The 237280-nt window shown below is 40.4% G+C and overlaps 1 protein-coding gene and 1 pseudogene across 9 annotated transcripts; both read right to left on the bottom strand.

Annotated features, from left to right (window-relative positions):
* Positions 1-2890: 2890 nt before the first annotated feature.
* Scmh1 (Scm polycomb group protein homolog 1) lies at positions 2891-227520 on the bottom strand. Of its 9 annotated transcripts, XM_045149870.1 has the most exons (18): positions 227425-227520; positions 198135-198213; positions 176047-176175; positions 160414-160482; positions 158981-159004; positions 146239-146380; positions 145318-145388; positions 132212-132446; positions 103303-103391; positions 92958-93201; positions 51869-52101; positions 47216-47342; positions 24189-24389; positions 21841-22032; positions 11922-12116; positions 8831-8896; positions 5091-5233; positions 2891-3905 (listed from the first exon to the last, which is right to left on the bottom strand). In XM_045149870.1, the coding sequence occupies exons 6-18, from the start codon at positions 146312-146314 to the stop codon at positions 3780-3782; spliced, it is 1998 nt and encodes a 665-aa protein (XP_045005805.1). In that variant the 5' UTR covers positions 146315-146380; positions 158981-159004; positions 160414-160482; positions 176047-176175; positions 198135-198213; positions 227425-227520; the 3' UTR covers positions 2891-3779. The 9 variants fall into 9 exon arrangements, with proteins under 9 accessions (XP_045005805.1, XP_045005804.1, XP_045005802.1 ...); XM_045149869.1 differs by lacking the exon at positions 146239-146380 and having other exon boundaries at positions 11922-12127; positions 21852-22032; XM_045149867.1 differs by lacking the exon at positions 146239-146380 and having other exon boundaries at positions 198125-198213; positions 227425-227512.
* On the bottom strand, positions 189667-190529 carry LOC123460766 (annotated as a pseudogene).
* Positions 227521-237280: the final 9760 nt, after the last annotated feature.

Here is a 237280-nt window from a genome sequence, read left to right as displayed (position 1 = left end):
TCAATAAAGTGATGAAGCTCCATTAAAAACAAAGACTGGCCAGGTAGCTATAGCCACCTGATACTCCATAAAAATGACAAAAATACTCATTGGAGAAAAGACAGCCTCTTCAGCAAATGGTGTTGGGAAAACTGGATATATATCTGTAGAAGGATGAAAATAGATTCTTCTCTCTCTCTATGCACAAGAATTAAGTCCAAATGGGTTAAAGACCTTAACTGAAACTCTGAAACTGCTAGAGGAAAAAGTAGGGGAAACCCTTCAACATATTGGTCATGGCAAAGACTTTCTGAATACAACCCCAATTGCTCAGGCAATAAAACCACAGATTAATCACTGGGACTTCACAGAATTACAAAGATTTTGCACTGCAAAGGACACAGTGAATAAAGCAAAGAGGCAACCTACAGAATGGGAAAAAATCTTTGCCAGCTGTATATCTGATAGAGGATTAATATCTAGGATATGCAAAGAACTCAAAAAGTTAAATAATAAGGAATCAAACAAGCCAATCAAAAAATGGGCTATGCAGCTAAATAGAGCATTCTCAAAGGAAGAAATACAAATGGCATATAAGCATCTAAAAAAATGTTCTACGTCACTAGTCATCAGGGAAATGCAGATTAAAAGTACATTGATTCCATCTCACTCCTGCCTGATTGGCCACCATCATGAAAACAAATGATCATACATGTTGGTGGGGTTGAGGAAAAAGAGGAACCCTTCTACACTGCTGGTGGGAATGTAATCTGGTCCAGCCATTGTGGAAATCAGTGTGGAGGTTCCTAAAACAGCTAAAGATTGATCTACCATATGACCCAGCTATAGCACTCCTAGGCATATATCCAAAGGACGCATCTCATTTCCTTAGAAGTACGTGCTCAACCATGTTTATTGCTGCTCAATTTATAAAAGCTGGGAAATGGAACCAGCCTAGATGTCCCTCAACTCATGAGTGGATAATGAAGATATGGCACATTTATACAATATAGTTCTACTCAGTGGTAAAGAAAAATGAAGTTATGAAATTTGCAGAAAAATGGATGGATCTGGAAAGGATTATACTAAGTGAGGTAACCCAGGCCCAGAAAGCCAAGCACCACATATTCTCCCTCATATGTGGATCCTAGCTACAGATAATGGGGCTTCTGCATGAGAAAGAAAATACTTAGTAGAAGAGGCCAGTAAGTAAAAAAGGAGATATAAAGGGAAGAGAAAGTAAGGGAGGAGGGTACTTAATAGGTTGGTATTGTATATATGTAAGTCAAATGATTGAGATGGGATGGTAATATGATGGAGAATGGAATTTCAAAGGGGAAAGTGCGGGGGGGGGGTGAGGGTATTACCATGGGATTTTTTTATAATCATGGAAAATGTTAATAAAAATTGTGAAAAGATAAAAAAAAAAAATAAAAACAAAGACTGGGAGTAGGCCGTGGTGGCAGCCACCTTTAATGCCAGCACTCAGAAGGTAGAGGCAGGAGGATCGCTGCGAGCTTGAGGCCACCCTGAGAATACATAGTGAATTCCAGGTCAGCCTGAGCTACAGTGAAACCCCACCTTGAAAAACCAAAAGATTGGGGGATGAAGCAATTGTGCTGTAGGGTGTTGTGATACCTACCAGACTCAGTGTAAGACAACCAAGCTGCTTGTCAGTAAGCTGTTCATTCTTGGCGACAAGAGGTAAAGTGGTTAGTGGCATCTGCTTTTCAAGGCCATCTCATGAGACATCTGGGCTGCTATGTAGACAAGCATTAGCTCCAAATCCTGGATCTCTTTGGTAATAAGGATCACATTCAGAAGTCTTGCTAGGACTCAGACAGACCCTCTCTTGGAGTACCTTCAACCAAAATCCCATGGCAATAAGTCTAAATAGTCTGGAAACCTTGACCCTGACTCTTCCAGTATGACAGTAGTTAGGACTTTGTAGTGGCACAGGACAAGTTGCTCCCACTATCAGAAGAGGTCATGGGTGACAGCAGAGCCCACAAAAGTCCCCTCACCAAAATCCCTCATAGCCAGCTAAGCTTAAAGAAGGGAAAAGGGCTAGAGAGATAGCTGAGAGGTTAAGGCGCTTGCCTGCAAAGCCAAAGAACCCAGGTTCAATTCCCCAGTACACACATAAAGCCAGATGCACAAGGTGGTGCATGTGTTTGGAGTTTGTTTGCAGTGGCTAGAGGCCCTGTGCCCATTTTCTTTTTATCTTTCTCTCATTCTCTCAAACAAATAAATAAAATGTTAAACAATATTCATCTCTCTTAGAAAAATAAAGTAAATGGGTTTGTGGTGAGGACTAAGTCAGATGATTCTAATTCCTATATAGCAGGCTGGGTTGTATGAGGGGAGTGATCTGAAAGTTATGATCATGCTCAGGCTATCTTGTCCTGAGCTGTGGCTCCTGACAGCCTTCCCTCCATCTCTGGCAAACCCTCTGCCCCTACTGTAAGCCAGTAGGCTGTGCAGTACCAATCTGAGAACCTGGTCCTGGACAGGGCAGCGGGTACAGTACAGGCCTGTGCTGCTTCTCTTCTCACCCTGAGGACTACGAAAGCCACTGAAACGTTTGCAGACTGCTAGCCCTCATTCTGCCCAGCTACAGAGAGTGAAGCCCTTTAAGGTGTGGGCCCAGCTGGCATTTGGAAGATGGCTTGTTCTCTAGTACTGTGGAATAAGAAGTGCAACTAATGCTACTCAGCTCCACTTCCTTTAGATGTGCGAAAACCAAGACCAGTCGAAGGATAGCAACCACACTCACTGAGTGATCTGGCTGTCAACTGGTTGAAAAGACTCTGAGGGGCTTTACCCTGCTCCTGTCTTCTCATGGGCAGGCGCTGTCTATTCTATCTATAATCTAATAAAATCTCTCAAACCTTAAAAAAAGACAATGACATCTGTATTGGTTTTTATTTATAAACAGATCGACATAAAATAGTCCAGATGGCAGCGGGGGCAGCGGTGCTGCTGAGTTGCTTGCAAGGAAGCACAGGAGCTGGCAGAAGTCCACCCTCCCGCCACAGAGCCTTCTAGCGTAGGCCCCATCTTCTGCAGCAATTCTGACCAGGGCAGGAGCTGTGTGGGGACAGTGTGGTAACAGAATTCCATCAGAGATGGGTTACAAAGGGCCCAGGGTGGGAAGAGGACATAGGACAGGACCGTTACCTTCCTATGCCCACAGAGCCATGTGGGTCTGTCCATTACAGAGAAAAACTGAGCTAGGGCAGTGTCCTCTGAAGAAAGACCACGCCTACCTGGAGACAGCTTCTCTGAGACCAGGGCAGGGTGGTCTCCCTCCTTCTGAAACTGGTGCAAGAAGCGCATTAACCAGAGTGTTGTCCAAGTGCCAGAAGCAATAAATTAGCAATAAGAAATGTTTTTGAAAAGGCAGAGGTCTGCACCATGAGTGTAGAGTCAGGGATCTGGTGAGAAGCAGGATCTGGGGCCATAGGACACCACTTCAAGCCTAGGAGGTGGTGAGGGCCTGGATCTGGCCTCTTCCTTCATCACTACAAGGTGCTCCTCAGTCTAAGCTCCTGGTGACAGGCTGGCTGGCTTAAGAAATAAATAGAGGGGGCTGGAGCCACAGCAGGCTGAGGGAAGAGCAGCTCCAGCCATGGGCCCACACTTGCCCCTCCTCAGTCCTTCATAGAAGGACACATCATGGCAGGAGGGGTAGCAGTGGTTGCTCTCCGGCCTCCTGGAGTCCTGAGGTCACCTGCAGCCCCACTGAAGCTCCTGGGAGCCAGCTGTGGCCTCCTTTGTGGGAGAAGAATGCCTCTTATTCAGAATTTGCCCTGCTTCAGCCGGTCAATGTGGAAGGAGAGCTTGAGGGCAGGTCCCAACTTCAGGCCCATGTACTTCATCATCATGTCACTGCGTAGCAGGAGAAGGGCCTTGCCATCGATCTCCTAGGGGTGGGGTTGGGGGAAGAAGTGGAGGAAGAGCCACCATCAGAGGCCTGATTGGTATGAGTGCCCCAGGTACCCATCAAAGGCCACCCAGGGTAGTGCCAGCCACATGGGATATAGTCAGGCTTCAGGTATCTGGCCTGTTCCTTCTCTAGGATGCTCAGCACCCATCCTCCCCAGAGGTGCATTGCAGGCTGACTCCTTGCACCTGTGTTATCTCTGTTTCTTTCTCTGCTGCCTCCCATGAACTTGCCCCACCCTTGAGCCTCTGAGCGCACTTGTACAGACCGCTGACACTAACCCGCCATAGCATCCTGTTGCTCATTCTGTCTCCTGAGAAGCAGAGACATCTCTGCTGGGCTGGGCCCAAGGCAAGCCTCCAGAAGCACTGGGGATACCTTCAGGCCTACTCTGGAGTCCCTGCAAACCCACCTGCCTGAAAGATTTCCATGGTCATGACAGGTAACAGAGCTGCTTTCTGTAACCACAGGAAAGAGCATACCAAGCACCAGCAAATGTAGGGACATGGATTTGTGCCCCAAAGTACGAGTACAGTGATGGCAGGGAGGCTAGGAACAATGTCTGGCCATGGAGACAAGTGTCCCCTGAAGAGAGGCTGTAGGCTCATAGAGAGACCAATAGAAGACCCGACACTGGGAAAGTGAAGAGGAGGGTAGAAGCCAAATGCCAAGGGTTCTTTAACTTGGACTGAGGTCCAAGGTCATAGATAGGGACACTCCTAGGAAAAAGAAGCCGATTCTGCCTGGGGATGAATCCCATATTCAGAGGTAGAGCCAAGAGAACTGCCATAAGTTCAAAGTCAGCCTGAGCCTACATAGTAAATTTCAGGTCCATCAGGGCTAAAGTGAGACCCTACCTCAGAAAAGAGAGAAGGGGGTGGGGAGAAGAAGGGGGAGGAAGGGAGGGAGAGAGAGAGATTGATTCTGTGCCTAGAACTGAGCCTAGGCCCCAAAGCCAGTAGGGATGTGGCTGAATCAGGCCCTCTACTAAGAGTGAGGTGAACACAGTGCCCAGAGGGATCTGCTTGGGACCTAGAGTGTCTAAATTATGTGGCAGCTCCTGAATTCTGTTGCAAGTGACTGGGAATAGACAGCCATGCCCATGAGGATCTACAAGTTGCAGCACAAAACTAGCATGTGCAGGGTGGACAGGCAGTGCACCTACGTGTTTGCGAAAGAGGTCAGCATGGGGTCCAAGCTGAGGATCGGCTTCCCGGACAAACTGCATCACATCCTCCACTGTCCATGAGGAGGGGTCCCGGCCACTCAGATGGGAGACATCTCGGCTTTCCAGGTACCGTTCAGACCCTGCGGGATAGGAGGGCACCTATCATAAACTCATGGGACTGGCTAGTCTGTCCCTATCACTCCCTTGGCATACTCAAGGGCCTCACAGGTGATGTTCATAATAGCAGTTGAACACTAGGAGATGATCTAGGGAATGATTTTTTTCTACAAGGGGTAAGTCTTTATTTTGTAGGGTAGATCTGATTTTGGAGTAGGGTTAGGAAGAATTCTGCATTCAGGCTTTGAGTCAGCTTGAACCTGAGATGGTACCAATGTTGTAGGAAATTATTTATTTGCTTTAGTTTTCGCTCTGGGGACCAGGGAGCTGGTATCTGAACAAGTTAAGTGCCAAGTCTTTGGGGACTAGGAAGAAAACTGTGACAGATCATACTTTGGGTCCTCTTTTAAGGCTGAAGGTTTGATATTCTAAGGCAGAAAACAGTTCTTGCCTTGGCTTCCAGGAATCTCAATGTTAATTTAGTGTTTTGCTTATGATTTTTATCTATTCCTCATACATGAATGTCTGGTTGGCCTCAGTCAATGTTCAAGCATGCTTGTTGAATGGATGGGTGACGAGATAGCCACTTGCTTATTTTCCACTTTCCCTCACAAGAAAATGACTCTGTTAGGGCAAGGCCTTTGCTTTGCACATGTTGCATTTTTAGCACTTGCAGACACCATGTCACATAATGAGCACATGGCAGAGCTAGAATAGACTTGTGAAAGAAGGGCCTAAACTGTACCTCTTTCCTGCAGAGGTGGGAATCTCCTCCTACCTTCCTTAACTCTGGATTTTGGGTTTAAAAGTCCTGTCCAGGGCTGGAGAGATGGCTTAGAGGTTAAGCGCTCGCCTGAGAAGCCTAAGGACCCCGGTTCAAGGCTCGGTTCCCCAGGTCCCACATTAGCCAGATGCACAAGGGGGTGCACGTGTCTGGAGTTCGTTTGCAGAGGCTGGAAGCCCTGGCGCGCCCATTCTCTCTCTCTCCCTCTATCTGTCTTTCTCTCTGTCTCTGTCACTCTCAAATAAATAAATAAAATATTAAAAAAAAAAAAAGCCCTGTCCAGCCACTCCCTTCTGGCAGACAGATTCTAACAAATCTTGTGGCTGGGCATTGAGTAATCAGGGCAGAAGTGTGCTAGAACAAGTAGGCTGACTAGATGCATAGCAACTACAACTGGATAGGAAGTTGGAGAGGGGTTTTGTGAGCAGGTTTCTGCTCCTTGCTTTAAAGTCCTCTGTGAGGGGAAGAGAGAAACCATCTTCAAATGCCCTGGAGAGTAGAAAGGAGATGTGGTGGCATAGTGTATGTGTGTGAATGTGTCCTATTTAGACATTCTAGCTAATGCCTTTAATCAGGGGCTAGAAACCCTAAGTATATAACACAGTACATACTCATCATACTACATATAATGTTACACATTTATACACTGTCAACTGAATATGTATGTTCCTCCAAATTCATATGTGCAAATCCTAACCTTCAAGGTGTTCATATTAGGGGTCTGGGCACAGCCCTTATGAAAGAGATCAGAACCGTCTATAAAGGAGACCTTAGGCTATATGACATTATAGACAGAAGAGGGAAGCCCCTTCTCAGGCACCTTGATCTTGGGATTCCCAGCCTCTAGAACTAGGAGAAATAAATTTCTGTTGTTTATAAGGCATCTCCTTTAATGCACTTTGTTACAGAAGCCCAAATGTGCTAAGACAATGCACATATCAAATACCTCCTTTAGAAGTAGGAAGCTGTAATTACTGTGATGGTCAGGAGAGTGGTAACATTTGAACCAGACCTGAAGCAGCAGAATGATCATTATGTCTACAGTCAGTGTGCTGGAGGGAAAGGCGTGTCAGACTGACATGAAATAACAGCTGAGTGGCACGTTTGTGTATACCGAAGGGAGAGGAACAGGGTGGCTAATAGCAGAGAACCTTGTATACCACTGAAAATCATTGCTTTCTTGGTTTTTATTTTATTTTTTTAAAATAATTAACAACTTCCATGATTGTAAACAATATCCCATGGTAATTCCCTCCCTTGCCCCACTTTCCCCTTTGAAACTCTACTCTCCATCATATCCTCTCCCCCTCTCAATCGTCTCTCTTCTATTTTGATGTCATCATCTTTTCTTCCTATTATGATGGTCTTGTGTAGGTGTGTCAGGAACTGTGAGGTCATGAATATCCACGCTATTTTGTGTCTGGAGGAGCACGTTTTTAAAATATTTTATTTATTTATTTAAGAAAGAGAGAGAAAGAAGCAGATAGAGAGAAAGAGAGAATGGTCACTCCAGGGCCTCTAGCCACTGCAAATGAACTCCAGATGCATGTGCCCCCTTGTGCATCTGGCTTATGTGAGTCCTGGGAATTGAACCAGGGTCCTTTGGCTTTGCAGGCAAATAAATGCCTTAACCGCTAAGCCATTTCCCCAGCCCCATCTCCCTAGGTTTTGAATGAGGATTGGCATGCAGACTAACTCGCACAGTGTGCTGATAATAGATTTTGGGGCAAAGAGAGAAGTTCAGTAACAGTCTAAGCAAGGGACAATGGCAGCATGTACCAGCAGTAGAGGAGGAAAGCCCCTAAAGATAAAAACAGAACTCCAATAGTAAGTTAGAATTCCCATCATTTCAGCTCCTGTGACCAATAAAGTATCCTTTGGAGGAGGTTATCACCATTTTCGAGAGAAGGGAACTGAAGTCCAGAGAGACTACCCAACTAAGTCTACCCAACTAGAAAGGAGGTAAGTTGTGTTCTATCTTTGACTTTCCTTGTTCCCTTTCTTTTTTTATATATATTTTATTCTTATTTATTTGAGAGAAAGATATAAGGGGGAGAGACAGAGAAAGAGAATGGCCTCCAGCTATTGCAAATGAAACTCTAGACACATGTACCACCTATGCATCTGTTACATAGGCCCTAGGGGATTGAACCTAGGTCCTTTGGCTTTGCAGGCAAGTGCCTTAACCGCTAAGCCATCTCTCCAACCCCCTTGTTCCCTTTCCATACATAGATCACAGGTTTCCCACCTGCTGGTTGCCTTTCAAGGAAGGCTGACTGTCTTAGTTTGAGAATGACTAAGTTAAGGTCTAGAATAACAATCACAAACCTAATCTTCTGGGTTAATGAAATAAGGGAATATTTCATTAATATGAATATAATTAATATGCATATATTAAGGGAATACTTCTGAACTGAGACAAATACCTCTATAACTAATCAAATAGAATCCTCTAGCCTTAGAGATTCTTCAGGGTCCAAAGATATTTAGATGTATCTTAAAGACTGACTCATAGCTGGGCGCGGTGGCGCATGCCTTTAATCCCAGCACTCGGGAGGCAGAGGTAGGAGGATCGCTGAGAGTTCGAGGCCACCCTGAGACTACATAGTGAATTCCAGGTCAGCCTGAGCCAGAGTGAGACCCTACCTCGAAAAACAAAAAAAAAAAAAAAAAAAAAAAAAAAAGACTGACTCATGATGAAAGGAAGTGGAAAAGCCTAGGAGACCACAGTACACTTGGACCAGTATCAATACCATGACAGGAAGTTTATCATAACATACCCCAGACCAGAAACAAGCCTTAGGGAGGACAATAGTAACAGTTAACTCCCTCATACCTGAGGAATGACTCAGTTTCCAAAATGATTCCATATCCCTTCTTTCATTTGATCCTTTTAACATTCCTGTGGAAAGAGCAGGTTGATATGTGATTTTCCATTTACACATGAGGAACACTACATAACGGAAGACTAGGGAGGTGAGACAACATACCCAAGTCTCAAGGCTGAGGAACTGTGAGGCTAGAACCAGCTTTCAGCTCTATCTGTAATTGACAGCTCTTTCTACTACTCTATTGTGTCCCCTGGATAGGTTCAGGAGGCAGCAGAGGTTTCTTTCCCTACCTCAGTCTTCATGAGAACGCTTTCCTTTTTTCCTTCCTTGCTAATGAAATCTTGTTTCCTATTCTTCACATACCCCTGGGAGAAACTAGGCTAAATATATCATCCTCCTGGTTCCCTACTGTTGCTTCTAGACCATCCTTTTAGGAAACACATATTTCAGAGGCCAAACCCAAACATATTTAATCAGCTTTCTGGCCACTGCTTATATTTATCTATAGATTTTTAGGTTACTTCCTCTTATTAAATGAAGCCCCCCCCCTTTTTTTTCTTTTTTTGAGGTAGTGTCTTGCTCTAGCCCAGGCTGACCTGGAATTCATTATGTAGTTTGTAGTTCGTTCACTATGTATGAACTTATGATGGTCCTCCTATCTCAGCCTCCTAAGTGCTGGGGGACTAAAGGCATGCGTCACCATGCCCAGCAATGAAGCCTTTTTGATACTTCACTCACTACCTTCTGTTCCACCTAAATTCCTGCTGTTACCCTTGGAGGCCATCCACTCAACTAGCACATCTCCAGTGGCTTTCACCTCCCCTCTATTTCAGACACCTACTTTCAAGGCCACTGTCTGGTTCTTATCAATACTTAGAACAAACTGCTTCAGCATTTTAAACATCTCTTTCTCTCCCCTGACACCAATCACTCATCTTTCCAACTTTCTTGAGATTACCTCCGCTCCAGCCATTATATCACAACACGTTTTATTACTACTTAGACCCAGCTGTCTGTGAGTGCCACTGCTCTACTGCCTTTGACTTCCTTAATGTTGTCCTACCCCCTCCTCACAGGCTTAGTATAAAACCTTGCTCCTCAAACTGTTTTTTATTACCCCATATCTAAGTCTTTAAGAACAACAGAAGAAGCTCTTGAAAACTGGCAAACCAGTCTCCAAGAACTTTCTAAATTTACCTGGTATTTTCAAATTTATACACTATTCTTCAAATCTACCTTAATTCAGGCCTTTCTCACTTCTCATCTGACCCACTCATACGTTAACTAGTCTTGTCCTTCCTCAAGACCACAATCAAGTGTTTCAAACAGAAACCTCTTTGTGTATTGCCTCTAATTAGAAACCTCTGATAGCTTAACATTGCCGACAAGATCAGCTCCAAATTCTAGCACGACATTTAAAATCATAAGCAATATGATTCTTGACTTTTCTAGGCTTTTCCTCTATGAAGTCTCAGTATGATGTATTATGGCTTAGCAATACCAAAGTGCATTCAGTCCTAGTTTGACAAGTGCTACTTTCTAGACAGCCTCTCCACTCTCCTATCTAGTCATGGTCATGCATCTAGTCCCAACCATGGTGTCTCTCCTCAGGGAAGGTGGTCTTAAATGTCCACCTGGGGTTATGTATAAATCCTTTCCTGTATTTTTTCTTTTTTTTTGAGGTAGGGTTTCATCCAAGCTCAGGATGACCTGAAATTTTCCTGCATTTTCAAAATTTATTATAATTTTTGAGACAGACATGGGGGGGGACAGAGAGAGACAGAGACAGAGAGAGAAAGGGCATGCCAGGGTCTCTAGCCATTGCAAACAAACTCCAGACACATGCGCTATCTTGTGCATCTAGCTTATGTGGGTCCTGGGTCCTTAGGCTTCGCCGGTAATCCCCTTGCCAGCTAAGCCATCTCTCCAGCCCCTTTCCTATATATATATATATATATATATATATATATATTTTTTTTTTTTTTTTTGTTTGTTTGTTTGTTTTTTTGAGGAAGGGTCTCACCCTGGTCCAGGCTGACCTAGAATTCACTAAAGAGTCTCAGGGTGGCCTCGAACTCACGGTGATCCTCCAACCTCTGCCTCCTGAGTGCTGGGATTAAAGGTGTGCATCACCACATCCAGCCCTTTCCTGTATTTTAATACTATATATAGCACATTTAAAAAAAGTTATGTGTGTATGTGTAGAGACACATACGTGGAGGTCAGAGGACAACTTAGAGGTATCTGTGCCCCACCTTCTTTGAGACAGGGTCTCTTCTCTTGCCTCTTCCAACAAATTGCTTCACAAAAATGTCAGGATAACTGGCCTAGCTTTAATGGGTACTGGAAAATTGAACTCAGGCTATTAGGCTTTGCAAGCAAGATTCCCCAGCCCCTATAGCATATCTCTATGGTTTTACAAAGACATTTTTAAACTTTCAAAAATTTATTTGTGTGTGTGTGTATGGGTGTGCCAGGGCTTCTAACTACTATAAATGAATGCCAGACTCTTGTGCCAGTTTTCTTTTTGTCTAGCTTATGTGGGTGGCTTGGGAATTGAACATAGGCAGGCAGCCTATGCAAGCAAGTGTCTTTTTTTTTGGTTTCGAGATAGAAAAACCTGGAACTGACTATTTCATCTCAGGGTCACTTGGAACTCACTATGTCATCTTAGTGGTGGCCTGGAACTCACAGCGATCCTCCTACCTCTGCTTCCAGAGTGCTGGGATTAAAGTTGTATACCAACAAGCCTGGCTTGCAAGCAGTTGTCTTTAACCATTAATCAATCTTCCCAGACCCTAACTATTTTTTAAGTTGTCTCCCCATGAGGCATATAAGAAAAGTGATTTTTATATCCTCACACCAGTGGTGTTTAAATAAATAGCAAATGATCAAATGATTTCTCCTTCCCTGTGCCTTTGACTTTTAATTTCTGGCGTTCTTAAGCCCATCCCAGAGCTCAGGCAGGCACAACAGTAAGCCTAACCCCAGTCTCAAAGTCATTTAGGGGCAACATAGGTAGGTTCCTCTTGATCTCTTGGAACTCAGGAAGGGAAGGGGAAAGGAGGGAGAGGGTCAGAATCCTGGTTAGCTTACCCCTGGAGCATAGCCTGCGCACAGTTGAGGCAGTGCTAGGTGGAAGGCCACAGGAGGGAAGCAAGGCCCGGTACCCAGGAGCTCGAAGGTTTTGGGAGGTGCTGACCAGGTTGGTAGGCTTCAAGGCAGAGTCCATCAAGTCTGAGTGTGGCTCCAAGGAACGGGCCAAACTATTCCCCAGGACAAAGGTTTCACCTGAAAGACAACTACAAAGGGTAAGAACAGGGACTCGCTGAGAAGAACTGGCAGAGTGCTGGTTCCCAGGTACCTGCTTGAGTAGAACAAGAGGCAGAGACAGAAAGCCCTGCTGGGGGGCTGGATAGATGGCTTGATGGCTAAGAAGGCCCTTCTGGGACTCAGGAGCCCTGTGGACCAGTCATATCTCTGGTTCTCATTAGGTGACCTTGGCAAAGCTCAGGACTTGGATTCTTCTCTGGATGTTAGTTTCCTTAGAAACTCCTTTTTTTGGACTGGGAGACTTTGAGTAGATTTCTGGTCTGGATGTCTTAGACTTTTCCTGGATAAGAACAACTGAAAAAAAAAAAAGATAAAGGCTGGGGATATAGCTCAGTGGTTAAAGAGCGCTCGTTTAGAAAGCCTGCTGGTCCAGGTTCTAGTTCCTCCTACCATGTAAAGTCAGATGTACAAAGTGGTGCATGCATCTGGAGTTCATTCTCTCTCTCATAAATAAATAAAAAAAGTCTTTATTAAAATCTTTTAAGGCTAGAGAGATGGCTTAGTGGTTAAAGTATCTGCTTGCAAAGCCTAAGGACCTGAGTTTGATAGCCCAGTACCCACGTACAGCCAGATGCACAAAGTGGCGCATATGTCTGGAGTCCATTTCCAGAAGCTGAAGGCCCTGGTATGCCTGTTCTCTCTGTTAGTCTTTTTTCTTTTTTTTAAATCTCCGTTTGAAAATAAAAAAAAAATATGTAAGAAAATCTTTTCTTTCTTTTTTTAAAAAAATATTTTCTTTCTTTTTTTATTTGAGAGAGAGAGAGAGAGAAAAGAAGAGGCAGATATAGAGAATTAGCATGCCAGGGCCTCCAGCCACTGCAAATGAACTCCAGGCACATGTGCCCGCTATGCATCTGGCTTACATGGGTCCTGGGGAATTGAACCTGGGTCCTTAGGCTTCACAGGCAAACACCTTTACTGCTAAGCCATTTCCCCAGCTTTTTGTTTGTTTTTGAGGTAGAGTCTCACTCTAACCCAGGCTGACCTGGAATTCACTATGTAGTCTCAGGGTGGCCTTGAACTCACAGCAGTCCTCCTACTTCTGACTCCTGAGTGCTGGGATTAAAGGTGTGTGCCACCACACCCAGCTTTAAGAAAATCTTTTAAGAAAAGATAGAACCACTCTGAAGGAAGAGGCCTCTTGTCAAAGATGTAGAGTGGGGAGTAAGGGTGGCAGGTAAGGATACACTTGCTCAGATGTTTTTTTTTTGTTGTTGCATGTATGTATGTGTGAGCACATGTACAGGTGAGTATTCACATGTGTGTAGGACAGAAGTTGACATCCGATGTCTTCCTCAATCAATCCCTATGTTATTCTTTGAGACTTGGTCTCTAGCTGAACCTTGAGCTCACTAGTAGAGTAGGTAGCCAGTGAGTCCCAGGGATTCCTTGTCTCTGCCACCCCAGTGCTGGAATATGGTATACTACCACACCCAGCATTTTATGTGGCTTCTTAGGGTCTGAATTCAGGTTTTTATGCTTTCACAGAAGACAACTGAACTAGAATTTAGCTCATCAGACAAGAGTTCTTTAGAACCTGACACTACTCCAGCAGCAGGGTCTCAGAAATGCTTTATGAGACCTGGTTAAGGGTCGGGTTGCTATTTTAGGTCCTCCAGACATTTGTTTTTACCCTTTTCTATATGACCATTCTAAGAAAGCTGGGATTATATACTCGGAAGAGCTTGGGCATGAAGATTAGATCAGGGCTAGAATTTGGCACTGTCACTCACTGAGTATGTCTTATTACAGGAAACCTAGGGGAAGGGACTGGAGAGATTGATTAATTAGTGGTTCAGGTGGTAGCTTGCAAAGCCAAAGGACCCAGGCTTGCTTCCCCAGGACCCATGTAAGCCAGATGCACAAGGTAGCACATGCATCTGGAGTTTGCAGCGGCTGAAGATCCTGGCATGCCCATTCTCTCTGTATTTCTTTCTGTTAAATAAATAAATAAATAAATAAATAAATAAATAAATAAATAAATAAATAAATAAATAAAAAAGAAACCCAAGCTCTGGAGAGATGGCTTAGCAATTAAGGAGCTTGTCTGTGAAGCCCAAGGACCCATGCTCAACTCTCCAGGTCCCATGTTAGCCAGATGCACAAAGGTGAGGCAAGTGCAAGGTTGCACATGCCCACTAGGTGGTGCAAGCGTCTGGAGCTTGATTTGCAGTGGCTGAGGCTCTGGAGTGCCAATTCCCTCTCTCTCTAAAAAAAACCCCAAAGAAACCCAGGGGAAGTTTGCCCATACTGTGGGAAGCCTTCCAAAAGGCTTGTGAATATCTGAGAGCCTTTGGAAAGGGAATCTCACCCCAATTCTACATCAGGTAGCAGCTCCCAGTCACTGCCATGTGGAACCTGAAGCTAAATCCCTCTTATAATAGTCCTACCCAAACCAAATCAGTTCCTTAGCCCTGCTCACAGCACTGACTGCTTGGGGGTAGTCTTGGGTATCAAAACACATCACTGTCATTTGTCTCACTGGGTAATCATGCATTTACATAAACATTCATGACTGGCACACAAGAAGACCGACCTTAGGGTTTTAGGACAACCTCTAATACCTAAAATAGCTTAGCAACTGTGGCCTCAAGTCAAATCTAGTATGAGACAGCTAGCTGCCCTCTGCAGATGGGTTAACTATGGAAGATCTTTCCTTGAAATGATCTGGGAAGAAAAGTTGTTGAGGCTCCAGGACACCTAAGCCATGTCTCACTGTCTTTCTGCAGATGAGGTTTCTGATTCCCACTTCCTAGGAGAGATGATGAGGCAGATCTTACTTTGAGACACCCAACTGGTAAGGAGAGACCCAACTGTAAAAGCAGAAGACCTCGTTTTATATATGGTTCTTTCCTTTTACTAAACAAGTACTCTTTCCTCTTTGATAACTAGCTCTGTTGTGTTTAAAATGGGGAAAAGCCACTGCATTATGCAAAGAGCACCAAATGAGAAAATGGAAGAGAAAAGACTATGGAGATGATTGTGTTTTACCTCATCCAGAGTTAGAGCAGCAAACCTAAGCTTTCTGCCATACTTCAGAAAAAAAAAATGATCTTGCTACTGCTGCACTTACCAGCAGGAAGCTCACCTTCCCTACTCATCTTTATTTAGCCATGCCAGGACTGTGGACAGTGCTGTCTCCTGGGAACTACTAGACATAAAATCATTAGGATGACAGTACCAGGACTCACTTGTGGGTGTCTCTTCCTTGCATTAATGCTAAGGATGCTAACTTAGAGCTGGATTCTGAGTTGGAATGTGAACAATTTGAACTAATGATGTCTGAACTAGAACTAGGGAACATCATTATATATTGTCCTAATGAGATATAGTAGAAAAAATGAAGTATCATGTTCACACCCTGTGAGGTGCCAGCTCTCTTAAGGATGATCACATGGGTCCTTGTCTGTCTTTGGAGGACAAAGTCAGAGAAGAAGACCACAGTCCTTTCCATCTGTGTTCCACACAGCCCTGAGGGGGCTTTATAGGAAGTCTCTGGGCTTCAAAGGGGAAAAAGGGCCTCAGGCAGAGGATAGAGTGTGGAGAAAGGTTACAGGAGACAAATAGCCTAAGGGCAGCCTTGGAAGGAAGGCTTTAGGTTCTTTTGAAATACAGAGAGTAAAGGTCTCAGGAGTTATAAGAAAGCCTATTTCAGTTCAAAAAAGGAGACCATTTTCAGAACTGCCCAACAATAAAATTGATTGCCAAGCCAGGAGTGGTGGCGCATGCCTTTAATCCCAACACTCGGGAGGCAGAGGTAGGAGGATTGCTGTGAGTTTGAGGCCACTCTGAGACGACATAGTGAATTCCAGGTCAGCCTGGGCTAGAGTGAGACCCTACCTCGAAAAACCAAAAAAAAAATAAAAATAAATAAAAAAAAATTGATTGCCCAAAGACATAAAATGGCTACTAAGTAGAGTACTTTCTATTTCTGAGGTTTTAAAGTTCACAGCCTAGCTTTCCCCTGTCAGGGTGAGCTGAGCACACATCAAGCTAGAGCTGTGGATCTCAGGCATCATCAGCACAGAACTTACAGATCCACATTGCATGAAGGCTTGTGCATGTGCAATCACTTCTATGTTAAAGAATATCTTTTTTCTCAAGCATTTTCCCCATACCCTCTGCTGCTCTTTCATCCAGAAAATACTATCAAATTCCAAGTGACTTAGGATTATGGGCAGTAAGAAGGGCAGGACATAGCTCCTCTTCTCTGAGACATTTAGTTTATGGAGAGGATGACAAAATACAGGTAGATTATTTTTTTAAAAATATCTATATTACAAAGGAAAGAAACAGAGTATTCAGACAGACAATTCTTTTAGGTGAGGAGTCGCCCTGATAATTAGAAGTTAAAATAGGCCTATAGGAGAGAGTGGACACCTGGGAAGTGAATGTATTTCAGACAATGTGCTCTGATAAACAATTAGTTACTTGAAAACTTTGAGTCCTATTAGGAAACCTATGTGGTGATAAAGCACACTCTAATTCTGATTTGGCTTTAATCTCTGTAAAACTCAGGGTTTTGGGAGAATAATTACTTTATAACTAATGATGAAGGTCTAGATGGCAGTTAGAAAGAACAGCACAAGGATTTCACTGTCCTGGGACAAGTGAGCCACTTTCTCTAGCAGAGAAGTGGGAATTCTCAAAATAGCAGACTCAGAGGTTAATGTTGGACAGATTTCAGTTATAGCTCAATTACCAGTCCTTGAGACTAGCTGAATTAAATAGTTTCCAGACTCTTATTACTAGTTTTTTTTTTTTTTTTTTTTTAAAGGAGCCCAAAGGAGTACTCTTTATAACATCTCCACAAGCCTTGTGCTTGACCCAGAACACATGGGTCTTCGCCTCTGCTGTAATACTGCTTGCTCCAGGAACCTCCCCTTCCCTCTCTTCCCCTCCCCTCCCCTTTCACCCTATTCCTTGCTCATCATGAGTGTCTGGGCAGGAGCACCACAACTGTTCTATATTCTTAACCACACAAACCTCTCCCACTCTCAAGTTTCAGTACAGGGGTTAATTGGTTTTGTTTCTGTTTCCCTAGAGTCCAGTATAGAATTTAGTAGACACTGAGTACTTAATAAATGTTTGATGACCTAACACCAAAACAACAGGCTTAGATCCTTCAAGATGCCAGTGCAGGTCATGGAAGATAGTAAAAGGCTGCAGGACATTCTAGATAAAGGACGCTACAGATGGGAAAATGAAATATCTGGACAATCCTTTATTGGATCCTGAATTAAGAAAAACAAAACAGTTTTAAAAGGCCTGAGACAACTAGGAAGTTCTGATACAGACTGCCTATTATTTTATGTTACATTTGCTGAGCATAATATGTACTCCTCTTTTTATGCATGTTCTAAGGGTGTGCGTGTGTGTGTGAGGCCAGAGAACAATGTCAGGTGTTATCCTCAGGAATGCCATCCACTTATTTTCCTTTTTGAGACAGAGTCCCTCATTAGCCTCAAGCTTAGCAATTAGGCTAGACTAGCTAGCCAGTGAGCTCCAGGGACCATCTGCTTCTACTTTCCCGATTCCAGGTGAGTACTCTCCAACATTTTTTTTTAAATATTTTTTGTTCATTTTTTATTTATTTATTTGAGAGCAACAGACTCAGAGAGAAAGACAGATGAAGGGAGAGAGAATAGGCGCGCCAGGGCTTCCAGCCACTGCAAACGAACTCCAGACGCGTGCGTCCCCTTGTGCATCTGGCTAACGTGGGACCTGGGGAACCGAGCCTCGAACCAGGGTCCTTAGGCTTCACAGGCAAGTGCTTAACCGCTAAGCCATCTCTCCAGCCCCTCTCCAACATTTTTATGTAGGTTCTGGGGACTGAACTTAAGTCCTCTTGCTTATGAGGCAAGCACTTGACCAACTGAGCTATTTCCCCAGCCCTTTATTAGACAAGGTCTCAGTGGGCAGTCCAGGCTGGCGTTGAGCTGTGACCCTCTTGCTTTAGCCTCCTGAGGGCTAGGATTACAAGAATATTCCACCACACCTGGATTTTGTGAACCTTTTAAAGAGGTATACATACAAGTATTTAAGGATGAGATATCCTATTTATAGTTAACTCTCAAATTATAAATAAACAAAAGCCATATACAAACAATTTTTCCCTTTTTTTTTTTTTGATTTTTCAAGGTGGTTTCACTATAGCTCAGGCTGACCTGGAATTCACTATGAAGTCTCAGAGTGTCCTCGAACACATAAACTCACAGTGATCCTCCTACCTCTGCCTCCCAAGTGCTGGGATTAAAGGCATGTACTACCACATCCAGCTCAAACATGTGCTTAGTATACAAATACATGTATAACTACTTAACAAAAAACAAAAAAGAAAATGTTGCAAAAAAGTTAAGAAATCAATCTTGATAATAGATATACTTTTTTTGTTGTTGTTTCTTGAGGTAGGGTCTCGCTTTAGCCCAGGATGACCTAGAATTCATTATGTAGTGTCAGGGTGACCTCAAAGTCACAGTGATCCTCCTACCTCTGTCTCCCTAGTGCTAGGATTAAAGAAAGATGTGTGCTATCACACTTGGCACATTACAATTTTTCTTTAACTTTTTCTTTCAACTTTTCTGCAGGTTTGAAAGCTTCCAAAATAAAACAGTGAGGAAAGCAACTTCAACTTGGGTGAGGAAGCTTAATGGAATATGAACTTTTGGTGGCTATTTGTCATATTGGAAGTTCATGGTCAACTGGGCAAAAGTCATAGGGACGGGGCAGCATGGCAGCAAGGTGGGGAGAAGAGCTCCAGTAAGCTCAGAGACGACCAAGGTATGACCTACGGGATGAATGTGACAGTCGAAGTGTGTGGCCAGACAGATGGTCAGAAGTGTGAATTCCAGATCTAAAGGAAAAAACAAAAGAAAGCTCTGGAATTGATCACTCTCTTTGGCAGAAGGCAGGTAAGTAATCCAAAAAACACAGGAGCTGATAAGGTATCAGAGGCAGGACAAAAAATTAGTAAGGCAGGTGGGCAGGAAGGCAAGCAGAGAAGTTAATCTATGAAGCACACAAGAGTTAGAAGTCCAGACAAGGCCCTGGCTTGTCTGGGCACAGTTAAAACCCAGATTCCAGGAAGCAACTAGAAGCCAGGATGAAAGTAGACAATGTGTTGAACACTCACCATGAAAAACTGAGTTTGAAGAGCAGAGGAGGGATCAGAGTTGGTGCAATTTGTCTGGAAACAGGGGCAGGGACAGGTGGTTGCTGAAAGTGACACTCTGTTCTTTGTCTTTTTTTTTTTTTTTAAATGAGAGAGAGATGGGGGACAGGGATAAAGTGACAGAATTGGTATGCCAGGGCTTTAGCCATAGCAAACAAACTCCAGGCACGTGCACCACCTTGTGCACCTACACAGTCTGTGTGCACGCGTCACTTTGTGCATATGGCTACGTGGCTTCTGGGGAGTTGAACCTGGGTCCTTAGACATCACAGTAAGTGAAGTGCCTTAACCTCTAAGCCATCTTTCCAGCCCAATTCTTTGTTGTTGTTAAGTTGGTGAGGTAGGCAAGGAGTCTGGCTGAGCTTACTTCTTTCTAAAAAATATTTTATTTATCATTTGAGAGAGAAAGACAGAGACAGACAGAGGGAGGGAGGAAGAGGATGTACACACCAGGGCCTCTAGCCACTGCAAACGAACTCCCAACCCATGTGCCACCTTGTGCATCTGGCTTAGGTGGGTTTTGGGGAGTCAAACCTGGGTCCTTAGGCTTCGTAGGCAAGTGCCTTAACTGCTAAGCCATCTCTCTAGCCCATCTTGCTGCTGCTTCTTTTTTTTTGTGCTCCGGAAACCTTTAGGTTTATTATGAATTTGATTATGATTTAACTTTTGGTTACTGAGTGTTCAGAAACCTTTTATTTACTATTGTCAAATTTTTCTCAACCCCCACATTCAGTTGCACAATTCCATATGGGATAACAGTTTAAGAGGCTAGGTATTAGATACTACTGCCTACAGCTTGCTTCTTTTTACTTGGTGTTGAATTAGCCAATTCCAAACCACGTTCATGACTAGAGGCCTGTGATGTATTTGTTCCCAGTAGTCTCTGAATGTTGCTGCCAGTCTATTTTCCCTAGTTCTTTTTTTTTTTTTTTGAGGTAGGGTCTCACTCTAGCCCAGGCTAACCTGGAATTCACTATGTAGTCTCAGGGTGGCCTCAAACTCATGGCAATCCTCCTATCTCTGCCTCCTGAGTTCTGGGATTAAAGGCGGGCACCACCACGTCCAACTTTTCCCCAGTTCTTTAACGACAATATTTCATTTAAGAATTCTGTTTTCATTTCTTTGAGAAACGTCTTTAGCATCCATCTATCCCCATGAACATGCCATCCCCTCTCATGCATGTTCTCTTTCATTATTCCAGTTCAACTTTTCGTTACTGAACTATAGCTCAAGGTTTCTAAATGCCAATGGCTAGGACTATTAACTTGCTCTTGTCTGTGCCAACTCAACCATGTCCAGTGCAATATTCTAACTGCAGGTCTGTTCTTAGAGGTTCTGATGCTGACAAAAGCCATCTAGAACAGGTTGTGTGAGAAATTCCCTATGCAGAAAAGAAAATAGTCAGAGGGACACAGTATAGTCACAGGGACCAGGTAGTCTGAGTTCCACATAGGGGCATGTGAATTCAGCAATCTTTCCACCCTACCTGCAAGTCACATAAATAATGCTCATTTGGATATAGAAGTATAGAGAGGCCAGGGGAGGTGGGGACTGGGTGTATAGTCAGTTCCCTGAACACATTCTCCAGAAGTGGCATTTTAATCAGAAGTGATTCCATTAAGAATACAGGGAAAAGACACTAGGGAAGGCAGCGTGGGAATGAGACTCATATAAAAGGTCTCAGGGCACCTTTCAGACTCATGAACTCCCGTGGAAGCTCTCATGGAAAACAGCATAGCTCCATGCTGACAGCGCCGCTTCTCTGCTTTTTGCTCTGGACACTACCTACTGGTCTCTTAAAGAGCCATTCCTCCCTCCCTACAGCAACCTTCCTTGCTATGTTTAAGACTGAGCTTTCCTTCCCTCCCTCCCTTAGTTCTGCTTCAGGTACTCAGATTAGAGATGGCGAGCTCCATTCACTGTTCAAACTCTCCTGAAAGTGCTTACTCACTGATAAGCCATGTGGCATCCACTTTTTCATTGTGATTCTGGTATGTTAACTGAAAAAAGTTATTTTCTAGCCTGGCTGGAAACAGCAGGAACTTGAATTGACTTGTTACACTGGCAGTGCTTGAAGAGTTAGGGCCAAGCGCCAACGGAAAGAATGGATGGCCAATCATCAGCGAGCAAATTAGCCTGAGACTAAACTTTCCTACTGGCAAAGGAGAGCTACATTAGGCCTCTGTCGCCAGATTCACACTGGAAGATGCACTGTGACTTCACGTGGCTTGGAGCTCACAGGGGAATCATTGGCCAGTTTCTTCTCGAGCTAGGGGTCCAGAGGAAAGAAGAGTAATTCTAGAGCTAGTTGACAAAATCCTGATGAAAGTAAAGATGAGAGAAGACCGAAAAGTGCTAGATGCATCCCAGATATGGCAAAGGTAAGGGACGAGAAACGGAATCTCTGAACTGTAGGTGCCCAGGTAGCATGTCCGAGGGCTGGTCTTGCTCTCATAGGTGCTGCTGCCAGCCCTGCCCCCCTCTCAGCCCAGGCCCCATCCCAGCTCCTACCTGGTAGGTACCTGTCGTGGCTGTGGCTGTATTCTGTGGCAGTGAGTGACAAGTGACTCTGCGTAAAGGGCTGGTTGCCAAACAGATTGTCGCTCCGAAGGTTGTGGCAGAGCTTCTCCAGGAAGCGGAGGACGTAGGTGATGCTGTTAACTGCTGGGAGGTTGAGGGTATGCTGTTCCCGGTCAAACACGGCTGTGGAGTTGAGTAAACAGAGGCATGTACGTCAGCTGGGCAGTGCAGTGCACTGCTGTGCCGGGCAGAAGGAGCCCAGCCCACTGCTTGTCTCAGGCTTAGCTAGTTCCGCAAAGACAATCAGTGCCCAGGCTGACGGCCTGCCTTTCTCTTGTTCCTTGCCCTTCCTTCCTTCCTCCTTCCCTCCCTTCCTTTAGGGCTTTGATTTTTTGCCTCCAACTCCAAAGGGTGTGCAATAATGGGAGTGGCCAGGCCAGGTCTGTTGCACCCTCAGGGTTCTGGAATGATTTTACTCAACATGTGAAAACAACTGTGAACATAATTCTAGATGTTTCACCACCTGGCTAGGCTGCCTCCAGGAAATGCATTCATTTAGGGTGCTATTTTCACAAGAACTGCCCAAGAACAGAGAAACTAGGCAGAAAAGGAGAATCACCAGCTGCCATTGCCAGAAATACTTTAGGCACACATTTTCCAATCTATTTAAGCACACTAGATTTTGGCAACATTCAGAGTGTTTCATACTTGATTTTATTTTATTCCCTGTTTATTTCTAGCAAAATGCTGACACAGTTTTTGAAGAAGCAAAAGACCTGTGTAATTGTCTTTGAGTGTAGTGAGGAAATGGAGACCTGGAAGATAGGTCACTCTAAGGAACTATCGTTTTTTGTTGTTGTTGGTTTATTTTTCAAGGGATGGTCTCACTCTAGCCCAGGCTGACCTGGAATTCACTATGTAGTCTCAGGCTGGCCTTGAACTCACAGCAATCCTACCTTGACCTCCTCAGTGCTGGGATTAAAGGCATGTACCACCATGCCTGGCAGGAACTAGTTTTGGAGTAGAGAATTCTGAGGGTGGGGGCAGAGTTGTGAGTAAAGAAGACCCAGTCTTTGCAAACTGTTGCACAGAAGCTGAGGGGTAACCAGGTGGTAGTCTGGGTCTGGGTCTCAGAAGGAGATAGGCTTAAGATACCAGCAGCACCCAAACTCTTGCAGGAGTTCTGTTGCTGTATGCCTCCATCATCCATGCAGCCAATTATTGCCTAAGCCAACCAGGAAATGTGGTTCCTCCACATTTCTCTATTGTCACCCTTCTCATGGTTAGCTAGTTTGGTCTTCTTTTCTACCAGTGCCAGTGTCTGGCAATAACTTATACCATATAGGAAGGGCCCAATAAGTATTTGCTAAAAGAGTATTTTAGCTGGGCATGGTGGTACGTGCCTTTAATCCCAGCACTTGGGAGGCAGAGGAAGGAGAACTGCTGTGAGTTTGAGGCCACCCTGAGACTACATAGTGAATTCCAGGTCAGCCTGGGTTACAGCAAGACCCTACCTCAGAAAACCAGAAATATTTTAGTTGTTTATAGGGTCTTGTATGTCAGCTGAAGCTAGTTACAGGAACATGTTAAGGAGGAAGGAAAGTGGCCTGTGAGATAGCATTACAGTCAACACTGGAAAGCTGCAGGTTAAACCTTCATAGATTTGGTGTGCAAGGTTTTAAACTTAGGAAAATTGAAATAGAAGTAGGGTATAGCAGAAAACTATTTTCAGCAAGAGCAAAAAATAAAATGCATAGGCTGGGGGAGATGGCTTATTGGTAAAAGGTGCCTAACTTGCAAAGCCTGCTGGCTGGGGTTCAATTCCACAATATCCACATAAAGCTAGATGCACAAAGCAGCACCTGCATCTGGAATTCATCTGCAGTGGCAAGAGGCCCTGGGGCACCCATGCTCACCCTTTCTAACAAACACATAAATAAAAATACTTAAAAAATGCAATGCTATTAAATAAATCACAACAGGAAAGAACATAGAAATTACACTTCTCTGTCCTGGGATTCACAACCTTTTTATAAGGAGTAAAAGGAGAGAAGAGGTCAGTAAGGGAAGCTATCAGAAGAAACTCTTGTTGCCACAACACAGCCCTTCTGATTCTTTTTCTGGGATGGCTTTAAGCCACATTTTCATATTTTCTGTGTGGGGACAGAGAGGCTGTTCAAAGGCTTAGTGAGGGTCTTTTTGGCTATTCTTGGTAGAGATATGCATATGGCTCTGCAGAGCTTGGGAGCTGGAAATAAGGATTCATGAGGTGTGGGAACAAGGATGTCTCATCAGAAGCAATGAAGACTAGGAGGCTATCCCAACCCAAGAATGTTTACCTGAGATGACCTCACCACCGTGGCCCTGTTTGAGGAAGCTGAAGACAGTTTTCTGGTGATAAGCACAGTCAATGCAAGCCTGGACAGCCTGCTGCAAAACCACGGAGGCACGGGCTGGCCCAAAATGGTCAGGGAGTTGCTGGATCTTCTTCTTATCCAAGTGGGGACCTGTGCTGCCACTCTTGTTCAAGTAGATACAAACTATAGGAGACAAAGAATCCAAGAACCTCATAGTGTGCTTTGCATGGAGAGGTCAGAGAACAGTATTCTTCAACTGTCACACCCAGGACTCTGCTCCCCATCGGGATTCCCAACAGCTCCACTGTGGAGGATAAAGGGAAGGATGGGGGTTAAGAAAGCCTGTGCCCAGCTGTCCCCACCTTAAGCTGCGTAACCAAGGGCTCTGGGAGTACAGCCTACTGGGAGAGGAACTCCGACCAAAGCCAGGGCATGGAATTTGTGCTTTGTTTTCTGATCCATGAAAAGAAAATCTAAGCATTTTTTTTCAGATATATGTACTTCCATTTCTTACGCTTGGCTGCCTCATGCGTTTTTTGTAGCATGCGTATAGAACTAACTGAGGCCACAGAAGCACGAGCGTGCTGTGTGCATGCTCGGCACTAGGCTCAGCACCGTCACACCGCTCGTCATTTGCTTCGCTTTCTGTTCTGAGTTGTAAGAGTTGCTTTGTTATGTTCCACAACAGTGCTCAGGCCAAAAGGAAGCCCTAACAAGAGAAAAAAAACTGTCAGTCATGTGGGGAAGTGACCCACAGTCCTAGTCAACCACTCCAACTGGCATGATGTACAGTCGACGAGCTGTCTCCACCCAGCCCTTGCTGTTTTAAGCTATGTAGTTTAACAGTGGTTTGTTACATAGAAGAACATACTTTTGACCTATATAAGGACATTATCATGTAAGTATATATAACATGTTGAGCACATCTGCCCCCATAGGCCCTTCTCTTACCCATCCTCCTCTCATGCCAGTCTCCTTTGTTCCCCTAGGTAGTTTTATTTCTCCTGTCATGTCATATAAACATACATGATTTTGTGCATTTATATAAAGTCTAGGAACCATAAATAAAAGAAAAAATACATTTTTTATTTCTAGGGTTGGCTTAAATTTTCAACTGGAAATAATTACACCCAGTTGCATACATTTTCCTACAAATATAACTCTATGTCTGAAAAAATTCCATTGTGCATATAAACCACATGTTCTTAATTCTTTTCTCTGTGGACAAACATGTAGGTTGGTTCTAGAGTTTAACCATTGTGAACAGTGCTGCAATAAACATCTGTCATATATTATGCATCTGTGGTATGTCCACTTGGAGTCATTTAGATAAATAACCAAGAACAGTACAGCTGCATCATATGGTAGGCCTAGTTTTAGTTTCTTGAGGAAACTATACTAATTTATATACTGGCTGAACTAGTTTACTTTCCCACCATTAGCCTATCAAGGCCAGTCTGGTGCAGTATAGTAAAACTACCATATGACTTAAGACAAAGATGCCAAAGATCAACTATGTGTTATCTGTCAATTTATGTTAGTATTATATTTACCAATTTATATATATTGAACCATCCGCACATCTCTAGAATAAAGCCAACTTCATCATGATGAGTGATCTTTTGGTATGTCCTTGAATTTGGTTTGCAAGTATTTTATTGAGACTGTTTGCATCTATGTTCATTAGGGAAATTGATCTATACCTTGAATTCACAGCAATCCTCCTACTTTTGCTTCCCGAGGGCTATGTGCTGCCTTTTCCAGCCAATTTTTCTTTGTTATCTGGTTTTGATATCAAGATAATATGGGCTTCCTTTTTAGTTTTATGGAATGGTTTGAGAAGCATTGTTAGTAGGTCTTGAAGACCTACTAGAATTCAACAATGACTCTATGTGGGCCTAGACTTTTCTTAGCTGGGAAGTATTACTTTTACTATTCTTCAATCTCATTGCTTGTCATAAATTAGTTTAAATTAGTTATCTCATATTGGTTTAATTTTGGTAGATTATATATGCCCAGAAATCCATCCATTTCTTTTAGATTTTTCAGTTTAGTGGAATATGTCTTTAAAGAATATATCTTAATGATTTTCTGAATTTCATTGGTATCTGTTGTAAACATCTCCCTTTTCTTTTCTCTTACTTTCTTTCCTTCCTCCCTTCCTTCCTTCCTTTTTTTTTTTTTTTTTTTGAGGTAGGCTGACCTGGAATTCACTATGTAGCCTCAGGGTGGCCTCAAATTCCAGTGCTGGGATTAAAGGTGTGCGCCACCATGCCCGGCTTAATATCTCCCTTTTCATGTCTATTTTGTTACCTTTGTTCTTTTCTTTTTTTGTTAAATTATCTCTTTAAAAATTAATTAATTTGCAAGCAGATAGATGGGGGAGGAGGAATGGGCTCAGGGCCTTCTACCACTGCAAATGTACTCTGGAAGCATGAGCCATTTTGTGCATCTGACTTTATGTGGGCACTAGAGAACTGAACCCAGGTTGTCAGGCTTTGTAAGCAAGTGCCTTTAACTGCTAAGCCATCTCCCCAGCCCTGGCTCTTCTCTTTTTTTTGGTTGGTTTGGCTCTATTAATTTTGTTTATCTTTTTCAAAGAACAATGGTTTCATTGATTCTTTTTTTGTTTTGTTTTGGTGTTTCGATGTAGGATTCATTCTAGCCCAGGCTGATCTGGAATTGGGTGGCCTCAAACTCACAGCGATCCTCCTACCTCTCTGCCTGTCAAGTGCTGGAATTAAAGGCATGTGTTACCACACCTGGCTTCATTCTTTGTACTTTTTTTCCTTTTATTTTTTGTTTATTTTTATTTTATTTGAAGGTGACAGAGAAAGAGGGAGGGAGGGAGGGAGGGAAAGGGAAAGGGAGAGGCGGGGGGGATGCAGCTGCAAATGAACTCCAGGCACATGTGCCAGCCACCATGTGCATCTGGCTTATGTCAGTCCTGAGAAGTCGAACCTGGGTCCTTAGGTTTCACAGGCAAGTGCCTTAACTGCAAAGCCATCTCTCTAGCCTTCTCTCTGATAGTTTAATGGAAGCACTTGTAACTATAAACTTACCTCTTAGGACTGATTTTATTGTATCCTATAGGTTTTGTTACTTTGTATTTTCTTTTTTCTTTTTCTTTTTGGTTTTTTGAGGTAGGGTCTCACTATGGTCCAGGCTGACCTGGAATTAACTATGTAGTCTCAGGGTGGCCTCGAACTCTCAGCAATCCTCCTACCTCTGCCTCCCAAGTGCTGGGATTAAAAGCGAGCACCACCACGCCTGGCTTGTATTTTCATTTTTTCTTGATTGTATATATACTTTTATTTCCTTGATGTTTGATTCATCACTCAACAGTACATTGTTAAACCTCCATAAGTTCATGTATATTCTGTAGTTTATCTTGCTGTTGATGTCTAGTCATACTTCATTGTGGTCAGACAGAATATAATAAATTATTTAATTTTCCTATAATTGTTAAGACTTGTCTTGTGTCCTAAGTGATCAATTTAGAGAAAGTTTCATGGGTTTCTGAAAAGAATGTACATTATTCAGTGTTTGGATGAAATGTTCTGAAATGTCTGTTAAGTCCATTTGATTTATGATGTTATTTATTTAACCCAGATGTTTCTATTTATGTTTTGTTGGAATGATTGATCTCTTGATGAAATAAGGGTATTGAAGTCACCCTATTACTTACTGTATTGGATTTCATCTTTGTCTAAATATCTAGTTGTATTTGTTGTTACTTTTTTCAAGGTAAGGGTCTCACTCTAGCCCAGGCTGACCTGGAATTCAATATGTTGTCTCAGGGTGGCCTCGAACTCACAGTGACTCTCCTACTTCTGCCTCCAGAGTGCTGGTATTAAAGTTATGCACCACCACGCTCACTTTTTCTTTTTGTTTTGTTTGGTGAAACTGGGTACACCTGTGTTCAGTGTGTATTTGTTCAAAATCATACTGTCCTCTTCATTCACTGTTCCCGTAATCAATATGAAGTTGCCCTCTTTATCTCTTCTATTTTTTAAAAATTTATTTATTTGCAAGCAGAGAGAGATGGAGAGAAGAGAGACAGAGAGAGAATGGGCACGTTAGAGCCTCTAGCCACTGCAAACAAACTTGAGATGCATATGTCCCTTGTAAATCTAGGTTATGTGGGTCCTGGAGAATCAAACCTGGGTTCTTTGGCTTTGCAGGCAAGTGCCTTAACTGCTAAGCCATCTCTCCAAACCCCTGTTTTTTTTTTTTTGGAGGTAGGATCTCACTCTAGCCAAGGCTGACATGGAGTTCACTATGTAGGCTCAGGATGGCCTCGACCTCAGGGCAATCCACCTACCTCTGCCTCCCGAGGGCTGGGATTAAAGGCGTGCACCACCATGCCTGGCTCCCCGTAATTATTTTTATGATAGAGTACGAGGACAGGAGATGTGTGCCGGGGCCTCAATCCACTGCAATCGAACTTCAGATGCACGCACCACCTGTGCACATGTGTGACCTTGCATGCCTGCGTCACCTTGTGTTTCTGGCTTACATGGGATCTAGAGAGCCAAGCATGGGTCCTTAGGCTTTGCAGGCAAGCATCTTAACCATTAAACCATCTCTCCAGCCCTTAAAAAACTACATATTTTTTTTTTGTCCCTGACTCCTGCAGGGTGTAATATGTCCCTATGCTCAACACTACTGTCACCTTGCCGTGATTGTTATTGAAAGTATGACACGTGTGAGGCCAGGCACTAGCCTTCACCTCTCAGCAGAAACTTGTCCCAAGCGCAGCCTCGCTTCCCATGCCATAGTGACCACAAGCCCTGAACAGGAGTTCACACCAGATGAAGGGCGGGCGCCTTGTGGATGAGCAGTTCCGCCTCCCACATGTTATGTTCACAACTCTAAGGCATTTGTGCTTGCCCATGCAGCCCTGGGGAGCAAGAGCACCTGCTGTGTAAAAAATATATTTTATTTATTTATTTGAGAGAGGGGCAGGCAAAGGCATATAGAGAGAATGGCCAGAATAGTAGGCCTCCTAACCTACTACAAACAAATTCCAGACACCTTGTGCATCTGGCTTTACATGGGTAGTGGGGACTCAAACCTGGGTCCTTTGGCTTTGCTGGAAACCACTTTAACTACTAAGCCACCTCTCTAGACCCCCTTTTAAAAATATCTTATTTATTTATTTGGGAGCAGAGAGAGGAAGAGGGGCCAACAAAGAAAGAGAATGGGTGTGCCAGGGCCTCCAGTGGCTGCAAATGAACTCCAGATGCATGCACCACTTTGTGCATCTGGCTTTATATGGGTACTGGGGAACTGAACCCACGTCATTAGGCTTTGCAGGTAAATGCCTTAACCACTGAGCCATGACTCCAGCCCCGCAATAGGATTTTAAAGACTCCCATGCTACCATCCCACAGCTGCAGCTGCACAGGAGGCTCCAAAGTTGAGAAAGGCTTATCTTCAAAGACCCCACTACTGTGGCTTTTGTCTCATAAACCCTGATGCTATTCAGAGAAACACCTCAAATTAAAAAAATATATAGTTATTTGAGAGAGAGAAAGAGAGAGAGAGGATGGGCATGCCGGGGCCTCTAGTCACTGTAAATGAAGTCCAGACACATGCACTACCTTGTGCATCTGGCTTACATGGGTACAGGGGAATCGCACTGTGGTCCTTTGGCTTTGCAGGCAGGCGCCTTAACCGCTAAGCCCCTCCAGTTTTTAAGATAATTTAGAATAACTGTCAAAATGGACTAAAAGGTTCAGATATAGTTCAAGACAGAAAGAATCTTGTTTCTTTCCATTTCTGTGTGTGTGGTGTATATGTGTGTACATATGTGCATGTGGAGATCAAAGGTTGATGTCAGGTGTCTTCCTTAGCTGCTCTTCACTTTATTTTTGACACAGAGTCTCTCACTGAATCTGGAGCTTACCAATTTAGCTAGATTATCTAGCCAGTTTGCTCTGAGGATCTTTCTGCATTGGAACTACAAGCACATGCCACCATACCTGGTTTTATTTTTTAGGTTTGTGTTGGGGAATCTAAATTCAGATCTTTACTCTTGTTATGCAAGCACTTTAATGACTGAGCCATCTCCCTAACTCCTCTTTCCATTTTCAATCTCTCTGGACTTTTAATATTTTACAGATAAGAATAGTTGTTTCATGGCAGAGGAAGGATGACTCAGAAGACAAAACAAAAGAACTATAAAAACCAACTTCCAGGAAGTTATACTCGATCTGTTTAGGGTGCTGACAACATGTGCCTGGCTGGAATTCAGGATTTCTATAGACAAATGGTCCCTATGTAACTTTGTTTTCCTTTGTTTTTCAAGGGATGGTCTCATTCTATCCCAGGCTGACCTGGAATTCACTCTGTAGTCTCAGGGTGGCCTTGAACTCAGTGATTCTCAGTGATCTTTGCCTCCCAAGTGCTGGAATTAAAAGCATGTGCCACCATGCCTGTCAGTTTTCTTTTACAAAAGTTATGTTAAAACCTGCTCCATCATTGTTCAGTTGGCACATGGTAAGCAGATAACCTGTTCTTTTAGACCACGGGTCTTCAGATGTAGTGGAATCACACCCAAGGAGGTATGGCTCAAAAACTTCACAGAAGAGGCCTCATGCATCTATACCTCACTTAGATGAAATGCTGGACCTTAGTCTGACTCTGAAGGGAGGAGACCTTTTTGTTATTTTTTTTGAGGCAGGGTCTCGCTCTAGCCTAGGCTGACCTAGATAGAACTCAAAGCGATCCTTCTACCTCTGCCTCCCAAATGCTGGGATTAAAGGCATGTGCCACCACACTGGACTGGGAGGCGACTTTTGACGAGGTTTATGAAAAGAAGAATGGATTTTTCAAGCAGGAAAAATCTAAATAATTTATATTTAATAAGAAGTGTTTAAATTTTGTTTTGTTTTGTTTTTGTTGTTTTGAGGTAGGGTCTCGCTCTAGCCCAGGCTGACCTGGAACTCACTATGTAGTCTCAGGGTGGCCTCAAACTCACATTGATCCTACTACCTCTGCCTCCCGAGTGCTGGGATTAAAGACATGCACCACCATACCTGGGATTAATTTTTTTTTTGTTGTTATTCAACAGTAAATATTTATTTACTAAAACTTTGAACTTTAGGTCTCCACTGGCAAAACAAAACAAAACATCATCAGTAAATAACTGATTACTAGGACTTAACAGAGCAATGAGGGAATAAAAGATGAAAGTTTGTATAATTTGCACTCAAATCATTTACAGAATTTGAAATGCATATGCAAACCTGGAATTAATTTTTAAAAATATTTTACTTTTATTTATTTATTTGAGAGAGGGAAAGAGGTAGAGCAACAGCAAGGCAGAATGGGTGTGCCATGGTTTCCAGCCACTGCAAACACACTCCAGACACAAGCACCCTCTTGTGTATCTGGCTTATGTGCATCCTGGGGAATCAAACTGAGGTCCTGTAGCTTTTCAGGCAAGCAAGTGCTTTAATCACTAAGCCATCTCTCCAGTCCTAAATTTTTATTTATTTATTTGAGAGAGAAGAAAGAGAGAAAGAATGGGCACGCTAGTACCTTCTGCCACTGCAAATGAACTGCAGATGCATGAGCCACTTTGTGCATCTGGCTTTACATGGGTACTGAGGAACTGAACCCAGATTACCTTTAACTGCTGAGTCATCTGTACATCCCTGAAGTAGTTTTAAATATTGCCCATGATCCTTTGATCTTCCTGCCCCTAAGAGGTGAGGTTTATTCCCTAATTCCTGAACCTGGGCTCTGTGACTGACTGATTAATAGAATATGATAGAAATGATGCTATGCTAGATTTGAAGCTTAGGTATTAAGATGATGGTGGCCTTTATTGCATCTTAAGGCACATTTTCTTTGAAACCTAGCCACTATAAGTATGAGAAGCCCAAGCTACTCTTTGGAGAAGTCTATGTAGAGAAGAGCTAATAGTACTAGTTTTTCTAACATCCAGAATGAAGAATTCTCAGCCCTAACTAAGCCACACAGAGCAGAAATGAGCTTCCTTAACTTCATATATGCAAGTGAATTTATATATTATAAGCCTTTATAGTTCATACTTAGAGTTTTTCTTTATAAACACTCCAAATATTAATATAACAAGGATGTCTTTGGTATACTTCCCTATTTGGTTTCCTACTACAATAATGAAATCAGAATTGGAGGCCATTAAAAAAATCTGGAAAAGGGTCTGGCACATAAGAATAGCGGGACTCAGCCAGGCGTGGTGGTGCATGTACTCAGGAGGCAGAGGTAGGATGATCACTGTGAGTTTGAGACCACCCTGAGACTACATAGTGAATTCCAGGTCAGACTGGGTTAGAGTGAGACCCTACCTCAAAAAAGCAAAAAAAAGAACCAGGTCCAGGGTGGGAGAATCTAAACTGTTTGATGAGCAGCTGGAAGTCCAGTGTTGGTATGTGTAAATGATGAGTCTGGAGAGAAAACTTGGGAGATTTCCACTATGGGGGTGGGGATTCACACACTTTCGTGAATTTTACTTCCAAGAGCTCAGCTAAGTTCTCACATTATTTCCAGCAGGGAGAGGGAAAATATATCAGAGCATTCTGTTCTAAAAATGAATGCTGGAAACATCTATGCAGCCTATTGGAAGAGAAAAGTCAAATGGTGTTAACCAGCATTGGACCTTGCAAAATTTAAGGCTGGCCAGCCAGGCCAAATGGACCAAATGGTGCAATGGTGACATGTCTCTTATGGGGGAAACCAACTGTTCTCTGATCAGACGTGAGGCCTGCTTCATGGGAGAGAATTCCTGCCTGGTACCAAAAACCTAATCAATAGCCAATGGGTGAGAAGGTTGTAAGACCTAGGGGGGAAACTACTACTGATGTCTGGCTAAATGGATATATTGTGCCCACCAAGCTGCCCTCTAAATATTGTCACTTTTGGTTAGAGAAATTTCTGTTTTCAGATGGCAGTGACCATTTTGATCACTCAAAACTCACAAAAGTGCTGGGAAAAAAGTGACAGTGGAGTGTTCAGAACTAAATGAAACATCTCTGTCACACCCTCCAGGGTCACGGCCATTATGAAAGAGGCGACAGAAAGACTGTAGGAGGCAAAGGAAGGGGAGGAGTCCTTTAAAATACTGTTTTTCAGACACAGAGGAGCTGTGGCATTCACGACCTCACAGTGGCTGATATCACCCTACACAAGACCTGCATAATAGGGTGAAAATGATGACATCAAAATAGAAGAAAGACTAGTTGGAAAGAAGGGATTCAATGTGTATGGGGGGACTTGGGAAGAAGGAAAGAGAGGGTGGTGGGAGGGGAGTATGATTATGGCATATTGTTTATGAGAGTTGTCAATAAAATTGTTGAAACTTCTTCATGAGAAGCCATTTTGCTAGGGCCTAAAGCACTTTGTGTTACTGAGAACATAACTGACTTAGAGTCCATACTAGCCTTCCACATGGGAAAAGAGAGAAATACCTGGCTCTAGGCAACTCAGGCTATCCTGCCCCACTTAACAGAAGAGGATGAAGATAGGGATCACTTGCAAAGTCTGCACAGCCCCAGGACAGAGGATCACTAAAAGACTAAGACCTAATCAAAGGACTGTACCCTTCCCTTCCTATATCTCTAAAAGCCTATTTGCCAAAGTTCTTTTAATCTAATATGTGCTTAGTAATCAAGAAAAAGAAATTAAACATGTAAGAACACCCCAAGACAACAACACAGCTTAAAGAAGCAGATGTGAGAGGCAGATGCTGAAAGGGCTGTTGGTGTTGATATGCTAAAAGGTGTTGGAATTAGGTCTCACTATGTAGCCTCAGTTGGCCTTGAACTTTCTATATTGACCAGGCTGATTTTGAACTTTTCATGCAATCCTCTTGCTTCAGACAACCAAGTGCAAAGATTAGAGGTGTGAGCCACTACATCTGGCTCAGAACTGAAATTCAAAACAACTATGATTAATATGTTGAGCCTTGAATACTTAAAGTAGTACATATACAAGAATACATGGAGAGCAAAACATGAAAATTTTTAAGAGATTAAAAAATGAAACACCAAAGATCAAAACTAACAGATGCTGGGTGTGGTGGCACACACCTTTAATCCCAGCACTTGGGAAGCAGAGGTAGGAGAGTCACCATGAGTTCAAGGCCACCCTGAGACTACTGAGTGAATTCCAGGTCAGCCTGGGCTAGAGCAAGATCCTATCTTGAAAAAAACAACAAAACAAATGAACAAAAACCCAACCAACCAACAAACAAAAAAACTAACAGAAATAAAAAATGCCTTTGGCTGGTTAACAGACTTCACATGGTGGAAGAAAGAATTCACTAGCACCAGGTGGGCGTGGTGGCGCATGCCTTTAATCCCAGCACTGGGGGGGGGGGGGGGGACAGAGGTAGGAGGATTGCTGTGAGTTCAAGGCCACCCTGAGACTACATAGTGAATTCCAGGTCAGCCTGGGCTAAAGTGAAACCTTACCTTGAAAAACAAAAAACAAACAAACAAACAAAACCCAAACAACAACAACAAAAAGAATTCACTAGTTTGAGGATAACCTAATAGAAAGTTGAAACCTGAAGGCAAAGAGAAAATGATTGGAGAATAAAAAACATAATAAACCAAGAATGGGGCAACTATAAAAGATGGAAAAGATGTGAAGGAGGAGGAGAAACAAATCAAAGCAGTAATGATAGAGAATTCTAATTGTTATTAGACACTGAATCACATACTTTTGAAGTTTAGAGCAACATTATTCAGGAAAAATACCAAGAAACTATACCTAGGCATATAATTCTCACACTGCATGAAATCAAAGAAAAAAAATCTTCAGAGTTGGGAGTGATATTATACATCCACAATCTTAGCACTTGGAAGGATGAGGCAGAAAAGTGGACAGTTCAAGACCAATTTGGAGTATACAGAAAGACATTGTCTTAAAAAAAAATTAAGCAACAACAATAAATTTTGAAAGAGGCTAGGTGGAGAAATCATCTTACCTAAAGGAGAATAAAGACAAAATTACAATCACCATTTCAGAAACCATGTAAACAAGGAGGTTAGTGAAATATATAGAGACAAGCCCCATCAACCTAGACTTATGAACCCTGGGAAATTGTCCTTCAAACTGAGTATGTTGCCAGTATAGCTGCCTTGCAAGAAATGTTAAGGGAGGTTCTTCAGTGACAAATTAAATAGATCAGAAACTTAGATTATAAAGGAGGTGCCAGTCATATAGCTCAACAGCAGAATGTTTGCCTTGTATAAGGCTTGAGTCTTAGCTAGGATGGTGGCCCATGCTGAGGCTGAGGTAGGAAGATCTCTGTTGAGTTCAAGGCCAACCTGAGGCTACAGGGTGAGTTCTAGGTCAGCTTGGGCTGCAGTGAGACCCTGCCTCAAAACAAACAAAACTCTGAGGTTTGATTCCCAGAACTGGTAAATAAATAAGTAAGCTAATAAATAAAAAAGAAGGAAGCCGGGCGTGGTGGTGCACATCTTTAATCTCAGCACTTGGGAGGCACAGGTAGGAGGATCAAAGTGAGTTCGAGGTCACCCTGAGACTACACAGTGAATTACAGGTCAGTCTGAGCTAAAGAAAAGAGCATAGGAGAAAGAATAAGTGAAAATAAGATAGAAAGTCAGTTTTTTATTAGTTACCTAATAGATAAAAATACTCCCCCAAAATAACAATATCAATACTATATTTAACTATGCACTTAGATGTGATTATATTATATATAAGTAAAATGATTAATAGCAACAAATTAAGGTAGGGACTGACATTTGAAGTTGCCCTCTGATCTTCACATGCCTACACTCACAAGCATCCATACATATGCACATACACATACAAAGATTTAAAAAATGGTAACTAACAGTTGTAATCTGTTGTGGTTTGTATTAGATGTCCCTCATAAACTCATGTGTTTTGAATGCTTGGTTCCCAGATGCTGGCAATTTGGAAGGTGCAGCTTGGTTGGAGGTAGTATGTTCTTGGGGGCCAGCTTAGGGCTGTTATAGTCAGCTCCCCCTTGCTAGAGTTTGTCTTAATCTCCTGCTGCTATTTTCCACCTGCTGTGGCAGAGGTGATTCCAGCCTCTGCTCATGCCATGATTTCCCCTGCCATCTTGGCACTTCCCCTGAGACTGTAAATCAACATAAAAACCTTCCTCCCATCAGCTTCCTTTGGTTGGGTGCTGTATCCTAGAATCAAGAAGGTAACTACAACACAATCCCAGCACTCATAAAGCTGAGACAAGAGGATTGTGATTTAGTGGCCACATTGGGCTACACAGTAAGTTCCAGGTCAACCTGGGCCACATAGCAAGGCTTTATTTCAATTAAAAAAAAAAAAACTACTAATGTAATCTAACATATCTATAGGCTAAATAAGAAAAATCACATGATCATATCAATTAATTTAAAAAATTTTCTGACAATATTCAACATTCACTTACAATGAAAACTAGAAATCAACATGATAAATAACTGTAAAACTCCTATAGTTGAAATCATATTTAATGGTGAGAAACTAGAGAAACTACTTTTTTCACTTATACCAGGAGGAAAGCAAAGACATCTCCTTTCATCACTCCTTTTCACCATCATACTGAATTTCTAGATAATGTAGTACAGCAAAAAAGATACAAAAGTATGTACATTGGGAAAGAAAAAAAGTAAAGACTTCTTTACTCATAAATGATACAACTATACTGAAAATCAGAAAGAGTTGGCAAAAAATAACATATGAACAAACCCTGGATTTTGCTGAAGATACCACGTGCTTTGGTTGTAGGACATGGAGAAATCAAGCTGGAAGCTTCTTCCCTGATAGCTAGCTTTCATAGTGTGGGAAGGTGCTATGTAGGCTGCTGAAGGAGAAAAGTCATCAACAGTCTTACTTACCTCTGGACCCTGTATGTTACAGAACTGACCTGCCGGGAAGATGTGCCCACTGGTATAATCAAGTAGTGTGGTTGTAATATAGATAACCAACCACTTTTTGAGTGGAATTGAAGCCTACTCCATAGGACAAAACTCATGCCTGGTATTATAAAACAGGGCCAAAAGTTAGAGCCAAAAGCTATGGCTGGGCTGGGTGTGGTGGTGCACGCCTTTAATCCCAGCACTTGTGAGATAGAGGTATGAAAATTGCTGTGAGTTTGAGGCCACCTGAGACCACATGGTGAATTCCAGATCACCCTAGATTAGAGTAAGACCCTATCTTGAAAAACAAAAAACAAAACAAACAACAAAAGCTTGGTTGGAAAGGTCATAGGTGAGCAGAGAAGCTACTACTACTGTTTTGCTAAATGGACATGTACCCATCAAACTGCCTTGTAAGTATTTATATTTATGGCCATAGATCAGCTTTGGTCAGAGAAGCTTCTTTTTACTGTGGGCAGTGGTTACTGCAGAGACTCATAACTGGTCAAAGTGCTGAAAATAAGTGACTGTTGAATGCTCACCCCTTCTAAGCTCAGGGAACATCATGGAAAGGGCGGGAGAATAAGAATGTAAGAGCTGGAGTGCAATGTTGTGAAATACTGTCTTCCAGGCATGATATAGGTGTTGTACTCTTGAACTTTCAGCACATGCAATTATCTGCACAAGACTGGGCCTGTCAAAATTCTCACGAGGCTTTATCCTCCCCTGAGGGTTCATAGGCAATTAATGGTTACTGAGGGAAGGAGAGAGATTTTCTTCAGCTGGTGTAGCCACTGGTAAATTGCTCATGCTCTTATAAATAACCCTTCACCCATAATTCCATAAGCAATCCTCATTAAATGTACTGTGTCATGAAAAATAAAATAACAGCAACAAAAAAATACACGTGGGGCTGGAGAGATGGCTCGGGAGGAAAGAACACTTACTGCACAGTATGAGGACCTGAGTTTGACCTACAGCCTCCATGTAAGAAAAAGTTGGTGTGGCCACACATACCTGTAATCCCAGCACTACTGCTAGAGCTCTCCGGTTAACTAGTCTGATCCCCAAATGACAGCTCCAGTTAACCGAGAGACCCGTGTCAAGAAAATAAAGCAGAACTGAAAAGGACACCTGACATTTTCTGCTAGCCTCCACACGTGTGCATAGGCTGCATGCACCTGAATATGCATGTGCATGTAGCATACCTGCATATCATGCTACTAAAAAATAAAACTATTGCTGAAGATACCACATGTCAGTTGTGGATACTGAGAAATCAAGCTGTAACAGAATTGGAACCACCATGCCTAGCTTTTTCCTTTCTTAACACAAAACTAAACATTTACTATTCAGTCCAACTGTTGATCTCGTTGGTATTTACTCAAAGGAGTTGAAAGCTTATGTCTATACGATAAGTTGAACTTAGATGGCTATAACAGCTTTATTCACAATTGCCAAAGTGCAACCAAGATGTCTTTCAGTAAGCACATGGATAAATTCTAGATAATGTATCCATGTCTAGGTATGGCACACACAGACACTGGTATTATTTTTCAGTGTTAAAAAGAATGAGCTAGACTGATGCGGTGGCACCTGCCTTTAATTCCAGCACTAGGAAGGCAGAGGTAGGAAGATTGCTGTGAGTTTGAGGCTAGCCTGGAAGTACAGAATGAGTTCCAGGTCAGCCTGCATTAGAGTGAGACCCTACTTGGGGAAAAAAAAAAGAAAGGAAGAAGGAAAAAGAATGAGCTATCAAGTCATGAGGAGACACAGAGGAAGACTGAAGATGTAAGTCAGTGATAAAGTGTTTGCTAGCTTGGGTTCAATATCCAGCAACCCCCACTACCTCATCTAAAACACCCTATGGATATGGAGAAAAGTTAAGTGCATATTACCAAGTAAAAGAAGCCAATTTAAGACCAGAGAATACTATATGATCCCCATCACATGATGTTCTTGAAAAGGCAAAACTATGGAGGCAGGAAAAGATCGCTGGTTTCTAGGAGTTATAGAAGATAGAGGGATAAGTAGGAAGAACAAAGGAGATGTTTTAGAAGAGTAAAACTATTCTGCATGATACTATAATTATTGACATAAGCCATTATACATTTCTTAAAACCTACAAAATGTAAAGCATAAGCGAGAACCCTAATAGACTGTGGATGATACTGATGTAAGTTAACCAATGAATGTAAATTTGCAAATGTAGCAAGTGCTTTGATGAAGATTGAGAGACGCTTTCCTTAGATGGGGGTAGGAATATATATGGGAAACCCCTGTGCTCTCTATTAAATTTTCCTGTGAATCTAAAATTGCTCTAAAAACTCTTATCAGAAAATCCAAGTGGGCTCTCAGTAACAAGATACAAATCTCCAAATGTGGATGGCAGACATGTCCTAAATATATTTCACTAAGTTTCCTAGTTGTATGTAAAATACAACTATGCTAGAGCATTTTGCAGGACTGACTTTCCCCTATGCATGCTTTGCCACAGAGTAATATGCACTATAATTTTAAAAGTAAGAAGGTAGAAGCTGGGCGTGGTGGCGCATGCCTTTAATCCCAGTACTCGGGAGGCAGAAGTAGGAGGATCTCCGAGAGTTCGAGGCCACCTTGAGACTACATAGTGAATTCCAGGTCAGCCTGAGCCAGAGTGAGACCCTACCTCGAAAAAACAAACAAACAAAAAAAGGTAGAAAGAGCAATTCAGTACAAAGTTTGGGAGATGAAGAGTGAAACTCTAAGGAAGTTGAATAATAAGACAAAAAGACTAAAGATAACAATAAAGAGAGTATGAATATCAGGGGCCAGTTCAAGGTTTCAACATTTGGTATAGCAAATATACTGGAATAGGTGATGAATAAATTTAAGAAAATTTCATAGAATGAAGTGTCTTAGTATGACAAGTGACAATACATTTAAGTTGAAATCTCAGAACACTAAGGATGAAGAAAGGCTTCAAGAAAACAAATAGGTTTTCTACAAAACTAACAGCTAGGGCTGGCGAGATGGCTTAGTGGTTAAGCGCTTGCCTGTGAAGCCTAAGGATCCTGGTTCAAGGCTCGATTCCCCAGGACCCACGTTAGCCAGATGCACAAGGGGATGCATGTGTCTGGAGTTTGTCTGCAGTGACTGAAGGCCCTGGTGTGCCCATTCTCTCTCTCTATCTGCCTCTTTCTCTCTCTGTTGCTCTCAAATAAATAAATAAAAATGAACAACAACAACAAAAAAACTAACAGCTACACATCTGGTAAAATTTACATGGGAAAACAGACACAAGGAAAATACAGGAATCTAACTAAAAAGGCTGAATCCAAGCATTACAAGGTGTTTTCATTCATAATTGTGAGTTTGGCAGTCAGAAGTTCTGAGGGCAGCTACTCCCTCCAACCTGTTTAACAGTCATGAAGTGCACATGGACAAACTCACTAGCGACAAGAATAACAGAAAATAATAATCTGTTCTTGAAACTTGCAAAATTGACAAGCATCTCATGACTAAAACAGAAAGGATCACAGATGCATTATCTGGCCCACTGTGAGAGGAAGGTGCCCGCCAGTGAGGAACACCTATCAAACACATACATGGCCCACCCCAAGTCAGCTTTCTAGCAAGTTGGGCTTTTGAAAAGAATCCTCTATCTTCTCAACAAGCTGCCTTTTTGAAAAATCATCTTCCTTGCCTCATTATGGTGTTTCCTGACTTAAACTTGCCTTTCACAGACAAATGTCCAAATCCGAGTTAGTGACAAAGGTGAAGAGGACCTTAAGGATTCAGTTTGATATGGATAGATTACATAATGTGCTTCAACAGTTAGAAGAGAGTTTAGGGTTGAATTAATAATATAACATACAGAAAAACGAACATACAAATAAAGATATTAGTAAATTTTACTTGAAAACAAAATGTTGTATATCAAGGAAAAGTGACTGCAGTGTATGACATAGTTCAACTGAGTAAGGCATTTAATCAGTGATAACAAAACAGTGAAGTCTGACCCATCAAAATTGTACTTTCAAGGAACGAGGTTAGGAAAGTTATGTCTGGGTGGATAAGGGGCAAAATGAAGAAGAATGAAATCCTCATCTTCGAAAGTGGGTAATCAGTAGAAAAATACCTAAAGGTAAAAAATTAGCATAAACATGATATCAGCCAGGACTGGTGAACTCATACCTATAATCCTAGCCCTTAGGAGGCTGAAACAGGAGGATTTCTGTGAGTTTAAGCTCAGCCTGGGTTACATACTGACACTCTTGTCTCAAAAACAACAACAAAAACAAACCCTCCGGATATTTATAAGTATGGAGGTAAATAAATACAAGAGTAAGTTAAAGGGGAGAATGACAAGGGAAAGTCATGGTACAGCAAATACAAGCAAACTATAAAGATATACATGAATGAAAATATCATTAAAAACTACTATGTAGTGTTGCAGTCAGGTTTGCATTGCTGGTAGAAGTCACCCAACCAAGAGCAGCTTGTAGGAAAAAGAGGTTTATTTTGGCTAATGGTCTTGAGGGGGAAGCTCCATGATGGCAGGGGAAAACGATGACATGAGCAGAGGGTGAATATCACCCGCTGGCCAACATCAAGTGGACAAAAGCAACAGAAGAGTGTGCCAAACACCAGCAAGGGGAAGCAGGCTATAACACTCATAATCCTGCCCCCAACGATACAGTGCCTCCAGGAGGCTTTAATTTCCAATTGCCATCAGCTGGGGAACCTACCGTCCAGAACACCTAAGTTTATGGGGGACACCTGAATCAAACTGCCACACTTAGAATGCTTACTAGAAAATGAAATGCTTCTAGGACTGAGGATGTAGCTTGGTTGGTAGAGTGCTTGCCTAACATGCTTGAAGTTCTGGGTTTAACCCTCAATACCTGTAGCATGGGTGTGGTGGCATACATCTGTAATCCTAGGAAAGCGGAGGCAGAAGACTCTGAATTTCAAGATCATTTTTAGGTATATAATGAGTTTAAGGAAAGCCTAGGAATATGAGAGACTTGTGGTGGTTGATTCAGGTGTCCCCCATAAACTTAGGTGTTCTGAATGCTAGGCCCCCAGCTGGTGGCAATTTGGAAAATGGAGCCTATGGAGGTGATGTATTGTTGGGGGTGGGCTTATGGGTATTACAGCCAGTGTTCCCTTGCCAGTGTTTGGCATGCTCTCCTGCTGCTGTTGTCTACCTAATGGTGATCAGGAGGTGATGTCCACTTGCTATTCATGCCATCATTTCCCCCTGCCATCATGGTGCTCCCCATCAAGTCTGTAAGCCAAAATAAGTCATTTCCACCCACAAGCTGTTCTTGGTCAGCTGTCTTCTGCCAAGAGCATGAAGCTGATTGCAACAGTAAAACTGGTACTGAGAAGTGAGGTCACTACTGCCAGAAACCTGATTTTATGGCTTTGGCCTTTTGGAACTGCTTTGCAGGAGAAATGTGGACAAACTGAAATTTGAAATTTGGCCTAGGAGATGCCTTTCAGTGCTATAAGTACAGCTTGATGGACCATTATGGTCAGAGTTGAAAGACCTGAATATAGTAAGAACTATGGTCTGTGAGGTTTGGCTTATGATGGTGAGAAAGAACTTTGATGGGACTGCTCTAGAAATAGTTTGTATGAGAAGCTTGCTGCTTTCTGCCTGCCTATGTCCTTAGAACTTGTGCAGGGTTGCATTACATATAAATGGACTGGTGTGAGCAGAGGGATATGACACAGAAAAAAATGAAATCTTTGGGCTTAAACTGCTGCCTGTTGAGCTGCAATTGTTTGAGAGATTACAACCATTGAGACTGGGGGCAACAGGAAGAATGCAGGCTCTTTTGAAGGAGTATCCTGTTCTTTAAAGTCATTTATGATTAACATTGGTAGCCCACCTGTTATTATGCAGTATAACAAGTATAGGAAAGAGAGGGTCACTAATTTAGCAACATGGTTTTGTATTTTGGAAATGGCCATGAGTAGTATGAAGCAGGCTTGTTGGATTACATGTGTGGAGGCCCAGTGGAACCATGAGGATGAACCGTGGGTTGCAGCAGAGACCCAATGGAGATGCCAGGACTATGGGATAGCTATGAAGGAGAGATGCTGCCACTGGATGAAGTTTTTCAGGACTATGAATTGAGTAGCCTAGCTGCAGAGATGGAACTGAACTCCAGAGACTCATCACTGGTTAGACTTATCGGACTTGGAGACTTGTTGCTGGAGTTGACAGACTCAGAGTTGCAGAGTCTGATGTTTATCCTGTTTGTTTTAAATCTTGTATTGGTTGAATATTTCTTTACTATGCCCAATGCCATCTTTTGCAGTTTGAGTATTTATTCTATGCCATTATTATTATTTTGGTATTACAACTCAGTTAAAAGACCTTGGATTATGGGGATGTTTGAACAGCATTGGGATTGATAAAATCTATAATAACTTTTAAAGTTGTACTGAATGCATTGCATTTTACATTGTGGATGGTTAGCAGTTTATGGGGACCAGGGGTCGAATATGGTGGTTGAGTCAAATGTCCCTCACCATAAACTTACATGTTCGGAATGCTCGGTACCCAGCTGGTGGTAATTTGGAAAATAGAGCCTCCTGGAGGTGATTTATTGTTGGGGGTGGGCTTATGGATATTATAGTCAGCTCCCCCTTCCCAGTGTTGTCACTCTCCTGCTGCTGTGGTCCACCTAATGTTGGTCGGGAGGTGATGTTCATCCTCTGCTGCCATCTTCCCCTGCCATCATGGAGCTTCCCCTCAAATCTGTAAGCCAAAATAAGCCCTTTCCTCCCACAAGCTTTCTTGGTTGTGTGTTCTTGGCCAGCAACATGAAGCTGACCACAATAAGACCCTATCTTAAACAGAGCAAAAGAGAAAGAGAGAAAGAAAAGAATACAAAAAATGATTTCTTTTAGAAAGAAATTGACAGAAGGCTTGAAGAAGACCTGTTTATTTTATTCTCATATGTAACAGCTCTTGTGGACTCTTTATTTCCTTTTAAATTTTATTTATTTATTTACTTATTTTTATTTGAGAAAAGGAGAGAGAAAGAAATAGAGAGAATGGGTGTGCTAGGGTCTCTAGCCACTGCAAACGAACCCCAGATGCATGTGCCACCTTCTGCATCTGGTTTATGTGGGACCTGGAGAATCGAACCTGGGTCCTTAGGCTTTGCAGACAAGTGCCTTAACCATTAAGCCATCTCTCTAGCCCAATTTTTTATTTCATAAATAATTAATGTATACAATGCTGATTTTTAATTTTTTTTTTTTTGAGGTAGAGTCTCACTCTGGCTCAGTCTAACCTGGAATTGACTATGTAGTTCAGGGTGGCCTCGGACTCAAGAGATTGTGGTGCACCTCCCACCACACACACATACACACGCACATTTTTTGTTCTGTTTTTTCTTTTTTTTAAAATTTTATTTATTTATTTATTTGAGAGCGACAGACACAGAGAGAAAGACAGATAGAGGGAGAGAGAGAATGGGCACGCCAGGGCTTCCAGCCTCTGCAAATGAACTCCAGACGCGTGCTCTCCCTTGTGCATCTGGCTAACGTGGGACCTGGGGAACCGAGCCTCAAACCGGGGTCCTTAGGCTTCACAGGCAAGCGCTTAACCGCTAAGCCATCTCTCCAGCCCCTGTTTTGTTTTTCAATGTAGAGTCTCACTCTAGAGCCCAGGCTGACCTGGAATTCATTATGTACTCTCAAGGTGGCCTTGAATTCACAGTGATCCTCCTACCTCTACCTCCAAGTGCTGGGATTAAAGGCATGCACCACCATGCCCAGCCACAAATTTTTTTTAAAAAAAGATTTATTCATTTATTTGAGACAGAGAGGGAGGGAGAGAATGGGTGTACCAGGGCCTCTAGCCACTACAAACAGATTCCAGATGCATGCACCACCATGTGCATCTGGCTTATGTGGGACCTGGAGAATCAAACCTGGGTCCTTAAGGCTTCACAGGCATGTGTACCTTAGCCACTAAGTCATCTCTCCAGCCCTACAACTATTATCATTATTTTTGGTTTGTTTCCGAGATAGGGTTTCACTCTAGCCCAGGCTGACCTGGAATTCACTATGGAGTCCCAGGGTGGCCTTGAACTCACAGCAATCCTCCCACCTCTTCCTCCCAAGTGCTGGGATTAAAGGTGTGTGCCACCACGCCCGGCTCCACAATTATTTTTTAATTGTAATACCCTGACACAAGCAGAAAACAAGGATACACAAAATAAGCTCCGACTGTTCTGGCCATAAGATTTAGGCCAAGGAAGAAACAAGAACCTAGTGATTATAAGCAAGATGGTTTGCATGATTTAAAAGGAATAATGAGCTATAGTCATGAAGCTTTTGTCGATGTAGGTCTTCTAAAGCCTACTGAAAAGGTACTTTGCCACATAGGTGGTACCTAGAATGATGTAGGCTAAACCAAGCAGATATGCAGACATTTGGAGGTAAGTAATAAAGTTGAAGATGTAATCAATATTTTTGGGTGTGTGTGTGTCAGGAGGTGTATGCATATGTATATGTTCTCAATTCCTCATTCATGGCTATTCATTACTCCAATGACAGTTTTAGACTAAGCAGACACACTAACTACACAGAGCTGGGAGATGATATGGCTGGAGAAGTCAAGTGATCCTGATCAGGGCTGAATGCACATGCTACAATCATCTCCAGCCTATCTGGAGAAGAAGCTAAGGCTGAACATTTCCTCCTAACTTTAACATTTTAAGATTGTGTAGAGACATATTTAACTCAAAGAGAAAGACCACCCTCATATTCTGAACATCATTTTAACTGCTTAGACATCCTTTATGAGGATGGAATAACTATAGAATGAGCTTTCACAAAAATATTTTAATTCACATATACAAATGAGTAGTTATTGAAAATCAAGTCCCATTGGAAAGCTATGTATCTACCTTAAAAGAATGGTTGTTTTATAGCTATTTATTGTTATTTTATAAAATGTGGACAAATATGTATAGCTCTTAGTGCATGTGTGTGCATGTACACACACACACACACACACACACACACACACACACACACACACACAAACGGGGAGAGAGACACACGGGGGGGGAGAGAGAGAGAGAGAGAGAGAGAGAGAGACAGACCCACCTTCTTTAGCCATTATATTTGGCTTTGAATCAACCATTCATTGGCTGGTTTTCTCCAAAGTCAAGCTCATTCTCATTGTATCAAAGTTTGCCATCATTAATGATTGTTTTTAAAAAATCAAAAGAGGGGCTGGAGAGATTGCTTAGTGGTTAAGGCGCTTGCCTGTAAAGCCTAAGGACCCATGTTCAACTCTCCAGATTTCACATCAGCCAGACACACAAAGGTGAGGCAAGTGTAAGGTCACACATGCCTACTAGGTGGTGCAAGCATCTGTAGTTCAACTACAGTAGCTGAGGCCCTGGCGTATCAATTCTCTCTTTCTCTCACTAAAGCAAAACAAAATAAAAAAAAAATCAAGAGTTTCATACAACTTTGAAGTGTGGTAGAATTTCTGGAACACTATAGGTTTCTAGAAGAGACCATTAAAAAGGGAACACTTATGGGGCTGTAGAGATGGCTTAGCGGTTAAGCGCTTGCCTATGAAACCTAAGGACCCTGGTTCGAGGCTCAGTTCCCCAGGTCCCACGTTAGCCAGATGCACAAGGGGGCGCACGCGTCTGGAGTTCGTTTGCAGAGGCTGGAAGCCCTGGCGTGCCCATTCTCTCTCTCTCCCTCTATCTGTCTTTCTCTCTGTGTCTGTCGCTCTCAAATAAATAAATAAATAAAATAAAAAAAAAACACTTATGTAGGAAAGACAAGTACTAATCTAAATGGGATCAGAGAGTTCTTTATTTCTACCACCCCCAAGTGGCTACACTTCTTTAGTCTGGAGTTCACAAGAACAACTAACTCAAGTTTTTTCTTTGTTCTAACAAAATGAATGTTTCTCTGAGACCACTTGAAATGTCAAAAGTAATATTTAAAAAGCTTCTACCTAGGTTTACAAATGAACAGGGGGCTAGTTATTAGTAAAAAACAAAAGGACATGTAGACCCTGGGCCCTGGCTTACAAAAGCTAGTTCCATGCTCTGCTCTTACCTGTAGGGGCCTGCATGGCTGAGCTGGGGATGGTGGCAGCATCTTGGGGAACAGTGCTGGTGTCCGGTTCAGGGGTGCTGGTTGTTGGTGAGGTGGGAGGTGGGCTCAGCAAAGTCCGAGGTTTCCTCTGCAAAAATGGATGGGAAAAAGTTTGCTACCCACAATAGGTAACTTGCCTTTTCATTCCTCTATTTCTAGTACTTATTGCACCTATGAAACAAACCTACCTTCATGAATGAAACTGTGTTTTATTTTATTTTTTTAATACTTTATTTTTATTTATGTAACAGAGAAAGAAGGAAGAAGGGAGGGAGGAAGGGAGGGGGAGAGAGAGAGAATGAGCATGCCAGGGTCTCCAGCCACTGCAAATGAACTCCAGACACACGCGACCCCCTTGTGCAGCTGACTAACATGGGTACTGGGGAATCAAACCTGGGTCCTTTGGCTTTTCAGGCAAATGTCTTAACTGCTAAGCCATCCCTCCAGCCCGGTGTTTTATTTTTATTTACTATTCAGCATCTGGTCCAAAGCTAAACATATAATAGATATTTAATAAGCATTTTCTGAACCTATGTATCTTCTGCAGAGATAGAACTTAATATACTTTTGTGCATAAAAATTAAGCAGATAAAAGCAAAAATGGAGAAAGAAGTACAGTGCAGCTTAATTCTATGATAACATGACTTTGCACTTTATTTTTTTATTTTTAATAATATTTTCTATTTGATAGAGAGAATGGAAGAATGGGTGCACCAGGGCCTCCAGCCACTGTAACACTCCATTCACATGGGTCACCCTGTGTATCTGGCTCTACGTGGGTACTGGTAAATTACCCATGGGTCCTTAGACTTTGCAGGCAAGTGCCTTAACCACAAAGCCATCTCTCCAGCTCTCACACCCTGGTTTCTTTCTTTAAATGTAAATAAATCTAACTCTATAAACTGCTTTCCTCTGTGTCTCCCCTCTCTTCAGTTCATGATATGTCATCACTTTCCTTAACAACAACAACAAAATCCCTAATTACTTCTTTAAAACCCCTGGAGTTTTACCTGGTTCACACCTTTACAATATTAACCTGTCTCTTCTATAAGAAATGTCCTATGCCTTTCTTTTTTTATTTACATTATACATTTCCATTCATCTAGGGATCTCAGTTTTCTTTTAACTGCTATCTCAGTACTTTGCATGATTGCATTTGTCAATGTATTACCATAACCTATTTACATAATGGTGCCCCCTACTAGCCTTTTAGCATGATGTGAAATGTATTAAAAATGCTTTTTTTGGCTGCTGTTTTGTCCCCCATCCCCACTAACAGGCTGGGTTTCACTCTAGCTCAGGCTGACCTGTAATTCACTATGTAGTCTCAGGGTAGCCTGGAACTCACTGTAGTCCTCCTATCTCTACCGGCCAAGTGTTGGGATTAAGGCGTGTGCTGCCACGCCTAGTTAAAAAATGCTTCTCGTGAGGTGTACAGGTCACCAATAATGGGGTTATTAAAAGGATTTGGGAGAAACCTATTATTTTCTGTATTCTGGAAACAGTTCTAAAATCCTTTCTGAGTGCAAGGAAAGCAACCATCACAGAGACTCAAAAATCTCCTTTCACTAGTGCCTCCTTTAGGGTCCACTGCTGGAATCTGTATGATTCTGTCTACCCTCTAGGGTCATGTATATAAAGAGATCACACTGATGGCAGCAGGCATGCATCAGATGGCCTTGCTTGGGGAAGTCATCATAAAGGCCCTCATCAGAAATGGATATCCATGCCGGGTGTGGAGGCACACACCTTTAATCCCAGCACTTGGGAGGCAGAGGTAGGAGGATCACTGTGAGTTCAAGGCCAGCCACAGACTACATAGTAAATTCCAAGTTTGCCTGAGCTAGACCAAGACCCTACCGAATGCTCCCCCGCCACCAAAAAAAGAAATGGAATATTCATATTTTCTAATATTGCTAAAAGTGAAACTGCATATAAATAATGAGTGGGAGAAGGAGAACCAGCCAAACTTGTAAGATTTCAAGGGTCTTTCAGGGAGCAGGCACCCTGAGTTAGTGCACCTGAATAAAGCAGGAAGGGAAGGTGTTATTACCATTTTAGACAGGTATACTTACATGTATTCTATCTATTCACTTATTACCTCATCTCCCTTTTACATAAGGGAAAATGAGCTCAGCAGCTTACTGAAAGATGCTTTCTCTAAGTGACCCAGGTTGCCACAAATGGAGGTGGTATCTAAACCTTAAATCTTTCTGGCTTCAAAGCCTACTTTTGTAAAAATAAATAAATAAATAAATAAATAAATAAATAATTGTTTTTTATTTGAGAGCAATGGGGGGGGAAGGGGGAGGGCGGGAGGGAGAGGGAAAGAATGGGTGCACCAGGACCTGAAGCCACTTCAAATGAACTCCAGACATGTGCGGCCCCTTTGTGCATCTGACTAACGTGGGTCCTAGGGAACTGAGCCTCGAACCAGGGTCCTTAGGCTTCACAGGCAAGCGCTTAACTGCTAAGCCATCTCTCCAGCCCAAAGTCTACCGTTTTGTTTCAAAAAGAAACAGGGTTACATGGAAGGCATATACTTCTATAGGGATAGACAAAGATATAAGAAGGGGAATTAGTGAGTCAAATGCCAGAACACAAAATACAGAATACCGTAAGAATGTTGGCCTTTAAGAAGAATGGACAGAGGACTTTGACTACTATGTTCAAGAAGGAACAAAACTGAGCCAATCACAGTTCTTGGTTTTCAAAGGATCTTAAAAACCTTTAATTCAGTCACCTACTCAATACCTCTATGTCCCATTTCCTGAAGGCATGTCTTCTATGGAGTCATCTAGTCTTTGAGAAAGTCCTCTAGTAACAGAAGTTCACTAGCCCCCTTTCATTATTAGAGGGAAAGACAGTGCCTCTAGCCACTGCAAACTGCAAACAAACCACAGATGCATGCACCCCCTTGTGCATCTGGCTTACGTGGGTACTAGAAAATTGAACCTGGGTCCTCAGGCTTCACAGGCAAGTGCCTTAACACTAACCCATCTGTCCAGCCCTTATTTCCCTTTTGAGATAGCTTTCACTATTCATTATATATTGAGACAAAGACCTTATGTTTTAGTTTCTGCATTTGGTTCTGGTTCTGCCTTTGGAGTCCCTTAGATATATATTCTCCCCCCCCCTTTTTTTTTTTTGGTTTTTCGAGGTAGGGTCTCACTCTGGCTCAGGCTGACCTGAAATTCACTATGTAGTCTCAGGGTGGCCTCGAACTCACGGCGATCCTCCTATCTCTACCTCCCTAGTGCTGGGATTAAAGGCGTGCGCCACCACGCCTGGCTTTATTCTCCCATTTTTAACTAGCCTTGAGTTGAGATGTGTCCACACCATCAAAATCATACCTCTTTGGTTTTGACATCCTTAGGGCTTTTAACTTCTCATCAACATTATATGTTACCCAGGAAGATTAAGAGGTGACACTAAGAATTCAAAACCAATAAACGAGAAAACTAAGATTGATAACATCACTACGAAAATCATCCATCCATCCACCCACACCCATCTTGCATATAGAAACATCTACCAAGAGATTGAGATATAAGAAACTGCAACAGAAAAATAGAAGAAAAAGACTAGGTTATTGACTTTGAGGAGTTTATAATCCTATGAGGATTAAGGTTGGATAGGACTACTGACAAGGAAACAGACCAACCAACTAACCAACCCACCCTATGGAAAAATGTGAGAACGCAATGGACTGTCTAAGGAAATGGATATCATTTCCAACTGGAACTCAATGATCTGCTTGAAGGAGATCCTGGGAAATTCCTGCTAGTGAGGAAGTAAGTGAAGGTAATGCTAACAGGAGCCCAAGGGAAGCAGCAGAGAAGCCTTTTCACATCAACACTTTCCCTAGGTAAGTTATTAATGAAAACTGGAATGACTCAAAGGTAGCACTTTCAGCAGCCATGCTCAGTGAAGCCTGAGCCAGCAGTCCTCTCCTACACTGGCGGCAAGTACGCTCTTCAAGGCATGTAGAGGTGACTGTGACGATGCAGTAGAGCAGGAGTAATCCTGGAACTGGGGACCCATCAATGTAAGCTTTTTTATTTACTCGCTATGTGACCTTAGGAAAATCATTTTACATGTCCAAGTTCTCATTTATTTAGTAACACAATAATGCTAACAGTATTTGTTTTGTGATAATGTGGTATGTATGTAGAAGAGTCTAGCAGAGTCTGACACTAAGTAGGTAATCAGTAATTTAAAAAGAAGAGGTAGAGATAGAAAAATAAATTCAGTTACAGAATATACTGCATTCACATGCTAGGTATCTACTCTGGAAAGGAGGAAGATCTTCCATCTGTGGAAGACTTCATTTTAGAACCCCAAGGAATGTAACTTCCTTTCCCACACCTCAGAAATGTAATGTAAGGGATAGTAAGTAACCTATCGCTACTATCCTATCTCTAATAGGTAAGTGGCAAGTAAGGATGACAGACAGTCTAGGACACTCCTAGTAAAACCGCATCGAGAAGGAGGCCAGGGGTGCTGCTTTCTAGGACGGACAAACTACCTTTTGAAGCTGTAGCCCCTTTGCTCCTTCACCCCTTTCTGGGAGAACTACTTTTTGTTGTTGTTGTTTTGTTTTGTTTTACCTACCTTACTGCCAGGTTTGGGGCCTCTCTTCTTTGGGAATTTCAAGGTTTCAGCTGGCTTGGATGGGGTGGAGGTGGGGTGGGGAATAAGGACCTTGGGTGTTCGGCCCCGCTTCTTTCCTGGTTTACGCCCCTTTTGCACTGGTTGATGCTCCAAGAGAGTTTTGGTACTGCTGTGGATGCTGGGCTTCTCAGTGTTCACATCAGATGCAGGGTAAGGATTCTTTGGAATCACAACTGCAAGAAAGAGACTCATTCCATCATCCCCTTCTCCCCCTGCATTCCCATCCCAGACAGAAGAAAAAAAAAAACAAACTTGCATTTCTGCTCAGGTAGTTTTGTCCCAGGATACTAGCTTCCTAGTATTTAACTTAAATGCTCAGAAAATTACAAAATAAAATCCAATTTAGATTTGCTACAATAGAGGGTTTTAAATAATTTCTAGTAGATACACAAAAAATATTAAAATTTTCTGAGTTTCCTTAGAAAAGCACTGTGACCTAAGTTAAAGGAAAAACCACATGGATAGAATCAGAATTGGATTGGCTCTCAGGAGTCTATCACCTTCTTCTGTTAAAATGAAGATTTGACACATAGAAGAGGATGCCTCTTCCAGGTTACTTAGAAAGTTGGGACAAGGGCTTTTGTTTTGAAACAGCTCTAACAACTAAACCTACTCAAATCCTTTACAGTTTTAATGTAGCTTTTGTAGTATAAGTGAAAACACATGAACATAGAAATCTGATTAAGTCCTCTTTACCTTAAAAAATCTTTGCTCCCGAGCCGGGCGTGGTGGCGCACGCCTTTAATCCCAGCACTTGGGAGGCAGAGGTAGGAGGATCGCTGTGAGTTCGAGGCCACCCTGAGACTACATAGTGAATTCCAGGTCAGCCTGGGCTAGAGTGAGACCCTACCTCAAAAAACAAAAAACAAACAAACAAAAAAAGAATTTGCTCCCAAACATTTCTAACTCCCCACGAGCCATCGTTGTTCTCTCACCAAGGCTATCACAGAGGAAGAGGACTGACTACCCGGGAAGTGAATGCGTTTTCATTACCCAGGACCTTTAAGCCACTGTGCTTACATCAATAGAGCCATCAAACAAGCTCTCAAGGTCCTGTATTTTAGGATCATGTGAGTCCTTTTTTGTTTCCTATTCATGGAAAACACACCGTACAATGATGGAGTGGAGATCAGAGAAAAATCTATTTAATATGTAAATGTGCCTATCATTCTGTTCCATCCAACATTTAAGTGCCTAGAGGTTAGTACATTGTCATTGAGCCCTCATGAAAAGTCTCATCATTGGTTTTTAATGACCTAAATGAGAATACTGGGGCTTAGCCAGGTTAAGTGAGCTTTCCAAGGCCATCCACTACTAACAGTGGAATCAGAGTTTGAACTCAGGCTATGCAAAATGTTTTTACTGTATTGTTTTTCAGTGCTATTCAAATTATGGTCTCCAGTCTGTCTACCACACATTACCAGTCTATATTTTATTTCTGTTCTAATTAAAAGAAAAGGCTGAGGCTTGGGGGGGGGGGGAACAACTTTTTCCCAACAGGCATGGTGGCGCACACCTTTAATTCCAGCACTCGGGAAGTAGAGGTAGGAGGATTGCCATGAGTTTGAGGACACTCTGAGACTACATAGTGAATTCCAGGTTGGCCTGGGCTAGAGTGAGACCCTACCCCAAAAAACCAAAAACCAAAACAAAAAATTTTGCTCCCTTTTACCTTTAAGGTGACATCTAATTTCTTTCTTTCTTTCTTTCTTTTTTTAAATTTTCATTTATTTGAGAGTGACAGCCAGACAGAGAAAGAGGCAGATGGATAGAGAATGGGCATGCCAGTGCCTCCAGCCACTGCAAATGAACTCCAGACGCATGCACCCCCTTGTATATCTGGCTTACATGGGACCTGGGGAATTGAGCCTTGAACTGGGGTCCTTAGGTTTCATAGGCAAGCGCTTCACTGCTAAGCCATCTCTCCAGCCCACATCTAATTTCTTTATTCTGATACCTAAGAACTTTGTGCCTTTGCTCCTGATTTGCTCTCTAGTTATGTCTGATATCATATCTTGTCATCCATCTTATGTCCTAGTAGCCCCCTAGATAAAATTCATTATTTTTCTTGGTTAGAAATGAACCACTACTCATTTTCAATACTCAATCCAGGGCCTCTCCCATTTGAGACCTTCTCTGATGAAGCCGCCAAGTTAGCGCTTCCATCTGCATTTGAGGGCTAATTGATTTTATGCTAATGATCTTCTCTTTAAACTGAGAATGTTTTGTGACAAGAAACAGCTAATTCATCCTATGAATGGTTAGACACTTACTAGGACTATCTACTGTTCTGAGTCCCTAGACAGGAAGTTAACACAGCAGAGAGTTCCATTCTCATGGAACCTACCACTCAGTGGGAAACTCAGAAAACACATAATGCCAAGTAGGAATAAGTGCTGATTCACTCAGTGCAGGGTAAGGAGAGTAAGTTATATGGAAAGTCTTTGAGAAGACAAGTCTCACACATAGTTCCCAAGGGAGGCTAAAATACAAGCCTACAAAGACCAGAGGGGGTAACAAATACAAAGATTCTGAACTGGGAACATGCTAGTATGTTTGAAGTCAACATAACTAGACTTAAGTGAGCAATGAGGAAAATGGAGGGAGATTAAATTAGAGAGGAGTAGCAGTAAGACTGAGTAGGACTTACAAACTGAAAATGAACTGCACTTATTCTAAGTAAAAAAGGAAAACCATTGAGCAGATGAGTGACAAGATATGCTTAAAAGAATTGCTTTGGGCCGGGCATGGTGGCACACGCCTTTAATCCCAGCACTTGGGAGGCAGAGGTAGGAGGATCGTGGTGAGTTCGAGGCCACCCTGAGACTCCATAGTGAATTCCAGGTCAGCCTGAGCCGGAGTGAGACCCTACCTCAAAAAACAAAACAAACAAACAAAAAAAAAAAAAAAAAAAGAATTACTTTGGGGCTGAAGAGATGGCTCAGAAAGGTACTTGCTTGCAAAGCCTGGCAGCCTGAGTTCGATTCTCTAGTACCCATGTAAAGCCAGATGTACAAAGTGGCACATTGTCTGGAGTTTGTATGCAGTGGCAAAAGACCTTGGTGTGCCTATTCTCTGTCCCACCCCTGTTTGTAAATAAATAAACTACTTGGTTCTATGTGGCTGGCCTAGGGACAAATAAAAGATCTATATTCTGCTTAAAAATTATTTTATTTGTTTATTTATTTAGAGAAGAAGGGAGGGAAAGAGGATGGGCATGTCAGAGCATCTAGCCATTGCAAATGAACTCCAGATGCATGTGCCACTTTGTGCATCTGGCTTTACATGGGTACTGGGGAATCAAACTTGCATCAGTACGTTTTGCAGGCAAATGCCTTAGCTGCTGAGCCATCTCTACAGCCCAAGATCTACATTCTTAACAAAATCTTAAGTGTACACCATGTATAGGTACTACATTATAAGACCTATAGAACTTATTCATCATGTATAACTGAAACTGCATTTCTCCCTTCCCCAAACTTTGGCAACTATCATTCTAGTCTCTGTTTCTATTCCTTTGACTTTTAGATACTTCAGATAAGTAGAGTTACACATTATTATTCTTTTATGAATGGTTTATTTCACTTTGTAAAAATGTTCTGAGTTTGGCCATAGTGTTACAAATGGTATACCCCATCCCTCCCTTTCTTTCTCTCTCACTCTATTTTTTTTTTTTTTTCGAGGAAGGGTTTCACTCTAGCCCAGGCTGACCTGGAATTCACCATGTAGTCTCAGGGTGGCCTTGAACTCTTGGTGATCCTCCTACCTCTGCCCGCCGAGTGCTGGGATTAAAGGTGTGTGCCACCATGCCCGGCTTCATTCTACTTCTTTAAGGTTGAATTCTATTGTATAAACATACCACAATTTTTTTATGTTTGTCTGTACATAGATACTATTTTAAAAAGAAGTTCCAAGTTTTAATTTCTATTATGATGATATGAAGATTGTGTGTGTATGTGCGTGTGCATGCATGTGCTCTTTGAGATCTTTAAGGATGTGTTTGATGGCTAATCTTTTTCTAAACATATTCACATATAAATGTGCATATATATATACATATATAGTTTACTTACTTATTTGAGAGAGAGAGATTGAGAGAGAGAAGGGCAGACAGAGAGAGAAAGGGTATGCTAGGGCATCCAGCCCCTGCAAACGTACTCCAGACACATGTGCCACCTTGTGCATCTGGCTTTATGTGGGTACTGGGAAATCAAACCTGGGTCCTTAGGATTAGCAGGCAAGTGCTTTAACTGCTAAGCCATCTCTCCAGCTCCCACTAATCATTTTTTTTTTCTGCTTTCCTGGTATTAAAAATAATTTTATTGTACTAAAATCTTACATTTTTTTCTCTAAATATTATCAATTTCAGACACAAAATATTTGAAAAGATAAGTCAAATGCAATTTCAACAGTATTAGTTCATGACAGGGAAAACCCCAAATAGTTTATCATGTGTCAAATAAGAAAATGAATGCAGTTGCTATTATATTCCCTAGAACTGTATATCACACATAAAATTGGGTGTTTAATAAATGTTTTCAAAAGTAAATTAGTATCTATAATTAGTCAAGTAAAATAAAAGCAATCATAGAAGCACTGTTGTCCATGGTTTAGAAATATGAATACAAACTAAACCCTTATTTAGCAAACATATATGCAAATACATGATTTCTAATCATTCAGCTCAATTTTCTTGCTAATAAATAATTAAAATGTGTACAATTTTCCAATATAATGTATTTATTTAATCTTGAATTTCTTTATTCTGAAAATACTGTTCTTTTATATTTTTATTTAATAATTCAAAGAAACATATGCTAATACTTCAGAACATACTACATATTAAATTATTGTTCTCCCATATATTTATTAGCAACCAAATTGACTTTTAAGTGATCCGATGTCATTTTCAAATTATATGACAGACTTTACTACATTTTAAGATATTTATAAGCAAGAACAATTATGATCATAGTTTATGTTTCGGACAATCAGTATAGATGCTACTACATTCCTGCAGATAGCATGGTACTTTTATTTATTTATTTATTTTTTTGGTTTTTCGAGGTAGGGTCTCACTCTGGTCCAGGCTGACCTGGAATTAACTCTGTCATCTCAGGGTGGCCTTGAACTCATGGCGATCCTCCTACCTCTGCCTCCCGAGTGCTGGGATTAAAGGCGTGCGCCACCACGCCCGGCAGCATGGTACTTTTAATCCAATAGTTTCAGAAGTTATTGATATTTAGATATACATGAAATAAATACGCATCTGCAAATTGCAATTTATATATATATATATACATATATATATATATATATATATATATATATATATATATTTTAATTTCAAGACCTACTAAGCCACTAATCATTTTTTACTTGATTTTTTTTGTTTGTTTTTTTGAGGTAGAGTCTCACTCTAGCCCAGGCTGACCTAAATTCACTATATAGTCTCAGGGTGGCTTCAACATCATGGTGATCCACCTACTCTGCCTCCTGAGTGCTGGGATCAAAGGCATGCGCCACCATGTCCGGTTTTTAGTTGATTTTTTAATAGAAAGGTTGCACACATGGACCCCCATCTTGCCCCAATTCCACTGAGGGACTTGCCAAGCTAGTAGGAATTAGAAATATTTATGAGACAAACCTCTGGGTATGCCTGTGAAGGCATTTCTAAGAGAGGTTTAATGAGGTAGGAAGACTTATCCTGAATGTAACTTGTACCATTTCATGTTCCTAGGGTCCTAGACTGAATAAAAAGGAGAAAAATCAATGGAGCACTGGTATTCATCTTTCTCTGCTTCCTGACAACTAGAGCCACTCTTGCCACCCACCACCTTCTCTTACCACAATGGACTGTAACTTTACTATGAACCCAAATAAGCACTTCCTTAAGTTACTTCTGTCAGACACGTTGCCACAGTAGAAAAAATAAAGTAACTAATGTAATACAAAAGATATGCAAAATGGCCCAACAAATTTTGATACTACTAAGGTTGACAGAACTACAGTCCTAATTAATAACAATACTTTGAGAAAGTTCTAACATATTTGCTATTGTAGTTACCTTTTCATTGCTGGGATAAAGCACACAACCAAAAGCATCTGATGGGAAGAACATATTTATTTTGGCTTGGAGTCATGATAGAAGGGGAAAGCATGGCATGAACAGAGGATGGAAATTACCCCTGCCACAGCAGGTGGAAAACAGCAGGGGAGTGAGCTGAACTCTAGCAAGGGGGAGCTGGCTATAACACCTTTAAGCCTGACCCCAACAACACACTACCTTTAGCAAGGCTCCATTTTCTCAAAATGCCACCAGTTAGGGACCAAGCACTCAAAACACATTAAGTTTATGGGAGGACGTCTAATTCAAACCACCACATTCTGCCCCTGGCTTTTTTTTTTTTTTTTGGTTTTTTGAGGTAGGATCTCACTCTAGTCCAGGCTGACCTGGAATTCACTCTGTAGTCTCAGGGTGGCCTCGAATTTATGGCGATCATCCTACCTCTGCCTCGTGAGTGGTGGGATTAAAGGAATGTGCCACCAAACCCAGCCCCTGGCCTTATTTAAAATTTTATTTTTATTGATGACTTCCATAATTACAGACAAAACCCATGATAATCCCCCCACTTTCCCCTTCACAATTCCACTCTCCATCATATCCCCTCCCCCTCTCAATTATTTTCTCTTATTTTGATGTCACCATCTTTTCCTCCTATTATGAGGGTCTTGTGAAGGTAGTTCCCGGCACTGTGAGGTAATGAATATCCTTCCACATTCTTCCTTTTAAAAAATATTTATTTATTTTTTATTTGAGAGAGAGAGAGAGAGAAAGGCAGATAGAGAGCAGAGAATAGGCAGCGCTTCTAGCCACTGCAAATGAACTCCAGACATATGTGCCACTTTGTGAGTCTGGCTTATGTGGGTCCTGGGGAATTGAACCTGGTTCCTTTGGCTTTGCAGATAAATGCTTTAACCATCTCTCCAGCCCTTGCTAAGCCACATAAATTATATCTTGGTCTAAGTAACTGAATAAGCTGAATGATCTCACTTTAAACCGTTCATTATAAAGGAATTTAAGTTGTGTAGGGAGGTAAATGACTCATTTTGGAATTTCTGCCATCACAGGACAACTGAGTTCTTAGTTGTTACCCTGGCATGCTTATAGAATAAAAATAGAGACAGATAAAAAGAGAACATAACAGGAATTTACTCAGCAATTCTAACAGTTGAAAAAAATTTTTGCTTCTTTTTTTTTCTTTGAGGGCTAGACATCAAAGTCCAAAATGACAGCTGTCAAAGAGGTTGCCCTCACTGGGGTGAAAGACAGATAAAATAAACCAACCAACTATATTGAACAATTCTAAAAAATCAGGTTACAAAGGTCTTTGGTGAGCAACACTGAGATTAGGTTTTATGCTAATTTTATGGCTTCTTAATAAATGGATTTTAAAAGCCTGTCCTGAGGGACCTTAAGTTGGAAGTTCTTCCTATTAGGAAGCCCTTACCTGCCTTTTCACATTCTAATTTAATTATCCTAGTGGACAAAAATAATTATAGTGGTGACAGGGGACCAGTGATCTAATTCTAACTGTGTCCCTTATGATATGACCTTGAGTTTGTCATTTAAGCACAGTCTTTTAAAAAAATTTTTCCACATGTAATTAATCAAATAATTTAATGACTGTCTTACTTCAGACAAAGACAAAGGATAGGAATATAGTCTACCTTTTGATGCTACTAAGGTTAATGGAATTAGAACCTTAATCAGCAACAATACTTGGAGAAAATTCTTGTACACTTGTGGTTGAATTGTCTTCATGACAGTCTTGTGAAGGCTGACATTTACTGCCTCCTTTAACAAATGGGAAAAGCAAGCTTCATCAAGGTGAAAGTGGCAGAGATGGACATGACTCTAGTTTTTAGAGTTTTTTTTTTTTTTTTTTTTGCTGTATACACTGTCATGTAGCCTAGGGAGAAAGGGATCTCTCTGAATTGGTGGTAGACCTGGAAGTGGCAATTTATATGCTAATTAACCTGAATGTGTTAATTGAAAATTTAGAAAATGCTAAAGTATTGTGGTTGCCTAACATCTACATAGAATAAAAAAATCAATGTGACTCATACTAGAGGAGCATAATCTCTAGCTGTCTGGGCAGAACTTTGCACAATTCAAAGGGTGTGGAAGTTACAAGATAGGCCTGGGCACCTTACTTAAAGAAGGATTGGCCATATTGAAAGAACACATTTCAAGGGGTTTTCATGGGGCAAACACAGGACAAGTTGAACGTCAAACAATTGGCAATAACATATAACTTCTTGAATAAAATAAGAACCTGTGAGCCCATGCTGATATAACTAACTAACTAATAATAATAATCGGGGAGGGGCTGGAGAGATGGCTTGGCGGTTAAGCGCTTGCCTGTGAAGCCTAAGAACCCCGGTTCAAGGCTCGATTCCCAGAACCCACATTAGCCAGATGCACAAGGGGCACAAGCATCTGGAGTTTATTTGCAGTGGCTGGAGGCCCTGGCGTGCCCATTCTCTCTCCCTCTCTCTATCTGCCTCTCTCTCTCTCTCTGTCGCTCTCAAATAAATTAAAAAAAAATAATAATAATCGGGGAGAGGGAAAGTTCTTGCTTATTATAGAATTTAGGTTTATGAATGTATATAAAATGAAAAAATTAGGAAGTAATTCAGAAATAATTGATGTAAGCAAGATTAATGAATAGATGCTACAGGGTAAAGTTTGATGAAAACCAGGGTATTTCAGGGAAAGACAAATATTGCATTTTTTCTCTTATATGTAGGATTTAGAGTTAAATATAGATTTAAAGTACAGTGATATGTAGGTATGAAAATATCATACAGGAACCCATTATTTTATATGTCAACTAAAAATAATAGTAACTTAAAAAGGAAAGCAGGACAATTATTTTCTCAAATGTTCTTCTATAAGATAATTACAAGGGAAAAACAGTATTACTCTATGGAGAAGAAACTTGGTAGACACAGCCTGATTCAAGTAATAAAAGTTACTATATACAGTAATGGAATGGAGAAGTAACAAGAAATACTTACTATACATTATGCACTGAGGGTTAATGTATATGGGATGCAATGTTGTTATTTGGAGAATCTTGGTTAAAGTCATATGTGAATTCTTTGTATTAGTGTTGCCATTTTTTTGACAAGCTGGAATTATGTTGAAATAAAATACTTATTTTAAAATCTTAGTGTGTGTGTATTAATTTCCAGAATTCAGTGGAGGAAAGACTCACTACGAGGAGAGGGGAGGGACAAGGGACACAGGCAAGTGAAACTCATCAGGCCAAATATGAACAAAGCATTTTAACCAATCACGGAAGGATGAGTGACTTTGCATCAAGAAAAGTGCATGCCCACCAGAAATAGATAGTAAGACCCTATTGCTGAAGACTCCACATGCTTGGGCTGCAAGGCCACTAAGAAATAAAGCTGGAGCTGAGCTGAAAACCTCCTCCCTATAGATCAGCTGACTGAAAGCTGGAAAAAGCTGCACTGCATGCAGCCCTATGGGAGACAGAAGCCATCAGTGGTGAAAACAGTGAACACTGCAAACTTTTAAGTCTGGCCAACCAGGTCACAAGACGGAATGGATGTAACAGTGGCATGTCTGTTATGGGGAAACCAACTGCTCTCTAGTTGGACTGGAGGCCTGGTACTGAAAACCTACTCAAAAGCCTATGGTGGGTGAGGTCATGAGTGTTAGGAGTGTAATGCCTGCTCTTGTCCAGCTGGCTATATGCATATATTCTGTTTACCAAATTGCCCTGTAAGCACTTTACCTAATGTTCATACCCATACATTAATACTACACTCACTTTTGGTTAGAGAAGCTTCTCTTTTCAGATGGCAGTGACCACTGGGATGACCCAAATGGCACCATAGTGCTGAGAAGATGTGACGAAGGAGTGTTCAGCACTGAAACATCTCTATCACACCCTTTCAAGGCTCAGGGTCTATTGTAGAAGAGGCAGAAAGAATGTAAGAGCCAAAGGAAGGGTAAGACTGATTATAATACAAATGTCCAGACAGAGGCTGGCCTCAATATTGATGACCTCACAGTGCCTAGTGCTATCTTCACAAGACCTTCATAATAGGAGGAAAAAAAAATGTCATCAAAACAAAAGAGAGACTTATGAAGAGGGGGAGGGGATATAATGGAGAATGGATTTGTGAAAGAGAGGAGGGGAAAGAATTATGGTTTATTGTCTGTAAGTATGGAAGTTGTCAACAACAACAAAAACCTATAGCCAGCTAAGAAATTTTTTTTTTTTAAATTTGTTTATTTTTATTTATTTATTTGAGAGTGACAGGCATAGAGAGAAAGAGGCAGAGAGAGAGAGAGAGAGAGAGAATGGGCGCGCCAGGGCCTCCAGCCATTGCAAACGAACTCCAGATGCATGCGCCCCCTTGTGCATCTGGCTAACGAGGGTCCTGGGGAATCAAGCCTCGAACCGGGGTCCTTAGGCTTCACAGGCAAGCACTTAACCGCTAAGCCATCTCTCCAGCCCAAAGAAATTTTTTTTTTAAAAAAAGAAAAGGGCATGGGTGAAGGGGCAGGTAAGTGGGGTCTGGATGGTATATGAAGACTCATGGATAGTGCTGTTGAGGCTTAAGCCCACAGTAAGGAGAAATAAATACAGCCTGAAAGAGATGCTGTAGTAAGCTTGAAGAGTCCAAATGGCTTTTTAGGTATCATCTGATATATACACATGTATGTGTATCTGATCCCTTGGTCATGATAACGACCAAAAATTGTCACTGAAAGGCAAATATAATGACCTAGATAAGCAAGTCAGCAACACAGATGAGAAATTCAGCAAGGAAACAGATTTTGACAAACAAAGCAAAACTAAAAATGTTAGAAGTGAAAAATTCAACAAATTCAATAAAAACACACAGAAAAGCACCACAAACAGACTGAATCAAACAGAATAAATAATATTAGAGATGATGACAGATTGATATTACATAGTGAATTACAGATCCACCTGGGTTAGAGCAAGAGCCTACCTTGAAAAACCAAACCAAACCAAACCAAGCCAAACAAAAACAAAAACAAAAAATAGGAGAGGGGAGGCCAAAGATATAGCTCAGTGGATAAAATTTTGTGTGCATACATGAGGACCTGAGTTTGGCTCCTCAGCATTCATGTAAATGCCAGGTGGGTATGGTAGCCCATCTGTAATCCTAGTACTCAGGTGGTCAAGACACAGGATCTTTAAGGCAAGCTGACGAGACCAGCTGATTTGGTGAGCTCTGTGTTCAAGTGATAAGACTTTTTTTTTTCCTTCGAGGTAGGGTCTCACTCTAGCCCAGGCTGACCTGGAATTCACTGTGTCATCTCAGGGTGGTCTCAAACTCATGGTGATCATCCTACTTCTGCCTCCCAAGTGCTGGGATTAAAGGCCTGCACCATCACACCCGGCTCAAGTGACAGACTGCTCAGTAGATAAGTGGACAGCAGGCTGGAGAGATGGCTTAGCAGTGCCTTAACTGTGAAGCCTAAGGACTCATGTTTGACTCTCCAGTTCCCATGTAAGCCAGATGCACAAAGTGACACATGCACAAGGTCACACATGCACACAAGAGGGTGCATGTATCTGGAGTTGGACTGCAGTGGCTGGAGGCCCTGATGTGCCAATTCTTTCTCTATTGCATTTTGTTTTTTTCTTTAAAAAAAAATATTTTTATTTATTTATTTGAGAGTGACAGACAGAGAAAGAGGCAGATAGAGAGAGGGAGAGAGAATGGGCGCACCAGGGCCTCCAGCCACTGCAAATGAACTCCAGACGCGTGCGCCCCCTTGTGCATCTGGCTAACGTGAGTCCTAGGGAGTCGAGCCTCGAACCAGGGTCCTTAGGCTTCACAGGCAAGTGCTTAACCGCTAAGCCATCTCTCCAGCCCCATTTTGTTTTTTTTAAAAGGTCTGTCTATTGGGCTTGCCTGAAAAGAAAAAAAAAAGTGGACAGCAATTACGACATGTGGTGTCAACCTCTGGCCTCCACATGCATGTATATGCATAAATGTTTATCTACAAACATACAAACACACCTACACACACACACACACACACACACACACACACACACACAAACAACAGCAAACAGGTATGACCACAACTTTCAAGGACCCTAGAACATCATGAAGAAGACAAAGTTAATAATTGTGGTGGTTTGATTCAGGTGTCCCCCATAAACTTGGTGTTCTGAATGCCAGGTTCCCAGCTGATAAGAGATTTGGAAATTAACACCTCCTGGGGGCACTGTATTGTTGGGGACGGGCTTATGGGTATTACAGTCAGCTCCTCCTTTGCTGTGTTTGGTACACTCTTCTGTTGCTATGGTACATCTTATTTTGGCCAGGGGGTGATGTCCACCCTCTGCTCATGCCATGGTTTTCCCTGCCATTGTGGAGCTTCTCCTCGAGCCTGCAAGCCAAAATAAGCCTCTTTTTCCCACAAGCTGCTCTTGGTTGGGTGATTTCTAACAGTGAACCTGACTGCAACAAGAATCCACTGGTTGGGCCTAGTGTGGTGGTACATGCCTTTAATCCCAGCATTCAGGAGGCAGAAGTAGGGGGATTGCCATGAGTTCAAGGCCACCCTGAGACTACATAGTGAATTCCAGGTCAGCCTGAGCTAGAGTGAGACCCTACCTCGAAAAACCAAAGGGGGGAAAAAAAAAAATATATATATATATATATATATATATGGGTTGGAAGAAGGAGCTAATATATAAGCTAAAAGCATACAAAAGCCTTGACAATTACATTTTAGCAGAAAAATGCCAATTCTAGTAAAGATTATGACACCCAAATACAAGAGACATTTAGAACCCCACATAGACATGACCAGAAAAAAACTTCTCCATGATACATCATAGTTAAAATGCAAAGATCACAGAGTAAAGAAACACTAGTAAAGCTATAAGAGAAAAAAATTAACTCACAAAAGCAAGCTCATCAGAATAAAATCAGACCTCTCAGCAGAAAATCTGAGCCAGGAAAACATCCAGTTCTGAGAGTGAATAGCTCCCAACCCAAACTGTCATAACCAGCAAGGTTGTGTTTTAAAATCAATGGAGAGATGTGTACCTTTCGAAATAAGCACACATTAAAACAACCCATAACCCCTGGACCAGTATTGCAGAAGATACTTACAGAAATCCTATAAAGGAGAAAAATGATAGTTTTAATCCCGAGACACAGGAAATATCAATTTCTTAAGAGGAATATATAAATGAGAAGTAGGAAAGAATCAAATATGTCCTATTCAGTAAGCCAGCAAACCCCTAAGATGAGTAAGGGAGAAAGAAAGGAACAAACAATATTCAAGCTAACAATTATGGGGATCAGATTATGCCTCTCAATAATAAGAGTAACCTTATGGGCTGGAGAGATGGCTTAGCAGTTAAGCGCTTGCCTGTGAAGACTAAGGACCCTGGTTTGAGGCTCGGTTCCCCAGGACCCACATTAGCCAGATACACAAGGGGGCGCACGTGTCTGGAGTTCGTTTGCAGCGGCTGGAAGCCTTGGCATGCCCATTCTCTCTCTCTCTCTCTCTCTCTCCCTCTCTCCCTCTCTCTCTCCCTCTCTGCCTCTTTCTATGTCTGTCACTCTCAAATAAATAAATAAAAATAAACAAAAATATTAAAAAAAAATTAGTAACCCTAGATGTGAATGGTCTTAACTCTCCAATTAAAAGATTCAGGCTAGCCTACTGGATTAAGAAACAAGAGACAACTCTTTTGTTTTTAAAGTTTTTAAAATTTAATTATTTATTTGAGAGAGAAAGAAAGAGAGAATATGGCAGATAGATAGGATGGGTGTGCCTCTAGCCACTGCAAATGAACACCAGATGCATGCGCCACCTTGTGCATCTAGCTTTACGTGGGTATTGGGAAGTCAAACCTGGTCCTTAGGCTTTGCAGGCAAATGCCTTAACCACTGAGAAATCTCTCCAGCACTTATTTTTTTAATTAATTCATTCATTTGCAAGCAGAGGGAGAAAGAGAGAGACATAAATGGAGGGAGAATGGGCACTCCAGGGCCTCATCTAGCCACTGCAAACAAACTCCAGATGTATGTGCCACTTTGGCTTTATGTGGGTACTAGGAAATTGAACCTGGGTTGTAGGCTTTGCAGGCAAGTGCCTTAACCACTGAGCCATCTCCCCAGCCCCAAGGATCCAATTCTTGGATGCCTGCAAGAAACATACCTAGCTGGCAAAGACACAGAATGAAAGTAAGAAGATATACCTATTAAGTTAATTTAAAATTAACAGAAACATATTAACACATTTTATGAAATCTGCTGAATTTATTTCCTCCAGGAATGTATATATTTGTTTAAATGGAACCCTTTGGCTGAACTTCTTCTATTACATTATTTTAACAATACTTTCCTGTTCCTATTCCTAAACCCCTAGCAATGTCTCTTCTATACTTCTCTTTTATCCTGCTTTTTTTTTTTTTTTAAAGTATTAGTATCTATTTATGTAGTCTTTTTTTGTGGTACTGGGAATTTAACCTAGGGTCTCACACATGCGAGGCAAGTGGTCTACCACTGAGATAATAGTTTTAACTTCGTGTTTTTAAATTTATTTTCTTAGGAACATAACTTCCTAAGGACAATCCTGTTACATCCACTTCCTAGGACTGTATTTTCCTCATGGAAAGTGTTCAACAAATGTTAGCTACAAAAACCATTGTAACCTATTACCCAGCAACTGATTTTAGGATTTTGCTTATTTTAATGATGCGTTTTCCATGGCTTGTGTTCCCCCCCCCCCCAGCCAACTATGAATTCTCCTAATTGGCATCTACATTTCATGCAGTCCCTAAAAGCTTCAACATAGGCTTTAGAGAGACTACATGCATTCTCTTCTCTATGGTGTACTGAAAAAAACATTATTTATTTATTTATTTGAGAGAGAAAGGTGGGGGGGGGGAGAGGGAGGGAAGGAAAGGGAGAACATGGGAGCACCAGGGCCTCAAGCCACTGCAAACAAACTCCAGATGCATGCACCATCTTGTGCATCTGGCTTACGTGGGTCCTGGAGGGGGTCAGACCTAGTCCTTTGGCCTTGCAGACAAATGCTGTAACTACTAAACCATCCCTCCAGCCCTAGGGTGTACTTCTCAGTACCACAATCACAACTCCAGATAAAGTCCTTTTCTGAACAACAGCATACATATTAGATTGGTAGTAGAAAGTTGGCAAAAAATCTGATCTACTTCTTTCTGGCTTGCAATGAATGTAGTTAGGAACACTGTGTCTGTAATTGGTATATAATGCTGACTTCTAAGTTTCTTGGTTTAGACCTGGGTTCAATTCCTCAGAATCCATGTAAGCCAGATGCACAGGTAGCACATGTGTTTGTCTGCAGTGGCTAGAGGCCCTGGTGTGCCCAATCTCTCTCTCTCTCTCAAATAAACAAATTATGTGTGTGTGTGTGCGCGCGCGCACGTGCGTGCATGTATGTATGTATGTATGTATGTATATGAATGTGTGTATGTATGCGCACGTGCGTGTATGTGTATGTGTGTGTATGTATATGTATGTGTGTGTGTGTGTGTGTGTGTGTGTGTGTATATACACACATTTTTTTTTTTTTGTTTCCTGAGGTAGGGTCTTGCTCTAGCTCAAACTGACCTGGAATTCACTACGTAATCTCAGGGTGGCCTCAAACTCATGGTGATCCTCCTCATGGTGATCCTCCTGTCTTTGCCTCCCGAGTGCTGGAATTAAAAGCATGTGCCACCACTCCCAGCCATAAAATATAATTTTAAAAATAATGGTTATAAGCTAAGTGTGGTGACATATGTCTTTAATCCCAGCGCTGAGGAAGCAGAGGTAGAAGGATCACCATGAGTTTGAGGCCAGCCAGAGACTACAGAGTTTATATACCAGGTTAGCCTGGGTTAGAGTGAGACCCTGCCTCAAAAACCAACCAAACAAAAAAAGATGGTCATAGGGCTGGAGAGATGGCTTAGCGGTTAAGCGCTTGCCTGTGAAGCCTAAGGACCCCGGTTCAAGGCTTGGTTCCCCAGGTCCCACGTTAGCCAGATGCACAAGGGGGCGCACGCGCCTGGAGTTCGTTTGCAGTGGCTGGAAGCCCTGGCGTGTCCATTCTCTCTCTCCCTCTATCTGTCTTTCTCTCTGTGTCTGTCACTCTCAAAAAAAAATTTTTTTTTAAAAATTAAAAAAAAAGATGGTCATAAAGACTATAATAAAAGAACAAAGTAGAAAGTTAGGTGAAAATAGAATATAATAGTATACAGTAAAATATAGTGAGATTGCTGGGTGTGGTGGTGCACGCCTTTAATCCCAGCACTCGGGAGGCAGAGGTAGGAGGATCACTGTGAGTTCGAGGCCACTGTGAGACTACAGAGTGAATTCCAGGTCAGCCTGGGCCAGGGAAAAATCCTACCTCAAAAAAACAAACAAAACAAAAATTTTAAAGCAAATTTAGCCAGGCATGGTGACACATGCCTTTAATCCCAGCACTTGGGAGGCTGGGGTAGGTCTAATTGTTTGATCACACTATATATATGTATATGTATATATATTTTTTGGGGGGGGATTTCCGAGGTAGGGTCTCACTCTAGCCCAGGCTGACCTGGAATTCACTCTGTAGTCTCAGGGTGGCCTGGAACTCACAGCGATCCTCCTACCTCTGCCTCCCGAGTGCTGGGATTAAAGGTATGAGCCACCATATCTGGCAGTCTTAGAATATTAAGAGTTGGAAGCAACCTTACATATTGTCTAGTTTAATGTCTTTTTTCTTTTAACATTCTTTTAAAATTTTATTTATTTATTATTTTAGTGTGTGCGTATATCAGCCCTACTATACATGCAGAGGTCAGAGGACAACTTTCTGGTCAGTCCTCACCTGTTGTGAGGCAAGATCTCTTACTGTTGTTCAGAGTTCCTTTTTGTGAACTTCCAGGAGATTCTTCTTTATTACCATAGGCATGCTGGTATTTCAGAAGACTACTTCTGTTATGTAGGGTGTGGGGATCTGAACTCATGCACTCAAGAGTTATGCAGCAAGTGCTTTATCCACTGAACCATCTCCCTAGCCCCTAATATCCTTTTCAAACAGATGGGGAATCTGAAGATTACAGAAGAAAAATAAAATAGTCATAGGAAATTAATGGCAAAACTGGATCTAAAATCATGGCCATTTGAATATAATGTGTGATTCTGAGGAATTACTTCATTCTTTCACTAAAGTTTCTTCATTTGTAAAACAGATTATTGTACCTACCTTGGGTTATTGTCAAGATTACACAAAATAACTTAAAAATTTATTTATTTGAGAGAAGGAGGAGAGAGAAAGAAAGGGGGAGGAAGGAGGGAGGGAGGAAGAGAATGGGTGTGCCAGGGCCTACAGCCACTGCAAATGAACTCCAGACACATGCGTCACCTTGTGCATCTGGCTTTACATGGGCACTGGGGTATTGAACCTGGGTCCTTTGGCTTTGTTGGCAAGACTCTTAACCATTAAGCCATCTCTCCAGCCCATGGAATAACTTCTGATGAGTTCATTATAGCACTTGATAAATAATGATTATTCAACTATTAGCTTCTGTCTCTTCTGATTCAGTGAACTTTCTACCACTGTGCTGCTATACTGTAAGAGCAGAGTAGAACAGGGAAGAAGAAAAGAGAAGTAGACAATGTACTTAGGACAGAACTATACTGTGGACCCTGCTGTTTTTGAGACCCTGCGTCTCTGCTCTAGAAGAGGAGTCAGCCATTGAAAATTCTGCCCTCTGGCTAAAGCGAGCCAAATGAGGCTGCTGCTTGCAGCATTTCCTTCACTCTTTCCCTACCTTTTCAATTATTCTTCTCATTGTGATTATTAGTATGATACAACCCTTATGCTGTCTACTTCATAGGGTAGTTTAGAAATGAACTGACAATAGCTGATCTAGGGATTGCCCACAATTTCAAGCTTTTCAAAATAGCTCAAAAAATGGCATTTCTTCACATGCTAATTTGTTGTTCCCCACCCCCACTCAGAAGTTTAAGTCCCATTCTAACTTTGGCAGTGTATAATATGTTTAGGTATACAGAAAGGAAAGTACAATTTACCTAAAATAATGGATGGATGGATGGTATTGTTTTTGGGTCCCTGAATCAGAAGATAGATCTAGAAGTTGGCCTGTCAGAAGCTGGCTCAGAATACTCTGGCTTTAAAGTTAGGCAGTGTCTGTCACAGTTCATCTGGATAACTGGTATTGATTTCAGACTTAGCTAGTCTGAAAAAATGTCCATGCTTACATTTGGCATATTCTGTTGACACCATGATCTGCCTCCAACTCAGCATTTACTCAACTTGCTTAGCTTGGCATCAAGTCCATGGTGTCTCCAAAACTTTGTCTTAGCATGCTTTTAGTTCTAGGATTTGATAGCAGTGAAAGCTTAAAAACATGTGGCTCAGAAGAGAACAGGCTTGGGTTGGGGATACAGCTCAGCTGGCAGTGTGATTGCCTAGCGTTCACAAAGCCCTAACCTGCGCCTCCTTGTGCATCTGGCTAACGTGGGTCCTGGGGAATTGAGCCTCGAACCAGGGTCCTTAGGCTTCACAGGCATGTGCTTAACCACTAAGCCATCTCTCCAGTCACCCCCTTTTTTTTTGAGGTAGGGTCTTCCTCTAGCTCAGACTGACCTGTAATTCACTATATATTCTCAGACTGGCCCTGATCTCACGGCCATACTCCTTTTAACATTAGAAAAAATGATTACTTTAATCTAACACAAATCCCATTAAAGGTTGAACATACTGCTACGAGCTAGTCTAATGATTTGTATTTTTCTCTGTAAGATATATTTGGATTATTGACTATGAATGTGAGTAAACTCAGCATTAAGGGAAGCTCCCATGTTCTTACACAGCAAATGCTTTTTCTTCCTACTGAGATCAGTGAAGAGAAGTTTTTATAGAAAAAAAGAGGAGGAGTTATCTGATGAAACTTTCACTAAAGAAAACATTTAGTTAATCACTATCTGGGTATTACAAAATTGTAAAAGAACTCCTCAAATGTTATAAATTATCGTTTCCAATCACTTAATGGAAAACTTGGGGGAACAAGATTATCAAAACCCATGTGAAAAGGCTTCAAATGAAAAAAGAAACAAATTACAGCCAAAGGACAGATACTGGGGATAGCATATTTAACTCTAAATAAATCAGAATATTTTTACCCACCAATCTACCAACAGATAGAAAGTACTTCTTTGGAGTGGTATAGTCTCTCTGTGGAAGAAATAAAGTGAGGTGAAAATAGCATTTATAGGGTATGCTTTTAAGGTGAGTCTTGGTGGGACGTTGAACCTCTGAAGGTTTCCTCTAGCCATGAGACTGCAGGACACTTTTACTTTTTTATTTTTTTTTCACTTTTTTACTTTTCTTATAGCTCACATTCAATATTAAGACAACTAACTGAATCAACCTAAGTAACTTTAGATGAGAACGACTCTAAACTCTATATATTGAGAAAATGTTATTCATGTTGGTGGATACAAATTTTCCAACATTTTGTTTTTGTCACTTAAAGCTTAAATTTATCATACAGGTGGTCTTCCTTGCCTTGACCAAGTCATTTTAAAATTAAAAAAAGTTTTTTTGGTTTGTTTGTTGATTTTTATTTACTTATTTGAGAGTGACAGATGGAGAGAGAAAGAGACAGAGAGAGAATGGGCACACCAGGGCTTCCAACCACTGCAAACGAAATCCAGACGCGTGCGCTCCCTTGTGCATCTGGCTAATGTGGGTCCTGGGGAATCGAGACTTGAACTGGGGTCCTTAGGCTTCATAGGCAAGCGCTTAACCGCTAAGCCATCTCTCATTTAATTTTAAAGAAATTTAAAGAAATTAAAGTCATTTAATTTTAAAGAAAATGTCTGTCAAATATACAAGTCAGTTATTCTTTCCAGAAGATTTTTTGATGAAAAAATGGATACTTTAGACTGTAACTCAATCACATAAGTACTTTATTCTGAAATAGCCATCGCACTTCAGTACTTCAAGGATAAAGAAAGTGAACTTGGAGTGATCAGATGACTTGCTAAACGTCACATAGCTAAAGATTTGACCTATAGCCTGTATCTTTCAAGTTTCCAAAGTCTGTGCTTTTCCCACTATGGTAAAACTGATAAGCAAATAAAGAAACAAAGCATGCCTACTTATAATGATGAAGGATCTTGCTACTGTCTAAAGTTCTCTAAATAATTCTTAGTAGTCACTGCTTCCCCAAAGGAGCTATTATTGGTTTTATCTTAGTAGCAGCAGAGCATGTGGCACTGAAAATAGACTCATAAAATCTGAGACAGTCTAGCATGTGTATGTTGTGTGTGTGTCCACATGACACAAGAACAATGGAACAGAGAAAAAATGAACTGAGGAAGCCCAGTTGGTTTATCAGTTTCCTGGATTGGAATCTCATTTGTATTCATGTGGTCTCTTACTGGACTTGGCATAGTCATTTAGATGGTATGTTCTTTATTAGCTTTGCTCAGCTTGGCTGGGCTCGTCTCTGTGGCGCCAGCTGGGCTGATGCCAAGACTGAAATGTTACTACTATAAGCTCAAGTTGTATTAATAAAGCCTAGCTGCCTCCTGCTCCTAGACTAGTGAACTTGTTTACTATCCCCAGTCCAGCTCCCTTATTCCCTCCTGACCCTCAGCCCTGGGCTCTGGGAAAAGGATCTCTGCAACTACAAAGACTTGCCATCTTTCCCCAGGGAGTTCTGGGTTGATAAATCTGTAGAGTGAGGAAACAAAAAGATAACTAAAATCCTGCAGTATGGGGCCACAGATCAACCTTAAATGCTTCATATTATAAATTCAAGTTGAATAAAGTTACAAGTAAAAGAAGCAACCCAGCAAGAGGAGGGTTTTATCTATTCAAGAGATGGCCTGCTAATCTGTTCCGCTAAGCTCAGGACTGACAGGGTCATGAAAGAGCATTGTGATGAAGCATCTACCAGTCAGTCAGTCAGTCAGGTAAACACTTTCAACTGTCTCTTAGTATAAAACGACTTTTTTTTTTTTTTTTGGCTTGTTATACACCTGCATGTGCCTTTGTGGTTCCCCACACACTGGCCTGCAGTGGCTGGAGACGAACAGCAGGTGCAATACTCCACTACTCTACTGCCTGTTCTTATTTGAGTCAGATTCTCTTACTGATAACAGAACTTGCTGTTTTTAATGAGCCCTCCCTTTGTGGAACTGGGGCTGCAAATGTGCATGGCTATGTGCAACTGTTTACTTAGGATCTGGAGATTAAAAACTTGGTAGGTTTCAGGACCCCTCAAGCCCTTATGCTTTATGTAGGAAGCTCCCTTAACCATTGAGCCATCTTTTTTTTAATTTTTAAAATTTAGTACACACAAAGAAACTGAGAGACAGACAGACAGACAGACAGACACACACACACACACACACACACACGGGGGGGGGGGGGCGGCGGGGGAGAAAATAGGTATACCAGGGCCTCTAGCCACTGCAAATGAACTCCAATGCATGTGCCACCATGTACATCTGGCTAATGTGGGTACTGGGGAATCGAAACTGGGTCCGTAGGCTTTGCAGGCAAGTGCCTTGACTGCTAAGCCATCTACCCAGCCCATCCAGCCCTCTTTTTTAAATGCAGTGCTAGAGATTCCAACTCAGGGCCTTTCACATGTTAGGCAAGTGTCCTACCATTGAGCTATTTCTTCATTCCTGAGACAATGCATTTTAAAAGCTTACAATAAAATTTTTGTTCTGGTCATATCATCCTTGTAAGAGTTTTTGTTGTTGTTGTTGTTGTTGTTTTCGTTTTTCAAGGTAGGGTCTCGCTATAGCCTGGTCTGATCTGGAATTAATTATGTAGTCTCAGGGTGGCCTCGAACTCACAGGGATCCTCTTACCTCTGCTTCCCAAGTGCTGGGATTAAAGGCGTGCACCACCATGCCTGGCCTATTTAAGAATTTGCTAGGGCTGGAGAGGTGGCACAGCAGTTAAAGGCACCTGCTTGCAAAGCCTAATGGGCCAGGTTTGATTCCCCAGTATTCATGTACAACCAGATGCGCAGAGTGGAGCATGCATCTAGAGTACACATGCAGTGGCAAGAGGCCATGGCATGCCATTCACTCTCTTTCTCTTCCAGATAAATAAAAACCTATTTTTTTCTTTTTTGTTTTTCAAGGTAGGGTCTCACTCTAGTCCAGGCTGACCTAGAACTCACTATGTAGTCTCAGGGTGGCCTCAAACTCACGGTGATCCACCTACCTTTGCCTCCCGAGTGCTGGGATTAAAGGCGTGCACCACCACACCCAGCAATCTCACTATATTTTACTGTATACTATTATATTCTATTTTCACCTAACTTTCTACTTTGTTCTGTTATTATAGTCTTTATGACCATCTTTTTTTGTTTGGTTGGTTTTTGAGGCAGGGTCTCACTCTAACCCAGGCTAACCTGGTATATAAACTCTGTAGTCTCAGGCTGGCCTCAAACTCACGGTGATCCACCTGCCTCTGCCTCCCGAGTGCTGGGATTAAAGGCGTGCACCACCACGCCCGGCCCAAAAACCATTTTAAATAAAAAAGTTTGCTACATTGCTCTCATGTCCTTGATGTACATGAATGTTTACAGTTTATTCTTCTTCTAGTCAGTTATTATTAAGACTAAGAAATTCTCATTTGTAATTGTAGTATTTTCCCCAATCATCTAGGGAATTAAGAGGAAATTTTACTAACAAAGAATTTATATTACTGGTTTCAAATATGATTTTTTTTTTTTTTTTGAGGCAGGATCTCACACTAGCATAGGTAGACCTGGAATTCACTCTGTAGCCAAGGCTGGCCAAACAGTGATCCTTCTACCTGGGTCTCCCAAGTGCTGAGATTAAAGGTGTGTGTCACCATGCGTGGCCAAATATAAGGGACTGGGATGGTATAAAATGTTTGGTCCCTTGGGCAGATATAATTAGGACTACTGGGAGAACACAGATTCCCTGCTTCATAATATAGTGCCACACATCACGTTTCCCCATATTCCTATTTCTATTTGTATGCCCACAATCAAACAATCAAGGTAAGAGTAGTTACAGAATACTGGCTCATTATATAAACCTCATCTTACAAAATATATTCTTCCTGATCAAAACATGAGTATTTTCTATGATTCTATGTGTAGTTTTCTTTTCCTTAGAATTCCTGAGCATCTTAACTCATAGTAGGCATCTATGAAGTACTATGCATTTTACATACAAACTTTTCATTACAGTCATTAAATCAACCTCCACTGAACCTCAAATTGCTAATAGCAGATGTTCTATATTTCTTGGGGAGGTGCAGGAATAGAGGCCAGAGTTGCCACAAATGTCCATAGCTGGAATAAGGACACAGACTGTGAGTATGTCACTATGTGATCTGAAGGGAAAATAGAATATTAAATCAGGGCAAGGGTGGATACAATAATGTCTGAGATGTAAAAGGAAAAAAAAAAAAAACAGCCAAGTGTCTGTTCTCATTCAGGGTACCAAAGAATTTGCTTCATTTATTAGCCAACATGCCAATACCTTTTCTAGCATGGCTACTCAACACTTTCTTAAGAGACAAGAGGGGCCAGGTGTGGTAGTGCACGCCTTTAATCCCAGCACTCAGGAGGCAAGGTAGGATCGCCGTGAGTTCAAGGCCACCCTGAGATGACAGAGTGAATTCCAGGTCAGCCTGGACTAGTGTGAGACCCTACCTCGAAAAAAAAAAAAATGACACAAAAAAAGAGACAAGAGGGCTATCTTTGTTATCATAAGTTTCTTATTGTGGCTGATTAGAAATGGAAGCATGAGAGCAGGAAGTGCTCTGGTACAGAGGTGTACAAATGTTTAGAAACTGGGAAGTGGTGCATATTGCCTCTAAAGAGTTTAGTGCACTTTGTCATTCTTAACTCTGGCTATCAAGTTTCCAAAACTTAAAAAGTAGAGCATTAGAGTGGTTTTTGCTCTGCTTTTAAAATTGTAGTATGTAGAAGATCATCTTTTCTTTTGGTAATTAAGTAGATGATGTCTGAATAATGGTTTCAGGTGAGAATAAACAGAAATGGAATCAGAAAGTATAATATAACCTACCTCCCTCAAGAAATATTACAAATGACTACAATGTGCCAGGTGCTGGGGATGTAAAGATGCAACTAATAAGCCAGTCCCATTTAACATGGGCTCAGGTAAATAAAATTCTAATTTACTTGCCATGGCAGAAAGAAGAAATGTAACTCCTCATTTATGATTATTCTGAAGGCGATTTTACATATTACATGGGTAATTTCTTAAACAAAATAATATATACATATATTTTTTTGGTTTTTCAAGGTAAGGTCTCACTCTAGCCTAGGCTGACCTGGAATTCACTCTGTAGTCTCAGGGTGGCCTCGAACTCATGGCAATCCTCCTACCTCTGCCTCCTGAGTGCTGGGATTAAAGGCGTGCGCCACCATGCCCAGCTCAAAATAATACTTTTATAATAGGTGTAGAAGTACATTTCAAGACCGTGCGTCTAGGATTAACAAAGAGAGCCGTGTCTTCAGTCTTATCCCCTCTTCACACACGACTCTGTTCTCTTGCATCTGGAACACAGTTGGCTTAGTAGTCGACACCTCTGCCTCCAGCTCTGAATGCCATCCATCCTTGGGCTGCCAGGATGACTCTTTGGAACACAAACCTGACCTGAACTTTATGGCTCACAGGATGAAACATCCAGTTCCTTCAAATGGCAACCAAGAAAATCATGGCATTTACTGTATCTTCCTCTTTGGCTTCACCACTGCTCCACTCCTTAAGTGTGCACTCCTTATAAACTTTCCCCCATTTTCAGCCATGCTCCTTCCCTTTTGCTTTATTTATTTTAATAGGGAAAGATGTGCTTGTTCACTCAAACCCCAGCTCTGCCTCCTCTAACTTTGTGATATAGTGTTTGTTATTTTGCTTTTCTGAGCTTTAATTTCCTCCTCTGCAAAAAATAGATTATTGAGATTATTATGAGAACTAAATATAATGATGTATGAAATGTGTCCACAAAACAGGTGCTCGAAAAATGGTGGCAGTCACAAAGGGAGGAACTCTAGTTGTCCATGTTTGACACCCAGATAGGAGGGAGCTAGGAACTCAAGAGACATGAGTCCTGAGCCCCCGGCAATCGAGATAAGAGAAGATTATGGCACACCTCCAAGGGGAAGCTGGCAGGATCATGGATTGAGTTCCCAAGGGCTGGCCACTCAGCCTTGACATTTGGTATAAGCACAGCAATTACTGGCATGTAATTATTGCAAATTAACCAGACATGGATGCCAGGAGTCAGGGGCTGAAATGAGATCTCCTTTCCCCCAAATTAATTTCCTTCCTCATCCCTTTTCCTTCCCTCTCCTTCCTTTTGGCTCCTTCTTTCTCCCTCCCTGTTCTGGTTTTAAAAATTAATTATTTAATTCATTTTTATTGAAAAATTTAGTATATAAACATTGTATGTAATTTTATCATATTTTAAAAATATTTTATTTTTATTTACTTATTTGGGAGAGAAAAAGGAAGAAAGAGATAATAGGCATGTCAGGACCTCCAGCCACTGCAAATGGACTCCAGACACATGCACCATTTTGTGCATCTGGCTCACATAGGTCCTGGGGAATGAACCCAAGTTCTTTGGCTTTGTAGGCAAGTGCCTTAAATGTTAAATGCTAAGCCATCTCTCCATGCCATTGGCCTTTTTTTTTTTTTTTTTTTCTGAGATAGGGTCTTACTCCAGCTCAGGCTGACCTGGAATTCATTATGTAGTCTCAGGGTAGCCTCAAACTCCCAGCCCTCATCCTACCTCTGCCTCCCAAGTGTTGGTATTAAAGGTGTGCACCACCATGCCCGGCTTTTTTGTGTTTTTTTTTTTGTGGTAGAGTTTCACTCTAGCCCAGGCTGACCTGGAATTCACTATGTAGTCTTAGGGTGGCCTTGAACTCACGGTGATCCTCCTACCTCTGTTTCCCAAGTATAGGGATTAAAGGTGTGCACCACCACACCCGGCCCTGGTCATATTGTTTTTAATGCTGGGTGTGGTGGTACATACCTAATACTAGCACATGGGAAATGGAAGCAGGAGGATTTCCACAAGTTCTAGGCTAGCCTAGTTTACATGGTGAATTCTAGATCAGCCATAGCTATGGTGTGAGGCCCCATCTCAGAACTAAAGAAAGAAAGAAAATAAACAATTTACAGCATTTTTGTTTTGTTTTGTTTTTTGATTTTCTGAGGTAGGGTCCCACTTTATCCCAGGCTGGCCTGGAATTCACTATGTAGTCTCAGGGTGCCCTCAAACTCATAGTGATCTTCCTACCTCTGGGTATTAAAGGCATGCACCACCATGCTTGGCCCTACAGCATATCTTTAATAAGCAGTAAGATTAAGGAAGTATTAATAATTTCCCCTCAAATAAAAGTCTAGTCCTGGATGGATTCACTAGTCAATTTTACCAGACCTTCAAAGAGAACTACCAATGCTTCTCAAACTATTCCATAAAGGATGAAAGGAAGGAATACTACCCAACTCTTTTGTATTAAGCCAGTATTACCCTGATACCAAAACCACGTAGAGACAGGACTAAAAAAAGAAAATTAGATTAATCTCCCTGATGAACATAGGTACAAAAATTCTCAACAAAATGCTGGCAAAAAGAATACATGAATACAAGAAGATCATTTACCATGATCAAGTTGGTTTTATTCCAGAGATGCAAGGATAGTTCAGCATATACACATTGATAAGTGTAATATATAACATATGTATAAAACCACATTATCATAGAAAGGGAGGGAGAGGGGGGAGTACTTAAGAGGATGGTATTGTATATGTATAAGAGAAGAACAGATCACTGGGGGTCGTAAAAGCCCAAGTGAGGTTAGGGGAAGAGACTGAGTAAAGAAAGGTGGGGGGAGGGCTATTCAAAATTTAAGAGGGTATGATGAATAAGTCATATGAAAACCTACTTTTTTGGACAATGGCATACCCATAAGCCATAGATTGTTACTAGAAAATTTTCAGTGCCAGGGATGGGACACCTTCCAGTGAAGTGTTGGCCAGGGAGGTCTCTGATGCCCCCAAAACATTACAGGCCATTGCCAAGGCCCTTGGTTTCCCACCAGGAACAGATGGTAAGACCCTATTGCTGAAAAGTCCACATACTTGGGCTGCAAGGTCACTGAGAAATCCTGGTGGAGCTGAGCTGAAAACCTCCTCCATGTAGACCAGCTGACAGAAAGCTAGAAAAAGCTATGCTGCATGCACTTTTATGGGCGAGAGAGAAATCACCAGTGGAGATCAACAAGTGGACACTGCAAGCCTTAAAATAGGCCAGCCAGGCCAAAGAGCCAATGGGTATAATAGTGGCATGTCTGTTATACGGAAAACCAACCACTCTCTAATGGAACTGGAGGCCCACTCCAAGGGAGGGAATACATGCTTTATACTTCAAACCTACGACAGGGGAAGTCATGAGCCCTAGGGGTGTAACATCTGCTGGTGTCTGGCAAAATGTATATACTATGCTCACCAAACTCCTTGTAAGCACTTCTCTTAATATTCATACCTATATATTAATGCTACTCTCACTTTTGGTTAGAAAAGCTTCTTCTCAGATGGTGGTGATCTTGTGCCCTGAGAAGTGGCAGAGGAGTGCTCAGCACTGAAACATCTCTATCACACCCTTCAAGGCTCAGGGTCCATTGTGGAAGAAGTGGCAGAAAGAATGTAAGAGCCAAAAGAAAGGTAGGACTCCTTACAATGTGCTCTTCCAGACACAAAATGGCTCAGATATCCATGACCTCTCAGTACCTGGCACTACCTATACAAGACCAGCATAAAGGAGGAAAAGATGATGACATCAAAACAGAGAGACTGATTGAGAAGGAGAGTGGAGTTGCAAAAAGATAAGTGATGGTGGGGGGTAGGGAATTACCACGGTTTATTGTCTGTAATTATGGAAGTTATCACTAAAAAATCAAAATACCATTAAAATATATGCAGAAATAGTTTTTGAAAAAAATCTCACATCTCTTCATGTTAAAATCTTGAAGAAACTAGGAATAAAAGAAACATATTTGTATATAATTGTGACAACAGCTTAAGCTGGAGAAGGACATAAGTGGCTCTATACTGTGAACTTATACAAGGAAGTTCAGCTTAGCTGGTACTTCAGGATATGGTGTCACCTACACTTGAAATTTATGCTTGGCTTGCTTTAATACAATGGGTCACCACAAAATAAAATGTCTTTCTTGCTATTGTTAAATGCAATTTTTAGCTTCTGTATTAACTGCTGCTTGCTTGTAGTTGCAGGAGAGGGAAATGCACAGAGGGGGGAGTCCAGAAAGTTTCTGTTTTTTCTAAAATCAACCAAAACCAACTCTTGGTTTTGTAAGCTTATGATTACTGAACTTCTGAAATGTAAAACTAAGATGGGTAATTATATGGATTTCTCCTATAAAAGGAGCCCTGAAGCATTTAGGCTCCTGAGTTCTGAATGTAGTCTCCAGCCGGCTAATAAAGATTCCTTTCCTACTACTTGGTGCATGAAGACTATATAAGATAAACATATAGTCAATATTATGCTAAGTGGGAAAAACTGAAGTATTTCCACTAAAAATCAGAAACACACACACACACACACACACACACACACACACCAGAAACATGACAAAGGTGTTTGTTTTTTCCACTCTTATTAAATATTGGTACTGGAAATCTTAGCTAGAGAAATATGACAAGAAGCAAATAAAAGGGATACAAATAGGAAAAGAAGATTCAGTATTCTTATTTTTATAGGACACTGTCCTATATTTAAGAGACCCTAAAGACTCTACCAGAAAACTTATAAACACTTCTAGCAAAGTGGCAAAACACAAAATTAACACAAAAATCAGTAGTATTCCTATATACCAATAACAAATTGTTGAAGAAATTAGGGGGAAATATCCCACCCACAATTGCCACAACAAACACGTTGGAATAAATCTAACCAAGGAAGTCAAAGACCTTTACAATGAAAACATTAAAACCATGAAGAAGGAAACTAAGAAGACAGGTGAAGATGGAAAGACAATCCATGTTCATGGATCAGAAGACTCAATATTGTGCAAATGTCTTCTACTGTACGGAAAATAATTTACAGTAGTGGGGTAGTTTGAATGGGTGTTCCCCAATAGATTCAGGAGTTTAGTCAAGTTTGTAAGCTTGGATTTCCAGCCATCTGTCTGGAGGGGGTGTCACTGTGGGTGGATCCTAGGGTCCAGCCCTAAGGTGTGTTTGGGGGTGGATCTGAATTCCAGCCTAACGCATGCAGAGAACAGGAGTTCTCCTGGGCTCCCTGCTGTTTGGCTGCTGGTTTTTGCTTTTGCTCTAGGTGGGGTGGGTTTTCTCTTTTTTGTCATTATAGAATTTCCCCTGAATCTGTAAGCCTGAAACAAACTCCATTCCTCCTATAAACTGTGTCTGGTTTGGAGGTTCATCCCAGCAGTGTGGAGTTGACTACAACATGTAATTAAATATAGTAGATAAAAAAATCCAATTACCATTCTTTTTCTTTGGGGGGGGGGAGTTCGAGGTAGGGTCTCACTCTGGCTCAGGCTGACCTGAAATTCACCATGTAGTCTCAGAGTGGCTTCGAATTCTCGGCGATCCTCCTACCTCTGCCTCCCTAGTGCTGGGATTAAAGGCGTGCGCTACCACGCCTGGCTTCCAATTACCATTCTTCACAGATATGGAAAAATAAATCTTAAAGTTCATTTGGTAGCACAAAATACCTTGGATAGCTAGATCAATATTGTGGGGAGGGGCAATGGCTGAATATTTCACCATACCTGATTTCAAATTCTACTTCAGAGCCACAGAAATACAAACAGCATGGTACAGTCACACAAAAAAAGGACATATAGATCAATGAAACAAAATAGAAGATCTAGACATAAATCCATGAAGAGATAACTATTTGACAAAAAAAATGCTAAAAATACTCACTGGAGAATACTCTTTTAACAAATGGCGCTAAGAAAAGTGGACATCTGTATGCAGAAGTATAAAACTAGATTCTTATCTCTCATTTGCACAAAAAATAACCCCAAGTGGATCAAAGACTTTAACATGAGACCTGAAACTCTGCAACTACTAGAGGAAGAATAAGGAAAAGCACTTCAGTATAGGTATGATAAGGACTTTTGAATCAGACTCCAGTTGCTCAGGAAATAAGGCTAACAATTGGCAAATAGGTCCTTATAAAATTAAAGAGCTTTATGCAGCACAATAAACTGCTAATCAATAGAAAAGGCAAACTGTAGAATGAGAAACAAAAGTCTTTTCCAACTATACATCTGTCTAGAATATACAAAGAACTAAAAAAAAAAAAAAAACTAAACTAAACAACAAATAAACATTCCAATCAAAAAGTAGGCTATGAAGATGAACACAGAGTTCTCAAAAGAAGAAGTAGAAATGTTGAATCAATATTCTTAAAAGTGTACAGCATTCTTAGCAATCAGTAAAGTGCAAATTAAAATTACTTTGAGATTCCATTTCATTCCAGTCAGGATGGCTATGATAAAAAGAAGAAAAAAGGGCTGGAGAGATGGCAGAGTAGTTAAGGTGTTTGCCTGCAAAGCCAAAGGATCCCGGTTTGACACTCCTGGACCCACATAAGCCAGTGAACAAAGGGGCGCATGCACCTGGAGTTCATCTTCAGTGGGTGGAGGCCCTGGCACGCCCATTCCCCCCACCTCTTTCTCTCTTTCAAATAAATAAATAAAATATATATTAAAAAAAGCATCTCCAGTGGGAAAGTTACTTCTGTTGTTTGACTAAATGGCTATGTTATAACCATCAAATTGACCTCTAACTATTCACATTCATGCCTACATATTAGTGCTGCTAATATATAGTGCTTTGGTCTGAGATGCTTCCTTGAATTGTTTTTTATTTGTGTGTATATGTGTGTTATAGCACACACGTGGTGGTCAGAGGACAATTTTGCGGTATTAGTGCTCTACCTTCTTTGAGACAGGGTCTCTTGCTACTCAGCAAATGAAATGCCAGGCTGCAAATGAACATCATACTAGCTGGCCCATTAGCTTGTCTGGTCTTTGAGCTTCAGTTTCTCCTGGCTCCATTTTCCATTGCTGTAGTCCATTGGGATCACAGATGCATATGCCAGTTTGCCTTTTTCTTTATATGGGTACTGAGGAATTGAACCCCAGGTTGGTAGATTCTGCAAGCAAGTACCATTAACTGCTATATCATCTTCCCAGCCCCATGAGAAGTTTCTTTTTACAGAACTACTGCAAAATGGTGGTAACTACAAAATTCATAAAAGTGCTGAGAATAAGTTAGTTTTACAGGCTCAGGGCTAAATGAGGTATCTCTATCACATCCTCCAAGACTGACAGCACACTGTGGAAGAAGGGATGAAAGAATGTGCAAACCACAGGATGTGGAGGACTGCTTTGGAATTCTGTCCTCCAAATATGAAAGAGGTCATTGAATTCATGACCTTACAATGGTTACAGACACCCACACAAGATCTGTACAATACTGGACCCATTAACACTCTGTCATGGGTGACAGAAGAAGGGAAAAAAAAAAGCACATCAAAATAGAAGAGGGACTAGTTGGAAAGAAGTGAGGGGAAGGCGAGAAAGGGGGGAAAAAAAGGAATGGAAAGGGATTATGATTAGAACACATTATAGACATGTATGAAAATCATTGATATGAAATTTAAAAAAAAACAAGATAAAACAAAACTCTCTGGGGAATAGAAAAGAAAGGAGAGTTAGAGACTTTTTTTTGGCCATTAAAAACCCGGTAGAGGGCTGGAGAGATGGCTTAGTGGTTAAGCGCTTGCCTGTGAAGCCTAAGGACCCTGGTTCGAGGCTTGGTACCCCAGGTCCCACGTTAGCCAGATGCACAAGGGGGCGCATGCGTCTGGAGTTCGTTTGCAGAGGCTGGAAGCCCTGGCGCGCCCATTCTCTCTCTCTCCCTCTCTCTGTCTTTCTCTCTGTGTCTGTCGCTCTCAAATAAATAAATAAATAAAAATTAAAAAAAAAACTGGTAGATAGATTTATCTTTACAATCTAAAGGTATACATTAGAAGCATTTTAAAATATAAAAAGAAGGAAAAGAAATGACAGCAAATGCTGGTGAGCATATATGGAAACAGGAACCCTGATTTACTGTTGGTGGGAATGTAAACTGGAACAGCCCATGGAAATCAGTGTGGAGTTTTTTAAAAAGCTAAAAATAGAACTATCATATGACCCAGTCCTATTACTCTCAGAGGATTAAATATCCTACCATAGAGATACTTGCACGTCCATGTTTATTGTTGCTTTATTCACAATAGGTAAGGAAATAGAATCAGCCAAAACGTCCTAAATGGTGACTAGAATAATAAAATATACAAATACACAACTGGACTTTTATTCTGCCATGAAGAAAAATGAAATTTGCAGGAAAATGGATAGAACTGGACTATCTACTAAGAGAAGTAACCCAGGCTTGCAAAACAAACACTGCATGTTCTCTCTCATATACAGATTTAGCTTCAAATTTTTACATCTGTGTGTTTAAACTGGAATGAGTGAAGAGACTTAAGAAGCTAGAAGGGAGCCATGAAAGAGAGAGAAAAAGAGATATTAAGTAGAGATGATAGAATACATGTGATATGTGGGCTGGAGAGATGGCTTAGTGGTTAAGGCACTTGCCTGCAAAGCCTAAGGATCCCTGTTTGACTCTCTAGGATCCATGTAAGCCAGATGCACAAGAGGCACATGCATCTGGAGTTTGTTTGCAGTGGCTGGAGGCCCTGGCTTGGCATGCCCATTCTGCCTCTCTTTTGCTGCTTCCCTCTCTCTCAAATAAATAAAAAAAATAAAAATATTTTTAAAAATTAAAAAAAGGGGGGCTGAAGAGATGGCTTAGCGGTTAAGCATTTGCCTGTGAAGCCTATGGACCCCAGTTCAAGGCTCAGTTCCCCACGTCCCACGTTAGCCAGATGTACAAAGGGGCGCATGCATCTGGAGTTTGTTTGCAGTAGCTGGAAGCCCTGGCGCGCCCATTCTCTCTCTCTCCCTCTCCCTCTATCTATCTTTCTCTCTGTGTCTGTCGCTCTCAAATAAATAAATTTAAAAAAATTAAAAAATATATATGAGACATAAAAGTCGAGAGAAGTAGTACTGGGGATGAAGTTTAAGTGTAGATGGGGCAGGGAATGAGAGGGAGTGGAAACCAAGAATATATTTTAAAAAACCCATATGAAAACCTACTACTTTATAGGTTAATTAAACATATAATTTAAAAATAAGACTTTGAATGGAGGTATCTGAGTAGATGAATGAATAATGATGTGCTTAGAAGCCATAGGTTATTAAATGAAAATCTCATTGCAAGAGGTGGGATACTTCACTAGGAGTTGTTGATTAGGGAAGTCCCTAAGACCCCCAAAACAATATAGGCTATTTCTACTACTCTTGGTTGCTCATCAGAACTAGATGGTAAGATCTTATTGCTAAAAATACCACATGCGGGCTGGAGAGATGGTTTAGTGGTTAAGCACTTGCCTGTGAAGCCTAAGGACCCTGGTTCGAGGCTTGGTTCCCCAGGTCCCACGTTAGCCAGATGCACAAGGGGGCGCACGCGTCTGGAGTTTGTTTGCAGAGGCTGGAAGCCCTGGCGCGCCCATTCTCTCTCTCTCCCTCTATCTGTCTTTCTCTCTGTGTCTGTCGTTCTCAAATAAAAAAAAAAAAAATACCACATGCTTTTGTTGTAGAACATAAAGGAACCAAGTTGTAAAGAACTAAACTAGAAGAATTCTTCCTTATAGGTAGCTTTCACTTGTTAGAAGGTGCTATGCAGGTTGCTGGAGGAGAAAAGTCATCAATAGTCTTGCCTATCCATAGACACTGTGTGCTATACAAATGTACTGCCAGGCCCAGGCAAGATATGCCAACTGGTGCAATAGTGGCATGACTATTACGTGAGTAACCAACCACTTTCTGATTGGATTTGAGGCCTGTTCCACATGAGGGAATTCATGTCTGTTACTGTAAGTAAACCTTATACAAAAGCCTATGGCTGGGGGAGTCACAGGCTCTAGTGGGGAAGCAGCTACTGCTTTGCTAAATGGACTTAATGTGTCTCCTAAATGCTTATGTCCCCATTTAGTGCTGCTCTCAGCCTTGGTCAGTGGTTACTGCAGAGTTTCAAAACTAGTCAAAGTGTCGAGCACACGCTATGGCTGAATGGTCAACCATAAATGGGATATCTGTATCACCTGTTCCACAGAGAGTATCATGCAAAGGAGGCAAAAAGAATACACGAGCTAGAGGATGAGGAGGAGTGCTGTGGAATGCTGCCTTCCAGGATGACATGTATGTTGCACTTATGAATTCATAAGCACAAGGCGTGCTCAAGACTGGGCTGCCAACATCTCATCATGGGTGGAGAAAGGACAAAGTCCTTGCCCTTTACTGAGGAGCTATTGGCAGTTAATGGTTGCTGCCGGGGGAGAGAAATATTGTCTTAGAATAGCCATTGGTAAGTTGCCCATGCTCCAGCAAATAACCCCCAACTCATGTTCATGTTCATGTAAGCAACACTAATTAAATTCAGTGGGTCACACACAAAAAACCCATGAATATAGAATGAGAGCTAGTTAGGACGTAGAAAGGGATTGGTGGGCAGGGGGACAAGATAAGATAATGGTTGTTGCGTATGATCAGAATACGCCATATGTGCATGAAACTGTCAAAATATAAATTACTTTTAGAAGAGAACAGTCAAACATGCAGAAAACAACTTGTTTTATGGAATGAGTTGCGGCATCACATTCCTTCCATGTTGTATCACTTACTTCTTTGCCAGGGCAGGGAGCTGGCTGAATCCCAAAAAGCTCCACTGTGCTACTGAGGCAGGAGGGCGGGAGGACAGAGTTACTGGAGGGAAGGAGAAATGATAAATGATGGAATGCCATGACCAAAGGGCCTGGAAATGCCATGTGGAATAAGATCTCTGTTTTCTGAGCATGATTCTTCTGGCTATGTTTTTAAGGCTATGGCTTCCAGAAAGACACAGAGAAGACAGCCAGCCCATTACTCTGGAAGCATAAGTAACGTGAGTCATGCTTCTTATCAGCATGGGTGCAGTCAGAAAGGAATTCATGGCTAGCAACTGCTGGATGCGGACTTCGTGCTCTTCTGTCTCTGAGGAGTTGCCCGATTGATGTAGATTTTCCAGTAAAGTCACAGAAATTTCTAGGCAAGAAGGTAAGCAAAACCAGTCCACTCTACTGAACATAGCCTGGGGCATCAGAACTTAACCTTTTTATAGTATCAGAAAAATAAAACTGACTTCATTTCCAGTTCTAAGGTACCTCTTTTTGTTGCTTCCTAAAGCCTCGTAGGCATGTACCACAATGGCAAGAGATTTCTCATACTGACCTATGGCTTGCATCTCTTTCATCACATAGAAAAGTGGCACTTTCCAGAGTCAAGAAGCATGTCTCTCTCCACCTTGTCCCAAGATCCTTCCACCTCACCACCATGAACTTCATCTAAGCCACCCTCATTTCACTAATCTTGTTTTTTGTTTTTTTCCTAGGTAGGATTTCACTTTAGCCCAGGCTGACCTGGAATTCACTATGTAGTTTCAGGGTGGCCCTGAACTCATGGCGATCCTCCTCCTATCTCTTCCTCCTGAGTGCTGGGATTAAAGTCATGTGCCATCATGCCTGGCTGGCTAAGACACATTTTATTTATCCATTCACTGGGTGATAAACATTTACGTTGTTTCAATTTCGGGCTGAAGTAACTAGTTCTGCCAAGATAATGTATTTTGTATGGACATATATTTTCTATTTTCTTGGGTATATACCTATGAGTAGAATTTCTGTGTCATACAGAAAATAACTATGTTCAACATTTTGAGTAACTTCAAAAATATTTTATGATATGGCTGCAGCATTTTACAACTTCATCAGCAATGTATGAGGGTTGGAATTATTCTACATACTCCAAAACACTTGTTCGTAACATACATACATACATATATATATATATATATATTTTTTTTTTCTTTCTTTCTTTCTTTTTTTTTTTTTTTTTGAGGTAGAGCCTCACTCTAGCTGAGGCTGACCTGGAATTCACTCTGTTTCCTCAGGGTGGCCTTGAACTCATGATGATCCTCCTACCTCTGCCTCTCCAGTGCTGGGATTAAAGGTATGTACCACCACACCAGGCTTATCCATCTTTTTTTAAAAACTTTTTTGTTCATTTTTATTTATTTATTTTTGAGAGTGACAGAGAAAGAAGCAGATAGGGAGAGAGAGAAAATGGGTACGCCAGGGCTTCCAGCCACTGCAAATGCACTCCAGACACGTGTGCCCCCTTGTGCATCTGGCTAATGTGGGTCCTGGGAAATCAAGCCTTGAACCAGGGTCCTTAGGCTTCACAGGCAAGCGCTTAACTGCTAAGCCATCTCTCCAGCCCTTATCTATCTTTTGATTATAGCTATACCAGTGGGTGTAAAGTAGTACCTAACTGTGATTTTCATTAATATTTCCCTAATGATGAATGATATTTTCAAGGTCTTTTTAGGGCTTATATATATATCCACATAATTTCCCTATTTATCTATTCATTAGTTTATTATTATTGCTATTATTATTATGCTTGTGTATATAAGTGGATAGTGTGCTGCAGTGCCCCATATGTTTGCTTGTGGTTTGGGCACTTGCCTAAAGTAGCTGGAGCAAGAATGTTGGGTATTCTGCTCCATTGCTCTTCTTCCTGGTTTTATTTTTGAGCTAGAATCTCTTTAGTGATTCTGGAGCTGTGGGGCTCCAATGATTCTTGGGTGTCTGCATCCCTGTAGGACTGGGGTCTTAAGTATGTGTGCCAACACCCAGCTATTTATGTGGGCTCTGCATATTCAAACTCTGATGGTCATCTCAGGACCACTCAGGCCTGCATAGGAAGTAGAGCCACTGAGCCATCTCTCTAGCCCTAATTTAGTTTTCTAAGTTAGCCCCTAAAATAATAGGTTTTATTATGGCATTTTCATACATACATGCCAACTGTCCTTATTCTTCATCTTCCTCCATGGCATTTCTCTGTGCCCCCTGTGCCCCTCTTGCTGGTTCCCTTCCTCTCCAGAAAAGTCTCTTCTGCTTTCATATCTTATGTATTCTATTATTCTTTTTTCTCTCATTCCCAGCCCCAAGATCTCAAGATCTCTTTCTCCCCTCTCATGGTCCCCTGATCTACAGGGAGGGAGGGAGAGAGGGAGGGAAGGAGGGGAGGGGGAGGGAAAGATTGAGGTTACTTTACATATTGAGTAGGCACAGAAAGAAAATGTGTGGTTTGTCTTTCCAAATCTGTCTTAACTTGCTAAATATTCATTTTCCTGAAAATGTCATAATTTCACCTTTCTTTATAAAAGACTGAATAAATTATACTGTATATGTGCCACATTTTCTTTATCCATTCATCTGTTGATAGACATCATGCCTATTTTTAAAAAACTTTTAATTTAATTTAATTTATTTATTTGACAGAGGAGGGAGGGAGAAGGGTGGGGAAGAAGAGAATGGGCATACCAGGGCCTTTAGACACTGCAAACCAACTCCAGACACAGGTGCCACTTTGTGCATCTAGCTTATGTGGGTACCAGAGAATCAAACCTGGATCCTTAGGCTTTGCAAGCAAGCAAATGCCTTAAGTGCTAAGCCATCTCTCCAGCCCCTTGTGTATTTTTAAATTGGGTTATTTATGTTTTTTACTGATGAGTTGTAAGTGTTTTTGTATATTCTGCAAACAAGTTCAAGTGATTGCACAATGTAAAGCAGATCACTTCACTCCTGTGCTAATAAATTTAGTGTAAATTACAGAACTGTCACTGGCTTAGAGAGCCCAACATGATTTGGCTCCTGCCTACTTCCACAGCATCAGCCTATGCCATCTTGTCCCTAAGGCTGTGAGTTCTACTTTGAGCAGTTTGTATTCTGTCCCTAAATTATGGGAGCTCACTCATGTCTTGGCATCAGTGTAAACTATCCTGTCTGCATGCTTGCATTCTCTTTCCCTGGATGGCTCCTTCTCATCCCTTTGGTCTTAATTTAAATAGTAACTTCAGATAAAATGTTCCAAAAAGAAATTCTATGTAAAGAAGTTCTCCCTTCACAAAGAAACTTTCAAATTGCATATTTTAAATATGACCTTTTTTTTTGGCTTTGGGGATTGAACCCAGGGCCTTACTCATGCTATGCATGTACTCTGCTATTAAGTTTTATCTCTAGCTTCTGAAATGACCATATCTTTCTCTTTTAAAAAATTTTTTATTTTATTTTTTAAATTTGTTTTTGTTCATTCTTAATTTATTTGAGAGTGACAGACAGAGACAGAGAGAGAGAGAGAGAAAGAGAGGGAAGGAGAGGGAGAGGGAAAGAGAGAATGGGCGCGCCAGGGCCTCCAGCCACTGCAAACAAACTCCAGACACATGCACCCCCTTGTGCATCTGCCTAATGTGGGTCCTAGGGAACCAAGCCTCGAACCAGAGTCCTTAGGCTTCACAGGCAAGCACTTAACCACTAAGCCATCTCTCCAACCCAATCTTTCTCTCTCTTTTTAAATTAATTATGAACTTTACTGTATGACTGTCTCATGTAGGTCATTTATATTCCCATCGGGCTATAATCTTATATCCCTTTTTCCCCACCTCCATTCTACTAAGGGCCCTCCTCAGTAGTATCATGAATGGATCAGTCTGTGGGGATGGGAACAATGCCTGAAGATACTATGTCTCATCCTGTGGCTCTTACAATCTTTTACTCCTTCCTGTGCAATGTTTCCTGAGCCTTGACCTGTGTGTTATGTCTACTTTAGTGTTAAGCTCTCTGTAATCTCCAAATTTTTGCTTTGATGAGTGTTTTCAAAATTTATTTGAGAAAGAGAGAGAGAGAGAGAGAATGGGAAAGGGAATGGGAGAGGGAATGAATGGGCACACCAAGGCCTCTAACCTCTGCAAACAAACAACAGATACATGTGCCACCTTGTGCATCTGGCTTATGTGGGTCCTAGAGAATTGAACCTGAGTCTTTTGGCTTTGCAGGCAAGTGCCTTAATTGCTAATCCATCTCTCCAGCCCTTTGATGAGTTTTGAGTGGACCGTATCTCTTGATTTAAATATTGATGTTTTATCTCACCTAACTAGAATATAAGTGTCATGACAGTAGGAAGACTGTTCATCTTTGTTACTGTATACTCTTAGCTTGGTTTAAAGGTAGGTGCTCAATAAATATTTGGTTAATTAATAAATACATTTCCATATAAGTTTAGAAAGGAGGCTCTAACAACAGGCTAACTTTCTATTCTTTCAGACTCACCAGCACACTTAGATTGTTTTTACTTTTGTTGCTAAAAACAGCTATTTAAACATCTACCACAGGTGAGCTCTACTAGCATCATTACAAGCATCATTTATGGGACATTCAGTCTATGGCACTACTATAGTATCTCTATGTACTCTGCCACTGATTATTGTAAGAATATTATAGTATTGATGGTGTAGTATACTATGACAATAGTGTAAAATAACAAGTTTTATATGATAATGATAACATGGCATATAGCTATGATAATAGTAGCAATAATAGAAATTGAACACTCGCAATTTGCCAGCTGTGAACAGTTTGGCCATGCAATCCTATTTAGTCACAGTAACTTTCTGAAGAAGGTATCCTTTTAAAGCTATGGGAATTAGGGACATACAAAGGTGAATTAACTGTTTGGAAAAAGCAGAGCTGGAGCTTAAGCTCATGACAGTCTGATGTGAAAGCCCATGCTTTTTCTTCCCTCTTTCTTTCCTTCTTTCCTTCTTTCCTTCCTTCCTTCCTTCCTTCCTTCCTTCCTTCCTTCCTTCCTTCCTTCCTTCCTTCCTTCCTTTCTTTTTTCTTTTTTGTTTTTACAGGCAGGGTGTCACTCTAGTTCAGGCTGACCTGGAATTCACTATGTAGTCTCAGGGTGGCCTCGAACTCACTGCGATCCTCTTACCTCTGCCTCCCAAGTGCTGGAATTAAAGGCGTGCGCCACCACACCCGGCAGCCCATGCTTTTTCTATCCTTTTACAGTGCTTCTCAAATGTTTATACAACACAGTGTTACCCCAGCTCATTATACAGCCACTAAGGCTTGAAGAAGTTGTTTCCCCTGAGAATGGCACTTTTATTTTTAATATTTTTGTTTATTAATTTGAGATGGGGTAGGAGAAAGAATATGTGTATGCCAGGGCCTCTTGTTGCTGCCAACAAATTCCAGCCACTGTGTGTCTGGCTTTATGTGGGTACTGGGGAATGAACCTGGATCACAAGTGCCTTTAACTGCTGGGCCATCTTCCTAGCTTGCGAATGACACTTTTAAAACTCTTGAAATGTGTTAGAGGCAAAAGAGCTATCTGAGAATGTCAGGATATTTAGAACAAAGATATATTTTTGTGGGGAGGCAGGGTCTCATGCATCTCAGGGCTGGACTGAACATGTTATGTAGCCTGAGAATGACCTGGGACTTCCGATCCTCTTGCCTCTATCACCTGTGCTAGGATTACAGGCAAGTGACACAGCACCCTTGTTTATAAAGCGTTGGGGACTGAAGCCAAGGCGTTGTGCATGGTGGGCAAGCATTTCACCAACTGAACGACTTCTCTAGCTCACCATATATATTTACTTTACCCCAAATTCCATGTCTGGCTTCATTTGATCATTCTTCTGAGCTGTTAGTAATTATTTTCTGAAAGGTCTTGGCTTGTTCCCAAGGAGCTGGTCCTCACTATTTATTACCCTGCCTGTCACTCAACAGACTTGGTGGCCTCCTTCCTAACCTTGGTCCTGGTTTCAAGGGTCTACAGTTGTGCCTTTACCTTTGGTGCCAGGTGGCTGCAGGTTGTCTCCTGTCAAAGAACACCAGCCCACAGGAAAGATGTCCCGGGAGTCAAAGCGGCACCAGTAGTCAAAGGCCCCTCGCCACCCATCAAAAGTGACCAGCACCTCTGAGCCGCGGACTTCTCCAATAGTGGCTGGGCAAATGAAATGAGGGTTCTTTCTGTCCACAGCTTCCAGCTTCATTCCCATTTTGAAGAAGTTGTGGGAAGGTGATGGTGGCTCCTAGAGGAGAAACAGAAATATTCAGACCTAGACACAAAGAAGGCAGCAGAGTGCTGTCTTGTTTGGATGAATGAAAAGTGATTACTATGCAAGATTTATCATGGAGAATCAGCCTTTCTTTTAAATGGATTCCAAAGTATGTCAAACTATTACTCTATCAGTCCTAAAATTTTGACAGCTTTTCTTTGGACTAAAATAAAAAGTCACACATAAAGTTGAATTTCCCTTTGTGCCCTTCTCCTATCCCATTTTCCTTCTACCTACTATTGAGGTAATAATTAGTTAGCATGTTTCTTTAAATATTTAAGTAATTAATTTATTTGAGAAAGAGGTGAAGGAGATGGGGAATGGGCATGCCAGGGCCTCTAGCCACTACAAATAAACTCCAGACACATGTGCCACCATATGCATCTGGCTTATGTGGGTACTGGGGAATTGAACCTGGGTCCTTAGGCTTCACAGGCAAGTGCCTTAACTGCTAAGTCATCTCTCCAGCCTTCATGCATGTTTTTAAACTTTACTATATATGTACATATCATCTGCATGCTTTTAATTTTGGATAAGTGGTACAGTACTATTTATATCAGCTTGCTTTTTTGTTTAAGATTATATCTTAAAAGCTAAATTGAAGAGGCCAGACTTGGTGATGTACAGCTTATCTCAGAATTCAGGAGGCAGAGGTAGGAGGATTGTATGAGTTCAAGGCAAGCCTGTGACTACATAATGATTTCTGGGTAAGCCAGGGTGAGAGTGAGAACTATCCTCAAAAAAACAAAAAAGGGCTGGAGAGATGGCTTAGTGGTTAAGGTACTCGCCTGCAAAGTCTAAGGACCCAGGTTCGAATCTCCAGGTTCCATGTAAGCCAGATGCATATGGTGACGCTTGCATCTAGAGTTCGTTTGCAGCAGTCAGAGACCCTGGCGTGCCCATTCTCATTCTCTCTCTCTTCTCTCCCTCTCTCTGCCTCTAATAAAAAATAAAACAAAAAAAGTTAAATTGATAAACTTAGCTTCAGCTTATTTTAACTACTAATAGTATCCCTTGTAGTTATAAATGATAATCTGTTTTTTCTCTTTTTAAGGACATTTAAAGATGTTTCTAATTGTTAGCTATTTTTCAAATATTTGTGTGTATGAATGTATGTATTCATGTGTGTGAGTATGAGTATGCACGTGCCACAGCACATCTGTGGAGGTCAGAGGACAACACTCGGTGTTGGTCTTTGCCTTCCATCTTGTTTGAGACAGGGTCTCTTGTTGTTTATCACTATTTATGTCAGGGTAGCTGTCCCAGAAACTTCCAAGGATTCTCCTGTCTCATTATAAGTACAAATCTATGCATATAAAGAGTAGATGTAGGGCTGGAGAGATGGCTCAGCAGTTAAGCACTTGTCTGTGAAGCCTGATTCCCCAGGACACACGTTAGCCAGATGCACAAGGGGGTGCACACGTCTGGAGTTCATTTGCAGTGGCTGGAGGCCCTGACGCGCCCATTCTCTCTCTCTCTCTCTCTCTCTTTCTCTCTGCCTCTTTCTGTCTGTCGCTCTCAAATAAATAAATAAATAAATAATTTTAAAAAAAGAAGCACTATCAGTCTAACAGGATGTCTGTTCTTGTTAAAAAAAATAGTAGATGTATACATTTTCTGCTTTATTAAATACTGTCAAATTGTCCTTCAAAGTGGCTATAACATTGCATACTCTGACCAGCAGTGTATAGAGTCTTGGGGGTTCTAGTCTGTACTGTAGCTGCATAGATCAACTTTGAAATAAATGTGTTGCCTACCCTATTCTGTTTCCTTAGTCTTATTGTCTTATCTTGTACCAGTACATAGACCTATTAAATGAGCAAATGAATGGAGGTGGAAAGGCCTAATTAAGGTCAGGGGAAGAGATTGATTAAAGGAAAGGTGGCGGGAGGTGGGGGGAGAAGGTAATCAAAATCTAAGAGGGTATGAATAAGTCATATGGAAACTTACTTTTTTGGACAATGACACACCCAGAATTCATAGATTATTACTAGAAAATTTTTAGTACCAGGGATGGGATACCTTCCAGGGAGTTGTTGGCCAGGGAGGTCCTTGATGCTCCCAAAACATTACAGGCCATTGCCAAGGCCCTTGGTTTCCCATCAGGAATAGATGGTAAGACCTTATTGCTGAAGACTCCACATACTTGGGCTGCAAGGTCACTGAGAAATCCTGCTGGAGCTGAGCTAAAAACCTCTTCCATGTAGACCAGCTGACAGAAAGCTGGAAAAGCTATGCTGCATGCACTTCAATTGGAGAGAGAGAAATCACCAGTGAAGATACCCAACAGTGGACACTGCAAGTCTTAAGTTTGGCTAGTCAGTTCAAGTGAGCCACTGGGTGCAATAGTGGCATGTCTGTTATGGGAGAAACCAACCACTCTCTAATTGGACTGGAGGCTCACTCTATAGGAGGAAAATACATGTAATACTAGAAACCTATGATGGCGGAAGTCATAAGCCCTCGGGGTGTAACATCTGCTGGTGTTTGGCTAATTACATACTTTGTTCACCAAACTGTCGGGAAAGCACTTTTCTCAATGTTCATATCCATGTATTAGTAATACTCTCACTTTTGGTTGGAGAAAAGCTTGTCTTTTCAGAAGATGGTGACCTTGGGATGACTCAGAAGGCACCATAATGCTGAGAAGTGACAGAGGCGTGTTTAGCACTGAAACATCTCTATCATAACTTCCAAGGCTCAGGGTCCATTGTGGAAGTGGTGGTGGAAAGAATGTAAGAGCCAAAGGAAGGGTAGGACTTCTTACAATGCTGTCTTCCAGACACAAAATGGCCTGGATATCCATGACCTCACAGTGTCTGACAGTACCTACATAAGACCAACATAATAGGAGGAAAAGATGATGGTATCAAAACAGAGAGATAGACTGAGAGGGGGAAGGGGTATGATGGAGAATGGGGCTGCAAAGGAAAAGGGGGGAGGGAATTACCATGCTTTATTGTCGATAGTTATGGAAGTTGTCAAAAAAAAAAAAAAAGAGCAACTGGTAGGAAATGTCCTTTACTTTCTCAGTCTTCCATATTGTTTGTGTTGTTCTTTCTCTTTCATCTTCCAAATAAATTTAATCAGATTTAAAAAAAATTATTTTTACTTGAGAGAGAGAGAGAGAAAGAGAGAAAGAGAGAAAGAGAGAAAGAGAGAAAGAGAGAAAGAAAGAAAGAAAGAAAGAAAGAAAGAAAGAAAGAAAGAAAGAAAGAAAGAAAGAGAGAGAATGGGCACACCAGGGCATTCAGCCACTGCAAACGAACTCCAGATATACACACCACTTTGAGCATCTGGCCTACATAGGTACCGGAGAATTGAACCCAAGTCCTTAGGCTTCATAGGAAAATGCTCAACCGCTAAGCCATCTCTCCAGCCTTTAATCAGATTTTTAAGTTTCATAAAAGAACTCTTCGAGTTTTGACTGGAATTAAAATGAATGAATATATATATATATATATATATATATATATATATATGTATGTATGTATGTATGTATGTATGTATGTATGTATGTGTATATATATATATGTCTCTTAATTTTGGAAGAAGAATCTTTGTTACATGACATTCAACCCCCATCTATGATGATAGCCTTTTTACATTTCAAACTTATTTATACCATATGCATAAATACCCATCAATAAATAAGTAAAACTTCCTTAATGTAGGTTCCTCCATTAATATAAAAATTTAAATATCCTCTATAAATATCTTATGCTGTTTTACTAATTTTTAGAAATATTTTAATTCTATTATTAACATAAATGGTATTTAAAAGGTTTTTACTGGGCTGGAGAGATGGCTTAAAGGTTAAGACATTTGCCTGAAAAGCCAAAGGATCCTAGTTTGACTCTCCAAGACCTATGTAAGCCAGATGCACAAGGGGGCACATGCATCTGGAGTTTGTTTGCAGTGGCTAGAGACCCTGGCATGCCCATTATCTCTCTCCCTCTCTCTCCGTCTCTTTCTCTCTCTCAAATAAATAAAATATATTAACAAAAAAAAAAAGGTTTTTATTATCAAATAATTAGGTAATATTAAGTAGGAACAAACTGGTGTTTAAAAAATTGATCAAGGGTTGATGGCTCAGCGGTTAAAGCATTTGCCTGAAGACCCTAACATTCAGGGTTCAATTCCCCAGTACCCACAAAAAGCCAGATACACAAAGTGGCACATGCACCTGAAGTTCGTCTGTAGTGGCTGCAGGCCCTGGTACCCCCAATTCTGTTTATGTTCTCTCCCTCTCCTTGCAAACAAATAAATAATTACAATTAATTTGATATTGATTGAGATACCAATTTTTGTCTGTGTTATTTATGAGAGAGATATGCATTAAAATATCTCCTACTATGGAAGAGGAGATGAGTTAGCGTATAAAATGCTTGCTGTGTAAGTATGAGTACCACACATAAAGCCAGAAGTTATGGCAGGCTTCTGTAGTCCTGGCAACCTACAGCTAGATGGGAGACAAAGACAGGAGATTCAGAAGCTTCTGGGCCTAGTGCCCTAGTGAAGAGAGTGGTGAACAACGAAAAACCCTGCCTCAAACAAGGTAGAAGGTGGAGATCAACCCCCCAAAGTTTTCTGACCACATGGTATGTGTTGTGGCTTGGGTATATCCACATTCACACACATGGACATGTATACACACACACATACACCACACACCCAAACTACACACTCCTGCTAACTGTGGATTTTACTATTTGTCCATGTAATTGTCAAATTTTTCTTTATATATACTTGGAGGCTATTTTTTTAAAATAAATATATACATGATTGCTTTGTCTTTTTGGTAAACTATACTTTTTATTTTTTATTTATTTTTGTTTCAAAAATATTTATTTGAGAAAAAGAGAGAGAGAAAGAGAGTGAATATGGGTGTGTCAGGGCCTCTAGTCAACGCAAACGAACATGTAAAGAACATGTAAAGAGAGACATATGTGTATGCGTGTGTGTGTGTGTGTGTATGTATGTGTGTATGTATGTATGTATGTATGTATATGAGAGAATGGGCACGCCAGAGCCTCCAGCCACTGCAAGTGAACTCCAGATGCATGCACCACCTTGGGCATCTGGCTTAGGTGAGTCCTAGAGAATTAGACCTGGGTCCTTTGGCTTTGCAATAAGCACCTTAACAGCTAAGCCATCCCTCTAGCCCTTATCTACATATTTTTAAAATAGGTCTTGTTAAGCTGTCCTGGTTGGCCTAAACTCCTGAGCTCAAGTGATAATCCTGCCTCAGCTCTCCGAGCTGCTGAGACTACAAGCATATGTCACCAACCTTTTCCATCAACTATGTTTTCTTCCCCTTCTTCCTTTCCTTGATTCAGAAGTTCAACTTTCTGTTTGTAATTGCTTGGCGGATTCCTTTAGGATTCTAACTGCATAATTGACATAAAAAATTTAAACTATTTCTAATCCTAGACAGTGTAACAGCAACATTTTAACTACTCTTAGGTTATACAGAGGTACAGAATTTGGTCCTACATTGTTATACTCTCAACTAATCACTTTGTTATTAATTGGATTATACAGTAATCCACATTTCAACTAATCCGTTTTCTCATCATTATTTATTTTTTTGAGTTCTTTCATTTTACTGGTTTATAATAATCTTAAAAAAGCTATCATTACAGAGAGGGGGGAGGCCTAAGTGAGGTCAAGGGAAGAGATTGTATAAAATAAAGGTGGGGGGCGAGGGTCAATCAAAATTCAAGATATTTTGAATAAGACATATGAAAATCTACTTTTTTGAATAATGGCACATCCAGAAGCCACAGATTGTTACTAGAAAATTTTCAGTGCCAGGGATGGGATACCTTCCAGGGAGTTGTTGGCCAGGGAGGTCCCTGTTGCCTCCAAAACATTATAGGCCATTGCCAAGGCCCTTAGTTTCCCATGAGAAAGATATGGTAAGACCCTATTGCTGAAGACTTCACATGCTTGAGCAGCAGAATCACTGAGAAATCAAGCTGGTGCTGAGCAGAAAACTTTCTCCCTGTAGAACAGCCAACTGAAAGCTGGAAAAAGCTGCACTGTATGCAGTCTTATGAGAGACAGAAGTCATCAGCAGTGAAAACAGTGGACACTGGAAGCCTCAAGTTTGGCCAGACAGGCCAAATGACTGAACGAGTGCAATAGTGGCGTGTCTGCTCTGGGGGAAACCAACTGCTCTCTAATTCAACTGAAGGCCCACTTTATGGGAGGGAATACATGCCTGGTACAGAAAACCTAATCAAAAGCCTATGGCAAGGGAGGTCATGAGCCTTAGGGGTATAAAGCCTGTTCTTGTCTGGATAAATGCATATATTACTCTCACAAAATTGCCCTGAGAGCACTATACTTAATGTTTATACTTATATATTAATGCTACTCTCACTTCTGGTTAGAGAAGTTTCTCTTCAGATGGCAATGACCACTGGGATGACCTAAAAGTGCTGAGAAGAAGGGATGGAGGAGTCTGCAGCACTGAAACATCTCACACCCTCCAAGGCTCAGGTCCATTGTGGAAGAGGTGGCAGAAAGAGTATAAGAGCCAAAGGAAGGGTACTGCTCCTTTTATACAACTATCCAGACAGAATTTGGCCTCGATATCCAAGACCTCGCAGTGCCTAACAATACCTACACAAGACCCTCATAATAGGAGAAAAAGGTGATGACCTCAAATGAAAAGAAAGACTAGTGGAGAGAGGGAAGGATATGACAGAGAGCAGAGTTATGAAGGGGAAAGTGGGGGAGGGGAGGGGAGGGAAATACCATGGTTTGTTGTCTGTAAGTACAGAAGTTGTCAATAAAAAAAATCCCCCCCCCAAAAAAAAACCCTCATCACACCCACTAACCAACAGCGGTGAGGTGAGAGATGGAGAATCCAGGTGCATCATTACTTTTTACATCTCATTCTTACTTGAAGGTTCAATTAGATTTTTCCTGAGACATATTCTTCAGTTGTTCATTTAGTGGCTATGCTATGTTCATTCACTTGCATTGGTTTATTAAATAAGTATGATTTTCGGGCTGGAGGGATGGCTTAGTGGTTAAGGCATTTGCCTGCAAAGCCAAAGGACCCTGGTTCGATTCCCCAGGACCCGCGTTAGCCAGATGCACAAGGGGGTGCACGTGTCTGGAGTTCACTTGCAATGGCTGGAGGCCCTGGCCTATCTCTATCTCAAGTAAATAGGTAAGTAAAAATAAATATTAAATAAGTATGATTTCCATCTTCGTTTTGAAATAATGGTATAATTAGACATAGACTTCTAGGTGGATACATATTTGGAAAGTATTATTTTATCTTTTAGCTTGAATTACTACCATTGGGAAATATGCTGTCATCTAACTATAACTTCTGTGAAGGTATTCTGTTTGACTACTTGCTCAAATCTTCTGACTCTACTTTCTTCTAGTTATGAGAACTTTTGGTGTATATGCTTATAACCCATTCTGGAAAATTCTCTTATCATTTTTTCAAATATTGGCTTTTCTTACTCTTTCTAGTTAATCTTTTTCTTACATTATTTTCCTGGTTTTTTTTTTTTCTTCTTAATCTTTCCATTTTTTATCTCTGTGTTACAATCTGAGGATAATTCCTTATACAGGGATTTCAGTTAATTATTTATGCACAAGTATTTAAATTACATATGCATTTACCTATTTTTTTTTATTTATTTGAGAGAGAGAGGCAGGTAGACAGACAGACGGAGAGAGAAAGAGGGAGAGACTGAATGAGCATACCAGGGCCTCTAGCCACTGCAAATAAACTCCAGATACATGTGCCACCTTGTCTATCTGGCTTATGTGGGTTCTGGGGAATCGAACATGGGTTCTTTGGCTATTTAGGCAAGCACCTTAAATGCTAAGTCCTAATTTTTGGTTTTAATGGTTTGAAATTTCTCACTTTCATTTCTACATGCTCAATTTGGTCTTTTAAAAAATCTGTTGTTTAAAAATAGTGTTTAGGGGCTGAGGAGATGGCTCAGAAGTTAAAGGCACTTGCTTGCAAAGCATGTTGACCCCAATGTGATTTTCAGTACCCAAATAAAGCCTAATGCGCAAAGTGGTGCAAGGATTTGTTTACAGCGGCAAGAGACCCTGGTGTGCTCCACACACTCTGTCTCTAATAAATTAGAAAAACAGTGTTTTGTATTTACCTTGTTTTTTTCATTTCTTCTTTAAGTTTTAGAAATTTTAAAATAATTTATATCCTTTTACTAATGTTTCTTTTTTAGAGAGAGAGAGAGAATGGGTGTACCAGGGCCTTCAGCCACTGAGAATGAACTCTGGATGCGTGCACCCTTGGGGCACACACATATGCAACATTGTGTGCTTGCATCACTGTGTATCTGGCTATGTGGGATTTGAATATGAGTTCTTAGTCTTTGCAGGCAAGCGCCTTAATAGCTAGGCTCTCTCTCTCCAACCCTCCTTTTGCTAATATTTCTATTATCTGAGACCCTTGGCATATATGACTGTAGGTTGTATCTGTTGATTCTCTATCAGGCCAGGTTTGTTTTGAAAGGTTTTGAGGACTTTCTAATTCTAGATTTTGTGATTATTTCCAGTGGTGCTTCACTTTTGGGATTACTGTGACATGAAATCTTCTAGAGAAATTTTGAGTTTTCTTCAGCCATAAATCTTCCCATATAACTCTTAAGTTCCCAGAAAATCCAACTATTAGACAAAAGACTGTTTAGAGATGGTTATATCCTCACCACTGCCCAGAGCACAACACTCTTCCTTAAGTGTAGTCATCTTTTCACTAAGCAGTAAAACCTGATAGGTCGACCTAACTGTAAGATCCATTTCCTGTCTTGTATAGGTCCAAGGCCGCATCTTGGTTCTTACCATGGGTATAAAAAGACAAGATTTTTGGAAAGTAAGATTCGCAGTGCCCCTTAAGACAGCTACAGGTTTAACACACACATGTAGCACTCTTGTGGTTCTTCTTGCTTTGGGCTTATGAAGACTTTTCTTAATCTCTGGTACGCTCAGCAAAGCACTAAAAAAAGCATTTGGTGACTTCCTCTCCTTGACCAACACAAACATTTTGAGGTATTTTTCAATGAAAGTTTTCAGGTTGTCCAGTGCATAATATTTTGGGAACCAGAATGTTTTCAGGACTTAAGACTTCACTAGCAGCAGAGGCAAACATAATTCAGTCCTTTCTACAGTAACTCTCACCTTATTAGAGACATCAACTGACAGCAGACTGACAGACTCTCCCCTTGAAAAACAGGAAGAACAAATACAGGTCTTGGATACTTGTTCTAACACTTACTAGCCACATGACCTTGAACAACTTCCTTATTCAAAAGTATGCTCCCTTACCTATTAAGTAAACAAACAATTCTTAGTTCACATCTTAGTTCAGATGTGGGTATAAAATGAAATAGTAAATATGAATGTTATGTATTATATAACATAAAATATAATAAAGCTCTCAACATATTGTAGGCACTCAAATAATAGTCTCCTTCCTTTCTCCCTATTTAGTGCACAGATCATAGAACTCTATGAATTGGTCCTCTATGTTTGCATTACATTTTATAGTGCTACTAACAAACACATTTAAATTTCCTAATAATGTTGTATATCAGAGTTCTACTCTATGCTTATTAGTTTGTTATTGACAGGTTGGAAAAAAAAAAAAGCCAGGAATCCTGTCTCTTATGGCCCAATGCATATCTCCAAGGATATATGCTGCTTCACAGGTTCTAAAGCATCATTTATGAACTGGTTTCTAAGAAGGTATCTTTTTTTATTATTTATTTATTTATTTTGGCTTTTTGAGATAGGGTCTCATTTTAGCCAAGGCTGACCTGGAATTCACTCTGTAGTTGCAGGGTGGCCTCGAACTCATTGCAATCCACCTACCTCTGCCTCCCAAGTGCTCAGATTAAAGGCGTGTGCCACCCTACTCAACTCAGCATCTTTTTTTTATTAGACATAAAACATAAGATGGTATTGTCAAGCAGAGAAATAATGGAGGCAAGCAGAGGTTTAGTAAATTGACAGGAGGCAAGTATTTTATCTTAAGCATTTTGGAAATGGTGATATTTAAGAACAACGTACCTTGTGGAAAATCTTGGTGGGAGCCATCTCTGCTCCATTTAGTGTCTTCAAAAGGAACATGGGCCAAGAGGAAGCATTCAGGCGAAACCCTGCAGGAAACAAAATGGAGAACAGGTTAAATAAATGTTTTAAAGGGTGGTATCAAGTTTTTCCCTTGGAATTCAGCTACTCCTGCACCAACCTCTGCTGTAGGCTCTAGAAGGGATTAAAAGACTAAGTAAAGGAAATGATTGATAAGAAGTCTAACAGGGTCTCTGAACCAACGTCCTAACTCTAAGACAAATATTACAGGATAGGTATCATAATGATTCTAATACTTCAACTTCAAAGCAGATGTGAGACAGGATGAACAAATACTGAGAAATAATCAAACGTGTTGACATAAAAACTCAACATAGCAGTAAATCATTCTGGTTTCTCTCAATATAAACTCACTCACTATTATTCTGTCTTATACCCACATACATGTGAAAACATACCAGGTACAAAAATGTTTTACTTGTCTACTTAAACAACTAAGAATTGGGAAATGATGAAAATGGAGAATGTCCTACTACAATTTCTTCATTTTTCACAAGAAGGAAAAAGCCACTGACTACTGAATTTAACTTTCAAGGCAGCCTCAGAAAATGGATATTATCTTTATTTTATAGAGGAAAGTTTCCATGTATGCTTGAAATTTCCAAGTACACTCAAAGATACCAAGTAGGTGACACAGCACAGAACTGAAACTCAAGCAATCTCAGTCCTGAGTCCACACCCTAACCCACTGCACTAAAATCAATATTCTGGGGGGAAAATGAAAAATAATTTTTGGGGGATTAGATATTATTAACTATAGTTAAGTTCAGGGGTAAAAAAGAGAAATGGAAACAGGGTAAAAAAGGAGGTACACCTCCAAATGGCTTAAACTTTTTGTTCCAATCTGGCTAGGCTAAGGCTCTCTTCCCAAGTTCAAGAACTCATCCTTGGACTGGAGAGATGGCTTAGTAGTGAAGGTGCTTGCCTGAGAAGCCTAAAAACAGACATTTGAATTATCCAGGTCCCATGTGGCCAGATATAGTGATGCAAGCACACAATGTCACACATGCACCACAAGGGATGTACATGTCTGGAGTTTATACACAGTGGCTGACAGGCCCTGATGTGCTCATTCTCTCTCTCTCTCTCTCTCTCTCTCTCTCTCTCTCTGTCTGTCTCTGTCTCTTACCCCCAAATAATAATTTTTTTAAAAGAACTCATCCTTATCAATTGCAATAGCAAAGTAGGAATTTTATCACTTAATCTGAAACTGCGCGCGTGCTCTCTCTCTCTCTCTGTTCTTCTTCCTTTTTGAAAAAAGCAAAACAAAAACAATTGCCTACCTCTGCATGATTGGAGATGCCAATCAAGTGGCATCTATTTGGCCACAGAGTAGAAAACTATCATTTCAGTGCATCAGACTTCCTTTGACCAAGAGTATATGTATCCCAAGTTGGGCCAATTATTTCTTTTCTTTTCTTTCTTTTTCTTTTCCCCAAGGTAGGGTCTCACTCTGGTCCAGGTTGACCTGGAATTAACTATGTAGTCTCAGGGTGGTCTCAAACTCATGACAATCCTCCTACATTTGCCTCTCGAGTGCTGGGATTAAAGGCGTGTGCCATCACGCCCGGCTTATTTTCTTACATTATATGTATGTTAGAGAAGACCACGTCTATAAACGTGTATAGAGTCAGCACTGCCTTTATGGAGAATGCACCTGAAAATTAGGGCAAATTGGGTCAGAAATGAAGATAATTATATTGTTTAAAATCCTCTTTCTAATACACTTAACATCAGATAACTTCTTGTTATGTATGAATAAATCATTATTTCCTCTTTATTTTCCAACCCCCTCTCCATTTTGGTTGGAGCTCGGTTTTTGACTGTTACTTTTCCTTGACGTTAGTTAAAAAAAAAAAAAAAATTAAAGCCTCCCAGAAACTCAGTCCGTGTGTGTAGAACTCTTAGGTAAGGGAAGGGCTGAAGCAAGTCAATCCTAGACACACTTTGTAGCAAAGTACAGGTGTTCTAGAGAAGTTCTCCATAAACCTTGGTAAGAGAGCAGGGAGGCATGAATTGCACAATTTGGAAACTCAGGATTCATGTCCTCAGTTCTCAGTGACTATAGTGTTCAGCCAGGTAATTCCCAACTCCATTTTTTAAAAAAAATTTTTTGTTCATTTTTTAATTTATTTATTTGAAAGTGACAGAGAGAGAGGGAGAGAAAGAGACAGATAGAGAGGGAATGGGCACACCAGGGCTTCTAGCCACTGCAAGTGAACTCCAGATGCATGTGCCCCCTTGTGCGTCTGGCTAACGTGGGCCCTGGGGAAATAAGCCTCGAACTAGGGTCCTTAGGCTTCACAGGCAAGCGCTTAACTGCTAAGCCATCTCTCCAGCCCCCCAACTCCATTTTTAAGGAAAGGGTTACTGAGGGTCTTCTATCTCATTTGGAACTTGGGTAACTAAAAAACTAGTTTTTGCTCTGTGAACACTTGTAACAGTATCAGCATAATAGCTGGTCTGTACTGAATGATTACCATATATTAATCACTTTACACACCATTTCTTTTTGTGTGTGTGTGTGAATGGATGCATGTATATATGTATGTATGAGCGCACGTGTGCCACAGCATGTGTGTTGAGATCAGAAGACAATCAGCGTGCTGGTCATCTTTTTCTACTTTGAGATAGGGTTTCTCTTGTTTATTGCTGGGAAAGTCCAGACTAGCTGGCCTATAAGACTTAGGAGTCTTATGACTCTGCCTCCCATTGCAATAGACACATTTGGGTCACAGGTGTGTGTGCCACTTTGCACCTGGCTTTAAATGAGTCCCTGGGATCTAAACTTCAGTCAGCTTGCAAAGCACGTGCCTTTAACCACTGAGCCAACTCTCCAGACCTACATACCATTTATTAATGTTTTAAATAATAGTAAGAGGCAGACACAATTATTTATCTTTAGTTTATAGGAGTTGAAATGGAGAGAGAGAAGCATGTTCAAGGTGATGTTAGTGGGTGATGGAGACATTTTGGCATGCAATTCTTTTACCCTAGACCTCAGGGTTGTTTTTTTTTTTAAACTATATTCCACTACCTCTTAGCAAGCTTCTTCAAGAGTAAAATGGTACAACACAAATGTTATCAAGGTAGTGCTAAGGGGTCTTATTCCACAACCCCCAAAGTGATATGGATCCCTTTTCTTTTTTTTTTTTTAATTTTTTTTTTTTTTTTTAAATTTGAGAGCGACAGACACAGAGAGAAAGACAGATAGAGGGAGAGAGAGAGAATGGGCGCGCCAGGGCTTCCAGCCTCTGCAAACGAACTCTCAGACGCATGCACCCCATTGTGCAACTGGCTAATGTGGGACCTGGGGAACCGAGCCTCGAACCGGGGTCTTTAGGCTTCACAGGCAAGTGCTTAACCGCTAAGCCATCTCTCCAGCCCTGGATCCCTTTTCTTAACCAAATACAAATATAATATAATTTGTCTCAATATTCTTGGAGAGTCAAATGTAGTACAGAATTTTAGTACTAAAAAGGACCACAGAAGTGAACTAGTCTAAAGATTTTATAATTCAAAAGTTCAGAGACAGTAAGAAACTTTTCATAGCCACCCAAGTTGTTCTTATAGCCAGGCTGGGATCCCAGGATTTCTCACCTGCTCTTTCCCTATACTATGCATGTTATATGTCAGGCTCCAGTGAGCTAAATACTTTAAGTGGCTTATCTCTTTTAATCACCATCACATCTCTGAATTAGACACTAAAAAATGATATTGCCTTTAGAGCTAGACTGCCTGGTTCAAGTCCAGTGCTGTTGTTTCCAAAGTACAGGGCTTCAAACTACAGAGGTTCTCTCTAGCTTCAGCTTCCCTAGCAATATAATGGATAAAGATAGAAACTACCTCAGTGGGTTGACCTATATATTAATCCATGAGCAGGACATAAGATACTCCCTAGCATATAAATGTTGGCTATTTTTATTACTATAGACAAAAAAAAAAAAATTGAGGCTTAGAGAAACTGGGTAAATTATCCACATAAGCTAGTAAAAAGCAAAGCCAGGGTATAAACCCAACCTCTGTTGCCACAGCCCCTATCACTGCTCATCACATTAATACTGACAATGACTCCATCTCTTAGTCCTACCACAACATATCTTAGTAAGAAGAGTCTGGGGTCACAAAATAAAAAAAGGAAAGGAATAAAGACAACTTGAGGTTCTCAAGTTAAATGACTGTCCAGGGTGCTTGCAAGGAAAACATCCACTTCTAAGCTTGGGAATACCTCAGTGCTCAGCCATGATTGTCTTCTCTTTGTCTCCCTACTTTTCCTGTCAAGTGATAACTGCCAATTTGAATCTGTAGTCCAAACCTCTGCCTGAGTTTCATATCCATATATGTAACTGCCTTATTCTAGAACGCTCTTTAATACATAAAATGTCTCAATAAGAGTTAAGTCTAGCTGGGTGTGGTGGCGCATGCCTTTAATCCCAGCACTCGAGGTAGGAGGATCGCCATGAGTTCAAGGCCACCCTGAGATGACAGAGTTAATTCCAGGTCACCCTGGACCAGAGAGAGACCCTACCTTGAAAATCCAAAAAAAAAAAAAAACACCAAAAAACAAAAAACAAAAAACAAACAAACAAACAAAAAAACCGATTAAGTCTAACTGATTGGACTTTTGATTCCTCTATCCCCTTCAATTTGTTCTTCCCTCCAGCTATCGCATCTCAATTAATGGTCCCTCTTATTAAACTCGGGTGCTAAGGCAAAAATGTCTGGTAGCGACTTGATCTTTGATGAAGCCACCAACAATGTAGACTGGAGAAAAGACAACACCTTCAACAAATGGTGCAGGAGAAATTGAATAACCTCATATAGAAAAATGGAATTAAACCCACCAATCACAATAGAAAATCAGATTAAAGACTTCAATATAAGACCCGAAACTCGTAATGACTGGAAGAAAAATAAGAGGAGATCTCCATGATATAGGAGTGGGGAAAGGCTTCCTGAACAATACCCTAGAAGCCCAGGAAATTAAACAAGCACTCAACCCATGGGATCTCATGGAGGTAAAAAGCTTTTGTGCAGACAAACATGCCATGAGCAGAGGCAACAGACTACCCACAGAACGGGAGAAAATCTTCACCAGCTATACCACTTACAGAACCCTAGTATCTAGAACCTACAAATAACTAAAATACAAACAAAAAAAACCTAAGCAATTAAAAAAATCAAATAAGCCGGGCGTGGTGGCGCACGCCTTTAATCCCAGCACTTGGGAGGCAAAGGTAGGAGGATTGCCGTGAGTTCGAGGCCACCCTGAGACTCCATAGTGAATTCCAGGTCAGCCTGGGCTGGAGTAAGACCCTACCTCAAAAAACCAAAAAAAAAAAAAAAAAAAAAAAAAAAAAAACAATCCACTCCAAAAATGGGGCAGAAAACTGAATAGGGATTTCTCAAAGGAAGAAATAGAAATGGTTAATATTCACTTAAGAAAATGTTCGGGCTGGAGAGATGTCTTAGTGGTTAAGGCAATTGCCTACAAAGCCAAAGGACCCAGGTTTGATTCCCTGGGCCCATGTAAGCCAGATGGACAAGGTGGCATATGTGTCTGGAGTTCAGTTGTGGTGGCTAAAGGCCCTGGCATGCCCATATTCTCTCTCTGTCTCTTTCTCTCTCTTTCTCAGACAAATAAAATAAGCAGTTGAAAAAAGAAACTGTTCAACATCCTTAACCATCAAGGAAATGCAAATTAAAACAACCATGAGATTCCACCTTCCTCCAGTCAGGATGGCAATCATTAAAAAATCAAACGAGCCAGGCGTGGTGGCGCATGCCTTTAATCCCAGCACTCGGGAGACAGAGGTAGGAGGATTGCCATGAGTTCAAGGCCACCCTGGGATGACAGAGTTAATTCCAGGTCAGCCTGGACCAGAGTGAGACCCTACCTCGAAAAACAAAACAAAACAAAACAAAAAAAATCAAACGAGGGCTGGAGAGATGGCTTAGTGGCTAAGGTCTTTGCCTGCAAAGCCAAAGGACCCAGGTTTGATTTCCCAGGACCTATGTAAGCACAGGGTGGCACATGCATCTGGAGTTCGTTGGCAGTGGCTGGAGGCCCTGGTGTGCCCATTCTCTCCTTCCCTAATAAATAAGTAAAAAATACAAAAAAAAATTAAAAAAAAAAATCAAAATGACAATAAATGTCGGTGAGGATGTGGGGAAAGAGGAACCCTCATTCAATGCTGGTGGGAGTGCAAACTTGTACAACCACTATGGAAATCAATATGGAGACTCCTGAAAAAGATGGAAATAGAGCTCCCAACTGACCCAGCTATTCCTCTACTGGGCATCTACTCTGAAGGCTCCACTCTTCACTGCAGAGATACTTGTTCAACCATGTTTACAGCTGCTTAAGTCACAATAGCTAAAAATTAGAATCAGCCCAGGTGTCCATCACTTGATGAATGGAAAATGAATATGTGGTACATATATATAAATGTTCAGGGGCTGGAGAGATGGCTTAGTGGTTAAGCGCTTGCCTGTGAAGCCTAAGGACCCCGGTTCGAGGCTCGGTTCCCCAGGTCCCACGCTAGCCAGATGCACAAGGGGGCGCACGCGTCTGGAGTTCGTTTGCAGTGGCTGGAGGCCCTGGCGCGCCCATTCTCTCTCTCTCCCTCTATCTGTCTTTCGCTCTATGTCTATCACTCTCAAATAAATAAATAAAAAATGAACAAAAAAAATAAAAAAAAAAATAAATGTTCAGTTAGTTTTGTGCTATATAGAGGCTCTTCATACCTAGACTTTTTCACCTAATTAATCTCTTCAATTTACCTCACAATCTGTACTTAGCCATAGTCCTTATGATCTGAACTTCCTTTTTCCAAAAAAAAATCTTAAGGTATGTGCTTTTCCAACTAGAATTTGATAGGCATTTCATTGAATGAAGGAAAAAATTTCCATTTGTTAAACAGATGTCCAAAACTGATAGATGATTTATCATGTTACTTTTTAAATTGTCACAAAAGGCATATGTAACAGAGTTTATTAATAATTTTGTGGGTGAGGGCTGGAGGGATGGCTTAGTGGTTAAGGCATTTGTCTGCAAAGCCAAAGGACCTAGGTTCGATTCCCCAGAACCCAAGTAAGCCAGATGTACAAAGGAGCGTACGCATGTGGAGTTCATCTGTGGTGGCTGGGGGCCCTGGCACGCCCATTCTCTCTCTCTCTCTCTCCCCCTCTTTCTCTGTCAAATAAATAAACAAAAATAAAATGTTAAAAAAAATTTTGTGGGTGAGACAAAGTTAGAAGTCAAGGTAAAACAACTTTACCTTGGCTATACAACTAAAGTGGTCAATTCCAAACATACCTTGCAAGTGCTTTTCACTTACTCAAGATTTATTTTGCAAATCTTCATAAAGAAACTGTTCTAAAGAGCTTCTGGGGCCTGGAGAGATGGCTTAGCAGTTAAGTGCTTGCCTATGGAGCCTAAGGACCCCCGTTCAAGGCTCGATTCCCCAGGACCCATGTTAGCCAGATGCACAAGGGGGCGCACGCGTCTGGAGTTTGTTTGCAGCGGCTGGAAGCCCTGGCGTGCCCATTCTCTCTCTCTCTCCCTCTGCTTCTTTCTCTGTCTGTCACTCTCAAATAAATAAATAAAAAAAAATTAAAAAAAAAAAAAAGAGCTTCTGGGTGCTCTCAAGACCATGGGGCCATTGAATAAGCTAGGGTGCAGCTTTTAGCAGTGACCTGTGAAGCTGTGGATTTAAATGTAGATCAGCAGAAGGATAATCTAATTATGGCTTATGCCCTCTGGCAGCAGGGAGCAAAACATCCCCACTCTACCATTACCATTGTTCTTTGTACCATCACAATTTCAAGCTTTGGAAAGTAATTAGAGTCTATGATATCTATATAATTCCATGATTTTCATGCTTTCTTCTTCAAAGAAACTAATATAAAGCATCCCAATAACTCACAAACTCTCACTTTTCTCTCCCTGTTTCTCAAATAAAGCAGTGCTTTCAAGTCTACTTTGGTGGACCATCAATATTGGACTCAAAGGATGAGAGAAAGGAGAAGCAGAACCAGAAGAGAGGTAATGAGGAAACCATGTACCTGTAAGAATTTGGGAAGCACTGCCAGGATTTCTTCTGGTTCTGGCAAGACCACCACCACTTCCTGCTGCGTCCTGAACACAGAGCCTTGGACCACTAGGCCATCCTGATGGCCTTACTGTGTCCTCATAGACACAGTCAATCACAGGTTCCTTTGGACTTCACTGGGGGCAGGAGTTGTGACTAATCTTGAGCTGTACAATGGTATAGGTGTGACTGTACAGATAGTTCTGGCATTATGAGTGACAAAAGCCTTGCCACAGAATTCAGTGAAAACCTCAAAAATTACTTTTCTAAAATAACCAGCTAAGCATTATAGTCAAAGTTACTTCTCTCTAAAATTTTGCTTTTCCTTTCCAAACTTTTTGTTGTTGTTGTTGTTTTTCGAGGAAGGGTCTCACTCCAGCCCAGGCTGACCTGGAATTCACTATGGAGGCTCAGAGTGGCCTCGAACTCATGGCAATCATCCTCTGCCTCCCGAGTGCTGGGATTAAAGGTGTGCGCCACCACACCCAGCTCCTCTACAAATTTTTATAAGATCCTATATAATTCAGAAGATATGGGACTGAGGAGATCTCTCAGTTGATAAAGTGCTCACCTTACTGGCATGAAGATCTGAGACTGAACCCAAAACCCATTTTAAAAAAAGGATTGGCATTCCATGGGCTGGAGAGATGGCTTAGCGGTTAAGCACTTGCCTGTGAAGACTAAGGACCCAGGTTTGAGGCTCGATTCCCCAGGACCAACATTAGCCAGATGCACAAGGGGGCGCACACATCTGGAGTTTGTTTGCAGTGACTGGAGGCTCTGGTGTGCCCATTCTCTCTCTCTCTCTCTCTCTCTCTCTCTGCCTCTCTCAAATAAATAAATAAAAATAAACAACAAAAAAAAAATATTTAAAAAAGGGTTGGCATTCCTGAGGATATTCAGCTGAGGTTGTTCTCTAGCCTCTGTATGCATGCGCACCTCTATACACACACAATCACAGTCAGACATACACATCAAAAAAACCCATATATATATATATATATATATATATATATATATATATATATATATGCATATACATAGTTTGGTTTTTCAAGGTAGGGCCTCCTCTAGCTCAGGCTGACCTGGAATTCACTATATAATCTCAGGGTGACCTCGAACTCTCAGCGATCCTCCTACCCCTGCCTCCCAAGTGCTAGGATTAAAGGCATGCGTCACCATGCCCAGCTCATCAAAATATTTTTAAAGATAATAAAATAAACTTCAGAAGATGAGAAATACATCTTTTTTTAAAATTTTTATTAGCATTTTCCTTGATTATAAAAAAATATCCCATGGTAATTCCCTCCCTCCCCCCTCCCACTTTCCCCTTTGAAATTCCATTCTCCATCATATTACCTCCCCAGAGAAATACATCTTTTAAATAACCAACATTTCCACTGATCCTGAAGGTTACTTAACAAATAAAACAATTGATCAGTAAGACAGGAACATAGAAAGGGTTCCTTCCAAACCAAAGTACCACATATGTATCAGCATGTGATCAATTTTTCTGAGGAAGCAATTTATACCATAATCCCAACACGTTTGATTAGGGGCCTCAGTAGAGGCTAGTTTCTCCTCTAGATCACTGACTCTCAAATTTAGACAATGGAATTTCCAAGGGAGCCTTACAGAATACACTAGTTATCCCATCCTAAAATACTGATTTAACTCATCTGCAACACAGGCACAAAAAATTTTGAAAACTCCACAGGGGATACTAACAGTAAAGTTTGAGAACTATTACCTTGGATGCCCTGCTTAAAAGAAACCACAGCATCTACTAGTAGGTCAGTAATAACAGAAGCTGTGAGGAAAAGGTTGCCAGCTTTGAGAAAACTTTTACTGAGGAGATTTATTCTACCTTCCGACCTTTTATCCTTGGATAACTATTCTGTGAAAGAGTAAATTCCTAAGAGAATAGAAATGGAAAACACACACACACAGGGACACAATTTTAATGGTGAATACTCTTAAAGTACTGCTTCTCAGAGTCTCAGGAGAGCATTTGCCATGCAGTTTCAAACCTCATTCATTACCAAGGGATTCTGATTCAGCAACTCTGAGGAGAAGTTCAGAGTTCTGGAGAACATAAACCTATACACATACATCTATATAATTATATTATTTTACTTGAATAACTTTTTTGAAAAATTGTGAACTTAAGCCTGGCATGGTGGCTCATGCCTTTAATCCCAACACTTGGGAGGCAGAGGCAGGAAGATTATTGTGAGTTCAAGGCCACCCTGAGACTACATAGTGAATTCCAGGTCAGCCTGGGCTACAGTAAAACCTACCTTGAAAAACAAATTGTGAACTTAGAGGAGAAAGTAGTAAAACCAGTATCTGTAATGAACTATATAGCCTTCAACTAGATCTAGATCAATATCGTTAACATTTGCTGCATTTGCTTTCCACATATCTACACTCTTTCCTCCTGACCTATGTGAAAGTTAGAGGCATCATCATCTTTCACCCCAATTACACCAGTATATCTGTAAAACAAGGGTCCTCCTTGAAATCATAATATTATCACACACAAATATTTAAGTTAAAACACTCAGTTGTATCTCAAATGTTCTTTAAGTTGGAAACCAATCAACAACTGTATACTGTGTTTAGTTGCCATGTTTCTTTACTTTCCTTTAATCTAGAATATTCCTTCTACCTTTTGTTTACATGGATGCACTGATGACATTTTTTTCCATATATTCCCTTTTTCTTGAACTTGTTAATGATAGAGTTCTTACACTGCCATAATGTCATTTTCTGAAGAGTCTGGGGTAGCTATTTCCTAAAGAATTTCTTGATTGTTTCCTCATGGTTCATGTTAAGAGTTTTGACAAAAATACTACAAGTGGTGTTAGATACTTTCATGATACTACAAGGGGCACAAAATCTGCTTCTGTCACCCATTATCTCAGAGTCCAGGAGACCGAGGTAAGAGGATCAGCGGAGCTCATGAGTCTGAGTCCAGCCTGGGCAATATAAGACTCTCTCTGAAACAAAAGTACGCAACCAAGCAAACAAAAAACAAACCAGGAGAGAAAGTTCTTATTTTATCTACTAACTACTATAAAAATAAATTTGTAAAGGGGTGGCTAACAGATTTCCTTATTTTAATTAACCTTTGTAATAAACAGGTAACAATGAAGAAAACCTTGAGGCTATCTTAATTCCCAGTATGTGTCTCATCAAATGTTTTTAGTGTTGAGTTTTTCTTGTCTGAATCAAATATTAGAATAAGCTGCTGCAAAATGATGACTTTCCCCCACTTCTATATTTATTAGCTGGCATTCAAAATAAGATTCCTCTCCCCAACTTTAACTCATTTTTTTCCTTTGGAGACCCATGGACACAGCCATGGATACTATTAGTAGAATTCTTTAGCACTGTGGTTCTTTTTGATAATCATACTAGTCCAACTTTTGGAAGTCCTGTGTCCCTTACTATGTTCCCATCTTTCTTTTGAAATTTTTTTAAAATACAGTCACAATTATTTATTTATGACAGAGGGAAAGAAGCAGGTAGAGAAAGGGCATGCCAGGGCATCCAGCCACTGCAAATGAATTCCAGATGTGTGTGCCACCTTGTGCATCTGGCTTACATGTGTCCTAGGGAATTGAACCTGGATCCTTTGGCTTTGCATACAAGTACCTTAACTGCTAAGCCCCTTGAGATTTTAAGGTTCTTTTGCTTTTCTTGTTTTCTTTTCAGTTTTTCAAGGTAGGGTCTCGCTGTAGCCCTAGAATGACCTGGAATATGTAGTCTTAGGCTGGCCTTAAACTTACAGTAATCCTCCTACCTTGGCCTTTCAAGTGCTGGCATTAAAGGTGTGTGCCACCATGGTTGGCAAGACTTAAGATTGTGTTACAAACTTACTTTATGTTTTTGTTCTTCTCGGCTTGGAATCAGTTATTTCTCTAAGAAGCCTTTTTTTTTTTAAAGCAAGGAATGAATCAAGATGTGAACTTTGCTGTTCAGTTGTGATTGCATCTAGGCTTCTAGATGGGTAGGGGGATGATATTTTCATTTGAAAGCCTAAAACGACTAATATTGCCTTTATCATGTATCAATTTTTCATATGTAATCTGCTTTTAGATCTGCTATCATTTTCCCTGTACCAGTTACAAAGTTTTAATCACAAAGGCTTCACAGTATGTTCTAAGTTTACTGCACATGTTCATCATGCCTTTGCTGAGTGCTCCTTTCCCATCTGGTATTTATCTTCTGCTTAAGGACTTCATTTAGCATTTCTTTCTTTTTTTTTTTTTAAATTTGATTTTTATTTTTATTTGACAGACAGAGAGAGAGAGAGAGAGAGAGAGAGAGAGAGAGAGAGAGTGAGTGAGCGGGAGGATGGGTGGATCAAGGCTTCCAGCCACTGCAAACGAACTCCAGACGCGTGCACCACTATGTGCATCTGGCTGACGTGGGTCCTGGGGAATTGAACCTGGGTCCTTTGGCTTTGCAGGCAAACGCCTTTAATGCTAAGCCATCCCTCCAGCCCCCTCATTTAGCATTTCTTGAGCTTGTTTGGGGGTTCTATCAGGGGAGTGCAGCTACTCATATACCCTTGGCCAAACGCCAACTCTCCTCTATTTGGGAAAGGTTGTCCTCTTCGGGAGGGACACACATGGAGTGGTGACGGAGGAAGGGGCCTACCGCCTAGCCAGCCAGATCAGCTGAATCAATCCTGGCGATCAATGGGGTGACAGAAGTTGCAGCCAGATTGTCCTTATATCCTCATTTAGCACTTCTTTTTTTTTTATTTAGCATTTCTTACAGTACTAATATGCTTCTGATTCTCTAAGCTTTGTATATCTAAAATGTCTTTTAATTCATTTTCATTTTACATGTGTACATGCATATATGTACTGTGTGTTCGAATGTGTATGTGGAGACCAGAGGTTGATACTGGGTGTCTTCCTTGAACCCTAAGCTCACCAAGTCTGCTAGTCTCTCTAGCCAGCTTGCCCCAGGGAATGCATCTTCACTTCCTGGGTGCTAGGATTACAGACAGGCTGCCACACCACCCGGGCATTTGTGGCAGTGCTGAGGATCCCAGTTTAGGTCTTCACACTTGCATAGCAAGTGCTTTAACAACTGAGCCATGAACCCAGCACTCATTTTTATTCTTGAAATGTATAGAATTCTAGCTTAACAATTTTTTTCCTTTTAGAACTGCGTATCACTCCATTGCACTGTAGTTTTGCTTTCATTTTATTTAACAAGCAGCTGCTGTCATTCTTGGTCTTCTCTATATTATTTGTTTGCTTTCTTAAGATTTTTTTTCTTTTTTTTTTTAATTTTTATTTATTTATTTATTTGAGAGCGACAGACACAGAGAGAAAGACAGATAGAGGGAGAGAGAGAGAATGGGCGCGCCAGGGCTTCCAGCCTCTGCAAACGAACTCCAGACGTGAGCGCCCCCTTGTGCATCTGGCTAACGTGGGACCTGGGGAACCGAGCCTCGAACCAGGGTCCTTAGGCTTCACAGGCAAGCGCTTAACCGCTAAGCCATCTCTCCAGCCCAAGATTTTTTTTTCTTAATCATGGATTTTTAGCAATTGTGTGCTTTGTCTCATATTTGTTCTATTTGGGTTCCCTGAGTTTCTCTCATTCTCTCCCTGTGGTGTGATGTGGTGTGTATGTTTGGATGCATGTGGGTATATGTGTATGGACATGCATGCAGAGGCCTGAGGTTGACACCAAGTGTCTTCCTTGACTGCTCTCCACTTATTTAGTGAGGCAGTGTCTTTTATTTTGAATCCAGGTTTACAGATTTGGCTAGCTCAGCTAGTCAGCTTTCCCTGAGGACTCCCTGTCTCCACCTCTTAAGTACTGGGGTTACAAGCAGGCCTCCATATCCAGCTGGCATTTACTCTGGATCTGAACTCCAATCCTCATGCTTGTATGAGAGTTTATCCAGTGAGCCATCTTCCCAGCCCCCATTGATTTCTTTGATCTGTGAAGTTACAGCTTTCAACACATTTGGGATTTTTTTTAAAAAGCATTTTATTTGAAAGCAGAGAGTGATAGAGAGAATATGAATGAATGCTAGGGTCTTTACTGCTACAAATAAACTCCAGATTCATGTGCCATTTTGTGTATCTGGCTTTAATTAGGTACTGGAAAATTGAACCTAGGTCATTAGGTTTCCCAGGCACCTTATCTGCTGAGCCATCTCTCCATCACCACGTGGGAATTTTTAAAAATATTTTATTTTTGTTCATTTGATACAGAGAGAGAGAGAGAGAGAGAGAGAGAGGGAGGGAGGGAGGAGGGAAAGAGAGAGGGAGGAAGGAGAGAGAGAGAGTCAGAGACAGAGAGAGGGAGGGAGGGAGGGAGAATATGGGTGCACCAGGGCCTCCAGCTACTGCAAACAAACTCCAGATGCATGTGCGCCACCTTGTGCATCTGGCTAACATGGGTCCTGGGGAATCGAATCTGGGTCCTTTGGCTTTGCAGGCAAATGCCTTAACTGCTAAGCCATCCCTTCAGCCCCACATGTGGGAATTTTTAAGCCACTATTTTTCAAGTAATTTCTGTGCTCCCTACCTTTCCTTTAGGATTCAGATTATACATATGTTAGGTCACTTAAATTTGTACGTTAATTCACTCATTCTTTCTTTCCTTTTCAGTGTCTTTTGTGTTTCATTGGATAGTTGATATTGCTATTTTAGTTGGTTGCTTGTTTTGGTTTTTCAAAGTGGGGTCTCACTTTAGCCCAGGCTGATCTGAAATTCATTCTGTAGTCTCAGACTGGTCTCGAACTCACCATGACCCTCCTACCTCTGATTCTCAAATGCTGGGATTAAAGGAAAGGCATGCACCACCATGTCCAGCTATATTGCTTTTTAGTTGTGTACATATGTAAATGTGTGCATATTGTATGATGTGTATATGGACACATGTGCATACCAGGGCACCTGTGGAGAGCTGAGGATAACCTAGGCTTTGTCTTCTTCCACTTTTGAGGCCGGTTCTCTCAGTTTTTGTTTTGTTTTGCACTTGTTGCTTAGTGTTTTGTCATTTCATATCAATATGCTATTGATCCCATCCAGTTTGTTATTTTTTATTTACTTATTTTTGAGGTAGGGTCTCACTCTAGTCCAGGCTGACCTGGAGTTCACTGTGTAATTTCAAGGCGGCCTTGAACTCATAGTGATCCACCTACCTCTGCCTCCAGAGTGCTGGGATCAAAGGCGTGTGCCACCACAGCCAGCTCCCATCTAGTTTTTTTTTTTGCTTGAGGTATTTTTCATTTCTAGAGTTTGAGACCTTTCTTTCCTCATGCTTTCTTCTGTCCTAGTTTAATTGTGTATATAATGTTGTGTATGTGTGGTATATACACATGTATGTGCCCTTGAGGTGTGCCATGTACTTGCCTGAGGTGGCCAGAGTGTAAAGCTAGGGTGTCCACTTCACTGCTCTTCTGCCTGTTCTTATTTGATTGAGAGTCTCTTACCAATCCTGAGTCATACCATCCCATTGCACCACCCCTACCTTGTGAGCTCCAGCAATGCCTGGGTCTCAGCTCCCCATAGGACTGGGGTTACAGTCATGTGTGGCCACATCCTGCTGTTTAACATGGGTTCTGGAGAGTCAAACTCAGGTCATCTCAGGTCTCCTTAGGCCCTCATGCTTGTGCAGGAGCCATCTCTGTAGTCTTCTTCTGCCTTTTCATCATAGCTCATAACCACTTTAACACCCTTATCTACTAATTCTATCATCTGTGCCATGTACAGACTCTTAAATATAATTGTTTGCTTTTTCTCCCGATTGTTTAATTTTTCACTGTGGCAAAATACACACAATACAAAAGTACCACTATAGGCTTAAATTTTTTTATTTGTTTACATGTGTGTCTATGTGGGTGGGGGTCACCAGGGTCTCTGGCTGCTGCAAATGAATACTCATCCAGCTTTATGTGGGTGGCTGGAGAACTGAACCCAGGCAGATAGGCTTTGTAAGCAAGCATCTTTACTTATTCAGCCCTCTCCCCAGGAACTCACCATAGTCAATTATTTGCTGTTTTTATTTTTCTTTTTTAAATGAAGTAGAACCTTTTTATGGGCAAATCATGTATTGGTACCATTCCCCTCTTCCCTGCCCCAATTCCACTGAGGGCCCTCCTCAATAGGGGTGTTGGTATTTATCATGGGGCTTTGGGATATGAGTTGTGAGAGCAGCAGTCAGTCATTGTATGGGGTGGGGGGAGAGGGGACAATGCTTTTGGATACTATTTCCTACCTCGTGGCTCTTATAATCTTTCTACCCTCTCTTCTGCAAAACTGCCTGAGACTGTAGCCAGTTTTTTTTTTTTAATTTTAATTTATTTATTTGAGAGTGAGAGATAAAGAGGCAGAGAGAGAGAGAGAAAGAGAGAGAGAGAGAATGGGCATGTCAGGGCCTCTAGCCACTGCAAACAAACTCCAGATGCGTGAACCCCCTTGTGCATCTGGCTAACATGGGTCCTGGGGAATTGAGCCTCGAACTGGGGTCCTCAGGCTTCACAGGCAAGCGCTTAACCACTAAGCCATATCTCCAGCCCTATAGCCAGTTTTAATGGTACACTTCAAGAGCATTAAATACATTCCTAATGTTCTGCATCCATATTCAGAACCTTTTTGTTTTCTTGAATTGAAATTCTGTACTCATTATATAATAGCTCCCAGTTTCTTCCTTTACTGAGCTCCTCACAGTATAGGAGCAAAGGATTTGCCACCTGGTCCTAGTATTTGCTTCTGAGTCAGTTCCCTTTGCTCCAATGTTGATTTTAGGCACTACATGGCAATCAGTAACATCCAATAGTACCCCAGTCACCATCATCACCTAAGGTGACTTCACAGTAGTCATTGTCAAGTGATGTTCTTAATGAGTACCCTTCCCTAGAACCACAGAGAGCAAAATTTCTAGCAAGTTCTAACAACATGGCACTTCAGTGACTTCTGTTGACTAGTCAGCCACAGCTGTGCCTTTCTCTAACAAAGTATAAGCCCCAGTCTTAAGAAGAAGGGGAGGGGAGCCTCTTCTCTATTTTAATTCTAGTTCTATTTCTATTCCACTATTGTAGGGCTTCTCTTTATTTAGCTATACTTAAACAGACCCCTCATTCCAGTTCTCTGATATAGTTAACAATTATATTAAACTTTCTGTGCTCAAATTACAAAATCATTTTCTCACCCCCGAATTTAGAATGAGTTGGTATGTGGGTGGATAATTCCTTGTCTCAACTTCTGTGTCTTATATCTCTCTTGGTTATATGAAGCTCTTTCTTTGATTCCTCAGATAGGGTTTGGGATTATAGTATTTCCTGAGTTCCTATATTCTGAAAATAATTCCATTATAATCTTAGTATATAAGGACTAGCCTGACTACATATAAAATCTGTATTTCATTATTAAAATAAAAGAGAGAATAGTTGGAAAGAAGGGGTATAGAGGAGGGAGAAAAGAGGGTGATAGGAGAGAATTACATTCATGGTATATTGTCTATATATATGGAGATTGTCAATACAAAGTTTAAAAAAATCCTTATTTCCATTTTCTTCCCCTGAATGTCTTGAAAATGTTGTTCCACTTTGTCTTGCTGTGTCTTGCTATGTACTTTACTTTTGAGAAATATGATGCAAGCCTGATTTTCCTCTGTAAAACATGACCCCCCCCCCCCCAGCTTAAAGGCTTTTCTTAGAATATAACAGCTTTACTAGAATAATGCTTTGGAGATGACCAACCTGAATCAAACTTCCCAGGACTGAATTAGGCCCTTTAAATATGGATTCAGGTCTTTTTTCCTTCTTTTTGGAAAGGTTTTTGCTGAAGTATTTATTCTGTTCTGTCATTATATTTACACCCCTCAGGTGTTCCAATACACACATATACATGCTGGTTCTTTGCTGACCATGTTCTCTATCGCTTCCTTTCTAATACACTTTAGGTTAATTTTTTTGTTTATTATTTATTATTATTAATTTTGATTATTTTTATTTATTTGAGAGTGACAGAGAAAGAGGCAGATAGAGAATGGGCGCGCCAGGGCCTCCAGCCACTGCAAATGAACTCCAGACGCATGCACCACCTTGTCCATCTAGCTTACGTGGGTCCTGGGGAATGGAGCCTCAAACTGGGATCCTTAGACAACACAGGCAAGTGCTTAATCACTAAGCCACCTCTCCTGCCCCATTTTAGCTTTTCTTTGGTTATAAACTGACATAGTGAAATATAACTTCTTTAGAAGATAGGCCTCTTTAGAACACTGGAATATGTTTGATATTAGGGTTTTACAGGTACTCGTATTTTCTTATCTGTTTTTGTTTCTCTCAACATCCCTTTTATTATTACTATCAGTTGGATCTACTGTCCTACAGGTCATCTTGGAACTGAGTCTTCAATTGAGATGGTTTTGTTTCTTCAATTTACTCTTTAGTCTGAACAACTCTTTCCTATCTTCTTGACTACTGTAATTTCTCACATGATTTTCACCCTCTGTGATACAAAGTATTTTCCCCATCTGCCAGCAGTACTAGTTTAGCTCATTAGGTTGTGAAATTTTCCTCTGATTAGTCACTGGTTTTGGCAGCAAAATGATCAGCAGTTGAAGCAGTTTTGTGCTCATCTGTTTTTCTTCATTTTTTATGGATGATGCCTGACCATTTTGAAGTGTCTTTTTTTTTTCTGGATCAGCAAAAGCAAAAGGTTCTATCTGGCACAGAACTTTGGTTATGAGCTGGCATAGTGAAACATAGCTTCTTTAGAAGATGGGCCTCTTTCTTGGTAGCAGAGGTCACTAAGCTAGAAAGGGACTATAAGAGAGGGAGGAGAGGAGTAGACTTAAAGGGATGGTACTGTATATATGAAAGTAGACCAACAGATTACTGGGGGGGGGGTGTGGAGAGGACTAAGTGAGGTTGAGGGAAGGGGTTGAGTAAAGGAAGGGTGGGGTAGGGTTAATCAAAATCTAAGAGGGTATGAATAAGTCATATGGAAACCTTCTTGTTTAAACAATGGTTCTTCCAGAAGCCATAGATTGTCATTAGAAAATTTTCAGTGCCAGGGATGGGATACCTTCCAGGGAGTTGTTGGCCAGGGAGGTCCCTGTTGTCCCTAAAACATTACAGGTCATTGCAAAGGCTCTTGGTTTCCCACAAGGTGTAGATGACAAGATCCTATTGCTGATGACTCCACATACTACTTGGGCTGCAAAGTCACTGAGAAATCCTGCTGGAGCTAAGCTGAAAATCTCTTCCCTGTTGACCAGCTGACAAAAAGCTGGAAAAAGCTATATTGCATGCAGCTCCATGGGAGAAAGAGAAGTCATCAGTGGAGATAAACAACAGTGGACACTGCAAATCTTATGTTTGGCCAGCCAGGCCAAATGAGCCAACGGGTGCAATAGTGGCATGTCTATTATGGGGGAAACCAAATGTTCTCTAATTAAGATAGGAGGCTGCTTCATGGGAGGGAACACATGCTTGATACTGGAAACTGATACTATGATGGGGGAAGTTATAAGCTCTAGGGGTATAACATCTGCTGGTGTTTGGCTAATGTTCACCAAACTGTCCAGTAAGTACTTCTCTCAGTGTTCATACCCATGTATTAATGCTACTCTCACTTTTGGTTAGAGAAGCTCATCTTTTCAGGTGGTGGTGACCTTGGGATGACTCAGAAGGCACCATAGGGCTGATAAGAAGTGACAGAGGAGTGCTCAGCACTGAAACAACTCTATCATACCTTCCGAGGCTTAAGGTCCATTGTGGAAGAGATGGCAGTAAGAATGTAAGAGCCAAAGGAAGGATAGGGCTCCTTAGTCTTCCAGACACAAAATGGCCTGGATATCCATGGCCTGGCACTACCTACACAAGACCAGTACAACCGAAAGATGATAACATTAAAATAAAAGAGACTGATTGAGAGGGGGATGGGATATAATAGAGAGCAGCACTGTGAAGGAAAATGTGGGGGGAGGGAATTATTATGATTTATTGTCTATAATTATGGAAGTTGTCAATAATAAAAAATAAAAAGTTAAAAAAAAAGATAGGCTTCTTTAGAAGACTGGAATGTTTTATTAATTTATTTGACGGGGGGGGGGAGAGGGAGAAAATGGGCACACCAGGGCCTCCAGCCATTGCAAACAAACTCCAGACACATGTGCCCCCTTGTTCATCTGGCTTACGTGGGTCCTGGGGAATTGAACCAAGGTCCTATGGCTTTGCAGGCAAACACCTTAACTGCTAAGCCATCTCTCTAGCCCTGTTTTTTGTTTTTTGGTTTTTTACTTATTTGAGAGAGACAGATAGCGAGAATAGGCACATCAAGGCCTCTAGCTACTGCAAATGAACTTCAGACACATGTACCACTTTGTGCATCTGACTTATGTGGGTACTAGGGAATCAAAATGGGTCCTTAAGCTTCGCAGGCAAACCTTAACGGCTAGCCATCTCTCCAGCCTGACAGCCTGTCTTGTTTGGGGAGAGGTAACAGGCTATCTTTTAAAAAATATATTTATTTATTTATTTATTTCAGAGTGAGAGAGAGAGAGAGAGGGAGATGGAGAGGGAGAGGGAGAGGGAGAGAGAGATGGGTGGGGGGAGAATGGGTGTGCCAGGGCCTCAAGCCACTGCACACAGACTCCAGATGCATGCACCACCTTGTGTATCTGTCTTATGTGGGACCTGGGGAATTGAAACTGGGTCCTTTGGCTTTACAGAAAAACGCCTTAACTGCTAAGCCATTTCTCCAGCCCATGTTGTTTTTTTAAATAAATATTTTGAGAGCACATGCATACATGAGAGAGTGAATATGGGGCATGCCAGGTTGTCTAACCATTGTAAGTGAATTCCAGATGCACACGCCATCACGTGCATTTGGCTTACATGGATACTGGGGAAACAAACCTAGGTCCTCAGGCTGCTAAACTATTTCTCTATGTACCTTCTCCCCCCATTATTATTATTATTTTTTTGGTTTTGTTTTTTTGGAAGACAGATTTTTTTTTTCTTCCCGAGGTAGGGTCTCACTCTAGCCCAGGCTGACCTGGAATTCACTGTGGAGTCTCAGGGTGGCCTCAAACTCACGGCAATCCTCCTACCTCTGCTTCCCGAGTACTGGGATTAAAGGCGTGCGCCACAACGCCCGGCTTGGTTGTTTTTTTGAGGTAGGGTTTCACTCTAGCTCAGACTGACCTGAAATTCACTATGTAGTCTTAGGGTGGCCTTGAACTCATGGTGATCCTCCTACCTCTGCCTCCCAAGTGCTGGGATTAAAGGCGTGCGTCACCACACCCAGGCACTCCCCCCTTTCTGAAGTTAAAGCTTCACTGTGTAGCCAGGCTGGGTATGAACCACCTCCTGCCTCAGCCTCCTTAGCTGCAATCCCAGACCATGGACACCCTCTGCCTTCCTCTCACATCTCCTTGTGGGTGAACCCCACTAGCCCCATCTGTCCACCTGCTATGGACGTGGCCACTGGCCACCAGCACCTTCCTGCTCCCCAAAGCTGAGCGAAGATGAAGCAGTCTGGCACAAGTTCTTACTCTTTCAATATTGGAATGTTTTCTAAAGATATTTTATTTATTTATTTGAGAGAGACAGTGGTGGAGGGGAAAGCGCAAGAGGGCTCCTAGCAGCTGCAAACGAATCCAAGATGCATGCACCACCTTGTGCAACTGGCTTACATGGGTACTGGGGATGTGAACCTGGGTCCTTAGGTTTTGCAGGCAAATGCCTTAACTGCTAAGCCATCTCTCCTGCCCTGGAATATGTTTTGATTTTATGATTTTCTTTGGTTCTACATAGCCTTAAATTCTATTTCTTGATTCCCTTACCCTCTTCATCTCCCACAAAGGTGGTTCTCCTACCAAGATTACTATACTATTTCTAGTCCTTCAAACTATTAATTCATACCTTCTTGTATTATCCAGTAGCATAGACTTGATTCCACAAGGTCATACTTTGAATCTATATATTTTTCACTCAAGTTGAGACTACTTTTTAGGCTATGTTAGATCTCTGTTGCAGTCAGGTTTGTATTGTTGGCAGAAATCACCTGACCAAGAGCAGCTTGGGAAAAAAAGGGTTTATTTTGGCTTACAGATTCAAGGAGAAGCTCCATGATGGCAGGGGAAAATGATGGCATGAGCAGAGGATGGACATCAACCTCCTGGCCAACAACAGATGGACCACAGCAACAGGATAGTATGCCAAACGCTGGCAAGGGAATACTGGCTATAACACCCACAAGCCCATCCCCAACAACAGACTGCCTCCAAAAGGTACCAATTTCCAAATCTCCATCAGCTGGGAACCTAGCATTCAGGACACCTAAGTTTATGGGGCACATCTGAATCAAAGTACCACGTTCCAGCCCTGGCCCCCATAAACTGGTAACACATACATGATGTAAAGTGCAATGCATTCAGTCCAACTTCAGAAGTCCCCATAGTTTTTATAATCCCAATGATGTTCAAACATCCCTATAGTCCGCGGTCTTTTGACTAAGCCATAATAGCAACAACCCTCCCTCCCCCAGAAAAAAAACATAATGACAAAGAATAAGCACTCATACTGCAAAATATGGCATTGGGCATAGCAAAGAAATATTCAATCAATACAAGATTTAAAAGAACCAGGGCAAACTTCAAATTCTGTAGCTTCAACTCCAACAACTCTAGCCAGTGACAAATCTCCATGTCCGATAATTCTAACCAGCAGCAAGTCTCTGGCATTCCAATTCCACCCCTCCAGCTAGGCTACTCACAGTCCTGGAAAGCTTCACTGGGGCCAGCAGCTCCTTAGCAATCACCTCGTGGTCCTGGCAACTCCACTGGGTCTCCATGCAGGCATCCAGCAAACCTGCTTCACACTGCCCATGGTCATTTCCAAAACACAAGACCATGTTGCAAACTCTTTCCAGCATTTTTTATACTCCACAATACCAGGTAGGGTGCCAAATTGTTAATCTGGGGGGGAGGGGAAATAAAGCAGACTTTGAAGAACAGGACACTCCTTGCGCATTCAGGCCTCCATAAAGTCAGGAAAATTGAAGTAACCTCCTACATCATGTCAAATCACAATGCTTTAAAGTTAAAAATTAACAACAAGAGATATATCAAGAACTCCAACAGCTCCTGGAGACAACACACTTTTAAATAATGAATGGATCATGGAAGAAATCAAAAAAGAAATTGTAAAATTCCTAGAATTAAATGCTAACAAACTTCATGGTATCCCAAAACTTATGGAATACCATGAAGGCAGTCCTAAGGGGAAAATTCATAGCACTAAATGCCCTTATTATAAAGACAGAGCAATCCCAAATTAATAATCTAACAGTCCACCTAAAGGCACTGGAAAACAAGAAGAATCCAACCTAAAGTGCTCCAGATGGAAAGAAATAATCAAGATTACAGCAGAAATTAATGAATTGGAAACTAAGAAAGCAATTTTAAAAATTGATGAAACAAAGAACTGAAAAATAAATAAAATAAAAAATAAACAAGACTGACAAAGCCTTGGCCAATTTGATCAAGCAAAAAAGAGAAGATTCAAATTAACAAAATCAGAAATGAAAAAGGAGAGATCACAACAGACATCAATAAAACTGGAAGGATCATCAGGGCATACTTCCAAAACCTCTACTCCACAAAATTGAATAATCTGGAAGAAAGGGATGAATTCCTAGATGCATACCACCTATCAAAACTAAACCCAGAGCAGATTAATCTCCTAAACAAACCTATCACATCCATGGAGACTGAAAAGTTAATCAAAATCTCCCTAAGAAGAAAAGTCCAGGACCGATGGCTTCTCAGCTGAATTTTATCAAACTTTTATTAAAGAACTGAAACCAATTTGCTCCAACTGTTTGGCATAACTGGAGAGCAGGGAATCCTCCCCAACTCCTTTTATGAAGTTAATATCACCCTTATAACAAAACCAGACAGAGATACACAAGAAAAGAAAACTAGAAGTCTATATCCCTGATGAACTAAATGCAAAGATCCTGAACAAAATCCTTGCAAACCAAATTCAACAACACATCAAAACCATTATCCACCTGGATCAAGCAGGTTTTATCCCACGGACACGGAGATGGTTCAATATACTGAAACCAGTCAATGTAATATGCCACACAAATAAGTTTAACCATAAGAACCACATGATCATCTCAATTGATGCAGAGAAGGCCTTTGACAAAATACAACACCACTTCATGATCAAAATGCTGGGAAGAATAGGCATGGAGGGCTTATATCTCAACACAATATAGGCTATATAAAATATATATAAAGCTCCTAAAGCCAACTTATACTGATTTCTTAGACTGGCTAATAGATCTGCTCAGTGGAAAGGAAACCATATCTGGAACTGGGAAACAAAGTCAGAATCATATCCAGATAACCATTTTGCTTCCCATTGTGAAGCACCCACTAATCTTGGGCTCTAAGAGGGTCTATACTCTTTAAATTCTCTTTAAATTAATAATGGTTATCCCATTTAGCTGGTGCTGACTTCACTCTCCGTTGGAGAATTTGCTTCTCTTTTTCAGATGGGAGCAGGACCTGAGGAGATAACCCAGAATATTTCACCCCAAACCCAGCTGAAATCACAGAGGAATTGGGGAAATAAGCAAGAGTGCTGTTTTCTCCATGAATTTATTATCAGCACAAGGGTGAAGGAGATAGAAACTGAGGACACTCAACATCTACCAAAGCAGAGATCCAGAGGCTCCTAAGAGCCCATCACTGAAACAGACTTAAAATGCACCCAACATGGCTCAGGGAATTTTGTGGAAAAGGAGGCAGAAAGATTGTTAGAGCCATAAGTTAGGATATTATGCACAGAGACACTGCCTCTCCCCCATGACTGACTGCTGCCCCCATAATACATGACCCACAATCCCTATGGGGTTGACCTGCATCCCCAATGAGGAGAGCCTCTTTGGAAAAGGGGCAGGGATGAAAGAAAGGATGGTACCAACATGTGTTGTTTACACACTAGGTATGCCCATATCTAATAAAAATAAATTAAAAATAATAATAAATAAAGGGATATTGAAAAAAATGTGGAGCTGAAGAGATGGCTTAGCAGTTAAGGTACTTGGCTTGTAAAGTCTAATGACCCAGGATCGATTTGCCAGTGCCCACTTGAAACCATATGCAAAAGGTGGTGCATGTGTCTGGAGTTTGTTTGCAGTGACTGGAGGCCCTGGAGCACCCATTCTCTCTGTCTGTCTCTCTTCTCTCTATCTCTCTGCTTGCAAATAAATAAATAAAAATTTTAAAAAATAAGAAAATGAACCTTAATTATTAAGTTGGTGATAGAGGCACCCAGAAAGAAACTAATCCAAATGACGTTACTACATGATATTTATATGTGTTTTGAGGGTGAGAAAAAACTGCAAATAACTGAAACACTATCCATAATTATAATGATGATTATATTGGCTAAGGGAGTGTTGACTAAGAGTCTGAAGCTATTGTATGTGTTTTGAAATAAAACAAATGAATTATTCTGTTGGCATGGAGAAGTAGGGTATATGGTGGTAGAAAGAACTTATGTATTCAATATGCTAGGGATAAAGTAGGCAAAAACAGCATTGTCCTGAATTTTGGTAGAAAGTATAAGTTTGAACTACTGACATATCTTTGAAAAGGGTAGGTTTTGCTTCTCTTACCAAGTTGAACAGATGTGACATAGAAACATGGTCTCCAGGCCTGAATATCTGCTATGTCACCAATTAAGAAGATCTGCTGATCCTTGATCTAGGCCATGGCGCCAATGCTTCTACATTAGACCACAAAGAACAACCTAACGAAAGTTAAATATTCTTCTCTAAAACACATACAAGAAGAAAACAAATCTGAACCCGATAAAATCTCTACATCTAGTTACCAATGGCTAGGAAATAGGTTGACAGAGAAATATGTTAAATGATGCCATTAAGATACAATCAGCAAAATATAATTGTAGGAAAATTCATGTGTGTGTATCTGTGTAGATGTTCATGATATCTGTGTATCACTGTGTGCATGTGGTCAGAGGACAATTTCAGTGCATCAGTCCTCTTTTCACCTTGTTTCAGACAGGGTCTCTCTTGTCATTTGTCACTGTGAACACCAAACTAGCTGGCTCCGAGCTTTACAATTTTCTTTACTTCACCTCCTACTACTGTGTGTGAACTGGTATTGCAAGGTGCACAAATGTGTCTGGCTTTACATATATTCTGGGGATTCAAACTCTAGTCTTTAGGTTGCACAGCAAGCATTTTTAATCCTAGCCCCATCTGTGGGAAATTTTAAAGACAAATCACTTGGCATTTTTAACAAGTAAGTTGAAAGGGGAAAATGAGAGAGAAGGAAATCACATAGACCAAGAGAGACTTAAGGGAAATATCAACCAACCTTATCTGTAGATCCCTTATTAAAAGAAATGAGATAGGAGAGTAATGACAGAGAGAGAGGAAGAAAGAGATGGCAGAAAGGAGAGACAGGAGGAGGAAGAAAAGAAAAGGAGGAGAAGGAGAAGAAAAGGAAAGAAGACAGAGAGGGAAGAAGATGGAAGAGTAAGGGAGAGAAAGAAAAAAGCTGAGAAAGGGAAAGAAGGAAAAAAGTGAAGAAGGAAAGATAATTGGGAAAAATAAATACCAAATATTTGTTGCTATTAAATATAACAGTCAGTTCCTCATTACTGGGACAAACCAGACACAGTTTATGGGAGGAAGGGGTCTATTTCAAGCTTACAAAATCTAGGGGAACACCATCAATGGTGGAAGAAGTTGCTTATTTCCACATATCCAAGCAGAGAGCAATAACTGCAGCAAGAAAACACCAACCCCAGCATGCACGAACCACCAGAGTTCAAACTGCTCTGAACCCACCTAGTAAGGCTGGATTGAAGATCCAACTTCAGACATACCTTAGGGTTGGACCCCAAGATCTACCCCCAATGACACACACCCCTCTAGCAGGGATCTGCTTGCTAGGGGCTGAAGCTGCAAGCTCAATTTTAACAAAATATCTGAGTCTGTGGAGCCATACATTTAGATGATCACATTCAAACTGGACATATTTGAAATTTTAGTAGTACAAGTAACCTTTTACATGGGAGAAAAATGTTAACTAGTACCTGAGGAATTCTTTCAAATGAGACCTATCCCCTAAGGTCAGTTAACATATAAGTTACTGACGGGAGCATGGCCCCAAAGCCTATCCAGGTATGTATAATCTGTAGCCATAGGAGCATGCATCCCAACATAGGTATAAATTAAGCCCAATACATATGTAGATGACAACATCTTGTCACAGGGTCAAAAGGTTGGATACCCCTGTAAATTATCCTTCTCTCTCATTGTGACACTCTACATTTAATGACCATCAGTAACTGATGAGATGGACTAATTTTCTCAGAAATATGGAAGCCAAAATAAATTAATTTGGTCTGGAAGAGAAAAATCTAGTTACTAGTGTAACTAAAAGAACAAATTTTCTTTTAAAATGGATACATCTGGGTGTGGTATTACATACCTTTAATGCCAGCATTTGGAAGGTAGAGATAGGAGGATCTCCATGAGTTCGAGGCCACACTGAGATGACATAACTATATAGTGAATTCCAGGTTGGCCTGGGCTAGAGTGATACCCTACCTCAAAAATAAAATAAAAAAAAAGACACAAAATGATAAAATGCTATGAATCAAGTGAGAATTGGGGGAGAGGAGAAGGGACACTTAAAAATAGTTTTTAATTTTACTTATGAAAGAGCGAGCGAGCTTGCCAGGGCCTCTAGACATTGCAAACGAATTCCAGACCCATGTACCATCATGAGCACCTGCCTTATGTGGGTTCTGGGGAATCGAACCTGGGTCCTTAGATCTTACGGGCAAGTGCCTTAACTGCTAAGCCATCTCTCCAGCTCAAGGAACACTTTTATTGTTTGTTTGTTTTTGTTTTTTGTTTGTTTTACGAGGTAGGGTCTTGCTCTAGCCCAGGCTGACCTGAAAGTCACTATGTAGTCTCAAGGTGGCCTTGAGCTCACTCCATTCCTGTTATCTCTGCCTCTCCAGTGCTGGGATAAAAGGCGTGAGCTACTATACCCAGCAATTTTTTTGTTTGTTTGTTTCAAGGGACACTTTTAACAAGTATCACTTCTCCTGGGAGACTTTTCTCTCATCCACCGTCATTATTATACAAGTTTGGTAAAACTTTAATGTTACTGGGTATGTGTGTGTGCATGTATATACATTTAGTTTTTTTAAAAAATTTTGTTTTGGTTTTCGAGGTAGGGTTTCACTCTAGTCCAGGCTGACCTGGAATCCACTATGGAGTCACAGGGTGGCCTCAAACTCATGGTGATCCTCCTACCTCTGCCTCCCGAGTGCTGGGATTAAGGGCGTGTGCCACCACACCCGGCAAACTTTGTGTCTTTTGAAGTAGATTAAATGGAAAAGTAATCTTCCATTTTCTTCTCTCAGGGTAAGTGAGCACTGGCCAAAAGAGTAAGGGTGCAGCTTCTTATTAGGATAAAAAAGGATGTGAAGAGAAGCTTGGATATTCTAAGCTAATGAAAAGATAGAAATGCCTAGGTTTTTCATTTCATTTCATACCTTGGGGGGTTATAAAAAAAGAATAGGAATGTGAATGTGACCCTAAACTTTCTTATAACAGGATGTATAATTTTTGGGATCTAATTGATTAGAGTGAACATAGCTAGGTCTAGTTACTCACCCAGAGGGGGCTGCAGCATACCCCCATTCTTCTCACAGTTCCCAATAGGCTGGATTTCAGCTGAGTCAACCAGTCGCCAGAAGTCATTCTTATTGTCACTACCATCAAGGCGCAGGCGGAGGCGGGCACCTGTCAATCCAACTACTGTGGCAATACAGGTGGATGTGGTGTTCCTGGGGTCCTGTGCTTCCAATTTCATACTGATCTTGAACTCGTTGCTTGGAGGTGTGTAGGACTGCAGAGAACAAGCCATGGGGTTAAGGCAGACTAAGAGTAACTGCATTTTCAATAGTGATGCTCAGAGATGGAACATGAAATGTATGTGTTGGACTCAAACCAGTTACAATTGGACCAGGGACAACCAGTGTGAATTCTTCCTGACCACTTAGAAAAAGTTTCATACATACTAGGCTCTAGAAGGGAAAAAGGGTTACTTTTCCTTGAAAGTTCACATATGGTTACTCATGCTGATAAAAGAAGGGATAAGTGTGCCTCATAACATCTAGTTACTTAAATACTTTCTCGACCCATCTTCTCCAACTCAATGTCCCTCCGGATGTAACACTTTCTTTTCAGGATCACAACACCCCATTAAACTGCCATATCCTTAGTATCTTTTCATTGAATAAGTGGTCTGTATTGCATATCTACTATGCAGACTACTGGGAGTGCACTTGTTTCCTTTGTTAACATTAACTATAAATCAGCTAATATAATTGTCATAAAATAAACTGTAAGCTTTGCTTAGTCTTGACATATGTATATACCTATGTACTATATATATCTGTGAAAACATTACCAGAACCAAGACAATGAACACAGCTCTCATATTTAAGTTCTTGCATCTCCTTTTTAATTTCTTTATCTGGCGTTTTCCAGACCCCGATGTCCAGGCAACCACTGATCTACTTTCTATCACTGTGGACTGCTTTAGACCTTCTAGTCTTAGATGGAACCATGGAGGACATTTTTTTTTTGTCTAGCTTTTTCAGTAAGTATAGCTATTCTGATATTCACCAATATTGTTGAACATAAAACAGGCTGAATATACCTAGTCTGAAATACAAAATGCTCCAGAATCTGAAGCTTTGCTGCTACAAGTGGAAAATTGCCTATCTGACCTTACATGATGGATTATACACAGATGCACAGAAAATACAGTATAAAATTACCCTCAGGGCATGCATTTAAGTAATATATAAAACAAGAATAAATTTTATGTGTAGACTTGGATCAGATCCATATTTCATTATACATGCAAATATTCCAAAATCTGAAAGCTAAAACTCTGCTGGTTCAAAGAGTTAAAAAGACACTACTGGGGGCTGGAGAGATGGATTAGTGGCTAAGCGCTTGCTTGAGAAGCCTAAGGTCCCCGGTTCGAGGCTCAATTCCCCAGGACCCACATAAGTCAGATGCACAAGGGGGCGCACATGTCTGGAGTTTGTTTGCAGTGGCTGGAGGCCCTGGTGCGCCCCATTCACTGTCTCTCTCTATCTGCTTCTTTCTCTCTCTGTCTGTCACTCTCAAATAAATAAATAAATAAATAAGGACACTACTGGATCTGACAACCATTTCTTTTTCTTGCTGAATACTATGCCATATGGTTTGCTTCTGGTTTTTGGCTATTATAAATAAACTTGCTATGAACATCCATATACATATCGTTAATGGAAATACACAAATGTCCATTAATATCTGTGAGGAATTAGTTCAAGGATGTCAGTCAAATGCCATAATCTACAAATGCATATGTCCTTTATATAAAATGTTATAGGCTCCTCATACAACCTATGCAAATACTCCTACAAACTTTTTCTCTTCTCACATTAGTCTTTCTATATAGCATAGTCCTAGATATGTAGCAGAGCTCTAGCACTCACAATGCTCCTGAATGCTGGGATTACAACATATACTATCATGCTAAGTTCTCCAATATATTGTAAATGATATCTTTATTACATATAATTAATGTAACATATAATATAAATACCTTGTAAATATTTTTTTAGTGTATTGTTTAGAGAATAATGACAAGAATAAGAGCCAAAGAGAAAACAACAACAAAAAGAATAAGACCCAATACACGTTCAGTACATTTTTTTTCATATGTGTATGTGTATGCATGTATGTATGTGCATATATATATAATCTCACTCTGTAGCCTTGGCTGACCTGGAACTCACTCTGTAGACCAGGCTGGCCTCAAAGTCATAATGATTCTCCTGCCTCAGCCCCCTCAAGTGCTGCAATTACAGATGTGAGTCATCACACATGGCTTTTCCACAGTATTTCTGATTTGCATTGAGTGAGTCCACAGATGTAGAACCCAGAGGACCTCTTTCTTTTCTCTTGTAGAAACATTTGAGTGGAATGGCTAGAAGATATGGTAGTTATACTTACCTTTTTAAAGTACTTAATTCAATATTTTATTATATTCATAGTTGTACAAATATAAAACTTATCTAAATTTATAATCTGTTTATCATCCTCCAAAAAGAAAGCCCATAGTCATTGGGAATCTCATTCCCTTTCTCTTAAGTCCTTATAAACTACTAATCTATTTTTTTCTGTGGATTTTCCTATCTTGGACATTATAAATATATTTAATTGCCTATATAGCTAGTATGTGTGGCTTTTTTCACTGAGCACGGCAATTTCAAGGTTCACCCACAGCATAGGTATGTCCATGCTTAATTCTTTTTTTTTATTTAACTTTTTTTTGTTTATTTACTTGAGAGTGACAGAGAGAGAAGGGGGGAGAGAGAGAAATAGAGAGAGAGAGAATGGGCACACCAGGGCTTCCAGCCACTACAAACGAACTCCAGATGCATGCGCCCCCTTGTGCATCTGGCTAATGTGGATCCTGGGGAATCGAGCCTCAAACTGGGGTCCTTAGGCTTCACAGGCAAGCGATTAATTGCTAAGCCATCTCTCCAGCCCCTGTCCATGCTTAATTCTATTCCACTACTAAATATTACATATTACATTTAATGAATACACTATGCTTTACTCATCAATTGATGGCCTTTTTTTCTTCTTTGGATATTATTAATGCAATGTGATGAATATTTATGTATTTTTGTATGGACATAAGTTTTCTATCTATTGGGTATATACTTCTTAGAGGGACTGCTGGGTCATGTGGTAGTTCTGTTTGACTTTCTGAGTAACCTCTGAATTGTTTGAGGAAGTGACAAGATTTTATAATGTCAGCATTAGTATATGGATCACTTCATATTCGCATTGCTACTGTTTCCTTTTAAATCATCTACTGGATATAAAATGGTATGTAATTGCAACTCTGATTCATATTTCTTTAATAAAAATGTTGAATTTATTTTAAATATGGCAAAATATGCATTTGGATTCTTTTCCCATTTTAAAGTTGTATTGTCTTTTGATTGTTGAGTTGTAAGGATTCTTTGTATTTTGGATATAAATTGCTTACTGGATAAATGATTTGTTTTTTTTTTAATTTTTTTGTTTAATTTTATTTATTTATTTGAGAGCGACAGAGAGAGAAAGAGGCAGATAGAGAGAGAGAATGGGCGTGCCAGGGCCTCCAGCCACTGCAAATGAACTCCAGACACGTGTGCCTCCTTGTGCATCTGGCTAACGTGGGTACTGGGGAATCGAGCCTCGAACTGGGGTCCTTAGGCTTCACAGGCAAGCACTTAACCGCTAAGCCATCTCTTCAGCCCAGATAAACGATTTGTAAATGCATTTTCCCACTGTATGGGATTCACACATTTTTGCTTTTTTGATGATGGCCTTAGAAACAAAAGAGCTTTTTTTTTTTTTTTTCCCCGCCTGTTTTTTGAGGTAGGGTTTCACTCTAGCCCAGGCTGACCTGGAAGTTCACTATGTAGTCTCAGGGTAGCCTTGAACTCATGGCAATCCTCCTCCCTCTGCCTCCTGAGTGCTGGGATTAAAAGTGTGCATCACCACGCCCAGGCTCCAAAGAACTTTTAATTTTGTTTTGTTTTGCTTTTCCAAGGTAGGGTCAAGCACTTGGTCAGACTGACCTGTGGCTTGTTCTTGCTTTTACTAAGATCTTGAGGTGAATCATTAAGATTTCATTTTATATCTTTTTACTTTTTAGTGTAGGAACTCATTGCTATGAATGTCCCTCTTTTGACTGTTTTTGTTTTAATTCTCAGGTTATGCTATGTTTCATTTTTCTTTTCTTTTAAAAAATTGTGTGTGTGTGTGCCTCTCTCAATGTCTGTAGGAGTGACTGGACAACCTTAAGGTGTCTATTCTTTCCTTTTTGAGACAGGGTCTCTTTTGTTTTGTCACTGTGTATACCTGTATGCCAGACTATCTTTTCCTGTGAACTTCTGGATTTTCCTGGATTTGACTCCCATTATGGTAGAAATAAAGGGATACAAATGCATAGGCTACTTTGCATCTGGCTTTATGTGGGTGCTGGTGGGCACTGAACTCTGGCTAGCAGGCTTATAAGCAAGTACTTTTATCTTCTGAGCCATTTCCCCAGCCCTCAATTTTCATTTCTTTCAAGAATTTTTAAATTTCCTTCAGATTTCCTCATTGACTTGTTTTTCATTTGTATACCTACTCTTTAAATGGGATTTATATTTGTGTGTATACTTCATGCTGCCATAGTGTAACTTTTTCTACTTCTGGGTGTAGGACATTTTGTAAGGCTGATATTATAAGCATGAGTTCCCTTTATTTTGATTACTAAGTTCTGAAGAATAGCTTTGCTGGGTCAAGTGATATAGATTGGCAGTTATTTTCTTTTAATACTTGAAATAAATCATCTTATGCCCTCTTCAAGGGATTGAGAAATCTGTTGTTGATTTAATGAGGTTTCCCTTAAATGTGATTTAGTGTTCTTTTTTCCTTCAGATTTAAAAATTCTTAGTTCTGTACTTTTGACAGTTTTCCTATAGTTTATTGTAGTGAGGATTTTTCTGGTCATGTGCAGTTGGGATTCCAGAGGCTTCTAATAACTGGGTGCTCACCCATGTCTTTCCCAGTATTAAGGAAGCTTCTTGGTAAGTTGCCTATGCTCTTAATCTTTAGTATTTTCCCTTTATGTACATTGATAACTGGACATTAGATCTTTTCATGGGATCCCAAAGAACTTGTATGTTTTCTTCATTCTTTTTTACTTTTTCCTTATTTCTATCTGAATGAATTACTTCAAAGGACTTGTCTCCAAGCTCCAATATTCTTTCTTTTGCTTGTCTGTGGCTTTAGTCTGTGGTTAAGGCTTCCATCTCAACTTTATCTGATTTATTGCTGAGGCCATGAAGCTCAAATTATACCTCAGAATGTCACTATGGGTATGAGAGTAAGGGAAATTCAAGAGCTCTTTCTCTACTGTATTAGCAACTAGAGTCTGTGTGCAGTGCCAGGAGAGGTTATCAGGACACATGTGGGCAAGTACTTCAGTGCTAGAATCCATGTAAAACTCTATTCCCAATCTCAGAGGGCAGTTCCCCAACCCCCTGGCTCTCGCAAGTGGCAACCTCCACTCCCACCCATTTTAACATGTGATGTCCAATGTGAAGCTTTTTTGGGGTGTTTCTGCCAGTCATTTCTCCAAGCCATGTCTGATCTGTGAGGCAATCACCCACTGAGTTAGTGTAGTAGAATGTCTGTAGGGTCCCAGAATTGGGATATGTGTTCTTGAAGCAGTTCAAATTCAGTCTCTTTGAGGTAGGGTCTTGCTGCCCAGGCTGACCTGGAATACACTATGTAGCCTAGACTGGCTTTGAACTCATAGCAATCCTCCTACCTCTCTTTTAGAGTGCTTGGCAAAAAGGTGTGTGTCACCACACCTGGCAAGATATTTTTCCGAAAGTTTTATGTAGCATTTTTACCTGCCTTTTCACGTGGGATACTGCTATGTAGTCTTCTTCCATGTCTGCTTGGCTATGACAGCAGATATATTCATTTTATGGGACCTTTATCTTAAATCTAGAATAATCTACATAGAATCTTTAGTAATGTATTTCCTTAAATGTTTGAAATAATTCATCAATTAATTCACTAAGGCCTGGAATTTTCTTTGTAGGAACACTTTTAAGTATGAATTCAAGTTAGAAATAGTGCTATTCATGTTTTCTATCTTGACTAAGCTGTAGTGATCTGTAGCATTCGTAGAACTTAGCCATTTCACTTTACTTGTCAAATGTAAAAGGGTATGCTTGTTGACACTTCCTCATTTTCAGTATCTATGGAATTCATATTGCTTCTCTTACTTCAGACACTAGCTATTTGCACATTCTCTTTTATTCTACTTTTTGGTGGCATTAGAGCTTGAACTCAGGGTTTTGCACATGTAAGAGAAGTACTCTTTGCAAAGGACCAATTTTTTTGTTTCAATTATCTTCTCTATCATTTTATGTATTTTATTTATGTTCTAATTTTTATTGTTTCCTGTCCTCTGCTTACTTTGATGTTAACTTCTTCTTTTTTAAGTCTCCCTATCTTTCTTTAGTGGAAGATAAGAGCATTAGTTGAAGATTTTCTACTTCTCTAATATGAGTGTTGAGTGCTATAAAGTTTCCCCGAAGCACTGAGTTAGCAGCAGTCTACAACTCCTGCGATGCTCTGTTTTCATTTTCATTCAATTAAAAATACTTCCTGATGTCTCATAAAGGGCTTCTCAGCATTCTTGGGATAGTTTCCAAATATTTGGAGTTATATCACATAAGTTTCTAATCTATTTTTTAAAATGTAATCCCATTATACTTACAGAACATAATTTTTAGTGCTTAAATCCTTTTAAACTTCCCTTGCTTTTACTTTGTGGGCTGGGCTGTGGCCTATCTTTTCTTTTCCTTGGATCTAAGTCACATACTATTTATTACATTAATAACTTACGAACTTGGGAGGATTTAGAAACAACTATGTCTAAAGCTTGGAATTTTGTTGTTGATTTTCTATCTTGGGCCATTAAACAGGAAGAAAGGTTCATAATTGTCTGATAATAACCTTTTTAGAATATAGTTACTTAGGTAAACAGAGAAATTCTGAGTCAGAAACAATTTTTTTATTAGTTATGGACATACTCAGTATGTAAACAGCACATTATTACCATTCTTTCCCTCATCCCCTCCCCCCCTCCAAAGGGACCCTCCTCCTTGGGGAATGCCAGTCATCCCCAGGGATATTGTGGGTCGTGCATCATGGGGGACGCCATCAGTTATGGGGAAGAGGCAATGTCTCTGTGCATAATGTTCCAACTTGTGGCCCTAGCAGTTTTTCAGCCCCCTCTTCTGCAAAACTCCCTGAGCCATGTTGGGTTCGCTTTAAGTCACTTCAGTGATCGGCTCTTAGGAGACTCTGGAATAATTTTTAACCTTCAACAGCACTTTGGGACTAAAAGTTAACTAGCTCTTGTGGAAAAGAGGCAAGCCATCCCATTTGTGGGTAGTTAAGTCCCTCTTCCTCATCAGTGCTTCTTAGGCTCAAAGTAGGTCCTAGAGCTCTGTCTGGACCAAGAGGCAAACAGCCATCATTCAAAGTGCCTGCCACAATCAAATTACAAAAAGGAGAGACTTATTGACTCCCACTTTCGTAAGTTCCAAGTCTACTGATTTTCTCCAATGCATTACAGCTGTGGGAAGATAGCATATTATGGTAGGAATGTGTAGTAGAGCAAAACTGCTCACCATGGAGGCCAGGAAGCAAAGGAGGGGAAGAGAATGTGTCCCACAACCTCCTTCAAAGGCGTAATCCCAATGATCCAAAGAGCACAGTGTCTCCCATTAGGCACCACCCTGGGCACCAATCCTCTAAGCTATGGGCCTTTGAAGAATATTCAAGATCCAAACTATAGTTCTCATATGGTCTACCTTGATAAATGTTCTGCATGCATTTGAAAAGTATCTATATATTTTGTTGATGTTAGCCAGGTAAATGTCCAGCTGGTTTCTATGTGTCCAATAAGTTGGTAGTGTCACTACAGTCTACCACATGCTTATTTTATGTCACTTTTCTATTGCAGAGAATATTTAAAGTCTGGCTACAGACACACTTTATATTTTTCTTTATCTCCAAAGATGCCATCAGTTTTTACTTCATATAAGGACTGATACCTTTACTATTACAAACTTGCCTTCTTTGTCCTTATATTTCCTCTGAAATATACTTTAACATATAATCATGTAAGCTGTCTTGTGGCCAATGTCAGTATGGCATAACATTTTCCATCCTTTTACTTTATTATTATTATTGTTATTTTCTGAGGTAGGGTCTCACTCTAGCCCAGGCTCACCTGGAGTTCACTATGTAGTCTCAGGGTGGCCTTGAACTCATCATAGTGATCCTCCTGCATCTACCTCCAAAGTGCTGGGATTAAAGGCATGTGTCACCATGCCCGGTTTTTTATTATTACTTTTTTTATTTTGAGAGAGAGAAAGAAACACAGAGAGAAAATGGGTGTGCACCAGGACATTTAGCCTGCTGTGAATGAACTCCAGACGTGTGCACCCCCTAGAGCACAAGTGCAGCACTGCGTGCTTGCCTCACTGCGTCTGGCTATGCTGGACCGATCTGAACGTGAGTTCTTAGGCTTTGCAGGCAAGCACCTTACGTGTTAAGACATCTCTCTAGCCCCATACTTTCACCTTTAACATACTTGTCTTTATAGTGAAAAGCAAACTTCTTGCAAGCAGTATCTGAATTGGATCTTCCCTTTTATCCTAATATGTCACTCAGCTTTTTGATTAAGATGCTTAGGGCATTTATATTTAGTTTGAGTTTTAACATGGCTGGATTAACTACATTGTCTTGCCCTTTGTTTTCTATTAATTCAGTTGTTGTTCAAGGATTTATCATAAACATCTTTAACTTATCATACTTTATCTTCAAATAATTACTTCAAACATTACTTTATGTATATGAACTTTACAATAGTATAGAGTTCTCTCTTCCTGCCTTTATGTTGCTATCACACATATTATTTATATGCTACTACCATAATACATATTTATATTTTACAGGTTTAAATAATATTTTACATATGCATTCTTTTGTGTGCATGTATGTATGATCCTTAGTGTATACATGTGTGTAGATGTATGCACATGTGTGCAGAGGTCAGAGAACATTGGATGTCCTCTTATTGCTCATCCATCCATTTCTTTCCTTGAGATTAGGTCTTTCCCCCAACCTAGAGCTGCTGTCCATCAGTGAACCCCAGTGATTCTCCGGCTTTTCCTCCCATACCCCATTGTAAATTGGGGTTACAGACAAGTGTGACAAAGCTCAGCTTTTTTTGTTTTATTTTTTGAGGTAGAGTCTTACTCTTGCCCAGCCTGACCAGGAATTCACTATGTGGCCTCAGAGTGGCCTCAAACTTACTGTGATCTTCCTACCTCCGCCTCCTGAGTGCTGGGATTAGAGGCATGTGCCACCCCACCCAGGTAAAGCTCAGGTTTTTATGTGGGTTCTGGGGGCTGGGTCAAACATGACAGTCTCTGGCTTGAATGGACCTCATGCTTAAGTACCAAGCACTCTTAAATGCTGAGCTATCTCCCCAGCCCTTACTATATATTCTTACTGCAATTTCTAGTAATGTCATTCCTTTGTATAAAACTTATTCCATCAGGCATAATTTTTCTTTTGCTTAATATGTGTAATGTATGTGTGTGGTACATTAATATTCCTGGCAGTATGAATCTATTAGTAAAAAATTCCTTTAGCTTCTGTGTATCTATCTTTACTTTTTTTGCTGGGTATAGTATTCTAGGTTTGTAAATTGTTTTTTGTTATTCCAGTACTTTAAAGATGTTGCTCAAGTTTGTTCTTGCTTACATTGTTTCAGACCAGAAATGGTATTATTTTTACCTCAATTTTGTTCTATGTGAAGTTTATTTGCTCAAGTTGTTTATTTTTTACATGTGCATGTGGAGGCTAGAGGTTGATAGTGTCTTCCTCCATCTCTCTCCTCAAAAAAAATTATTTGCTTGTATGTATGTGCCTGTTTGTATTTATGTACTTGAACATGCCAGGGCCTCTTGTTGCTATGAGAGAGTACATGTCTGGGATTACTAACTAGGTGGCTGAGGAATTGAACCTGGGTCAGCAGGTTTTGCAAGAAAACGCCTTTAAATGTTAAGTCATCTCCCTAGCCCCTCTTGTCTTTATTTTCACTGAGTTATGGGCTTTCTCCCAAGCACAGAGTTCTCTGATTCAGTTAGTCTAGCTGGCCAGCTTACCCTGGGGATTCTCTTCTTCACTTTCAGTGCATGGGGATTGCAGGTGGCTGCTATGGCCACTGGCTGACATTTATATGGGTGTTAGAGATTCAAACTCTGATCCTCATGCTTGTGTGGCAAGCTTTTTTTCCCCACTGAGCCACCTTCCCAGCCCCTATTCTAGCTGCTTTTAAGGTTTCTGCAGCAATGGCTTATATAGTTTAATCATGGTTTGCCTTGGTCTAGTTTAGTTCTCATTCCTTACTTTGGGAATTCACTGAGCTTCTTGAATGTGTAGATTTATATAGTGATTCTCATTTGTTTATTTGAAAAATTTTAGCCATATTACTTCACATACTCATTTTTTCCACCTTCTCTTTTTTGAGAATGCCAGTTATATGCATACTTGGCCACCTAAAGCTATCCTATGGTACACTGGTGATTGTTTCATTTTTTTCTGAATTCCTTTTTCTTTGTATTTTATTTTGGATAGTTTTAATTGTTGTCTTCATGTTTACTAATCTTTTCTTTTACCATTAATATTATCCTTTGTATATTTTATTTTATTAGTGATATTCATACCACTAGGTCAATATGAGTCTTTAACTTTCATTTCTCTGCTTAATTTCTGAACATATCAAGAAATTAAAATAATAGTTTAACCAGATGTGGTAACACACACCTTTAATCCCAGCACTTGGGAGGCAGAGGTAGAAGGATCACTACGAGTTCGAGGGCAGCCTGGAGCCAACAGAATGAGTTTCAGGTCAGCTTGGGCTACAGTGAGACTCTATCTCAAAAAAAAAAAAAAAAAAAAGTTTAATATGTTTGTCTGTTATTCGGCAAACTATTCTCTTTACTACTGATTGCACTTTTCTGTCTCTTCACATGCCCAGTGGTCTTTGTATGTTGGGCACTGTGAATTTTATCTATTGGGTACTGAGTATTTTTGCAGTCCTGTAAAATTTCTTGTGCTTTGTTTCCAGATGAAATTAACTGGGAACAGTTTGATCCTTTTGATTACCACTTTTATGATTTGCTAGGCAGGTCTAGAGTATTGCTCAGCTTATGACTAATTATTTCCTCTTATCAAGAAGTCCTTCTTAATTCCCAAGACACAATCATTAAGAAACGTTTTAGTTGAGTTGCTGGATCTGAAAGTATCCTCAGTCCTATGTGAGTGCCCAACTCTTCCTTCTGGTACTTTCAGATAGCTTTCTTTTTGGCCTTGGGTAGTTTTCTCATGCGCATGCACTCACTCAACAATAGCACCATCTTGCACACTTGAGGATCTTATGATTTTCTTTTTTCTGTGAAGGCCTATCTTCTTTAGTACTTTGTTCATTTCCTTGAACTAGGAGTCTACTAGCTCAACATGGTTCCTCTTTTCTGGGCCATAATTTGGAAACTTGACTTGAGGATGGCAAGTCATATAGTTCTCAGCTCCTTTGTTTCCCATTTCTCAGATCACTGTTTAGTTGCCTGATCTTTCATGACTTGAAAACTATTACTAGTATATTTTGACTTAAAAATGTTTTTGGTAGATATATGTATTCGGTCTGTACTATTTCAAATAAACCAAAAACTTTTTCTTGGACTAAACTCAAACTTAAAGTGAAATGTTGACAAGGGAATAATGATTACTAGAGGAAGAGAGAGAGAAAGAGCTAACTTCCTGATGATATGATCTGTTTATCAACAGGACATTTTTTAATAGCCTCATTACATAGTGGCATAATCAATATCACCTGCATACTGTCTGGAACTCCTCTTTCTATACAGAAGCTATTTGTGATGAGCTTCAAATGTTCACCAGTGGGACTAGCTATCAATGTTTTAAAGAAAGGTAAGAATAAAAACATTAAGGAAAAAGAATACAGGGAGCCAGGTGTGGTGGCACACATCCCAGCACTTGGGAGGACCCCTGTGAGTTGTTCAAGGACAGCCTGGTACTGCAGTGAGTTCCAGGTCAGCCCAGGATACAGTGAGACCCTACCTCGAAAAATCAAAAAAATAAAATAGAATATAGGGAAAGAAAGGAACATGACTCCACGATTAAGAACTATTTTAGGCTTATAGTTCTTTCTCATCTGTCTGAGTTAAGAGCTACAGTAAAAAACTGCAATTTAAAAAAAAAAAAACAGAGTAACCTTAAGGGTCAAGACAAAAAGGTGTGACTTAGATGGACTTTAGGAGAACACCTGCAGCTGAAACTCACAGTGATCAAATGTTACTTATTTTTTTAGTTGTATGTGCATGTATATGTGTATAATATGTTGTGTGTGTAGTGTATGCATGTTTATTGTCCCCATGTAGCACCCCGTATGTTCACTTGAGGCGGGGTCGCTTAGTTGCACTGGCTGGTGTAGAACACTGGGTGTCTGGCTCCACTGCTCTTCTGCCTGGTCTTATTTGTAAGCTGGAGTCTTTTTCTTTTTTTTGAGGTAGGGTCCCACTCTGGTCCAGGCTGACCTGGAATTAACTCTGTAGTCTCAGGGTGGCCTTGAACTCATGGCGATCCTCCTACCTCTGCCTCCCGAGTGCTGGGATTAAAGGCGTGCACCACCATGCCCGGCTGGAGTCTTCTTTTACTGATTCCAGACCTTACAGCACTCCAAAGATCCTAGGGTCTCTGCTCCCCTATGAGACTGGAGTTATATGAGCATGCAGCCATGTCCAGCTATTTTATGTGGGAGTTGGTGATTAGTACTTAATCAGTCTTAAGCCCTCATGTTCACACAGGAAATACACTTAACTACTGAACCATCTCTCCAGCCCCAAATTTTACTTCTTGAGTTCCTCCCATACCAGTTTATTTGGGGGCCCTTAGTTAAGAAGTCAGAGTTCCTACTTCATGTATCCATTGTTTAAGCACCAGGAAAAAAGAAAATCTCCCATCTACTAACAATGTTGAGAATCAATTACCTGCTTGAAGCAATGAACAGGCGCTGGGACTGAACATGTTTCTTTTAGGTATTTGTCCCAGGTAAAATGACCTGTAAAGGAAATAGAAATCTCTATCACAGTCAACTTCCTAAAAATGTTTTGGGGATGTAATCTACACTAAACATTAAGCCATTTGCAGACTGGTTTTAAGCATAAAACTTCTTTTTTCCTATTTGGACTTAAAGTAAGGGGAAGAATCCAGTTACTGAGTAAATTTTTTAGATATTTTAAAATCACGGTCTCAAGATGACATAAGGTGTTTCTCATGTTAGTCCCTAAAATGAAAATGGTTTTTATTTTTTAAGTGTCAAGAAGCCCATGAGAAACAGAAGAGGCAGAAAGTAATGGTGAGATTATTTTTGAACAGCCTAACTCTTTGAGAGGTCCTGCACTGCTATCAGTTTCTAACACCCAAAGTGGTTGGATCTCATCACCTCAGCTCAGCAAGAATGAAGGAAAGACTATCTGGAGACATAGGGTGAGAGAAGTTGAGGCAAGTGGAAGCCAGATCAATGAGACAGAGTTAGGTCATCACCTTTTAAACTAGCTTCTCATATCTTCCCCAATTCCACCCCCATTCCAGCCACCGCCACTACTTTGAGGTCCAAAATTATAAGGATCTGAGAATATAGCAAATGGAGATTTGGGAAGCAGTTCTGATCACAGTAAGAAAGAATAAGTTAGGTTGCTTATGACTTCTTCAGCCTAATATGGCCTTAGAGTATCTTAAAAGAATAAAGAACAATGTGTCAGAGGAGCATCTGTCAAGGTGACACTATGCTAGGGCCGGCAAAACATGTAAGGGGTGGATGTTATATACAGATACCATTGGACCACAAGCAATCAACAAGTTCTTTATTTCAAAGTTAAGCCAATTTGCAATTTCCCCCTAATACCCACCTAGAGGTGAGCCCATGATGGAGCAGGGAAGGTCCCAGAGACTCTCACAAGCTAAAACACTGTAGCAAACCAGCATTCTTGAAGTGTCCTCTGTAGTGGAGCAGCACAAGGCCCCTTTGGGCCATGCAAAAAGCACTAGATGCTGGGAATAAAAATGAGTCACTGAATAATGAAATCTAAATCACTCCAAAGATGATGCCAAGACTTTATATTCTACTGACTTTATAGCTTCTGTTTAAAAATCAGCCCCTTTCCCATCATCCTTAACACAACCAAATAGGGTTGACCCATAAATCATTATCAGTTCTGAAATATTTTACAATTTGGCCAGTGATAAATCATCATGACCAGTCAGTTCATAGGGTAAATGAGATGGCTATTTTTCTGGAGAGAGCATTTAAAGAGATTATCAGAATTTAATAAAGAATCTTCTCTTAGCTGAGAAGGCCTTAAGTCAAAGACTGAGTACATCTCATCATTATTTGCTGTTAGAAAAAGAAAACATTACAGATTATTATTCCATTTCTATAAATGAAAGATTAAGTCAAATAGTAAGACTTGGGCTTCACTGAACTGAGACTCCTTAACTCTAGTATCTATGATAGCAAGTTCAGTAAGTCCAAGAGAACTTTTCTATGCTGCAAGAAATGCTCCATTATTTGTGCTATCTAATAAGATAGCTTCTAGCCACTGAACATTTGAAATGTGGAACTTAAGAAACTAAACTTTAAATTTTATTTGATTTTAATGCATTTAAAACAACAGGTGCCTGATAGCTAATGATAGCAGCACAGGTCTAGAGGCTTGGTCAATTGTGAGTGATTGCTTGTGTTAGCTTGAGCTCTGAAAAAAAAAAAAAAAAAAAAAAAAAAAAAAAAAGGTACCTAAGAGCTTTTGGTTTTAAGAATTATAGCAGCATTAATTACAATTTTCTATTACACATACCAACCATGGTAATCAGTTTCTGATGCTGTAAGGTAAAAGGGCTAGAAACCTCAGATTTTATACCACTTTAGGAAATCCCGTATAATAACCTGGTTAAAAGCAGTCCATCCACTCTGATGGCTAAATAGTTAGAATCATACCTAGGTTAGTTTTCAGTTTCTTGGCTTGTCTATTTAAGGCTTTGCACCTACCATCATGTGCTTTTTTTTTTTTTTTTTTTTTTTTTTTGGTTTTTCGAGACAAGATCTCACAGGCTGGCCTCAAACGCACAGTGATCCTTCTACCTCTGCCTCCTGGAGTACTGGGATTAAAGGCATGTGCCACATCCAGCTGCTATCAGGTAAATTTCAGAACAGGTCAGGATATCTGCACACCTTTATCATGCTCATCATAAAGTCAGGTATCACAGGACTTCCCTATCTGACAGCTCTCAATCACAACAGAAGAGACAGTGAGCACGATGCAGATCAGGAATCAGTAAAGGCAAGCTCATACAGTTTCATGTGTGGAAGCTATATTGTCTATGTCATAAGTACTAGACTTTGCCACTGCAGCAGTGTGATAGCAGCTAAAGACAGTACGCAAATGAAAGAGAGCAAGCCTACATTCTATGAAAACTACTGAGAAAAGCAGGGAACAGGCTAAATTTGTCTCCCAACTAGTAGTGTGCCATTGTCTAAATCACTAATCCTAAAGCCATATTCCTACATATGTCTTTTCTTCAAAGTTTAGGGCATCATTTTCAGAAGTTATTCAGTACTTAGTAGGCTTCAAGTACTGCTAGATAAAAACCTTGTGTCTAGAAAATACTGATCAAGTTGTAAAAATGTGATTTAGTCACATATGTAATAGAAGATACTGGCTAACAGTTATTTCTTCAGCTAAATGTCAGGTAAATTTACACTTCCATGCCTCAGTTTATTCATCTGAAAGATGGAAGTAACAGTCCAATTGTATGCACAATCTTCATCTGGAAATCTTCTTCCAAGTGAAAATAAGTGTATTAAGTATTAGGGAAACAAGACAGACAAAGTTCTTAAATTCATGTTGTTTTCTATATAGAGATAAGTGGAGATATTAAATAAGTAGCAACACAGCTAGGCAGTATAACATGGATCCCTGACCTCATGTTTCCAATTTTAGTATATGAGCTGTTGAAGGGAGCAAGTCTCCACCAACATGGAATTTATAGTAATTGTAGTGTATGGTAAGAAACAACCCATGGGTAAGTGAAGGTGATAAGTATTTGAAAAGAAATAAAATGAGGTACTGTGATAGCAACTGTGAGATATCTTAGTGAACTTAGGGACATATGCTCTACAGAAGAAATATTTTTTTTAATTTTTTATTTATTTATTTGAGAGCGACAGACACCGAGAGAAAGACAGATAGAGGGAGAGAGAGAGAGAATGGGCATGCCAGGGCCTCCAGCCACTGCAAACGAACTCCAGACACATGCGCCCCCTTGTGCATCTGGCTAACGTGGGACCTGGGGAACCGAGCCTCGAGCCAGGGTCCTTAGGCTTCACAGGCAAGCGCTTAACCGCTAAGCCATCTCTCCAGCCCAACAGAAGAAATATTTGAGCTCAGACCTTACAAATGAGAAAATGGAAGCCATACATAGCATTTATTATCACTATTTAATAAGTGCTTTGTAAATTCTAGCATGCACTATATGACAATTACAATTTTTAATAGGAAAATAAGGTTCTTTCCTTGAAGGGGCCAACAAATTATATAAAAGTACCTTTTAAAGAAAAAAGGGGGAGCTGGCTCAGTAGTCAAGGTGCTTGCTTGCAAAGCCTAGCAACTCAGGTTTGATTCCCTTGTACCTACATAAAGCCATATGCACAAAGTAGCCCATGCATCTCGAGTTTGTTTGCAGCAGCTGCAGGCTCTGGTGTTTGCACTCATTCTCTCTCTTTACAAATAAATAAATAAATACATAATTTTGTAAAAAGTAAAAGAAAAAAGGCACCCTATGGGCTAGGGAGATGGCTCAGTGGTTAACAGCACTTGCTGCACAAGCATGAAGACCTGAGTTCAATTTATTCATTTTTTTAGTTCTATATTTTATTTTTACTTATTAATTTGAGAGAGAGATAAAGAAATAGGCAGGGGGAAAGAGAAAGAATGGGCACACCAGGGCTTCTAGCCATTGCAAACGAACTCCAGATGCATGTGCCCCCTTGTGCATCTGGCTTACATGGGTTCTGGGGAGTTGAACCTGGGTCCTTTGGCTTCACAGGCAAGTGCCTTAACCACTAAGCCATTTTTCCAGGCCCAATTAAGTTTTAAAATTTTATTTTTGAGGTAGGGTCTCATTCTAGCCCAAGCTGACCTGAATGAATATGAATTTGTTCAATATATATTTTCAAAATATATATTCATTCAATAAATATTTATTTAGTATCTGCTACCATATGCCAAGTCAAGATTTTAGCACCAAGTTTTCAAAACGAATAACAATACTGCCAAAGTCAGTGTCCCCCCTTATATTCTAAGGGGAAGTATAACAAACAAGCTAATTTATTTATTTACTGGCTACTTAGGCTGACTACTATTCTGGACATAGTTCTTCTTAATACCTTAGTTTGTTCCACTTAAATATGGAAGTCAAATCCCTAAGGCAAAAAGATAATCAATGTCTTTAGGTTAGAAATCCTATTCTACAGCTTCCTCCCATAGATTAGTGCGGCTTTCAGCCTTAGTGAGAGAAGCCTCTTTTTGCAGTGGGTAGTGGTTAATGTAGAGACTCATAACTGGTTAAAGTGCTGAGAATATATAACTGTGAGTGCTGCTCAGCCCAAAATGGACATGCAAGGCTCAGGAAACAGGGAAAGAAGAGGCAGAAAGAACATAAAAGCCAGAGGAAGGGGAAGAGTACTGTGGAACAAGTCTTTCACATAGGACATGGCTGTTGCACTCATGAACTCACAGGAGCTGTGGTTACAACGTACAAGATTGAGAAGGTCAACATTTTGACATGAATGTGAAGGGGTTCATAAGGTCTCACAGTTCCCTGAGCTTACTGGTAGTTAATTATTGTTGGGTAGGAGAGATACTTTCTTCAGTCATTTAGTCACCATTAAGCTGCCTATCTTCAGGTAAACAACCCCTTATCCATACACAAGTAAGTAACTCTAATTAAACTCATTGGGTCACAAAAAAAGAAAAAAAAAGAAATACTACTCTAAGATTACTGTCTAAATATCGTTTCATTATGTATATTACCATGACTTTATAAAACCCAACAACAACTGAGTGTTAAAATGAAAACATGTGTTTTCTAATTTTAAAGGTGTATTTTTGTTTATGAATGCTTTCAAGATGATCTCTGTTATGGTTAGTCTTGATTGTTAATTTGACTGAATGAGAGATGCCAAGATTACTCAAGCTTCCTTTTGGGCATGAATATGAGGGCATTTCCAAAAAGACAGTATCATGAAGGCTCTGACCTAATCAATGGTTTAATCTACTGATACATTCAAAATAGGAACACACCACTGGGAGGTGGTGAAAATGTGGAAAGTAGGGCCTAGAGCGATTGCTCAGTGGTTAAGGCACTTACCTCCAGAGCCTAACAACCCGAGTTTGATTCCTCAGTACCCATGTAAATCCAGATGCACAAAGTGGCACATGCATCTAGTTTGTTTGCAGCAGCTAGAGTACCTGGCACACCCATTCTCATTCATTCTACCCCCCCCCCCACCATACACACTCCTTGCAAATAAACAAATATTTTAAAAAAGAAAAAGTGTGGGAAGTGGGGCCCAGTTGAAGGAAATGGGCCACTGAACATGTATCCTGAAGGGCATATTTTGGCCCTGACCCCTTCCTATTACTTCTTTTTGCTCCTTGACTGCAATAAGATTATCAGCTTTCTTTCACATTGCCCTTCTTACATGGCCTTTCTGCTTAGCATGAACCTAAAAGTAATGGAGTCCCTGACCATGGACCAAGACCCCTGAAACTGTGAACAAAATAAGTTTCCTCCTTTAGATTATCTCTGGTATTTGTTACAGAGACAAAAAGACTGACTAAAACAATCTCCTTAGAGCAAACTCCAAAGAGTAGGATTAATAAGCCAACTATGGATATTTTAGATTTTGATATGATATATACTTCTGAAATATCCTCTAGAAATTCTATACTAATTTCTATTACTATCAAAAGTACATGAGTGTGTTTCCTACACCTTTGTTAAAACTCTAATCTTCATAATTTTTTTTGAAATAGGATCTCACTTATGTAGCCAGGCTAGCTTGGAAATTTGGTTTCTACCCCAGGCTGATGACAAACTAGTAATCCCTCTGCTTCAGCCTCCCAAATACTTAGATTATAGGCACATACTACCATGCCTAGAAATTTTGATAAATCTTGATGATAAAAATAAATATTAGTGTACTTTTGTACTTTTTTGCAGTTCTGTAAAGATCTTTGTTTTTTGTTTTTTTTGCCATTTCTTTACTTCTCATACAACCTTTAATTTCCTCATAGATTCTAAGAGGTCTTTGTAAATTCAAAATATTAGTCCTTTGTCTTTCATGTGAGTAAGGTGTTTGTCTTAGTGTGGTAATATTTGTTCTTAAGTTTTCTATCTTTTATGGTTTCTTATTTTTCATACTATACCTTTCTCACTTTAATATTAAATATTTATCCACATGTTTTCAAGGATGCCTTGGTATCATTTTATTTATATCTTAAGTGTGTAATCTATTTGCAATTTATTTTATGAAATAAACGAAGCCAGGATCTAGCCTTCCATTTTTACTCTTATTCAATCAATGTATTTCAACTTCATCTACTGCATGAATCATCTTCTCTCCACCTATTTGGAATATTGCCTTAGTCTTATACTAATTTCTTATATATTCTTATATCTACTTCTAGAGTTTTTTTCTGTTCTTTTCATCAATCTATCATAGCACTAAGAACATTCTGCTTCATGTCATTTTATAATCATTTAAATATCTGCTAGAACAACTCCTTTCCATAAGTCACACCTGCAAGTCTGTATTTTCTTAGTATTTTTCAAGTGATTAATAAATGGCAGCATGTTCATCTCTAATAAAACTCAGTTATTCCAAAACGTCTAAAACTAAGTAATAGTATATATAGTAATTCATTCTCAAAATGGTGCTTATAGTCCTTTAAAATCATTAGCTTGATATTTTTAATGATTCATCTAAAAATAAAACATTAAGCCAAAAATAATTTCTGAAAACAAACAAAAGGAACTGAAGTGTATCATTTGTGCCCTTCAAAATATACCAAGAGGCTACTTTTTAGCTAGAAGCAAAGAGCTCATCAAATACCCTGGGTGAGAAGAAAGGTTTTAAGCAGAAGTTCAGTTCCCAATATCAATGCAATGGTCTCATTAATATACATTTCTACCATCTGGTTTATGGTTTTGAAAAATTCATGCACAGAAGAACATGTGTGATTTAATATGTACAGTCTTTCATCAAATGCCTAAAGGCTGGAACAGAAGGCTGGTTGCTTCAGTAACATTTTCATGTAGCTTCCTCATTGAAAGAGAAAAAGATAAAAAAGAAGTCATTAATGGTACTTTTATTTCATAGAAATAAAACATCTAGAAAAAGCTTAGTCCTCTTTTTAGGCAACAATGAGAGGCTTAGGTAAGAAGAAGAAATCAGTCTTTCTGGAGGATGTAGGCAGGTAACCGAATGAGAATGACCTGGAGTTGGGACACTTCAAAAATACAGAATTATACTACTCAAGCTAGGGAGGATCTGAGAATTTCCCAAAACAACTTTTAGGTATCTTGTTTGCCCACCTCCCCCATACCTGGTAACTAGCACTCAGAAAAAATACGATTGCTTTTCCTATCTCCTCACTTCTCTATATCTTATAATAACCCATTTAAATTTTTCTTATTTATCACATCTCTGTAAATGAGTTATGCAAACTCTTTATGGATACAGACTATTTAAAAAAATTTTTTGAGACAAGCCCAACAGACTGGCCTTTTTTTTTTTTTTAATGCAAGTGAGAGTACACATGCATATATGAGGACATTGGCAAGCCAAGGCCTCCACCATTGTAATGAAGCTCCAGACACATGTGTCACCTTGTGCACATGTATGACCTTGTGCACTTGTGTCACCTTGTCTGTCTGGCTTACAAGGTATCTGGAGAGCCAAACATGGGTCCTTTGGCTTCAGAGACAAGCACCTTCACCGCTAAGCCATCTCCAACCCAGGGGACCTGGAATTCACTATGCAGTCTCAGGGTGGCCTCAAACCCTCACTGATCCTCCTACCTCTGCCTCCAGAGTGCTGGGATTAAAGGTGTGTGCCACCATGCCTGACTTAGGGACTATTTTTTATTCCCTTTCCATCTTCACTGTTTAATGATAGTGCTTGATACTTAGTAGAGGCTCAATACAAATTTTTCAGTGAATGAAAGTAAAAGAAGCAATGAAGCAGCAGTCCTACTCAATCCTAGGCTAGTAAGATGACACGATATACTTGGAGATACAGCACTCCAGAGTCAAAATGGTAACCACGTGGTAAAGTGATCCAAAACCATTGTCACCCAAGGAACAACTAGAGGAGCAATGCATGAACAGCATGCATGAGTAAGAATGCAGTCTCAGAGCCATTTCCTTATCCATGCGTCCAAGAAATACAGTATTGTACCAGAGCACTATCATGACCAAAATATTGCCCTTGTCATGATGAGTTTCCATCTAATGAGGGTCAGAGACTAAATAGTACACTACAGAATGTTGTGGTGAGGCCTGCAATTGGAGAGGTGGAAGAGCACCTGGCAGGTTTATGGAAGGCTTCTAGGAGGAAGTAACTTACGCTCCAAGTGAAAGTATAAAATGATAGTTAAGAAAAGGAAACTATCAGACAGAAAGAAAAGCATATGTATAAAGACTTGGAGCTGATAGTTTTTAGAACTGGATTTTTTGGCATAGCTGTTGGGTAGGGTTCAAATAAAAAACTTAGGAAAGTAGCTGTAGATAGAGGCAGTGTTCACATATCAGATTACCCCTGATGTAATGTTAATGAAAAACCAAATACTAATGGGTTTAGGGTACAATCATGCTGGCTGCAGTGTTAAAAGTTAGACTAGGAGGGAAGAAGGCTAGGGGGTGAGCATGGAAGACTAGTTAGGAAGCTGTGCTAAAAATTTAGGTGTGTGCTGGACATGGGGGAGCATGTCCGTAGTCCAAGCACTCAGGAGGCTGAAGTAGGAGGATCACCAGGAGTGTCAAAGCCAGTCTGGGGCTACAAAATGAGTTCCAGATCTGCTTGGGATAAAGTAAAACCCTGTCTTGGAAAACAAAACAAAATTGAGGTATGGATGGAGCTAAGAAAGTGGCAGAGTGGCAGTCCTTAGAGGTGCTTTCTAATAACCGGAGGGTTAACTCGCTTCTAACTGGCCCTAAAAATCAGAATATGTCTAACAGAAATTACAAGGAAACATATTTAGCTCAAGAATTATGTAACATGAAACAATTTATCTGAAGAGGCTGTATGTGCTCAATAGTTTTAGGTATTCATGATAAGACATTTAATGAGAAATTCAAAATGTCAAAATATGGAAATGCTGGGTCAAAGTAGATGGTTATCATCATTATTTTATTTTTGAAGAACTGGGAATGAAAATCAAGGGCCTTTATGCTAGGCAAACAATATACCAGTGAGCTATAGTTCCAGCCCTGTGAACCAGATGATTTTAGAGCCTTGTCCACCATGAAGGTTCCACAAATCTGCTCTAATGCTCAATGGACAAGATAAAATACGCAGCCTTAACTTATATCAGCAGATGTATCTGTGTTACTAATATTCTTATGAAGAAAACTATACTTTCATATTTTATATAAAATGAGTTTCATCATTCCATATCAACAGGCTCTTTACAACATTTCTAGAGCTGACACTGAACTTAAATTGTTATTATTTACATTAACAAGACCAAGATGAGTAGCAGCTATCACTGAGTTTCTTTCCTTTGCCTGATGATGCCAAACTAGCTCAGTTATCTTTCATATTCACTACAGCCTATCGAGTCGGTTTTATGTTCATTTTAAGATAAGGAAATGTGTCAGAAAGACTAATTTGCCTGAAGTAACAAAACTAATGAGTAATGAGTAGTGAATAGGAATTGAACCCAACTGTCTGACTCTTGCATCCTTGTTTTTCCACTTACACACTATGGTGTTTTGAGTGTAAAATGTCCCCTGTGGACTCATGAGTTTGAGGGCTTAATATCCAGTTGGTGATGCTATTCAGGAAGGTTGTGGAACCTTTAGGAAGTGAGCTTTGTTGGAGGTAATGTCTCACTATGGATGGGCCTTGAGATGTTGCAGTCCAGCTTGCTGTCTCACTTTTTCCTCCCTGTGGATATGATACTGTGATGCCAATTTTCTGCTCCTGTCATATATTCTAGCCATGATAGATTATATCTCCTGGAACTGTACTAAACTGAATTAAACTCTTTCCTTAAGTTGCTTCTGGTTGGATATATTGTCCCAGCAACAAGAAAGTAACTGATACAAAAAATTGGTACCAAGAAGTGGGGCTGATAATGGTGAAAAAGCTGACCATGTAGTTACCCTTTTCAAACTGGTCTGCCAGAAGAATGTGGATGGATGCTGTAAGCAGAGCTTAATGGACTATTCTTGTGGGGTTTTGGAAGAGCAGAGACCAAGAGTAATGTGAACTGTGGTGGCTTTACTGATGAGGTTCTAGATGGGAAAAAGGAATTTATCAGGACCTGGGCTAGAAACAGTTCATGTAACGTTCTGGCAAAGAAACTACTATATTCTGGCTAGCTGAACTTTAAAATAATGGAATGATGTGCTTAGTGTAGGAAATTTCAAAGCAGAAAAACACTGAGTAGATGACATGGCTTCTCTTTGCTGCCTTCATTCAGCTTTACAATGCAAGAGAGGAAAATACATAGCAAAAAGATATGAAAAAAATACAAAGTTTGAAACAGAAAGAAATATAAGTAAATTTAAATATCCAAACCCAGAAACTGAAGCTATTTAGGTTATAGTTACTAAAGAGACCGTTATCATTAAAGATAAGCCAAATGCTCTGCATTGAAACAACAGAAAGAATGCCCTGAGAACAAGACCTAATTCATTGAATGCTCAAACTAGTAAAAAGGAAAATTCTTTTGAAAGGAAAAGGCCTGAGGGGAGAATGTTGAGAGCTCAGTTCCCCAAGGTCAGTGTACACAGGCAGAGAGAGTAGTATAACTGTGGTCCAAGGCCAGGCTTCATTTGGATATAGTAACAGAACTTGGCAATGGTCCCATATACTGGATTTGGGTTCATGGAAAACCCAAAATATAGGAGGCCATGGAATATCATCACAGTTCCAGAGAGCCACTAAAGCTAAACAATAATGAACCAGGGCTGAAGTCTGCAAGGAGATCCTGTGGGGCCACTATGTACGGCTACAAAGTGAACCCTAAGTTGCAGTAGAGACTTTGGATTTTGCAAGGCCATGGGACACCTGTAAAGAAAAGTTACAGGCTCAGGGAAGATCTGCCCCTTACAGGGAGGATACAGGCAGCACAGCTGGAGGGGCAGAGCTATGCCAAGTCTTTAGAACTCAGAGAATTTCATCACAAGTCTCAGACACTGGACACTGAGCTGTAGGATTTCATGATTGCCTTGCTGCATTTTGCTTTTGCATTGGTCCAGTATTTCCTTCCAACGCTCCTATTTTTCTCTTTGGAATGGGAATGTTTATTCTGTGCCATTATATGTTGCAATCATGTTATTAATGTTTAGATTTTACATGCCGCATAGTTAAGACACTGCCTTGATTCTCAGCTGAGACCTTAGCCTTGACTTGGGAGGGTTTTTTGTTGTTGTTATTGTTTTGTTTTGCAAGGTAGGGTCTCAAACTCACAGCAATCCTCCTACCTCTGTCTCCCAAGTGCTGGGATTAAGGGTGTGCGCCACCATGCCCAGCCAACTTGGGAGTTTTGAACAGTGTTGGGCCTGGTAAAGACTACAAGGACTTTTTTTTGTTTATTTTTAAATTTTATTATTTATTTATCTATTTGAGAGGGACAAAGAGAAAGAAAGAGAGAAAATGGATGCATCAGTGACTCCAGCCACTGTAAGCAAACTTCAGACACATGTGCCACCTTGTGCCTCTGGCTTATGTGGGTGGAGAAATCGAGCCTCAAACCGGGGTCCTTAGGCTTCATAGGCAAGTGCTTAACTGCTAAGCCATCTCTCCAGCCTAACTACAGGGACTTTTAAGAGTTGGCTTAAATGCATTTGTACCATGAGATGGCCATAAATCTATGGTGGTCGGGGCAGAATGTGGAGGTTTCAGTGTAAAATGTTCCCCATAAACTCATGAGTCTGAGTACCTAATACCCAGTTGGTAGTACTATCCAGGAAGGTTACAGAACCTTTAGTTATTGAGCCTTGCTATAGGAAGTGTGACACTGAGGGCAGGCTTTGTAGTGTTATAGCACAGTCCTGTTTGTTATGGCTCTCTTTACTTCCTTCCTGCAGATGTGATGTGATGCCAGTTTCTTCTCCTGGCATGATAGACTCTGCCCTCTGGAACTATAAGCTGAATTAAACCCCTTCCTTTCTTAAACTGCTTCTGATTGGTACTTTGTCGCAGCTATGAGAAAGTAACTGATACCCACTTCAGTATTTAGAAAGTTTAAGAAAAAATTTAAAGGATAAGAAATAACTACCATTTGTTTACCAAGTAACAATTCTTTCACCTTCATTGTTTCACCTCCTTTATTTGTTCAGCTTACATTCATAATGCTTCACTTCAGAGAATATCAACTTTGACTCAAAGTAAAGTATAGCTACTGAAAAGAATGAGAAGTGTGAGTTTTAAAAATAGTTTTCACATTCATTAGCTCATGTAATCTTCCCAACCCTGTGAAGTAGGCAGAATGGGATTACTATTCTCATTTTGCTACTCAGAAAACTAAGGGTCAGAATCACAAAGTGACGAAATGGCAAAGTTGTCTCTCAATAATCCCAGGGGTTCTGTCTGACTCCTACTCTCGGTCTTACAATGTTGAATTCTGTGTCAGGGAGCGATGGAAACTATCTTAGAGGAAGGAAAGGCAAGAGAAAGAAAGCAGATGATAAAGCTGAATACATGAAATTCTAACAAAATATCACACTGGAGTAAAATTGATAAAAGTATCTGGATATCAACATTTATGTAATATGTAGAAGGATATTAAAGAACCCTAAGTCATTAACTGATGTTTATGTATAAATCCTGAAAACGGATTGAGAAATACTAGCATTAGCTTTACTCCTCAAATCCTAGTCCTGAAATATACTATGCAGGGATGAGAAGCAAGTATAGTATTACTCTGACTCATTACTTGAGAATATATGTTTTTATTTCATTCATATATTAAGGATATCTTTAAATTTAGTTTCAGTTTGATATATTTTATGTGAAATTTTTGGAGGAAAGATCTCACCAAATGTTACAGTATGAATAACAGGAATCTGTTTTAGTCTTGAACTTAGTGAATTAGAAATCACTTCCAGTTTGATTTAGTTCCTTTCCTGACTATATCCTATACAACTAACCATACGCTCTCCCTTTTTGTTTGCTTGGCATGGCCTTCTGATCAGTAGGACTTGATAGAAAAGCTAAGATGAATCACATGGGCTAATTAGGAAGAAAAGAGCAAGTGTTCTCTAGTTTATGAGACAGAGACACATGGAGTTCTTTTCCTAGTAGCTGACCTCCTGGTGTAGTAAGTCCCCTTATTTAACAGAACAAAAAAAATATCTTACCTATCTCCAGAATGTCAGCAGTTTCTATTAAAGAAAAAAAGTTAAAGCATAGGTCAATGACAGAAAGGTGCAATTCTGGGGTAAAACAGGTATTTGAAACTTTGTCTAGTCCAATTATTTTATTTTAAAAGAGTTTATTAGTAACTGTGGAAGTATACCACCTAATTTGGCCTTCCTCTTGAGCCTAAATGTGTAAATTATAGAGTTAGAGAAAGGCTAAGTAGCTATACCTAAAGTTATACTCAGAATATAGGCTGATTTTTAGCTCAGAACCAAAATACTGCTGCTTTTGACAAATATCTCTATAAATGACAATGTCTCCTTTTTTACCTTTTTTATTTATTTGAGAGAAGAGAGAATGGGTGCACCAGGGCCTTTAGACACTGCAAATGAACTCCAGATGCATGTGTCACCTTGTACATCTGGCTTACATGGGTCCTGGGGAGTTGAACCTAGGTCCTTAGACTTTTCAGGCAAGTGCCTTAACCACTAAGCACTCTCTCCAGCCCAACAATATTTATTTTTGATTAAACCAGTGAATTATTTGTACATACAGACTCTAAGAACAAATGTTTTATGGCAAGAGATGTTGAATAAAATTTTTCATCCTATAGCTGGGCATGGTGGCGCACGCCTTTAATCCCAGCACTTGCAAGGTAAAGGTAGGAGGATCACTGTGAGTTCAAGGCCACCCTGAGAATACATAATGAGTTCCAGGTCAGCCTGGGCTGCAGTGAGACCCTACCTAAAAAAAAAAAAAAAAAAACACATTTATTTTTTTCTTTTCATGATAGGGGCTGGGGAAATGGATCAGTTCATAAAGCATTTGCCACACAAGCATGAATACCTGAGTTCAAATCCCCAGTATCCATGTAAGAGGTATGGCAGCATGCCTCTAATCCCAGAACTAGGAAGGCAGATACAGGAGGAGCCCTGGAGTTTGCTGGTTAGGTAGTCTAGCCAAATCAGTATGCCACATTCAGTAAGAGATCCTGTCTCAAAAAAACAGAGGAGGGCTGGAGAGATGGCTTAACGTTTAAGGCACTTGCCTGTGAAGCCTAAGGACTCACGTTTGACTCTCCAGGTCCCATGTAAGCCAGATGCATAGTGGTGCAAACGTGCAATGTTGCACATGCACACAAGGGGGTGCACAAGTCTGGAGTTCAACTGCACTGGCTGGAGGCCCTGGCATGCCAAATTCTCTGCCACCCTCTCCCCCTTCTCTCTCTCTTGCATTAAAAAAAGGCCAGTCTGTTGGGCTTGCCTCAAAAAAAAAAAAAAAATGCAGTGGAGAGCAACAGAGAAAGACAATGTCAACCTCTGGCTTGCACATCCACATGTGTGCATGCATACCAGCACATACACCCCCCCCCACACACACCACACAAACCTACAAACACAACCTTTTTTCATACTAATTAGTTTTATCTTACCTTCATACTGAGATGCAGACTCTGGTAGGTGACCATACTTGTGTTTTCTAACATCATTCCAGTCTATTACTGCAGAAAGAAAGAAAACCATCATGTGGAAGGAAATTACAAGGTTCAGTACTTCTGACAGTATTCATTAATAGCTTGAGCATTGTTTCTAATTACAGAAAAGGGAAGAAATATTTATACGTTCAAAATAGAAGTGCATTAAAATTTGGCTATATAATCACTTGGCAAAGTATTTTGTAGCTGTTAAATGTTTTCAAAATAAAATAGTAAAATGTTGTGATAATGTCATTAGGTGAGACATGGGAACAAGAATTATATTAATGGAATAATCATTATTATATAAAAAACTAAAAACAAGTAGCATTCCTACTGGAGAATTTTTTCCTGAAAAACTTTGTATTTAAGTCCCCACTAGCTATTATCTCATATATGCCTGTATTTGAAGACAAAGTCTTTAAGGAGTTTATTAAAACTCCTTGTCTTCAAATTTTATTAAAACTCCTTAAATGAGGGTATTAAGTGAGCCCTAATCCAAATGACTAGTAAGAAGAGGAACTTTGGCTGAGAGTAGTAAACCACTTGCCTAGCATTTGGGAGGCCTTGGGTTCAATATCAAGAACCTGAAAAAGAGAAGAGAGAGGGAGGGAGGGAGGGGAAGGAAATTTGTATATAGACAGGGTTAAAGAAAAGATGACAGAATAGAAGATGGAAATCTAGTACCAAAGACAAGAAGCCTCAGAGGAAACAAACACTGCTAACACCTTAATTGTGGACTATCAGTATCCAGAGTTACCAAACAACAAATTTCTAGGGGCCGGGGAGATAGTGCAGTGACAAAAGTACTTGCCTTATAAGCATGAGGGCCTGAGTTCCATTTCAAGTAGCCATAAGCGTGCAAGTATAGTATCATGCACCTGAAATCCCAGAGCTGGGGAGGTGAAGACAAGAGGAACCCTGGAGCTCACTGGCTATCCAGTATAGCCTAATTGGTAAGCTCATGGATAATGAGAAACCCCACCTTAAAAAGAGGTAAACAGGCTGGGTGTAGTGGTTTGATTCAGGTGTCCCCCACAAACTTAGGTGTTCTGAATGCTAGGTCCCCAGCTTATGGAGATTTGGGAATTAATGCCTCTTGGAGGCAATGTTTTGTTGGGGGCGGGCTTGTGGGTGTTATAGCCAGTTTCCCCTTGTTAGTGTATGGCACACTCTCCCGTTGCTATTGTCTACCTTATGTTGGCCAGGGGGTGATGTCCACCCTCTGCTCATGCCATCATTTCCCCTTGCCATCATGGAGCTTCCCCTCAAGTCTGTAAGCCAAAACAAACCCTTTCATCCTAAAGCTGCTCTTGGTCAGGTGATTTCGGACAGCAATTTGAACCTGACTGCAACAGTAAAGTGGTACCAAGGAGCAGGATTGCTGCTAAACACCTGACTGTGTAGCTTTGGCCTTTTGGAGCTGCTTTGCAGGAGAAATTTGGAAGGATTTGAAACCTTGGCCTAAGAGATGCCTTGCAGTACTGTAAGTACAGCTTGATGGACTATTCTGGTCAGAGTTAAAAGACCTGAATGCAGTAAGAACTTTGGACTGTGATGTTTGGCTTGGAGGGCAAGAAAGAGTTTTGTCTGGACTGGGCTAGAAGCAGTTTGTGTGAGAGGCTTACTGTTATACCCATGACCTGAGAACTTGTGCAGTGCTGCTTTGTGTAGAAATGGACTGGTATGAGCACAGGGATACGGCACAAAAATGAAATGTTTGGGCTAAAACTTCTGCCTGTTCAGCTGCAATTATATGAGAGATTACAAGCCTTGAGATTGGGTCAGCTGACCTTATTGGGATAACAAGAAGAATGCAGACTCTTCTGAAGGGGCCTGAATGCTTAAGGAGTGTCCTGTTCTTCAAAGTCTGCTTTATTGCCCCTGGCCCGGATTAACAAACCAGTACCCCACCTGGTATTATGGAGTATGAGAAACGCAGAAAAGGGAAGGTCACTGAATTTGCAATATGGTCTTGTGTTTTGGAAATGGCCATGGACAGTGTGTATCAGGTTTGCTGGATTGATTGCATGGAGACTCAATGGAGCCGTGGGGATGAACTGTGAGTTGCAGTGGAGACCCAGTGGAGATGCCAGGACCACAACATGGCTGCTAAGGAAAGTTTCTGGCCCCAGATGTTTTCCAGGACTGTAAGTAGCCTAGCTGGAGGGGCAGAACTGGAACTCCAGAGACTTGTTGCTGGTTAGAATTATCGGACTTGGAGACTTGTCACTGGCTAAAGTTGTTAGACTTGGAGCTACTAAGTTTGGTGTTTTCCCTGTTTAAACTGACTATTTCTTTGCTATGCTCAGTGCGATCTTTTGCAGTTTGAGTGTTTATTCTGTACCATTATGGGGTTTTTGAGGGTTTTAAAAATTTTATTTATATTTATTTATTTATTTGGCAGAGAAAGAGGGGGAGAGAGAATGGGCACACCAGGGCCTCCAGCTACTGGAAACAAACTCTAGATGCATGCAACCCCCCTTGTGCATCTGGCTAACATAGGTCCTAGGGAATAAAACTTGGGTCCTTTGGCTTTGCAGGCAAATGCCTTAACCACTAAGCCATCCCTCCAGCCCTCAGGGTTTTTTTTTGGTATTATGGCTCAGTTAAAAGACCTTGAGTTGTCGGGATGTTTGAACATCATAAGGATGGATAATAACTATGGGGACCTTTAAAGTTGGACTGAATATATTATATTTTATATCATGGATGGTTATCAGCTTATGGGGGCCTGGGGCAGAATGTGGTGGTTTGATTCAGGTGGTCCCATAAACTTAAGTGTTCTGAATTCTAGGTTCCCAGCTGATGAAGATTTGGGAATTAATGCCTCCTGAAGGCAGTGTATTGTTGGGGGCAGGCTTATGGATATTATAGCCAGTTTTCCCTTGCCTGTGTTTGGCATATTCTCCTGTTGCTATTGTCCACCTTATGTTGGCCAGGGGGTGAAGTTCACCCTCTACTCATGCCATCGTTTTCTGCAATCATGGAGCTTCCCCTCAAGTCTGTAAGCCAAAATAAGCCCCCCCCCCCAAACCTGCTCTTGGTCAGGTGATTTTTGCCAGCAATGCTAACCTGGCTGCAACATATGGGCATGGTGTTACATGTCTTTAATTCTAGCATTCATGAGGCAGAGGTTAAGAGGATCACTGTGAGATCAAGGACAGCCTGGAACTACAGAGTGACATACAGGTCAGCTTGGGCTAGAATGAGACCCTATCTTGAAAAAAACAAAACAAGAAAGAGGTGTATAAGTATTTCTGAGGATAACACCAAAGGTAGTCTTTTGGCCTCTACATACACACATGTGTTCATGCATTACACACATGTATGCCCCCATATGGATCAATAGGCATATACACATGCAAACATGCAAAGAAACTTAAATTTCTATTGCTTAAACAATTAAGTTTGTGGTCTTTGTTATATCAGCCTTTAACAAAATCCCTCAAAGTTATCACTATGATAGAAAAAAAAGATGGAAGTAAGCATATTTTGCTGAGCTGGGTTTCCTCCCTTTCTCTTTCCTAACTTTACATATTCTAAAAATATATACTCTGTGGTGGTTTGATGTAAAAATGTCTTCCATGGCCCCAAGTGTCTGTGATTAAGCCTCATACTTAATCCCCAGCCGGTAGAGCCTTTGGGAGGTGAAGCCTTGCTAGAGGAGGTGTGTCACTAGGGGAGGGTTTTGGGGATATTACAGCCCAGCTTGGCTTGCTGCACTTAGTTCTCTCTCTTGTTACTTCCTCCCTACTAATGTAGATATGTGATGGCTGGCTGTCTACTGCCATGCTTCCCTGCCATGATGAAACTTTTCTTCAAAAATATAAGCTAGAAATAAACTTTTTACTTCCATAAGCTGCTTGCTTCTGGTTAGGTATTTTGTCCCAGCAATGAGAAGGTAACTGCCATATGTTCTATAAAAAGGATACATTACTCATAATAGAAATATATTTTTCTGGACTGGAGAGATGGCTTAGCAGTTAAGGTGCCCGCCTGCAAAGACAAAGGACTCAGATTCAATTTTCCAGTACCCATATAAGCCAGATGCACAAGGGGATGCATGCATCTGGAGTTCATTTGCAGTGGCTACAGGTCCTGATATACCCATTCTCTCTCTTTCTGCCCCTCTCTTAAAATAAATAAATATTTTTTAAAAAGAAATATATTTTTCTTTCTTTAGAGTCATTTACTGACTTGATCACTTTTCCCCATAATTACCTATCAAGTATTCAATTCTCATCCAAGTCAAGTTCCATGATCTTTCATTAAAATAATCCCCCTGGAAAACACTTAAGCTCTCTCCTACCTTTTAAAGTCAAACTTAATCAGTAAAGCCTTTCTACAAACTCAGGTTAAGCCAGTATCAATTTGTGTGTCTACCTCAGCATCCCACTAGTGCTGAAGAAAACAAATGTAGGCTTACTGGTCTCCTTTTTAAATTCATAGCTATAATTCCCAAATGCCACTGTACAGTGCCCAGAAATTACAATGCATTTTCCCACTGTTGGCTTTTTTCCTTTAAGTATCTTTTTCTCTCTCATAAAACCATAAATATTCCACCCTCCAATGCCACTCCTTGGTGAAGATCATTAATTCAGGGTTCAATAAGAAACAGTTAAAAAGAAAAGTAGGAATGCTTCCAGTTATTTCAAAAGGTAGAGACTTGCCATTGCTTAGTGGTGTATCTCCAGTGTGGCTCACTTTGTGTGAGTGAATGAATCTGTTCTTTCTGATTTCTTTGCTATTACTGTACATGTAGCAGGTGTTTTTCTCAAAAGCCAGCCCTCCAGCTTTGCTCCAGATGCTATCATCTTTATGGGCTCAAGGACTGTGTAAGTATCCCCTTTCTAACAGTTCAGCTGCACCAGCATTCTTACTACACCATTATTTCCTGTTTTAAAATCCCCTATTTCCTATTTTAAAATGATTAGCAATGTAGCTCAGGGCTTACTTACTATGTGTGAGCCCCTGGGCTTGATCCCTAATACCAAAAAAAAACACAATAAAACTAAACCAAACAAAACATAAGCAAACTTAAAAAGGAACCCTGTTGGTTGGTAGAAATTAAATTGTATACCCACTATGGTAATCAGTATAATGGTACCTCAGAAAACTAAAAATAGAACTACCATAGGACTCAGTTATACCACTTGTGAGTATATGCTCAAAGGAATCTAAGCCACCTCATATCCATGTTCATCACAATGCTACTCATAATAGCTAATTTATGGAATCAGCATAGGTGAATGATTATAGAAAACATGATGTGAAGAGGAGTATTAGTCATCTATAAAGATGAACACAATGGTTGTTTGCAGGAAAATGGACCATCATGTTAAATGAAATATACCTGACTCAATGCTCAGTATTTATGTTTCCTCTTATATGTAAAATCTAAATTAAAAATTATATTTGAGGGCTGGAGAGATGGCTTAGTGGTTAAGCGCGTGCCTGTGAAGCCTAAGGACCCCAGTTCAAGGCTCGATTCTCCAGGACCCAGGTTAGCCAGATGCACAGTGGGCACACGCATCTGGAGTTCGTTTGCAGTGGCTGGAAGCCCTGGCGCGCCCATTCTCTCTCTATCTATCTGCCCCTTTCTGTCTCTGTCACTGTCAAATAAATAAAAAAGAACAAAATTTTTTTTAAAAAATTATATCTGAGGCCGGGCAAGGTGGCACATGCCTTTAGTCCCAGCACTCGGAAGGCAGAGGTAGGTGGATGGCTATGAGTTAGAGGCCATCCTGAGTCTATATAGTGAATTCCAAGTCAGCATGGACTAGAGAGCAAGAACCTACCTCAAAAAAAAAAAAAAAATGTATTTGAAAGTAGAAGGACCATTAATTGGAAAGGGAACCATTAGTAGAGGGGAGGGGAGTGGACAAGAGTGGGTAATGGGGAGATAAGCACATTATGAACATGTCATAGTGAAACACAGTATTTTGTACAATTGATACATGATAACAAAATACATTTTAGGAGAAGTTTTGCAAAATCCACCCAAATCCCCTTACCTTGCTTAATTCACTTAGCTCTCATATTATATTCCCCCATTTCTCTGCTCTTTCACAGGAAAACTTGTGATCTTGATAACTATTGCTTCTTAATTTCAACACATTATCTCCCCATTTAACTGTGTTTTTCTGTTCACCCTTCCATTGAGGTTCATATTTTAGGACTAGACTCTATTCAAAATTCTAAGTTCACATCCACAGCTGCCTTACAGATCACTTATATGTGGTTATAAATCAAGTACTTCAAACATGGCTAACATGTTTAAACTGTGTAACATGGCTAACACAAAATGCCACTCACTGTAAACCTGTTCCTCTTTATATTTTCCCTAATCCAAATAAATGGTACTTCTATTACATGTAAGTTATCAATGAGTTTGGCTCCACAGTCATCCATTCACTGAGGTCAAACAGTCATGGCCACTGCAATTTGCCAGCAGCAGCAGAGCCAAACAGTAAGGGCCCCATATTGAAGTAAGCCAGACAGACATAAAAAAAACAAGAGACAAACTGCAAGATGACTACAGGCTGATATAATTGCAGAGTTGTATTACAATGAGAGCACCCAAAGGCAGCCAGGTCAACTGAGATAATACTAATTGCCTTTTGCTTCATTATAATAGTATCTCCAAACTATTGCAAAATTGTTTGCATCTGATATGTCATATCTGAATACCTTATGAAAGGATTAAAAGAGGCATAAAACCCTATTCAGGAAAATGCTGGCCCATTCTTAGAATTCCTGCCTTTGATACACCTCTCCTCTAATAAAATTTGTCCACTAAACAAGCTATTCAAAATCTTATGATTCAAGACAGGCGTGGTGGTGCACGCCTTTAATCCCAGCACTTGGGAGGCAGAGGTAGGAGGATTGCTGTGAGTTTGAGGCCACCCTGAGACTCCATAGTGAATTCCAGGTCAGCCTGGGCTAGAGTGAGACCCTACCTCATAAAACCAATATATATATATATATATATCTTATGATTCGACTCTTTCTTCAGAAGTCCAACTCATCCTATAAGAATGTACCTTTGTACTGTATAAACTTCCTTCCAATGTCTTTCTTTGTCTCACCTCTGAAATCATGGACAAAGAACCTGGAAACACTAGGTAAAGGTTTCAATATGATCTCTCCACCTTTGAGACCTCCATTGCCTTCTCCTACCAGTAACAATAGGGTCCCATTCCTCAGGGCAATCAGCCAGCTACTTGGTATCAAATTGCTTATACTGAAGAACTTTCATCAAGGGCAGCATTTTGCCGTTTCTGGAATGGACATAGCTCAGGATAGGGAGTTACCTTCCTTCTGCTAAAACTATCATCAATGAACTTACAGAATGCCTGTCTATCATCATGATATTCTATAACCTTTATCCAACATCATGTACTCTGTGACCAAGGAATTTACTTCCCAGACAAAAAACTGCAATAATAGGCTCATGATCATGAAATTCATTGATCTTCCCATGACCTCCCACCATGCTGGGGAAGGTAGGTAGTTTGACAGAAAGAACAGTGAAATAGCCTTTTGAAGCCTAAGTTACATAGCCATCTGAGTGGCAACATTTTGCAGGGTTAAGGAAAGTTCTCCAGACTATACATGCTATGAATCAATGTCCAACTTATGACACTGTTTCTCTGACAGGGGGGATTCATGGGTTCAGGACTCAAGGAGTAAAATGGAAATGAAATCACTTGACCCACTGGCAAAAGCTTTGCCTTCTGTTCCTATGCCTTTGATGCTCACCTGGCATCAGGTCATCTCCTTTTAGAGTTGTCTTTGGCAGAGTTGCTTTTGCTTCTCCTTCTATGCTTTCTGAAAAAAGCATACAATTTCTCTTTTGTTCAGCACTCTGAATTCTGAAGAAAAACTACCTGAATGACTAAAATATTAACTGATAACTAATCTTTCTTTAGATTCACAGAAATCAGAACATCTTGTGATCTTCAGGTAACATCAGAATGTATAATGCCCCTATAATGGTTGATTTTGATTATCAATTTGACAGGATCTACAATCACCTTGAGGTAAACTTCCAAGAGTGTATCTGAGGAAATATCTAGATTGGTTTATTGAAGTAGGAAGACCTGCCCTAGTGTGAGCAGCACCATTCCACAGGCTGGGGTACTGGTCTAAACAAACAAACAAACAAACAAAAAAAGGGCCAGGGAGATGAATGGCACTTGCCATTAAAGCTTGAGTACCCAAATGCAACCCTCAGATGCAATGTGAAAAGCCAGAAAGCTGTGGCATGTTTCTGTAATCCAAGCATCCTGATAAGTGAAATGGGAGGCAAAGACAGATGAATTTCCCAGAAGCTTGCTGTGAGCACAGCAAAAAAACAACAGCACAGTGAGATCCAGAGAGAGAAACCATTACTCAAATGAAGTGAGGGAATAACAAGAAAGACGTCCTCTGACCTCCAAATACACACCTTGGTACATGCAAACATACATGCGCATGCGCACACACACCCTCTACATAAATAAAAGGAGAAAGTAGAAAGCGAGGAACCAGCATTCATGTTTCTTTGCTTTCTGATTGCCAATGCAATGTGACTAGCTGTCTCATGTTTCTGATACAATACTTTCCTTCCTTAAGGTAGAATTTTTGTTATAGCTGAGCTGGAGAAATGGCTTAGTGGCTAAGGCACTTGCCTGTGAAGCCTAAGGAGCCACATTCTACTATCCAGATCCTATGTTAGCCAGACACACAAGGGTGAGGCAAGCGCAAGGTCACACATGCCCACTAGGTGGCACAAGCATCTGGAGTTTGATTTTAGTGGCTGAGGCCCTGGCATGCCGTCTCTAGCTCTCTTCTCTCTCTCTCTTTTGCTAGCTCACTCACTCTAAAATTTTGAAAGAAAAAAAAAAGAAAGAAAGAAATTTTGTTACTGCAATGAGAAACTAATACAGAAACTGCTACCAGGAGCGGAATCATTATGATCAACCAGATTGCTTTTTAGACCTTTGGAAGTGGTTTGTGGGAAGAATGTGGAAGAGTTTGGAACTTCAGTCTAGGAAAGCCTTAGAATTCTGTAGAGTTTACCAGGCCATTCTAAAGGGAATTTGGTTATCCACATTTATTTGTTTTTGTTTGTGAGGTAGGGTCTCACTCAAGCTCAGGTTGACCTGCAACTCACTCTGTAGCCCAGGCTGGCCTTGAACCCACAGTGATCCTCCTACCTCAGCTTGGCTTAAGGTATATACCATCACACCTGGCTTCTAGCAAGAACTTGGAAAGTAAGGATATTGAGAGAAACACGAGTGAAGGTCTGAATCACAAGATTTTAAACGAGAATAAGGACTCTATTTGAGCCTCTAGAGGCCATTCATACTATACTCTGGCAAAGAATCTGGCTGCATTCTGCCTGTGTCCTGAGAACTTGAGTGATGCTAGATTCAAATGTAATGGACTAATGTGTTTGGTACAGGAAATCTCAAGACAGGATAGCATCCAGACTGTCCATTCTTTCTTCTCACTACACTTATCCAAGTCTACACAAAAGAGTAGAATAAGTCAGCAAAAAGATATGGAGAGTGTGCCAATTGGCAGGGAAACAGGAAAGTTTAAAGTTGCTGATGAGGCAGGTGCCAAGAAAGTAAGTATAATTGCTAAAGTGATCAGCACCATTAAGGAGATACCTCTTGCTCTGTACTGGAACAAGAAAGGTCCCCTAAGGGCAATATGCCACCCATCAAAAGCTCCATCTTATGAATCCAAATTCATTTGAGAGAACATAAACTAAGAATGTCACTGAAGATGGTCTATGCTTCAAAACAGTCACCTAAGGAAGTGTCTCCATAGCATGAGTCTAAAAGGCACACAGATTCCCTCCAATACAAATGTGGTTCAAGGGGGCCAGGCCACACTTTGAGCTGGCAGCAGAATTTGACAGTGTTGTCCATGTGATATTCATTATATAGGCATAATAGGTGCAAGAATGAGGAGTCATGGAGGTTTGTGCTAAGGTTCCAGAAGGCCAATGAGGCAAGCAATGTGGGCAGGATTGGATTATCAGCAAGTTAGCTCTGAGAGACTACTGTGTAAAGCTGTGAAGGTAATGTCCAAGTTATAAAAGAGATCACAGGATGTTGGAGATGTCAGGACGTGGGGGTATCTATTGAAGAAAGCAGCAGATGTGATGTGGAGCTACAGAAAGGCTCTGGGTGATGCAGGAGGTGGAACCAGAGAGGCAGGGCTGAATAAATCCTTTGGTGTCCAGATGATTCCATCACAAGGCCCAGATACTGTACATAGAACTGCAGAATTTTGTGTTTTCCCTGCTGGGTTTCAGTTTTATTGTAGTCCTTGCCATCCTTATGTTCCTGCCTTTTGGAATGGGAATTTTCACTCTGTGTAATTATTTACTGCAAGTACGTTTGTTTTTTAATGTTATAGTGACTGAGTGAAGAGACTGCCTCAATCAGAGAAGAGACTTACACTTCTGAACAGTGCCAACACTATTAAAGACTTGAAATTAGACTGAATGCATTTGGCCATGATCCTGTGAGGACAAGGGATGGAAGATTATGGATTAAGTATTATGTTTGGGTGTAAAGTTGACAAGGGGTGGGCTTTTGATAGTCAGTTAGGTCAACTTTACAGGCTCTAGAATCATTTAGGAGGCAAACCTCCAGGCATGTATGTGAGGGAGTTTCTAGATTGGTTAATCCTAAATGCAGGTAACACCATTCCACAGGCTGGGGTTCTGGACCTAATAATAAAAAGAAGATGAGTGTCAGCATTCATCACTCTTTCCTTTCTGAATGTGAATGCAGAGTGACTAGTTACCTCACACTCTTGCTGCCACACCTTCTCCATCAGAATGGACAGTACTCTCAAACTGTAAGGCAAAATAAACTCTTATTTTTTTTAAGTTGTTTTCATTGGGTATTTTGTGTAATATAATCATAATTAAAACTAAGTTTAAATTTTTCAAAATTTTTACTATTAGAAGCAGAGGCCAGTAAGTTGAAAAGGAGACATAAAGGGTGGAGAAAGGAAGGGAGGAGGATACTTAATAGGTTGATATTGTATATATGTAATTACAATGATTGTAATGGGGAGGTAATATGATTGAGAATGGAATTTCAAACGGGAAAGTGTGGGGGTGGGGAGGGAGGGAATTACCATGGGATATATTTTATAATCATGGAAAATGTTAATAAAAATTAAAAAAAAAAAAAAAAAAAAAAAAAACCAGAAAAAAAAAAAAAAATTTTTACTATTAGAAAGGATGAATTCTGGGCTGGAGAGATGGCTTAGAGGTTAAGGCGCTTGCCTGCAAAGTGTGACAACCCAGGTTCAGTTTCCAAGTATCCACATAATGCCAAATACACAAGGTGATGGATGCATCTAGAGTTTGTTTGCAGTGGCTGGAGGTCCTGGCACACCCATTCATTCCCTGTCTGACTCTCTTCTCTCTCTACTTACAAATAAATAAATGAAAAGATTTTTTAAAAAGAAAGGGTGAATTCTTGAGAATTAAAAGTACAGTATGGTTCAGATGTCCAGCTCTTCAACTGATGAAAGCACAGCTTGGAAGCATGTGCTATGTGCTGTGACTGTCACTGAGCTTAAGCACTGTGAGGAGAATACATGCATGTAGGTATATGTGTGTATGTAGGGTTAGTTTTTTCCACATTTCTATTATTACCTACAACCTTATACTTTGCTTTTAACTTCTATCTTACCAGAAGACTTTCATGACTGTCCTTACTTTTTTTTTTTGAGGAGGGGGTTTGAGGTGGAGTCTCCCACTAGCCAAGGCTGACCTGGAATTCTCTCTATAGTCTCAGTGTAGCCTTGAACTCATGGTGATTCTCTACCTCAGCCTTCCGGGTACAGGGATTAAAGGCTTTCCCTATCACTCCTGGATCATGTCCTTTACTTTTCTACACTTCAAAATCTTCTTTACATTTGTACTTCTGTGATAGTATCTCTAATACTTCTCATACCTCCAACCCATATGCTTTCTTTTTCACTCATACTTTGTCCTCGTCCCCTTTTTCAGTTCCCTCATTTCATTCCTTAATTACTGATACCTCTACGTCTAAAAAAATCTGAAACTACAACTTCTCCAATTAGTACTCCAATGCCACATCTCTGAACTTTATAAGGAACACAAGCACACAGTGTCTCCTGCATCAACTCAGGGACTGTTGATAAATAGTCAGGGGAACTGTGGTCCATCCCCTTGCAGCTAAATTCCTGATGAAGACAACCTCACAGCAGGACCCACATAAAACAAATCAAGTCAAAAGAGTGGGGCAAAGGAAAAGTTGAAAATGAGAGACATGGGGCTGAAGAGATGGCTCAGTGGTTAAGGCACTTGTCTTCAATGCCTAAAGATCCAGGTTTGACTCCCCTGTACCCACATGAAGCCAGATGCCCAAGGTGGCACATGTATCTGGAGTTTGTTTGCAGTGGCTACAGGCCACGACACATCCATTTTCTCTCTCTCTCTCTCCCCCTTACCTCTTTCTCTCAAATAAATAAATTAAAATATTTTTTAAAAAATAAAATACTGGAAGACCCAGCCATCCTAGTTGATGCACAAAACACAACAAAGAAACACAAAAACTATGCAACAACCCACCATGACACATCTACAATCCCACAACTCCTCAATAAACAAAACTAAAGAACATGAGGGAGTGGAAATACCAGAGAAACAGTTAAAAAGGAAGGATCAACAGCCATCTAGAAGACTCAAATAGACAGATGAACAAAGTAAGAAAATCAATTCAGACCTACATAACAGGTTACCAAGCTGAATTGAATAGTAATTTGGAGGAAAAAATTTTAAATATGGGGGAAATATTTTGCAAGAAAATTGAGACACCAAAAAAAAAAAAATCAAACAAATTCTAGAAATGAAAAAAATCAAATAAAAAAGACAGCAGAAAGCATCACCAACTGACAAGACTAAGCAGAAGGATGAAATTTAGAGATGGTTAGTATTACTGAAGAAGTGAATATTTAAGTTGCTTTTTATTTTTACTAATTAGAAAAAAATTTAATTGTAGCTCCTGAGAAATTTTTTAAGTATATTTTGAACAAAACCAGAGAAACTAGATATGTGAATCTACTTTTTCAACTGTACTTCTTCTTTTTTTTTTTGCTTTTTGAGATAGTCTTGCTCTAGCCTAGGCTGACCTAGAATTCACTATGTCTCAGGGAGGCCTTGAACCTCCCAAGTGCTGGAATTAAAGGCATGTGTTACCATACTGGGTTCAAGTGTACTTTTTTTGAAATATAAATACAGATTAAGTACTACTGATAAAATTTGGGATCTGAATCCATATGTAAAACATCTGATTTCATTTTTTTTACATTATATATATTTTAAATTGGTTACATGCCAAAATAGTATTTTAGCTATAGTAAATTAATTATATTATAATTTTCTATGTTTCTTCTTATCTTTTTAAATGTGGCTTTCAGAAAATTTTATAAAGTACATATGTGATTACATTGGTTTCTACTGGAGAATGTCATGTTGGGCAGTGGCTTTACTGTGGCTGGAGAATAAGACATGGATAGAAGCACAGTAAGACAAGTAAGAAGGGGTGGCCATAGTTTTTACTATAATGAAGAAAACAGATTTACAATAACAAAGAAGAAGCCAGCAAGCAGCAAAAAGTAAAGGTAAGAAGTGGAATAGAGAAGGTACTAATACAAGGACCTACTACGGCTGGGGACATAGCTCAGTGGTTAAACACACATGCTTGCAAAGCCTATGGCATGGTTCAATTTACAAGTATGTTAAGCCAGATGCACAAAGTGGCACAAGAATCTGGAGTTTGTTTGCAGTGGCAAGAGGCCCTGGCATGCCATCTATCCATTCTCTCTTTCTTTACAAATAAATAAATAAAAATATTTTTAAAATATTTTTTTATTTGTTTGTTTGAGAGAGAAAGAGAGAAAGACGGGGGGAGCGGGGGAAAAATCGGTGCACCAGGACCTCCAGCCACTGCAAACAAACTCCAGACACAGGTGCCACCTTGGACATCTGGCTGATGTGGGTCCTATAGAATTGAACTGAGGTCTTTTGGCTTTGCAGGCAAGCGCCTTAACTGCTAAGCTATCTCTCCAGCCCAATAAGAATATTTTTAAAAGTAAAAATAAAGGCTTATTTTTTTTTAATGTGCCTTGGTTGTTCAACCTCCTAAGTAGTTTAAAGAATCCTAATAAGTCGGGCATGGTGGAGCACATCTTTAATCACAGCACATGGGAGGTACAGGTAGAAGGATCACCATGAGTTCGAGACCACCCTGAGTGAGACTACATAGTGAAATCCAGGTCAGCCTGGACTAGAGTAAAACCCTACCGAGAAAAAAAAAAAAAAAGGAATCTTACTAATTTCAGATATAGAGATGCAACAACAGGATGTATCAGTTATGTTCACCTGACCAAAAACCAAAAGCAGCTAATGGGAGGAAAGGGTTTATTTTGGCTTACAGTCTTGAGGGGAAGATTCCTGATGTCAAGTAAAGGATGCTAGAACAGACATAACTTCTTGCCACAACAGGTGGCAGAAAGCAGCAAAGAGTGAGCTGAGCTCTGGCAAGGGGGAAGCTAAGCTATAACAACCCAAAGACTGTCCCCCAGAAACATACCTCCTCCAGCAAGGCTCCATCTCCAAAATTGCTACCAGCTGGGGACCAAGCATTTAAAACACAGGACATCTGACTTAAACAACCACATTCTGCTCCTGGCCCCCCTGGATTCACTACCATCTCAAGATGGAAAAATGCATTCAGTCCAACCTTGGTTTTTAACTTTATATATGTATGTATGAATATACATGCCTTCCTTTGGATAAATAGCTGGCAAAAATTTTCTCCTGTAGGTTTCCATAAAACTCAAATTTGACTTTGAGTTTAAACCTTAAAATTTATATATTTCTAACAAATACATCCAGTACTATTTAAAAGTCATCATAAAATGACAAGACCACATAATTTTCAGAAATAGGTTATTTAAATCATACTTAAGAAAGAGAATATAAAATGCCTAGCATGGTGTCACATACAGAGAACAATTTCACTACACTATAAGTTTCCCCCTTTTTTCCATTCTTTTTAAAAAATAAATTTATTTATTTATTTATTTATTTCAGAGAGAGAGAGAGAGAGAGAGACAGAGAGACAGTGACAGATAGAGAATGGTGAGCCAGGGCCTCCATCCTCTGCACATGAACTCCAGATGCATGTGTCACCTTGTGCATCTGGCTTATGTGGGTCATGGGCAATCTAACCTAGGTCCTTTGGCTTTGCCAGCAAGCACCTTAACCACTAAGCAATCTTTCCAGCCCTCTTTTTTCTACTCTTAATGATATTCTCTAATGAGGGAAAACTATTAGAGAAATATTTTTAGATATTTAGAAGCAAAACTTCCAATCTCCTTTCTCAACTTAGAAAATTCATGTTCATGACATTACAGCTTATGAAGAAAAGGAAAAAGGTAACAAGTGGTCTAATTAGTAATAAGGAATTCCCTAAATTTAATCCTTGCTAGGTCTCCTTAATTCCCCTTGCCTCTAGGATGGCATAAATGAATACTTACCACTAGGCTGCATAGTCATGAACTAAAAGCTGGTCAAAGAGTTAAGAGGTTTGGGGTTTATTCCTGGATCCACCAATACCTTGTTCTGACCTCTGACAAGTCAGTTTCTCTGTAAATTAATTTCTCCATCTGTAAAGGAGGGAAGTAGAAAGGAAGTGGGACAGTTATTATCCTGTGCTTAGACCTTTAAGTATTCACGCTGGGATACATTATAGGAAAATGGATACATTTTGAGAAACATTTTTGCCATTATAGTACCTCATAGTTGGGAAGTACTTAATAACAAGTAACATAGGTAAAAATAAGCCTTTATATTCATAGAAATAAATATAGACATTTGCTATATTTGACCCCATGCAATTGAATGTAAATAGTTTTCAATTGATTAGATTAAGGCAGACAATCTAAAAGAAACAAACCCTATTAATACTGGTTATAGGCTAAAATGTCCACCACTCACATGTTCACTATTTGAACATATTTGGACGTAGGAGTTCTAATGAGGTAATTACCATTAAATAAATTCATAAGGGTTTGGTCAAGTGGCTACTGTACTGGACGCCACAGATCTAGAGAATACAAAGATTTTAGTACTTCTGAAAATTCTTATTTACTTATGAGAGAGAGAATGGGCACACCAGGGCCTCTAGCCACTGCAAACAAACTCCAGATGTGTGCACCACCATGTGCATCTGGGTTACGTGGGTTCTGGGAAATTGAACCTGGATCCTTAAGCTTCTCAGGCAAGCACCTTAACCACTAAGCCATCTTTCCATACCTGGAAATTCTTTTTTAACTTTGCTTTGTTTTTTGAGATAGGGTTATATAATGTAGCCTTATCTGACCTTAAACCTGCTATGTAGCCCGGATTGAACTCAGAACTCACAATCCTCCTGCCTCAGCCTCCTAAGTACTGGGATTACAGGTGTGTATCACCATAGCCACATGTATTCCTGGAAATTCTGGAAAGATATGTGGTAGAAATATCAATAAGGGCATGGACACATTCTCTCAAAATGTGATCATATAATCACACTGGCCATTCCTTGACGCAAAGAAAAAGAAAAATAATTCTTTTTTATTTATTTATTTGAAAGAGAAAGAAAGAGGGGGATAGGGAAAGAAAGAGGGAGAAAGGGTGAGAGAATGGGCACGCCAGGGCCCCCTGCCACTGCAAACAAACTCCAGATGCATGCACCGCCTTGTGCATCTGCCTTACATGGGTCCTGGGGAATCAAGCCAAGGTCCTTTGGCTTTGCAGGCAAGTGCCTTAACCACTAATCCATCTCTCCAACCCCAGATTCTTTCTATATTATAAAAAATCAGTTCTAAGTTGTAACTTGGATGTTAATATTCATAATTAACATTATATAACTATTACCATGTGCCAAGTACCATGCTAATTATATCAGTGACACCATATTGTTGACTATTCAGCATTGTAGCATATTATTACCTCTTTTTACACCCAAGGAGACGACAATATTATACTTAGTAGAATAAAACACAAAACAAAATAAGACTATGCTGCCTCCCATCTCTGTGCTATAACACTGTCTCTTAAAAAAACATCCTGACAAAAAGAAGCCCTACAAGCCAGGTGTAGTAGCACATGCCTTCAATTCCAGCACTTGGGAGGCAGAGGTAGGAGGATCACCATGAGTTCGAGGCTACCCTGAGACTATCTAGTGAACTCCAGGTCACCCTGGCTAAAGTGAGACCCTATCTCGAACCCCCTCCAAAAAAAACTGAAGCAATAATGATTATTACCTTGATCTTGAACACTGATTAAGCATAGTTGAGCTGGAGAGACTGCTTAGCAGTTAAAGTGCTTATCTGTGAAGCCTAAGGACCCAGGTTTGATTCTCCAGTACCCACGTAAGCCAGATAAACAAAGTGGGGTATGTGTATGGATTTAATTTGCAGGGGCTGGAGAACATGACACGCCTATTTTCTTTCTCTCCTCTCTCTGTCTGCCTACCTCTCAAATAAACATAACAAAAGATTAAGCATATATATGTATATATATATAAAATCGTCAAGAATAAAAAAATTTAAATTAAAAAAATGGAAATGAGGGCTGGAGAGATGGAGTCACGGTTAAGGCACTTGCTTGCAAAGCCTAATGACCCAGATTCAACTCCCCAGAACCTATGTAAGCCAGATGCACATGGTGATGCATGTGTCTGGAGTTCATGTGTCTGGAGTTCATTTGTAATGGCTAGAGGCTCCGGCACACTCACTGTCTCTCTCTCTAATAAATAAAAATAAAATATAAAAAATTATTTAAAAATTAAAAACTGGGAAGTGAATATGACAAGTAATCACATAGAAAATTTCTGTAAGAATGTTGAAATATGCTCTCTTTTGTTTTTTTATTCTTTTTTCTCGAGGAAGGGTCTCACTCTGGCCCAGGCTGACCTATGTGACTATGTGTCTCAGGTCTCAGGCTGGCCTTGAACTCACAGCGATCCACCTACCTCTGCCTCCCAAGTGCTGGGATTAAAGGCATGAGCCACCACACCCAGCCTCCTTATTTCTGTTTGGAAAAAATACTTGATACGCTACTGGATCATGTTTTAAAAAAATTAGGAACAGTTCAGGATTTTAAATGGTAACATTAGATTATGTGTAGAATGATGTCCATAGTTGTCATGTCTTAAAACATTCATAGAGCTTGGAAAACAAAAGAAACAGCAGAATTTCATGCACATACAAATAGAGTGAGATAGGGAAGGAAGAGGTGAAAGGGAATAAGGAGGGAGGGTTTTTCCCTAGGAATGAAAATGAAAAACAAAAAGGAAACATCAAATATACTTATAAAAACCCACTATGAAAAGACAGAAATCTTTCAGTTTTAGATCAGCCACATTCCTGCACCTGTGCACTGAGCTCAAAAATGTAAGAACTGGAAATAACCCCTGCTCACTGCGGGCATAGAGGGTAAGCTACATGGTGGCAGAAGACAGAGGGGGGGAGGTCTGGGATGCACCACTGGTCACCACCCCCATTAGCAAGTATTCCTGGCACCTTTGGCTGATTCTTTGCCGCTAGACCCTGCCTCTTCATGTATGTTTCCCTCATTCAGAAATAAGTGTGATGAGATGCAAATATTCCTCTGGGATGATATGACAGAAAGGGGAGAGAAAGAAAGCTAGGCAATCCCCTTCTTACAGAAAGCAATAAATCCTGATTCCTCAAATAGCAGATGCAAACAAAGAAGAGCTAGCAGCTCTCCTCTTGGTAGCTGTCCCTCTCACCTCCACTGCTTTGTAGCAACGTATCTCTGTGTATACACACAACGAGAAGAAGCCCAGAGAATGACAGTGACTGAGAGACCATAACCAGACTTCAAGTACATGCAATGTTTCCTCTGTTCAAAGGCTTGTGTAGGTGCAAGCTACAGTGCAGGCAAAGCTGATGCTTTAGAACATATCTGTATCGTGCTGTCTGAACAGAGGCTAGTGGTTCCAACAGGGCCACATCATACTGCAAGGAAGACATATGTGGAACCTTCTCATGAAATAAATATTGTATCATTATCACGTTGGTTAATATTTGGTGATTTGTTTGTTTGGGATGTAGTCATGCTGTGCAATCCAGTCTAGCCTCAAATTTGCAATCCTCTCAAGTAGATGCATTTTAGAGTGCCACCAGGCTCAGGTCTAAATACAATTTGGAATAAAGGAGATGACTGACAGTCTGTGATGCTTTATGTTTTAATCTAGGTCCTATACTCTGAAAAAGATACAGGCACACAATCTCATTCCAGTGAAAGCAATAAGAAGGCAATTTTAAACTGCCGCTTAAGATGGTGGTATAGGAACCAAGCCAAAGTAGCTTAGAGGTGAAAAAGCCAAAAAAGAAAAAAAAAGTCTGCAAAATACACTCTCCTACTAAAAAGTGAGGCGTATAAGAAATTATCAACTGCAGCAGGGAAGTAGGAGAGATCCAGAGCTTCTAGAGCCCACACGGGCAGGCAGAAGCAACTCCAGCAGTGGGGACACCAGGTCCACGGGGCCACAGCTGCAAGGCTTGGCCTGAGCTACAGGAAATGCCAGGTGAGGGGATTCTCCACTCACACTGGAACTCTTCGCAAACTCAAGAAACATGAAGAGGGGACAGCAGGAGGAGCAGCTCTTGAGGAAGACGATCACCGATCACCGGGAGGACCAGCGGGAAAACGTCAGCCAACATCCACAACCTCCCCTCCCCGAGCACCAGCACAAGCGCCAGCAAGCACCAGAGACCAGGAGAAGGGAGATCACAGCACCCAGCAACAGACCAGCGATCCAACAGCCTACTTGAGCCCACAGTGCACCAAAGAGGGACCCAAGCAGGAGTACAACATAACTGAGACCAAAATCACCCCAAAAGGTAAATGGGATTATACCAGGTCAGTACCTGCCAAATAAGCCCGGTATATAGGCCTGAACCGGAAGTACTAATTGCACCTTCCATATCAGGATAAATTATATGTTAAATCTGATAGATGGTCAGATTTCCATTCTTAAATAAGCTATATTTTGCACTTGTCATTTTTTGCTTCCTGATTTATAGTGCCTTTGTTTCCTCTTCTGTTGCTCATTAAGGAAGGATCTCACTTGGGCACAAGCTGACTTGGAACCCTCAACAGACCAGAAATCTTAATCTCCTAATTGACAGGATTAAGGGTGTGGGGCAACACATATCCCAAGGGACTGTGACTTTGTGAGAAGATCTGGTTGTCATAATATCTACTCTTACATAAATATTCTGTGCTGTTTTTCATTAAATGTACACATTGTTTAGTTAAATTTTAGAATCTGCCTGTATTTTATTCCACCCAGACTACTTGAATACTCTCACAACCAGCAAACACAACATTTAGGGTCCCTTGTGTAGATACTCTGATAGCTTTAAGAGCCACATCTACCATGTTAAGCTTCTACCCTGAAGATATAGAACATCAGATCAATACATTTAATAATACTACAGCTAACTAGAAAACCCAAGCATTAAATTACTCCAAGATGCAAAAATATATACATTATAATACAAGAAACACCAAAAATCAAGACAATTTTTATATTATATTATATTATATTATATTATATTATATTATATTATATTATATTATATTACATTATATTATATATTACCTCCACCAAAAAGTATTAATGCATCAGAAATGATGTCCAGTGAGAATGATTTAAAGGAAATGCCTGAGAAAGATTTCAAAAGAATGATTATAAATATGCTCAAAGAAGTCAAACAGGAAATCAAAGGAATCAAAGACACAGGAAACCAATTTAATGAAATGAAGAGATCAATACAAGACATAAATAAGGAAATAGAAATAATAAAGAAAAACCAATCAGGATTACTAGCAATGAAGAACACAGTCAATAAAATAAAAAACTCTGTACAAAATCTCACCAGTAGAATGGATGAAGGAGAGGGCAAAATATCTAAACTAGAAGACCAGGTGGCAGATGTAATACAGTCTAACAAAGAGAAAGACAAACTAATAGGAAAGTATGAATCAGAATTTCAGGATATTCAGGACACTATGGAAAGATCAAGCATAAGAATTCAGGGAATAGTAGAAAGAGAAGAATTTTACTCTAAAGGCATAGGAAGTATTTTCAACAAAATCAGAAGAAAACTTTCCCCAAATTGGGAGATGCCAATGCAGATACAGGATTCCTTTAGAAAACCAAACAGACAAAACCTGGAAAGAACCTCTCCTCTCCAAATTATAATTAAACTACTAAACATACAAACAAACAAACAAACAAAAAAATACATTGAAAGCAGTTAGAGGGGAAAATCAAGTTACCTACAAAGGCAAGCCCATCAGAATCATAGCAGATTACTCAACACAACTTTAAAAGCCAGAAGGGCTTGGAGTGATGTATTCCAAGTTCTGAAAGAACAACTGTCAACCAAGGTTAGTTACTTTACCCTGCAAAGCTATCAATTCAAATAGACAGAGAAATAAGGACATTCCACAACAAAAGCAGGCTAAAGGAATATTTGAAGACAAAACCAGCTCTACAGAGAATACTTGAAAGAATCCTCAATGATGAAGAGAAAGAAAAGCACACATATAAGGAACCTGGAAAAAACAAACCATACTCAAATACTAGTTAATATAAGAAAGCAAAGGGAAAAACAGAAGAACTACAAAAAATAGCAAAAACTAAATACAAAGCTTTCAATAATATCTCTTCATATCAATGGCCTCAATGCCCCAACCAAAAGACACAGGTTTGTAGACTGGGTTAAAAAGCAGGATCCTTCAATTTGTTGCCTCCAAGAAACTGACCTTTCTACAAAGGATGGACACTATCTTAGGGTGAAAGGTTGCAAAACAGTGTTTCAAGCAAATGGGCCTAGAAAACACACAGGGGTCACTATACTAATATCTGACAGGGTAGACATCAGACCAACATTAGTTAGGAAAGACAAGGAAGGTCACCTTATATTGAATAAAGGAACTCTCCAACAGGAGGATATTGTAATCCTAAACATATATGCACATAATATGGGGTCTCCCAACTTCATCAAATAACCACTAATAGAACTAAGGTCACAGATAACACCTGGCACAGTTGTAGAGGGTGACTTCAACACCTCACTCTTGTCAATTGACAGGTCATCCTAGCAAAAAATAAAGAGAGAGGTATCTGGATTAAATGAGGTCACAGAAGAAATGGAACTAACAGATATATATAGGATATTTCATCCACATGCTGCAGAATACACATGCTTTTCAGCAGCACATGGAGCATTCTCTAAAATAAACCATATTTTAGGACACAAAGAAAATCTTAACAAATACAGGAAAACTGAAAAAATTATTTGCATTGTATCTGACCACAATAGAATCAAACTATAAATCAATAGCAAGAAAAGCTATAGAGCATACACAAAATCACAGAAACTAAACCATACACTACTAAATGATGAATGTGTCAATGAAGAAACCAAGAAGGAAATCAAAAAATTCATAGAGTTAAATGATAATGAGAATACAATATACAAAAACCTTTGGGACACAATGAAGGCAGTCCTAAGAGGGATATTTTTAGCTTTAAGTACCTATATTAAGAAACTAGAAAGGTCTCAAGTAAACAACCTAATTCTTCACCTTAAAGATTTGGAAAAGAAAGAACAAGGCAAACTGAAATACAGTAGACAGGAAGAAATAAAAAAGATTAGGGCAGAAATCAATGAAATAGAAACCAAAAAAAAAAAAAAAAAAAAAATCCAAAGAATCAATGAAACAAAAATTGGTTCTTTGAAAGGATGAACAAGGTTGATAAACCCCTAGCAAATCTGACTAAAAGAAAAAGAGACAATAATTCATAAAATTAGAGATGAAAAAGGTAGCTTCACAATAGATATCAGAGAAATAAAAAAAAAATCATAGGGACATACAGTAAGAACATATCCTCTACAAAGTTTGAAAATCTGAAAGAAATGGATGACTTCCTTGATTTATATGACCTACCTAAATTAAATCAAGATGAGATTAATCACTTAAATAGAACTATAACAAGTATGGAGATCCAAGCAGTTTTCAAAAATCTCCCAATTAAAAAAAGTCTAGGCCCAGATGGATTCACTAGTGAATTTTGCCAGACCTTCAGGGAAGAATGAACACCAAAGTTTGTTAAGCTTTTCTATAAAATGGAAAAAGAAAGAATCCTACCAAACTCCTTCTATGAAGCCAGAAACCTGATACCAAAACCAAGCAAAGATAGAACAAAAAAAGAAAATTATAGACCATTCTCCTTCATGAACATAGATGCAAAAATTCTCAACAAAATATTGGCAAACAGAATACAAGAATATATCAGAAAGATCATTCACCCTGACCCAGTAGGCTTGATCCCAGAGATGTAGGGAAAGTTCAACATACCCAAATTGATAAATTTAACACACTATATAAATGGAGTGAAGGGCAAAAATCACATGATCATCTCATTAGATGCAGAGAAAGCATTTGACAAAAATTCAACATCCCTTCATGATAAAAGTCCTACAGAGACTGGGAACAGAAGGAACATATCTCAACATAATAAAGGCTAGTCATGACAAGCCCACAGCCAACATATTACTAAATGGGGAAAAACTTGAAGCTTTTTCACTAAAACCAGGAACAAGACAAGGGTGTCCACTGTCCCCACTTTTATTTAATATAGTACTGGAAATCTTAGCCATAGCAATAAGGCAAGACACATACATAAAAGGGATACAAACTGGAAAGTAAGAGGTCAAGTTATCATTATTTGCAGATGACATGCGTCTATACATAAAGGACCCTAAAGACGCTACCAGTAAATTGTTAGGGCTGATAAACACCTATAGCTGTGTAGCAGGATACAAAATAAACACACAAAAATCAGTAGCTTTTCTATATAATAACAACAAACATGTGGAGATGAAATCAGGGAATGTCTCTCATTCACAATTGCCTCAAAAAATAATAATAAAGGACCTAGGAATAAACCTAAGCAAGGGAGTAAAGGATCTCTACAATGAAAACTTTTAAATGCTCAAGTGAGAAATTGCAGAAGGCATTAGGAAATGGAAAGACATCCCTTGTTCTTGGATCAGAAGAATCAATACTGTGAAACTGTCATTCTTACCAAAAGCAATCTACACATTTAATGCAATCCTCATCAAAAGTCCAAAGGCATTCTTCACAGAAATAGAAAAAAAAAATCCAAAAATTCATTTGGAAGTATAAAAAATCTTGAATATCTAAAACAATTTTGAGCAACAAAAGTAAGGCTGGTGGTATCACCATAACTAATTTTAACTTGTACTATAGAGCCATAGTAACAAAAACAGCATGGTACTGGCACAAAAACAGACATGTAGATCAATGGAACAAAATAGAGGACCCAGATGTAAGTCTGGGCAGCTATAGCCACCTGACATTCGATAAAAATGCCAAAAATACTAATTGGAGAAAAGATAGCCTTTTCGGCAAATGGTTCTGGGAAAACTAGATATGTATCTGTAGTAGGATTGCAACAGATCCTTCTCTCTCGCCATGCACAAGAATTAAGTCCAAATGGATTACAGACCTTAATATCAAAGCTGAAACTCTGAAACTGCTAAAGGAAAAAGTAGGGGAAACCCTTCAACATATTGGCCTTGGTAAGGATGTTCTAAGCATAACCCCAATTGCTCAGGCAATAAAACCACAGATTAGCCACTGAGACCTCATGAAATTACAAAGATTTTGTACGACAAAGGACACTGAGAATAAAGCAAAGAGGCAACCTATAGAATGGGAAAAAATCTTTGCCAGCTATGCCTTTGATAGAGGATTAATATCTAGGATATACAAAGATCTCAAAAATTAAATAATATGAAATCAAACAACCCAATTAAAAATGGGCTCTGGAACTAAATGGAGAGTTCTCAAAAGAAATACAGATGGCATATAAACATCTAAAAAAAATGTTCTACATCCCTAGTCATCAGGGAAATGCAGTTTAAAACAACATTGAGATTCCATCTCACTCCTGTCAGATTGGCTACGAACATGAAAACAAATGAACGTAACTGCTGGTGAGGATGTGGAAAAAGAGGAACCCTTCTACACTGTTGGTGGGAAGGCAAACTGGTCCAGCCATTGTGGAAATCAAAGTGGAGGTTACTAAGACAGCTAAAAATAGATCTACCATATGACCCAGCTATAACACTTCTAGGCATATATCCTAAGGACTCATCTCACTACCTTAGAGATAAATTGCTCAACCATGTTTATAGCTGCTCAGTTCAGAATAGCTGGGAAATGGAACCAGCCTATAAGTCCCTCAACTGATGAGTGGATAATGAAGATATGGCACTTTTCCACAATGGAGTTCTACTCAGTGGTAAAGAAAAATGAAGTTATGAAAATTGCAGGAAAATGGATGGATCTGGAAAGGATTATACCAAGCGAGGTAACCCAGGCCCAGAAAGCCAAACATCTCATGTTCTCTCTCATATATAGAGCCTAGCTATATATGATTGGACTCACGTAGGAAGAAATTTCAGTAGCAGAAGCCAGTAAGCTAGAAAGGAGATATAAAGGGAACAGAAAGGAAGGGAGAGGGGGGTAATTAATAGTATGGTATTGTATATATGTAAATAGAAGAATAGATTAATGAGGGTAAAAAAGGCCTAAGTGAGGGCTGGAGAGATGGCTTAGCGGTTAAGTGCTTGCCTGTGAAGCCTAAGGATCCCAGTTTGAGGCTTGATTCTCCAGGACCCACGTTAGCCAAATGCACGCATCTGGAGTTCATTTGAAGTGGCTGGAGGCCCTGGTGTGCCCATACTCTCTCTCTCTCTCTGCCTCTATCTCTCTCTCTTTGTCCATTGCTTTCAAATAAATAAAAATAAACAAAAAAAATTAAAGAAAAGGCGTAAGTGAGGTCAGGGGAAGAGAATGAGTAAAGGAAAGGTGGAGAGACAGCTAATCAAAATTTAAGAGGATATAAATAATTCATACGGAAACCTACTTTATTGGACAATGGAACACTCAGGAGCCATAGACTGTTACTTGACAATTTTCTGTGCTAGGGATGGGATACCTTCTAGTGAGTTGTTGGCCAGGGAGGTTCTTTATGGCCCCCAAAACATTACAGGCTACTGCCAAGGCCTTTGGTTTCCCACCAGGAACAGATGGTAAGACCCTATTGCTGAAGACTCCACTTACTTGGGCTACAAAGTCACTGAGAAATTCTGCTGGAACTGAGCTGATGACCTCCTCCATGTAGACCAGCTGACAGAAAGCTGAAAGAGGCCATTCTGCAGGCAGTTCAATGGGAGAGAGAGAAATCACCAGTGAAGATACTCAACAGTGGACACTGCAAGCCTTACATTTGGCCAGCCAGGCCAAATGAGCCAACAGGTCCAATAGTGGCACATCTGTCATAGTGGAAATCAACTGCCCTCTAATTGGACTGGAGGCCTGCTCCATGGAAGGGAATACATCCCTGACACTGAAAGCCTCCCTCAGGGGTAGCCATGAGCCCTAGGGGTGTAACATCTGCTACTGTCTGGCTAAATGTATATATTATGCTCATCAAACTGCCCAGTAAGCACTTCTCTTAATGTTCATACCCATATATTAATTCTACTCTCACTCTTTGTTAGAGAAGCTTCTATTTTCAGATGGCAGTGACCTTGGGATGACTCAGAAGGCACCACAATGCTGGAAAGAAGTGACAGTGGAGTGCTCAACACTGCAATATCTCTATCACACCTTCCAAGGCTCAGGGTCCATTGTGGAAGAGGTGGTGGAAAGAATGTAAGAGCCAAAGGGTAGGACTCCTTACAACATGCTCCTCCAGATATAAAATGGCCTGGATATCCATGACCTCACAGTGCCTGACACTACCTACAGAAGACCATCATAATAGGAGGAAAAGATGATGACATCAAAATAAAAGAGAGACTGGGCTAGAGAGATGGCTTAGCAGTTAGGTGCTTGCCTATGAAGCCTAAAGATCCCAGTTTGAGGTTCGATTCCCCAGGTCCCATGTTAGCCAGATGCACAAGGGGGCACATGCATCTGGAGTTCATTTGCAGTGGCTGGAGGCCCTGGTGTGCCCATTCTCTCTTTCTCTTTCTATCTGCGTCTTTCTCTCTCTGTCTGCTGCTCTCAAATAAATAAATAAAAATAAACAAAAAAATAAAAATAAAAGAGAGACTGATTGAGAGGGAAAGGGATATGATGGAGAGTGGAGATTCAAAGGAGAAAGTGAGTGGGGGGAGGGCATTACCATGGGATATTGTTTACAATCATGGAAGTTGTTAATAAAAAATGAAATAATTAAAAAAAAGAATGCAAGTTTAAGAAACTGAAGAGGTTTAACCAGGAGAAAACTCAGGGGAAACACACAACCTGTTTGTAAATATCTGGTGACCTCTTATGTGGAGGAGTGATGAAATCTGCTCTTTTTTTTTAACAGGCAAAAATTGTCACTTTAATGAGTTATATAATGTGATCAAATTCATAAACTTGAGTAAAGAAGTCTTTGAATTTTTTTTTTTTTTTTTTTTTTTGGTTTTTCGAGGTAGGGTCTCACTCTAGCCCAGGCTGACCTGGAATTCACTATGGTGTCTCAGGGTGGACTCAAACTCATGGCGATCCTCCTACCTCTGCCTCCCAAATGCTGGGATTAAAGGCGTGTGCCACCACGCCCGGCATGAATTTTTTATAAATACAGGACTGCTCAACTCGTTTTGAGTTCTCTAATGTTGGCTGAAGGGTGCCATCTGGTATGTGTTATGCATCCATAGTATTTTCACCTTTATGTTTACTCTGATACACAGTGGGATATGAATTAAGGAAACTGCCACATTCATTAGTTTACTACAAATTCTTCCTGTATAAGCACTGTAATGAATAGTGAGGTATGTTTGTGTAAAGAAATCCTTCATGGACTCATTACATTAATATGACTGCTAACATCTATGAACTCTGATGCATGGAGAGATGAGACTTCTGGCAGAAAGCTGTTTCACATAAATTATATTCATATGTTTTTGCACCTGTGTGAATTTTCTAATGTTTATTAATATCTGGTTTGGCAGGGGAAAGTTTCCCATATTCATATGCCTTCTACCCTGTATAAATTCACTGACACCTACTAAGATCTTATTTGGAAAGGAAAGGTTCTCCATGTTTATCACATTCATATGGCTGCTCACCCATATTACTATCCTGGTAGATAGGGAATATTTTTCCATATTCATCACATGCATATGGCATCTCACCTACTAAGAATTCTGGTGCATAGTAAGCTCTGACTTAGAGTTAAGAACTTTCCAATATTCATTACTTTCATGTGGCCTTTTACTTATATGTGTTCTCTGGTGCATAGTAAGCTGTGCCTTAGAGATGTAAGCTTTCCCACACTCATTACATTTATATGGCTTCTCAACTGTATGAATTTTCTGGTGGATGGTAAAACATGACTTGGAGATGAAAGCTTTTCCACATTCATTACATTTATATGGCTTCTCCCCTGTATGACTTCTCTGATGTCTACTAAGACTTGATTTGGCAAGGAAAGGTTTTCACATTCATTACATTCATAAGGCTTCTCCCCTGTATGAGTTCTCTGGTGCTCAGTGAGTTTTGATGTGGAGACAAAAGATTTCCCAGGGCTAGAGAGATGGCTTAGCGGTTAAACGCTTGCCTGTGAAGCCTAAGGACCCCGGTTCGAGGCTCAGTTCCCCAGGTCCCACGTTAGCCAGATGCACAAGGGGGCGCACGCGTCTGGAGTTCGTTTGCAGAGGCTGGAAGCCCTGGCGCGCCCATTCTCTCTCTCTCCCTCTATCTGTCCTTCTCTCTGTGTCTGTCACTCTCAAATAAATAAATAAATAAATAAATAAGTAAGTAAATAAATAAATAAATAAAAGATTTCCCACATCATTACATTCATAGGGCCTATCTCTTGAATGAGTTCTCTGGTGCATGGTGAACTGTGGCTTAGACATGAAACCTTTCCCAACTTCATTACATTCATGTGGCCTCTCACCAGTGTGATTTCTCTGGTGCATAGTGTGCTGTTGCTTAGAGATGAAAGCTTTCCAACATTCATTACATTCATATGGCTTCTCCCCTGTGTGAGTTCTCTGATGTATAGCGACCTGTGCCTTATACATAAAACCTTTCCCACACTCATTACATTCATATGGTTTCTCACCTGTATGAATTCTTTGGTGCCTATTGAGTTTTGATATGGAGATGAAAGCTTTCCCACATTGATTACATGCATATGGCCTTTTCCCTGTATGAGTTCTCTGATGTGAAAAGGAAAAGTTTACCACATTCATTACATTCATAAGGCTTCTCCCCTGTATGAATTTTCTGGTATACAGTGAGTTTTGATGTGTAGTTGAAAGCTTTCCCACATTCATAAGGCTTCTCTCCTGTATGAATTCTCTGGTGTACAGTGAGTTTTGATATGGAGAGGAAAGCTTTTCCACAATAACTACATTCATATGGCTTCTCCCTTCTCCCTTGAATGAATTCTCTGGTACACAGTGAGTTTTGACTTGGAGATGAAAGCTTTCCCACATTCATTACATATATATGGCCTCTCTCCTGTGTGATTTCTCTGGTGCAAAGTGAGCTGTGGCTTAGAGATGAAATCTTTCCCACATTCACATGGCCTCTCACCTGTATGAGCTCTCTGGTGCATAGTGAACTGTGGCTTAATAATGAAAGTTTTCCCACATTCATTACATTTGTATGGCCTCTCCCCTATGTGAGTTCTCTGGTGCATAGTGAGCTGTTGCTTAGAGATGAAAGCTTTGTCACATTTATTACCTTCATATGGCCTCTCACCTGTATGAGTTCTCTGATGCATAGTGAGCAGTGACTTGGAGATGAAAGCTTTCTCACATTCATTATATTCATAGGGCTTCTCACCTGTATGAGTTCTTTGGTGCCTAGTGAGTTTTGACATAGAGATGAAAGCTTTCCCAAATTCATTATATTCATAGGGCTTCTCACCTGTATGAGTTCTTTGATGCCTAGTGAGTTTTGACATAGAGATGAAAGCTTTCCCAAATTCATTATATTCATAGGGCTTCTCACCTGTATGAGTTCTTTGATGCCTAGTGAGTTTTGACATAGAGATGAAAGCTTTCCCAAATTCATTACATTCAAAAGGCTTCTTTCCTGTATGAGTTCTTTGATGTTTTCTAAGATCTGATATTACTGAGAAAGGTTTTCCACATTCATTACATATGTATGAATTATGACTTGTGTGGGTTCTTTGATGCTCATTAAGGTCTGACGTGGCAAAGAAAGATTTCCCACATTCATTACATATATGTGGTTTCTGGCTTGTACGAGGTTTCTGATGCATGGTGAGTTTTGACATGTTGTAGAAATCATTCACACATTCATCAAATTCTTATGGCCTCTCAGCATTCTGGCATTGTTGACTTTTTAATTCTGAAAGATTCTTAATTGATTTTTCTGCTACACTGTATGTTATAACTTGAAGAAAGAATCTGGTTTTGCGCTACACTTCCCCAAGGACAGCAGGCTATTGTAGTTCTCTAGCATCACATTCCTGTAGAGGTTTTGCTGATCAACATCCAGGTCCTGCCACTCTTCCCAGGTGAACTCCACAACTATGTCTTCAAATTATACCAACTCCTTATTCAAGAAAAAACTGATAGATCCTTCTTTTTTGCCCCATCTCACTCTACTCTGGCTACCTGAATGAGCAGTGGCGGAAGCTTCCTCTCTCCTCTTCCTAATTATCCCATGTCTAGATCCTAGGTATAGTATCCTCTCTTGATCCACTATAGCAAAGTTTCACAGAATATTCATGTCCAGCGTCCCCAACGTCCAGTGGCTCTGTCCGCTCTCCCCCCGCTGCATGGTGGCACGGGCCACAGAGTCGGGGACTGAAGTGCCCAAACTCCAGGAAGGAAATAGTCCCAGTGAGGTACCAAGGTGTAGGACCAGCAGTGTGCTCCAACACAAATGTGCGCACTGCAGAAGCTGCCCCCAAATCTGCTCTTTTTGATCAGTATCATCCTAAGGGAAAAATCACCAAATAGAGATGGGACCTATAGGTAGGCAGGTATCAGTACTTCACGTAGAACTTTCTGACAGACAAAAGTATTCAAAAGTGAGATAAGCAACCTGTGAGGGAAAGTACAAATTTAAATTTGCTATTATTAAGGATACAGAATCTGAGGTAAGATAATCTCTTAGAGAAAGTATTAAATCATTAGGAGGAAGAAGAAGACTGGACTGTTACTCTATAAATCTTTTATAAATCTGAGATTGCAATTCTAAGTTCTGGTTTCAACACTACAAACAACACTGTAACACTGTGAATTTTTAGATTTTTGTTGTTGTTGTTGAGGTAAAGTCTCACTCTAGTCCAGGCTGACCTGGAATTCACTATGTAGTCTCAGGCTGGAAGTTTTAGGTTTTGCAACATAGACAGTATGTGTATGTATGCAAATGATCTGCATTTTATGATGGTTAAAATATTTTAATTAAAAAGCAAGCAAGTAGACAGGAAGAAATAATAAAGATTAGGACAGAAATCAATGAAATGGAAACCAAAAAGTAATACAAAGAATCAATGAAACAAAGGGTTGGTTCTTTGAAAGGGTAAATAAGATTGATAAACCCTTAGCAAATCTGACCAAGAGAAAGACAGATACAAATTAATAAAATTAGGAATGAAAAAGATACCATTATAATATATACCAAAGAAATTCAGGAAATCTTAAGGACATACTTTAAGAATATATACTATATACTATACTATACTATACTGTACTGTACTGTACTGTACTGTACTGTACTGTACTATATATACTAAGTTTGAAAATCTGAAAGAATTCAATGATTTCTTAGATTTACATAACTTATCAAAACTAAATCAAGATGAGATAAACCATTTAAATAGGCCTATAACAAGTACAGAGAGCCTGGTAGTTATTAACAAACAAATAAACAAATAAAAACTTCCCAGATAAAAATAGTCCAGGCCCAGATGGATTCACTGGTGAATTTTACCAGACTTTCATGTAAGAACTAACACCACTGCTTCTCAAACTTTTCCATAAAATAGAAAAGGAAGGAATACTACTGAACTTCTATGAAGCTAGCATCACCCTGATACCAAAACCAGACAAAGACAGGACAAAAAAACAGAGAAAATTACAGACCACTCTCCCTCATGAACATAGATGCAAAAATTCTTAAAATATTGGCAAACAGAGTATAAAAATATACCAGAAAGACTATTCACCCCGACCAAGTAGGCTTTATCCCAGACATACAAGGATGGTTCAACTTGTAAATGGACTGAAGGACAAAAAACACATGATCATGGCAATAGGTACAGAAAAGGCAATTGACAAAAACCCAACATGTCTTCATGGTAAGAGTCCTACAGAAACCGGAAATAGAAGGCACATCTCTCAACATAATAAAGGGTATTTATGACAAACCTACAGCCAACATATTACTAAATGGGGAAAAACTTGAAGCTTTTCCACTAAATTCAGGAATAAGACAAGAGTGTCCACTGTCCACACTTTTATTAAATATAGTACTGGAAGTCTTAGCCATAGCAATACGGCAAGAGACACTCATAAAAGGGATACAAATTAGAAAGGAAAAGATCAAATTATCATTATTTGCAGATGATATGATTCTATACATAAGGGATCCTAAAGACTCTACCAGCAAACTGTTAAAGCTGGTAAACACTTTTGGCAATGTAGCAGGATCCAAAATAAATACACAAAAATCAGCAGCTTTCCTATATACTAAGAACAAACATGCAGAGGATAAAATCAGGGAATCTCTCCCATTCACAATTGCCTCAAAATAAAATAAAATAAAGTACCTTGGAATAAACCTAAGCAAGGATGTAAAGGATCTGTACAATGAAAACTTTAAAACACTCAACAGAGAAATTACAGAAGACACTAGGAAATGGAAATACATTCCATGTTCTTGGATTGGAAGAATCAATATCATGAAACTGTCAAATTTACCAAAAGCAATCTATACATTTAGTGCAATTCCCATTAAAATTCCAATGACATTCTTCACGGAAATAGAAAAAACAATCCTACAATTCATGTGGAACCACAAAAAAACTTGAATAGCCAAAACAATTTTGAGCAACAAAAATAAGGATGGTGGTATTACCATACCTCACTTTAAGCTATATTACAAAGCCATAGTAATAAAAACAGCATGGTACTGGCACAAAGATAGACACATAGATCAATGAAACAGAATAGAGGACCCAGATGTTAATCCAGGCAGCTATATCCGTCTGATTTTTGACAAAAAAGTCAAAAAAATTCATTGGTGAAAAGACAGTCTCTTTAACAAGTGGCACTGGGAAAAGTGGATATCTGTATATAGAAGGATAATAATAGACCCTTGTCTTTCTCCATGAACAAGAATCAAGTCCAAATGCATCAGGGACTTTACTATCAGACCTGAAACTTGAAAACTGCTAGAGGAAAAAGTAGGGGGAAACCTTCAACATATTGGCATAGGCAATGACTTTCTGAATATAACTCCAATTGCTCAGGAAATAAAACCACTGGTCAGCCACTGGGACCCCATGAAATTACAAAGCTTTTGTACAGCAAAGGATCCTGTGAATAGAGAAAAGAGACAACCTACAGAATGGGAGAAAATCTTTGCCAGATATACATCTAACAGAGGATTAATATTCAGAATATACAAAGAACTCAATAAAACAAAACAATAAGAAATCAAACAACCCAATTAAAAAATGGGCTATGGAACTAAATAAGAGTTCTCAACAGAAGAAATACAGATGGCATCTAAACAGCTACAACAGTGTTCTACATCCTTAGCCATCAGGGAAATGCAAATTAAAACTACTTTGAGATTCTACTTCACTCCTATCAAAATGGCTACCATCAAGAAAACAAATGACAATATATAAATGTTGGAGAGGATGCGGAAAAAGGGGAACCCTTCTACACTGCTGGTGGGAATATAGTCTGGTACAGCCATTGTGGAAGTTGAGATAGCTAAAAATAGATTTACCATATGATCCAGCTATAGCACTCCTAGGCATATATCTTAAGGACTTTTATCACTTCCTTACAGATACTTGAACAATCATGTTTACTGCTGCTCTATTCATAATATCTAGGAAATGGAACCAGCCTAGATGTCTCTCAACAGGTGAATGGATAATAAAGATGTTCATTTACACAATGGGGTTCTATTCAGCAGTAAATAAAAATTAATTTATGAAATTTGCAGGGAAATGGATAGACCTGGAAAGGATTATACCAAGTGAGGTAACCCAGGCCCAGAAAGCCAAATGTCACATGTGGTTCCTAGGTACAAATGTTTAGACTTATAAGTGAGCTGGAACAAAATATTGGTAGCAGAGGCCAGTAAGCTAGAAAAAGGCTATAAGGGAAGGAAGAGAAGGAAGGACTTAAGGTGACAGTATTGTATATATGTAAGTAGAAGAACAGATTACAGGGAGTGGAATGGCCTAAGCAAGGCTAGGGGAAGAGATTGAGTTAAGAGAAGGGTGGGGGGAAGGCCAATCAAAATTCAAGATATTCTGAATAAGACATATGAAAATTTACTTTTTTGGATAATGGCATATCCAGAAGCCATAGACTGTTACTAGAAAATTTTCAGTGCCAGGGATGGGATACCTTCCAGTGAGTTGTTGGCCAGGGAGGTCCCTGTTACCTCTAAAACATTACAGGCTATTGTCAAGGCCCTTGGTTTCCCACCAAAAACAGATGGCAAGACTCTACTGCTGAAGACTCCACAAGCTTGGGCAGCAGGGTCACTGAGAAATCAAGCTGGGGCTGAGCTGAAAACCTTCTCCCTATAGACTAGCCAACTGAAAGCTGGAAAAAGCTGCACTATATACAGCCCTTTGGGAGACAGAAGTCATCAGTGGTGAAAACTGGACACTGGAAGCCTCAAGTTTGGCCAAATGACCAAATGAGTGCAACAGTGTCGTGTCTGTTCTGGGGGAAACCAACTACTCTCAAATTGGACTGAAGGCCTGCTTCATGGGAGGGAATACATGCCTGATACTGAAAACCTAATCAAAAGCCTATGGCAAGGAAGGTCATGAGCCTTAGGGGTGTAAAGCCTACTCTTGTCTGGCTAAATGCATATATTATGCTCACCAAACTGTCCTGTAAGCACTACACTTAATGTTCACATTCATATATTAATGCTACTGTCACTTCTGGTTTGAGAAGCTTCTCTTTTTCAGATGGCATTGACCACTAAGATGACCCCAAAGGCAACATAGTGCTGAGAAAAAGTGACAGAGGACTGTCTAGCACTGAAACATCTCTATGACACCCTCCAAGACTTGGGGTCCATTGTGGAAGAGGTGGCGGAAAGAATGTAAGAGTCAAAGGCAGGGTGCAACTCCTTACAATGCAAATGTCCAGAAAGAAATTGGCCTTGAGTAGGACACTTTACAACGTCTCCTCCAGATACAAAATGGCCTGGATATCCATGACCTCACAGGGACTGACACTACCTACACAAGACCATTATAATAGGAGGAAAAGATCATGACATCAAAATAATAGAGAGACTGATTGAGAGGGGGAAGGGATATGATGGAGAGTGAAGTTTCAAAGGGGAAAATGGGGGGAGAGAGGGAATTACCATGGGATATTGTCTATAATTATGGAAGTTGTCAATAAAAAATAAAATAAAATGAAATAAAAGAAACTGGCCTCATTATCAATGACCTCGCCATGCCTAGCAATGCCTTCATAAGGCCCTCATAATAGAGAGGAAAAGACAATGGACTGCTGTAAGCTAATCCAGTAAATTCCCCCTTTTAAGACGATTCATTCTATTGATTCTGTTCCTCTAGAGAACCCTGACTAATACAGTTAATGTCTACTAAATTCTGATACTGATCATGATTTGTGATGAGGTGAGAATAGTAAGATTTATAGGTTAAAAAACAAAACAGCTAGGCGAGGTGGCACACGCCTTTAATCCCAGCACTCGAGGGGCAGAGGTAGGAGGATTGCCATGAGTTTGAGGGCACCCTGAGACTCCATAGTGAATTCCAGGTGAGCCTGGGCTAGAGTGAGACCCTACCTCAAAAAATAAAATAAAATAAAATAAAAGATCTGGGACTAAGCTTTGCAGTTAAGAGTTGTAAGATTTTACATGATATGGATGCTGCATTCAAGATCTCACAATGATGCCATTACCTGTTAATATTGGGCCAATCAACATTCCATCATGAATGGTGGAAGAGGGCGTGAGTTTCCAGCCCTTCCTGAGTACTGACAGTTAATGATTGTCAGGGGAGCAGGAGACATGTTCTTCAGTGGTGTAGCCATTAGTAAATTGCATGTGCTTTGACAAATAATCCCCTACCTATGATCACGCAAGCTAAATTAAACTCAGCTGGATTCATAGCCACACACACAAACATATCCCAAAGTAGAAGAAGGACTAGTTGGGAAGAAAAAGGAGTTAAGTGGAAGGGAAATAATGAGGAAGAACAAGAGGAGGTGATAGAAAGGGATTATGATCGAAATATATTATATATACAGATCAAATTGTTAATAAATAAAATTTAAAATCTTGCTTATTGCATGTGTGTGTATACATGCATACATGTGCATGGTGTCTGCATGTGTATCTGTATTTACAGTGCTCCATTTGCTTGCCTGCTGTGGCAGGAGCAGAATGACAGGTGTTCCAGTTCATACCTCTTCCACTAGTTCCTTTTTACACTGTTTTTTATATTTTAGTTTTTATTTATTTGAGACAGACAGAGAGAGAGAGAATCAGAGAGAAGATTGGCATGCCAGAGCCTATAGCCACTACAAATGAACTCTAGACACATGTCCTACCTTGTGCTTCTGGCTTATGTGAGTCCTGGGGAATCAATCCTGGGTCCTTATGATTTGCAGGCAAGTGCCTTAATTGCTAAGCCATCTCTCCAGCCCTTCCACAGTTCTTATCTGAGTCATAGTCTCTAACTGATACTGGAGCTTTCTATTTTTTATAAGCCCAGGCAATTCCCTGGTCTCTGCTTCCCTTTGTGGGACTGGGGCTACAGGACCATGTGGCAATGTCCAACTGTGTAAGTGGGACCTAGAAATTTGAACCCAGGCAGTTTTAGGCCCTTTCAAGGCCCTCATGGTTGCACAGAAAGCTTTCTTAACTGATGAACTATCTCTCCAGCCCCAAAATTTAAAAAATCTTCTTTTAAAAAATAAAATAAAAATATTTTTTAAAAAGTTCATAAAATTCTGAGAAAGTCTTTTAACCCATCATTGTTGTCTTAACATAGGATTGACAATGGTATGTATTCAATGATATTGTAACAAGTATTTGAGATAATTATATGGAAAGTAGTTTTTAAGTTTTAAAAAGCTGTATCATTGACAAAAAGGATTAAGTTGGCAATAAAGGGTGAATTTCTATTCACTTTAATTACTTTTTCATGACATACACAATCATACATAGCCAAACAGAGGATAATTCTGTATTTCTACTAGGTATACATACAGGCTCTGACCTTTTGAAGAATATGATTTTGCAAAGTATCATCAGCTACACCAAATAAGAAATCATTCTTCCTTGCATGATGGAGACATCTAGAAGATATAAATGTGAACTATTGTAAATCAAGAGACATATGGAGACGTTAAGTTTTCAATAAGAAGTCATCAGGTTGGAGATACAGACAGACCTTCCCAAGGGCAACAATTTGGTTAAGTTTCCAGAATTTTGCTCTCAACATTATGGCCTCCAAGCACTGATTCTATTAAAAAAAAAAAAACTCTATTATGGGTAGATCTATTGGCATTAAACTATTATGGATAAACTAAGATGCTAAGCTATTTACTGTAAAAATATAACTGCCAAGCAGCCTAAAATATGCAATGGCACATAACCAGGACCATTCAGCTTAAAGATGCATCTACAAGAAATCCAAATGAGGGCTGGAGAGATGGCTTAGCGGTTAAGCGCTTGCCTGTGAAGCCTAAGGACCCCGGTTCGAGGCTCGGTTCCCCAGGTCCCACGTTAGCCAGATGCACAAGGAGGTGCACGCGTCTGGAGTTCGTTTGCAGAGGCTGGAAGCCCTGGCGCGCCCATTCTCTCTCTCCCCCTATCTGTCTTTCTATCTGTGTCTGTCACTCTCAAATAAATAAATAAATAAATAAATAAAAAGAAATCCAAATGTGTACCAGAAGAGTGCTTGGAAGTTCAGAGCTTGGAATACCACTCCTACAAAATGTTAGAGAGTAAATATTTTCAATTTGTTGGGCCAGGTCAAACTTTAAATCTTTGGTTGTAGTATGAAAGTAGTCATAGGCAGTACAGAAATTAATGAGCATTGCTGTGGGCCAGCATTTTAAAAACAGGCAAGAACCCAAATAACTACTAATGCAAAAATCCTCAACAAACGCAAACCAAATTCAGCAACATACAAGAGGATTGTTATAGGCAAGTATCAAATGCGATTTATTTCCAGAATGCAAGGATAGCTCAATATGTGAAAATAAAACAGTACAATATATACCTTATTAGAACACAGTAAAATGACAGAAACAAAACAGTAATTACACAGTCAGGTGTGGGAGTACACACCTTTAATCCCAGCACTTGGGAGGCACAGGTAGGAGTACTGCCATGAGTTCAAGGCCACCCTGAAACTACACTGTGAATTCCAGGTCAGTCTAAGCTAGAGTGAGACCCTACCTCAAAAAACAAAACAAACAAACAACCAAAAAAAAACTAAAGAAGTAATTACATGTTAATCTCAATTGATGTTAAGAAAACATTTGATAAAAATTAACATTCTTCCATGAAGAAACATACCATAAGCTAGTAACATTCTTTTATTTTTTTAATTTTAATTTTATTTTTTGAAGTAGGGTTTCCCTCTAGCTCAGGCCGACCTAGAACTCACATCAATTCTCTTATCTTGGCCTCCTGAATGCTGGGATTAAAGATGCGCATCACCATGCCTGACCTCTAAGAAAATTATTTTTTTCGTTTATTTTTATTTATTTGAAAGTGACAGAGAAAGAAAAAGGCAGATAGAAAAAATGAGCACGCCAGGGCCTCCAGCCACTGGAAACAAACTCCAGACACCCCTTGTGCATCTGGCTAATGTGGGTCCTGGGGAATTGAGCCTCGAACCGGGATCCTTAGGCTTCACAGGCAAGCGCTTAACTGTTAAGCCATCTCTCCAGCCCTGTAAGAACATTCTTAACATAATAAAAGTCATATATGAAAAACTCATGGACCACCACACCTGGCTCATATATTGAATACAGTAAATTCAATGGGAAAGACTGAAAGCTTTTCCCTAAAATCAGGGAGAAAAAATAAGGAGGTCTATTTTAACCACTTCTATTAAGAACAGTATAGAGGCTGGGAAGACGGCTCAGTGGTTAAAGTGCTTGCTGTGTAAGTATGAGAACTTGTGAGGATACTCAGAACCCATGGAGAAGCCAGACATAATGGTACATGTTCATATCCCAGATCTGGGGAGGCAGAGACAGGATAACTCCTAAGGCTTGCTGGCTAGCTAATCTACCTGAATTGGTAGATTACAGGTTCAGAAAGAGACCTTATCTCAAAAATAAAGCGGATAACAATTGAGGAAAATACCTTATATTTACCTCTAGCCTCTACAAACATGTACACATACATGCAAGTAAACTCATACACATATGTGCACCCACACACAAACATGCATACCATATACACACGTGGAAAGAAAGAAAAAGAAAAAAGAATAGTCATTCCTTAGTCTCCTTGAGAGACTGGTTCAAGGATCCCCATGAATGCCAAGGTAGATATTATGAGTCTTGAAGTAATTTATATAAAAGGGATAACATAAATGGACAGGCTGTCAAATCATTTTCTAAATATTAATGTTTATGCCTATAGATTTGCTTTTAGATTTGACCACAATACTTTTTTTTTTTTTTTTTTGCAGTGAGTAGGCTAATGCAGAGAGAAATAGGTGCAAGTACTATGAATAAGTGACTATTGTGTGCTTAGCCCTAAATGGGACATCTATACTACCCACTTCAAGGCTTAGGAAACATTGTGGAAGACCGACAGAAAGAATACCAGCAACTGTCCCAGTACTCGGGAGGCAGAGGTAGGAGGATCACTGTGATTTCAAGGCAAGTCTGGGGCTGTAGAGAGAGTTCCAGAGCATCCTGGCCTAAAGCAAGAACCTCCCTCAAAAAATCAAAATACTGGGAACTAGAGGATGAGGAAGAGTGCTTTGAAAGGCTGTCTTTTGGACACAAGATAGCTGTTATACTCATAAATGTATAACTGTGGTTTCCTACACAAGACCCCATTCCTTCCAGGGCAGCTATTGGCAGTTAATGGTTGCTGAGGGATTAGGAGGCATGTTCTTCACTGGTGTAGCCACTGAATATGGGTAAATTCCTATATTCCAATAAATAACTTCCAACCATGCTCATGCAAGCAACCCTAATTTAACTCAATGGGTCTACCCCAAACAGACATAAAGTAGAAAGAAGATTAGTTGGGAAGTTTAGTGGAAGGGGACGATAAGGGAGGATGATGGCAGTGAATATAGTCAAAATACATTATATACATGATGAATTTGTCAAAATAATAAAATGGCATAGTAGAAGTTGAGGAGATGGCTTGGTTTGCAAAACCATCATAAGCATTCACATAAGCAAGAGAATCTGAATTTAGATTCACAGAAGCCATAGAAATGTTCAGGAAACAGAGGCAGGAAGATCCCTGCAAACTGGCTAGCTACACTAGCCAAATCAGTGAGCTCTGATAAGTGACAGACCTTGTCTCAATAAACAAGGTTGAGACTTGGTTACCTGTCAGAGGTAAATGGTAAGACCCTATGCTGATGACATCACAGGTGCAAACACAAGACATGGAGAGATCATGGTAGAACTTAGAAGGAACTCAGCTCCCTGCTGGGGGATAATGGCCACCAACAAAATGAACAAACAGGGTATCCTGCAAACAATGAAATCAATCAGCTAGGCACGATGTACACACCTATGCAATACTGACACACAGCCTATGCACACAGCATACGCAGGCAATCAACAGCTCTCTGATTTGGATTTGAGGCTGCCTCAATGGGAAAGAACTCATATCTGATACTGAGAACCAAGTCAGAATCCTATGGATAGGAAGGACATAGGCTCCAGAGAGAAGCTGCCACTGATCTTTGGCTAAGAAGAGTAGCTACGCCCATCAAGTCTTTTTAATAACCATGCTTGTCCCCTTTAATCCACGCTGTTCTCACTCTTAGTTGGAGAAAATATACATATACATCATATACATATGCATATTCATATACAAACACACATACACATACACACATAATTCTTTTTTTTTTTTTACAGATGGCAGCAAAAACCAGAGAGAACCAATCTCCATCAATACCACAAAAAAGAATAGCCCTAGCATGAGACAAGCCATCTTAGTCACATCTGCTAGGACCACAATACATTTACAAAGGAAGTGTCAATTTAAACATGAGTACTGTTCTCACTGCTATCCTGACAACCAGCTCCAGGGAGATGGCAACAGACATCAAAAAAAACCTCAAAACTTATCAAAGCAGAAACCTAGAGGTTGCAAAGAGCTCAACATGAAAGTAGACTTATAACATACCTACCAAGGCTCAGGAAATATTATGGAAGAGGGAGCACAAAGAACCTAAGAGCCATAGGGTGGTAAGGAGTATAATGAAGTGCTGTCCTTCTCGTCAGGGACTGAGCAATACATTCATGACCCACAGTAAATACCAATAAGCCCACTGAAGAGAACCCTCGGCGGAATGGGGGCAAAGGAGACAGGACATAAATTTATAACCTGATGGAAATATGACCAACATATAATTTATTCAAAATGTCCATAATTAACAGGAATAAAATATCATATATTTAATTACTTTCTCCCAAATTGCTTGTTTTATAATATTTTATATATTTATCCTCTAAGATAAGAAAACCTACCATTTCAATTCCAATAAATAAAACACATTATTATAGATTTAAAACAAAAAACAAGGTGGAGAGCAATTGAAGAAACCCATTGTTGACCTCTGGCCTCCATACTGGCTTCCACACTCAAACACACATGTGCACATGCATACACAAATGTGTACCACAATACACACACACATACACACAACTAAGAGGCAAAATATTTACATAAACTCTATATACAACTGCCATAAACTTTAAAATATCCCTAGATCACTATAATGCCTATAGGTCCTGTAGGTAACAATATAATGCTATATAAATAGTGGTGTTGTACTGTTAGGGAATAGTAACAAGAAGAAAAGGTGATATATTACATCAGTACAGATGTGATACAAAATATCTTTACTGGGTTGAAGAGATGGCTCCATGGTTAAGGCGCTTGCCTGTAAAGCCTAACCACCCGAGTTTGATTCCCCAATACCCACATAAAGTCCAGTACCTGCATAAAGTCAGATGCACAAAGTGGCACTGATGTCTGGAGTTTTTTGCAGAGGCCCTCAGGAGGCCAAGGTAGGAGGATCACTGTGAGTTTGAGACCAGTCTGAGACTACACAGTGAATTCCAGGTTAGCATGAGCTAGACTGAGACTCTACCTTGAAAAAAATATATCTTTACAATATGAGAAACTGAATGTGGCCAAAGAAAGTAATTATAAAGACATTCATATTTAAATGGAAAATGACCTTTGTAACTAATACATATAGAAAAACTAATGATTCCACACACACAAAGAAAAGATGTTAGGGCTACCAAATTCAGCAGAGTTGCAGGATACAAATGATGGGCAACATTAAAAGAAAATTGAAAAAAATCCATTTAAAATTCTATCAAATAATAAAAACACATAGCAGTTAATATAATCAATGAAGTGAAAGATTTATATGATGAAACTATCAAACAATCCTGCAAATAGTAAAGACAATAAATAGAAAGACAACCTGTGTTCATAAATTAGTGAATATTATTAAGCTTATAATACTGCCCAAAGTAATCTATAGATTCAATGCAATCTCTATCAAAATTCTAAAGATCTTTTTTCTCTTCTTGTACAGATAGGGAAAATGGTTATGAATTCCATGTAGAAACTTAAAGGATTCCAAATAATCTTAACAAAGCTATAAAATTTACTTTCTGATTCTAAAAATTACTACAAAGCTACAGTCATCAAAACAGTGTAAGTCCTGGCATAAAGTCAAACATTTAGATCCATATATTAGAGAGCCCAGATACAAGACCCCAAATGTAGGATAAAAAGATTTTTTTTTTTAGTTTTTATTTATGAGACACAGAGAGAGAGAGAGAGAGGAAGAATTGGTGTGTCAGGACCTTAGCCTTTACAAATGAACTCCAGACACATGCACCACCTTGTGCATATCTGGCTTATGTGGGTTCTGAAGAGTCAACCCCATGTCCTTATGCTCCACAGGCAAGCAGTTTAACTGCTAAGCCATCCCTCGAGCCCTAATCAACTATTTTTAAATTTTTTTAATTTATTTTTTAGAGAGAACGAGAGAGAGAGAGAGTGAGAGCTGGCATGGCAGGGCCTCAGCCACTGCAATCGAACTCCATACCCTTGTGCCAACTAGTGTGCTTGCCTCACCTTTGTGCATCTGGCTTACGTGGGATCTGGAGAGTCAAAAATGGGTCCTTAGGCTTCTCAGGCAAGTGCATTTACCACTAAGCCATATCTCCAGTCCCTACTCAACTATTTTTGACAAAGGTGCCAGAACCATTTAATGGAAAAAAAGACATTCTTTTCAACAGATAATGTTAGAAAAATCAGATATTCATATGTTAAAGAATGAAATTCAATCTATACTTTAAACCACACACAAAATTTTTCCTCAACAATCATCAAATAACTAAATAAACATAAAAACTAAAATTATGGGCTACAAAGATAGCTTAGTGGTTAATGTGTTTGCCGCAAAGCCTAAAAGGACCCATGTTCAACTTTCCAGATCCTACATAAGCCAGATGCACAGGTAATACAAGTGTACAAGGTCATACATGTGCACAAGATGGCACATGTGTCAATTGCAGTGGCTGGAGGCCATGGTGTGCCGTCTCTTTCATAAAAAAATTACAAAAGAAAATGAAAATAACATTTTGAGTTGAGGATACAAGGTGTAGTAGACAGTGTCAGCTGCCAGGATGAACTTTCAACCAGGCACAAGTTATGGGAGGGAAGAATTTATTGAAGCTTAACAGTTCTAGGGGAAGTTCCATAATGGCAGAAGAAGTTGGCCCCCTTATAAAAGCCAATTCATGCAGAGAGAAAAGCAACTGCCACCATAAACAAGCACACTCCAGGAACTCCAAGCAAGCTCAAACATTTTATACATCTTTAGACTAGAATTCTTCAAGCATACCTTAGATCTGAACCCCAGGATCCACCCACAGTGACACCTCCTCCAGCCAAGCAGCTGCAGACCTAAGTTACAAGCTTTAATATACTCCTGAATTGATTGGAGGATATCCATTTATACCACCACACAAGAAAAATTATTGATTACACTGGACCTGCCAGTGGTTCTTAACATGAACTTAATGCAAACTTAATATGAAAGTACAGGCAACGAAGGAAAAAATAGCTAAACTGGACTGCAAAAAAGTGAAAAAAATTTTTACATAAGCTTGCTGAACTGGGCGTGGTGGCACACACCTTGAATTCCAGCACTCGGGAGGCAGAGGTGGGAGGATCATCAAGAGTTCAAGGCTACCCTGAGACTACAGAGTGAATTCCAGGTCAGCCTGAGCTAGAGCAAGACCCTGCCTCAAAAAACAACAACAAAAAGTTTGCTATGATGAGGGGCTAGAGAGATGGCTTAGCAGTTAAGGCACTTGTCTATGAAGCCTAAGGATCCAGGTTTTGATTCCCCAGTACCCACATATACCAGATGCACAAGGTGGCACATGCATCTGGAGTTCATTTACAGTGGCTAGAGGCCCAGGTATTCCCATTCTCTACCTCTAACTCCCTTCCCCCCCTCACATAAGTAAAAAAATAACATATATATATGTATATGTATATATATGTATACATATATATATATATGTATGTATGTATACATATATGTATGTATATATATATACATATACACATATATATCTATATATCCCACCCGGCTAAATAAAATAATTTTTAAAAAGTTAAAATTCCTGCTGGTACTTAAGACCTAATGAAAAGCCTATGTTTTGGGAGGGGGTACTATTCTTGTCTAGCTAAATGGATGTATTATGCCCACCAAACTGCAAGCTCTAGATACCTATATTTATGTACATATATTAATGTTACTCATCTTTTATTAGAGAAGCTTCTGTTTTCAGATGGCAGTGACCACTCAAGTGACTCAAAATGTGCCATGGTGCTGAGAAGTGATAGTGGAGTGTTTAGCACTAAGTGAGACATCTCTATCACACCCTCCAAGACTCAGGGACCATTAGTGAAGAGGTGATAGAAATAATGTAAGAGCCAAAGGAAGGGAAGGAGTGCTTACAATTCTATCTTCTAGACACACAGTGGCAATGATATTCATGACCCACAGTGGTTGATGCTACAAAAGAGATGCATAACAGAAGGAAAAAAATGATGACATCAAAAATAGAAGAGAGGGGGCTGGAGAGATGGCTTAGTGATTAAGGCACTTGCCTGCAAAGCCAAAGGACCACAGTTCAATTCCCCAGAATCCATATAAGCCAGATGCACAAGGCGGTACATGTGTCTGGAGTTTGTTTGCAGTTGCTGGAGGCCTGGTGCACCCATTCTCCCTCCCTCTCTCTCTCTCTCTCTCCCCTGCCCTCTCTCAAATAAATAATAACTATAGTTTAAAAATACAGAAGACAAACAAGTTGGAAAGAAGGGATTCAATGGAGAGAAGAATTGGGAGGAGGAAAAGGAGAGTGATGGGAAAGGATTATGATCATGAAATAGTCTATACTTATGGAAGCTGTCAATAAAAATTTAAAAATGGGCAAAGGGTGTAGACGTTAGCAGAAATAAATGCAAGCCACCTGTGTAATTTTAAGTTTCTCATAGTTACATTTTCTAAAATACATTTTATATTTTATTTATTTATTTATATTTGAGAGGGGGGAGAGAGGGAGAGGAAGAGAGAGAAGAAGGGAGAGAGGGAGTAGGGATGCCAGGGCTTCTAGCCACTGCAATCAAACTCCAGATACATGTGCCACCTTGTGCATCTGGCTTACATCGGTAATGTGGAATTGAACCTGGGTCCTTAGGCTTTGCAGGCAAGTGCCTTAACTTCTAAGCCATCTCTCCAGTCCATCTAGCAGTTTCATTTCATTTTATTTATTTATTTGGAAAGAATGAATGGTGTGCCAGGACCTCCAACCACTTCAAACAAACTCCAGACATGTGTGCTCCCTTATGCATCTGGCTAATGTGGGTCCTGAGGAATTGAATCTGGGTCCTTTGGCTTTGCAGGCAAATGCCTTAACTGTTAAGCCATCCCTCCAGCCCTAGTCGTTACATTTTAAAAATCAAACAAAAATAAATAGATGAAAATAATTTTTAAAATGTAAGGCATGGTGGCATCACCTATAATCGCCCCACTTGTAAGGCAGAAGTAGGAGGATCACTGTGAATTTGAAACCACCCTGAGACTACATAGTGAATTCTAGGCCAGTCTGGGCTATGTTAAGACCCTACCTTGAAACCCTTCCCCCCCAAAAGTAATCATTTATTTAACTTAACATGCCAAAATGTCAGGTCAACAAGTAATCTGTAAAAATTATTAATTAAAATATTCTTTCTGGGCATGGTGGTGCATGCCTTTAATCCCAGCACTTGGGAGGCAGAGGCAGAGGCAGAGGCAGAGGCAGAAGGATTGACAAGAGTTTGAGGCCACCCTGAGACTACATAGTGAATTCCAAGTCAGCCTGAGCTAGTATGAGACTCTACCTTGGAAAACTGAAAAAAGAAAAAAAAAATTCTTTTTATAATAAGTCTTCAAAGTCTAGTATGTGTTTATATGCATAGTGAACCTAAGTTTAGATGCTAAGTATGCATCAGGAATACCTGATCTGTATATCTATATCATAAATGTTTCTTTTTTTGCATGTGTATGTGGTATGTGCATGTGTGTTTGTATGCATGTGGATGTGGAGGCCAGCAGTTGACATCAGGAACCTTCCTCATTGCTCTCCATTTTTTTTTTTATTTACTGAGGCAAGGTCTCACTTGAACCCAAAGCTTCCTGATTCAGCTACTCTAGCTGGCCAGCTTGTCAGGGGAGCTTGTCTCCACTTCCCAAGCACAGGGATTTCAGGCAGGCTACCACACAAACCTACATTTACATGGGTGCTGGGGATACAAACTCTGGTTCTTATGCTTGCTCAGCAAGTATTTTATTCACTAAGCCATCTCCCCAGTCTCTCAGTTTAAGTTATAGTTGAAACAAACATTTATATACTGATGTTATTCCACTTAAAATTTTTCCAAGATAGGAGTGCAAACTGGTACAACCACTATGGAAATCAGTATGCAGCCTCTTGAAAAAGCTGTAAATAAAACTACTGTTTGATTCAGCTATCCCACTCCTGGGCACATACCCTAAAAACTCTACTCTTTACTGTTTGTTACTGCTCTATTCACAATAACTAGGAACTGGAATCAGCCCAGATGCCCATCAAGTGATGAATGGATAATGAAGATATGGTGCATATAAACAGTACAATTCTATTCAGTGGTAAGGAAGAATGAAATAATTAAATTTGCAAAAAAAAATGGGTGGAGTTCAGAAAAAAAAATCATTCTAAGTGAGGTCACGCAGGCACAGAAAAACAAATACCACATGTACTCTCTCATCTGTGGTTTCTAACTGGGACCAGCTAGAGATAAGTGCAAATGGTGGTAAGTAAATGTGACCAAGAGAGAGGGAAGAAATAAGAGGAGAAGCATTACCTGACAAGTTAGGGGAGGGACAGACATTGAAGGTAGGGGTTTAGAAGGGTAGGGGGTAGGGAAGGTTGGGAGAGAATTACACATAAGTTAAGACAACATGAACCAGTTCCATAGAAACCCTCATCCTAGCTAGCATTCTACAAGATGCAACCACCAATAAGGGAGATGGAGAACAGTTTGGATAGAAGGTGGAAAAAGCCCAACTTTAAAACCATGGACTCTGGCTGGTAAATTCTCAGGCCCAGAATTGGGTTGACCCCTACAGTGAGCTGTTGTTCTGGAAGACCCATGAGGTCCTCAAAACAATATAGGCCACTGCCAAAACACTTGATTACTTACCAGAGTTAAAAGGTTAAGACTCTATTGCTAAAGACACCATAGGCTGTGGCCATAGGACATCAGAATACCGTGCTAGAACCCAAAGGGAAACTAGCTTCCTCCTGGCTAGCCCTGATAGTGCTGGAGAGCCCTACTGGAGCTTCCAGAGGACAATGGTCACCAACAACATGAATAAGCAGGAGAACCTATAGACTACAAAAATCAACCAGCTGGTCAAGAAGGACACAGTTGTGTAATAGTGGCACATAGCCTCTGCAGGTAGCCAACTGTCCTCTGATTGGACATGAGGCCCACTCAGTAAGAGAGAATCGTATCTGTTACTGGAAACCAAGTCAGAATTACATTGTCAGGAAACTCACAGACTTCAGAGAGAAGCATTCACTGCTCTCTGGAGAAGAGTAGGCTTGTACACCAGAAAAGAAAGAAAGAAAGGAGGGAGGGAGGGAGGAAGAAAGGACAGATGAACGGAGGGAGGGAGTGAGAGAGGGAGGTCTCTCAAATTTTCACACACACCCTTTTTTAAAATTTTTTTTGTTACTTTTTATTTATTTATTTGAGAGTGACAGACAGAGAAAGAGGCAGATAGAGAGAGAAAGAGAGGATGGGTGCACCAGGGCCTCCAGCCACTGCAACCGAACTCCAGACGTGTGTGCCCCCTTGTGCACCTGGCTAACGTGGGTCCTGGGGAATCGAGCCTCGAACCGGGGTCCTTAGGCTTCACAGGCAAGTGCTTAACCACTATGCCATCTCTCCAGCCCAACCCCCCTTTTTAACTCAAGCTGCTCTCAGTCTTGTTTGAAGAATCTGCTTTATTTGATAGGTGGCAGAAAAAACAGAGGATAACCAAGATCCATTAATAAGATAAGAAGTTATTTGACTGTCCACCATGAGATGTGTCACTTCTACCACAGCCCAGAAGATAATTCAGGGAAAGTGGCAACATGAATACTGCCCTTACTGCTGGCCTGACAACCAGCTCCAGGTTTATGGTGACAAACATTGTGATCTATCAAAACCTATTAAAACAGAAATCCAGAGGTCACAGAGAACTTAACACTAAATCAGACTGCCAACAGGCCTGCCATGGCTCAGGGAACATTGCAGAAGAGAGGGCAGAAAGATTATAAGAGCCAAAGAGTCGATAGGAATACCCTGAGGCGTTGTCCCCTGCTATCCCATAGGGTCTGACTGAGACCTTCATAACCCCAGAGTGAAGACCATAACCCCATTGAGGAGGACCCTCAGGGTAACAGGAGCTGGGGTGAGGGGATAAAAGTGAACAGCCTATTATAATTTGTATAAAATAAAAATAAATAAAAGCAAGAAAAAAATTGTTTCTCAAAAACTTAACAAAGGATCTATTTCTAATTTTACATTAAAATCAAATAAATTTAGTAATTCCAGTAATACCAATCACATGACTATCAGACAGTAATATTTATTAAAAAACAGAATAATACTCAGCATCTATTAAGTCTTTACTATGCCAAAGACTGCTAAGCATTGTACATGAAGTAACTTTTTCAATGCTCAGAACTATTCTATAAGTAAGTACTATTATCTTCATTTTAATGAATACAGTACTGCAAAAAGAGGTCTTATAATTTGAGGCTACGAAGTCAGTTAATGGTGGAGCTAGGACTCAAAGAAATAGGTCTGGACAATTTTCTTATCTCTGAGGCTATATTTTCTTCAAAAAAAAAAAAAAGGAAAACTGGGCTTTGGTTTAACTTAGCAATAAGTACCTTCTTTTGTCTCTGTCTGAGTTAGAGGTCCTCAGTACTGCCCACTTTAGTCGTCCTAATTATATATTAACGTAAATTTGATCATAGTATTTTCCTTTAAGATCTTTCAAAGGCTCCAAATACCTTCCTATACCCCACATAGTTCACATGATCTGACCCTCAGCTACCTCCTTTCTACCTCATCTCCCTCAGCTCTAAACATATACTTTGCTTCAGTCATGGGAGTTTTCTCAGCCCCTGTGGGAGGCCAAGAATCTCTACATTTCTTGGAATATTCACCCTAATATTTAGAGGGCTAGCTCCTTTCAGGGTCTCAGTTTAAATATTACACCACAGAGAAACTTTCCCTGACCCTGCTCTAAAGCTGTCACAAACATTCTCTATTACATTATTCTTTAATTATTCATACAGCAATTAGCACCATTTAATATATTCCACACGCATTTATTTGTCTCCTCCATAGCAACCTTGTCTTTTTTTATCTAGCACTAGATCTCACACCTGGAACAGTGTTAGGTACAGAGGAGACCATTGGTAGTCATGAATTAAATGAATGTATGCTAATAACTAAGAAAAAGGTACAAACTTTAAAAAAATTTATAGGAACAGAAAGAACAAGATGACTACATCTGAATTTCAAAAGTATTTTACTTGGAAGGATTGTAATTAAAACCCACAAGTTGATTTCTGAGAGAAAAGTAGTTAAGGAAAATCTCTTAAAATTAAACAAAATTGAGCTGAGTACTTTAATATCTGTAAGTCACTGAAATTTGACAGCATCATTACATAAAGGTGCTAAGAGGATGAAAGGAGCTGAGCTACATAATCATGAATATAATTTAGCTTTTCAAAGTCTTCTGAATAGTTTTCACAACTTATTAAGGAATTCTATGTGACACAAAGGCAAATTCTATCTAATTAAGAGCCATTCAAAAGACATGCATTGAGATGCCAGAAGATTTTTAAATTTGAGTGAGTACATAGCTATTAGAAACACTGGAAAATAGGAAAGACTATTGTTAAAGGACCAGAAACTTAAAAGAATTTCTGTAACATAATCTAAACAGAGCTTTTGGGAGAAAATCAATCAAAGCTGTGAGTCTAACCAAACAGTCAAAAGGTTGTGTTTACTCCTTGGGTACACTAAGAAGTCCATTTTTCCTGGGACTGGGGAGTGGGTGGAAAGTACTAAGATTGTAAAAGCCATGCTAGCACCCCAATTTGTGCACCAGAGTTCTAGCTGCAGGGTTGGACAGCAAGCTACTAAGCCCCTGTTATGCAGTATTATTTTTATTAATTTAAAAAGAACTTTAAAAGGAGAAAAAAGCAAGGGCTATTGTTTAAAAGCCTCTCTGAATTGACATTTCAGAAAGATTAAAGGTGTTTTTTCAAACAATGCAATTATTTTATGGCACACTACCCAAAGACTTTTTTTTTAAATATTTCATTTACTTATTTGAGAGAGGGAGAAGGAAAGAGAGAGGAAGAGGCAGAGAGAAAGACAGAATGGGCATACCAGGGCATTCAGCCATTACAAATAAACTCCAGATGCATGTGCCCCCTTGTGCATCTGGCTTATGTGGGTCCTGAGGAATCAAACCTGAGTTTTTTGGCTTTGCAGGCAAATGCCTTAACCACTAAGCCATCTCTCCAGCCCAAATTTTTCAATCAAACCAATTTCAAAACTAATTCAGTTTTAGTTTCCTTCTCTGTGTCCCCTAAGCCCACACAGAGCCTCAGTGCAGATCTATACAAAACATGTGAAATGAAATTCATTTCTTGTGTCTTCTAAAGCACAAATCTTAACTCTTGGTATGTATGTCACACTCAACACCCAGGCATAGATCCCTTAGTGAGAAGAAATATAATTTTTTTAAACATATTTAAAAAAAAATTTTTTTTGGTTCATTTTTTATTTATTTATTTGAGAGTGACAGACATAGAGAGAAAGACACATAGAGGGAAAGAAAGAGAATGGGCACGCCAGGGCTTCCAGCCACTGCAACCGAACTCCAGACGTGTGCGCCCCCTTGTGCATCTGGCTAACGTGGGACCTGGGGAACCGAGCCTCGAACCGGGGTCCTTAGGCTTCACAGGCAAGCGCTTAACCGCTAAGCCATCTCTCTAGCCCAGAAATATAATTTTTGTTCAAAATAAAAGAGAGGGCTGGAGAGATGGCTTAGTCATTAAGGCATTTGCCTGCAACCAAAGGACCCAGGTTTGACTCCCCAGTACTCATATAAGCCACATACACAAGGTGGCACATGTGTCTGGAGTTCGTTTACAGTGGCTGAAGGCCCTGGTGTGCCCATTCTCTCTCTCTACCTACACCTCTCTCTCTCTCTCTCTCTCCCTCTCAATAAATAAAATAAATTTTAACAAAACCAAAGAGAGGGCTGGAAAGATGGCTTAGCGGTTAAGGCGCTTGCCTATGAAGCCTAAGGATCCATGTTCAATCTCTTTCCAAATCCCATGTAAGCCAGACACACAAGGGTGATGCAAGCGCAAGGTCGCTCATGCACACTAGGTGGCACAAGCATCTGAAGCTCAACTGCAGTGGCTGAGGCCCTGACACGCCAATTCTCTCTCTAAAAATAATTAATTTAAAAAACCAAAGAGAAAACTTCTATGTCTAACATATGCACCAAGCACTGACAACTTTCCTAATCTATCCAATCAATACAGTAATACAATAGAGTAAGTAGGAGAACTCTAACCTTTTACTAATGGGTAGACTGTCCATACTTCCCTCCCCTCGTCCCCAAAAATAAAATCAAAACAAGACAAAAAAATCATTAGCTGGCCATAGTGGTGCATACCTTTAATCCTAGCACTTGGGAGGCAGAAGTAGGAGGTCCTCTATGAGTTCAAGGCCACCTTAAGACTACATAGTGAATTCCAGGTCAGCCTGGGCTAGAGTGAGACCCTACCAAGAAAAACTTTAAAAACCATTATTAAGCTATTATAGATCAAATGGACCCAGTAGAATATATTTTAAATTCTTTTGTTTTTAATTTTTATTTGAGACAGAGAAAGAGGGAGAGAATGGGTGTGCCAGGACCTCTAGCCACTGCAAATGAACTCCAGACACAGGTGCCACCTTGCACATTTGGCTTATGTGGGGCCTGGAGTCTGTAGGCTTCTTGGGAAAGCGCCTTAACTCTTAAACTGTCTCTCCAGCCCCCAAATAAAATATTTTATCAACACTTTCAAAATGTACATTCTTTTCTTTGGCACATGGAACTTTTTCTAGACCAGACCATATACTGGGCCACAAAATAATCCTCAACAAAGTGAAAAAATTAAAATAACCTCATATGTCTTCTCTGACCACAATAGAATAAAGCTATAAGTTAATAACAAAAGAAACTTAGAAACTATATAAATTCATAGAATATAGAAATTTATAAGAACACACTACTAAATGAACAATGGGTCATGGAAGAAACCAAATGGAAACTTAAAATTTTTACTTGCAACAAATGATTATAGAAACACAACATATCCAGGCTTGTGAGCTACAGTAAAAGCAGTAATAAGGGGCGATCATATTAACAAATGCCTACATCATAAGATCTGAGAGATTTCAAATAAACAACCAAGTGATACAACCCAAGGACACATAAAAGGACGAGCAAACCAAACCCAATCAGAATAACAAAGATCAGAGCAGAAATAAACAAAATGGATACATAACAATACAAAAAGTAATGAAACAAAGAGTTGGTATTTTGAAAGAATTTTTTAAAAACAGCAGACCTTTAGCTAGACTAAGATAAAGAGACAGGAATCAAATAAACAAATTAGAAAACAAAAAGGACACATTGAAACTTATACTACAGACATACAAAGAATTAGTAAAGACTATTATGCCAGCAAGCTGGAAAACTTAGAAGAAATGGACAGATTTCTAGACAAAAACAACTTACCAAATTTGAAGCATAAAGACACAGAAAACCTAAACAGACCAAGAATAAGTAGTGAGATTGAAACGGCAAAAAAAAAGTCACCCAACAAGGTCCAAGAACTGGGGAGATGGCTCAGCAGATCAGAGTACTAGCTAAGTAAGTATGAGAGCTCGAGACTGCCTGAGTCTGATCCCTAGATCCCACATAAAAAGCTGGGCATGTCCGGGAACATCGTAACTGCAGTCATGTAGGGAGCTCAGCCAGTGTGCCTGAAAACAGTGGTAGCTTCAGCAGGTTTGGTGAGAGACTCTTCTCAAAGAAACAGTGGGAAAACAATAGAAGAAGACATCTGATGCTCTTCTCTGGCCTCCATATGTGCACATGGGCATACACATCTGCACATGCAAGTGCACAAACTATATATATATATACTACCCACACACACGTGTGCACACATGCAAAAAGACAAAAAGTCCAGGACCAAATGTTTCATCTTTGAATTCTATCAAATGTCTAAAGAAGTAGTAAATTTTCAAACTATTCCAAAGAACTGAAAGAGAAGGAACTTTTCCAAATCCATGCTAGGAATCCAACATTACCTTGATACCAAACTAGAAAAGAATACACACACACAGAAACCTAATGAGCATAGATGAAAATTTTCTCAACAAGGTATCAAGTAACATCCGAGAGCATATCAAAAAGATCATTCACCATGGTCAAGCTGTATTTATCCCAGAGATACAAAAATTATTCCATATGTGCAAATCCACTGTTATGTTTTGAGTATAAAATGTCCCTCAAAGGCTCATGTGAAGTTGCGGGAGCTTCAGAAAATAAGAAAGTGGGTTGCTGGGGCAGGTCTTATAGGTCTAGTAGGTCTAGCTTGTCTCAAGCCCTTTGCTTTCTGACTGCTGACATGATGTAATCACCGTTTCATACTACTGCTATCCCAGCCTCCAGCTGCTCCTGGCCCCCACTGTTTTCTTTCACCACTGCTTTTGCCATAATAATAAAGTATAACCTCTCGAATGCAAACCAAAATAAATTCTTCTGCCCAGAAGCTGCTGCTGCTTCTTTTTAAAAAAATATTTTATTTTTTTAAATTTTTATTCATTTATTTGAGAGAAAGAGGGGGGGAGAGAGAGAGCCTCCAGCCACTGCAAATAAACTCCAAATGTACCACCTTGTGTATCTGTCTTATGTGGGTCCTGGGGAATCAAACCTGCAAAGCCAAGTGCCTTAACCACCAAGCCATTTTTCCAGCCCAAAAGCTGCTTCTTTCAGGTATGTTATCATAGTGATGAGCAAAGTTACTATTACATACCACATGAAAGAATGAAGAAGAAAAAAAATCATATGATCATCTCAACAGGTACAGGAATGAATCTGACAAAACTTTATTCTTCATCATGATAAAAATACCATGTCCTGATCTCTTCTTATAAAGGCACCAGTCATATTAGATTAGATTACAGTCCACCCACAGGACTTCATTTTACCTTAATTGCCTCTTTACAAACCCTTTTTCCAAAAAGAATTACATTCTATGATAGTGGGGATTAAAACTTCAATATATAAACAGGGGACAGAAGCTAAGTGTGGGAAAATATGCCTTTAATACTAGCATTTGGGAGGCAGAGGCTAGGAGGATTGTCATAAGTTTGAGGCCATCCTAAAACTACATAGTGAATTACTGGTCAGCCTGGGCTACAGTAATACCCTACCTCAAAAAAAAAAAAAAAAAACCTAAATAAATAAATAAGGAAGGGACACAATTCAGCCCATAAGGATCTACAGATATCCTATCATGCCATACTTACCATTACCTAGACTTACTACATTGCAATGCTATCATTTTCATCTAAGTAGACTATGAATGCTTGCAAAGCACTGAATAGTTCCTATTTCCCTGCCTTCTAGTGAGCAGCATATGCTGAAAAGAACATTTCAATAAATTGCTAATTCTATTTTTCTGCTAAGAAACAATTAAAATTTATCTACCCTATAAAATACCTATATTACCTAAATGGAGTTTGTAGCATTTCAAGGGTTTTAGAGAAATGACAGATTCTTCACTTTTAGCACTCTACAACAGCTCTCATCCCAACATCCCACACTTTCTACGTCATTCTCTATTCTCAAATTGTCTGTGTTGAACTTTACTAAAGCAATGCATTTGGAGATTTTATACAACTACCCCAAAAGTGAGTGACTTTTCCCTCCACCTTTGAGTTTCTAAAATATTTATGCATTTATATAGCATGAGTTAAGGTATATTGCTTACCTTCCCTCCTAGAACTATGTCTCAGCAAGGCATGGTAGCACACGCCTTTAATCCCAGCAATCGAGAGACAGAGCTTTGGATCACCATGAGTTTGAAGCCACACTGAGACTACATAGTAAATTCCAGGTCAGCCTGGGCTAGAGCTAGACCCAACTTCAAAAAAAATGGGGGGACTATGTCTTACTCTCTTTTTTTATCTGGGTGATAAAGATAACTACTGAATGAACAACTGAAATGTCTCTACTCCACAGGTAACCCTCAAATATGATGAGGAGGACAATGCCAAAGGTATTGATTACTTGTTCGGGCATAGTTACTGAGGCCATCATTAGCTAACATAAAGCTAATACTTTAGAAGGATATCATGATATACAGAGAAATTTGAATCATGGGTAAGTGCTATTGCAGCCAAGTGAGTGAGAGAATGTAGAGAAGAGAGCCTTGGTCTACAGACAGGCAAAGGAAGAGAAATTCTAACCCCCCAAAACATGTAATTAAGTAGCCAGTAAGGTACCACAGCAGTGAAGGGCACTGAAGTCTGAAGGAACGGAAAATGTCTTAAGGAAGAGGGAGTAATTATGATCTTGAAATACTGCTAACAAAGGGCAACTGCTGCCTTTCATACTTCCAGCCACACCAGTCTCAGGGAAAATCTTTTAATCTCAGTTTCCTAAAAGAAACAGATTTGCAAAATAAGAAGAGTATTACCTTAGGAGTATTTGGAAATATGAGATAGGTAGCAATAGTAAAAATAACATATATATAAATGAAATATATTTAACATTCCTATAATGTGCTAAACACTGTTCAGAACTCACACAAATTACAAAATCTTAAAAGACACAGGAATTTTGAGGTACTATAAACACATACTAGGTCTACTATTACTCTCATTTTCAGATAAGGAAACTGGAGCTTATTAAGTGACAGAGACCAACACGAGGGTGCAGAAGAAAAAAAAAACTTTAGTCAGAAAGTGTACATATCCAATGTATATAACTCAAGAAGCTTATATATAAAGGGTAAGCAAATTATAAGATTTACCATAGTATATAATATACATACACAGCAATATGTATATACACATATATTTATGCTGTAATAGATATGTGTGTGTGCACATATGCATGCACAACAGGAAGAGAGAAAGAAGTCAAAAGCAATGAAAAGATGGCACTCAGAATTAGGTAAGAGGAAAATATAAGTATATAGTTTTAAGTAATTTAGTCTGCTAACAAAAGAGTGAGCCAAGTCTTTTTTCGTTCTTTCTTTTTTTTTTTTTTTAAAGTTAGAAGACAGGCCAGGTGCTAAGAGTGAGAAGATAAATTAAGGTGGTCAGAAGCCTGAAAAGGGGATGTTTTTGATTCACGGCATCAAAGAAAATAGGACAGAAGAATAACTATGTAATAAAGGCCCGATGGCAACAATTAATGTAATTATGTGATTTTTTTCCCCCCTCTCAGACAGGGTTCAGTAGAGCTGGTATAGAAGAAGAGAAGTCAGTTTGATTCAACAGACGTTTAGGACTTTGTCCAAGGAGAAACAGGAAAATGGAGCATGGTTCTAGAAGATAATGGCAACAGAGTGAAAAAAAAAAAAAAAAAGAATAGTACAAAAAGAATTAAATTGGATAGGAATGGAAATTATAGTCAAAGAACAGACCTATTGGGAAGAAGCAAAGGTCAGCTGAAAGGGAGAAGTTTTGAACAATGCTGCAGCCTTCATTTAAAAAATCTCAAAGGTAAGGGCTAGAGAGGTGGCTTAGTGGTTAAGGTGCTTGCCTATGAAGGCTAAGGACCCAGGCTTGGTTCCCCAGTATCCATGTAAGCCAGATGCACAGGATGCCACATGCATCTGGAGTTCATTTGCAGCAGCTAGAGGTCCTGGCGTGCCTTTTCTCTCTCTCTCTCCCTCCTTCCCTTCCTCCCTCCCCCCCCCCCCGCCACACACATAAATAAAATAAAAATTTTAAATCTCACAGGTGGACAATCCCTAAGTAATATAAGGCGACACAAGGAAGTAGGTTAGCTAAACTGATGATCACTTGAGTTGAAAAGGCTAAACACTGAAAGTGACTCAGGATGATGAGATCAGTAACTGGGGTAAGAAAGGAGACTATGTGAATCAGGTCCTAAATGATAAAGAAGATCTAACAAGGTGATATAATCCTTGTGCTACAGAGTGCATTGTGGGGTGGGATAACAAGAAGACAAAGAAATGGTCAGGACACTGAGCAAAAAGAAAACAACAGCTATCCTCAACTGTCTCTGCTAGGGTGAATTAGATGTAGGAAAATAAGCTGTATTTTATACAGAGCAAGTAATATGTTCCTCAGAACTCAGGGTCTACCACCACCACCAATAAAATGGTCAACAATGTAGGAAACAGTAGGTTGAGAGGAAGGAACAAGAAAGGTTGAGAGAAAGAGGAAGAGGAAGCCAGACCAGCACAAGAATAACAGCATAGAGACTGACTAGAAGACTAGGACCAAGACAAAGACTTGCTGGGTTTATCTGACCACGAGGTTATCAAAATAATTAGCTTTAGAAGACGTCTGATGGCTACTAAGTTAGCACTAAAGTCTTAGCCAAGGTACCAATTACAGATGGGATAAGAGGGACACAATATTTCAGTACCTAATATGTGGCAAATTTCTGACAAGAACTTTAAACATACTATCTTAGTTAAACCTCAGTTATACTTCCCTCATTTTATAAATACAGAAAGAGAATATTTGAGAGTCAAAGTGACCTGCAAAACAGCTGAACAGCTAACTTTTTTGTTGTTTTTGTTTGTTTTTTGAGGTGTGGTCTCACACTAGCTCAGGCTGACCTGGAATTCACTATGTAGCCTCAGGGTGGCCTCGAATTCTTGGCAATCCTCCTACCTCTGCCTCCCAACTGCTGGGATTAAAGGTGTGTGCCACCACATCCGGCTTTGAATGGCTAACTTTTAGTAAACTGAGGAACCCAGGCTTCTTTTCAACTCTAAATCAGTATTGTGGAAAGGAGAATTTTCCACCATAGAAAAGAATTCAGAATTTGAAATTAGTGTTTTAGTCATTTTCTACAGTGAAACTTTGTATGTTTCTTAATTTCATTTAACCCTATCTACCAAGCAAGGTAATTAAAAAGATTACACTTTAGCTTCAAAAAACTCCTAGGACTAGAAAGATGGCTCAACAGTTAAAAGCACTTGCTTGCAAAGCCTAACAGTCCAGGTTCAATTTCCTAGTATCCACATAAACCCAGATGCCCTCAGTGCCACATGAGTCTGGAGTTCATTTACAGTGGCAAGAAGCCCTGGCAAGCCCATACTCACTCTCTTTGCCTTTTTCTCTCTACCTCTCTCTTAAATAAATAACTTTTTAAAAAAATTCCTAGCAAATGGGCTGAGCATGGTGGTGTGTACCTTTAATCTTAGCATCCAGGAGACATAAGTAGGAGAATCTCTGTAAATCTGAAGTCTGCCTGGGACTACAGAGTGAGTTTCAGGTCAACCTGGGCTAGAGTGCACCTTACCTCAAAAAAAAAAAAAAAAAAAGGGCTGGAGAGATGGCTTAGCGGTTAAGCGCTTGCCTGTGAAGCCTAAGAACCCCGGTTCAAGGCTCGGTTCCCCAGGTCCCACGTTAGCCAGATGCACAAGGGGGCGCACGTGTCTGGAGTTCGTTTGCAGAGGCTAGAAGCCCTGGCGCGCCCATTCTCTCTCTCTCCTTCTATCTGTCTTTCTCTATGCATCTGTCGCTCTCAATAAATAAATAAATAAATAAAACAAAATAAAATAAATAAATAAATGGGGGAAAAAATCTAAATCTATTAAAAAAAATCTTAGTAATTGCTTTCTTAACCTGAAAGTAGTGTACATTGGGACCTATTTTCAAATTTGGCACTTCTTTTACTTCTTTTTTTTTTTTTTTTTTTTTTTTGGTTTTTTGAGGTAGGGTCTCATTCTAGCCCAGGCTGACCTGGAACTCACTATAGTCTCAGGGTGGCCTCGAACTCATGGCAATCCTCTTGCCTCTGCCTCCCAAGGGCTGGGAGGAAAGGCGTGCGCCACCATGCCCGGCAAATTTGACACTTCTTACTTTAAACAATAACTGAAAAAGTGACTAATGACAACATGAATTAGTACTATAGAAGCCTACCATTTCATTAGCTAATTGAAAGAGAGAATAAGGGATAGTTTGGGTAGAAGTACTCTGCTGGGGTGAAGAGGGCATCACCCTAAAACCATAGACTGTAGGGGTGAATTACAGTGCCAGAATTGGGTCATGCTCACAATCAGCTACTGGTCAGGCCATTGACAAAACACTTGTTACCCACCAGAAGTAGATGGTTAGACCTTATTGCTGAAGACACCAAAAGCTGTGATTATAGGACATTCAGAAATCAAGCTGGAACTGAATGGAAGACTGCTACCTAACAGCTAGCTGTCAAGAGTGCTGAAAGCTCTATGCGAGCTGCTGGGGGGATAAAGTTACCAACAGTGTGACAAGCAATAAATTCTGCAAACTACAAAATCAACCAGCTAGGCAAGATATATCTACTGGTGCAAGAGTGGCACATATATTATAGGGATAATCAATTGCTCTCTGATTGGATATAAGGCCCACTAAGTGGGAGGGAACTAACGTCTGGCACTGAGAACCACGTCAAAAGCCTATAACTTGGAAGGTCATAGACCACAAAAGCTTTTGCTGGCCTTTGGCTAAATGGAGAGGTTAGGATCATCAAAAAGTCTTCTAAATGTACCTGTTGATCTCCTTGGATCAATGCTGTTCTCACTCTTGTTTAGAGAATCTGCTTTTACACATGGCAGAAAATACCAGAGAAACCCAAGACCCATCAGAATGACAAAAAGGCGAGTGCCTAGCACAGAATGAGTCATCTCTAACACAGCCACCAAGCCTTAGGAAACATTACAGAGGAAGACGCAGATTAAATATGAGTACAGCTCTCATGGCTATCAAGAGAATCTTCTCCAAGATGGTAGGAGACACCTAAGAGACTCAACTCATCAAAGCAGAAAATAAGAGGCTGCCAAGAGCTCAGCACCAAAGCAGACTTCTAACATATGTCCAAGGCTTAGGAAACATTGCAGAAGAGGGCTGTAAAGAAAGGAAGAGCCACAGTGGGGGGAAGGTGTACTGGAAGGCATGTCTTCCCCAAAGGAACTAACTGGTGCATCCATGACTCCACAGAGACTACCGATATTTAGGGGAATAGAGCCGGGGAAGAGTGGACCTAACAGAATAGTACAATGGGAACATGGCCAATCTGTAATATGTTCATATACTAAAGTTCTCAAAAAGAAAAAAATCTGATGTTCTAAATTAATGTATATAAATTGTATATACAGTAAACTCAAGTAAGTAGAGAGGATATATAATCTATCACTCCCTAAAGTATCTAGAACCAGCTCTAAACTGCATAGTTTCAATCATAAATACAGTGGGCCCATCTCTATACGTGACATATTTTCTCTACTTAAATTATTATTTAATCTATTGAAATTTGATATCTAAGGCTCAAAGAAAATTCATCCTGAATGTAAAGCCCAACCTTTTTTTCCTGTAGAAAAATGATAGCTCCCTCCTCTGAACTGTTATTTCATTCTACTTTTACTCCCCTTAGCATACTTACTACCTACTCATTACTGACCAATATTTTAGATAAGCATCAAAAAACTTTGTATTTGCAAGCAGAGCATAAGCCCATTAAAAGCAGGTGGAAGGGAAATAACATTACTTTGTATCTATAAAAAGCCAATTGCTTTTTTAGTAACTATATTTTTTCCCAGTCTCTTTGTGACACCCCTTGAAACAGAAATACATTTTCTTACAAAGAAGGACACTGAAGCTCACTGAGACTGAACAATTACACCCATAAGGCTGGCAAGGGATAGTCTAGATCTGAAGCCTGGTTTTTCTAAACCCAAAGCCTAGGCTCTTTCCACTAGACCCTTTCCAGAAACCATGGGTATAGCCTCACCACTTCATCTGAATGATTCCTACTCACCTACCAATCCACAGAAAGGATTCAATATAGAAATTTGCCCTCTTACATTTTTGAGACAAAAACCGAACTCTTCAGTGGAAACAGAGTGATAGATGTGAGCCCTGAACAAACTTAAGAAAGCACCTGCTAGTAAGAAGGAATAATCAAAACACATCACTTTTCCACTCTTTGCTTAAAAAGTCCTCCTTGGAGGTTTGCACCATCTGGCTTTGTCACTTTTTACCACAATGTGTCATCTACCACTCCCCCCCGCAACTAACTTTCCATGTTTACTGCACCTGGGTACAATCTTCCTCTCTTCTCTATATGCCATCATCCTAAGTCACTTCTCTATACACACAGATGACACATTCAGTCTATACTAGCCTCATATACTCTGCTTCACCGACCTTCACTTCAGTTGTATGTCAGCTGCCCCTCCCCCACAGGCCTAGCTGTCATTCCAAACAGCTCCACATCAGAAAGCTGCATATTAAAATTAATAAATTAATATTACACTTTCTGACCACAACCTTTTCCTCTGCTCCAGCTTACTTCCATTGCATTTACTCTGTGGTGTAATTAAAAAGCACTAAGTCTTCAAGTCTAAAACAACTCATCTTCCAATTTCCTGATTCAGTTAATGTAATCACTATCCTTCTGGTCATCCAAGCCAAAAACCTTACCACCACCCAATATTCCTCATTTTCGCACCAGCCCATTCAGTCACCAAAAAGTCTCATAGGCTTTCTCAAATCCATCCCTTTCTCTTTAAATCCCTATTACCATTAAAAAAAATTTTAATTTTAAATACTTTTATTTATTTGCAAGGAGAGAGAGACAGAGAGAAAACGGATGCGCCAGGACCTGTAGCCACTGCAAACCAACTCCAGATACATGTGCCCCTTTGTGAATTTGGCTTTATGTGGGTACTGAGGAAATCGAACCCAGGTCATTAGGCTTTGCAGGCAAGATTCTCAATTTCTGAACCACCTCTCCAGCCTACCCATTAACGTTTTGTGACTTTTTTTGAATTTTATTTATGAAAGAGAGAGAGTGGAGAAAGAACTGGTGTGACAGAAACTTCAGCCACTGCAATCGAACTCCCGACACATGTGCCGCCTCGTGCACGTGTGAGACCTTGTGCACTTGTTTCACTTTGTGTGCTTGGCTTACGTGGGATCTGGAGAGGCAACCATGGATTCTTAGGCTTTGCAGGCAAGTGCCTTAACCACTAAGCCATCTCTCAAGCCCTCCCATTACCATTTTTTAATATTACTCCAGTTATGTCTCATTTTTCAAAGGCTTTTAAAAAATTTTGTTTTATTTTTATTATTTGAGAACAACAGAGAGAGAAAGAGGCAGAGAGCGAGAGAACAGGCGCGCCAGGGCCTCCAGCCACTGTAAACGAACTCCAGACGCGTGCACCCCCTTGTGCATCTGGCTACCGTGAGTCCTGGGGAATCGAGCCTTGAACCGGGGTCCTTAGGCTTCACAGGCAAGCGCTTAACCACTAAGCCATCTCTCCAGCCCGACTTTTCTTTTTTTTATCTTAGAGATATAGAAAGAGAGAGAACGTGTGCACCTAGTGCCACCAAAACTCCAGACACATGTGCCACTTTGCACATTTGGCTTTATGAGGATACTGGGGAATCAAATCCAGGCTTTCAGGCTTTGCAAGCATCTTTAACCACTGAGCCATCTCTCTACTCCACACAAGCTTTTTTTTTTTTTAACTTTTTATTTATTTATTTGAAAGTGACAGACACAGAGAGAAAGACAGATAGAGGGAGAGAGAGAGAGTGGGCACGCCAGGGCTTCCAGCCTCTGCAAACGAACTCCAGACGCGTGCGCCCCCTTGTGCATCTGGCTAACGTGGGACCTGGGGAACTGAGCCTTGAACCGGGGTCCTCAGGCTTCACAGGCAAGCGCTTAACCGCTAAGCCATCTCTCCAGCCCCACACAAGCTTTTTAATGACTAAAATTCACCTATTAAATTAACTTCAGATATTTATGCATACAAAAATCCACCTTGACACAGCTTCTGCCTGTATTTCAGACTTAAAATTTACCACATTTACCTTTACTGTTTTATTACCAGCAGTCCCAAACAGTTGTGGTTCTTTATTGTAAGCCATTCCTTTTCAGACTGTTCCTTCACTGTATTCTCTGTTTGGAGCATACTTTCTATTCTTCTTTGCCTAGCTTAGCTTACTCCTCCTTACCACTTTGCTTGGGCATGGGTTTATCTCTTCTCCAAGCTTCACCCCAACTTCTGGGCTAGTTCAAGTGCCCTCACTTTCAGGCAACCATAATACCTATGTGTAGCTCTTACCTTTTATTCTGCAATGTTCTATTCCAATACCTAACTTTCCAGGTCCACAAGGGTTGGAAATGTCTCAAATTCCTCTTTGTGTATTCAGTTTAGCATAGAGACTGACACGTAAGTTTAAAGGTTAGGACATAGTAAGCTGGAATGTTCATGCCAGTGCTAATGCTGAAGGGTTCAGAGAGTTTTTTTCTGGGTCTATGCAGTTCTGTGCAGAATGGTGCTAAATAAAATCTTATCCAACAGACATAAAAGAGAAATAGCACTTCTATAAACATACCAGAAATCAAAAGCTAGCATATGTGCTACAAACTTCATAACCACTTCAAGAAGAGATAAGAACAAATACAAAGAACCACTCTGACTGCTGGTATGTGCTTGTCTAAGTTAAAAACAAACAACAACAACAAGGAAACTCAGTGAAACTTGCTTAGTAGTTGCACAGGGTCCCAGACACAAGAGCTTAGCATTTTATCTACAAGGCCATCACATCTCTGCTGGGGTAAGAAATTACTAATCTTCAGGGTTGCTTAAGCAGGAGTTTAAATTGATTTTTTAAATTCCTTTTTAATATTTAACACTCTGTACCATAAAGACTAAGTGATTTTTTTTTAGAAAGCAAGCAAAAAATAATGCTTCTAAATGAGCAACCAAAAGTGCTACTTTCATAGAAATGTGGGTCTTCTGTTGGCAGTTAAAAAAGAACAGAGTTCAGTGTAATAAAGCATTTCCCTCTCCAACCAAATATTAAATTGCAATTTGGCACCAAACTAGGTCTCAGTGCTTTTTAGAATAAAAATGATAAGCTACTTTATTTTCAAAGCACATTACACTTTAAAACCTTTTGATATACATTAGCTCACTTGATAAGTCTTCAAGGCCAGTTTTTTGTTGTTGTTGTTGTTGTTTTTTGGTTTTTCAAGGTAGCCCAGGCTGACCTGGAATTCACTATGTAGTCTCAGGGTGGCCTTGAACTCACGGTGATCCTCCTACCTGTTCCTCCTGAATACTGGGATTAAAGGCGCACACCACCACGCCCAGCTAAGGCCAGTTTTAAGGGGGACCCCCCCAAAAAAACATAAAATAGGTTTCAAAAAAAGAAGTTCAAAACACAGCAGACATATGAGGAAAGAAAAGTACTTTTTATTTAAGCAGTTTAATCCTGGGGCCGAGTTTCCTGCACAAACTTACAAGACTTGATCTCCTTGCTTAGACAATCAGCTCTTCTTTGAAGGGGATAAGGACAAACTAGTGCTCATCCAGAGGGCCAGAGACCACGGAGAAACAGGAATAGAACTACTGAAGAGAAGACCAGACTTGCGTTGGGGGGGGGCGGGGGGAGACTCACGACATGATTACTCTCTCATCTCTTAACACATGGCCATAAGGAAAATTAATGAAGTAGGATGGAGGCTTCTTTCCAATTATAACCAATCTGCCCAGGACAAGAAAGAGCTTCCCTGGGAAGAGATTAGCTTCTCATGGCTGTTGGAGATGTCCAAATAGGTTTGTCAAATTATTCAGGGCATCACTTGGGATTTTCAAAGATCCTTTTTGCGTGGAATGAGAGTCGGGAATCATGGATAACTCTGCATCCCCTTAGGTTCTGGAGATGTTCTGGGGCTCCGGGGGGAAGGGAAGGTGCTCTCGCGTCCCGCCCGCCCGGGATGCCCCGCCTCGAACTCGGTGCTCGCCACTCACCACTCCCGCTCCCGGTCTGAGGTTTGAATCCCGCACTCCCCGCCCGTTTCCCCCCCACCCCGCGTTCTGTTTTATTTTATTTATTTGTTTATTTTGGGGGAATCCGAGCAGGGGCAGGTGGCACACGTGAGTTCTCCTAGCCCGGGGCTCCGCTGCTGACAGCTCCGGGCCTCGCGGTTCCCCGCCCGCCGACACCAGGAGACCGGCCGCCGGGACGCTAGCCTGGTCGGGGCCCCTCGCGTCCGGGCCGCCCGACGGGCCCGCGCGCACACCGACCGGACGCCGACCTCCCGCCCCGCCCCGGGCCCCGCGGCCTGGACTGAGCGGCGGCCCCGCCACGCCGTACCCCGACCGGACCCCCGACCCCCGGCCCGGGGCCTCACGCGCCGCGCCCCCCGGCCGCCCGCCCCACACTGGGCCCCGGCGCAGGCCGCCGGGCTGACACGGTCGACGGAGGGCCGCGGACACCAAAAAGTCACCGGGCGCGGCGAACGCGGAGGCCCCGCTGGGCTCGGGCCGGCCTCTGGGCTCGGCCGGCGGCGAGGCGCTTACCTGAGGCGCGGCAGCGGCGCGGGGCGCGAGCGGCTCACTGCCTTCCCGCCGCCATGTTTCCGCTGCGCAGGGAGGCGAGGGAGGACGCGGCGGCTCCGGAGAGCGGCGGGCGGCGGCGGTGGCAGGGGGCTCCACCGAGGCGGAGGCGGCGGCGGCTGAGGGGCGGGGGCGAGGGCTGCCCGGCTCCGCCCCGCCCGTCCGTCCCTCTGTCCGCCCAGCGTCTCCCGCCGCGAGGTGGCGCGCGCGCGGGCCGGCGACCGCCGGGGCCCCTCTCTGGCCGCCCCGCTGCACCACCCCGCCCCCCGCTCGCCCCCACCGCCGTGACCTCTGTCGGGTTCGCGTCCCCCGGATGACCTACACTGACCACTCAGACGCCGGTTCAAATCCCGCCACCTCCGGGCGGCCGACAGACCTCGAGTTCCTCCCCACCCCCCCACCCCGCCCCCCGCCCCCCGCCCTGCCCGTGTGCTGACCTAGAGTTACCTTCGCACCTCCTCGCCCCGGGCACCCTTCTCCGACGTGCAGCGCCAAGGGCTGGCGAGAGGAGGAAAACAAGCTGATGCTCTTGCAAAGGCGATGCAACGGTGCCCGGGAGCTCGCGGAGGACCGGGGTGCCAGGCGCGGTGCCACCACTGGGTCCTTCCTACAGTTGTTCTTGGCACGCGTGGAGACTCACGTCTAGCAAGCTCACCTCAGAGCTATGCGTTGCCTGCAGGAGTGCTCAGCTCTTGGAGGAGGGTTCCAGCTCCAAGCTGGCTGATGCAAGGGGAAGCTGGTCTCAGGCAGAGGAAAGGAGGACGAGGGCAAAGCTGTCTCTCCAGGCATGGCGTGGAATGGCTGCTCCAGAAGGACTGGGGACATGGTGCTGCTGCTGCTGCTGCTGCTCTGAAATTTAGAGAGGGAAAGAAGGCCACAATGTGGAAGGAGGTCCTTGCAGGTCATGATAAAGAGCTTCGAATTTATTTTGTAGGTTCCTGGTAAAATATAGTCCTAGGACTCTGGGTGCCTCTGAGTATTTGTTTTGTTTTTCCCAAATAATGCTCAACATTGTTTGCTTTTGTGCAGTCGGACGTGCTGCCTTTGCATCACAAAGTCCCACCATTATTTGATTTATTTTTCACTCATTCTTACAGAAGTGTACAGTGACAGTTTTCCATCAAACATATGGTATTGCAAAAGAGTAAATGAAGAGCCAGATTTTAGCATCCAGCTGTCTTCATTTAAGCCAGGTGTTAAGAGATTTGCACAAATGTAAAACACCACTCTTGTTTGTTTCTTTTTTTCTTTGTTTTTCTTTAGAAAAGACAGTTAATTTTCAATTAGAACATATGTATGTTAAAGAGGGATTTATTATTTTAAGAAATAAATATTTTTAAATTCCTGTTTTAGTTTCGTGTGCTAAATGTCATTAGAAGCAACAAATTGCACATAAAAGCCCTCAATAATGTTTTGAGTGAGAGGAATCCCTCCTCAAGCTTTATGAAGTCTACTCTAAACAGTGAGAGGCTACTGGAGAGTTGTGAATAGGGAAAGGACTTGAGATTTGCATTTCAGAAAGAGTATTCAAGACTGAAGTTAAGCCTCAGGGATGAGTTGGTGGCACCACAAAGCATTCACGGCAAAGGGACAGAAACAGGAAAGAACAGGGCTCATGAACAACAAGGGGTCTGTATGTCATCATAATTTCCAAATTTGGTATTGCTTTGTCACTCGACAAGCACCTGGGCAAGTGTCTGGCTTTATAAGTTTGGTTCCCACTCTGCCCATGTAGAGAGGAATTTTGCCTGATGTGGATGCTCCTGCGGTTTTTGTCCCCAGCACACTGTTACCTCTCCTCGGGGCCTTCTACCTGAGAGGTAGTCAAGTCAGGGGGGCTAGTGAGAGGGAATGATGCCACCTCCACCTCGGGAACCCTGGCAGAGGCCAGGATAGCCTCTGTGAACTCCTAGGAGTCTTCTGGTGAATAAGCCATAATAAAACCTTTGCTGTCTGGAAAACTTCTCTGGAATATAATCACCCTCAGACATTCCTGTCAGGATATATACATTGTGAAGATGAGTTCTTTTTTTAAATTTACTTTTATTTTTATTTATTTATTTGAGAGAGATAGAGAGAAAGAGGGAGAGAGAGAATGGGTGTGCCAGGGCCTCCAGCCACTACAAATGAAGTGCAGACGCATGCACCCCCCTGTGCATCTGTCTTACGTGGGTCCTGGGGAATTGAACTGGGGTACTTTGGCTTTGCAAACAAACACCTTAACTGCTAAGCCATCTCTCCAGCCCTGAAGATGCGTTCTATGCTTCTGCTTCATCCTAATTTAAGCATATAGAGATAAATTTAATATTTTCTACACTCATACAATTCTGTAGAATGCCAGGGTTGATTATTCTGCTGAATGTGGTGGCATACATCTCTAATTTCAGCAGTTGGGAGGTTGAGGCAGGAGACTATTCAAAGCAGGTATAGCCACTAGCACTATGGTATCTTGCTTTATGTATGTTCAGAACATCTAAACTCACGTCCTTATGCTTACACATCACCACTGAGCCTTCTCCCAACCCCCTGTCATGATGGTGTCTTTTAAAAAATATTTATTTATTTGAAGAAACAGGGAGAGGGAAAAGGGGAAAGAGAGAGACAGAATGGGCATGCCAGGGCCTCTTGCCATTGCAAAAGAACTCCAGATGCATTTTCCACTTTGTACATTTGGCTTTATGTGGGTACTGGGAAATCAAACTCAGGCCATCAGGCTTTGCAAGCAAGTACCTTTAACTGCTGAGCTATCTCTCCAGCCCCCATGATGGTTTCTCAAAGTAATTGGTCATCAGCTACCACTTTTGCTGTTTAGCTTCCTGTCTCCTTTTATAACCTGCTTCTAACCTGCTAAATTTATGAAGGTAAATAATCCGAGTTTACCAGGATGATAGCAGATAGCCTCTGAACAAGGTCTGGGGACTGTGTTGGGATGAAGCACTGGAGAAGGCCCATGTGGTAACAGTGGAGCAGAGGTTGATTGTGAACCGTGGAGCTGGCTGTAGCATCTCTGGATTCTGTGTATTTGTCTTTCAAATGAGGGTAACCAAAACTAGATGTGATGGTCCTCCTAGCACTTGGGAGCAGGAGACCACCAACTCAAGTCCAGCCTGGGCAACATAGTCACACACTACCCCAAAAGATAAATAATGGGCTAGAGAGACAGCTTAGTGATTAAGCTCTTGCCTCCAAAGCCAAAGGACTCAGGTTCAATTCCCCAGGACCCATGTAACCCAGATGCACAAGGTGGCACATGTATTTGGAGTTCATTTACAGTGGCTAGAGGCCCTGACATGCCCATTGCTTTTCTCTCTCTCTCTCTTTCTCTGTCTCTCAAATAAATAAATAACAACAAATTTTTAAAATATATAAATAACAAAACTGCAGCTGGGGAGATTGCTCTGTGGTTAAAGGCACTTTGTTACAAAGCCAGCTGGCTTGGGTTCAATTCCCTAACACTCATCTAAAGTTAGATGCAAAGTGACTCATGCTTCTGTGATCCCAGTGGTCTACTGCAATGGAAACCAGCCAACTGAGTACAAAGATCCTGGGTCAACTAGTCTGCTGTTAGTTTGCAGTCTGGCAATTCATTTGCAGTAACAAGAGACTCTGTCTCAAAGAAAATGGAGCACAGACACCTTGAAGTTATCCTCTGACTTTCATATACATGCCACGGTATACATGCCCACACAAATAATAAATAAATATTTCATTAAAATAGTAAATCAGGGCTGGAGAGCTCTCTAGATGGGATGTTGATCTTTCAAGTTGCTGAAAGGATTACCCAAGCCCATGTCACCTGTCTTCTAACCAGATTTGTTTGTTCTGGCCTCCACTTCTATTGTACAATTCCAGATGGAATCCTCAAACTTCACAGGTTAAGTAGCAAAACCACAACATCCCTAGACCTTCTCTATCTTTGTTCCCCATCTCATGCAATAGAGTACCCCCATACTCATAGTCACCTAGGTCCAAACTATGGTAGCTATGTCAGTGAGCTTTCTGTCGCTGTGATAAAATACCTGAGAGAAATCAACATCGAGGCACAGAGGCTTGTTTTGGCTCACAATTTCAGAAAGTTCAGAGCATGGTGACTTCCTCTGGCTGCTTTTATGCCTTTGGTGAGGCAGGAGGTCATGGCAGAAGCATGTCATAGGTGAAAGTTGGTCATTGTATGGTAATCAGAAAGCAAGAAGAGAGCTAGGTTTTATAGCAAAACTTTCCCCTAAACTCAGTAAGCTATGAGTCCATTCATGAGGTTTGATTCCCTCGTGACCCAACCCCTGGATACTGCTGCTGCAGCCCTGGGACCAAGCCTGTTCAACCCGAGATTTGCAGGGCAGGAGGGCGGCTAAGATTTTAAAATCATAAGAGAGTGAGGGTTGTTTTTTTTGTAGTTTTCATGATCAAATCGTTTTATTCCAGGGCATGAAAGTGGACCGAAGAGGTCAACAGGATCTGGTATCATTCGTAGGACCCATTCCCATGGCTTCCTTGTCACTTAAAAGAACAGTAATGGCTTTGAAATGTCTCCCTGTCGTCCTCCAAGTCCAATAAATTGACTATGGGAGTTGTAACTTAACTCCAGACGGTCTTCTTTCCAACTTGTCTCCCATAGCTGCCAGACCCTGGTGGTGTCATGTCTCCCAGTTCATAAAACTTAATAAGCCTCATTAGCTATAGGACAAAGTCCAAACTCTTTAGCCTGGCACTGCAAGCTCTTCATGTCTGAGCCAAACTTTTCTAAGTTTGTTTCTCACTATCTTCCTTTATTTGCCTTTGATTCACTTGTTTTCTAATTTGACCCGTGCTACTCTAGAATCTCTTATATATTGTTCTGGAACGCCTTTTCTTCATTTCCATATGTCTAAATCATGCTCATCTTTCAAAATTCTAATTCCATGCAGCCTCCAGTTTGAAGAAGCAAAGCATTTATGCAATGCTTACTGCGAGCCAGGCACCCTTCTAGGCGCTATATGTGTCCTATCTTCTTAACTAATCTATGTGACACTCATTTTCCACACAAACCTGAGAAGTAAGAAGTGTTATGATCTGTATTTTACATGGGAGGAAACTGAGGCACAGAAAGAGAAGTCAGTTGTCTAAGATTGAACAGTCAGTAAACAGTGGGCCCAACAAAAGAATCTTAGCAGCCCTGCTTCAGACTTAATTTCTCAACCACTGTGTCAGGGCCGGATGAGTTTCCTTTCAGCTCTCATGGTAGGCCATGCAGTTCTGTCTTGTGGCCTTCAATACTGTTTGCCTACTTCACAGTAGGTTTTTTAAAAGTAGGGTCAGTGTCAAATGTACAACAGATTCAGGCAAACAGCAAATGTTTTTTAATGAAAGAATATATAGTACAACATTCTAGCAATAAAATGATCTGGTGCAAGATTGACAAACAATAGTGCTTAGCTAAATCTGGCTCCTCTTTTATTTGTGTTTGGCCCAGGAGCTAAGAATGATTTTTTTTTTCTGAGGTAGGGTCTCACTCTAGCTCAGGCTGACCTGGAATTCACTATGGAGTCTCAGGGTGGCCTCAAATTCACAGTGATTCTCCTACCTCTGCCTCCCTAGTGCTGGGATTAAAGTTGTGCACCACCACACCCAGCTTTCTAAGAATGATTTATATATTTTTTTAAGTGGTTGAAAAAAATTTCAAAGAAGAGAGCAGCATTTCATGTTCATGACCTAGGAAGATCATATGGTAAAATTTATTGTAATTCATCCAGCTTTTCTATGGTGGCTTCTGTGCTACATGGCCTATTTCCTCTGTTATTGAGCCATATGTCTTAACATGAAAATATCCTAGAAACAATACTCAAGGAAAAGAATAAATAGTATGATGCCACTTATGAAGCTTTAAAATGAATGCTGGTTTTGTTGAGGGACAAACATACACATGTAATAGAAATATAATGACATGTATGAAAACAATACACATTAAACTTAAGGTGATGACTATTTCCAGAAGTTTGGAAGTGGGAATGTTCACAGTATTTTAACTATTTGTAAGCACAGCACAGGTGTTTTTTTTTTGTTGTTTATTTGTTTGTTTGTTTCATGGAGATACAACATAAAATACTTCATAAATTAGGAAGTTCAAAAACTTTGACTTCTATTTTGTCTGCACAAGATTTCATGTATTGATAACATGTTGCAGTGAAATATAAACCCTGAGACCCTTCTTGTGCTGTGTGAAAGAGATATAAATATTATCTAGAACCCAGCTTCCTAAACTCACGCCCCATAGAAGATCATATGATTGAATGTAGAGGTTTTGAATTTGGCAATTTTTGGCCACAGCAAAATTTGGAAACAGCAAAAGCTTTCTGCATGCACATAATGACCAAAAGTTAATTCAAAATCAAATGCATAGTGAGTCCAAAATGTGTCCGGGAACACTAACCCATGTTGGGTTGTAATTGTGCCCTTGATTGTGAGCACGCCACGTGGACACTGCACTGTGCCTGCCTTTGTGCCACACAGCAGCAAGGAGCACTGCCTGAAACGCCTCAGCTCTGAATCGACACTGTTACATGTTAGGAAGTGCAACGTTTCTATCATGCATACAAAATTTTCTGCTCTTATAGAAACAGAACAATTTAATTATGGAAAGCAAGGACTTTTAATATGTTCCTATCATCTCTCAACATGTAACTATCAAATTAGCATAATTTTAGAGAGTATTAGGTTAGAATGCTTAATTTTATGGCCAGAGATGGCTCAGCAGTTAAGGTGCTTGTTTGCAAAGCCTAATGATTCGGGTTCAATTCTCCAGTACCTGCGTAAAGCTAGGTACACAAAGTGGTGTATGCACCCGAAGTTTGTTTGCAGTGGCTAGAGGACCTGGCACACCCATTTATTCTCTCTTGCTCCCTCTCTTTTTTTTTCTCTCTCTCCCCCTCCCTCTTTCTATCGTTGGAAATAAATAAAATATTTTTAACAAGAATGTTTTATTTTAAAAATTGCCTTTTGACAGCCTGGGCTAGAGTGGGACTGTACCTCAAAAAACCAAAAATAAATAAATAAAAAGAAAATAAAAATTTTTAATAAATGCTGTTTGAATGTCTGACAAGTTTAATTTAAAAATACATACATTTTGACTTACGGTTGGGACAGAATTTCCAACAATTTTTAAATATTTTTATTTTTATTTTTTGCATGCAGAGAGAGAGGATAAAGGAGAGAGAGACAGACAGACAGACAAAGAATGGGCATGCCATGGCCTCTTGCCATTGCAAATAAACACCAACAGTGTAGAAGGGTTCCCCTTTTTCTGCATCCTCACCAACATTTATTGTCATTTGTTTTCTTGATGGTAGCCATTCTGACAGAAGTGAGATGGAATCTCAAAGTAGTTTTAATTTGCATTTTCCTGATGGCTATGGATGTAGAACGCTTTTTTAGCTGTTTATATGCCACCTGTGTTTCTTCCTTTGAGAACTCTCTACTTAGTTCCATAGCCCATTTTTAAAAAAAATATTTTTTTTATTTATTTATTTGAGAGAGAGAGAGAGAATGGGCATGCCAGGGCCTCCAGCCACTGCAAACAAATTTCAGATGCATGTGCCACATTGTGCATCTGGCTTACGTGGGTACTAGGGAATCGAACCTGGGTCCTTTGGCTTTGCAGGCAAGCACCTTAACCGCTGAGCCATCTCTCCAGCCCCCATAGCCCATGTTTTAATTGGATTGCTTGATTTCTTATTATTTTGTTTTTTGAGTTCTATGCATATTGTGGACATTAATCCTCTGTCAGATGTATATCTGGCAAAGATTTTCTCCCATGCTGTAGCTTGTCTCTTTGTTCTATTCCCAGTGTCCTTTGCTGTACAAAAGCTTTGTAATTTCATGAGATCCCATTGCTTGATTAGTGGTTTTGTTTTCTAAACAACTGGGGTTATATTCAAAAAGTCATTGCCTATGCCACTATGTTGAAGGTTTCCCCCTACCTTTTTCTCTAGCAGTTTCCGAGTTTCAGGTATGATATTAGGGTCCCTTTTCCATCTGGACTTGATTCTTGTGCATGGAGAAAGACAAGGATCTATTTTAATCCTTCTACATATAGATATCCAATTTTCCCAGAACTACTTATTGAAGAGGTTGTCTTTTCGCCAATGAAAAATTTTGGCATTTTTTTGTCAAAAATTAGATGGCTATAGTTGCCTGGCTTAACATCTAGGTCCTCTATTCTGTTCCATCAATCTACATGTCTGTCTTTGTGCTAGTATTATGTGGTTTTTGTTACTATGGCTTTGTAACATAGCTTAAAATCAGGTATGGGGAGACCACAAGCCTTATTTTTGTTGCTCAAAATTATTTTGGCTATTTAAGGTTTTTGTGCTTCCAAATGAATTTTAGGATTTTTTTTTTATTTCTGTGAAAAATGCCATCTGAATTTTAATGGGGATTGCATTAAATGTGTATATAGCTTTTGGTAAGATTGATTCTTCTAATCCAAGTACATGGGATGTCTTTCCATTTCCTAGTGTCTGCTGCAATTTCTCTCTTGAGTATTTTAAAGTTTTAATTGTAGAGATCCTTCACGTCCTTGCTTAGGTTTATTCCAAGGTACTTTATTACTTTTTTTGAGGCAATTGTGAATGAGACAGATTTCCTGGTTTCATCCTCCACATGTTTGTTGTTAGCATATAGGAAAGCTACTGATTTTGTGTGTTTATTTTGTATCCTGCTACATTGCTAAAAGTGTTTCAGCACTAACAGTTTGCTGGTAGAGTCTTTAGAGTCCCTTATGTATAGAATCATATCATCTGCAAATAATGATAATTTGATATTTTTCTTTCCAATTTGTATCCATTTTATGAGTGTCTCTTGTCTCATTGCTATTGCTAGAACTTCCAGTACTATATTAAGTAAAAGTGAGAACAGTGGACACCCTTGTCTTATTTCTGAATTTTGTGGAAAAGCTTCAAGTTTTTCTCCATTTAGTAATATATTGGCTGTAGGTTTGTCATAAATAACCTTTATTATGTTGAGATATGTTCTTTCTATTCCCACTTTCTGTAGGACTTTTACCATGAAGGGCTGTTGGAATTTGTTGAATGACTTTTCTGTATCTATTGAGATGATCATGTGATTCTTGTCCTTCAGTCCTTTATATATATTGATTTGCATATGTTGAACCATGCCTGCATCTCAGACACAAAGCCTAGTTGGTCAGGTTGAATACTCTTTCTGATATATTCTTGTATTCTGTTTGCTAATATTTTGTTAAGAATTTTTGCATCTCTGTTCATGAGTGAGATTGGTGTGTAATTTTCTTTTTTTGTGCTGCCTTTGTCTGATACCTTCTGAGTCATCCCAAGGTCACGGCTATCTGAAAAGAGAAGATTCTCTACCCAAAGTGAGAGTAGCATTAATATAAGGGTATAAATATTAAGAGAAGTGCTTACTGGGCAGTTTGATAAGCATAGTATATACATTTTTCCAGACATCAGCAGATGTTACACCCCTAGGGCTCTTGACTACCCCAGTTTTAAGTTTTCAGTATCAGGGATGTGTTCCCCACCCCACCCCCCATAGAGTGGGCCTCCAGTCCAATTGGAGGGCAGTTGGTTTCCACCATGACAGACCTGCCACTATTGCACCCGTTGGCTCATTTGGCTTGGCTGGCCAATTATAAGGCTTGCAGTGTCCACTGTTGAGTATCTTCACTGGTGGTATCTCTTCCTCCCATTGAACTACATGTAGAATGGCTTCTTCCAGCTTTCTGTCAGTGCATACATATTCTTAAAGTATGTCTTTATGATTTTCTGAATTCTTTGGTGCCTGTTGTAATGATGCCTTTTTCATCTCTAAT

The sequence above is a fragment of the Jaculus jaculus genome, chromosome 5, assembly GCF_020740685.1.
Source record: "Jaculus jaculus isolate mJacJac1 chromosome 5, mJacJac1.mat.Y.cur, whole genome shotgun sequence".
NCBI lineage: Eukaryota > Metazoa > Chordata > Mammalia > Rodentia > Dipodidae > Jaculus > Jaculus jaculus.
This window is presented reverse-complemented; position numbering and strand designations above follow the sequence as displayed.

What these genes read in the sequence shown, in the direction of transcription:
- Scmh1 (XM_045149869.1), bottom strand. An exon ending in TGCTGACATTCTGGAGATAG is followed by an intron (nt 145,389 to 158,980) that starts GTAAGATATTTT and finishes TTTCCTTTACAG; the next exon opens with GTCATTTTACCTGGGACAAA. An exon ending in CTGACCTCTTTCGCAAACAC is followed by an intron (nt 3,906 to 5,090) that starts GTAGGTGCACTG and finishes CCCCACCCCTAG; the next exon opens with GAGATCGATGGCAAGGCCCT.